We start from the raw sequence: 287,241 nt of genomic DNA, 5'->3' as shown, positions 1-287,241 counted from the left end.
CAACAGCAAAGCTGTTGCACTTTCAGATGAAATAGAGACACTGATAATGCGGAGGGTTTCAGAAAAGTGATATCACATATTTTTCTTCTAAAATATCAAAGTAGAACACGCTTAGCTTTGCTAAGCATTCTGTGGTTTGGTTTCATACGGACTTAACTAAATCTACAGCTGCGAACTCCGCTGTTTTATACATTACGCGTACAAAAAACATGAGCCATGTCGCTTCATATCTTAAAAGATGTTGCTGTTGGATAAGAAGCGAACACACAAGCAACCTTGTGCACGAACACGACCGTAGCTTGCAAATGAGACACGATTCAATGTCGAATACTGTATTGTTTTTGTGTAAATAAAATAAGCCTCTTACCGTAAATACACAGCTATGAATGTGACACACTAATTGAGTTTTTATCAGATAGAAAGCAGTCTATTCACCCTGAAGGTAGTCGCAGTGAACACGCAAGCAGGCAGCAGTGAGATCACTTGCCTGTATAATGTGTGTACTTACTCTGCTGTTTTGTGCCATTAAACAGACTAAATGTACAGTAAAATGCAGTGTGGAGGCTGCTAGTCTTGGTGGATTTGTGTACAGTGATTAAAATAATGCCTCACATTACCATGGTAGTTTATTCCAGTTAAACGAAATAGAAGAAGTACCTCCAGGTAAATTCTGACACCTCATTCGTTCCACTCTCGCAGGGCCTGGCAAAGAAAAATAAAATCATTCTTCTAATGTGAAAGTGTGATTAATCACATTGCATTATTTTATTTTTTTTAATAAACAATCTTGAAACGACTGTAGTCATCACCAGTGCATCATTTCAATTAGTCATCATAGTGCACTGTAAAAAGCCCACAGTCTGGCCTGCTGTGGAAAACACCCTATAGACGCGCAGGTACAAAGGGGCCAGGAGGCATCCCCACTCATCCTGGAGAAGAGGAGCTAATTCTCCCGGACAGCGGTGAACGGCTGCTATGCTGGCCTGTCACAACCGCTCTGGTCCCTCACAGCTGAGGCCGTCACCCTGAAAACCACTGCGCCGATCAGGAGAGTAAGACACTCTGAGAGGAGTGCAGGGACAAAGGGGTATGAATGTTCATTTTATACCATCCAGAGGACTCTGGGGTGGAGTAGTCAGGGTTTATGACGCCACCTGAGAGGATATGAGGCTGCGGTGGGTGTGAAGGATATGAATAGTTTGATAATTTCCTCTCGTCTACCTCGCGTTCATGTGGTCTCCCTATGTCCTTTTTTGTGTACACCCAGACGTAATCAATAGCAGTCTCGCCATAGCGTACTGTATCTAGTACATCGGTGTCACGGTGTAAAATGAACAAATTCTCTTATTCACAAAACATTCCGGCTGTGAATAGTTACAGCAATGACTGTGCAGAAATGTGGGGATTCATTAGCTCAAGCACTTTTACTAGTTACCATAATTCAACAGTCCACCTGTACACAGGACTGCACTAAATCAATATTTTTTAAATATTAACAGTGGGTCAAATAACTTATAATGAACAAGCAGAGCTTTGCAGGTAACTTCAGTCTACAGAGCATTTTACCATATTTCAGCTAGTTGTTATTGACAATTAAGGCAAACTTAGGGGTGAAGTTTCAGCACTAAAAATGCCTCTGTTTAACGCACCGAGCAAAAAGGCCTTCAAATATGCACAAAATAACAGTTTCAAGGACTTTAAAAAGATGGATTGGAATGTTCACTATCCCAGTTCACCCTTATGTCGTCACCGTCAGGATCTGGCACACGTATTTCTCATTACTGTAACTCCTAGACCATTTGTGATATGTAGGAAATTGGCAGTAGAAAGTAGAAGCAGTAGAAGATTGGCACAGCACCCCGCGCTACCCTACCCTCATGTGGAGGATAAAGCTGAAGAAGACGGATGGATGGATACCGGATACCTCCGCCGCGCAACGACCGTCCAATCACAGACAGGATTCACCAGATGTGACGTCCGCTTCTCAGTGCCGTAATTCCTAAACGGTTGAATAAATGCTGGATATCGAAAGTGAAAGTTATCTTGGAAAGAAGCACTCACTCATTGTACATTTTTACTACAGCCATAAAATCAACATAAATACAGACAGCCTGATTGTCTTGACAGTCATAAGAGGGTTAACCAACTTGACATCTGTACATGTCAAACACGTACACTGCACATTAACTTTCACAAAGTGTGGCCACGCTTCTGCAAACACGCTACGTCGCAGCAGCTTTCACTGTGCCGCACAAAGCACGAACCACAGCGTGAATGGACTTAAGGGGGACTGTGATTTTTGTCACATGTGAACACGCAGCTTTCCCCTGACCAGTCACATTTAAAATTCCATCAGTTAGTCTTTGCAATATATAAAAAGAAGCAGAGTTAGAGGGGGTAAAAAAAAAAAAAGAAAGAACGAAAAATGGATGGGGCTTAGAAGGGAGAGAGAAAAATAGATCAATATTTAATTTTCTCCCCAGGAGATATGTTCAGGCACTAATCAGCAGTGACTGGAAAAGATGACACCTGGAATAGCAAGCAGCAGAGCTGAGCCATCCTCTTTCTCTCCTTCCACCACATCTTTTACCACCCAGAGCAGTCTCTCACTTTTGCACTGCTGTCTCTGTCAGCTCTCCACATTTCTCATTTATTCAGTCAAACCCGTCTCTCCATGCGCTTCCTATTAGCTCTACAGCTTCTGTTTCTAACTCGTCTGCCTTCTCTGTCACCCTCTGGTTCTCCTCTCATTCATCCTCTACCCGTACTTTTTTCCACTTTTGCCTCTCTAACCCTCATACCCTCCTTCTCCAACCAAACCCTTCTTTCTCACTTCCAATCTTTTGTTCAATAACCACTTGTCCAGCTTGACAGACTAGCAGAGATGGTTCTCGCAGGAAAAAGCAGAGAATCACTTTACAAAAATCACTACATGTGCAACAGGTATCATTCCAGCTGGATTTTTTTTGAACATTAAAATTCAGTAGCTGAGCTGTCCACACATGAATCCTACTTCATACACACATTCAGTTCACTTGGCGGAGAAACAGTGTATGACGCCGCCGTACGATCAAATAAACCACCGCACTACGGGATTCCCAGGAGACACAACACGACAGATACGATTTCACCAGGCCAGCTGGGATTTGATTTCCCATTTTTATTAAAACATAATGGCGTAAACCCATCTGAATATCAAAACCACTTTTGATTTCACGTTGCTTTTCTCACTGTGGGTTGAACAGGACCTTGGGCTTGATTAGCTTCATTTTTAACAAGCACAAATTCATACAAATTGGTTCTTATTGTTTCAAATTACTGCTATAATATCCACACCAGAGATGCCAGACTGACAGGAACAGTTGTACGACTGCAACAAGACACAACTTAACTACTTATCCAATAGATTGATTGGTTGTTTGGACCAGAAAATGTTAAAATATTTGTCTTAATATTCAGTTTTAAGGATTTATTTGTTAAATAGAGTACATTTAAAAAAAAAAAGAGATAATAATAGACAATTAATTTCGTCATTAATAATTAGTTAATAATAGTTAAATCAATATTAATAATTGATCAACTGCCCTAAACAGTTTTATTAATTTGACCTAACCTGTAGTGGAATGGTATTCAGAGCCTGCTCTACTGACATAAAGAAAAGTCATGCATTTAAATCAGTAAAAAAGCATTATAAACATCTTTTTTGGGGTCTGATTCAATAAATTTACATCTTACGATTGCTCCCGTTACATCATTTACGACAACATCCCCTACTTTAGCATCAGTTTATCGTGTGTCATGATAAAATAACAGTAGTATAAGAGTATTTTCGTATACATGGATCACAATACAATGGTTTAAAAAATACTACATATCAACATCATTTATAGCTTAGCCTGTTGAGCTATAGCAACACATATTCAAACGTAAACAAACACTGACCTATCACTTAGTGTCTCCTGTAATTGCATCTAATTTACATTAACTCCACCCCATTTAACACAAGAAAATGCGAGGAACTAACAGGGTCGAATACAGAGAAGATTATGATCGTTCTTGCACTGTAAACAACAGTAAGACATGTTCTGCTGTCTTTAGTGGCCTCGCGCAGCTTTACTTTTCATCTTGGTCATTTCTGTTGACAATTCTAGCTCCAGCAATGAGCTGTTTGATGCACATCATTCCACAATGTATGGACGAATTAAACTACAACAACAAATACAACAAATACAGATTCAAACTAAGATCTCATTTGATCACAACGAACGACTTTAGGTTGTATATACATACTGCTTTAACAGTCAAGCCATACCAGAAACATTTACACTTATGCTGAAAAGTGAAAACTAGTGCACTATTTGAAAGTTACATTCACAGACAAGCGATAAACTGTCCAAAACATAAATAAATCAAGAAAGTGAGCACAAAACCTGATGTACTGCTCATGACACAAAGCAGTCACATATTATACATATATACACACATATTATATATAACAGTCTAAGGGCATAATTGCTAAATGACCTCAGCAGTGACCCAGATCTTGTTCTTATTCGTTTTTACTGCTATAATTACACCAATAACCAATAGAACTTGTACACTCAGTTTGACTGTGTGTGTGTATTAGTATCTGCTATATGCAAGAGGCAGAAAACGTATTACATGTTTAAATTGCACAGATAAACACTATACACACACACATTTCAGTTAGGTGAAATTGCACAGTCACGTGACTCTCAGGACAAACCGTTTGGTAAACTCAGTAAATAGTTTGCCACCAATTGGGGGTCAGCTGGTATTTAGCCAAGTTTAAACCCACTTTTTTATTAAAAAGGTGACGACATTTCGTACATAAGTGCTGAAAATAGCGAGTGCATAGCGCAAATTCAAACCTGCTCGTGTTTACCTGGCGGCAGAATCAGCACACCTGCGCCATAGGAGCGCCGTTGTAGCCTCCTGTGATAAGTGGATGCTATTGCTAACACAAAAACACACACACACTTCACCAAAACAACAGAAACAAAAACCTATTTAACTGTACCTGTAACTGTAGTGTCGTCCACCTTTGAAACCACAGTATTATTGTTCCTCCCGGCTCCCGCTGGCTCCATGGTCGCTAGCTACAACTGCGTTAATGACCGCAGGTGGAAGGTGCGTCATGTGACGTGACGTCACTGACTGTCGCCGGCAATGGCGATTTTTTTTTTTTTTTTTTTTAATCTTTCCCGGAAGTTAATTTGTACACAGGAAGTGTTGCACCTCGCGATAAACAAACAAATGTTAATGCACGCTGTTTTTATGTTTATGTTTAAAATATTTTAATATACATTTAATAAAATACTATTTACTTTCTTTTACTAGTGGCACGGCACGGCTCGACTCTACATGTTTTTGCGTTTTTTTTGCTTTTAAATTAGAGATAGTACACTGGTAGAGTCATGAGCGCAATGGTCAACACAAAGCTATTTTTAAACATTGTTAAAACAATGTTTTGATAATGAGTAGCAGTGCATCCATCCACCGTTCCAGAGCGGCAGCTGCACTTCTTAGAGCTGGTGTGCTGCTAATTACGTCACTTCCAGGTATTAGCCAATCACAAGACAGTTGGGAAAGCTGTCGTTGGCTGGCCAATCACAACACAGTTCTGTCTTCTGGGGGTGAGATTTCAGTCTGAAACACCACGGCTGACGAGATCTTATGAGGAGAGATTTCTATCTGCTCATTTACAACCATTTTGACCATAAAAACAAGTTAATGTATGTAAGTAGACCTCCATAACTCACATATATGTGCAACAGGACCACTCTATGTGAGCTTTAACTATAATATATAGATAGAAGAGAATAGAAGAGAATATAATAGAACAATCTAGTTTTAATCCAGCCTGCAACGTCCTCTAAAACTTGTTTTTGTGGCCCTTTGCTTGCTTCCTTCATGTCTCATGAAGAAAAATGTTTCTCACCCTGATGTAACTTAAGGGGCTCTTTGTGAAACATGTCAAACTGCAGCTATTACCATTCAAAATGGGTGCTGCAATCCAAATTTCGCAAATATTGACAATATTGTTGCCCTCCTCCCCAGACTCGAGGCTCTCGTTGGTTGCATAAGACAGAGCACTTTCACCCAGTGTCAAATCTCCCTTTTCTGTCTTTTAAAATGTGTGGAAATCATTTTACATATTGTACATTTACATTAGAGTAGATAATAAAATAAGACATCATCATAAACAACCATTTAATCAAATATTCTCAAAGAGAATGGAGAATGAATTTAGTAAATTGAAGATATCTCAAGGCCCACCTGCAATAACTGCATATTTTGTACTTTCATAAGTGGAAGAAGAAAAAATGTTTTTATATATACAGTTAATTTGTTAATAAATGTTAAATATTTTTCTTGTGCTTTTGTGCGTGGTGCTTAAGTCTGAATTTTTCAAACACATTTTTTCCGCCACTGTAATATACTGTTTTAATAATAGAGACGACTCTCAGGCCGAGTTCTTGCTCAAAAGCGGCGCTCACTCTTTTCATCGCGGCGAACGAGCCAACGAGATAAGGGCTCTTGGAGGTAAGTGGACCTTATCAAATGGACGGAGAGGTTGTTCAAGGTTGATCTGTGGTTGGCAATCAGACAGACAGCTAATCAAGTGGCTCTGCAGTTGCCCACAAAGCATGCACAATCACACACACACACACACACACACACACACACACACACACACACACACACACACACACACACACACACACACACACACACGAGCAGAGCAACACAGTAACTGTGGACACAGAATTACCATGCAGCGTTCACTTTTAATATTTCACTTTGCTCTGTTATTTCTTTTGACACTCATCTCTGGCCTGGCGGTGGGCGTATACTGTTGGCTCTGAAAATGGAGGACGAGAAATGTGTGCAAGTGTGAGGAAGGGAGGTCTACTCTGTCTACTTAAAGCCTTTGGAGGGAGGGGAAGAAAGAGAAGAAAAGAGACAGATAGAGAGAGTGAGAGAGAGAGGCACCAATGGGAAGTCCCAGTACAGCTGCTCCCTGCCTCCATGATTCTTTTTCTCTGACTTCTGCAAGCACTGTCAAACTGTCTACACACACACACACACACACACACACATACGTGATTGCAGGAAGTGCTGCAACATTGCTGAGTTTGCATTAAAACCTTCTATGGGTGTGGCATCGCTTTCAGTATTAATTAACCCTTAGAACACAGAGCATTGCAGTTGCTTTTTTCCCATCACTAACACACAGTATATACAGAGGCTATAAGAACGTGCAATATAACGTGGCTCATATTGTTTTTCTTAAGTACAACCTACAGGCAAAAATTCATTTTCACCATATGAAGAGGAAAAGGTATTCAAATGTTTAAAGTCGGATTTAATTTGTGGAATTCGGAAATATGTCACAGTTCAAAGGTCAATTGGCTTGTTTTTATGAACATAAAGAAGAAAAAACGGTCTAATGTTGTGACTTCTGCACAATTATTGCTACTATTTCTGTACACTTTGACTCAACAACACATAAGATGAAGAAAAAAAACAACTTTAAAAAAAAATATATATATTTTCAGACATTGTATATTCTAAAATGTGCAAAATAATAAGAAAACTCTTCCTGTTTGCATTCATTACATTCTTTAAACTAAGAGAGATGGAAATTATAATTTTAAGATGAGGATTATTTATGTTTGAATCTATCAACGTGAGAACAAATATTAAATACAGATGTGTGTGTCAGTTTTGGAAGTTAAAATTATAACAAACTCAATGATGAAATGAAATTGCGTCATTCGAATTGAAAGTCCAGTACTATACTATAATTGTAAGTGCAATTTATTTTCTCTACATGGTTTTTACCTTGTGTTGTCAGTTATTGTCATACTTGTGTGAAATGATTAGTTTTTATATGAATGTTACTAAAGATATTCATTCATAATGTGTGTGTATGTGCAGCCACACTCTCTCTCTCTCTCTCTCTCTCTCTCTCTCTCTCTCAAAGTCTTAAAAGAAGCTCCAAATTTCCTTTGCCGAGCTTATTATGAGCGCAAATGAAGCGAGTGTGGAGGCTGAACTGAACTCTTTTCAGTGGGGTCAAAATTAATAAGAGGGTTAATGTGCTTTCAAATGTTTGCAGGTGTATTTTAGGCTAAAGCAGCGAGCGTTGTATTGGACACCAGCGAGGGTGAATTCGACCCAGTGCCATCTCAGCATGCAGTGGAGAGCGCTCTTCTTATTTATTTATCTGCCACCTGTGGCTTCCTGACACCTCTGCCTTTCGCAGTGCACTCTCTCTTCTTGTTCACTCCTTCCTTTTCTCATTTGCTGCTCTCGCGGGAGGGTTCTTGACTTCTCTCTCTTCTTCTTCTTTTTCTTTTGGCTTCTCCCTTTTGGGGCATCGTCTGCCTCACGGCCGCCGCGGCTCGACTCGTAATCTGTATCACGATGAAACAGAAGGTAAATGCCAGGATCACGGTGACACAGTGAAGAGAATCTAGAAACACAGACACCCATGTTGTCGTGATATTCTGCCAGATTAAGCTTTAATTAAAGACGATGTGTTACTACACAATAAAATAACAGCGAGATAAATGTGGAAACAGCTTTTCAATGAATCAAAATCTATTCAAAAAAGTGTTTTTCAGTCGTGATGACGTGTTTTTGGCTCAGATTATTCAAAGCAGAGATTTTTATAGATGTATCTTTATACCAATTATTCCAAATTATTGTCAAAACAAGACACACATTTGTATGAAACTGAATTATTGTTTACACAAACTCGCATCTCATTCCTCTTTTTCCCCTCATTTCTGCCCTTTCTCCTCTGCTGTGTCATCCTCCCTCCTCCCCGCGCCACTTCCCTTCTGCCTCGGAACTCTTTGTCATCTCCTCCTCCTTTGCCTCTTCATTCTCCCCCCTCTCTCTCTCTGTCCTTCTCGCTCCCATTCTCCCTCCTCCTGCCCCTTCAGGCGGTCGCTGCCTTGCACAAAGTGATGCAATGGTTGTAATTGGCTGCCCTCTGCCACAAATCAGATCACAGCTGGGGCTGGGAGTGCTATGGCAAAATATACCCATAACCCCCCCCCCCCCATAACCACCACCACACATCCCTCAGATCAGGGGCTAACTCCAGAGAGTGGAAGAAGACAGACACAAGGGGAAAGTGACCCCGCCTCTTCCATTGATACTAATTAAAGAAATTCTTAAATGGCTCCTTCTCAGATTATCACCCAGCTGATGAAAGGCCAAACAATGATAAAGACCTACTACTGTTTTTAAACCATCCGCTATCACTTACCTTCCTCCTCCTTCTCCTCGTTCCCTCTCCCATCACATTCTTTCTACTGAGAGAAAGAGGCTGATGAGATCTTTTTCGGCCTGTGAGCAATTGACATGAGATTGCACGGGCTTCTCAGCCACTCCATCGACCCTCCTTTCTCGGTAAGGGGGTCACGCTTGATGTGGTCCTTTATTAGCTCAAATTAGGCCTCTGTGTCTTCAAGAGGGGAACATCCATCTCCTTATTCATTTGTCCTTCTCGTCCCATTTATTTACTGAGTTGGCGAGAGAGAGGGCAGTGGGCTGTTTGGATGGAAAGCATCGGTTGCCTCGGGCACGGACACAAATAACAACTTATGCACATTAGTTACAAATCGCCAAGGCGGGGTGAAGGTCACAGGATGGGGGGGGGGGAATAGGTGAGGCTGGAAGAGGAAGGTTGAGGATGTGAAATAACAGTCAGCATGCAGTGGTGACGATAACCGGAGTGTTATGTTGCACTTTAATCACAAGTGTGGTGTAAAAGTCATCACAGCAAGAAGACAAGCTCAAGATCGTTTCAGAAAGGTCATATGTTAAGATTGTAATGGATTATTAGCACCGATGCACTTACATCTGAGGCACATTTTAGTTGCTTAAAAGCAGTTTTCACACAACTTTAAGGAAATAAAAGTAAAAACGCTAAAAACAACAAAGATTTCCATAAACTCTGAGCTGCTTTTGAATGCACCACGTTGTCTGAAGGCAATAATCCTGATGAATGCCTTTTTTTTGAGAAATAAAAGCTTCACATTTTAATTATGAGAATCAAAATGAGATTTCCTTGCTTCTGAGTAGCTTGAATTAAAACAAATCCTAAACAACTCAATCAAACCCTGCGGTGCAATGTTCACTGTTTCTTTTGTTTTTTCAGCTGAGGGCTGCACATTACAGATCTTTCATCAATGACTTGCCGTTGCCCAGTTTCCACTGCTGATTCACGACTCAATTATTGGATCATTAATACCACCGTATCAATTTATAGATTGATGGCCATGGAAAACAGTGTACCCAGGGGGTGCTGAGGGATCAGGCTAAAGAAACACTGTTCAACATGAACACTTTGGTAGATAGTGTTTGCTTTTCTTGTCAACGGAGGTTAAAGGTGCCTTCTGGCTCATCTGCATCTGAAAAGGACGCCAGCAATCATGGGTGATGCTTCTACTCCAATGATGGATGCTTTACATCCTGCATCACACTCCTGTCCACTCACATTTGTCATACTTTATCATCCGTGTAGTGGCCGGAATATGTTCAAAATGAATCTTAATAAACTCAACTACATCAAACGACTACTATCGCACTCCGGGCAGGTATAGTGTACTCAGGCAAGAGGAAACTGGATGTCCATGCTGGGGTTATTGAGGTTTTGATGGTTTATTTAGTCCAATAAATAAAACAAACAAATCCGTTGTCTCTTCTGCTCTGGTAAAAAAAACATATGCCCGCTCCCAAGGTGCACTGGAGTCTCCTACCAGCTTCCTGCCTTTATGCTAATGAGTGATATATATATATATTATTATTTTTTTTATTAGACCCTACAGTATTTCAGATACAGGCCTCTACCAAACGGTTGAGACGTCTGTTCATAATAAACCCGGTTTGCATAATTCATAAAGTACAACAATCCCAAATCACATTTAGTGTTAGTGAGTTCAGCTTGATGCATTTTTCAATGAGATATAGTGACTTAAAGTGTGGTCGACCAAATGGTTGAGTAGTACCTTAAAGGGTTAAAAACATACCTTGTTTGGGTTGTATTAGAGGTCAAAATGACCCATAGTTATGATTCAGTTGGAGGACAGGGGGACAGCTCAGAAACATGTTATAAATTGAGTGGGGAAATGGATTCCTCCACTAGTATCTATTTGATATAAGAAAAACCATCATTTTTTATGTATATGTTCTGTTATCTCGTCCCAAATTTAGGATGGCACACTCGATCTAGAACATTGCAAATAGATATTAAGAATATTGAGATATTAAGAATGCATTAAGTCTGAAAATTCCCTCTGTTTCTGTGTCACCTGGTTGACTTCCCTCTATAGTCTTGTGTCTGTTTCAGCACAGCGGACGGGACTGGATTGTATGATTCAAGATTAGAAATAGGTGAACAGGTATTGAGGAGCTATGAGGAGCAATTTCGCTCGTGGTCAAGAGTATATGGTCATTTTGACAGGTCAGGTCTGCTTTTTTCCTCCCTCGGCTTTGCTTCCTTTTAACAGACTCTATTGGAATTTAGACAGAGCAAAAGAGAGGTGGAGACGGAGCCTGCAAGGTTTTGATGGGAGCAGACAGAGAGCACAGGGGTTACTGTCAGACTCGGAGCCTCTCTCCTCTGCTTATCTCAAATTCTTTCTGTCTGATCACGAATCATAGCCCTGACTCAACTCCAGCAAAGAGGAGAAAAGCTGAACCCCCACAGCACTCCTCGTTGCTTATAGCCTTCTTTCGCTGCTTCTCTCCCTCCCCCCTCCTCTCTTTCCAGCCGTTGGACTCGGGGCAGTGTGCTGGCCTTTAAAAAAGGCAAACTTGTAATCTGATAATTAACAATCTGCTAAATTTCTGAAAAGGGAAAAATCAGGAAGGGAAAGGAAGCCATGAGAAATGTCTGTCACGCGTGCCTGTGAGTAGAATGACCTTTAGCTGAGACCGGAATGGCAGGCGAGCTGAGGCGATTCACTTAGAAGCATTTAATTAGCTCCGCTCATGGCTGTGTGCGCTGCCAATGGACAGAGGAGGGAGGATGAGATATAGGACGAGGGGTGGAAGAGGTAGCCGGGCAAGGATGGAGGCGAAAAAAAAAACATTCTCCAGATGTCTCATTTAATACTTGTTCACGATCTTTATGCAAGAGTAACATGTGTGGGGACATAAGTTACAGAAATGTGATATTGAGGAAGAGTTGATGTTAAGTATAGTGTGAAGGTGTAGAGGAAAGAAAGAAGTAATTACCAGCCTGTCTGGCGTCTGTGATGTTTTTCTTTTTAACTCCAAAGGGATTTGTCTGGCTCGATGTGAGAACGCGGTCATGATGAGGTTTTGCCTTTTTCATGTGCCTGTAAAAGCAAATGTAGAGAGAGAGATTCTCCCTTTCACACGTTAGATATATGTTAAAAAAGAGTGGCTGGGGACATGTGGAAAAAAGGAGTAACGAGTCTTAGCTGTTCAGGATTTTATAGCCAGAGCCAAGGTTAGTATGACTCCTCTTCAGACACTGATAATGACAGAAAATGTCGATGCAAAACATGATTAAAAACACTAAAGATGAGGAAAGAACAGAAACAACAGACTCCTGGCGAGACGGGGAGAGAGAGAGAGAGGACTGTCGCTAAACCTTGACTGTTTTTCCATCTTGCATTGTGCAATTGCCTGTTCATTTCTATTTGGATTTTTTGACACATTTCTCTGATACTGCAGATGCAGTAGATGTTTTCACCACTGCTACTTACAGGCTGGATTGAGAAACCTGGTGTCTCAAAGTGAGCCGTAACTCTCCTGCCGATGTTCTTGAACTTCCACATAGTACAGTACTTTGACAGTGAACTGACTTTCTTCAAAAAGATTTTTAAAAAGTATCTCGGAATGACTTGAAATTTACCATCATAATAGTCGGCATCGCCCTGAACAAGGATCCGTTGAAAATATTTGCAAACCTCTTAAGGAATAATTTTAATTAATTTTTGAAATTCAGGAAATGATCCATTTGCCCTGATGCACTTTGACAGTGAGCTGAGTTTCTTCTCAAAAACAAAAAGTATCTCGGAATGACTTTAATTATTTCACCATCATAATAGTTAGCATCGCCCTGAACAAGGATCCGTTGAAAATATTTGCAAACCTCTAAAGGAATAATTTTCATGAATTTTTGAAATTCAGGATATGATCCATGTGCCCTGATGCACTTTGACAGTGAGCTGACTTTAGTCTCAAAAACAAAAAGTATCTAGGAATGACTTGAAATTCACCATCATAATAGTCGGCATCGCCCTGAACAAGGATCCGTTGAAAATATTTGCAAACCTGTGAAGCGTCAAATGTGATATTCCTCACATTATGGGGACTTATCTTCCTTATGGAGACAAAAATCAAGTCCCTGTAACAGAAGTTATTCCATTTTAAGGTGAAGACATGTCTTAAATTATGATTATTTTAGGGTAAGGTTAAAGTTAGGGTCAGGATTAGGATGAAACCACTAGTAATTATGGTTAAGGGTTAGAGTAAGTCTCCAGGAAATCAGGAAAGTCAATGTAATGTCCTCTGAAGTCATGAAGTCAGTGTGTGTGTGTGTGCTCCCCTCCCCCCCAGAGTTTCAGGGCAGACAATGTTGTTGAATTTGCATGATTTCAAACCTTTTTTTGAACAAAATTAGCAATTAGTGACCATTTTTATAATAATTCAAATTTGGCAAAGTGGTTAGTGCCACATTTTCCAGTGGGACGACAGAGTAGGGAGGCTTTACACGCACTTTAATTTGTGACTTTTGAAAGAAAAATAATGTTCTCCTATCTACACGCCGACCTCAGCAGTAGTACAGGAACACGTCAGTCCTTTGGCATATTCAGTGGCTGCTTAAATACGACAAAGCTCGCAAAGCAGGAAGAACGCATGAGCTGATGAACCTCTGCACTGTTGTTTTTAAACATGCTTTATATCCTATAAAGTTCTATTAATATTTGTGCTGCAATATAGCGCGCTTCTTTTCCGACGGGGATCATTTAATTTGCTCCGCTGCCTTATTGCTTTATGGGACACAGAGACAGTACGCTGTCATAATATCAAAAAGTGAAAAATCCAGTGTGATTTAATCCAAAAAGAAAAGAGATGAATGTAATCTCTGGAATCTATAAACACCTAATGGAGGTTAGTTAAAAAAAAAAGTCAGTAAAACCTGGTTGTTCTGCCTCATTTCTGCATACAGTAGAATGGTGAGTGAGGTATTAGCAGCGAAGCAGCCAGAGCTAATGCACTTAGAGGGTTAATCACTGCATTTGTATGCAAATATGTATTTAAGTGTTTCTGCCCTTATGGGAGGGTTTAATGAAGGAATTGGGCACAAGCAGTAGGTGACATTCAGCACCTGCATCACCTCAGCGGAAAGCTTTCCTGACGCTATTTGTGAATGTTAATTGCTTTTCAGCCGCCTCCATAACCACCCGCCCCCCCCCAGAGTCTCCAAACGTCTCTCATCGCCGAGCAACATGGGACATTTCCTGTCCTTTAAGACGAGGTTTGTTGTTTTAAAGACGGGAAACTCCTTGGAGAAAATAACGTGAGAAAGTAAGAACCAGAAACTTCAATTATCAGAGATTTGACCTCTTTAATCTTTGTTGTTGTTTTTTTAAACACATACAAAGCTAATCCGTCCAAATACAGTGGATTCTTTTTTTTGGCAAGGGCCTCGCCAAAGACAAAGGAAACCTCTACAGTAAACAGTGTTAGTTCTTTTCTTTGCTTCCTCAAATCTAATCCGCAGAGAGCAGCGAGGGGAGAGGAGGAGGTAAGACGAGGAGGGAGAAGGAAACTGGAAGTGAAGATAGAGATCTTTCCATTTCTGATATAGGGAGCTTTGATTTGAGGTAATCCACAGAACTGTGAAAATTAAAATAGACCTTTTGATTCAGCTGCAGAAGGACATTTTTTTTTCCCAAATCAAAAAGATTAGCAGCAAAAGCTATGGATTACGTTTCACTTTAATGCTCCGTCGCCTTGATCCTCAACTTTTTTTTTATTAGTATTATGATAATTATTATTTCAAATATACTTTTTCCTTCGTTTTCTCTTCATCCAGATTTCAGTGAACGATATTAAAATATTGCTGTTTCACATGGACTTAGATTTGTGTTAAGACAAAAATGCCTAACTCACTAACACGTTAATGTGACTTGTGAATGTTGTACTTTATGAATTATGCAAACCAGGTTTATTATGAACAGAGACGTCTGTTATATATTGATTGTCATTATGGTTTCATAAGGAAATAAAATTATAAAAAAAAATGTCTTTGCTTTTTCTTGGTGCGTACCTTAAAAGGTTAAGAAGCAAATAAAGTATAAATTTGATCAAAAATAGTGTGATTTATTGTTTGAAAATACACACATTCTTTGCGCCGTGGTTTTTTGCTTGTGATTCCGACCCTGGGCGGGGCCTTAGGAAGCTGCCTGCTGATTGGCTACTGAGGTTTTTGTCGCTGTCCGCCTGGAACTCGTTCCCCAAGTTTTCACCGTCAACATTCAGTCAAAATAACTGTAAGTGTCTAACGTTTATGATCTGACAAACGTTAGACACTACAATTATAATTTCCAGACGCCCAGCGAGTCCAAGCCTGTGACTACTTCATTTTTGACTGATTAAATCGATATTTTATTTTCTTCTTAAAAAGTGCTGTTTGAAAATATTGACGCAAATCTAACTCCACAAAGAGAGAGCCTAAATTCGTCCTGTAAAACCAATATCAGGTACAAATCTATACATGCTTTGTTCAGCGCATATTGGCAGCAGTCACATCGCCAATGAAATATTTCAAACACGAGGAAACCAGGACTCGACGTTTTCCCCGGTTTCTGCAGACTAAAGGCTCCGTGTGCGTCTCTGCTCATAAATAATGCGTGAATCCTGAGATCCCCCTGACTCGTGATTGGTAGTTAGCGACTCTAAACACTTATTAACGCCATAAATCTGAGTTCAAACGCGAACCGTTTCTTCTGCAGCGATGTTTAATGGGGGTTGTTAAGTGGACGACGCTGCCGAGCTTGTTTCACGGCCAACACTCTTTTGTTTTTTTACATTTTGTTTGTGTTGTTTTCAAGCTCTCGAGCAAGAGGGGCCATCGATTTCCCTCTGTCTGTATGAATGTGTGGTCGTGTATCTGACACATCTATCTTATTACACTGTGGGAGCTCGGGTTGGAGGCCCTTCGCTCGGCACAATGAAAGACATAAATTCAAACCCGCCCGCTTAACACAACGTGGTGAAACGCAGTGTCCACAATCGGGCAAATGATTTGGCCCCTGTTAGAGTGGAGAACCTAAAGAGCAGTAAACAGAGGAGGAAGATGAGAGTCACTTTATCACTGCTCATCAAGCCTAATGGTGTGAGGGAGCTGAAAGCATCGAATCATCGGCAGCTTGTGCGACATAAGGAAAAGAAAGGGCAATGGGATCATAAGGACTGGTGTGAGTGTTCATTTATGTGTCCGTGTGAAAACATTATTCTGACAAGACACAGCTCGAAGTGAGTGAAGTCGATTTTCACATCTTGATATGTTGCGGGGAAAACGGTCTATTTGACGTTTACGGAGAGTTGACAAAATGTCTTTAAAGCATATTCAGCATTGCGGATCAATAACGCCGCGTTAACCTTTGGGCGTAATGCGAATGGAGGGATCCGAAAGTGCAAGCACAGTGCACTCCAGCACCACCTCCAGGATCTGTCTCCATCGGTTAGCGTCACCACTCGAAGCAGATATAATATAATAAAAAATAAAAAAAACGCCTTCCTGCAGGTTGAAGCAACTTCGGGCTCAAAAACCTCAGCTCCATCTCCAAAAAAAAAAAAGCCCTCAATTCAATTCAAGTGCATTTTTCCTTTCAGCCAAAAAAACTTTTGTTGAGTTTTCCTCCTAAAGGAAAACAAATCAGATTTTCTTTCTCCACAGCAACAATCAATTTATTGAACTTGAACTATATACTGTATATAGTATATATTTGTACTTTGATTATTCTGCATTTATTGATTCTCCAATTAACTTTTTGTGCAATAATTGCACAGAATATGCCACATCGGGGATCTCACGTTATTATTTCTCACTCTTTTACTCCTAAAATCGCCAGAATCTGAGCCGTAAAGTCAGCACGTGGTTGCAGAATACTGGCTCCGTCATCTCTCTCCATTTCTTCTCCCTCCCTCCCTCCTTGTTCGCGCTGATTGTGGAGGACAAACGCGTCAAGGCACTCATAAGCCTTTTTAATCAGCGTGAGAGATTGCCCACATATCTGTTAACTCTGCCACTAATGGCTATTCTTCCTCATTAGGGAATCCTATCGCTCCTCTCCTTCCACCACATGCAGGGGGGAGGGGGGTATGTGATCAATTCCTCTATCATTTAGGACCAGATCAATCTCACAGAAACCCTCTCTTCCTTTTTAAAAAACTTCAATATCGTTCCCTTCCACCATGATGCATTGCAGCGTCTAATTAGTTCCATCGCCCCGGAGAGTGAAGGTAGAGCAGCGGGAACGGGTCCGTACATTAGCTGGTTGTTGGCTCCTGTAGCACAGATAAGGAAAATATCGTTAAAGTTTCGCACAATTTAAAAAAGTTCTTGTACTTGTTGAGTTTTGTGTTTAGCCACGCGTTGTTGTTTAATGTCATCTAACTTCCCACTTCGAAGTTCTTATTTTGGTTACAGTTGTAAAGACACAGCAGTCAGACACCTGTGAGGTGACGCTGGTGTCATGTCACGCATGCAGTATAAATACACGCTGGAGCAGCAGGGGGTTATTACAGGACAACGGGGGGGGGGGGGGGGGGTTCTCCGAGAAAGTTATCAACACAACTTTAGAGAACAAAATAGTTAAAAGAGTATATACGTTGCTGCCCCTGCAGCGTATGTGCATTACACATGAAAAACAGCTTCATTAACATCATTACTTGGTTAAAACGAAAGGAGTAAGAATAGCGGGAGCAGCCTGTAAATCCAGTTGTCACTTTGTCTCAGTCACAAAGAGAATAATGGAGTTAACAAAGGCTTTGAGAGCACCATTGTATTTCTATATCGCTGTCACACTGTGCAATCGCTTTTAAGATCAAACTCTTATTTCCTCTTATTTCAACTTATACACCATACGATCTTGACTCACATTACTGTCACAATCTGCTGATTCTGCCGCTGTAATACAAATTAACTTTTTTGTTTGAGTACAAAACACGGTGAGATTGTTATATACGAGTGAAGTTGAGCTACAGTGAGGTTTTCTAGTGCTAGTATCCGTCTCGTTTTAATATATTGACACTGAAAACAACAGAAATCCCACTGGCTTGAGGCAAATAACAGTAAAAAAAAAAAAATAACATTTTTAAAAAAGGAGACAGATAAGGTATTTTCCTTTGGGTGAAAGTGAATGAAAAGCATGCATGGTCAGGTTTTTTGTGGAGCTTTTTCTTTCTGGAAACCGTTGTTTCTTAAGCATTTAGCCCTGATATAAAGTCAATACAGCGGTGAAAGCGGAATACCTTCAAAGTGTAAAGTCTTTCCTTGCAGCAAAAAGCAAAAAAAAAGGCTACAGTGGGTAAGAAAATATAGTGATGAACAGATGCCAGTTCCACTTGGAATTGGGCTGACTTTAATCAAACTGAAGCGATTATAATTCCTCTTTTACCGACTCTAATAACGAGAAGCACAAGGTTAAAAACACAATATCGGGCTCTGTGATATGCAATAACCTTTGGAATAATACACCTGATATGGATGGATTTAATTACCGAGCGCATTTCATGGACAATGCACAAAACGTTGCCGAAGCGACTTCAAAAGGTGGCAGCTGGCGCGACGATAAACAGCAAATGCCATCCTTTTGAATTACGTTGTTTGTTCCGAACCGACTCGCTTTGCCCTCGCCTTACTGCAGGTGACCAAAAGACAATGTTACCTCTCTGCAAACCGACTGTAGTCGAGAAAGGGATGTGATAGAGAGAGAGTGTGTGTGTGTGTGTGTGTACAGGGAGGGAGGCATTATTTATTAATAGTCAGTCTCCCCAAAGCTCTGTAAAACATCATGTTGAGGTCCCCGAGGTGAGCACACAGCTTCAGAGCAATTAAAACCAAGGCTATGAGAGAGCAACTACAAAATGGACGGAGAGATGGAAGAAAGAGAGGGGGGTGATAGAGAGAAGAGGCCTGGCCTCACAACCACAGGGCCACTGGTTTTTGGCATGGCCACGTATACTCACAGACTCAACATGCAGCGTTTTGTACGCCTGGGAGCACAGGGGGGCCATGAGGGGAGTCACCTACCCAGGTCAGGGATCTCTCATGGGTGTTAGCTAAAACCCCTCTGTGGAGGATGATATCAGTATAATAAGTGAATGTAGTAATCCTCCCTCTTTGACATGTGAGGACGTTGCAGGAGGAAGGATTTGAGAAGGAAAGGTCAAGTTTCTTCTCCTGTACTTAAAGGTGCCATATGTAAGAATGTGGCCAAAAACGGTTACTACATTCAAATTCAAAATTCCTCAGGTCTTTTAGGTTTCGTTTTCTGACGTAACTGGCAACCCGTGGTTGCTCGGCCATTGAGACTCTACTGACTGCAATGATTGGTAGACGGCGGTAGGTGGCGCCACATGCCAAAACATGATTTCAAAACATAAACATGATTTGCAGTCTGCAAAATATTTTTTTTAATGCAAATATTTTGTCTGTACTGTTGTTGTTGGTGAGTTCAGTTTGTTATATGAACATTATTCCTGAGTCTCTGTGACATATTAGGAGGATTTTATGGCCAGTTGATTTAGATCTATTACATAATGCACCTTTAAATTTCTTATTGATTTTGATTAGGGTGGAGCTCTACCAGTTTTTTGTGCCCAATACCGATATAGATATCACAAACTATCTACCCATACCGATATTAGTCCGATATGGTCTATAGGACATAAATTCCTATAGACTGTATAGGACTTCATAGTTCATAAATTGTATGAGCTATGAAGCTGCTATAAGAACACATTTTGTTATTTCAAAGACATAACTGTGTCCACAATTGTTCTCCCAAACCATCGCGTGGTGGGTGCAGTGCCTATCTTAGCTGAAATAGGGCGGTAGGCGTGGTACACCCTGGACACCTCGCCAGTCCATCGCAGGGCCACATATAGAGACAAACAACCATTCACTCGCACTCTCGGTCAATTTAGAGTGACCAATTCACCTAATCCCCAAATCATGTTTTTGGACTGTGGGAGGAAGCCGGAGAACCCTGGAGAAAACCCACACACACGGGGAGAACGTGCAAAATCCTTGCAGAAAGGCCCCTGTTCCAACTGGGGCTCGAACCCAGGGAACCCGGGTCTTCTTGCTGCAAAGGCCAGCCCAAACATGACCATATAATATAGGATATTTTGGATTTGTATCCGTCCGATATCCAATCCAGTGATTTTGACCAGTATTGGACCGATACCAATACTCACCGATACCGATTCCCTGGCAAAACAAGAATCTCATTGCATTGTGTGAACTGCATGCTAATGTGTCTTGTACGGCCCCTATGGGTGTAAGTGTGAGGTTAAAGGGTCATGTAATGTTTTCCCTGTGATTGACAGTTGACCTCCCCCCCACCGTCCTTCTGCTACATTCTTAACAGAAACGGTGTGTTTCGAAAATCGCCGGAACAACGCTTTGGCCAAATTTGATCAAAGGCATAAATTCTCAAGAAGAAACACAACCTCACTCTCTCTCTCTCTCGCTCTCTCACACACACACACACAAGCCATTTCTGTTCATAAACCAGCAAGAAGCGAGGCTGTGTCTATATCCATCAGCAAGGGCTGTTAGGCATCATAAAAATGCTTAAGTGGTCTTTAATAAAAGGTAGGTTTTACATGCCTCTTAGGCATTTTCTCATAAAAACCTGAAAGCGTTGGACGAGTCATTCTCACTTATGGGACTGTAAAAGCTTAGCATCCTCCTACAACCACAGTGACATTATGAACGTTTTTCAGGAAGAGAGGGGTTTTTTTTTTGTGCCTCCTGGAGGCTTCATAACCCTGGCATAGTTTCCCCCCAGACGACGTTCTGCCCCAGTATCCTCACTCAGCCCCTTGCTTTTCCGTCTTATTTTTCATTCCATTCCTGTCTTGTCACTCCCCATCTATGATTATATTTGTCATAAGCTGAATTTGATCAGCAGGAGGGAGGGAGGGAGGGAGGGGGGAAGCAGCAGAAATAGAATATATGTGAATAACTTATGAGAGAGCCTTCATCGGAAGTGAGGCATTGTGATGCTTTTGGCCAATAGTTCCACTGCTTTGCCATTCTGTGTCCATCATTAAGGTGGGTTGAGGCAACTTTCAAGCACAAAATGCACTGAGAATGATTGGAAAACCACATTTTTCTACAGTTAAGAAAGCAATTCTTTCAATTATAGCTCCCATAGAAGGGTCCTATCGCACATATGTGAGTTATGGAGGTCTACTTACATACATTAACTTGTTTTTATGGTCAAAAACCTCTTAGTTGCTGCAAACGAGCTGATCCAAATCTCTCCTCACTGAAGCTCTCGTCAGTCGCGCTGTTTCAGACTGAAATCTCACCCCCAGAAGACAGAACTGTGAACTCCCTTTTAGGCCTTTGACCCGAAGTTGGACCCAGAGTCAGAAGACACTGTCGCAAGTGAAACACCTCCACAACGGACGTTCTTCTTCTTCTTCTTCTTCTTCTGCGGTTCAATGTACGCAACCGGATGTGCCCGGACTAGTGCCCGGAGCAGGAGGATCTGCTGTTCAGGAGACAGGATCCTTACTCTTACAATTACAGGCTTTTTCAGTCCGCTTGCAGAGCCCGAGAATACAATAAAACCCAGCATTCTCGGCAGTGGCTGAAATGTTTAGAAACTTTAGGACCTCATAAACGTGGTAATGGCGCAGATACACACCAAAAAACAGGGTTAATCGGAACTTCCGGTCTATGGGAGCTTTAACAATATGAAAAAAAGGAGATGGAAACGAAGTACAGCCCAGAAATTCCTTCTGCACATCTATCGGCTCTCCTTGTGGGATCCCAAAGGGTCTTCAAGCCAGACTGAATATGTTATCCCTCCAGTGTGCCAGAACAGGAGAAGGTCTCTTCCCTCTTGTCCACATGGGAATTCAGGAGAAAGCCAATCATTTTCTGCTGGCCACAGAGATCTTTCTAGATCTTCCAAGGGTGGGACTTCTTCTTCTTCTTCTGAATTCCTTGGCACTGTCCCAGATTTTGCAACACCCCTGTCCTTACAGTTACCTCTGCCCCGAAAGATTCATGTAGTCCTATCTCCTCCACAGTGTCTTTCTTCAAAGAGCCTCCTGACTGCATCCATCGTCTCAGGATGCTCAGGTGAGCATTCCTCACCTCCTGCTGAGAGCAGCCAGGGTACAACTCTTTCCTCCACTTCCACAGACAACTGAAGGTTTTCCAAAAAGAGAGAGAGAGAGAGAGCCTGTCTCTTCACATCCACCAAACTTTATCGATACTAAACTTTTTTTTTTTTCTCCTTTCCCAATACTACAGACGTTGCCGCTTTCTGGCTTCGCGGTGCCTCAGGGCCTCCCTGAATTATCCAAATCCAAAAAAAGCCAGCTTTTTTTTTATTTAGTGGGATGGTTTCTTCTTCTTTTGGCGTTTGGCCACTGGACCCAAAGATAACCCTCTGGCTAAAACTGTGAGAAGCTCTGACCAGACGGTAGCCTATAATCACACCGAGATGTGCGGCTACACATATTGATGAGATGATTTTCAGAAATATTTCCTTGAAAAGCAGAATGAGGTTTATATGTTTACATATATAGCATCCATGCTCTATACGTGTGATCCTTTAGGGGTCACATAGGAAAGGGCTGCAACCACTGCAGGAATTAATTAAGTTCCTGTTGGGTTTTATTTAAATAGTTGGAAGTGACAGACGGGGGGGCTAGTGTAGCAGCTGATGCAAGATATTTACATATTTGGATTTCACATGATGGCGCTTTACCAAGAAAAGTCCACCATGCATCATTTGGAGTTGAATTATTCACAACCAACCCTTGCCAAATGAGAACCAAAGGGATGGTCAAGAAACGGTCAAAACTTCTCCAGGATTGTGCAACATGGTGCCAAAATAAAGAATTTGCATTGTGTATTTTTCGAACTCTTGGACTGCAGAGCCGTCGAGTGTGTTTTTACTTTCAATCTGTCTTTGGCTCATTTCAATTCATTGTAGTAACAGCAGAGCTTCCCATCATTTTTTTGTGTTACTATTCTCAGGATTTGTGTGGAATATTAAACAGTTGCATCCATTCATGATGGTAAATACTAAAACTAATTATCGTCCTCCAGCCATTAATCGACTTCCACCACATATACAACAACAACAACGCAGGCAAAATGAATAAATGCATAAAGGACATAAAAAGGTACAAGAGGCTAAAAATCTGAAGCACTTGGGACTGAAAGCAAACTATTGGATGCGTTCAGTGGTGAAATAGAAACCACTCGCATTCAGCGGACTCTCTGTAATGCAGAAGTTTGTGTGCTTGCTCACATTTATAGCCGCTTGTATTTGTGCTTCCAGTAACAGCTGCACAGTGTTAAATGCACCAAAGAGCAGGTTTTAATCTTCAAATTAAAAAACAACAACAACAACAAGGTAATGAAAGGCACAAGGACTGCAGGGTACACACACACACACACAGAAGACAAGCTTGTTTTCTTTCCTCTTCCTGGAACCCTTGACACAACAGTGGCAATCCCAGCCACGCAGGTTAGAGATAGATAAGTCTGAGGTGCACTGCTATCTCTGCATGTCCAGGTCACAAGATACAATCTACAGGTCCATCAGTGGAAACACTGGCCGCCTGCTCAGGTTTTACTTCCTTTTCCTCCCCTCCTCGCTCTGTCCTGCAGCTCCAGGAATATTAAATATGCTCGCTATCCTCGCTGCAGATGTGGTGCCATCGATCTTGTGTCAATCCCGGGGCCGCAATAACTCGATTTGGTATCAGCCGTGGCTAAATGAGAAAGAGGCATAAACGGAGGAAGAGTTGACAGGGGTTTTGACAGGTTTCTCATTCTGATTATGTTCATTTTTTTTTTTTGCAAGAGGAGGCAATATTTAACAGGTCAGGGGGAAAATGTGTGGCTAAAGATTTATGTCAGCGTGCTCTCAATCTGTGCTTAAGCTCCTCAGAGTTGCGTTGTTGCACAGGCTGTTTATTAAAGTGGACACTGTCACAGTCAAGAAACGTGATGCCAACAACCTAACCGTCAGACCATCAATTGGAATAGAAACACGTATAATTCCTTCATGAATTAAATTAGCAACATATTCCTCAGCACAAACATCTAACAGAGGACCGATAACTCGACTCCGCAGGTCGAATCTAGGCATCAGCAGAGGAAGATGTCTCCAAAACCTTAGATATAACTCGATAACTCTGGGATTTCCAACTGTAAACATCTCCTTGCTCATGTTCTGTCTCAGTTCACCTCAGATCTGAGCTGTTTCCAATAAAGCTTTTCAACGTAACTCATCACTCACTCACAGAAACTGACGCCCTCTTGATTTATGACCTCAGTTAACAGTGTATATATCCATTTTGATCGCAAAGTATGACACATATAAAGGCGTAGATGCTCTTAAATCAACATAAACACAAATGTGTAGGTTTCAGGACCTCATAACCTTCTCTAAGGCCTTGAAAACGGTACGACACATACGTTAAAACCTGACATGGACACACTCTTTTAATTGTTTTAATGGTTTTACAACGTTTGGGCAAAATCCTTCTGGGATCCTTTGGGTGTTGGAGTTGAATTTTCTTAAAGCAATATTCATCATAACTGATTCTTCTCTCTAATGAGGATACCAAACCCCCGACAGTGCTGAGCGCTTCACCAGAGTCAGCAATGAGCTTAATGCAATTAAGGCTGCAGCCGTCGTCTCATTGAGCTTCTTTCGACTTTGTGTGTGAGACACACACAGTTGTGCAGCTACAGTACTTCTTAAATGTGGACCAAAGTCTGATAAGCAGGGGGCTCTGTGCTGGGGGGGGGGGGGGATTCTTTGGAGCCCTTGTGTGTGACTTTGTTTCACTTTGTTGAAATCGACTCTGTTTATCCAGCTGGATTTAGTGATTTACTGTGAATCAGAGACGCGGACGCACATGTAATACTCTTTGAAAGGACAACAGTGTCATACTTTCCTCTGCAAAGTCAGGACAAACTAAGCTCAAGGAATGTGTTGCAGCGATATCGGACGCTCTTATTCCTCGACGTGTGCGCGTGTGTGGGCGAAAGAGACGCTGCAAAATGACAATTTTTAAATTCAATTTAAAAACATTGGTGCATTTTACGAGGTTGTGAGAAATATGGTAGTAAAGGCAGAAGGCTGTAGTGCTGTATCTGCATTTTGATGCTGCATTGTGATTCACCAGAAACCCTGACAGTGGCTCTGTTCCCTTTTTCTTTTCTTTTCTTTTTTTTGCCACATCACTGGCAGTGTTACCACCTTCCTTCCTTCCTCCCCTTCACAACAGCTGAACATTGCCACCAAGTGGCGGGGAAACGCCATGATTCCCACAGTCTGCCATGAGGGGGTTAACAGCTCCAGATGCTTGCCATCAGTGCACCACAAGGGGAAGAAGGCATTGCAGATGCAGGTGTCACGGAGGAGCTTGGCTGCAGGCCTGCAGTCTTTTTGATGAGCAGACGTCAAGTCAATAATTTCTTCATTACAAGAAGAAAATGTGCTGCTCAAACAAATCGACATTGCATGTTGATTGCATGTTTTTTTTTTCCCCCAATTGTAAAAAATCGTTTATTTCTATCGCCGCTAAGAAACAGATCTGCCAATATCTCGCAGCCATGGTGCTAACCATCGCAATCTCATGTGTTGAAGGGGGAAAATGACATTTTCCCTCCGATGCATTTCAACTATCAGGGCCTCGCATCTTCCCTCTCGTCACAATCAAGGTCGCACTGTGAGAGTGCTAACAATGTGTGGGGTTATTCGCCCCCCCCCCCTTCCCCTGCATTCATTACAATATAATTAGCTGCGGTGCTATTCAATTTCCCTCATTTCAGACTTTTCAGATCAATATCGCTCAGGCTGCCCCGACTAAATGGCTGCACTGTTCCCAGGGATTTCTCTAAGGCTGAATGGGAAAGTATCAATCACTGGACTAAAAGAGACACTGAACGCTGGATCCAGTTATGACCACACACACTTTTGACGACGCGGTGGTGCAGTGGGTCTCGTCTGCGATATTTCAAAGAGGATATTACATTGCATTACATGTCAGGTTTATGACACGGCTGCTGCTCCTTCTTTCTTTATCCCCGCTGACCACTGACCACAAATCTCAGCACAGGCCCACGCGTGTTTGCTTCTGCGACTCCTTCGTTTTGGTGAATTTCTCCTGGTGCATCACAAAAAAAGAGCAATAAATGTGAATTTCTTTGGCGATTTGTACGTGATGGATGTGGAGCCGTCCTCGCCGGTGTGCGACGGAGGGCAGCCACAGGAGGGGAGAATAAATCACAGTTCCATAATCATGCGGTCAACGTTGGACGCGAGCGACCGAGGTCGATAGGCCAAGTTACGAGAGGCGGCGTCACCTCCGCGGTTCATCGGCTCACACAGCTCACCGACACATCACCCAGCACACAAGAGAGCATTTAAGAGTATCACAGCACTCAAATGAGATATGAGCACATCCAAAGGTGGCTGGACGGAGACAGATCAATGTCCTCTCTTTGTACTGGACACACATACAGAGAGAGGGAGTCAGACAATCGGAGGAGGCCCCAGACTGGCTTCATCTCTGAGAGTAATTAAATGTGGCATTGACTCCAAGGCTCATCCGGGGCTGGTTATTATTAATGTCTGCGATGCGAGCGCCACAAGACGCTGGATCACGGTCACGTGGAAGGATTGCACAAGTGCCGTTTTGGTCACTGCAGATTTGCAGTCTGGATTTCACTATGCAGGGATGTCTTTCATTAATGATGATGGATATGAAATGGGAAACATCTTTATAATGGACAGAGGAGTATTTTGAAGGACATTATGTCAAATTTAGGTCGACTTAGTCGTGTTTCCAGAATAAACCCGGGATTAAAGCAGCATATGCTAGATCATTGGTTCTCAAAGTGCTGTCCGCAGAAACATTTCTGGCGGCCCGCAATGGATTACAGTTGATAGTTTTAATCCAGAAGCTACTAAACTTGTTAAATGTTTATTGGACATAACTGGATACAGACCAATAAGTGTAAACTGTAGAACTGCAATCTGGTCATTAAAATTATTACAAATGGGATTTCTTTCTATTTTTTCCCCCTTTTTTTTTCTTTGGCGGCCCTCAGTCCAATGTTGGGTCCCTAAATTGGCCCTCAGGTATCAAAACTTTGAGAACCCCTGTGCCAGATCATACTCCGGGGTACATTATGGCCGAGACTGCTTTAACCCCAGAGTATAAATTAGCCTAGGCCAGACTAAACCCCTCTAGTCCAGAATATACCCCTCTTGTTTTAAGAGGTTTTGACTGTATTTACACAAGAACGACTTCATCGTTCAACATTTTTACTCCATCACATCAATATCACTTTAAGAATAATGTGAAATGTCAAAAGTTTTTAAGTAATTAGACACTTGTTTTTGGATAAATGTAAATGAAACTTACTAAAGTAGGTGATGACTTCTATATTCTACAGTTTGTTAGGTTGTTGATGAAAAAAAACTCATTTCAAGAACATGTTTTCAGCTAAAATATAGATTATTCCAGGGTTGTGTCAATTAGTAAGTGAATATCCTGTGTAAATACAATCCAATAAATGTCATTACACAAGCAAGACATACTCATAAACCCTAACCCAAAACTATACCTGGGTTAATTCTGGGCAGGGGTTATAATTTGCCCTGTTACACCGGGTTTTTTCTGGGTTCTCCGGTTTCCTCCCACAGTCCAAAGACATGCAGATTAGGGGATTAGGAACGATTGGACACACTCAAAAGTGAGTGTGTCGCCCTATGTCAGATGAGATTGGCACAGCAACTCCCCATGTATGTAGAAGATGGATGTGCTGTGTGGTTACACGTTTTCTCAAGTTAGTTCCCAAGGTAGGAGTAAAGCAACAAGACGAGAGAGAGACGAGAGAAAACCAAAACACACAAAAACATCAAGAAAACAAGCGAAAAGCAAAATCGTGTGAGATCACACCTCGTTCCAATATCACAAAGACAAGACAGATATTTGTTTTTTTTCAGTAACATTCTTATTAGATACAGAAATTCTTAACCAGAACAGAACAGAAAACTAATGCCTGAGGGTCCACAAGAATGCAGCATGGACATCATCAGTCTCGAAAGATTCATTCAAAGAACAACAACACACAAACAAACAAATATCCTTCTTCAGGCTGTGAGTGACACAGAAGGACTGGCAGCGGTTTTTCGCTTCTTACACAGAAAAATAAATACCAGCAGTGTGATATAGTCTCATTCAATGACAAACCAGCAGGTAACAATAATATGGCACTCCAAGTCTGAATTCTCCACACAGGCACCAAAAAAAGTATCTTTAAACCGTAAGTTTCATCCTTTTTTTTCAGCTCTGGAACTTCAAGACCTCACATTTTGAATGAAAGATAAATTGGCATGCAACATTTAAAATAAGAAATGCTCAGTAAGAAGTCTGGAGTAGAGAATAGAGGCATGAAGGGTTTTTGGAAAAGCATGCAGGATAAAAAAGAATAATAAAAAAAAAGAAACACTAAAATTCAACTTCTTCAGGGTAATGTTTTTGCTGCCGTCGCACAAAATCTGCAACTAATCATTATTTTCATTATTGTACCAATTAGTTTGGTTCATAAAATGCTTAAAGTGGTGCCGTTTTTGTTTTGTCCACAAAAAATGATTATAAAATAAAAAATATTCATGTTTAAGAAGCTGGAATCACAGAATGTGATTGACCTTTTTAACCCTATGTTGACATCCCTTTAAATATATTGTATTTAAAGCTTTTCCAGGTGGGTTCTTCTCCTTCTGCGGCGTGACAGCAGTTTCTGCTACGAGGCGAGAGCTCGTCAGTGCACGGATACAAGACAAGCACTGTATACTGAAAACATCACGACAGCAACAACTATAGGACAGTTACTGATATTCAGACAAAAATATGATGTTCATCAAAGTCTTCTCACCCCACAGTCGTCGTGGGGTGTTTCCTTTGTTTGCAAAATGGTTGGGTTTATATCAACAGTATTATATATATGACATCAAAATTGGTCCACTCAAATGTATTTTTGGATAATAATAACAAAGCAATTCCCAGATGAAGACGTCAGCTTAGTACATTCTTGGCAATAACAGCACCATTCCTGACCAGTCTGCAGAAAAGTGCTTTAAATATTAATTCTACTGACTTTAACATTTCACCAAGTAAAATACAATATTGTGGATTTATATTTCTATTTTTTCTCTTTCAAAGAATACATATAGTAATGTTAACACTTGGCTGGAATGCTATTGAAATCACAAAGACGTTTCCATTGTCACATTCTGTGGAGTCGCTGTCGTTGCGGTGTGTGTCCACTGTGTGGCACCATGTAGGTGATCCTGGTTTGTGTTCAGTGCAGTGTCTGCTCCTCACACACACACACACATGCTGCTGCAGAACAGTCAGGAGTCTGCAGCTTCCCAGCAGTTGCTGATTTGGCCTCTTGCACATGAAAACCGTTGGAAGGATTTTTTTTTTTTTTTTTTTTTAAATAGAGCGAGGTGGACACTGGCGCCGGGCTCCTCCATGCAAAGCACACGTTCAGTTCAAGGCTCCTGCAAGCATCGTCACATGGTGAGATAAACAGTACGTACAGGGGAAACGAGTGCTCAACAAACATGAAATATACATGGAAACACTTTAGTGGTGTGTCTAATAGATGGATGTCTTAGTAGGCAGCAGCCCTGAAGGCCAACATTCACAATTTTGGCACGTCCGTAGTAATTAAACCAAATTAGTAATGTGAATTAATTAGAAATTAAAGGCTGATGGTTGGATAGACGATGACCTCAGGCATGTTAATGCGATACTTTAGAGACTGCGTCGACATTGTGCATATGAGTATGTTGAGCTGCCCGGAATAATAAAGATCTTTAACCCTTTTTTTCTCCATTTCTATGTTAAAACATACAGTATATACAGAGGCTATAAGCATGTGCAACATATAGTCTTATATCCTCTTTTTTTTTCAACAGAAAACATTTCCATTTTCACCAACCACGAGCAAAAAGTACTAAGAAAAAGTATATCTTTAAAAAATAGAAGTTTGGAAATACGTCACAGTTTAAAGTTCACTTGGCTTGTTTTTATGAACAAAAACTAAAGAAAAACTATAACTACTTTATACAACAAATCTTTTTAAAGCCTGAATATGTGACCTATAAACACGCACACCCAGGATGTCCATATAAGGAGTTGTTTATTATTCCCATGACAGACTTGATACCACTCTTATCTTATATGACTTGCTTAGCTTATATTAGCTTAGCATTAGTAGATATATAAGGTAAAAATACCTAATATATACATATATATACACATATATACAAACACATATATATATATATATATATATATATTCACACACATATATACACTTATATATATATATATACAGATATATATATATATCAAAACTGAACAATTACCTGGTTATAGGTGGACATCAAAGACTCCTTCCTCCACTGTCTCTATATCCTCTTCAACAATGACTGATGGACAAAAAAGGGAAAGTGAATACATTTATCAAACAAATGGAAATGAAAAAAAAAAACACTGATGAAAATGTGCAGCCTCTGTCTGTTCACATTATTATTATCATCATATCTCGTCCACTGATCCAGAAGTTTCACACAACAACAATCATAATATAACAGAGGTACTTTCACTAATAATCTGCTGGTGGGTTAGACACTGCATTGATGAGTCACTGGCCCTCGCTGTGGCAGACCCAATTACAGTTTCATTGCAAATGACACCATTGTTTGAGAAGACCTTCCAAATGTCAAGCACACCATATGCTCGGAGGAAGACCAAAAGCAAGCCTTCAAGTAGCGGAGGTGTGGCCATGGCGACGAGAGCGGCTGCAAACATGCTGCGCATTAGTTTTCTGGCTTAGGAAAATCTTCTTTGAACACTGAGGAATTTGATCATGTGCCTTTCCAAATATCAAGATAATAAAATGATATTATACTGCATTTAAATCACACCAAAGAGGAAAGATGGAAGCCTGTGTGCTTAAAAGTTGCTCTTAATAGCAAACTCGTGCACAAGAGTATTCTTATTACTAGATATCGACCGATACCTGGTCTTTGGTCCATATGCTTCCCATATTTTCTTGTTTTTTTTAGATCAAAATGTCCTTTACAAGGGCGACAAAGAGGTCAGCAACACATGTCATATTAAATAAGTTTAAAATAGATAATAATTTAGTAATTCAAAACAGTTTGGCACTTGGCTGATTTACTAGTGGTAAATTAAATTTCTCTGTCTCAGAGCTACAACTGCCCTTCACCCTATACCTGCCCAACACAGAATACCAGGACCTTCCTACAACATCCGCAGGGAGTCGGCTCCCAGATACCTGCAGTAGACAAGGAGGTGTGAAAACACGGCCTGGAAAGGCAGACTTCTTTGTCTAATGGAGTAATGCGAAAGGGGAGTTGCTCCAGGTATAAATGTGGAGGGCTCACTATGCTCTGGGTCTTTTTCCACCTACGACCACTCGTGTGTGGATTGACCTTTTCTTTGCAAAGAAAATAAAACATTGTCGGCCAGCAGAGGTCTCTATTTCATTCACCAGCAGCAGAGAATTTCCACAACACTGATCAAATTTAACACATTTCTAATTACAAATGATGCACAAAATTAGCCATTTACAACACTACTAATCAACATAAACATCTATTTATTACAGTGTGTCTCTACAATCTGCACTACAGTGCAACACAACGTAGAAACTACATTATAGTGTAGTTAGTCTGCTTTCAAAACACACTCACCTGTGTTCTGTAAGCTGGGTGGTGTGTTGGCAGGTGGTGGGAAGCTGTAGGATCTTGCCTGGAGAGCTGGCGGCGTATCGTGGCTGATGCTCTTGGTCCTCTTCCGGCACTCGACAGCCAGGCGGCTGCGGCAGGCCTTGTGGCAGTTCACCCCACAGGCTGCACCCACGTGGGGAGGAGGAAGAGAAGGATGGTGGCAGCAACAGCAGCAGCAGCAGCAGCAGGGATGAAAGGGGTCGCAGGAGAGGGAGGGAGAGAAGGTGAGATCGGCGGAAGTGGACGGAAAAAAACAACTGTGAGTGATGGGGGAGAAAGAAGCGGAAGAGCACAGGCACACACACATGCTGTGTGAGGCCGACTGTGCCCATAAACAACAACCAGGGGTGAGTCTCGGAGAAGGTGTTGTCCTTCATATTTTGTTCTTTATACCCTACCATTCAAAAGTTTGGGGTCACTTCTTTATTTCCTTCATTTTTTTCAATGAATATAACATTAAATTAATCATAAATACACTCTATACATTGTTAATGTGGTAAACGACTATTCCAGCTGCAAACGTCTGGTTTTTAATGGAATATGTACATAGGTGTATAGAGGCCCATTTCCAGTGTTCTAATGGCACATTGTGTTTGCTAATCACGTTAGAAGACTATTGGATGATTAGAAAACCCTTGAAAACCCTTGTGCTATGATGTTAGCACAGCTGAAAACAATTTTGCTGCTTCTTTGATGAAAGGGCAAAATTATTATTATTATAAAAATCATTATTTCTAATCATGTCAATGTCTTGACTATATTTTCTATTTATTTTTCAGCTCTTTTGATGAATAAAAGTGTGACTTTTAATGGAAAACACAAAAAAACATAGAACTTTCGAATGGTAGTGTATATATATATATATATATATATATATATTTGGGTATATGCAGGAATCCTGAAGTTAATTTCAATACCTTTTTAAGACCTTTTTTTTTAAGACCTTCTCAAAATATTGAGATAAGACCTTATCGCTACTTCAACCTGTAATCAGCAACACATATTATTTAACTTACAAAACAGCTTTAGCTTGCAATTAAATCTACAGAAAACTTACATTTTACCCCATGTCTGACGATTTTGGAGTATATATCTGCGATTCCGGATATTATTTTGTGGCAAGAGGAGCGCTTTGGCTGTCGCAAGATAAGATCTTGCCATTGGAAAGTCATTGGAAGGTGTCGGGGAGGTTGAGTTCATATTTATGGACGATTATGAACTCAGTATTACTTATCCCACCTGGCTCTCAGCGAGTCGGCGACAGAGAATGTTTAGCGAACACGTTGAGCTCGTCCTTTAAAACACTCATCCAAATACAGACTTTCCCAACATGGGTGATTCATTTTGATTACCACGCTGCTGCTCTTTCTACCTCCCTGAGTAGTGGATAACGAGGGTAATGGGGATGAATGGCTGTGGGGGCTTTTTCATTGACTTCCTCTGGACTCCTTAATGCACTGGAACAAGACAGGACACTTCCATGCAGCGTAGCGTGGAGGATTTAGAAAGAGGCAGCAATCTCATGGTCATGTCTGCCCTCCATGTGAATGTTTTTTCAACTGACAGCATTAGTTAAAAATTAATAGAACACATTTACAAGTGTTATGGGCACACGTGAAGATATCATATATAATATCATATATCAATATCAACTTAAATCTCGACATTCCGTCTACTCTTTGTGTTTTTGACCCAAAGCAAAGGTGAAAAGTAAGGAATTATATTTACTTGCATTACTGTAACTGAGCAGGGTATTTGTGTACTTTTTACAGTAATTTTTCAATTTTGGGTGCATTGTGTAATAAATCTAAAGCAACTGGCTGTAAAAGCCTCCTAATATGTCACAGAGATTCAGGTATAATGTTCATATAACAAACTGAACTCACCAACAACAGAACAGCCAAAATATTTTCATTAAAAAAAAATATTTTACAGACTGCAAATCATTTTTATGTTTTGAAATCATGTTTTGGCATGTGGCGCCACCTACCGCCATCTACCAATCAATGCAGTCAGTAGAGACTCAGCTGCCTAGCAACCACGGGTTGCCAGTTACTGCATGTCTGAGCTACAATGGCAGAGAAAAAGAAACCTAAAAGAACTTTGTATTTTGAATTTGAGTGTAGTAACCATTTTTGGCCACATTCTTTCATATGGCGCCGTATGTTTTTTTTGAAGTAGTTAAAAAAAATGTTGAAACAAAAATAAATAAATAAAATAAAACAATCTGAGACCGGAAGATTTGGCAGTGATTGATGAGGACGGGGGAATTAAGAGTGAGAAATTTAAAGCCTTGGTGACCTTTGACCCATGTTTACTGATATATTATGTGCTTACATATTTAATTTGTGTCCTCCTGCACGACACAAGAAAGAACCCCAAACTTTTCCAAAAGTAACTAACTAACTTTTTCTCTGAGTAAATTTTAAACAATCTCCTTTTTTTTTTACTTTAACTTGAGTACATTTTTAGACCAGTACTTACTTGTACTTTTCTCAAAGTAGTGGTACATTTACTTGAGAAGAATATCTTAGTGCTCTTTCCACCTCTGATGTAAAGTCTCTTTCTTTTAATGACGTCACCAACTGCAGTCTGAGACGTCAGCTTTTGTTTTTAAAGACATTAAAGTCTGGACATGTTATTCCTCCAATAGACAAAGGAGTCTGCCTTTCCAGGCCTTGTTTTCACACCTTCTTGTCTACTGCAGGTATATGGGAGTCGACGCCCTGGGGATTTAGAGTTTAATTTATCTTGTCATTGCCAAAAAAATGAAAATTCTTCATGCATGGCCCGAATACTCGTCGTACAAATGAATACACAGGTATCTGTTTATTTTGCTCCTGTGAACATTGCTACAGACAGACTTCTTCAAAAGCCCAAAAGAGAAGTCAATTACTCCAGCAGCATTGTAACTCCAGTGTTTGACGACAACTTCCACACTATTTTAATGAGCACGCACCAACCTGGGATGAACCCGGAGACGCTCCTTTGTTTTCCAGCTATTACAGGAAGACGTCGCGGAAACTTCACTGACGCTCAATCTCGTGAGGTAAACACAGCACGTTTGCTGATTTTGTCGAGCACTTTGGCAAAGCCGTGAAACGTTATCTCGCAGAATTATCCGTCTCCCGTTCACATCAAGCCTATCAATCACTCCGGCGCTCCGGCAGATGGAGATGTACGAGCGATTTGCATATTAAATTTGGCATCGTTTTTCTTTTTTTTTTTTTAAGTTGTCGCTTGACAGCTGGAAGGAAACATATGTATGAATTAGAGGGCTGAATATCCGCAGATTATCACTACTTAACTTCTAGCATTAGCAGAAGCAGCCAGTGGCGATATCCACGCAGAGGAAATGAAGTGTGTGTGTTTTCCAGCTAATGACCATGAGGAGGATATAATGGGACGTGCTGGAGGTGTGTGTGTGTGTGTGTGTGTGTACATTTGTGAGATGAACCAGCTTCAAACTCACAACTACTGGGAATCCTGAACAGAGCATCGCGTATGCAAAAGAAATGTGTTTGATAAGGTTTCTGGAAGTGTGTGTGTGTATCCTGGGAATCAAATGAATCACTAATTCTTTGAAGGTCACACACATCTGGGTGGATCGTGCACGTCTGTGCAGCAGATGTGGAGCTCAGACGACGACGATGATGATCTCTTACCTTTGCACTTGTAGCCTTGCTTGTAAAAGCCCCATATCTACAAATAGAAGGACAGAAAAGGTCAGTACATGTGCGAGTGTTAATTAGGAGGAGATTATGAGCACCGTTTTCAGAAGAAGAAGAAACTGTTCTTTTTCGGCTCGAGTTACGGTCTGCTTTAAGCATTGTTTTAACCTTGCAAGATAGGGGAGTAAATAAAGTGACAGTGTGGGGAAACTGAGCAGCTTTAGCTTTATTACACGAGGAGGCTTTTTTTAGGCGTCTGGAATTCAGTTTTTGACAAGGGAACGGATTCTAAATATAAAGACTGAAGCAAATCTGTCACATACCTAATAACTATCAAAATAATACATTTTAGCAACGGTGTCATGCATTGTGCCACACTTTTTTTTTTGTCTCCCTTGCAGACAAGCAGGTTTTTTTTTTCCCAAATTCTATTAAAAGCCCTCATGCATAACCTCCTACACCTCACTCATTTGCTTAAATTTGCACCCATTATTACGACGTCCTCTGCTTGTTTAAAGACGTGCTGTGCTCTCTTGTTGACTCTCTCCCAACAATCGCTATAATTAATGCCGAGATTTTTGCACAAAAAAAGTTCTCAAACTATATCATCTCGTCGTTTTAAATATAACTATCACATATGACACGTCGCTGCCAACTATCTATGACGCTATATGTGACTTTCTTACTTCTACTATTAGGCTCTGTTCATTTCACTTTATAGGGTGGAAAATGAGCCCGTAGCTGATTAGAAACACAACGTGGTAGACAGGGACTGCTGTTTTTGGGGTTGTTGTGGTTGATGTGTTGGATATCGCAGGTAAATCTTCAAGCTACAGCCTGTAGTAAAGCATTGAACTCCACATTATTCTGTATAGGCATATAAAACTGTATTTAAAGTTCACAGTGAACCGACATCTGCAGAAGCTTTTCCTGCCTCCATGGCGGTGTGAAAACAATGCGAGTCACATGACGTCCAAGGATGCCAAGGAAGGAAAATGGAAAGAAAATAGCACAAAGAAAGAGAGCGAGAGAAAGAGATGTTAGAGAGGAAGAGCAAAGCTGGGGGGGGAAAAAAAGATGAGGTTGTTCAGGACACAGAGGGAGGTTGGTGGAGGCCCCCCCACCCAACATCAAGCAGGACACGGGGACCACACAGACAGTGGGGGGAACAATGACATGAAAGGTGCCGAGCTGGAGATCACACACTGCACTGGCACATCTGAGGAGGCACAAAATATCCTGACCTCTACACACACACACACACACACACACACAAACACACACACGTATGCATGCAAACACACACTCACCTGAAGAGGCAAACACAGTCATTTTTGAGACAAAGACCCACAGAGACACAGATGTAGATGCACGGCCAGACGCTTTCACAACAAGGAAGTCAATCTAAACATAACTGACAGACCTTTACTGCCTGTCAACGCCGCAGAAAACACACAATGCACGGCGAACAGGAAGTGAAAGCGTGTTACTTTTCTGCTAATGACGAGCTATTCCTGTAGCCGACAACAAATCAAATCCCTCACTGTGTCGTATTTTTGTGAAATAGATTAACTTTCAATCATAAATACTTATTTATGGTGATCCATATGTTGTTCCATATGAACGCAGACACTTTTATTTTGAAATTCTGTCATATTTTACTACTAGGGTTGCAAAAATTCCTATTAATTGTTACGGATTTTCTAAAATTCTTGAATTAAAGTTCCCCATCCCATGGAATATTTCTGGAAATCTACCTTAACCCTAAATACTACTCTTTTTTAAAATTATTATTATTTTTATTGCAATATCATGAATGAATTTCACTTGATTGGCCCCCTAGTGGCCAAACGAGATGCTCGGAGGCCCCAAGGCCATTTGAGTTCGAGACTCGTGATTAGTGAGGAACTTTGACAAAGTGCGACTTGATAACTCAAAAATTACAACAATTTTTGCAGCTTTTGCGTCACTCTTCAAGGTTTCTCTGCTCAGGGTCACCGATCTCCTGCGGTGGATCCTCGCAGCTGAAAGAACGTTGTTGTTCTTTGTTTTGCACACATTCTTCTACTCCAAAAAAAGTGAAACACACACCATCTCTCACTCATAAAACAAAGCCCTTGTCTTGAGTACATACCGTATAAAAAGGCTTAATCTAAGGCCACAAAAACAAAATAATATTTTATTCTTAAAGCACTTATACACTTCTATACACATACTTAGGGGCAGTATATTCAAGTTCTGCCAATAAAGCCTCCTAAATGTTACACACTGGACTTTTAAGGAGGTGCATTATCTCAAACTAAAATGCATTAAATACATCAGAGAAAGCTTTCTGCACTTGGCAGCTAAACAGAATCAAGCATCAGGCGTGTGATCACGTAAAGTTTTATATGGTTTTGTATTGACAGCGTTTGTTTATCGTGCGTTTCTCACACTGTATGAGACACTTTGCATCGAGAGGCAAAACAACAGATTTGTTTCGAGTCACTCCTGCCTTTCCGATTCAGATTCAGTCAGGGAAAAAAAACCCTGAGGAGGCTTCAGCGTCGCGTTGTGCACTCTCTCATGTTAAATGTTGTTCTCAGCCTGCAGCTAAACACTCGCCGCTTCCTCCTGAGATGCAACAACAACAACAACACACACTCGGCACCGTGTGTGCCTCCTCTCCTTAATTAAGGAGTAGGAAGGCCAAAAGGTGACTGCAGGCAAAGCAGAGGAAAGATTATTAGGATCCATGTGAGACATGAACTCTGCAGTGTTGTACAGCGTGTTTTGAGACTGAAGTGCTGAAAAATGAACTGTTTTTGCCAGCGGAGCCAAGAGGAAAAGCACAGAGCGGGGAATACTGTATGAGGAAGTGGCTGGTGTATCTACCTCTGTCACACACACACACACACACACACACACACACACACACACACACACACACTAAGTCCTTATCTCTCGCCGCTCTCTATTCCAAGTTTCCCCCTCATGATGTTTGAGTGTCCTCTGGAGAACAGATGCGAGGCCCCGCGTGTAAATTTCTACTCAGTATTTTTTGAGTGTTAATGTAAATCTCTACCCTGCGGGTGTGATCTACAGCGCATCTTGGTCCGTGTATGAAGTGCAGAGCGATGAATGGGGATGTCTCCATGAGGGCCCCATTCCTTCCTCTCATTACAGACGAGTGCTGACTCACTGTCTGAGTCTAAATAACACAGAGCTCCTCAGGGGCGACTTCAGGGGAATGTTAAGGGCCAGAGAACACACACACACACACACACACACACACACACACACGCAGAGATGCTACAGCCAAACACACAGAGATATCATCCTGTCCAATTACCTTCCTCCCATATTTCCCAGAATGCATCTTCAGCAGTGTGCAGCTCTGCCTCAAAAGTAATTGGCATTGGCCTGACCTGACAGCAGGACCATGTGAGGGGGCGGGGCCATCCATCACATGACATAATGCAGTGCAGACGCCACGAGAAACGCATACAGCTACATTGTTATCGAACAGCGGGGTGAACGTCGCCGACCTTTGACCTTTCGTAAAGAAACCATCGATTTGGTTGGCGAGGGAAAATCAATGCATTAGAAAAGACATAAACAGAATAGAAATCTATATTTAAGGCCTTCCTCCATGATATCTATATATATAGATAACACATGTATACAGAAGACCCAATTTTTCTGAATTACTCACAAAGCCAGCGCAGTGTTCACAGAACGTGGGCTTGACGTAGGTGGCCTCGGCGAAGGTGTGGATGAAGCCCATCTTGCAGTTGAGCAGAGAGCTGGCTTTCATGAAGTAATCGATCATCTCCTCTCTGCTGATTTTGCCGTCTCTGTGCGAGAGGAAGCGAGCGACGAGAGAGGGACGTGAGGTTTTTATGAGCACTGTGGGGTTTTATGAACACATATGAAGAAAAAATAAATAAAATGCTTACTGGTTCTTGTCCAGCTCTCCAAACTTGCTGAGGTAAGGGAAGTTGTTCTGGATCGCTTCGAACTCGTCCCTGGATATGTGGCCGTCGCCGTCAGTGTCGAAGTTTTTGAAGACGGACTGAAAGCAAACGGGAGCCAAGGTAAAACCTAACAATAAAGTATTGATTTCTTTTTATTGGAAGTTACCCAGAGGTTTTAATTCACGTGACCTGACTGAAACACATCTACTAAGTGTGCAAATAGTCAATTCATTGAGGGATCGATGAAACATTTTAACCCCCCCAAATCGTCCAATTGCAGAAAAGATTACAGCCGAAAAGCATCTCACAGTTAGTGTGCGTCAAGAGCAGGATCGTGAGAATGTTAGATTTACAGCTCACCTCCACCATCTTCTCTATGTGTTTCTTGATGATGGTCGGGTCAGCGTTGGGCTTCACGGACACGGACCACTCGTCGATCATCGAAGGTTTGGGATCAGGCGCCGGCCCCGGGCTGGAGTTCTGCTGCAGTGAGATCGATATCAACACACAAAGGAAGGAAGTGTCATCTTACAATGAAGAATGGGGGGGGGGGCAACAAGGCAGCTGCTGAGCAGAGGTCAAGAGGTCAAGGGTTATGACCAAATGTTATGAAGGGAAAGAAAATAAAGATGCTTTTCCATTTATTAGTCAATAATGCATTGAAATGGTGTGTGTGTTTTATGCGGTAGGTCAGGTGTGAGGCTAGTTTAGCAATAATGTTAGACTGAAATAAGGGTGATAAATTATCGGAAAACATTCACAGCGGGTGGCGGTGGTGGTGGTTTGGGGGCGGTGTCAAAATATGATATACTGTGTATACTCATCTTTTTAAAGATGATTTTTCTCACCCAGAGTCGTGATATTTAACGGATAAAAGTACCAACTGCCAATTACTGCCTTAAAAGGTATTTTTCATATGAAGCACGGTCATTTGAAGGCTCACATTGTGCTGAATCTTATTTTCTTCCAGCACTAGCTTCGTCAAAGGTAAACAAATGTAATTTTCTACTTCAATACGACTTGTGTTATTGTCTTAAGACGTGTATCGTTCTATTTTGGTCGAAGGAGGAAAATCACCACTGAAGTATTGATGTGATACAATCAGACCAGTGGCAGCTTGAGAAAAGCAGGTGACACAGGCTTCAAGATGAGGGCAGAGAAAATCACAAACATCCATCAAAACAAGACAGGAGCAGAGTGAAAATCACTGCCAGAGCAATAGTTATGGATCTGGGATCTGGGAGAGCTGCTCTCACCACCGGCTTGCGTGGTTCTCTCTGCAGAGACATCTGGTAAATCTCCTCCTCTGTGTGGTACTGGTCCAGAGAGACCTGCACAGACCAGAACACATCAATCTCCATCCACCGTGACACGTTAGAAATGAGATATTTAGAGGACTCAAAAACACACACAGATAAACTGTGAGGGAGCGTAAGCAGGACAGAAGGACACATATCACAAGCTAAGACTGAATCCACAAATGAGGAAGGAAGAGCCTGGACACAGGTGAAACACATCAGGGTGGTGGCAGACAGACAGGAGAGCAGGAAAACCTGGACAAAGACAGGAAGTAAAATAACAACAAGACACACAGGGGGAGTCGCTTCAAAGTAAAACAGGAAATAATAACACACAGAGGGGTAAGAAAATATAAGTACATCCTTTTTTGGAACAAAGCATTTTTTTTTCAGTCGGGGTGGGAAATAAAAATATTTGTGATGATGGATTTTTCACAGACTTTCGAAATAAAAGTGTTTGTGTTGACATTTAGTTCATAATAAAAAATGCATTTATGCTTTAAAATGAATCCGTTATTTATAATAACGCTACATTTGCACCAAAGCAACGATACACAGTCTAGAAACTATAAAAATTGGTACAGCAGAGAAATTAAGAGCATCTTAATCTGAAACAAAGCAAAATTCTAACTCCGAATACGTTTAACTTAAATGACTTCCTTTATGTGTGATCATTTACCTTTATGCTCGTTTACCACAAAGCGTGCTCCCACACACATGTGCTTATTATAGGACCTCGCTATGTCGAGGCGTGTCTTATGTTGACACAGCCGCTATGGCAACAGGTGAGTCGAGAACACAGCATCTAATTTTCACTACAGTTAGCACATGACGGCGTAATGATGTTTCCTGTGAGGTGAAGATGCAAAAAAAAGGGGAAAAATACTTGTTTATCCAGTTTGGCCTTAGCTATGCAGCCAAATCTTGCGTGAAAAGCGAGTGAAAGGAAGGTAATTCTTTTTAAATCTATACGTGGTTTGCTTATTTTAGCCCTCAACAAAGGCAATAAAAATAGTTTTTTTTATTACTTTTGAAGGACTTGCTCTTTCCCCTGCTGTGTCTCAAGTATTATTCAAACTGCATCAACTCCAATAAGCACCGGCATAAGATAATTGAGTGTTGACTCTGTCCAGCAAACTTCCCACCGGTGCACCCTCGCCTCCAGAACCTGTCAAGTTGCTTTCTCTCATTTGCACAAAAACCAGCTGCAATCTCGCACAAACACCTGCAGCAGCGCCGAGTAACTGCTCTCCCGGGACGGCTTAAACCCCGGGAAACTGCCGTTCACGTATTCAGAAAAAAAAAAAAAAAAACTCTCATCTGCATCTGCCGCAAAATTACTGATGCTGAAACACAACCTCGGGGCTTCACGCTGAGGCACAAATGTTTCCACTTCCATCGGCAGCTCCAAACGAGATATAAGATGAAGAGCCCGGCGCGTGATTCCGCCACAGGAAATCCAGATGATTTACATGAGCGGTGCTAAACTGTTGATGATTCAAACTAAACTCTTCCCCCTTTAAATATTAAAACGCCAGCGATGTCATTTCAGCTTTTTCAAGCTGCATATAATTCATGGGGAATTGCATCACATTTCATTTTCTTTTCCCCTGTTGTTATTGTCTGCTTTATTTCCATCGAGCAAGTGAAACAGACAAGAAAACAGATCATATTTTTGCTTTAAGCCTACAAATGTCATCTATTTTAATCTTGTATTTATCCACTGAAGGTCAGTTTGCACGCTATACTGACCTGTGTATGACTTGTTTACAGGAATACTGGCTTTAAAAGAAGTGCGTATCAACATGTATACCCAATCCTAAGTGATTATGACTCATTTTAGCGAGATTAACATAAATATTTTATCCTAGTAAACACAATAAATAGTGCTGGGCATGTTAACTAACAGCGCTAACGCGTTTCCATGATGACTAACTGGAAAAAGACGCGCGTGACGTCATGTTTACATGCCGCGGCACCGGAGTCCAGGCACCAGTTATCTCCATTAGCTCCGTTAGCTGCGTTCGCTGCGTTAGCTTCTTTAGCGCTGTTAGCGCAACAACAGTCGAACTGGAGTGGTCTGTTTATTAAAAAAGCAGCACTTTTGCGTTACGTTTAGCGTTACTTTAGAGACTCATTTTAACAATCGGGATTCACGTAAACACGACGTCACTCACGTCTTTTTCCAGTCAGTCGTCATGGAAACGCGGCATGCGTTAATGTGCGTTAACGTATGACGCATTTCCATGACGATTGACCGGAAAAAAGATGTGACGCGTGACGACATGTTTACGCGCCGTGGCGCCAGAGTCCAAGCACCGTTTACCAGTTAGCTCCGTTAGCTGCGTTAGCTCCTTTAGCGCCGTTAGCGCTTCTAAAGTCGAACTGGAGCGGTCTGTTTATTAAACGAAAAGAGCAGCGCTACAAATAACCAGCGTACCTGTGTACTGCTTATGTGTGCCTCTGTTTTTAAAGTTTAGCGTTACTTTAGAGACTAATTTTAACGTAAACATGATGTCATGCATGTCTTTTTCCGGTCGTCATGGAAACGCGTCATGCATTAATGTGCATTAACGTTGACTCGAATAATTTAAAGTCGAGATATGACGCAATAGGGTTAATTCCACACAATCACGGTGTTATATAAACACACGGAACACCGGCTCTTCCTTCTCGCCGGACTGCATCTATTTAGGACACACGCATTCATTATTTCTGGTTCCAGACCGTCTCAAGTCTCTTGTCTGTCTCCAGTGCAGTTTCTCCTGAGCGCGAGCCAATCAAAACACAGAACAACAAAGTAGGTGTAACAGGCTGTTTGTCCCCTCTTTAAACATTTTCTCATCCCACTTCACTGCTGTCTGGTTTTTTTTTTTGGATTCCGCCTGGAACACACTGTTCCTCTGAGCGTACATCTTCCTTAAATCCAAGCCAAAACATTCAGTCTGGACTCAAACGCACAAACACATTCAGGTCACTCAGGGCTCTTTGTGCACGCACCGTGAGCAGGTTGAGCAGATCCGTGTTGGCATCGACGTGTGGAGGCGTCGTCTGGATGAGCGCCAGCTCTTGAAGGATGGCGTACAGCTGCTGCGTCTTGGCCAGGTTGACGCGGCTCTTCTCCTTGTCCACCCAGTCCGGCAGGGCCACGTGCACGGCGATCAGATCCTTCAGGTGCACCCCGAGGATGGGGAAACGGAAGCCCGAGCACTCCGAGAAGCGCTTGCGGTACTGGCTGTAGTTGCCGCACGACGTCACCAGCTCAATGAGGTTGTTAAAAACCTGATCGTGGGGCGAAAGTTTGAGAGGACGGATGAGAATCAGACAGCCTGCATGTCTGAGGAGACATTTGTTTAGAAGAATCAAAAACATTCTGGGAAAACTTTGCTCCAGATGGATTACATAACAGGCAAGACACTTTAACTTGTCCGACTGTTTAGCTTCATATGGCTCAAATAGTTGTGTAGGAGTTATAGAGGAGGTTATTTATCACAACCATGTGCGGTGGACATTGCCTAAGTGCCAGAAATGCTGCAAATCAGCACCAGGTGGAGAGAACAAGGGAGCGACCACTGCACCTTGTTGGTCTCGGCGCTGATGTGGCCCTGCGTGTCTTTGAGGCGCGAGATGGAGCTGTTGCTGAGGCCGCCCACCACCGCCATGAGGGTGTTGAAGTTCTGCAACTGCAGCAGTTTCTGCAGTCGAAGGAGAACAGGGACACGTTAAAAGATAGAGACAGGGGGCACAGACACTTGACCTGGATCTCCTTGATAATTTGCTGCTGCTGTTGTAAATGCATCTGATCTGACACAGACTATCTCTCACCAAGGTAATCATAGTTGAGAAAACCCATGAAATAACTAAAATTGGAAAAACACAACATCGTGAACTGAAATAAATAAAAAGTAGAGTTTACAAAAACAAAAACTAAATAAAACTGTGTGTGAAAATGTGCTTAGTTTTCGCCTTTTGGGTTCATATGTAATGTCATGGAAATGCAATGTGCTTTTCAAAATAAAAGCACTACACAGCATTAAAAACGGACGATTAAAAACAAAATCACAACAACATAAATCAAAGCATTAAAAACACACAAGAATATAAAGTGAACTAAAAGAAGAAAACAAGCCATTCTGAATAAATATGTTTTAAGTCTGGATTTAAAAAGACCCAGGTCAGTGATAAAGCTGATCTCAAGGGGGAGCTTATTCCAGAGTCTGGGGGCGGCAAATGAATGAAGTGTATTTATTTTTCCTCTGTCGGCTATTACATTCATAATGTTTCATGTTCATAATGTAATTCAAATGTTTTAAATTTGTTGTCGTTTACAAAGTGGGACATAAGGCCATGCACGTTAAACATAGCATGTGTTATGGAGTTAATTGGGTTGAGTTGGTTCATTGAAGTGAATCAAACCTTGAGTCTATTATTGGTTTTATTGGGGTTTTTTTGCTCATGTTTTTCCTCAGATTGAGCGCCTGTGACTCCTGGCTCACAATCAATGTGATTTATTATTATATAATCAATAATATTATTTATGTTGTTATGTTCATGTGTGTCTTTAGTCTGTTGGCATCCTACCTCAGCAGTATGATGCACATTTTGCACTTCAGGCTAATTTCTTGTCGACTGTTTCCTTGTAAACTTTTTAAATGGCATCTTTTGTTGACACACAACACTTATTGTGACCTTTTTGAATATAGCACATTGGCAAATGTTCCATATTACAAAACTAAAACTGATAAAAACTAGCAACAGCAAACTTGAGAAGCCAGTTTCCTGGACAGTTTCCATAGGTATGTGAAATGTATCCCTCTTTAACTTTTGTCATTTTCTGCCCACGAGGAAGTTTAAAAACAGAACTGACTGGTTTGTTCGACTCTCACTGTGGAGAAAGTTGAAGACGTTATCATCGCCAACTGTCAGAAAGGTAACGAAAACCAATAGAGAATCCGAGTAGCTACGTTATTACTGGATGTTCTGACCTGTCTGTGTTAAAGTGGGGCTAAGTCGTTGTGAATGGCGCTCCGCAGGGCGCTCGCACTGCCCTTCAGCTCGCTCTGCATCTCGGGGGAAAATCAATGTGGTTTACAGCTGGGTGGGAGGGCTGCCAGAGGGGATCATTTGATTTAGCTCAAACACTCTTTGGAATCAATTGGTGAGGAAGGTAGGCGAGGGTTTCCAGAGCAGATGTCAGTGGCACTACTCGTTTATGTGGCCATCAGAGAGGCCTGGGAAGAGTTTCACTGTGTGCATTCAGGTGTACAATATATTAGTGCAAGGAAAGGGCAGAGGAGATCCAGAACACACTCTTCCTGTTCGTTATCGAAGCTATAAGGCAGAGGCACATATTTCGGGCAAGTGCATGTGCCATTTCTGCATTTTAAATTGAAGTACAAGTCAGAAAATACATTAAAGAAAAAAAAAAGGGAACATGATTCATTTGTGAAGTGGGAAATGAGACATATTCAGGGCACCCTGAGGGAAGCTTTCGGAAATGTCGCGGCAACCTTTTGTGCTGCCCCGGAATACATTTGAAATCAGCGTGAGCGTGATTTCTGTCCCTGCATGAGCTCAACACACTGGGCTACATCTCTGAATACTAAAGTCTGTGGCGTCGCAAAAAATTGGACCGAAATTAGCAAGAGGGTTTTTTTTTTTTCCAGCGGAGATGATGAATCCGTCATGTGTGGTTGGCCCCTCGTTCTCTTGACGTGACTTTGGGATCGTTCATGTTCAGTATCAAGAAGAGCGGAACAGTCAGAGAGAGCTCTCCTGACAAGAGCCCTGCTGCGGTGTCGGACCGCGGGTGTATTCTGAGAGACGGGGGTGCAGAGACGTGCTGAGAGGCTGCTAAATAAACGATGAGCAGCCAGATAAAGTGAAGGACAACTCAATGGAAAATGGGAGCAGACAGAGAATTCTCATGAATGAAAACTGTAGACGCACAATTAGAAGAGAGGTTGCATTTGTAGGGAAGTGCAGGCTATTTAATCTCTGTTTCCGCACTCTCTATGGTCAACTTCATCTCCCCTCGCGAGTGGGAGTGAGTCATATAGGGCTTTGGCCCGGCCCACCTGGCAGACCAAAGCAATCACATCAAAGTGAAACGATATGAAGTACGGCGAAGCCCAGGATGCCATTTAAAAGGGGGTGTTTTTGTAGTGAAAGGGCGACAGTCTCCACAGTCTGCAGGGAACCATGTAAGGCAGCTTTGTTTAAGAATTGGAGGCAAAAATTAAAAGGACGCAGGAAAATGATCCTGTAGTTCAAGATACTTTTGCTTTTCACATTCACTGCAGAGGTCATTTCTGTGGTAAACCGCATCATTTCATTATTTTTTTGAGGGGTCAGGAAGTGCACATAACGTACAGAGAATTCTTTAAACCGCTCTTTGTCACCTCTTGAGACAATTTTAACAACCCCCCACAGAAGCTAACAATGCAAAACTGCCTCATCACAGTGTTTTTGTCATTACTGGAGCCGAGGGCAGAATAGCCTGTATGCATCTTCACAATTAATGCCTTCAAAGCCCTTTTTAAATTAAATTCCCTTTTTATATATTTTTTTTAACACAATATGTTCCATCTAATTGCAAATGATGGTGTCTATCATGTGTGCACAGTGCACGCACAATACTTTTTTTCTCCATCTCATGCTTTAATCTTCAATTCACTGTTTAACACATTTCCTCTGCTCTTTATCTTTGGCTGCAGACCATAATCTCCTGTCAGTCTTCACCATGAGGCCCAACAACAACAACAACAACAACAACAACAACAACAACAACAACAACAACCCTCTGTCTTCAAACCCTCACAGTAAACAGTCCCGGCAGACAAACCTGTGCCACCCTGATGAAGTGGGAGATGACGGCGGCTCTCTGTGGGGCTGTGGGTTTGCTGAGCACCATGAGCTGAATCCACTGGGAAACGCTGTTGAAGAGCGTGATGAAGCGCTCCAGGATGGGGTTATCCACCGTGCAGCCGTGCATCACAAAGCTGTGGTAGTCCTGAAACTAAAGGGAAATTTGAAATTTAATCACATTTTTCATTTGGCAGACGCTTTCATACAAAGTGACTCATAAGTTGAGAGCCACCAGGAGCCACTTGGGGTTCGTGTCTAATTAAGTGTTCATTAAAGTGTAAAGTAGGAGACCTGGGGATCAAAACCACAACCTCCCGGCTAAAAGACAACTTGCTCTATCACTGAACCACAGCTGTAGGTTGGTTGGTCGGTTGGTTGGTTGGGTAGTTGGTAGGTTGGTTGGTTGGTTAGTCGGTAGGTTGGTTGGGTAGTTGGTAGTTTGGGTAGTTTGTAGGTTGGTTAGTCGGTAGGTTGGTTGGTCGGTTGGTTGGGTAGTTGGTAGGTTGCTTGGTCGGTCAGTCGGTCGGTTGGTTGGCTGGTTGGTCAGTTGGTCGATCGGTCGGTCGGTCGGTTGGTTGGTTGGTCGGTTGGTTGGTTGGTTTACGGCTCATTGTTTGATGAACTGATTTATTTTGACGTTGGGTTTCAGTCAGACTGTTTTTATGGCTACAGAAGATTCAATAAAGTATTTTAATGGAGCACATTTGCGGCAACAGCAGCTCAGCGAGTCGTCTTTCAATTCAAAGGTTATGGGTTAGATTCCCGGGCTCTGCCAGTCTACATGCCAACGTATCCTTGGACAAGACACTTAACCTCACGTTGCTCCTGACGGCTGTTACGGCAGAGGGTGAATGGGTGAATGCAGCTTTGGTGCGGTCAACAGTGGAAAACAGTTTTTTAAGCAACATAAAGGAGGATGTTATCACACGTCTGGAACATCCCCTCCCACCATCCCTGCATTTTGCTGCACTGGAAAAATGGACACAGAGGATACAGCAGGCCAGAGGAGGACTGTGTGGACTGACGAGGAAATCACAACATTCTTCCACTGAGCGCAAGAAGACGAATACTATACAGCAAGAATAAATTTAAGCAGCTGTATATCTGTCTCCCCAATATTCACTATACACAAATCCGTTCAATTTTGCGATCCATTTTAATCAAACACGACATTGATTTATTCGGTTGTTGGTCATTCTTCCCTTCTGTTTCTGGATACTTGTCCACTCGTTGCTAAATGACTGTAATTTGCTGCTCTCTCTCGTGTAAAAACGTTCCTCTCGATCAACGTATTTCTATTTATTGTAGCTTCTTCTTGTTTTATATTGAATCTGAGTGTGTTTTGGAACAAGCAGAGACAAACACCATTGAACATCCACTGCCCACATCTTGGCACCATGCACTATAATAGTTGAATAAATTATCTTTAAAACAAAAAAAAGAGGTCCACCATTTAAATCAGCACAGACCCAGTCATTGTGTTTGCTTCCCAGAATAAGACTCAAAGAGCAAAATGTTTTCAGACAATAATAATAATTACTGGCAGGAAGCAATTTCTCTTTCTGTCAATTAACTTATATTGCTTAGCAACTATAAAGTGCTTCTAAAAAGAGTCGAAATATAATTACGTGTGATTCAAAGAACTGGGGGGTGAAAAAAAGCTGTAAACATCACACACGCGGGTTTCAACAGCTTCATCGCGGACTACAGCGATCACACTCACCAGGATCTTGCAGAAGGATTTGTACTCGAGGAAGGTGAGGTGCTCTGCCAGCTCGCAGGAGTCCAGGTGGTCAAAGAGGAGGGACATTTTCCGCTTTTTGGACACTGACGGAACACGCTGAGTCACCTGCCGTTTCCATTTATACGAGGGCCTGTGAAAGAACATGCAACAAATATATTATTGTCTTTACGGAGAGTGAACACTCCATGGGTAAATATGCAGGTTTAAAGGGATAGTTCGGAATTTTGGACATAAGACCTATTTTCCAGCTCAGCCGGTGTGATGGAGACGTCTGGAGACGTTTTCAAGAAATGTCTCCAGACGTCAGTTCTTCTAGTTGCCGACTTCGCTGGTGCTATGGCTAGCGCAAGTCTTGTAACGGCAGACTATCGATGTACATATCTGTGTTGATAGAATAATATTTGAAACAAAACTAACCTTGCATCGTATGAATTTTTGAGGGACTACTTTCTAAGCAGCAGCGGAATCAGTCCGCCCCTGCCGTAAGTATTGACGCACTGCTGCTGAGACATAAATCCTTCAAATTGCAAGGTTGGTTTTATTTCAAACATTCTATCAACACAGATATGTACATCGAAAGTCTGCCGTTACAATTGATTTGCCTCGGGTGCACTGTGGAGTCGGTATGAGTGTTTCTAATGCCATGCTAGCGTGTACCATTGACTTGCGCTAGCCATAGCACCAGTGAACTCGGCAACTAGAAGAACTGAATGAAATTTCTTGAAAACGTCTCCAGACGTCTTCCATCACACCGGCTGAGTTGGAAAATAGGTCTTATGTCCAAAATTCCGAACTATCCCTTTAAATGAGCCAATTTTCTAGGTTTACGAGCTGTGAGATAATTGAATCAGAGCTATCTTTGTGGTCCCTGATATTTCTTTATTTTGCTCAGGTTTCACCCCATCATGGCCTCTGACTGGCTGGGTTGGCACATATATAACATGCTAAAACGTGAGATCAGAGTCTGCAACATCGCCCCTCTTTGCAGCTGCCAGTGTTATGCCAATGAGGGCCAATTAGCCACGACTTGCAAAATCATCAGCCAAAAACGGTGTTTTATACATGCACTGCATAGATTCGCGCTGCAGTGACAAAATGTCCCTGTAAAACATGCAGCAACAACAACTATATTAACTTTTTATTCTGTTTCCCTAATGGAAAACTGAAGGGAGGTGACGCAGAAATGGCTTTTATGAGGCAGGGAGGAAGTCAGCTGTGCTCACAGAAACATTCATTCACACTGAGGTGACAATGCGATTCACTCACACACTCTCGAGGTCAATGAGCTGACTCTGACGTGCGTTGCCCTCCGTGGTCAAGAGGTCTTTATAGTCTTTGATCTGGTCTGCCAGCTCCGGGTTCAGATTGAACTCTGCTGGAAACTCGGAGATCCAGTACCTGGAAGGCAGAACAAAGGGATTCACAGTGAGAGAGAGATGATGATGATGATGATGATTATATAACAGAGTGAGATGACAGACGTGTTAACAGGAGGGTTCATTACTTTACAAGGTGGCATATTCTTGTTCGACGCTCGGCAGTGCAGCTCTCCTCTTGGGATCTAATCCGCCAGTCAAGGTGAAAACCTTGCAACAATTTTTTTGTGTCTAAGACAAAAAAAGCAACCGTCAGACCTCAAACTCTTCAATGTCATTAGGAAAAGGAACAGTTGAGGTTGTTGAGGTGCTTTTCCAAGTGTGAATGAGGAGAGAAAAATGAAATATTCATGGACAAACACTTGGTAATATGTTCTTGGCGAGCAACGGCGGTGGCAAAGGTGAAGGATACTTGAGCACCAGCTTCTTGGCCATGTCAGTGGAAGGGATGTACCAAGGGTGCATCATGAGGAACATGCGGACCAAGGAAGTGTCCTTCAGACAGCCCTTCTCATCTGAAACAACAAAAAAAACAGTGTGTAATCAGGTTTAGAAATGTGTTATTTATTAATTCGCTTGGGAATAAAGCAATTTCATTAACACAAATAACAAACCAACCAAAGGCTTGGATGCAGGATTCCACCAACGCGTCTACCGTGGCCGACTGCTCCGATGACGTGGACTCCATTGTTCTTCTGCTCTCTTGTTTTTTCCCCCTCCCTCCTTGCGTGATTTGACTCTCACTGAACACAAGAGGAGATCGTAGAAGAAAAAAAGAAAGCATCAAAAGGAAAGCAAAGGAGAGGGATTGTACAAAGGAGAGCGAGAGAGAGAGAGGGGAAATTCACGTTTGGAACAGTGATGTGGTCACCTGTTTTGCATGCTGCTCCTCACAGTGAGTGAGAGTGAGGTTATCAGGGGATGTTGACATTTAGCTGGTGTGGAGGCATTTGCTGGAATATTTAAATTGAGATATATTCGTTCGAGTGTTTTTTTCCCCCCCGTGCTGACGTGATAGTGTAGGTTTGACAATAAAACCTAATCTGGGTCCAGAGTTTACGGCTGACGCGCGTTCCCAAAAAAGCGTGCAGCTCCGCAGTGACTCATGTTTTTAGATTTAAATATCCACTCGTTGACTCTTAGTCAGAAAAAAACCGTCAACAGGTGATATTTGAAATGAAATACCAATGCTTGACTACAACAAATAGACTGCAAATATTCATTCAATAATAATTATAATATAAACTAATAATAATGACCTAACTTGACACTTTTAAAATGCAGTTACATCATCAAAACTAAAATGAATTCAAATCATAATCCAACTGAAACTACTATGAAATACATCCATTATTCATAATGCACCCACAGTTTCAGTGGAAAGATATTTGAGTTCAACTATATCAGTTATTCATCAATATATATATATTGAAAGGAGCTGATAAAGCTTTTATTTCTAGTACATTTTTTAAATATAATACAAAAAGATACATATTGGCATTAATGTTCAACTCCCAGTTTTATCTTTCAAGGTACTGCGTCTCGACTATTTGATTATCACTTTATTCTTTGTCATTACATTCTATATAAGACACATAAAACATATAAACATTTTACGCACGGAGCATAAAATGTCTGCACTGTATGGCAGTACATAAAAACCTGAATGTAGTCCACTGGCTGCAACCTTCACATACTTCTTAATTCATAAGAAACAATAACTAAATCAAATTACGCAAGCTCTTCTTCATATGTATTTTTTTTTTTTTTTACTGCCAGTCTTGTATAAAGTACCTAAAATGGGATACTTGAATAAAAGTACAAATATCTTACCAGAAAAGCAGTTGAAGTCACTTTATATGATATTACTTAAGTCTTAAAGTATATGACATTTACTGTACTTTTGTAGTCATTTTCTGACATAAAAGTTTTAGACGTAACGGTAATAAAAAATTGAACAGTGAAGAATGAGCCACGGTGGCTCAGTGGTAGGGCGAGTTGTCTTTCAACTGGAAGGTTCTGCACTCTTGGAAATAAGGGTTCCAAAAGGGTTCTTCTACAAGGGCTGGGGTTCTATCTGGAACAATTTGCTTCTGAAAAACCCTTTTTTTCAAGGGTTCTTGGTAACACAAATGGTTCCAGTAAGTAATGGTTCCTTACCTGAATAATGATTTTAAAAGGGTTCTTCGTGGAACCCTCCAAAAGCCAAATAAAAGGGTTCTCCTATGAGGACAGGTCCCGAAGAACCTTATATGGTTCTACTTAGCACTTTTATTTCTAAGAATGTAGTCCATTATGTGTCCTTGAGCAAAGACACTTAACCCCACGTTGAAGTGTGTGAAGCGCGTAAGACGACGGCGGTCATTGGCGTTTCACACGCACCACAGAAATACTTGATAAGGTCACTGAGGCGACAGCATGACAGCGCTCTCCTCAACACGACTTATCAGAATTACTGACAGAAAACCACACGAGCACCAATCAGGAAACCGCAGTTCTTTATCTGCTCTAGACACACAGATGATGGACTAACACGAGGAGACATATCAGCGAGCATCAGGACAGTACACGCTGATATTTACTGGGTTTTTTTTTTTTCAGCTATGTGTTAAGGAAAGAAAAAAAAAAGTGCTGGACTTTCTCTTAGAGTAAATTACTCCCAACAGGGAAACCATAGCAACCACGGCTTAATGTCTACTCACATGTCTACACACAAACACACACACACACACACACCTCTGCGCATAGCACATGTGCACAAAAAATACATGCTTTTACTTAAATGTGTGGCAAAAAAATAAACGGAAAAACTGTTTTTGTTTTAATCCTAATGCTTATATTGGATTTGAGGAAGTAAAATACACAAATCCTACCATGTGTGTGTGTGTGTAGGTTACGCCATGATCTGAGGGAAACTGGGATATTTTTGGTTCATTGGGAATAAAGCACGACGGCGTATCGCCAAGGTTACGCTTAAGTGACAAAGTTGGGGCCGGCGACGATGCTACGGCGTCTGCTAATGCGCTCCTCGATGTTGTGTGTTCTGTGGCGGCGTGTGCGTGAGAAGGGTGTGATGAGTATGTATCTATTGTGCCTTGACACAATGAAGACTATAGCAGTGCCACTGTCTTTGCTGCAGAGCGGTGGGCGGACACACTCAATTACAGGCTTCACAAGCAAGGCTGTATAAGACACACACACACAGAGGATGGAAGAGAGCTCCAAGACCTGTAACACCTTGATCAGCAATACTTCTATCATTCACCCACAAGCGATTCAACAATTGAGGATTATGATTAGAAGGAAAGTAGCTGTGGACTCTGTTAATCCTACTAATATTAGTGAGAGGAGAGCTGCAACAAACTAATTATTTTAGTCAATGAATCTGTCGATTTTCGCCGATTAATCGTTTATCGACCAGATACAGTTATGTAAAACGGAGGTTAACGGCGCGTGGCGTCATGTTAACGTGACTCCCGATTGTTAAAACGAGTATCTAAAGTAACGCTAAAGTTTAAAAACAGCGGCACACATACGTAGTACACAGATACGTGGTTATTTGTATTTTGACTGTAGGCACGCTAACAGCGCTAACAGAGCTAACTGGTAAACGTGCCGTCAGTTGCATGGAAACACATCATGTGTTAACGTTGACGGCCATTAACGTGTCCAGCACTATGTAAAACACAAGAAAACCAACGGCTAAGTCTCTGTCAATTATTTTCTCGATTAATCGTTTGGTCCAAATAACGTTGATCAGTGTTTGCCAAACACTGGAAATGTTCTCCAATGTCTTGTTTTGGTCCACAAACCAAAAATGATTCAGTTTTAATGATTTCTTTGTTATGTGGAGTAAAGAAATGAAGGAAATATTCACATTTAAGAAGCTAAAACAATCAGAAATCTTGTTTTACTCATGAACAAAAAGCTTCAAAGTCAGGTAGATCAAAGCTCACATGGATTTTTCCACCATAAAAACCACAAAATCAGCATCTGTTTCACTTCTTCATTATTTTACAGCTCAGGTCAGAGCAGGCTGCCCCCGTCACACATACCGGCGAGGATATAAAAGCCCATTTTCTCTGCTGATGCGAGGACGGACTGTTTTCATGGCTCTCCGTACCACCTGTATTTTAAGTTCAGTGTGGCACTGAAGGCACGATGATACCATCTCGCCATCCGCAGCTGAAGAGACCATTCATCATCCAGGTGACAGCGGCTCTTTTGTCACGACTCGGAGAACAATTCTATCTCTGCCTTGAGGAGAATTTAGACAGAATCATCAGCACCTCTTCTCGACACTATATTTACATATTTCACCAACTGATTTTTGATCCCTAAAGCCGGAAAGTGAGAGATTGATTGCGAGGTAGCCAGAGCTTTGGGTGTCATCCTTGGTTGCCTGGTGACGACGGTCCAGTGCCATCGATCGGCAGATAAGGGGGGTGGTGAGGTCGGGGGGGGGGGGGGGGGGGCAGGGGCACAGCAGGGATAAAGGGAAGCTGACGGTGGCCTGGTCAATCCTGGCCGTGCAGAATGTGCAGTGTGCTGTTGTTTCAGTGGGGCAATGGAAATGTCACGCCCCTGTGGAAGGACAGAGATGGATGCCTTCTCTCTGCTGTCCAGTCCTTTTTTAAATTATTTTTCACTACCGTTCAAAGGTTTGGGGTCATCTATACAATGTTGTTGTGTTTTCCATTAAAAGTCACACTTTATTCATCAAAAAGGTACCCCAGGGTGTAACCTGCCTATCGCCCTATGTCAGCTGAGATAGGAACAGCACCCCCTGCGACCGTTTCGGTGGAGGATAAATCGGCAGATGATGGATGGATGAATAAATTGACTGAATCTGAAGCCTTCAGTATCGCAATTTGACTGGCGCCATGTTGACGTTTTTGCAACAAGACGCTGTGAAGCTCCTATTGGACGATACCACCTGCCAATCACACTGGTGTTCACTCATACGTGCCATCTTTTATCATCTGTTTTTCCTCAAAAGTGGAACATAACTTACACAATTGCTGCAAACTAGCGATTGAGATTCTTAGAAAAAAGTTTACCGTCCATAAAGTTCCATTCAAACGGAGTTCTTTTTGCAACCAGTGGAGGTTCTTCGGTTTCCTCACAGTCCAAAACACATGCGGATTTGGGGATTAAGCAAATTTGGACACTCTTAATTGATTTCGAGTGTGAGACCTATGTCAGCTGGGATTGGGTCGCCATTCATTATCTTCTTACTTCTTGCTAAGGAAACCAGAAGATGTGTGCAAATATAAACATGGGGAAGACATTGTGTGCGACACAAGCGGAAGTGAATAAATATTTAGAAGACGGCAACACGCACACACGCATGTCTCATGTATGTTATGTCTCCGTGCCACATAAACTACATAAACTGCACAGAAGAATGTAAATTGACGTTGAATGTCATCACGAGCAGATGGTTGCCAGGTGTTACACGCAAAACAGATGGAAAACCTCCAAATTATCAACATTATTCCTCATTTTTGGCATAAGGGAAATGTAGGACCATGTGTTCAAAGGGCATGACCTTTACTTGGCTTTAAATGCATTGTTTTTCTATTAAAGTTTGCACCTTTTGCAGATGCACGCTTTTTCTCTCTCTGTTTAAACCACACACAGCAGAGGTGAAAATTGGCTAATTATATCAATCCCCATCGCCTTTAAGGTCTTAAATCGAAACCAGCGTTGATTGATGAGAGCCCATTGACAAACACACAGATAATGATATCCATCCTCTTATTGGCATTTCCATAATGGGCTCATTTCCATGCCAGGTGAAAGCCCGACGCTAATGCATGTGTGTGTCTGTGCACAGGCATTGATTTAGTTTTATGCTCTCCCTACTGGCATTTGGGTAAATTTGATTGATGTTTTCACGCTTGCTTGGTCATGAGCCAAGAAGAGGATCGAGGATTCTTCGTTTCCCGCTGAGTCGCCGTTTCGGCAGCAGGCTCTGTAAAAATGCACCAACCGTCTGTTCATGCACCTGAACACGAGCACTTTTAGATAAAACAACAGACCAGATACAGTTATGTAAAACTAGTCCTAATTGTTAAAATGAGTCTATAAAGCTCACTGTCAAAGTGCATCAGGGCAAATGGATCATTTTCTGAATTTTTAAAAATTCATTAAAATTATTCCTTAAGAGGTTTGCAAATATTTTTAACGGATCCTTGCTCAGGGCGATACCGATTGTTATGATGGTAAATTTCAAGTCATTCCGAAATACTTTTCGTTTTCGAGGAGAAAATCAGCTCACTGTCAAAGTGCATCAGGGCAAATGGATCATTTCCTGAATTTCTAAAATTCTTTAAAATTATTCCTTAAGAGGTTTGCAAATATTTTCAACAGATCCTTGCTCAGGGCGATGCCGACTTTTATGATGGTAAATTTCAAGTCATTCCGAGATACTTTTTGTTTTTTGAAGAAAGTCAGCTCACTGTCAAAGTGCATCCGGGCAAATGGATCATTTTCTGAATTTCTAAAATTCTTTAAAATTATTCCTTAAGAGGTTTGCAAATATTTTCAACAGATCCTTGCTCAGGGCGATGCCGACTATTATGATGGTAAATTTCAAGTCATTCCAAGATACTTTGTGTTTTTTGAAGAAAGTCAGTTCACTGTCAAAGTGCATCAGGGCAAATGGATTATTTCCTGAATTTCAAAAATTCATTAAAATTATTCCTTAACAGGTTTGCAAATATTTTCAATGGATCCTTGTTCAGGGCGATGCTGACTATTATGATGGTAAATTTCAAGTCATTCCGAGATACTTTTTGTTTTCGAGAAGAAAGTCAGCTCCTTGTCAAACTGCATCAGGGCAAATGGAACATTTCCTGAATTAAAAAAAATTCATTAAAATTATTCCTTAAGAGGTTTGCAAATATTTTCAATGGATCCTTGCTCAGGGCGATGCCGACTATTATGATGGTAAATTTCAAGTCATTCCGAGATACTTTTTGTTTTCGAGAAGAAACTCAGCTCACTGTTAAAGTGCATCAGGGTAAATGGATCATTTCCTGAAATTAAAAAAATCATTCAAATTATTCCTTAAGAGGTTTTCAAATATTTTCAACATCCTTGCTCAGGGCGATGCCGACTATGATGATGATGGTAAATTTCAAGTAATTCCGAGATACTTTTGTTTTTTTTGAAGAAAGTCAGCTCACTGTCAAAGTGCATCAGGGTAAATGGATCATTTCCTGAATTTCAAAAATGTATTGAAATTATTCCTTAAGAGGTTTGCAAATATTTTCAACGGATCGTTGTTCAGGGCGATGCCGACTATTATGATGGTCAAACTCAAGTCATTCCGAGATACTTTTTTTTTTGCTGATGCTGTCTGCCTGGTGCAGCATAATAAATCAGTGAAATTTACAATTCCTCCAAAAAGTTTGAAAATCAAGGATGCACACCATCGGGTCATGCGCAATCCATATCAAAAGTCTTCAAGCAATCTGACTAACGGTCAGCGAGATATGCCTGTCACAGACAGACAGACACACAGACGCAACTTGCTTTATAGATACTGGATAGAGAATATCGGAGGAAGAATTACTTATGTAACAGGCTCAAAGCTGATTTAAAGACTGCATTTTACCATTGTGACACACAATACACACAAACCACCTCATATTTGTGTTTGTATTCGACTTTAGGGGCACAAATCTGACTTTTCCCTTTGGATAAAATAATACTCCGGCAGTTAATTTAAATACTCGAAACCACGTTAAATAAACGTTTAGACGACAATTGGATTGTCATGGAATCTGGGAGTTATTTATTTCCCTTTCACTCTGGTGTTGATCCCTAGAAAACTTAACTTAAGCTATTTAAAGGCATTCATTTATATGTATTACATTTCAAGATCATTATGATACAAATCAGCAATTGCAGCTGCTGTGCTTTGAATTGTTTTTAAAAAATGATGAAACAGCTCAGCCCCCAGTTTCCTCTGCACAAATCTAGATTGTTATCATAAGGCACAAACCAAAAATCACTGACTCTCAAATTCACACGTGCCATCGATGCAGACTCATATTTATCGAATACATCACATTTTTCATCTCACTACTCAGCGTCGTCATATTCATGTCATTAAGTCACGGCTTCTTTCTGACACTACAATAGTGACTTGTACGGTTTTGTGACTAAAAAATGAACACCAACGCCGTTTGTCACGGCTCGTCCTCGCTTCCTGTCACAGGCGGCGTTTCTCGTCCCTCTCGCGCTGCTGCGCCGTTAATTTCATTTTTGGCTTCTTTCACCGTCGTGCGCCGCCAGCTGCTGCAGTGACACTAAAAGCTTTTTTAGATTTACATCCAGCGACAAATTTACCGTCAGCAGAAGCAGAAGATGTTTTAAACTCTTAAAGGGGACAGGACGGTCTTACATGTAATGGTTGTTGTTGTAAATTAAGCTTAGGTGGGGTGTATCAGTGAGGGTGGGGAATCCTCAGCGAAAAAAAACACTTCTCCACACCAGCCTTATCTGCAGCTCCCCACACCCCACTAGTTTGTCTCAGGAAGTTGTAGTGAGCGATGTGCTGCATGATGGGACAGATATAGTTCTCCAGAGGGGCCTACGACGAGCGACTGGTGACAGCCTCTATTTACAGACTGCATGCTACTGAGAGCAGGAAGGGAAACATTTCCTTTTCCCTGGACACGCAGAATGCCACATCAGTGGGAGGGCGAGGGCTGCAAACTGAGATTAGCAGCTACAGTTGCTCCTCCGGGGGTGGGTGGTGGAGGGAAGAGTGTGGGGGGGGGAAAAAGAGCGATAAAAAGAGACTACATTATACTGTACTGCACTTCAGTGGAGTGTAATGTGATAAAGCTGCTGAATAATCAAACATGAGCTTGTGATAGAATAGAATGCAAAGAGGATCTGTCCCAGAACACTATTACTGTGTATGCAAAAGGCTCCTTTTCATCATCTTGTAATAACAGCAGGAAGTCAGGGAGGAAAAGTATGTAGATTTCACAATGTCTGGCAGCTGCCCGAGTGTAATGTTTTACTACGTCCTCCAAAAAAAAAAAAAACGAGAAGAAGACGAAGAAGAAGAAAAAAAAAAGAATAGTGTCATGCATCCTGTTACACATCTGGCACAACTCCCGTATCTCACATCTCAACTTTTCTGACTTCAAATGAAAAGGTGCGTGAAACTCCATGTGCCCGTTATAAAATCTGCCTCCAAACACAACAATGCATCATTGTGTCACGCTGTTTTTATGGCTTTGTTTTCACGCTTCCTGCTCAAAATGTCGGCCCTTTTTTTTTTTTTTTTTTTTAGCAGATGTGAAAGTTTGCCTCATAACAAATAGCGGAAGGGTGTGCTGGTATATACAGTATACGTGTGTATGTGTGTGAGAAACATGGTACAAGTGTACCTCGTCTTGTGACTTCTCAGTTGTTTCTGTCGCACATTTTTTCTTCTTTACACACAAACCCGCTCACATGTAACCTCGATGATGAGTGAGAGATGAGGACACATGGCGCGTCGCGTCGCGTTGCGTAAGACGTGATGCATCATCTTCTGCAAGAGCTCTTAAAGTGAACATGCAACGTTTTTTTTTTTCTTTCTGCCAACCGTCTCTTCTTCATTTCTGCTCACGCCGCAGTCAGGGTTCATTCTCAGGCTTTTGGGGCGATGCTGAAGTCAGGAATCTAACTTCCTGTTGTTACATTGTGTTATTTTCGCAGGGGTGGGGGGTGGTGGGGAGTAGATTCCAAGAAATGTCAGAGAAGTAATCTGAAACATTCTTCATCTCTGCCAGGGGAAAAGTCTCAGATTCATGTGAAGATTAATCATGAGTGGCATGATATGAAGAGCTCTTTGTTCATAAATTGAAGCAAACTTCGTCATATAGCAACTTGCAAATAGCCAGTTGAGACCATTTAGTTTGGAAAGTTTTTGAGAAAATTACTTTTGGTGAAAAATATGTTAAATCTAGCGTTAACAATCACGCTTGTTGTTTTCAGAGGGGAAAATTGCATATTTGAAATGCTGCAATGAGCAAAATCACAAAAGGCTGCAATTTGGAACATATGTGATGGAATCCTCCGGGGCCCAGAGTTTATCGTTGATTGTCTTTTGTTTTGCAAATTCATGCCGTTCTCCTCATGCTCAACCGTGCTCCTGAGCCCCTGTTGTTTACAGAGAGGTCCAACTATTATCTTATTGATATCACACCCTACAACTGTTTTATTGCATTATTTATTCATTTATTTAACACTAACTAAAGCGTTTGTGATAGCTCTATTGACGATAGAGTGGCTGATTGTTCAATGGCAGTAATACATATATCTCATATCTATCAGTTGTCATTTGTGCAGCAGAAAACAGAATGAGTCATATTTTGGTGGTAGCTCTCAGGCTAAATCTACTAAGGAGAAGATAGAACAAAGGCTCAATTTAAAAAAAGAAAATATTGCAAGCTGTTAAAATTCATCTAATTTGTATTGAAAAGAATTAAAACAACAACAATTGGACGCAGTGTTTTCATTGATCCCCCGCTGAGCGCCTGGTAAAAAGCTGTTTCCTGTTATTCTGCAAAGTCTCACTGATTGACTGTGCGGGGCTGCAGTTTTCATATTTTCACAGCAGACACATTTTTTTTTGACATGTTTTAAGCAGGAAACGCACAGGTGCCACTGGTGACTACCACTGACGGCTCTCTCAATTTATGTTAGTCAGCAGCAGCAGCAGCAGCACACGGTGTGACAGTGAACCAGCGTGCGCCCTTCAAAACTGAAGCAGCAAAATGGAGTCCAGCCGTTATTGATTAATTGCACCTGTGCTTTTCTGTCCGCGGTGACAGACGTGGCAACCGAGCGTCGCGTCAGTGTCACCCGTACGAACGCCGTGTTGACATTTCGCAACCAGGAGCTCAGAGGTGTCACTGACACCAATTGGTACCAGTTCAAATTCACACAATCTGAGTGATTCTATTGGCTCGTAGAGATAAATATCCAAACATAAACAGACATATGCTCAGCATTGTCCATTTTCTACAGCGTTATCCTCCACATGAGGGTTGTGGGGGGGTTTGCTGGTGTCAATCCCAGCTGACAACAACCATCCACTCTCACGCCTACAGTTTAGAGTGTCCACTTTGCCTAATCCCCAAATCTGCACGTTTTTGGACTGTGGTAGGAAACCGGAGAACCCTGAGAAAACCAACCTACACACTGCATGCAATCTCCATGCAGAAAGGCTCTTGTTCCTGGGTCACAAACCCGCGTCTTCTCGCTGCTCAGCATTGCCTCAAAAAGGAAATATAATCACCACAGACGATCCAAATTTAGCATTTAGTGCTAATTAGAAGTTTCGGATTCACGACCACCTTCACTGCACACCTGTGTAGCTGCAAAAACCACGCACCCAAAAGCATCCTCTGTCTCTATCTATCATGAAATGTGTTAACGCTCACAAAGACTTGTTTATCTTTAGATAGTCTGTGGTTTTCATAACAAGGCCCATGACACATTTTTTTTGCACAGAGTTTATGTGCTTCATTTCCCTCTCTGCCTGTCAGAGCTGCCACCGTGAGCTATACGGCGAGGGTTTATGCGTCAGCCATGCTGAGCTGCTTTTTATGTCATGTGTGACTGTTGGGGTGTTTTATTATATTCGCCCCAGTCTGCTGCTTCATTACCGCCTCAGGTTTTTTGGGGTCTTTTAAGCAGCGTTAGCTTAAAACGGCTAGTTCCTGTTTGTGTTGATGATCACAAACCCCACAATTTCCTTGTGTCATATTACAACACTTATTATGTGTCATTACCACCTCAGGTTTTTTGGGGTCTTTTAAGCAGCGTTAGCTTAAAACGGCTACTTCCTGTTTGTGTTGAAGACCACAAACCCCACAATTTCCTTTTTGTCACCACTTATTATGTGTCAGCCATGCTAAACTGCTATTTTATGTTATGTGTGAATGTTGGGAGTTTTATTATAGTCGACCCAGTCTGCTGCTTCATTACCACCTCAGGTTTTTTTTTGTTTTTTTTAACCAGCGTTAGCTTAAAACGGCTACTTCCTGTTTGTGTTGAAGACCACAAATCCCAAAATTTCCTTTATGTCACCACTTATTATGTGTCAGCCATGCTAAACGGCTATTTTGTGTTATGTGTGGATGTTGGGGTGTTTTATTATATTCGCCCCAGCTTGCTGCTACATTACCACCTCAGGTTTTTTTGGGTCTTTTAAGCAGCATTAGCTTAAAACGGCTACTTCCTGTTTGTGTTGAAGACCACAAACCTCACAATATCACTAGTGCACACTTTGGGTAATATTTTTTAAGTACAGACATAAATGAATGCATTTTTGAGATATATATATATATATATATATACACTGCAGGTGCAGGATACCACAACACGTTTCCAAAGAACAAGGCACGCCTAACACCTGTAGCACAGAAGACTCAGTCAACCAGGACCAAATCACAACCGTGCAGTCACCACTGTGACTAACTCACTGTCTGTACTAATCACTAGCAGAGACAGTGCACCGGGGAGCTTTAATACAGCCGCCTTCCAAGCACATCCAGTGACTGATTTAATTCCTGCAACAGCTTGATTTATAGCTCCTCCGATCCAACACCTTCTCTCCCCAAAAAGCTTCCCCCTCGTGTCTCTGTGCTGCTGCTGCAACACAGCCTTACTGCACGTCTTTAAAGACGACACTCGCAATCCGTCACAGGCTCTGTGAGTTGAAGAGGTCGACACAAGGGAACACAGAAAGGAGGCAACTTTTTTTGATTTAAAAAAGTTGTTGTTTTTTAACACAATTAAACTTGACCCTCTTTGTAAACAAAGAAGTCACATCCGCCCACAGCGAGATCCGCTATAGTCCCCGTTATAGAATCGCTGGTGTCCAAGTTAGTGGGAGTCGAACCAAAATGGATTCCAGCTCCAGCCTACACGACGTGTCCTTTTCCCATGGTTTTAAAATAAGTTAAAAACACACTCTGTAACAGTTTACGGGGGGGAAAACTTTAATTCCATCGTTGAGCCAAACAAGCACTCTGCAGTTAAAATGGAGCGACTCCAAACACGTGCAGTGTTGAGCGCGGACCCCAGCGACTTTAGTGTTAAAGAATGATATAGGCAATTTGGAGCGTAGTGCAGCGGCTCTGGAGAAATAGATGGGATTAGCTAATGACAAATGAGATAGGGAGCAGGCAGAGGCAGCGGCGAGTGCATCGGACCATACACCCCAATCATGGCAATCATCCAGCACACGTGTCTGAGCTGCGGTTCTTGTCACCCCCCCGTAATTATTTTCTTCTTTGCTTGATTTTCCTCTCTCTCTGTGTGTGTGGATCGATTGTTTTGTTGTTGTTTTCCCTCTTCCTCCTTTTTCCTCACTCCCTCCCTTCTTCTTCTGTTCTGCCAGATAGTTCATTCCTTCTTTTCTCCTCCTCCTCCTCCTCCTTTCGCCCAGATTTGTTGCTGTTGGTCTTTTGGCATTAAGCAGCAGCCCTTTCACAATGGATCCAATTATGGCTGGCTTTTCCTGATAAGTGTGCTACCACTGCTGCAGGTTGAGGTGGAGGAGGTGACTGGGAAGTAATTCTTAAATATCAAGGGTGGCCACTCCAGAGGCCCAGAAGTAATTGCACTGCAGCAGCAGAGAAGAGAAAGGAGGAATAGAGATGCAGAAGCATCTTTTTGAATCTCTTGTTAGATTTTCTTTTACGTCTACTCCTGTAGGTGCTTTGGATCCTTGAAATCCTCTCTTTGTAAACGCGCTTTATCTTTCAAGTGAAGCACCACTTCACTCGTTGGCTGCAAATCACAGAGGCCATGTTTACTTTGAGGTTTAAAATAAAACCCGATCTCAGACTAATTGTTTGTATTGATTTCTTCTTTGGTGACTTATTATGTCTGGTTGAATGCTGCTCATATCAAGGCCTTACATTGATAGCTGCCTCATTTGCATTCCCTGACTCAGATGCTAATGTGGCCGAAACAAGTGCACACACAGAGCGATCTTGTCTCTCATTCAAATCAGGAACAGAAAGTGACTCCTGGCTCAACGGCGGCTGCAAAGGATCGCAAATACATGTCCAGAGGGAGGCCAAGTCAAAATCCCATTTCTCTGACACCGCAACACGACGGGAGTGAGGTGAGCAAAAGAGCCCGACATTCAAACATGATGCCTCTTAATTCCCACTGTGCAGACGACGTGGGGATGAATGAAGTTGAACCGTGACAGAATGAAAACTGCAGCCTGACCAAATAAAAAAAGACCAGATAATGAGGTAAAGAAAATAACGTGACCTTGAGTATCTTGCTTGTATGGGGATTTCTCATCACCACACACACACACACACACACACAGGTGCTTGTTGGAGATGAGATCAAAGATGAGGTCAAGGCTGTGCAGGTGCAGGTTCTCCTCCTCCTCCCACTTTGGTTTTAACTTTTGTTTACACCACTCTCTCACAGTGTCAAAAAAGGAAAGGATAGAGACACTCCCTCTGTCTATTTATAGGAAGAGACATTCCTCCATATTCCATTGCTCTGCTCCATGATGCCTATCCTTCCTGAAAATGGATGTTAATTCCATTAGTGATGGAACATCAACATGAGGCAGCGCCGCTGCACCTCTCTAAGCACCTGGAGATCACGTTGTGGAGGAATCTGCTTGGATCTGTTAATGTATCCCAGCACCCATTCCTCCACGGGGACACTAACTCACTTGATTGTGCATGAACGTGGCACACAATGAGCTCTGTAAAATGGCACAACACAGTTCAAAGATAGTAGTGATGTCTGACAGCTGCAGAGAACAAATCTGCTTCTCTGAGTTGCACATTCATGGACTGCAGCCCTAATGAGTCAACATGGCACACACGGGCTGCTCGGGTTAATGGTGCAATCAGACACAGGTCCATGCGTGAGCCACTGTTGCAACACCAGAACACGGAATTGGACAAGTGATGACATATTTTTACGCAAGACCTTCAACAACAATGGAACGTTTCATTGAACTTGGGGTGGGGAAAAAAAGTGTTGTTTTGAGACCGTTCGTGCGTAAAAATGACCAAATGCTACTCAACGCGAGAGTTATGGCACAGTTCTTACCTTCAGAGTTTGAAGGGACCCATGCTGTGTGACGAGAAGCTGCGGCGATGAACAGTTGTGGAGCTGAAACGCGAGCGGGGGGTTACATCACCTGCAGCCGCCGAAATCTCTCTTTCCTTTCGTGTTGAGTTCAGCAGCGCCGAGTCCTGCGGTGATGATCCAAACCCCGACAGAACTCACCAGAAACAGACGCGCAAAAACGGATCTTTTCTCCGGCGCACTCCTGTGTGTGAGCTATGCGGGCATTTCACGCCACATTACACCCCGACAAAACGCGTTCGAGGCAGTCCCCCCCCCTCCTGGCGCAACTCGGAGCCAAGTTATGGATCCGGTGTGTGTGTGTGCGTCGGAGCAGCTGGTCGCAGTTGAACCGCGTGCCAGGCTTGTGTTGATGCCCCAGCTGTGCAGCGATCAGCACCGCGCACACACACTGCGGAGCCACAGTCCCTCCTATCGGCAGACTCACGGCAACACCACAGTCCGTCCACACACATGCAGACACGCTACATTACACACACGCGCGCGCCATAAACAACACACTGAGCTGTTTTGCATATCAGTGCGCAAAATGCGCAGGCATGCGATAACCTCCTCATTAACTCCCCCAAAAAGATGATGACGGTTTCATTGTTTGATCTCGTTGTGTTACATTTTTATATATATAGAGAGAGAGAATAAAGTGCTACTGCAGTTAATTATTATTATTAGTTGTGTGTTTGTGCCCCGCCTTACATAACCCTACACTACTGTAATTAGAAAACAAGGCGAGAAATTATTTATGTAATTAAGTGGTGATTAAATAGGTCATATGTCAGTCACGTGTCTTTTTGTGTAAAAAAAACCCCAACAAAGTTGGACATTTGTGTGATTTATTTATTTATTTACTGCTGCTTTAGTGACTTATAACTATGTAAGTCAACAGCTCGTTTTATGTTTCACTTTGTGAAGTCAGTGCTCTAACATGTTTATTATTAACCTGCTTAATTATTGTTATTCACTTCTACGTTTTATTAAGATAACGTATTGTGTAGTTATTATTGTTTAGTTTTTGTTTTTTTCAAAAGTGGTGTTTATATGGCAATTGCATTGGTTTAAGATACAATAAACTTTTTAATCGCACAGTCAGTGTTTTTTAAGTGACGTCATGCCATAACTTCACTCGAATTTCCAAAACTCCCACAGCACGTGAAGGCAGCATCACTCAGTCCTGCCCTACCAGGAAGAAGAGGAGAGGAGGACCTGAACACAACACGGTATGGTACTTTTAAACTAATACTGTCATTCATTTAACATGGATATTATATTAAACATCTTAAATATAGTATAATTGTGGTTTTATTTCACTAAAGTGACGGGGAAATATGACGTAACAGAGCCGTGTTGACTGTTATCTGTCTGTGACTGTGTTGTTGAGGTGTGCCACAATATTTGTTATTTAAACTTTAAAACTGTAATACTGTCAATAGTTTAAACAAAATACAAAATGAATTATGTTAAGTTATAGACATTATAGTAACTCTTAAAAGATTATATCGACTTTCATTATCTGAGGCAGCTATTTAATGAGATTAGATAAGGTGTGTTGGTTTCATTTATAGTTGTAATAAGCCATGCAGCCATTGTACAATATGTGGATTTTATGGTTGTGTCCATTGTTTGATAAATTGTTTTTGCAATCCTATCTCATCAGCAATCTGGTCATTCCAGGAGATTCCGATGGAATTTCCCCCCCTCCTTCATGAATCGCTATAAAACAGGAACAGAGGTGAAGAGGCCAAAAATCACAGACAACAAGCGCAACAATGGAAAGTCAGGAGGTGGGGGATTTACTGGAGGAGTGTCTCAAAGCAGCAGCAGCAGCTCATCAGCAGTCCTTACAGCCCACTGAGGCAGAGAGGCAGAATTACCACAGCTGCAGAGGTCAGGCACACGATGGTGCTATTTCATCAATTTTACATGAACGTCAGATTAGGATTTGGATGAGGATCAGTGAGGAATTATTGCCTGGTTAAGTTCCTCACCTGTGGTACCTTAATTCGACAATACAGTTGGCATACATTTAAGGGCCAGATGTGACAGAAAGCAACCTTCTGTGCTGTATTTTGCAAATTATGTTGTCAAGTCTGACTGGCGATCTACTCATGCTTATTAATCATTAACTCTTATTTCCCGACTCAGGCTCGCTGTGTGCAGAACTGGCCTCCCTCCTGCAGGAGGCGACGGACATGAAGTGGCCCTTTGTGCCAGAGAAGTGGCAGTACAAGCTGTCAGTCAGTGCCAAAGACAAAACCAACCTTAATGACCTGATAAGCAAGCACCTACCACAGCTGCTGGTAACAGCCACTAAGAACAAACCAAGAACAAACTAAGAACAAACTGCGCGTGTTTACTCCGTGTGTTTATGTTGTCGTCAGGCCATTCTGAAGGCCTCCATCCTGGCTCAGGAGGCGCACACGGCACAGGCAGTGGTTTTCTTAGTGGACCGTTTCCTCTACTGGACAGACGAGTCCAGTCGCCTGCTCAAGATCACAAAGCTGCTCCACAAATGCCACCCTCACGCCCCCGTGGCCCCCCAGGTGGTCATACGGCAAGCCAGGGTCTACCTCAACTCTGGTACGGTGTGGTGGAGTAATTGGGGGGGAAAGGGAAATATTCTTCAGACTGTATTATGTAACTTTTAAATTTAAACAAAATGTCTGTTATGGTCAAACTATTGTGAATTAAGCCTATCAGCGCCACTTTAGATTTCGCCAGAGGCAGAATGTAACAACAACAAACTCACATACTGCAGCTTTAAGATATACAGTACAGTTAAGCAGGTGTAGATTGTATTATTTAATCCAATGTTCAGTGGATAAAATCAGATTGTCCTCGTTATCTGTGAGAGTGAGTGTTTCATTAATAAAGCAGCACGCTCGCTGACGTCAAAGTTCGTTCTCACTTCAAAAAAACCACTGCGAAACAGTGATAGTTCTCATTTTTGACTAAATATGCAGGGTTTCATCAGTGTAATCGCTGTGATTAGTGTAAACTCACATTTTTTATTATCGAGACGTCTGATTCATGTTTTGGTGACATACTTGTCGACAGGCAAACTGCAGAAGGCAGAGTACATCCTCAGTCGTCTTATTAACAGCAGCGGAGCCACAGGTAAGCTCCCTGCTGTGTCATATTTATTACCCTTAATGATTGAGATTATTTTTTTATATATATATATACTGTATATTATATTATAATAAGATTTATTTCTAATCTGCAGGTTGTTGGTTGTACCACTCTGAAAGTGACAGGGCTCTTGTGCAGGCTGTCAGCGTTCAAGTGCGTGGGATGATTTTGCAAAAGCTCGGTAAAGATAATTTTAACTAGATTCAGAACTTGTGAAAAGTGAAACTTGCAGCCTCATTTTTTTGGGCGCTATATTTACTTGTGTTTGTGCGCTGCTTTAGGCCTGTGGCTACAGGCCGCAGAGTTGATCTGGGCCTCTCTGGTCGGCTACTACTCCCTTGTTCAGCCTGATAAAAAGGTAGTTCGGAGACACAGCACACTATGTTGTCGTCACCCGTCTGACAATATGAGTTTTCAGACCTGAAAGTGATCATAAACCTTTGTTCTGCTTTTATAGGGCATTTCAACTTCACTAGGAATACTGGCCAACATATTAGTGTCAATGAACGATGAGGACTTTGATGCCTTTCGGACAAATCCAAATATCGATCTGGTAAGTCAAACTTGTGTTTCTTTAAACTAGTGCTGGGCATTAGGTTAATGCACGTTAACGCATGACAAAAAAGAAAAGAAAAATACACGTTCTCCGTTAGCGCGCCTACAGTCGAACTGGAGCGGTCTGTTTTTTAAACGAAAAGAGCAGCGCTACAAATAACCAGTGTACCTGTGTACTGCGTATGTGTGCCTCTGTTTTTAAAGTTTAGCGTTACTTTAGAGACTCATTTTAACAATCGAGAGTCACGTAAACATGACTTCATGCGTTAACTTGCGTTAACGTTGACGCCGTTAACCGCCGCTATCATGTTTACGCGCCCAGCACTACTTTAAACCTGAACCTTCTTTGCCTAAACTTTCTATTTTTTGTTGCAGCGATCGTTACTCGGGAACGTTAGTCATCGCCTTCTTTCAGCAGCACAGGCAGCAAAGATGGCAGTGGTTTACAGCCAGTACACTTCACTCTATGTGTTGACTAATGTGGTAAGACCCACGGTTGCCTGCAACTGACATTGTCAAATAGTCACAGCAGAGACAAGGCAAGAGGAATTTCTACTGATAGACTCTTCATTTTATTTCAGGCAACTCAAGGAACCTGCTTGTTATCGTACAGTTTTTCAACAGAGTGCGTTGACTCGCAGAGAGAGTCTTTCCTCCTGCAGGCTAGAGAGGCATTTGCAATCGGTTTGCTCACCAAAGGAGAGGGTGAGCCGGTCACGAGCCAGCAGGAGCTCCACACATTCCTCAAAGCGGCCTTTTCCCTTACTGTCACTCATAAATGGCTTGGTACTCCCCACGAGGTTGTGGCTCAGGCGACACAAGCTTGCCAAAAAGCGGTGGCCAGCATCTACGATTACTGCCACGCAGAGAACCAAGACAAAGATAGCATCTGTGCTGCGATCATGCACTCGATCAGCCAGGTCAAGCATCTGCTGCAAGTGGAGCCTTTCGTTAATTCAGATGCGGGGTCTTTCATCCCTGACAGCTACAGGGATATCAAAGACGCCTCAGTCAATTTCACTCTGGAGAGTTTCTCGAAGGTGATGCAGAGATTTCAGAAGCTCCATGCGTCACTCTGCGAGCCGACCGACCGAAACTGTAAAAGGAACAAAGACGAGGTAGATGGGGCAAGGCTGTGTATAACTGCATTGGGCACAACCGTCGATACGCTGAACACAGAAGGTTGCACTGAGGCTTTAAAAGTGTCTAAAGCTACACCCGAAGGAGATGAGCCACATCAGAGAGGTGAAGATTCATCAGCTGTGTATCCACAGCAAAATCCCTACCAGTGCCCCACTCTGGAAAGCACTGATGAGCTTGGCTCATCATGGGAGAAATTCTCTTTGAGTAGTTCTGGTTCCTCGTGGCCCAGCAGCAGTGGGTACACAGGAAGTGGTGTCTTAAGGGGCGGAGCAAATATGAGCGATCAGAGCAATCTGACCACTGAGGGTGATGAAGAAAAAGCAGACAGCATGTTTCAGTTCTCTGATAAAAACAAGAAGCGAGACTTGAATGGGTACAGCTCCAGTGTAAATTCTAGTCCATTTCCGATGCAAGCTGACATAGAAACACTGGACACTGACGACGGCCCAATCCCTGGTGCTGGATTGGCACAGAAATCGACAAGTGTTGCAGGGGAACCACAATCCCTGTCTGAGCTAACTCTCGGAACGTCCTCCAGCTCACTCAACAACGGTCTCAGCTCTGAGTCGTCATGGGAAAAAATGTCCACTGACATGAATTCTCCCACAAACAGAAAACCTCAACCCACTGGACGATCAAAAGCAGGAACCAGTCAACGCAGCAAGTCACAGGAGTCAGACGGGAGCTTCCGTCTCTTGGAAACACTTGATTCTGAAACCAGTGACGTCGCTCGTGGTCCCACATTCAAAGATCACACATCGTCAAACATTGACTCCCGAATGAAACCTGCTGCCAAGAGTCCTTCAGCATCCCCACACCCAAATGTGTCCCAGTGTGTCTCCACTGAAAACTCCACAGACATTTCATTTGAGATGGTGGAGGTGAATGAAGTCTCCTCTTCAGAAAAAGGGGATTCCACTCAGAGTAAGAATCCCTTGTGCTACAGCTGCGCGATGGACAGCAGCAGTGGTGGCAATACCCCAGAGGGGCAATATTTACTGTCACAGAAGGATTACCAAGCCCTTCTGGCTGGTGTTTGCCACGAATGTCTGCTCAAGAGGTTGCACAGTGATGCAATGAAATTCAAACTTCAGGACCACGAAACTTCCTACAGTAAGTATTAATTAAGTCCCGTCCTTTTTTTTAATATAATGTTAGGTGTATAGAATGCAGATGGTAATTGCAAAATATCAAACCTTAGGTGCTCTTCAGCTAAAGTTCTCCAAGGCTAACGGACTGTGGACAGCAAGGGAGACCTGTGTTTACATCGGAAAGTCGATGGAGATGCAGGGCAAACACAGAACAGCAATATGGGTGCAGTTTTTACACCAGGAGGAGAGGCTAAGCAGGTACACGACACACTCTCGCACAACAACGGTGTAAACGGTGAATTGGTCTCAATTTGTCAGGTCGTTATTGTCCGCAGTTATGTGGGAAAGGACTATAAGGAACCGCAACACATCCAGTTCCACCTGAGAGATGTGGAGCGACAGATGACGGCCCAGTACTACGTGACGGAGTTCAATAAGAGACTCTACGACAAAGACATCATGGCCCAGATCTTCTTCATACCCTCAGAAGCTCTGCTGGTGAGGAGGCCGAATTATGATAAGATAAAATCCTCAAAACTCTCATGTCATACATCAAACAGAGTAATAAACGCTGATTTATTTAAATTCGGACACAGAGCACACTCCTCCGACCAAGTAAAGGCACTGTTCTAAGTCGAAACGCAAGGGAACTGTACCAAGCCGAACTCAAACGAACTAAAACGAGGTAAAAAATGAATTAAGACGAGCTAAAACTAACTACAATGAACGAGCTAAAACTAACTAAAACGAGCTAAAACTAACTAAAACGAGCTAAAACTAACTAGAACGATCTAAAACTAAATAAAACGACCTAAATTTAGTTAAATCTAACTAAATTGAGCTAATACTAACGACAATAAACAAACTAAACTAGGTAAAACTAAAACCGGCTAAAACAAGCTAAAACTAACTAAAACGAGCTAAAATTAACTAAAACGAGCTAAAACTAACAAAAACAAGCTAAAACGTACTAAACTAGCTAAAAAAAAACCGGCTAAAACAAGCTAGAACTGCAGGACCATCCACAGAGGTCTTGAAGCAGATTTGATTAAAACAACCCACTACATTCTCCACTTTTTAGTTCATAGTTATTGATATAAGAGTTTCTATGAGCTGTAGAAAAGTGAAAATGTGTAATTGTATTATCTAAATCTAGTCTATTCTTCCCGGAATGAAGCAGGCGAGTGCAAATTAGGGCTGAACTATTTTGATAAAAGATCTTGAGCATGATTTTTCTACTTTTTAAAGTCAAGATTCATGGGTTAACATTCACTATGTTATAGAATATAGAAAACATCATATTATTTATACTTTAATGCAACTGCAACCTTTGGCGATTATGGTGTTTCAAGTTGTGATTATGATTTGAAAATGATTATTTTCTCAGTCCTAAACAAACCAGATTGTAAATTTCATTAATTTATCACTTTTAGTATAAAAAACAATAGACATTGCCCTTTGCTAACATATTATATAATCCACAGAGATTACATAGAATCATATTTGAAGCACACACAACTCATTTTATAAATGCATACGTTTTGTTATGAATTACTTAGGGTGGACCCGGAAGCAGACAGGAGATGGTAATTATGATAGTAAAAATAATAACATTTATTTATAAAAAGGAGAACAAAAAGCGACTTCGCAAAATGCGGAAGTGAGATAGAGAGAGAGAGAGTGTGTGAGTGAGAGAGAGTGCGCAGCAGCAGCGACAGTCAGTGCGGCGAACAGGCAATGTTCCGCCCGTGTGGGTGAGATCGTGACACGTTTTTGACAATGAACTTCATCTGTTCCTCTCGTGAACAGCTTTTGAATGGAAATGAGATCGTGGGCTGTGTGACGGTGGAGCCCTACATGCCCGGCAAATTTGTCAAACTGACAAACAACAAAGAGCAGACGGACGAGAAATTGGAGGCAACGAAATACGGCCTCGCCTTCGGACACTTCACCTACCTGTTCTCTGACCACCAGGAAGTGGTTGTCGACCTGCAAGGTGCGCTTGTTCCTCATCTCTGACACCAGCAATGTTTTTTAATGTCTTTTTAAAAAGATGTAACGCATTATCATTATCATTTTTTTTTTTTGTTCCACAGGATGGGTGACTGACAATGGGCTGACCTACCTCACTGACCCCCAGATCCACTCCACGATAGTTCCTCAGGGTCCCGCCAACGTTTTTGCTGCCCGAGGCCTCAGGTACTTCCTGGAGGATCAGCACGGGCCAGAGTGCAATCAAATTTGCAAGACGCTCGAACTCGAACATGTCCGACGCTAAAGAGTGAAAAAGATAACATTTCAGTGATTCTGTGTGAGCTCAAATGTTCAAATGTGCAGGTTTCCATTTCACTGTGAGTACTGTATTTTATGATGTGGTTTTCAGTGGTGTATATCCTCTCAGACTGAAAAATAAGGCATTTGCACTGGTCACACTTTGTAATTCATCATAAACAGCAATAAAATAATGTATTTTCAGTAATCTGTTCCTACAACATCAGGGGCTTATAGAGAATATATACGTCCAAAAATAAAGTCAATTATAGTGCTTCGTTTTTGTTTTATTTTGATAACCATGGAATATCAGAGAAGAGAAATTCAACTAAATCAATGTTTCTGCAGTGCTTCAAGAACACTTCATTTACTAAAATTAGAATAAGTATCAGGGCAAATGCAGACTTGCAAATTAAAAGTAAAGTATTTCTGTATTTCTTTTGCCCTATAGAAGAATAGTTATAGATGTACATAAACTGATTATTTGAATTATGAATGCCCGTGTTGCTTTGTTTAATTAAAATAATTAAATAAAGTGTTTTGCAATAACTGGTTTTTATTTGAGTGGATTGTTGTCAGACTGGACTGACAGAAGGAATCACCTGACTCTGACTCATGAGCACATTGTTGATTTATTACCTGTCTTTACATTGCTCCTGTGATCTGATTTGTTTGTTCTTTATTATTATTATTTGTAAAAGATACTGTGAAGGATTTGTTAAGCGTAAACAGGCTGCACATTTAAGTTTTAATACTTACTATGACTGTACCCTATTTATTTGTAAAGGTTATTTAAAAAAGCATCCAAAATGCATATTTCTAATTTTATCTGTGACAGACATGGCATATTTATAGGGCAACACATTATTATTATTTTTTTAAAAAGCATTCCCCCATATCAAAAACCCTTTTTTAAATGAGTCAAATGATCTTTGCTACTCTTACGGACGCTGCTGTCAGGTGATTGACCTGTGGTCAGATAACCTTTGTTATAATGAAGGTTTCTCTGTCATTTATAAACATTATTCGGCCCAGATCATTTAAACAACAATAATGGTTACTTTGTGTCAAATTAAAAAATGTTAATTCACAACATAAAGGATTGTATTAGTAGCAAATAGAAAGTGTGATTGATGCCTTTTATTTGTTTGAATAACAACATAACCCGTGACATACAGGCGCTCCGGGCCAAAGGTGCACTCACACACCTATACACTTGCACATCATATGACTGTGATGTCATCCCCGTGAGGCTTCCTCTTTAAAAAAAAATATAAAACAGAGGAGAATCCAGTTCGGGTTTTGTGGCCTACTCAGCATGTTGAGAAGAAACAAATTCCTCACCCTTGTCCCACTGGGCTCTCTCCCCCTCTCTTCATAAACAGGTTTGGTCATTAAACTTGAGTAGTTATAATATTTTTTAACAATTGTGCAATTGCATAGATGTATTCTCCAATAAAAAAATAAACAATTATATTATATCACACGGTGTGTACTTGACGTAAAGAGGAGTGTCGTTTACTTTTATTATGATGTGACTCTGATAAGATGCAGTGCTCCACACAGATGAGGCTCACGCTTTGGAAAACCTGGAGTCTGGACTTTCCCCTGGAGCCTCTGTGTCAGTGATTATAAGGAAGTGGCTGTGCTCCTCTCACACAAGCACCACCAGTGTTTGTTTGTTCGCTGCGATTGAACAGGAGCGCGGAAGAAGAAGGAAGAAAGAGAAAATAGTTGAAACATGAAACTTTTGGCAGTGTTCTCGTGTTTCCTGGCAGCCTGCCTGGCAGACAAGCCTCAACCATGCAGTAAGTAAATAACCACAAACCACTGTTTTCAATGTCTGATTTTGTGTGAAAGTGTCAAATAATGCACGTGTGCATCTTTACACAGGAAGTCCTCCTCTTCTGACTGGAGACTTCACTGTGGTGAGTGTTCGTTTTTAGGTGTTTTAATAACCTGAGTGAGTTATAAACGCCCTTAAATCTAAAATTGACATCAAATAAACATAAAATGTGTCTCCAGTCCACACAGAACGAAAAGTTCTGGACTTACGCGAAGTACTTCTACGATGGAATGGGCCAGAGGGTCCGGGTGAAGCAGATGGGCTCTTATGAGAATAAGACCTTCACCTATGACGCTCTTCTGCTCTTCAGAGAGGTGAGGATTTTCTTTTTGTAGGGAGCAGTCTCACACCTGATCAGAACTGTGCAGAAACCAGAGAAAAGTGAAATTACTTAACTTCATTTGTCTCATTTAAAACTAATAAATGCAAATTCTGATTCATATAACCCCTATCTGTTATCTTCAACTTTAATGGTAAGTCATGTAGTACATTTCTCATATAAACTTTATCTGAATAAATATACTGTATATGGAATGATGTGGCTGAAAAGTTGCTCCTTATATTAACAATCTGGAATAAATCTTCAGCTGAAGGACATGAAATATAATAAATATTATACTTGAGAAGCAGTAGAAGCTGTATTTACTTAGTTTTTTTTTGCATACAGCATACGTTTCCCGTATCTGCTGGATTGAGAAAAACTGTATTGTCATTATAGCATTGCGAAAAAAAAACCACAAAGCCTTTTGCACAATACTGTAAGTCAGGGGTGTCAAACTCATTTTCACTGAGGGCCACATCAGCATAATGGTTACCCTCAAAGGGTTAGATGTAACCGTCGTACAGAATAAACGTAACTAAAGTAACCAAATGTAATGTTAAATAAAGGTAACTACTCTGCAACATATTGCTAAATAACTTTCTGTATTTATTACTTATTCAATTCAATTTCACAATGCCACACTGCGATCTAATGGCGGTGCCGTCACTTTGCGGGTAACGCAATCGCCATGCATTGTGGGAAATGATTATGGTCAATGCATGCCTTAAAGCAGCATAGAACTATTTTAACTCGATTTTCTCGCGGGCCACATAAAATGACGTGGTGATCCACACCTGGCCCCCGGGGCCTTGAGTTTGACACATGTGCTGTAAGTTCTCAGAATCACGTCACATGACATAAGTAATATCTGATATCTGCACAATAACTCTCTGACTCTTGAAAAGCGAATTCATTCTTAATTTTTCCTTTTACATGTGCTGTAAGAAGCAAACATTGATCGTCATTTCACTCCTCAGGCTGTCATGTATGAGATCAACGATTCAGACCGTACGTGCAAGAAGAAGCCTCTGAAGGCAGAATTCCAGCCTATGGAGATTCCAAAGACCGCGACTCTGCTGGGTCAGGCCGTACTGGGCAGCTCGTCCGGACCCGGTCAGGGACTCCTGGTCAACACCTGGACGGGACACATGCCCAACAAACAAGGTGAAAGAGAGCATAATGATGATGGTCACAAAAGTGTGTTTCCCTGACTCTGCAAACAAGCCACTTTAATTTGTTTGTATTTTTTTGTATTCAGATATTTACATGATGACATTCACTGAGTTTGGATGCATTCCTGTCGCCACGAGCTATCACACTGACAAGTTTGGATGGATGGTGACAAAGTAAATGAACGCTGTAAAAAAAATAAGGCAGGAAGCAGGCTAAATTATTTAAAATCTCATGTGATGTTTTTTTTTTTCTTTGCAGCTTCTTTAACAACGTGATTGGGATTTCTGACCCAAGTCAACTCAACCCTCCGGACTTCTGTCCAGATGCAGAGACAGACGACGGCACAGAGGGACCGGCCAACCTCCTCAATGTGTTCATGAAAATGCAATAAGCGAATATGAAGTTTTCCCGAAGTTTCTTGACCTAATTTTTTTAATGTTTTTAAAATACAAAAGTACTACATTCTCCTATCACATATACAGCTTCATGTATTACGTCATCTGCTCCATCGCTGTCATCTAAATATATCAAGTGATGCGTATCACTGCCCTCTACTGGTGAAGAAATAAGGTCATGAAGCTTTCACATGACCTCAATGTATCATGTACTGTATCTGAAATGTGACTCAATCTTTCAAAATAAAAAACAACGCAATTAAACTTGACCTAAACGTTCGCACATGTTTTACAGATGTGAAAACACAACTTCCTTTAAATTCCAACTGAAACAGAAGTAGCATAACAATGAATATGATTTTTTGTCGGCCGGCAGAAGTTCTCTATTTCATTCTTCACCAGCAGCAGAGAAATGTCCGCAACAATATTAAGATATAAAATGTGTAGAGGATGAAACATATGAGATGTTTAAATATTATCTAAAGTCCCTAAAGGTGTGGCTTTCACTTGATGTGACAGAGAATGACATGAGAATTTCAGGAAAGATTCAGTGGTGTCATTGACAGGAGAAAAAAAAAAAAAACTTGGCAATGCATGCAACCTCATCAGTTCCTTTATAAAAAGGAAAGGGAGGCTATGAAGCAGCAGCAGCGTAGCCTCCCTGTTTCTCAAGTCACACTGTAACCTGGAAATCAGTCGGCATGAGAGTCCTCGTCCTGTGTGTGTTCCTGTCACTGGGCTGCTTCGCACAAAGACCACAACCATGCAGTGAGTACTACTACTACTACTACTACTGCTACTGCTACTGCTACTACAACAACAACAACAACACACGCATTGTGTTTTTGAGTTTTGCACCAATTAATGTGTATGTTCTATATGTTTGTCAGTATCCCCACCACTGCTGACTGGAAAACTCTTTGTGGTAAGTCTTTAACTGGAAGTGCAATAACATGACAGAAGTGTCGCAATAGGGAGTAATGACTAATATGACGACAATAACAATGTATTGCTATAATATCACAGAAAAACTACAGTCAGTTCCACAATAATATACAGGGAATAACTTATTAGTGCAACAACTTCATATGAAGATGTTTGTGAAACAAAAGTAGTATTGACTCTATGGTAAAGTTGAAATTTGTATTATTACGACAATATATATTACCATAAATGTTACCTCTTAGAGTCCTGGCTATGCAATGACACTACATTATGTATATTACGTTACTATTATAGCAATAGATGTGATTTTAGTTTCCTTTCATCTAAAGTATTGTGATGAGGGACATAAATATAAATATATACATATATGTGTATATATATAATTCCATTTATTCAATGTTTCTTTTAATTGAGTTTGAATGTATAAGCAACACATACATACATATAATATTTTGCCCTTATTTCAAAGTCCACCACAGACGAGAAGCTGGTGGCCTACGGCAAGTTCATCTATGACCAATTACGAGAACGTATCCGCCTCACTGAGTTTGGGAGCCACGATAATAAGACCTTCCACTTTGACGCACTTTTCCTCTACGAATCGGTAACAAAAAAAACACAGTTGGTTATGTTTGGAACAGTATAGGTTATAGTTATAGGACAGTTTATGGTTCAATGAGCTCCTATCCTGCAGGCTGTTGTGTATCTCATTGATGACAAGACCCAATCATGCGTCAAGTATCACCTGTCCACGGAATTCCACCCTCTGGCCGTCCCAAAGAACGCTTCCCTGCTGGCACAGGTCGTGCTGGGCAGCTCCTCTGGCCCAGGACAGGGAATCCTGGTCAACAGCTGGGCGGGAGACTTTGAGAGTCATGGCGAGGAAGGTAAAGTGAGATTGAAACTACAGGTTTAAGGAAGTCAGACAAGGGAATGTTTCATGTGGTGTAATGTAACACATGACTATCTGTGATTGTTCCTTTTGTTTTGTTTTTTATCATGAACCTGATTGTCTGGTTTGCGCCGCCTTTGAATTCCTCGTGATTCACGACACTTTCTGCAGGAAAGTACTTGAGCACAGTCACCGAGTTTGGATGCATCCCTGTCAGCAGCCTGGTCCACACCAACACAAGTGGATGGCAGGCGACCAGGTCAGTGCGTCACATATACTTTATATAGGATGTTTATACTAACCCTAACCCTACTAACCCAATACTTTCCCTCACCAGAATCAGAAACTAAATCGTCTGTCATGACAGAAAATCATCATAATATAATATATGGTGCTATCTCAAATATACCTAAATCTAAAACTAGTATTATCGTTGCTGTAAGTACCAACCTACCTACACTACCATTCAAAAGTCTGGGGTCACCAATACAATTTTTCCATTAAAAGTCACACTTTTATTCATCAAAAGAGTTGCAAAATGAATAGAAAATATAGTCAAGACTAGATTAGAAATAATGATTTAGCTGTGATAACATAATCGCACAAGGGTTTTCTAATCATCCAATAGGCTTCTAACACCATTAGCAAACACAATGTACCATTAGAGCACGGGAAATGGGCCTCTATACACCTATGTACATATTCCATTAAAAACCAGAAATTTGCAGCTAGAACAGTCGTTTACCACATTAACAATGTAAAGAGTTTATTTCTGATTCATTTAATGTTATATTCACTGGGGGGAAAAGGTGTTTTTCCTTCAAAAATAAGGACATTTCTAAGTGACCCCAAACTTTTGAACAGTAGTGTATATAACCCAACTTTTAAGAAAAACATGGACTATGAAACACTCCTGGTTTATTTATTCTAAGGTTATTCTCCCTGATGAGTACAAAAGCTTCAAATCTACCACACAGAACCTTAAAAGTCAAGTTTTCAGAGTTGATTTTCCTTGGATTGTTTCCTGTAATTTCCCTCCCTGAGATCCCGTATCGACAGCTTCTGTCCTCAAACCAAACCTCTAAACTGCTTGAACCTCTCGCCTTCAGCTTTTTCAACCTGGTCATCGGACTCGTGGACCCGAATCGTCTCATCCCTCCGCGTTTCTGCAAGGACGCGCAACTGGGGCAAGAGGATCCTGTTAATTTCTACAGCTTCTTTTAACACACAGGGCTGTTTTGTACAGCACACTGTGATTGTGACGACTGTACGTCCTCTTTGCGCTGAATCATCACTTCCTTTTGATGTGGTAGCATGTGGGGGTAAATTCATATTTTGTGGGTTTAATATACTGATTTGTTTATGTTTTCATATCATATCACACAGGCGTTAACAGTATAAAATTAATATCACTTTCTTTTGCCAGCTTTCAATTTAAGGCATATTAGATAAGAACTGATTGAATGTAGTGATTAGTTCATAAAAAGAAGAGAATTTTGTGTGTGCACCTCACTTACTGATTATCAGCACTTTTGTTTGTAACACATCAACCATGTGACCAAGTGCAATGTATGATTTCACCGACTTAAAATATGTTATTAATAAAGCTCATTTCTCCACTGCTGAAGAGATTTCCATTTTTAGGAAGTTTAAAAACGTGCACTTCCTGTTGAATGAAAGCTGAAGAAACAAAGATGAAGAATACAAAATAAAAGCATGCCTTCTCATAAGCCGTCAAAGAGGCTGAGAGGTGAACCAAACGGGAAAAAGTACTTTTTTTTTTTAATGTAGATTGGTATTATTTTAGCCTGTTTACAACCTGGAGGTCCACTGAGCTTTTCAGGCTATATGACCACCAGGTGGCAGCAGATACAAAGCATGAGAGGGACTGGCAAACTACTCCTAATGGTTTTGAAGGTCATACACTGAATATATCCCAACTAAGTAAATGAGGGACAAGGAGACTCGCTTCCAACTGCACTTTAAAAAAAAGGTCAATCAGAAAAGGCCAAAAAGTCCTTCAGCTGCTTCACCCAATATTTTCCCTGTTCTTTGCTGTTGCTGCATCATCTTTTCTTTGCTGTATTATCCATAGTTTTCCTCCAAATCTTGTGCATATATGCTGTGCGACACCTGGTCACCCTATGCACACACACTTCACCATCAGAATACAATCATACTCCAACTATCTGTGCTTGCTTTCAATGACTGAGCCTTTAATTTATAATGCATTACACTATAGATGCACATAATCCTGACAACAAGTTCCAATACTTTATGACATTATGCTTGTGCACAAGTTGTCAGTTATTGCCGTATAACACAGCGAGGAGTCACTTGATAGCAGAAGTAATTAACCCCTCGTAACTCGCCAACCTCCTGCACGGCAACGTCTGCCGCCATCAACCCTGGCTCCTGAGCCTCGGTCTCCAGCCACAGCAACCTGGCATCAGGGTCTTCATCAGAGAACTGGAGCAGAGCTCCCGAGCTCCGCAACACCTTCAAGCACTGCTTCAGCATCAGGCTGGCCTTCCCTTTGCCTTCCTTTGACCTCAACAAGGCGTCTATGGTTCCTTTGTCAATAATCAAGTCCGCTGTGCTCAAACCATAGTGTTTGAGAAGATGTGCGCAGTCCAGCTCAAGAAACTCCAGCTGAGAGGAGGAGTTGTGTGGTTGAACGGCTTTAGCATGAAAATGCTCCTGCATGAGTCGCACAGCGACAGGGGAAATGTCAACGCAAGAGACGAGGACCGGTAGAGGAGAGTGTCTGTAGACACAAGGCCCCATAGCTGAAGTGCCACAGCCCACGTCCAGAACCTGGAGCAGAGCATCTGGATGAGGCTGCGTCTGCAACAGGGGCATAATGACGTCCCTCACGGACTCAAAACCAAAGAACCACTCAAAGTTTTTGAAGGTTTGCGTACGGCTGCCGTTCTCTGTGTAGAAACGGTCCCAGGTGGCTTTTTTATCCATGTTCTCCATCAGCTCAGCTAAACACAAACACACACACCCAGTTAAACACATTGCAATACAACAAATCATGTTAAGCGTTAGGCCTTGTTCAAATCCTAAAAGCTCAGCAAAACAGTTTCATTTAACAAAACACAACTTCAACATTAACCAAACCAGCATCTTATAAAAAGACGAGTCGATATCAGGGGACAACAACCACTTTATCTTCATCTTAAGAACCAGAGACCACAGCAATGTTTCTCTTTGAAAGTGAACCAGAATTAAAACAGAATTACTAAATTACATCCATAACTCCGGCTTCAGTCTAACATTTCTGCTTCAAGGTGGCCAAGAACCCTCACTATCCTCAACTTTCTCTTATTAACTTGTACTTTTTGAAGACAATACACGGTTCTGTCATACTGAGGTACTTTTGAAACAGTATTTATATATAAATTTATGTTTATATATATGTAGCACATTTTAAAACTGGGTTACAGTAAGGGGCATACAATGGAGGTGATGAACTCAAGTAGTAAAAAGCAAAACGTGGACATGTAAAAACATATAAAATAAATATACATAAACTTGCGAAAAGTGATTTTAATAAAAATATTAACAATTAATATTTACAGAGACTATGTTGCAGTGAAGATTAAAACAAATAAGGTACATTTTATTTAAAAACTACGGAAGCTGCATCGTACCACAGATAAACAATTGTAGCTAGCTGCTAGCTAGCTTGGGTTAGCCATGTGTCACCCGCAGAAACAGCGATTTCAGTTCAATTCTAAGCTCAAGTTAGACAAAAACGTACACGTAAGAGAAGAGTGACGCCGTACACACGCTTTGACAACATCTACTCCTCTCCTCAACGTTGTCAAAGACTTGCAGAAAAGAGACATTGCTCCTCAAGGACTTTGCTGCGCTGTGTTTGATTTTCGCCAGCAGTGGAGTTCTCACTCTGCCTGTATTTCCTGGTTACCGCACGTGGCGACTACAATCGGCGTCAGCATCTGCTGCGACGACGATCTTTGATTACGAGACGATGACGCGACGGTGCAGATGTAAACAAACAGTCGTCATGTGGCAACAGATACTTTAGTCTGGCACATTTTTGCTCTTCACAACAAGTAATTATGGCTTCTTTTCACAGTGTTTTGAATCACAGGTTTAAATGTTAAGCCTCCTCGGTTTTTGGGCGTTTTAAAGCAGGTACAGTATTTATTTTTAGGCTGTTTTTGTGTGTATTGTGTCCTCTGTAGTGCCCTTTGTTCTGCAGCTGTTGTAACATAGGCTAACTAGGCTACATGTATATCTAATATTTATTCATCCTAGTGAGAGAAAAAACTTTGGTGAGGCAAAATGGCATTACAGATAACCCATATCTTGTTATTCCAATACAGCATTATTTCCTCTAAATTCAAGGTACTGTATCTACAGATCACAACCTATTTCAGAATAATTAACCAATAACTCTTTTAGCAGCATATTAATAATTGTGATAAATGCTTAAGGCGTAAATTTAAAACTGCCCTATTTCAAGATGTCAGTAATGTTTCCACAAAATAGCATTATTCGCCGTGTACTCGAATTAAAAAGCCATAATTTTGCTCTTGTTAACAATCGTTTGCCTCAGCCTTGAACTCAACATGACACAAAAAAATATAAGATGTAAATCCCTTTAATAAAACTCAATGAAACGCAGTGTAACAAAGGAAAAGAATCCAACATAAAGCAAGTAGATAACATTTACAACCACAAAAAAACCTGTACAACTCTAAATGCCTGGAGTAACTTCTATTTTTCAAAGGATTCTTTTTCATTAACCATTTTGTGACTGAGGGGAAAACTTGGGGGGTCGACCGGGGAAAGGGAGGCATGTAATGTAATTAAATTCTTTTTTTTTTTTTTTTTTTTTCAAATACATGAGTGTAATTCTTTTACACAGATGTATGCTTCCTCAACGTGGCTGTTGAAGTTTATTTTCAACCCACTGCTCTAGCGTTCAGCAGGAGGAGGATGACTGTGGGCTGTGGCCAGGAGTGTTATTTGTACAAGATGTCATAATGGCCAGGTCTGTAGAGGAGGAAAATTCGAGGGTCGCCGCCTTCAGGGAAGACGTGGTGATTGACTGTTCCACCCTCTCCTCTGTCCATGTACTCCACCAGGATGGATATGTCCAGGGCCTGGGCTAAGGCGATGATGTGAATGTGGTCACTTTCTTTAGACATTGGCTCTACCTCCTAGGTTAAGACAAAAACAGAAGCATATGGTAAGGTTTTCGCCGGAAATGTAATAGTTAATACAATTTTTGGTTTCCAAAGAATACAATATATACAAGAATATAATAAGAAAAAACCCCACCTGCTGACAGAACTCCTTCACAGAGCGTCCTCCCTCTATGAAATGCTGGAAGAAGCCGTGCTCTCGCTGCAGGTAGCCTGAGGTGAGCAGCCGTAAGTAAACGACCACATAGTCTGACACATTCTGGTCATTGAAGGAGTTCAGCATCTCCTGCAGACTTGGCTGCTTCTCACACAGTTCGATCAAGTCCATGAACTTGGAGGAGAGACATTGTGTGTGTCATCAGAATGGCAACAAATTAACAGTGTTTTTTATTGTTTTTATTTTTTAATTCGCTAATTATCCAACACTTTCTCCACTATAAGTATTTCACAGCCAGAATAAACATTACTGGAAATTAGTACTTAATGTCATGCGTTTAGGTTTATCAGTTAGCAAAATTAAATAATTTAAAAAAACTTACAGTGTTGTGAAAGTCTTCAATGGTAAACTCTGTGAAGCCTTCATTAACCAGGTCCAGTTTACTTTTTGATGCAACTGCTTTGAACCTCAAGAGACAACCAAAACATTTGAATATTAAAGCATCTGTGGTGCTTTTTAAACACATTTTCCTTTTTCATCCATAACAGACAACAGCATCAAAGAAAGCTGGGCGGCATGATTACAGTACTGCTCATGTATTTGATATTTGAAGGATTTTACGATGAGCATCCACCATGCAATTTTGTCCGTCACGGTAACTTTTCTGCAAATTTGATGGGTTTTTTTTAAACACACAGGAAGCAGAAAAATACACAAATGGCATATTATTTTGCAAATTTTTGTGCAGGTGTCGAGTACAGTGACACAGACAGTGAACATTCTATCAGGTTTTAAGATTAATTCCACAAACCTCACACTACTTCTCATGATTTGTCTGGGTCAGACTAAGAAACTACAAAAAACCTATCACAGCATCATAAACCCAACATGTCAAAAGGCACCGTTGTACAACCCGATTAACAGAACTACCAGCTGCTCTGGGAAAGACTGCGGCACTGACGGACAGACGTACTGATCGCTACATCCCCTCTGTGCCTGATACAACCCTGAGGGGAACTGATATCCACTCAGGACCAAGAAGACAAATCTGTGCCATAAAAGATGTAATAGTTCAGGATGACAGTGGTGTGGTTTTCAGCCTAGAGGCCACACATTTCGACAGTCCAAACATTAACCACTCTGACACTCACTTCTGAAGCTCTTTGCTGTCATCTAGCAGGGACTCGAGATGTGCGAAACCGAAGGCTCTGTAGAAACAGTTCCCATCTGGTCGCGTCTTACGAATGTACGAGTATTTTTTGTATAGGTCCTGCATCAAAACACACAAGACTTCCATATTGTAAAAAAAAATGCAGTGCACGCAGAATAATTTGTGTCTTTGGAGAAAATGAAGCCGTGGACTGTGTGGGGAAATGATGCACGTGCAGTAACCTGATAGCAGGTGGTATGATTTGACTGACCTTGATCTTGAGCTGATAAACTATGTCCTCCTCAGCATACTCCTTCTGCAGCACTGACAGATCCTGTCTGTCAGACACTAAAGGGTTACTGTGGGCTATCTAGACACACACAAAGAAAATGTTTTAATTAATACACGCACACTTTGTACACACAATTCTTACAATGCTGTCTTTATCAGCTGGGCTTGTTATCATGACAGGGGTGATGATCATGATTCATGACCCAGTTATAAAAGTTTTACATCCAGGTAGTATCCAGTTATGATTGTAGCCTGATAACTTATACAACTGGTATTAGTATGCATCTACGGTGATCTGATCCCTTCTTGTTTGAGCAGGTCCGTGAAAAGAAACGACAGGAAAAAAGACAAATAGAGGAGGATGGCAGGCATTTGTGTAGTCATTGTGGTTGATTCTTTTCAGTGGTTCTTGCATTCACCACTGACATGTTTTTACTTTAAATACCACTGAGGAGAACAATACTGTATATTGACTAGCTACTGCAGGCTGCCGATTTGATATCAATATTTCATTTTTCAAACCAAATTAAGCATGTTATGAAATAGATGTGTATTATGTTTTATCTCTTTTACCTGGTGCAGCAATAAACCACAAAATCCCGTTCAAGTTTAAAATATCCTGCCTGGAAGTGCACTGCACATTTTGAGTAATTAGCACATGGTCCAGCAGAGGGTGCAGTGAGCACAGCTTTGTCCTATTTGCTCATTAGAAGATGACAGCACTGATGTCATGTTGTTTTGTAGAGACAATTGAACCAAGTTCTGATGTTATTTCTTACCTCCTGCTGGATTCTGTCCTGTTGAGCAATTATGGCCTCATCATACGCAAGACAATTCACTCCTGTAAGAACAAAGGGTCAAATTAGGCCAAATAATTAAATACCCACAAAACAGACTGAAGGGCCAATATGGCAGAGCTCGTACAAAACCAGTGTTTATGAAAGCATACAACAATTGTCCAAGTAATCATCGATCATTAATCGATTACTAAATTAATAATATATTAACTATTTCGATAATCAATGTATAGGTAAGGTATAAGTAAGTGAAAGCATTGTTGTATAGCCTGTAAATATCCCAATGAGAGAATACTAATCATAATTTAATTTTTATTTTAATCATAAAAGAACACTCAATATGATGAATCAATTCCCCAAAACAGTAGATTTATGTAATAAACATTGCAGCCCAACATCTATAGTCTATTGGGACAGAGATTACATTTTTTTTGAATTTATATGCAATATAATCTTCTGATTTATATGCACAGACACAGCTTCCACTTACACCATCACATCACACAGGCTGATAATGAAATTATGGGTGAATGTGTACATAAAACCAATCCTGTTTTTCCTAAAAGCCAGGAAAGAAACACCTACAAGCTAACGAAAACAGCTGGAACATCTTGACACTAAAATGCACACTGGAAATTAATCTGTATCTCTATATTACACTAATCTATTCTGGGTTACTCGTTTGTGTTGTGCTCACGTCCATGTACCTTCGTTGCCAGAGGAACATCTTGTACAGAAATGTTGCGCCTCCCACTGCACTTAGACAACAGTTATTACTAGTATTTTACGTAAATAATTGTACCAAATCTTTTATATCGGACTGTTTTTGTGTATTGTATTTCTGTCGTTTAATGTCTTGTTTGTGGTTGCTGAATCCACTCCACTCTGACAAATTAATACCATCTAAAAGAGTAAAGCGCTAGCTTAAAATCCATTAAATAAAGACAACAAAGCACCGGCGAAGGTAAACAAACGTTGCCTTTAAGACAAAAACAATCCCATAGATTGTTAACGTGAAGAAGAAGTTACCAGATACCGTTGCTCAGCTGAACGTGGCTAGCTCGACCTATGCGAGAAAAAAACAATTTGTTGACACGGTGCATAACGTGGTTTTAACGTCCAAAACGCGGCGTCCCGTCTTCTACATTATAGTCACAGTTCCAACATGCCCTTACGTTAAATTGTCGGGGACTGTCATTACGAGTTGCTGTGTCAGTAACTTAACAAGCGCTTTTTTTCTTTGTGTAGCAACGGCAGCTAGCTAACGTTAGCCAACGAGCCCTGGCCTCAATCTCCCCCATCCTCGCTGCATAGGTGTCACTCTTAAACCAGGACGCAACAGCGGCTCCGACACCCGGCAAACACTCGTGTGGACGCGGGCAGCAAAAACACGGGAAACGGCCGCGGCCTTTGTTGGACAATTTCTGTTGTAACGGTTTCCCTCACCCTCCATCTCTCCCTGTGAAGTTTCCTGCTGCTCCTCCGCCATCTTAGCTGTCGAGGTCTGTTTCCTCCTACTGCGTGACTTCATCGTTACACACTTCCGGTGGGTTTTATTTTGTTGTTTTATTTTTTATTTTATATATATATCTCTGTTCATTCAAGGAACTGTACTACTGTTCAATTGGCAGATGATTTTCTAAGAGCACCAAAATATAGTTTTTAAATTATTTTGTACATGAAAGGAATTCAAAAAACTTACTCTGTATTATGGATGTACCAACTTTATTTGTACATCAAAGGGATTTAACTATACTTTGGTGTCACAATGTGATATTTAGAGCTTCATCATGTTATAATCAATGTGGACATCAGGGGTCTCAAACTGGCGGCTCGGGGGCCACATGCAGCCCCCCCAACCGATCGCATGCGGCCCCCCACTTAATATCATAGCAATGTTTTTTATAACAGTAATAATAAGACATTTGGTCATTATTATCCCATTATTAAATGTATCATATACAACATTCAATTACATAATATAAATACACTTGTTAGGGCCTTAGCCACGAATGGCAGTGGCCGAAACGGCTCCTGGTACGAATTTTAATTACAGTTGTCCACTCTATTATTTATGTAATTTAAAATAACTGTCTGTTTTTTGATATTAATACATTCATTTTGCATCATAAATAGTATTATTAAGTATACATGTGATATCATACCGATACCTACGAGTAAGTTATGCACCTAGTAACAAGGAGTCAGAGGGGGTCATCCCTTGCATTTTTCACTGGCAGTTGAGAAAATTCTACTAAATCTTTTATTTTAAAATCAAACCAAAAGCTAGGGCTGCAAGGCAAGCAGCACTTTACCGGGCCCCTCGCTGAAAATGTGTTTTTACCCTGAAAGTTGGTGAGATCGAAATCTTCCCAGGTCCTGGTGTGCGGACACCAAATTTGGGTGAGTCTTCCTGCACGGAGAGAGGCCCTCATGAAAGAAGACAACAGTGATGAAAAATAGAATAATCAGATCAGACACAATAGGACAGGGGTCTCAAATTCAAAATACATTAAATTGTGTGGGGAAAAACCCCCAAACCTGTTCATAAGGGATTTAATTAGATCCCAATATTCCATCTTGATATAGCAATAACAAATTTTTTTTTCAGAATTTCAAAATAAAAGCGTTTGTTTTGATATGGAGTGATATATATTGTTCACACCAAAACAAATCATAATGCTGAATGAATCTATAAATATATAAAAAAAAGACTTTTAAAACTAAACTTTGAATTAAAACAGACACCAGAAATCTAGGAAAGGTCAAAGGTCCCCAACGTACTTAGACATGAAGGAAAACATGAATCCATATACGTTTGAGTGCACTGTTAGAAAAAAAGCAAGTACATTTTATTTCAACCCATCAATACAAGAAGTAGCCCTCGAAAAAACTGAAAATCCAGACGCATGCAAAGGAAGATCATTTTACCAAAATCACAGTGGAATGCAGCTTGTAGACTCATTCAGATCCCTGCATTATCAAGTAGTACACACCAGGGGGCGCTGTCTGCAACATAATACCGAGAGCAACATACATGTGTCTGCTGTTCTTACTTTGCACATTGTTTTGTGTTTTTGCGCAACATTTACGAGCCACATTCTTTCTTTTGAATGTGACACAATATGAACACATTCATCGTAATACTTCATGTTTGCTGAAATAAAAAAAAAAAGAAGTGATTTTTATATCTTCCCTTTGGCACATCGCTTCCCATATGAGGAGTGTAACAGAACCCGACAGTATTTAAAACACACACACACACACATATATACAGTATATACAGTAATTAAAAGTAGTCACAGATTGAACAACACATGCTTGGTTTTTACAATACTAAAAATCTGTAACGGTTCAGGTCAAATTCGACCTCACGATCACGTTTATCCCCTTTGTGACTTATCTCTTTCATGTATGTACATTCGTTTCTTAACTAATCACCTATAATATTTTAGGTTTTATCCTAGTGACAGCAGCAGCAGCGTTTATTGATTATGTACTACTTTTATTTACATCTATGGGTGTAAATGATGTACATGTACCGAGTTTAAGTGTAAATAACTGATCTTTAAACTATTTTTTAATCCCACCTAAAGACATTAAGTGTCTTAAAGGTACAGTGTGTGTAACACTTCAACAGGTTTTAATGTCGTAAAATGAATAATCTACCAATAAGAACGTTTGTATAACTGTATAATCTCTGTAAAAATATATTATTTGGTTTTTGTAGCCTCAGAATAAACATTCCCTGTGTCCTTTAAGCAAGGGTCTTGCTTTATGAAGGCTGCCCCAGAGCACTTGTGTTGAAGAAGAACGCCCTTCCTGGTATGCAAAGGCGACCGTGACTCCCTTGGAAAAACGGGAGGGGTGAGCGGCAGAGTCTCTCGCCTTTGGAAAAAACAATCTGCAGTCTCACAATGAGACGTCGCCGGTTCTCACACACTGGAGCTTTACATGCATTCTGAACAAGCTGAGAAAACATACTGTACAGCACATTTAAGCAGATTTACAAGTCATTTACAGCACAAGACACGCGTTGTTGAATGAAGTCCTTTTTCCCTGCTTCCAAACCGTCTCCGAGCTTAAAGACAAAGACACAAGGACAGTCAGACAATATGGCACAGGTACGCACGCATGTTGCAGGTGTGGCAAGAGCGTAAATGGCCCTGTTTTGGATCGGAGCCCAAAACCATGTTGTGTCAGCGAAGTTGACAGATACAGGTATTGTAAACTAACACCCTCAGTATCCAGAGGTGTTGCAATGTACTTTTCGGATGTGCCAACGTAAGCACAGCCTTCTCCTGGCATTTCCTGATTGTCTTTTTTAGTGTTTTCGACATCCCACTCTGACGGCATTTCAACTGCATCCATCTGTTAGGGCGCTTTCAGCTTTTCAGACCTATAGTTCCATTGCTTTGGTCTGCACCAGTCAGAAACATGTTAAAATGGAGCAAACATACATGGATACGGTTTGCTTCCACATATGCATCGTTCTAAATGAACCAAAATAGACCGCGAAGACCATCGGCACCGGAACCGGACTAATCCCGTATCTTATCTGATACCCATAATGCATTAAAGTTCCCATAGAGTGGTCATATCGCACATATATGTGAGTTATGGAGGTCTACTTACATACATTAACTTATGGTCAAAAACCTCCTAGTTGCTGTAAAAGAGCCAATAGAAATCTCTCCTCACTGAAGCTCTCGTCAGCCGCGCTGTTTCAGACTGAAATCAAACTCCCAGAAGACCGACTGTGTTGTGATTGGCCAATACCTGGAAGTTTAAAAATTGCTTAGTCACGACTCCTCACCGCAGTCCCTTTTACGACTTTGACCCAAAGTCAGAAGACACTTTCGCAAGCGAAACCCCTCCACAACGGACGTTCTTCTTCTTCTGCGGTTCAATGTACGCAACCGGATGTGCCCGGACTAGTGCCCGGACCAGGAGGATCCGCTGTTCAGGAGAAATGCTGTTTACGTAACCGGACCGGGTTTTTTTCAGAAATCTCGCTGAGCCCAAGATTACAATACAACACAGCGTTCTCAGCAATGGCTGAACTGTTTGTTTTGAACCTTCAGGGCTTCATAAACGAGTTAATGACGCAGTTAAGCACCAAAAAAAACAGCGTTAATTGGAACTTCTGATCTAGGTCCGTCCCATTTGGCTTGGTTGCTTTCACACCAGAGGAGCTGTACCAAAGTAGGGCAGATAAAGCGGTTGATTTGGTGCGCACCAAAGTACCGAGATTACCTTCACACCAACGCAAACGAACCGAACCAAGGGACCAAACACGTTTGGTGTGCACCAAATGCTGTAGGTGTTAAAGCACCCTGAGTCGCAGAAACAGCTGTGGCTCAGGATTTAGAGCATCCGAAAGTTTGGCAGTTCAATCCCCGGCTCCCTCCATTCCGTGTGAGAGAGTGTCTTTGGGCAAAGATGCACTTGAATGTGAATTCTAAAGTTGTGATGAAGCCAATGCGGTTCTGTAAATGTAGTCCATTTAACTGGAAATAGTGCGACCTTGTCTTTGTGTCAGTATTCTTGGGGAATGTATGTAGGTATGCATGAAGAGGACACAAATCCAGCGTCAAACACACCAGATGCTTTGGAGAAGAGCCTTCTTTGTTCTATTGCACCATCGCTTCTCACAATGAAGGAGATGGAAAAAATTTTGTTTTCTTGTGTATCCACATTTCCAGGACAACAGCCAGTCAGTTCTGCAGTTGTACGTGTTACACTATCTGAGCCTTGTGGATGAGAGAGGCATGGGGACTCATCAGAATGGGGCTACGTCTGGATTTGGGCCTTAACGTGCCATTAGTCTGCTGATATCGGGCGCTGTGAGCCTCAGACACCTGGGAGCTGTTGGTCTCGCTGTCGTGGTCGTCGGGATGCTCCTGGCTGGCAGGACCGCCCAACCCTTCATCCACCTCGTCCTCGTCGTCCGTCACTGGCGGGTAGCTGCAGCTCATCGGTGGGTGCTGGTGACCTTTGGTGACGCTCTCCGACCGCGAGCTGCTGTCCGACGGGATCACGACGGCGCCGCCGTTGAGCTGCCTCACGATCTCCGTGGACTGGACCATCGGGAAGGCCGTGGGCGTGAGGGGAGGGTGGAAACGAGTTTCCTGCTGCAAAAAGCAGACGTGTGCACGATCATCAGTCAAGTATGCAGCCGGGTGACGTGCATTCCACAATTTTGGAGAAATCAGGCTCCGACATGCCTCCAAATACACTCGCTTACCAACGATATCGTGCTGTTCCTCACATATGTCTCCACTCGGAGTCTGTTCTCCTCGTCTCGATCCAGAGGCCTTTCCCTCTGTCCTCTGCGAGTGTTGTTGTGCAGCACCGGTCTGCCCATGTAGTCAAACGCTCCCCCTCCTCCTCTCCCACCTGAGATAGTGGATCGGCTGTCGCGGCAGTACGTCTGCTCCTGTCGGCGCAGAAGAGGAGGCTCATCATTAATCGCAGATTAAGTGATAAGGCTGTGAAGATGTGAACCTGCTTTTATACCACGTAAACTTTATGTGTATTTTCTGACGTCGCATTGACGATTAAGAGGCATTCACACATACCTCTATTTACTTTTCATACAAGCTGTTTTTCCAGCGATAGAAATACAGCGTATAATAGACAGGGTGAGTCTGACTGTGTCCAAATGTTACTACATACAGAACTTCTACATATAGCACTTTTCAGCATCTGGGGTTCAATTCCACGCCTCAGGCCACTTTTAACCTTTAACACGTGGACGGAAAGATCTGGGTTTCAAACCACCAACCTTATATTTAGTGGACAACCTGCTTTTACCTCCTGATCCACAGCTGCACTCTGAGGCTCAGAAATAAACACCTTTTATCTGGCGCACGACCATCGGTAAATAAGCGGAAGGGTAAAATGACACGTCGCAGTGTCAAAGCTGGACTTATTCTCTGTTTTTCTTTATTAAAAAATATTATATCAAATAAAAACTCACAAAGGTACAGTCGATTAGTATTTGGTTGACTCTCAGAAATACACAGTATTATGTCGCACAAATGTTGAATGTGAATCACATTTACAATGCATAAAAGAATATCTATGTGAGTTTAAGTGGAGCGTACAGAAATGTAAAAACTGGATATTATATTCTCTATTTTTGTAATATAATACTATTTATACAATATCTGAGCTCAGAATTTAGCCGCCTGGCTTCTGAACAGTAACGCTTCAGTAATGCACACTTAGATAGATACGTAGACTGACCCCCAGGGACGACATGCTGGTCCTCAGGGTTCCCTCCACCCTCAGGGGGATGTTCTCCTCCGTCTGTGAAGGAAAGAAACACGGTCAAATCATCCGAACCCACAAAAGCACACACCCATGGTTCGAGAAAATAGTATTAAAGTAAAAGAGGAAAGAATCATTCAGTCTTCAATATTACCGCTCCTCTGGTGTCTGTGCTGACAGAGTTCATTCTCCTGAAAGAGGCTTGTCGAGATAGAGTGCAGATTTCGTCCCTGAGAGAAACGAGAGACATTTAAATGATACAAAAAAAAAATCCCATTCGGTGTGTATTTTATGAACACCTTTTAAGATCATTATTACATAACACTCTGTTTGGGCTTTTCCTAACAAATGTAGATGCCAGGGAACTACAGTGACCACACTTCCACTTCAACTAGCGCTGAAACGATTAATTGATTATAAATCCATTACTAAATGAATCGTCAACTATTTTGATAATCGTTTTGAAGTTTTTTTCATGATTAAAACATTTTGGATCGTTTTAGCTTCTTAAATTTGAATATTTCCTTTGTTTCTCTGCTCCATAAAACAAAGAAATCATTGAAACTGAATCATTTTGGTTTGTGGACAAAACAAGACGTTCAAGAACATCGTCATTTTTAGGTTTGACAAACACTGATCAAGGTTTTTTTTTAACATTTTCTGACATTTTATGGACCAAAACGATTCTAAATAATGCTTGTTAGTTGCAGCTCTTCAATAATAAAATGCTTGGCTGGTTTGGCTGGTTTGTGCATTGCGGCGCAAGATGGCCCCCTCCATAAAGCAAGGCCCCTGCCTTAAGGCTTAGCTGAAAGCTTCATAATTTAATTTAAAGCAATTATACACTTGTACAAATACATTTATAGGTCGTATATTCTGCATCCGCATCCTCATGTGAGTTTAATGTCACGATAAACCCATAAATCCACCCACTTCTTCTCAGTCAGCTCCCTCTCCAGCTTGGTGTTCCTGCGTTTGTGGTGGCACGTGACTGCGATGACGATGACGAGCATCAGGACCAGGAGCCCGCTGGCCACGCCCCCGACGATGAGCATCAACATGTTCTCAGGCAAGTTCCGCCCATCGGCGGCTTCAGTTGAGGGACGCGGACAGGATTACACGGATTAATACATCTATTCTCACATATAATTTTTTTCCGGGCATGTACGTTTCAATCTGTCATTGTTGACATTGTTGTCGTCGTCTACCTGTCACGGCGATCTCCACCTCCGCCTTCCCTACCCCGACTTCATTCTTTGCCACACACTGGTAGGTGCCTTCGTCAGAGAGGCTTAAAGGTCGCCCAAAAGCCAGAGTTCCGTTAGGGTGAGGGATCACACCTCTGGGCAACTCTCCACCTATCCTGCAAACAGCAAAACAATACAATGCAAGGTTAAATACAGCATCAAGCACATGGACGTCTTTTTGTACAAGGTGAAATACTAGAGCTTGCTTGTATTATTTTCACATGAGGTGTAACAACAACTCTGATTGTTCTATTTAAAGACCTGTCAAGTTGACATACACTACCGTTCAAAAGTTTGGGGTCACCTATACAATTTTTTGGGTGTTTTCCATTAAAAGTCACACTTTTATTCATCAAAAGAGTTGCAAAATAAATAGAAAATATAGTCAAGACATTGACAAGATTAGAAATAATGATTTTTAAAACTGTTTTCAGCTGTGCCAACATATAATTGCACAATGGTTTTCTAACCATACAATAGCCTTTTAACGTGATTAGCAAACACAATGTACCATTAGAACACTGGAAATGGGCCTCTATACACTTATGTACATATTCCATTAAAAACCATATTTTGCAGCTAGAATAGTCGTTTACCACATTAACAATATATAGAGTGTATTTCATTGAAAAAAAGGTGCTTCTCCTTTAAAATGAGAGAAAATTTCTAACTCCAAGCTTTCAAACGGTAGTGTATAGTCCACTATAATGTCATTTCCTGTAGATGATGGTATGTACACTCTTTGAAATAAGGGTTCCAAAAGGGTCCTTCTACAAGGGCTGAGGTTCTACCTGGAACCATTTGCATCTGAAAAGCCCTTTGCAGAAGAAAGGGTTTTTCAAGGGTTCTTGGTAACACTAATGGTTCCAGTAAGAACCATTTTGATCCAGATAACCCTTTAAAACCCCTTTCCTGGATAAAGGGTTTTAAAAGGGTTCTTGGTGGAACCCTCCAAAAGGGTTCGAGGTTAGAGGGTTCCAGGTGTAACCCTTATAAAAAGGTTCCACCTGGAACCCTCTACCTGGAGCCAAAAGTAGAGGGTTATCCTATGAGGACAAGCCGAAGAACCTTATATGGTTCTGCTTAGCACTTTTATTTGTAGGTGTAGGTATGTAGCCATGTTTCCTGTTTCCTATAGGAGCTGATGTTAGCACCCTTTTAAACAGTGAAAAAACACACCGTTCTTAAATCTGTGATGGAGAGATAAGCCAAATCCACATTATAATGTCAATTTTTATACTGTTTTTTGGTAATTAAATTCATTGATTAAATGAACCGTGTATTTGTATGGCACTATACAGCCATAAGGCAGCAATTTAGGTTTTTTTGCCTTTGTTTTTGGCAGCATTTTCAGTCCACATTGCTGCAAAAAAAAGCACCTGCTGCGTTACCACAGACACATGCTCTGAAACAAACCCTGAGTTTCTATTCACAGAGCTCACACCACTGAGCGGTCAGACCCTAATGTTAGCACGTAACAGGAACCGTCTCATTTTCACACATGTATATGCCTTCACACACACAGAGATAATATCTGCATATTCTGCACCCTCTTCCTCTTCCCTTCCCTCAACTCCTTCGCTCACTCGCCTCCTCCTCCTCCTCCTCGTCGGCGCCGCTCATCCCCTTTCCCTTTCTCTTCCTTCTAATCCCCCTCTTCCTCCCTCCTTCGTGTGAAACCAACTCATCCGTCTGCTTTTTGGCACAAGCCGCAACACGACACTGTGACACCAGATATTACTTCACCCCTGCTACCTGTTATTGACAAATCCAACAGGTTTTCCCAGGCCGTACTTGTGCGCACACGTGTGTGTGTGTGTGTGCGTTTGTATTTATGTCTTTGTCAGGTCCGAAAAACACACGGACGTTAATTTCAACTGAACTTTAAAAGGCGTTTTCAGGGTAAAGAGCTGGTTTTAGGCACTTAGTTGTCATGATTAAGGTTAAGGTAAGACATAAAAACAAGTTTGTGTGAGTGTGTCCTTTCCCAAGGAATGTTACACTGACTAACAACAAGTAATATACACAAAATCATCCACAAAAGCTCCTCTTCCAGACTCTTTAAAGTCACTTATCTGGCCAAACTCCAACGCCACACCCTGACAGTGTATTAATGCCCCAAAGGACACGGCCTTAAAGATGACAGCAGGTGACTCAAGCAGAAGAAGTCTGCATGAGTGAGTGAGTGGAACCCTCGTCAGGGTTTAAAACAGGGCAGGAGAAGAAAATGCCAGGGCTTGTTTGGTTAAGTGATGTGGAAAGGGTGGAGATCTGCTTTTCCAGCGTAGCGAGAGGGGAGGACCTTCGTCAAAGTGCATGAGCGTCAAATACGACTTGTTATGACGGTCATTGTTGACCGATTGAAGCTGAAGAAGGCAAGATGTTATTAGCGTGATACACTGATGACTAATTCTTTCAGCATAATGTAAATTACCGATTGACAACATGCACGTCCTGCAGAGCAAAGTAAAAATGTGGAGATTCCAAATTTGGAGAGTCGGTGAGTAAACACAATAAAACACGTCAATATGGGAGCGGAGCGTGAGGTATTGCCTCTGGTCATCTGTCACATATGAAGCAGGCGTGTCTGCTCATGCACGCTGTAATCCATGAGTGGACATTCAGAATAGGATCTTTTAAATTTTCCATCAGAGAAAAAAGCCATGGATAATTAATTACACAAATTAACTAGAATTCTTTGTGTATCCTGATCTTTTTTCTCTCAAAAACTCCATCAAAAAACAAATTTTCTGTACACACACACACTGTCCACAAAGAATACCCTATTCTTATAATAGTGTAAACAATACACACAGTACTTGTGAAGTACAATGGCAGTAGAAAAGACAGGGCCCTGTGGCTGGAAACACACAAAGAAGCCATTTGTTTTGGGTCTTGTGGCAAAGACAGACACAGAACTCAACCTCCCCCTCACTCCTTCTCTACCCGCTTCATTCCTTTATGAATGAATCGATCAGTTAAGTCAGTCTGTAAAGGATTTGAAATCACAAGAATGCTTCTCAAAGAGTCAATTAAAGCATGTTGGAATGACTCATCAGACACAGACTGACACAAAGGATGACCTACAGTTAACCTGAGTGATTCCCAGAGCAGAATCCTCCACGGTGAAATTACGGGTAAAAAAAACACAATTGTTGTGATAACACGAGAAGTTACGAGAAACATGAGACACAGTTAGTCACACGAGCACCAGACAGACGGTGCAGAGGGAGGCGGCTTCTTCTTCTTCTTCTACTTCTAATATTACTACTGTACCTGATCCAGGTGAAACTCTGCGGTTTGGGGTTTCCTCCGCTCACACACCTCAGAGCGGCATTCTCCAGACCCTCGTACCAGTCCCTGTTGTAGCCGGACACCTCGGCGTGTGGAGGGACTGCGAGGAAGAGCAAATATTTGGAAAGCTTTTGTGAGACGGGGGGGGGAAAGGGAGGGGAGTGTTTGTATGAAAACACCAGGATCAAAGCTAAAGCCGAATATCCGGGCGAACACGTTAAAACTACAGTCAACAAATGTCCGTTTGATTCAAATTCATGTCAGATGAGTTCACACGATGATGCTTAAGTCTGTTACTCAGTAGCGTAGTGGTTAGATATTCCCGCAGTGATTTATTTCATGTCAATACAGACGGAGGCAACAATGACGCGCTTGTAAACTGAGGCGGATGCTAACAGGATGAGTGTGAGCGAAAACACAAAGAGTTGCCCATGAAAAGTGAATTCTACTGCCCAAAAAACCTGGTCGTTCAGCAGTTTCAGCAGCACAAACCCCTCCCCCCTGCGCTGCTGCTGTATACACACAAACGCTCCCTCAGTTAGGTCTGATAGTACTGCTTGACGGAGCAGCAAACAACTAATACTATGTCAAATATTAACAACAACAATCACCAAAAAGGTGCGCACTGTTGTATTTTTATGCAAGAAACTAATAATATATTCTTAAAAAAAACAAAAAGAAGTCACATTATAATCATTATTCTGTTATCTCATCATCATCACATTAGATTTAGCAATATCCCTTTTTTCTTTTTTAACAAAAGGGAAGTGAACGTGGGAAACTGACTGAATGCGTCAGTCAACCTGAGTCATGAGTCGTGTGGAAATCCATCTACGACTCAAGACGAAACAAAAACTATAACGTATAGTAGTAGTTTTTGTAGTGTACAGCGTAACGTGTAATACTCACAGTGCACCACCAGGTGGTTGCTGAGCCTGCGGGGCTTGGGCGACGTCTGGTGCCACACCAGACAGTCCAGCTTCTTGCCGTTCATGCTCCTCAGCGGGTGCAGGGAGAAGTGCGAGGAGACCGAGCCGCTGTCCGAGGAGCGGTTGGTGGACTGGCCGTTCAGCTCGGTGTCCCAGGAGAGGCGGGGCAGCGGGCGGGCGATGGAGCGACAGATCGCGGCCTGTCGGTACGACTGACCCTCCACCAGGATCACAGGGTCCAGGGAGGAGATGGGAATGGCTGCAGGGAGGATTATCATGGTGTTTAATTGGAGTGAAGGCAGGGTCTACAGGTCTATACTTGGAGGCACACATTTGGGTTTTTGAGCCTGAATTTGAGTCTGATGAATCTTGGCATTTGTCATCTTGGAATCTGCATCATTCAGTAAATGTAGGTAGTTAGCGAGACCTGATGCAGATCCCATCTGCCTCCAGAGGCTTGTACTATAGTAGGGCTGAACAATGAATTGAAATTCTATCAAAATCGCAATACTGCAATGTGATTAGATATTGATTCACAAACATTCAGCCCTGCAGTCGGCACAACAAGGTCAACATTACAGTATGTGACATTTTCACAGTGAGGAACTCACTCCACACGATGAGGGAAACCTCCGTGTCAAAGTTTCCAGATGGGAAGGTGCTGATGTGACAGATGAACTTCCCCTCGTCCGACACCTCTGTGCTCATGATAACCAGAGCGGAGTCCACTGTGGGCTCGCTGCTCTTGAAGCGCACGCGTGAAGACCATGCCCCAAACGCTGCAGACACAAAAAAAAAGATGTCCAGCAAGTTCCAAACAGACCTCAGGCCTCTTCTTTTTCTCACTTTCAGTTCCATACAATACACACACACACACCTACACTCGTTGTTAGATTGGAACAAATATGACAAATAACTGACCGGTCTGTCCGTTCAAGTTGTGCGCGGTGACGATCTGCTCCTTGGAGGCGTCGGGATTCTGCCTGTACCACGTCACCTGCACCACCACGTTGCTGTCGCTTGGCTGGTGGCGACACGGCAGGACAGTCTCCGTCTCTGTCAGGGAGCGTATGACGACCTCTCCTGGAAGGAGCTCCGGCAATTCTCCACGGATCACTGGAAGAGGAAAAAGTTTGGTACGTGTAAGAAAACACACTAAATAAAGGAAGTGTCAGTTCATTAGGATAAAATAAGCATGCAGGGGGGATTCAAATTAGGTTAATCCAACATAATCTGCACCAACTTGACACCACTTTTGACAGTGACCTTCATGACTCGAGCCTCCTCTAGCAGACAAGCAGCTAATCTCTCACATCTGGAACAAGGGGTTACTGACCTTTTCGAGTTGAAACCATAGCCAGTGGCGAGCTGGTCATCTAAAGTTATTTCAACCAAATCTAAATGCATACTTTGAGCAAACTTTAATGTCTTTAATATGCATTTTTTGGGGTTTGCATGGCAGATTTTGCAGATTTGCTGTTTATTTGTTTACAGACACTTCTGATTTTCATAAGTCCAAGCAGTGCAGACATGAAATGAGGGAGGAGGAGGAGAGCGAGAGAGAGAGAAAACAGGTTGACTACGACTGAAGATATGTCGCATAACAAGTCGCCCGAGACAAAGCTGAAAGGCAAAGTCGCTCAGCGTCTGCGAGGAGCGAGGCGTCCGACGAACGGGGGGGGGGGGCCGCAGCAGGAAGTGGCACGCTGCCGTATAACTCTGCGTGCTGCGCGTTACACTGTGAAACTAAAACACTGCACTTTGCTGTGACCACGCAGATCATTCTCGTCAATATATTATTATTATTATCACTGTTTTATTGGAGATCATGGCTTATGTTCAGAGGGGGGGAGGCAGTGAATCACAGCGAATGGATTACACCCGAACACTAATGACGTATCAATCCAGAGCATGGCAGGTTAAGTGTGTCTGAGCTGAAATAGGACAAGACGGCGGGCGTTTAAAGCAGTTGCCCCTTAAGTGACCTCCTTTTTCTGTCTCTCTCTCTCTAAAGTGTTAATCTTATGACTATACTCTGCTGTTAAAAACAATGCAGTCACTGTTGTAATGTGGACCAAAAGATTGCAAACGAGTTTTTACTCATCACTCACAGTATCTGTTTACACGAGACTTCATTTTTGCTTATAGTTTCATATGCCTGCTCAATCACACTGTAATCCAAAATCTAATCCTTATTTATTTGTATTTACATTTTTATATCCTTACTCTTTACGCTTCATATTGCTCATTCTGGTTCACATTTGTCTGCAAATTCCCCGTGTGTGCGATCAATAAAGTCATATCTAATCTAATCTAATCTAAGATACTGTGTATCATCAATGACTCTGTTTACATCGACGGCAATGTTGTGATATTAACCTTATTGAAAATATTGAGCCACTGTCATAAAACAGCATTTTCAGATTACCTTAACCAGAATAAGGTAATCTGAGTTTAGTCACATTATGTATATAGGTCTTAATTGGATTATAATAGTATGTATGTTATGTAAACATCTTGATGATATTTTTAATATTATATTTCATATTGTACCCCTTATTAGATTACTATTTTGTATCACGTCTCATCTAATCTAATTTAATCTCATGTATTGTCAATGACTTTGCTTACATTTACAATAATCTGATATAACACTGCGTACAACAGTCTGAATAAGCCGCTGCCACGTAAACAGCATCTTAACAAGAATAAATTGTGGAGGAGTTATCTGATTATGTGTAGGTTTTTAACCAGATAATAATGTTTTACTGGATTTTTTCAGTCATAATCAGATTATTCTGAGTAACACTGAAAGTATTTAGGCAAATTCAGAGGAGGTGTTGACTTGTTTTACTCAGGAAAATGCTTTGGGTGTAGCTGATAACATCAACAATGACTCTCGGTTTATGTGTCAGTCATTATTCATTAGATCATTTGCACCTGGGCTTTGGTTCTGCCCTCGTTCAAAACGTCTGGAACGTCAAAGAGTCGAGATACGACACACGAGTCACCGCTGAATGACAACTATTCCAAATTTGAGGGTGTTCTCGTGGACAGACTTGAGCTTAATGAGCTGCTCAAGAGAGCTGTCGCTAAATACACCGTCTTAGCACGCTAACCATTAGCTAATTAGAGCGACACGCAAAGCACAGCATGGCTGCAGGGATTGTCACTGATCCAAAAGGAGTGAACCAAGTGAAAGGCAGGGGGAGGCTGCAGTGAAACACACAATAGAAGTGTGTGTGTTTGCCAGGTTTGCCATTTTAGCTCGCCAAAATGGCACAGGACAATGTGAACGCTGTTAGCTTTGCATTGCGGTGCATTGCAAACGATGGTGCAATGGAGGAAATTTGACTCAATTACACAATGGAGATCAGGAATGACAAAGTGCCCTTCAGTTCTTCCAAAAAAAATAGATATAAAATGATGAAACAATGCCAAACAATGTCATGTGTGGTAAAAGATCAACTGTTTCAGGTGCAAAAGGACACTATTAATGCTTCAAAATCAACATTTCCCCCAAATTATTATATGGGGGCCGACGTTTCTATAAAGTCTAAGATTATTTGGAATAGGTCAACCAGACATGTCCAAAAAGACACATTTTTGAGAATTGAATTTAAGTCAAAGGAGTACTCAAGTAAAGAAAGAAAACGTTTAAAGTTATACTTCTAAAACTTAAGTCCATTTTATATTAGAAAATGACTTTTAATACTTAAGTACAGTAAATGTCCTATACTTTAACTTTTACTTAAAGGTGCCATATGTAAGAATGTGGCCAAAAACGGTTACTACATTCAAATTCAAACTACCGAGGTCTTTTAATTTTCGTTTTCTGGCGTAACTGGCAACCCGTGGTTGCTCGGCAGCTGAGCCTCTACTGACTGCAATGATTGGTAGACGGCGGTAGGTGGCGCCACATGCCAAAACATGATTTCAAAACATAAACATGATTTGCAGTCTGCAAAATATGTTTTTTAATGCAAATATTTTGTCTGTACTGTTGTTGTTGGTGAGTTCAGTTTGTTATATGAACATTATTCCTGAGTCTCTGTGACATATTAGGAGGATTTTATGGCCAGTTGCTTTAGATTTATTACATAATGCACCTTTAAGCAATTTTTTTTTTTTTTTTTTTTTAAACGATTTCAACTTGTACCAAAGTCATTTTCTGGTAATATACTTTTACTTTTACTCAAGTTTCCCTTTTAAGTACTTTATACTTTAAGACCTTGGTACATAAAGCTTTCTATAGGACTAATCCATAACCTTAGGCGTGTATGTGTGTGTGAACTTGTGGGAACAAGATGACATTTCACAACTTTAAAGGGCTTCTTAATATTAATACTAGTACTAATATGAACAATAATAATACAAGCTTCATCTAAAATGGTAGAAAACTTGATGAAACTAGACACGCCAATTAAAGAAACACATACAGGCCACAGTTTAGTGATGTATGTATGGTGTGTTTGTGGTCTGCGTGTCCTTTGTTTTGTGTTCAAATCATCAAAAATAGTTAATCAATTAATAATTGAGTCGTTGCAGCTCGACAACGTGCTCTGCTAGGTTTAAAAACAATTAAAACAACATGCAATTAAAGTACAGAGGTTCTAGGGTTAAGGTCAGGAAAGGAGAGAGTGAGTATAACCTGGTATTCCTTATGTCGTGGGGACCATGTTTACACACTCACATGATGGGGACTTGTCTTCCTTATAGGGACATTTTAAGGTTTTAAAATTAGGGTCAGGGTTAGGATCCAGGATATGAATGTTAAGTCAATGCAGTGTCCTCTGAAGTGATGGAAACCAGTGTGTGTGTGTGTGTGTGTGTGTGTGCGTGTGTGCGTGTGTGTGTGTGTGTGTGTGTGTGTGTGTGTGTGTGTGTGTGTGTGTGTGTGATTATGAAGTGAATCATGCATTTACCATCAGAGGTGATGACTGTACTCTGTAGACAGGTGTGTGTGCGTGTGTGTGTGTGTGTGTGTGTGTGTGTGTGTGTGTGTGTGTGTGTGTGTGTGTGTGTGTGTGTGTGTGTGTGTGTGTGTGTGTGTGTGTGTGTGTGTGTGTGTGTGTGTGGGGGGGTTTGTTTTTCCAGCCAGTGAACATGTGTGTGTTTGTCACACTCAAGTTTAAGCCAAGTGTGGAATCTGCCTGTGCTGCATTACTGGGATAACACTCCTCCTGTAACCCTGTGTCTAATTCTAAGCTTTTTGGGTTTTGTTTTTTTTTCATGCCACACATTTATCTGTCAGAAACATTTAGGCTTAACACTCTCACACACAAACACACACAAACACACAGACACACAAACACAGACTAGAGGGTCCATACATTTCCTGTGCACCAGCCAAGAGCAGGAAAACTCATCAACAAGCAACCAGTTTTTCCAGAAATAACAGACAGTGTTTTCTCTCACAGCGCTCCTCCATCTGTTTGCTGAGACAAACCTGGCAACCTGCCCAACATTCAGAACCCACATTTTCATTTTCATTACCTGTTTCTGCTCAGTTTCAAACCTCACACACCTGCAAACACATATGCACTTATATGGAATAACCACCTGAAAGTGAATCATCTGACAATCTGACACCAGAAAACACACGGACAGACTCTTACCAAAGATCCACAGGACAAGGAGACACAGGGAGAGTGTGTGCGCCAGAGATGTCATCCTCTCCACAAAGTTGCTGTTGTTGGCGCACAGGGATCAGTCCACACACACACGCATGAGGCGCAAAGGCAGGGTCATGCCTGGGATCTCCAAAGTCCAGTCTCCAGAGTTTTCTTGCAGCCAATTCTTTTAAAAAAGAAAAAAGAAATAAATATAAAATCCCTTTCAGCTTAGTTTGAACGTGTTCGTTTGGTCAGACTAACGTCATACTGTTGAAGGAAAACAACAAAAAAAAAGGGGAAGGTGCAGCGGTTACCTGTTCGCATACACCTGTTTGCGCCAACCCCCATCCACTCCTGCGCCGGCGCGCGCACTAGCGCACACACACACACTAGCGCACACACACACACACGCCAGAGGAGTCACTTTTCCGGTTTGGTAAAAGGAACATGACAGTTATTCAGTTAGTCTTCGCCTTTACTTGCTCTGCTCGGAGGAGCGGCAGGTGAAAAAAGCAGTGTGTGTGTGTGTGTGTGCGTGTGCGTGCGTAAGGAGACTGTTGGGTCCGTGTCCACGTGACGCGCGCAAAAAAGCGCAGTGGTGCCAAAAACCTGAAAGGTGGTGTTCCCTCCCTCCCGGGAGAGAAAAACAAATTAATCTCCTTATTGCCATTATTATTATTATTAGATAAAACACACACACACACTGCAGAGCTGGAATATAAAATATGGAAATCCATATTTCATGTCAAAGAAAATAAATGTGTTCACTTCCTGGTTTGTTGTGTATGAAATGGCACCTCAGTGTTGACGCTGCCTTTCACACACTGTCTCTCTTGTTTCCCTGTTTTATCACACTTTTCATCTTTATTCACATTTATTTGGAAGAAACAACATGTTTCTATTATTGTGTTGAGTTTGTAAGTTGTTATTTTTGAGATATTTTAACTTAATACATCATTAAGAGGCACCTTAGTTGAGTTTTCTGCACATTTGTTGTACTGTTCTATTATTTAAAGACTTTTTCAGTAGTTGGTGTAAGTCATGATGATGATTATTTCATTCCTTTTGATTTTGGAGGTCCCCTCTTATTATTTCGACAAATGGAACACTATAAACTGCAATAACTATACTCATTATTGTTATTTACACATACGTTTTTTTGAGGGTGACGGTAGTATTAATTTGCACATTCATATTCAAATTAACTTGATTTTTAAACCTCAAAACAGACAGAAAAACCAAATAAGTTTCAAGCGTGTAACACTATAATGTGACACTGTAAACTGCAATAACTTTACTTGCTATTTACACCAAACCAGTGTTTTTTATAACCTTAGAGGGCAGTTAAATCATAAAGTATTTGAATACTTTTGTATTCAAATTCAAATTCAAATTAAACAGACAGAAAACACAAATAACTTTTAACACATTTATTGGTTACACATCAAGGACACCGTTAAAAAATAAAAAAAAGAATCTTACATGTACAGTAAATTTTTGGGAGCTAAAGCGCTTTGAGTCAATTTCATGACTAAACAGTAGAGAGCTTTATACAGGCAGACGCTGTGTGATTTCTGTGAATGTGGACAGAAGCAGCAAAGACACCATCACTGCCACCCTGTGGCAGTATCAGAAACACTCCTCCAGATCTATTTAAACTTTCAGCAGCTTTAAACGCATCCACAATCAATCCAAAAATGTTTAAAACCACACATTTATTTTCGAACTGGAGGAAAATCCATTCTTTTTTTTATTTTGTATTATTTTCAACCCCTGCTAAGCATTACAAATGCATGAAACAAGTCCTTTTCAATATATATATAAAAAAAGATTGAACAAGGGTATGAGGGAAAAATGGCATCTTGTGCTCAACTTCCCTGTTTCGCTCTCGTCTTTCTTCACCCAACTTCCCACATCATTCTAAATAAGCAAAAGGGAAATGAACACTGATGCCCACAGTTTCATGTTCTCTTAGAATATACACAAAATAAAAATAAAAAATAAAAATGACCATATTCAGGATTTAAATATGAATAAGTCACTTCACTTCTTCAGGGTGAGGGTTTCATACGTGTCCTGGGCGTGAGGTTTCAAATCCTAACAGACAAAAAAAGGTCAAAGTTAATCTGGTTGTTGTGATTTTAAAATGATTTTTTTTTTTATCAGTATAGAAACTCACCGTATAGATGCCGTCTTCCACATTCTGGCAGAAAAACCAGATGAGAAAGAGCACAAGTGTGAATAATAGAAATGGGTCTGTGACAGGATGCTAAAGCTCTGTCTGTGTGTATGAGCAGCGTGATAAAGAGGAAGAATGAGATCAGTCTTTTGCGAGGAGTGACGCAAACCTCACACTCGGTGAGGTTTGTGGCTGGTCATAGGAAATCGACTGACAAAAAGGGGGCAAGGTAGTTTTTAAAAAAAGACTGTAACAAAGAAAAACGACGACTAAAACTACTTTAGTTGTTGTATTGTTAAAAAAAAAAAAAGGCCTCATGATACTTCTCTTAGAATTCAGCCTTAAAAACAAACTGCATCATCAAACAAACTAGTGTAAATACCTCGCTTGTGATTTTGTATAAGTTTGAAAAGTATACATTACATAAGTATTATTATTAAGTAAATCACAAAATACAAATAAACTACATCCTTTGGGGATTGCTAATTAAAAAAAAAAAATTCTAGTTGGTTGAGGTTTGACCAATGCGTGTTTTTGTTCTATTTAGTGCGTAACACAGTCGCTCATACCTGCTTTGGCTTTCCTTTCCCAGCCTTTGCCCCCCGAGCATTATAGACCTGTCAAAGACAAGAGAATGATATCTGTAAGGATATGACGACGTGTCAAAAAAAACAAAAAACACATTTGGGTTTTATTTTTGGTGGCGTAAATGTCAGTTTACTTTAAATTAAAATCCTTCCATAATGTCCTATTCCATATTAAAAGCATTTCCTGTTCTTTATCCACTCCACTGTACCATTATTGCTTCACACTTCCTTTCATTTTGCTCTCACAAAGACTATCATGACTGAAAAGATACAAATAATAATGCATCATGAATCTTTTTTACTGACCTTGAATATTTGCCATGTTTTATACCCTATGTTTTTATTAATAAGGTATTGTTTCCCTTTGAAATTGTACAGTGAAAGCATATCGATGCATAACAAATTTATTAGACCACGTGATAGACTCTTTCTTTGCTTCAGGAAAGCAACTAATTAAGTATAATTTGACACTTTAATCAAGAAATAATAATTATATTTGAGCATTAAAAAATATATAATTTTGATTAAAGATTTTCTACATACTGGTGTATTAACCAGTACAGAAACATTAAAAATGACCAACGCTGTTCATTTAGGGCAGCTGTGGCTTTGGGTGGTGGTCTATGAAGTAAATAAAGTAACGTGCAAACCTTGATTCTGCAGTAGAGCACTGTCAGGATGATGCCGTACAAAAACAGGATACCATCCAGCACATAACACACCTGAGCATCCCCGAGAGTAGCTGAGGACACAGAGGAGAAGATCTTAGCCTGGAATAACAACAGCATTCACACACATATATATATATAACATATATAATATAAATATATTTAAAAAACTCGAGACTCGACTCTAAAAACTCTAAAAACTTGCATCCTCCGCGCGCCGCTTTACGCACAGATTATTTACCATCGAACATGGTCACCCATGGCACGCTGTGTCAGAGACAATGAGGCCACTTCCTTGTCATTTAAAAAAAAACAAAAAAAAAACTATATTATAGCAGCTGTGACACCATTTTAGATAGTGGAACAGACGGCGACAGCAGCTGCCATTACAGAGAGAACCTGGATGAGCACCACACAGTAACAGCACACTGAACTGGTGTTACAGGTCACTGTGTGTGGTGTTTTATTAGACTCTTTTTTAATGTTGAACACTGGAAACCTTACTGTGAAAAAGTGGACAGTAAATCCTGTTTTGTATATGTATGTATGTATGTATGTATGTATGTATGTATGTATGTATGTATATACATACATACATACATATATACATACAGGGCGGCATGTAAAAATATATCTATGTATATACATATATACACATGTATACACGCATACACACATGTAAATGTATATGCGTGTACATACATATATAGGTATATATGTATGTATACATATACATATATATATATATATATATAAATAAATATACTGTATATACACACAAATACGTATATGTATGTATATATACAGATACACAAATACATACGAATATATAAGCATATATATTACACAAACGCATATACTGTATATACACACAAACATATACACATATAGTATATGTAATATATATATATATATATATATATATATATATATATATATATATATATATATACATATATACATACATACATACGCACATATAGTAACTATATAATATATATATACAGATATATACATACAAATATATTACACACACATACATATATAGTAAATATATAATATATATACATTTTTTTTACTATAATTTCACTACGAGTCTTGATTTCTGCAACATTAACCTTACTATCATCAATCAATCGGCAATTTATCGTCTAATTTTCTTCCACATACCTTTTCATATTAGACTTTAAAGTCTAAAGTTGTTTTTCACCAGGCAAAAAAAACAAAAAAAAAACATCACGCTGCAGATTCCCAATTAGAATCGTTTTGAGTGTCTTCCTTCCTCCATCACAAACTCAAAATAAATGAATCACTTTTTCTGGAATTGCAATACCCATTTTCTATCAATCTATCAATCAAAGAAAAGTATTTCACGTTTGGTTTTTTCCGTCTCGCACGCACACATAGACATCCTGAAGTTGTTTATCGATAGTTGTCGTAGTGTTTCAGGTTCTGAATGTACAACCATCCCATCGTCTGTAAATACTAAAGCATTAACTCCAATATACAGTTTGAAAAATCTGAACGCGTCACGTCGTACCTGCATCAAGATCTCCTTTGGTTTCCGTGGCCAACATAGGCGCACACACACACACACACACACACACACACAAACACACACACACACACAAAAACAACCTTACCAGTCGTCTGATTTTGTTGTGATTGTCATTAAAAGCTAACTTACAGCACATTTTAGACTCACAGCTAAATAACCTTCTTTTTTCCCCACTCCCTCGTGTATAAACCACAGATAATAAAAGTAGGTCATGGTCAGATGTGGTTTTGAAATTTAAACTGAAAAATTGAATGAACCAGATTGATTTGATTGGAGTATAAATCAATAACAGAGAGTTTTTCTGTCCATTTATAAAATGATAATAAGTAACTGTGTATAATGTGAAAAAAAATCTCTATAGACATTTAATATACTGAAGGTCCCTACTTATTTATTTTCATGTTACACACTTAAACTGATTAAAACCGCAAATAAACACACGCAGTGACATAAAATGAAACTTAAAACGATGAAATGACCGAGTGGCGTGGTGTGAGGTCATTACTGCCGCAGGTTAGTGACCGCTTTGAAGGAAAAGGAAGCGTCTCTTTTCACAAGAACTGTGACTACAGTGGCTACGTTTCTTCTGCCTGCTGAGAAAACCCCACGCCATTCCAAATAAATCATGAAATTTTACTTTTAAGAAAAGTACAGCTTGCAGCTCTCATCATTGAACCTAAACGAGTATAAAAATGTTAAAAACTCACCAGCAGCTCTGCCAAAACACATCCACAGAGGAATCGCCACGAGTAACGCACTCCTGCTGCACACGGCCATGGCTCGGATGAACACAGAGTACTGGGGCTCCTTCAGCGAGCAGGAAAACACAGCTCGCAGTGATAGTTTCTTTGAGTGAAGTCTGAATATTGCGTATAAACACCACACAGTCGAGAGGGGAAGTTGTGGTGTGAGCTCTAAGTCCACTTGTCTCAGATCTGAGCAGACCACTCCCCCTTAAACATCAAACCAGAGGAAGGACAGTGTTGAGGGTAAGGGCTCTGCTGTCACATCTAGACTTTTTTTTTCCCTCTCGTGTGGCAAATAACTCAAGGAAATGGAACATTTTAACAAGTTTTCATTCTGATGATGGAAAACAAAACGACTTACTCCGTTACTGTTGGGTCATAAAATATTTATTAAGTGTATTTGGGCATTGTACATCAATGATTGGAGGAGTCGCCCGTCAAAACACTCACTGCAGCGAACAGTTAACAGGAAGAGAACCGGACTATGTGAGATAAGATGGCCCTTTTTTTAAAGAGAACCTACGCACTAGCAGCATCACGTTAACGGTCAACTTCACCAAACACTATGTCCTGTGTACCTGGAAAAAAAAACAAAAACAGAAGGATTTTTAGTGGCCTTAATACTAATGTTGTTGTGCACTTTTACACATCTCAAACAATGACTAACTCTCTCACCAATAATGGCCACCACATCAGCCAGCATGTGTCCTTGGGCCATTTTATCCAGACCGGCCTACAATGAAGAAAACACTCATTATAACATTCAGCTAAAGTGAAAACAAGCAGCCACTGTTCTCAGCAGATGAGCTCACTTTTCAAAATGCATGAGACTATAGCCTGCAGTTAATGCACTAACAACTCTAATAGCTTGTTTATGCAACTTTAGTCTTGAACAGCGACTCATGTAGCCATGAGCTACAGGATGGGCAGTGACGAGGGAAGGGCATGCTTTTAAAAATGGCTCTGTAGCAGTTTATAATATAGACTTAATTAAGCAAAAGCAGCCTTCAGGACAAGATGCTAAACAGGCTGAATAATTGATTCCCGGTGTGTTTAATTTTTCACTCCGAGTCTGATGGGAGTTTTCAAACTGCACACGTACCAAGTGAGCGAATCCCGGAGCTTTGATCTTGCAGCGGTAGGGTCTGCTGGAGCCGTCCGATACCAAATAAACACCAAACTCTCCCTGTAAGCAACAAACAAACTCAAGTAAGCATATTAGTCTTCCCAGAGGAAGTCAAGGTAAATAAGAGTTTAAATAGGTTTGTTGAACAGTGTGAACTTGTTTCACAGTGTCTTGTGTCATTTACAGTGCAACGCTATAAGATGCATTCATGTTCGTAAAGTTAGTGGCAAACCTTAGTTTATACTTGTGACAGCATGCAATGTTTTTTTTTCCTTCTATATATTTTTCTGAACGATTGAAAGAAAGAGGGATTCAACAAAAGATTATTATGGCTGGGTCATACTTCATTTCCACGGGGAAGCACAAGGGGGGAAGGGGGACGAGGGTCTGCATCAGTCTAGTGATCCGGGCGTGCATTTAATTTCGCCGAGTGCCAACTTATGTACATATGAGGAAGTACTTCTGGACGTCCTCTTATAACCTCAAGCAAGTTCCTGTGGTTACTGACTTGCACCAACAACTAGACTGGCTACAGGGCGGCATGTAATCAAACAGGGGCAGTGCATTGAATTGGCCAGTGCGAAAATAGGCAGTTTATGAAATTTAAATTACGTGGACCCTAGCTGGGTCCTGATCTTCAGCCAACTTTAAGTTTAATTACTCACATATTCTTACAACCAGACCTGGTGTTCAATATAAACAGCCATAACTTAGGATAAGACAGGCACCTTTCAAGATTCCATCCCCAGGCACCAAGATGTCAGGCATATGGACCGGAAACACTATCTCAAAGCATTCATTGTTCAGATGTCCGGCATCGTCTCAGTTCTCCTGAGATCTGAGCCGTCTTCGATAAAATCTTTCCAACTTGACTCATCACTGACTCCAGAGGTCATCTCAGCCGACCATCAAAGATCTCCATAACAACACATAATGCAAACAGTATGACACGGGCAACTAAAACTCGCTTAAGTTTGTGATGTCATAATTCACACATGGATGAGGCAGGGGTGGAGAATAACATCAGGTTCAAAGGTATACGTGGTAATTTTAGCCTGAAAAGGGCTTAGTGGGAGGAAATTGTGAAAATGTAAATTTCAGGCCTGTTACAGACACTAAATGAGAAGAAATCTCACCTTTGGTGCCTCCACAGCTGTGTATGTGGCCCCTGGAGGAACCTGGTAGCCCTCTGTGTACAGTTTGAAGTGGTGGATCAGAGACTCCATGGACATCTAGGTCAAAAGGTGCACACAGAAGTTCACATTGGTCAACTCCCAATGTTGACAGAGGCATAGATTTACACACAGTTGAGGTGAACTAGAGGTTATTCTCCTGTAGCGAGGAGGAAGAACTGTCCTAATTCTGCAAAAGAGGCTAGTGTGACAAATTAGTGACACCAGTGATATTTAATTAACACAGAGGAGTTGTCAAGCACAGGGGAAAACCCAGAAAGGAAAGGGGGTGCCATTTTTCATGATTAAATTGCCTGTAGTCATTTAAAAAAAAAGGGCAGCATCTCCCACAGGGAAGGCGAGCTCACCTTCATCTCAGATCTCTTGGGTGGAGCCACCTTGGCGTCATCCACCTTAATCTCTCCTTCTGGCATCTTGTTGAGCGATTGTAGCATGATCCGAAGAGACTGCCTCATCTCCTCCACTCTGCACAGATACCTGGAAGATACCAAAAAGCAAGAGCTTACCATGTGTGTATCATTAGTCATTGTGAAAATATGTTCTCATCCACAGATGCGGTCATTTCTTTCCACTTTCTCTGGATAGCGATGATAATAACTGATTAGTGCGACATATATGTACTGAAACCAGAAATATACAATTATTCTACACTGAAACTTCACCTTCATTGTTTTTTTTAAATGTCTGCTAAGAAACACATCTTGCATTGCCACAACAAATATTGTTAACCAGCTGCAGCTGTGTTTGCATATAAACAATCACTTATTTACACATGGTTAGCCAGTCATGTAATACAAGCCTTTCTAATAAGACTCAGTGCAGGACTGAATGTTAAACATTTATTAATGACGTTACATATCGGAGCTCATATATTGGTCTGATGCGCTTTTATGAAATATTCCTGCAATAATACATTAATATTATCAATCAGTAGCCATGTTCTGAAGTGATTTAACCGTGGGTGCAACAATTATTTAGGAAATTGTCTAAGAAATTAATAAACACACTAAATAAATGCAGGTTAATTGGTTTTAGCTTCCGTATGAATAGTTTCCAGTTTTATTTGCTGCTCGATGACACAACAGCTAACCAAATACCTTTAGTTTGTGTACAAAACAAGAGGTTTGTGGGGGGTACGGGGGCAATTTTGTGATATTTTACGGGACAACATATTGATGAATCAAATAAACCACAGCTGTCACCGACGTGGAAGCAAAACAATAGGTTCATTGACAGAGAAAATAATCATTAGCGGCAGCTATAGTCAATACTGGACTCAACAGTACATGAGTATTTCTGTTGGATGATGAAAAGGGAGCATGGTTAAGAACTGCATTATATGAAAATAATACATTTCCTCATACAATTTTACGTTTTCTGTTTACAAGATACCTAGTTTACACCAAACCAAAAAAATACAGCCATTAGTTCATCTACACACCTGTCATAGCAGTCTCCATTGCTTCCAATGGGAACGTCAAACTCCACCTCATCGTACTTGTCGTATGGCTGAGACTTCCTCAAGTCCCACTTGAAGCCCGAGCCGCGTAGCATTACTCCACTGGTGGAGGAACAACGAGGAAAGAAGATAATATAGTAATATATATATAAATATAAATATTTCCTGTTTCATATCAATCAATCGATTAATGGTGGTCATTAGTTGGTTACCTGAAACCATAGTTGAGGGCATCCTCAGAAGAAACCACCCCGATGTCTACAGTGCGGTTCTTCCAGATACGATTGTTGGTCAACATCTGGGTAGGGAGAAAACCAACAGAGTATAATATTGAATTCTTCAATCATCACTACATCTCGTACCATGCTTTACCATGACCTGATCTAAAAGATAAGGCTGCCCCCTTATGGTCAATAAAAAAATGACGACCAATGGTCGACCCAGAAAACCTCACTAATAGAGGGAATATGATGTGCTTTACTCACCTCTTCTACTTCATCGATTCTGATGGAGAAGTTCTTGCACCACTCGTAGATATCATCCATCAGGCCCAGTGGCATATCCTGGAACATATTTAAGAACATTAATACGCCAATCTTCATCACAGAACAATACAGAAATAAACAGTGAATAGAGAAATAAAAAAGGAGATAAAAGTAGAGGATAAATCAATGATTTCTACTACCTGATGAACACCACCAGGTCTGACGTATGCAGCGTGCATTCTGGCTCCAGACACTCGCTCATAAAACTCAAACATCTGTGAGAAAACGGGGGTCGGACATGAACTGTTAAATACTATACACATTTTCCATTATCAGAATAAATCACTTCATTACACGTCACTCACATTACACAAAAACCTCTTAAGATCAGTGAACAATCAATGATCAGAGTACATGGAAAAAGGTTTGGGGCACAACACACTCAACACACACTGGTAGAAAGATTCACAATGGAGCAGAAAAAGATGTAAAAGTAGAATGTTACAAAAAATATACTGAAAATTGAGAGTTCTTAGAGGTAGTATGATTTTCCCTGAGATTTTCACTGCTCAGGTGAAACTATATGGTAACAGATGTAACCGACAAACCACTTAAACATTTCATCGTCTCAGAGCTTTCTGGGTAACGGATAATGTCATGGAGTTGCTAAAGTTACAGCAAATGAATCAATATTTATTTTTAGGAGCTATTAAAGGTCATGAACTAGTCTTATGAGGATTGATACCATGATAATGTGAACAGGTCTGGAGTCAGGGGGGATATAGGACAGAACAAATCTACAGGAAACTGACCTTCTCCCTCTCCTCAAACATCCAGAAGAACGGGGTCATCGCACCGATGTCGAGGGCGTGTGTGGTGATGGCCATGATGTGGTTCAGGATGCGAGTCAGCTCTCCGTACAGCACTACAAACACAACACAGATTAGAACACACCCAGCTATTTACCACTGAAACGGAGGTAAATTAATCTATTTGCAAATTGTGTGGCAGCTACATTTTGTGCGATGACACTTCATCTGCTTCCGTTTCGCAAATATGATTTCAATAAATATGTAGATCCGATCATGAATCATCTGTACCTCTGATCCATTGAGCACGGATTGGAGCTTGGATGTTCAGCAGCTTCTCCACAGCCAGAGAGTAGGCCTGCTCGTTACACATCATGGACACATAGTCCAGACGGTCAAAGTAGGGCAAAGCCTGTAGCAGACAAAGAAGAGGAAACATACAACATGAAGGACTTCCAAGAATGAAACAACATGAAAATGCATACATAGAAAATATTTACAAATACTGCAAGAGTACCTGCAGGTAGGTTTTGTATTCAATGAGCTTCTCTGTGCCGCGGTGAAGCAAACCAATGTGCGGGTCACACTTCTTGACAGACTCTCCGCTGAGCTCCATCACGAGACGCAGCACGCCGTGAGCCGCGGGATGCTGGGGGCCGAAGTTGAGCGTCAGGTTGGAAATGTCTTTCACCGCAAGAGGATCCTTGTCTGAAAGCAGAGGATAAACATGAGGAATGCTAACAAATCTATAACTATGAACGCACAGATAAGAAGAGACAAGACATACTGGCGAAGAAACAGAAATTACATCAAATCCATTGTGTAAATAAAACAACATAACAGCATGAAACATCTGAATTTGTGGAAAACAGGATTGTTTAGACAGTGGTCTGCACAGAGTAACTGTGTGTGGATGGTGGTACCATACCGTTCCATGGTGGTGGCTGCCACTTCTCAGTAATTTCAGAGGGGTACATAGTAGCACCTGCAAATTGTTCTGTCCATTCCACATCTGGCTGCCAATTTTTCTGCCTGTGAAAACAATAACATGTTCCACTCAAATGGTGAAGCTGTGGCTCAGACCATCAATAATGAGTCAGTACAAAGTTTTATTTACTTTATTTAACCAGGTTAGTCCCACTGAGATCTGTGCTTAGAAAACTGACAGACGACCTTAGCTGCAAAACTCATTCAAGGTTCCTCTATTTTGAAGTTGAAGTATAAGGTTGAAATCTTTCTTTTTCAATTAAGCTTCTGAAATCATCTTTAAGATGCAAAAATATAATAACCATCAGCATATTGAGGGGCTTACATTTGATTGTTTGCTGGTGTCTTTACATTATCATGCAGATACACACAGAAACAACGTTAACGTTACTGTGTCAGAATAAATCAAGTCTAGACATTAAAATGTTAAATGTGTGGTGCTGAACAGACACACACCTCTTACCTGGGTTTAACGTCTATGAGTTGATATTAAGATGCACACACACACAGTCTACGGTAGCTGGAATGCTCTTTAACAGGCGCTTATACAAAGTACAAAGAGGTCAAATAAACTATCAACAGAAAACAATCAGTCTTATTTTACGGTAGGAGTATAACAGTAGTCTGGCATTCAATGAGAACATAACATTCGGATTAAACAGTGGTAAACAGTGACATGTTAGCAATAGAGACAGCCATCAGCTCCGGCTTTGAGGAAAACTAAACAGCAGAGAGGGAGGGGTAATAATAAATAATAATAACGTTACGGATGCGAGACGTTTGGGGATAGAATTGTGTTGACGACTCGTGTTTTTCATAAGCTTTATGCTAAGGTTAGCCTTTAGGTAAGCATACCTTACCCAGTTCAAACTGGCAACGTAACGGAACCACGAAGCGACAAATATTGATATTTGTTTCGTTAACTTACCTGCTTTGCAGAACAGCACAGCCGGGACTTAGCAAATTATTATTTAAAATAGCTTTTGCTGAAGGACGTCCTATTTTAGAGAGCGACCTCAACATTGTGGCCGCCATCTTGGTCTGGCAACCTCTGGCCAATGACGTAGAGGAGCTTCTTCTTTTGGTGTTTTAAAGGCGCATGAGGTGCGAGTCTGCCCCCTACCGACAAGCAGCATCCCTAACAACGACCTGCTAAAAAAAACTATGACATACACGATAAAATACCATAAATAAAAATAAATATTATATTTTAATGAAATACTAAATGCCCAGTCCCTACTCTCATACATCAGACATCATTTTAATACTTTATATTTGTGCTAAACAATCATAATGTAGGCTATTAAAGGTACATTTAAAATATGATATATTTATAATAAATTCATTAGTATAAACAGTCTTGTATATATATATATATACATTATATGTTCTATAATTATACATTTGTATAATAGTATTATTGTGGGATCAATTCCTTGCTCTGCTAGTCTATAGGTATGAAAGTAAAACTGATTTTGTGTAACTGTGTAAAGCGGTTCAACTCTTCTTCTTCTAAATCTATTTGGTAGTAACAAGTAACAAAGATAGTTAAGGGAAATGTAGTGGAGTAAAAGTACACAATTAAAAAAAAAGAAAAGACAACACATAATGCAATTTATAAAAAACAGTGCTTTTATTTATGTAATACTGTGGAAAAATAATTACATACCATTTTTAAAAAATATTGAAGATAATGAAATTAAAAAATGAGAGTTTAACGTTCGTTGTACATCTTTTGAACAGTTTTCTCTGCTACGAAGAACAGTACAATAAGATAAACATTGGATTTTCCTAAATTCAAAGACACAATAATACAGGATACAGTCCTACCAGAGGTATAAAAGTACTGTAACAGGATTGTGAGAGAAAATGATATGGACGTATACACTAACTCACATCTCACGCACACACACACATACCGTATACACACTAACATGCGTACAATAGTCGCGCTCACTCGAGTCCTTCCCATACACTCGCATTCATTCACACATCTATACAAACACACTGTACAAATCGATGTGCGCGCCAACACCTACACACTCTCCCTTAATCTCTCTCTCACACTCGCACACTCACGATCACACGCAATGTCAGTTTCTGTGAACAAGCCTTCGATGAACCTCTCCGCACACACTCTCCTCTGGCCGTGTGTTTTTTTTGGCAGACAGACGATGAGGAATGATTCAAAATGGAAATGTATGACACGTTCCCCTATAAGGCCACTCAGTTCTAAACCCTACATCTGCGTGTGTTGTTGTTTTTTTTTTTCTCTCCGTCTGCACCAGGCTCGTCGTTAAGAACTCAGAGGAAGAGGCTCCAGCCTTACGAAAAATGTCTGGGAATGACTCAAGGCCTCAAAGCCTGGCGTGTAAAGCCACAGTTGCCAATAGAAGGAGCTTCTACTGCATATACATGGTCTAAGGTGATGAAAAAATATGAACACTTGGCACTAGGTTTCTTAAATACACTGATATACCCTTCAAAATATGTCCTGATTTCAGGCTCCGGTGTTGGCACAACTCTGTCTCAGTGGGTTCCACTCAGGAAAAAAGACTCCCCGAGTTACTGTATGTGCACTAACGTTCAAAACTTTTGGTCCATACATACACATTACATGTTTTACACTGACAAAAATAATTCTGTAATGTTAAAAAATAGAATACAAAGCTCTAGTCTGGTGTGCAAATAAAAAGAGGACATTACACAGATATAGATAAGGGACGTCCAAAGCACGAATACTGTAGATGCAGTGCAAAATGATGACAACCCCCCCCCCAAACCCTCCCCAAACCCAGTGCCCCAACACACTCCTCCATGCTGCCTCAGAGGAATGATGGCATGTACCACTGTACACAAGAGCATTTTGGGATACCATATATGTGCTCAATGATCGTTGAATAAGACAAAAACAGCGAAACGAAAACAAAAACAAAAAAATGGCGGCCAGAAATGACTTCCACTGTTTTGAGGTTTTTCTTTTTTTCTTCTGAACCATCTTGGACAGTCAAGTCAGTTTGCTTTAAGACGTTTCCTCTCTCTCGCTCTCATCATTTACAAAGTCGATTCATAGCAAAAGCTATCTGTGATCTCCTCCTCCTTCCTCTCGTTCCTCTGCTCTTTTTTTCCCCCCTCCCCTCAGTCTTGATTGTGACTTGCGCTGTCCGCTCTTTCAGAGCTCAGATATACAAACACATCGGGAGTCAGGGAATTTAAAATTGTGTGGAATTTCCCTTCCCTGTCTCACGACAACTCCTTCTTCTTCTTCTTCTCAGCCCGGTTTCTTTTGCTTTTCCTCTCCCTGTCTCACGGGCATGGTCTTCTGAGTCTGTGCATGTGTGGTGTTTTATTTGATGTTTATTGTAGCTGTGCGTGTGTTTGTGTCAGCGTGTGAAAATGTGCATGTAAATCTGTGATAGTGTGTATGTGTGTGTGTGTTGTGTTTTTCTTTTTAGGTGTGACGCTATTTATAAGATGCTTCCCTCATGCTCAGCTAAGACTGCGAGGTGGTGGCTCTCCCGTCTCACACGTGAGTCTGCATCCTCTGTGTGTGCCGGCTGTGGGAGTAGTCAGAGTGTTGCGAGGTGTAGGAGAAGCGAGTCGAGCTGCCGTACTTCCCCAGTCCAGTCTCTGATCCCGAGGGAGCTGGGCCCCCAGGGCCGACCCCAACGCCGGGGCCGACCCCCACACCGGGACCAACCCCAACCCCGGGGCCGACCCCAACACCAACACCAACACCAACACCGGGGGACCCCACGCCAGATCCCACTCCAGATCCCACCCCGTACATTTCATAGGATGGGCCAGCCTCCAGCGGGGCTAAGCTGGAAGGAGCGAAACCCATGCGGTAGGTCTGGTAATGCGACGGGTATCCATAGTTGTCGTAGGCCAGCTGAGAGGTGGAGTCCAGGAGGCTGCAGTCGCCTGGAAAGTCGCTGGTCGTGGGAGCGGGGTTCGCAGGAGGCTGCTGGCTCTGGCCGCCGCGGGTGAAGGTGTTGAACTGGGCATAGCTGATGTGGGAGAGTCTGGACGGGGGTCGAGGGTCGTAGCAGGCCTGCGGGCGGCCAGGGGAGGTGAGGGGTCCGGGGGGAATGGGGGCTCCTCCGCTGGCTGTGGCTCCAGAGCCGCCGGCACTGCTGCTGATGGAAGCAGCGCCCCCCGGTGTTCCTGTAGGGGAGCGGTAGTCAGAGTAGTGCATGGTGGAGCGGGAGGCGGGGCGGCCTTCGTCGTGGGTGGAGGCTCGAACGTTGTAGTAGCCATTGGTGGGATCCTGAAGACAAGAGGGATTTGATCAAAAATAGTTCTTTTTTTTCGATTTGTTTTTATATAAAGTCAACACTTTTTTGCCAAACTTTTTTTTTTTTTTTTTTTCAAAAAATGCATTTTTCCTATTTTAAAAAAAATTAATTAATACATTTTTATTTATTTTTTTAAATATTTTTTTTCCCAAAAAGTTTTTTGAGACTATCACAATACAATCATACTGCCATAGTAATTGTACATATACTTATATTAGGTTGATCTGTGTTTGTCAAACCAAAATGATTCAATTTTAATGATTTAATGATTTCTTTGTTATGTGGAGCAAGGAAATCAAGAAAAATCACATTTAAGAAGCTAAAACGATCAGAAATCTTATTTCTTATATTTTAATCATGAAAAAAGCTTCAAAACGAATAATCGATTATCAAAATAGTTGACGATTAATTTAGTAATCGATTAACTGTTCTAACTTATATATAGATATATTGTTTAAAGCAACATATTTTCATAATGTGTTGTTTTGCAGTTCCCACACAAGACACTTAAATAATAATAGGAGAAAACACAATATTTTTCCTTGTCAATCAAAGTGTAAATTTGGAACAGTGCTGTCCAATAACCAGAAACAGTGTTTTTTATTTTTTATTTTGAAGATCTCAAGAGCACTGTCTCACCAACATCTACATCTGTTTTAGTTTTTTCTGGCAGAAAGAGCTGCTCCTCAATTTCCTCTGGAAACAGGATCCAATACAAGCACACTTTGTTTTTTCTCAGTGCAAAACTCTAGACTTTTAAAGTCAAACCCTCAGTCAGTCGCATTTATAGTGTCAGTGAGCTACACAAAACCTGCTTTTGAAATGTCACAATTTGCTGCACGGTTTTGGATCACAGCTTTCATTTTGTTTCACCGAAGATAGTTTACAGTCAATCCCTGCCAGGATGCAGCATCGACCCCTGGGTCGTCTGGATGAAGGGAAGATGCTCCCCCCCCCCCCGTCTCACTCTGATGTTGCTCTACTTTTATTTCTGACACAGTGCTACCGTCTCTTATGTACGCAGACTTCTCCCACCCCACAAACAACTTTGCTTTGCTAGAGCTTCAGGCAGCAGCAAGAATAAGAAGAAGGGGAGAAAAAAGTGTGGCTGAGGGTGTTGTCAGGGTGATCTAACCACCTCCTGGGGTGGATTCTTGTCTGCTTTTGGCAGCTTCATGCGTGAAAATACATTTGTCACCTCAGCCCAACCCCGCAGTGTCAAAATGTATAAATGATTCATAGCAGCTGAGAGAGCACAAAATACCTGTCAACTTCTTTTTGTGCTTTTTTTTCGATTGGAAATGTGCTTTTTTCCTTAAATATCTTCTCGATGAGCGAACAATCAGAGAAGCTAAGTTTCCTCACAGCTGGACCGTGAAAGAAATCCAACAATTAAAGAATAGCTAACTGTACATGAAAATGTTTTTTTGTCCTTCTCGGTTATTCTCACAGCTATTGAGTAACACACCATCACAGCCACATCTATTAGCTGTTTTCGTCGGCGATATAAACTGGCACAAAACCAGAATAATCACACTATAACACTGAGTGTTTCCTCTTTCCTGCTGGACACAAGTTGCCCAGAGTAAAACAAAGGCAGCAGATGCCAAAACCTCATCATATAATGTAGACCGGGAAGAAAAAGAAAAGTACAGGACCCGAAATAAGACATCTGAGACATCTGTTCTGAGGAGGAGCAGTCATAATAAATCACGATTGTTGGCCCACAACAGTCACACTGCACTGTATACACCCGCCCAGTACAACTGTTACGAGATTAAAAAACATGCGTCTGTCGATCAAGTGGGGAGGAAATAAAACAAATATAATTTAAACTCAGCTTCATCGTTCATTTTGGCCCAGAATATTCTAAATGCAGCAGCTAAAACTTAAAACTAGAGCTGCAACTCACGATTATGTTCGCAATCCGTTAATCTGTCCATTATTTTCTCGATTAATGGATTAATCGTTTGGTCCATAGTTGACGATTATTTTCATAATCGATTAAGCTGTCGATTATTTTCTCGATTAATTGTTTGGTCCATAGTTGACGATCATTGCCGCAAGCGATTAATCTGTCGATTATTTTCTCGATTAATCAATTAATTGCTTGGTCCATAATTGACGTTTATTTTCATAATCGATTAAGCTGTCGATTGTTTTCTCGATTAATCGATTAATCGTTTGGTCCATAGTTGACAATTATTCTGCAATCGACTAAGCAGTCGATTATTTTCTCAATTAATCGATTGATTAATTGTTTGGTCCATAGTTGACGATTATTTTTGTAATTGATTAATTTGTCAATTATTTTCTCGATTAATCGATTGGTCCATAGTTGACGATCATTTTCGTAATCGATTAATCTGTAGATTATTTTCTCTATTTTCTTCTATTTTCCGATTAATCGGTTGGTTCATAAAATGTCAAAAATGTGTTAAAAAAAACTCTTCAGACCGATTAATTGATTATCAAAATAATGGCTGATTAATTATATTTTGCCTTTACATTACCACAAAACACATCATCTTCTATGGAACCTGTCGTGTTGAAGCTCCATTGTTTTTTGCCAACAAACAATTTCACAAAATCCTTCCCACACTGACCCTTTAACAACTGATGGAATCTAAATATTTGATGAGGTATTTTTCATAATAAGCCACAACAACCTCAGGGCAGAAGAAGTGGGGGAAAAGGGGGGTTATCAATAAAGACAAAGCTGCTGTATTTATTGAATTATTAATTAAGAGAATTACTCTAAACTTTGGCTCCTTTGTCAACCGCTTTAGATTTACAGTATGTAAGTTTTACACATAGATATTAAATAGTCACATAAGGAGCTACCAATGTGCTCAGGCTCTTTTTGGATCATACCAGGGTTGGTTTCAGTATGAAAAATTAAGAAAGCTCTTCCTACCGAGTCTATTTTTTCCAGCGTGACAGAAGCGCTCAGCGTCACCGCGGGTGACAGCGGGCGCAGTCCGTTACTCGGAGCTCGCAGTGTCACTCACGATTAGGGTGTTTGCAGCCCTTTGAGGTAAAATAAGAATGAAACCTAACCTGCGACTTGAACTCCACAAGACTTCACTCTGTCTCCAGTTCAGTCAGTGTCAGTGTTTTTGTTTGAATGTATGTGTTTTTCTACCTTCGGTACGTAAACTACCATTCAAAAGTTTGGGGTCACTTCGAAATGTCCTTATTTTTTAAGGAAAAGCACCTTTTTTTTTTCAATGAGTATAACATGTTTGGTAATCGCACTAGAAGGCTAATGGATGATTAGAAAACCCTTGAAAACCCTTGTGCGATTATGTTAGCACAGCTGGAAACTTAATATTTCTAATCTTGTCAATGTCTTGACTATATTTTCTATTCATTTTGCAACTCTTTTGATGAATAAAAGTGTGACTTTTAATGGAAAACACCAAAAAATTTGAAAAAAGTCAGTTTGTAGGGTCATGTATATGTGCCTCCAGGTGGAATTTAAAGTGTTTCTGTGTTCTCACCTTTAGGTCATACTCCTGGCGTGTGTCCAGCGTGTCGCTGCGGAGGTCAGACTTGAGCTCTATGTCATCTTTAAAGGGCTGATTGGAAGGAGAGAAGGACACAGAGGGGAGAAACTAAATTGTCAAACAACAAAACAAAACAAAAATCAAAAAAGAAGGAGAGGAGGAGGAGGGGGGGGGGGGGGGGTGAAAGGAACAGAAGGTGCCGTAACAAAACAGAAAATAATAAAAGGAGGCAACAGGAAAAGAGAAAATGGAATTAAAAGGAGGAAAAACACTGAGTTTGTTTTTTTAGTCTGAAGGTGCAGTGACGGGGGGAGAGTTAAGCTGAGGTTTTTCTCTACAGCTACAGGCTGAGCAAACAGTGTCGGCGTCCACAAAAACACACACACACACACATATCCCGCCGCTGCTCACCGAGTACATGGCCTTGACCATGCGCGAAGCCGTGGACACGCTGCCGGAGTCCTCCTCCAAGCTGTGGGTCTCCTTGTTGATGGTCTCCACCTTGATGTCGGGCTTACCCAGCGTGACCCCGCGCCGACCTAGAAGCAAAACACGGCAGAAGGTTGAGGGCAGCTGGACACACACACATGCGAGGCCTAGTGTGTGTGTGTTTTCATACGCAGGTTTCCGGTGAGGACTAAAATACTAAAGCAAAATCATGACAAAACGTGTGCTGCATTTGGCAGGTTTGCTGACTGTCTTTATGTGTCTGTGTGTGTGCGTGGAGGGAATGACTCACTGCCTTTGCGCTGGCGATAGAAAATGAGAACGAGGACCAGCAGGAAGATGAACAGGAAGATGGTGGAGCCAACGGTCCCACCAGCAATTATCCCCACTGGGACTTCCTCTGAAATGAACAAAGTGTGAGAAAGGATATGAGATAAACACCACAGTTTAATGAATGAGACAAGGTCCAGTGTGTAAAATGTAGCTGTAGCTCTTTTAAATAAGAGTAAAATAACCTGATTAAATTGTTGTTTGGAGTCTTTTATATCAGGAGCTGGGTCGGCTCAACATAAGCAGCCATTTTGGATCCCACAGTAGCCCACACAAACTGCTACACAAGTTCTCAATAATATGCAAAATATTACACAGAGTACCTTTAATTGTTAACTTGTGAATAACTTAATACTTCTTCAGTTATTAATTTGTTGTATATATCAATTAAATGCTGGTGTTGTCATTACATTTCTCATGTAATTAGATAATTATATTTTTATCATGCATGAGAATGAGAATTACCATTCAATCAATGTTTTAAACAAGTTTATCACACCTTTGCTACCTTTCATTTTTTTTCTCAGTATATGACTGAGTTTGTAATTAGATTTTTTTTAACTCAATACAAACAGCTAATGGATTAAAAACCTCAAATGAATTTGCAATTTGGATCAAAATGTCACCTCTATCAGACGATGTTTTAGCTAATAATGATCTGACTCAATTATCACAAATATAATATCCCTATATACAGTATATCGTCACATATTCATATCATAATTTAAAGGCCATCTTTATAATACACTGTTAAAATATATATTTTTTAAAAGTAAAGATTTTTAAGCCACTGTCGATGCCATTGTGTCAGAGTAAATGCAGATGGAACCCAGCATGAATAAAGGATTTTCTTTCCCTTGCCTAAAAGAAATAGCATTTTAAGGTCAATATCACCTTTAAAAATATGCAGTAGGAGCTTAAAACTCAAGGAAGTCATGTAACGACATGTGGACATGACAAGAGTAACATTACATTGTTGTTTTAAATCCATTATTCTATTTTCCATCAACTGGCTAAAAATTACACTGTACAGTTGGTTTTCAGTGACGCACCAGTCTCCTCCAGCGTGATGATCATGGTGCCGGGGCCAAAAGCGTTCCAGGCGGTGCAGTTGTAGGTGGACAGGAAGTCAGACTCCATCACGTTGTTGATGGTGAGGGTGGAGAGGACGCCCGCACCCTCGGCCGACGACTTGCTCTGCTCCACCGTGTACCGCTCCAGGAGCGTGCCCTTCTCCTTCTCCCACACGTTCTCCTTCCATGCCCACACCTGCAGAGCACACACAGTTTTAGGGTATTATATGATTGATTAATTAATTTTTCATCTATTTATGTGTACAATAAGGCATCAAATAAGAGCAGTTTCACCATTTTCATGACCATTTTAAATCATCATCATATCGCAAAATGACATAAACTGAAATGGGAAGAATTATTCTTACACCTATGCTTACAGTATGTTTTGTAAATAAAACATAGCAACTGCTCCTGTAGGGGACATCTCCAAATTTAAATACATTTAAAGCCCCAAAAAGTATGTTTAAAATAGTGCTGGGCAAGTACGTCGCCAACGTTAAGGCACGCTAACGCATGGCGCGTTTCCATGACGTCTGACATATGACGCCATGTTTACGTGAATCCCCGACTGTTAAAACGAGTCTCTAAAGTAACGCTAAACTTTAAAAACAGAGGCACACATACGCAGTTACACAGGTACGCTGGTTATTTGTAGCGCTGCTCTTTTCGTTTAATAAACAGACTGCTCCAGTTCTACTGTAGGCACGCTAACGCCGCTAAAGGAGCTAATGCAGCTAATGGAGCTACCTGATAAACGGCAATGATAAAATGACATAAACTGAAATGGGAATTATTCCTACATTCTTTCTTTGTACAAACGGTATGTTTTGAAACTGCAAACAAAACATAGCAACTGCTCCTTTAAGTACATTTCCTAATTTAAATACATTTAAAGCCCAAAAAATATGTTTTAAAGTGTGTTGGGCACGTTAACGGTGTCAACGTTAACGCGCATTAGCGCATGATGCCTGACCAGAAAAAGACGCAAGTGACATCATGTTTACATGAATCCCGATGATTAAAATGAGTCTCTAAAGTAACGCTAAACTTTAAAAACAGAGGCACACATACGCAGTTACACAGGTACGCTGGTTATTTGTAGCGCTGCTCTTTTCGTTTAATAAACAGACCGCTCCAGTTCAATTGTAGGCACGCTAACGGAGCTAACATGCATTAACGTTGATGCCGTTAACACATTAACGTTCCCAGCAACAGTTTTAAAGGAATAGTTCGGCATTTTGGGGGAGATACATCGTGTGTAGTTATTCACTTTCGTTTTGAGCTTCATAAGGGAAATTGGCACAAACATCCAGGTTCTGTTTTTGTAAATATGAAACTCGAGGCAGCAGCTGAGCAGCTCAGGCCAACGTCATAATGAGAAACAGAGGGGGAAACAGCTCAGCCTGGCCTCTGCCTGAAACTACCAACACTTTTTACAGGTGTTGCACAGCAACTGGAGCTCTTGTACGTACAGTACCACACAGAAATTAGAGACAGAGCAGACAATGTTCAATGCATATAACTTTTGGCATAAAAATTTAGCAGTTTATTAATCTACAATCTACACACTACTCCTTTCAAGAATGGGTCTTTTGGCATTTAATTGCACCCTTGCGTTATTTATCAGTGTGGGTTTAATGGGCTGTCGATAGTTTGGCGAAAGCTGCAGGTTTTCATCATCTGTTATTTAACTAATGTGTCCTTTCTTGATCAAATAAAGGCAAATAAATAAGTACTAATAAGAATGGCCTTTTATTTGATTTATTCCTTCTTTAATTTAATATTCTACACAGAAATGTGTGGTTGTTTTAAAGTGCTTTACAAATATAGCGTGAAAAAGGATTGGATGAAATAGTTATTATAGCCTTATATAGGATGTATGTGTTCAGTACAGACTCACATTGCATGATTTCCTAGACGGGCAACAGTTTGTATGTTTCTGCAGGTACGAGTGAAGTTGACAGAGCCAGAGTGAGAATCTGGCACATTCTCCATCTTTAAAGCCACTAAAAGCCGCTGTATTATTCAGCAATTGAAGTACTGTATGAAAAGAGGAGGTTAATTATGTATAAGCCCACATGTTCCCATAATGTGCCCACTTATTCCAGAAGAAGGAGAATCTCCTGGCTCAGGCGTTTACTGGGACAACTGTTCCACTCCAGTCCTGTATATTTTATAAATCCTATTCCGTCCCCGACCTCTGGCACTTTGCACCGTGAGTCAGGATAGATCCGTCACAGCGGACGCAAAAGGAGCAACCGCCGCGTCACAGTCGAGCTGAGAGAGCGCCCGGGCTGATTTGTGATGCAGCAGGAGCTATAAGTGGAGCGGCTTTAGTGTTAGTGTTGGTTTGTTTATGGGACGGGGATGAAGGAACATTCTAGAGGAGTTTCAGGGTGAGTCACCGCTCAAAAAGAAAAGGGGGGGGGGGGCAGTGCCTGAACACATCTACTGTGCAGTAAGTGCGGTACAGTAAAAAAAAGGTACAACTTTGTGCTCTTTGTGACCAAAGCTTTGGCATTTTTTAAGCTGAATAATTGAAGCTGGGCTATGATTTTGGAAATTCCAATTGCAGGTTTGGCACTGTGATTTTTCTTTTCACTTACAATCTTGTCTGGAGGAGGTGTACTTGCGATGTAGCACTTCACCTCTCCTCTCTCCCCTCTGACTGCGTACTGGACTGGATCACTGGAGATGATGGGAGGACCTGGATTGTTTAAAACAGAACAAACATTAGTCACTAGAGATCAAACAATTCATTGATTAATCGATTACTAAATTAATCGTCAACTATTTCGATAATTGGTCTGATTGCCAAGGAAAACGATTGTGTTTTCTCCTATTGTTATTTAAGTGTCTCGTGTGGGAACTGCAAAACAAAACATTATGAAAACATGTTGCTTTAAACAATATATATATACATTTAAGTTAGAGCTGAAACAATTAATCGATTATTAAAGGTGCCATATGTAAGAATGTGGCCAAAAACTGTTACTACATTCAAATTCAAAATACCAAAGTCTTTTAGGTTTCATTTTCTGACGTAACTGGCAACCCGTGGTTGCTCGGCAGCTGAGACTCTACTGACTGCAATGATTTGTAGACGGCGGTAGGTGGCGCCACATGCCAAAACATGATTTCAAAACATAAACATAATTTGCAGTCTGCAAAATATTTTTTTTAATGCAAATATTTTGTCTGTACTGTTGTTGTTGGTGAGTTCAGTTTGTTATATGAATATTATTCCTGAGTCTCTGTGACATATTAAGAGGATTTTATGGCCAGTTGCTTTAGATTTATTACATAATGCACCTTTAATCGATTACTAAATTAATCGTCAACTATTTTGATTATCGATTAATCGGTTTGAAGCTTTTTTCATGAATAAAACAAGATTTCTGATTGTTTTAGCTTCTTAAATGTGAATATTTTCTTTCTTTTATGTTTCTTTGCTTCATATAACAAAGAACTCATTCAAACTGAATCATTTTGGTTTGTGGATAAGACATTTTATGGACCAAACGATTACTCAACAAAATAATCGACAGATTAATCGATGATTTTTCTTAGAATGTGATTAAATCCCTCCACTTCTGACAAGCTGACCTTTAAAAAAAGGACAAGATCTTTATCTGCAAAACAAAAAGGAGACATGAAACTATGTGGATTTAGTTTTCTGACCGTTGACTGTGAGCATGACCTCAGTCTCTCCGACTCCGATCCGTGGGACGATGGCCTTACAAACATACTGTCCGGCATCCGCCTGGCTCACCGACTTCAGATACAGCTGGTTGCTGTTACTCAGAACCTGTGGGGGAGTGAAAAGGAATGATAAACAAAGGCAAATCTGCAGAACAGCGGGACGACCATAAACAAAATAAAAGCCCACATGTACGTAGAGTAGAGGAGAAATTAATGCGCTATTGTAACATCACCTGTAACTCTTGTCTGGCCTTATTTCAATAGACGTCTTATAACACCCCTGTGTGACCCTTGAGCGGCTGACAATGGAAACGTGTACATTTTCTCTTAACCCCTCGCAAAGGTCGTGCAGTCGCCTAGCAACCGCATCCATCAGGGAAAATTAACTTTTGTGAAAAACTGCGGCTAAAATACATATATAATCATTCTTAACCGTCAAAATGAGTTTCAAAAAAGAGTTTGAATGTGTGAAATAAAGCTGGATAAGAAGAGTAGTTTGATAAGACCATAATGTGGAGAGCTTCTGCATAGATTTGATAGACCTCATTACATTTAAACCTAAAAATAGCCTAAAATGATGAGACAGAGCCTTTCTTACCATGTTTGATCCCTTTTTAAACCATGTGAGTGTGAGAGGTGGGTTTCCCGCCCATTTGCAGTTGAGAGTAACGTCGGAGTCGACGTCGACTGTTTTCGGCTGAGGCTCCACCAACAGAATTGGACCGACTGGAGACGAGAGGAGAGAGTACTTTTGATGTGTCTTACACTGTAAAATGTGTTTGTTTGTTTTGAATTTGATTCCTCGATTGTCTTTGGTGTTGCACTTCTGCTTTGTCATGTCAATAAAGTGTGGTAAAAAAGAAAAGTCTCATTCATCAGGAGACGTTGCTTTGAGGAAAAGGCACGATTTATCCCTTTGACAAAGTGAGACAAAGTGTGCGGCGGCGTGACTCACAGTGAACGTCCACCAGGATGCTGACGTTGGTCTTTCCCACGGCGTTGAAAACCAGACAGGAGACGGGCTCGGTGAAGAAAGAGTGGTCTGCCTTGGTGGTGAAGACGCTCTCTCTGGCCCACTGCAGCACCACGCCACCCTTAGCCCAGCTGGAGTTGGAAAATAAACAAAATAAACAAAATACTTAGTGATGGGCACGTTAATGGGCGTCAACGCTAACACACATTAAAGCAGACGCGTGTGACGTCATGTTTACGTGCCGCGGCACTGGGGTCCAGGCACCGTTAACCAGTTAGCTCCTTTAGCTGTGTTAGCTCCTTTAGCAGTGTGCCACTGTTTTTAAAGTTTACCGTTACTTTAGAGACTCGTTTTAACAATCGGTCTTTTAACGCACACGTCTTTTTCCGGTCAGTCGCCATGCGTTAACGTTGACTCCGTTAACGTGTTAGCATGTCCGGCACTAAAGATACTGTATGTTTATATTCCATTACACTTGTGAAATAAATGGTCATTCCACTGGCTTCATTTCTTTCATAGAATATGGACAGGTGACTGTCGCTTTAAGAGGCCCAGTGGACGTGTGTGTGTGTGTGTGTGTGTGTGTGTGTGTGTGTGTGTGTGTGTGTGTGTGTGTGTGTGTGTGTGTGTGTGTGTGTGTGTGTGTGTGTGTGTGTGTGTGTGTGTGTGTGTTGAATCAGACCTGTAGCCCATGATAGGAGGGTTAGCGTGAGCCTGGCAGGTGAAGGTGACTCTTTCCCCCTCCAGGACAGAGCGAGGCTCAATAGACAAGGTCACAGTTGGTGCATCTGCAGAGAGAGACACACAGAGTCACATTCAACAGCCTTACTATGTTTAATATATGCTGCAATCTGGAGGTCTGTCTGATGTAAAATGGATGCCATGCATTATTTAGTAACGGCTATGCAAAACAGTTAACTACTTAATTAGCATGTGATACAGTATGTGATGACAACTTTCTTCTATGGCTTTGGCCTTTTTTTTCCCCACCATCTGATAAAATCGAAATGGTTAATAAGTAGAAAAGAGTCGTCAAAAATGTAACATTCACGTAGATTAACATATGGAAGAAAGTAAGGAGTAATAATTCATTGTCTGCATTATCTGCATAGACTAGATACTAGTGCTGGGCACGTTAACACGCTAACGGCGTCAAAGTTATCGTCCATTAACGCATGGCGCATTTCCATGACGACTGACTGGAAAAAAACACGTATGACTTCATGTTTACGTGACTCCAGATTGTTAAAATGAGTCCCTAAAATAACGCTAAACATTAAAAACAGAGGTTTAATAAACAGAGCACTACAGTTTGACTGTGCACGCGCTAGCGGTGCTAAAGGAGCTAATGCAGCTAACGGAGCTAACGGGTGAACGGTACCTGGACTCCGGTGCCCCGGAATGAAAACACATCATGCGTTAATGTGCGTTAACGTTGACGCCGTTAACGCCAGCTCCACTAGATACATTTATAGTTTGTATTGAAGATAAAGGGAAGCATCGCTCTTACGGTGGACGTTGAGGGTGACCGTTGTGATCTTGCCGGTGGGAATGGCCAGGTTGCTGGCCATGCAGCTGTAGTTCCTCCCGGTATCAGTGTCCACGGGGTGGATGGGCAGAAAGCTCCGTGTGGTCACTCTCTTCCTGTCTGGAAGCACCTCCTGATGATGGAACAGAAGGACAGAAGAAGATTGACAGCTCGCCCATGATGACTGCAGTGCACAGCGTGCGTATGTGTCCTCTGCGCTGTGAGACTTACAGTAATGCTGGCGGCGCCGTCCACAGGCAGACCGTCTTTAAGCCACTCGATCATGGACGGCGGCTTGGCCCCTCGAGACACGCAGCTCAGGTTGTAGGACTCGCCTGCGTTCAGCAGCACCTCTGGACCGCCATCAATCACCGGTTCATCTGGGGGGACTGGAGCAGGGGAAGAGGCAAATGTTAAAAAAAAAACAAAGACGCTGAAACATGTGCATAAAAAACATAAAAATAACAAACATACTGAGGACGGTGAGTTTGGCCCTCCTGGACCTCAGTGCGGCATCCGGAGCTTGACACTCGTACAGGGAGTCATCGGACAGGTCAGCTGACAGGATCTCCAGGTTGTACTGGCCCAACTCCTGCACACGCAGCACACGGTACCTGGGCCAGGCTGAAGCACACACACACACACACACACACACACACACACACAGTTAGGCTGCAGTTATAGGCTTTATACCACCTTTTTCCTGTCTTATTGACTACATATGCACTTGTAGCTGGACGAACTGAATGTTTTATTATCCTATAAGGATGAATATGATGTCTTACTGTCTTTAAATGGGATTTATGATGATGGCACAGACATACAGATATACACGATATGCAGTGTGTGTATATATATATATACACACAGTATATAAACTACATCTTTAAAGCCACAGTCAGCAACTTTTTTTTTGTTGTTGATGTTATTATTCCACTTCGGCTGAGGGAGCGTTTCTGTGTATACACCAGCAGCACAGAGACACAAGACACGCTCATCCCATCAAACTACGAAACAACCAAGTTTTTTGAGGGGTAGAATTCACTTCTGGAACTGTTCTTAGGCACTTCTCTCTGTTTTTAGACATCTTGCTCTTGTACAGGGTTGTCAAACATGCGGCCAGGAGGCCAGAGCTGGCCCACTAGAGGGTCTGATCCGGCCCGCAGGATGAATTTGTGAACATTTCACATTATGATTAATATACTATACTCTATACTATATTTTTCAGTTCCTGATACCCGTGATTTGATGTTTTATGACATTTTATGGACCAACAATAAATCAATTCTAACAAAAATAATCATTAGTTGCAGCTCTAATGCACCTAATGCATGTGTAAATGGTAAACTTAGAAGTTGCACTTATTTTTCCTCAAGGACTTTCAGGTCGTTTGTCATATTTCAGTTTTGCACAACAAAACACTTCCTGTGTGCACTTAGAAACAGAGACTGTTGTGTGGCGCTGATATACTCAATGATCATCATCATTGCGTGACATCGTTTCACAACGGTTTGAATGCAACAGACATTTGTTTGTAGTAACATTTGCAGTTCAACTAGAGAACGACAGAATCTCAGGATCCCCACACACACCCATGTGGTCTGCATCCGAATGTAAGAGTGACCATTAGATCTGTGTCATATGCATGAAGCAACAGTCTGATTTTACCCTTCATCATCAGGCTTATAAAGACACCAGAGAGCAACACCGGGGACCATGTGATGCTATAGATGTGCACACACCACACAAACGCATGACCAAACACACACACACACACTTTCACACACATACTCACAACACAGCCTGTGAGATTCTAAAGTTCCCTTCCCCCATGCACCACACAGCCCAGCTGTGTCACTGCTGTACATTCTCACCATTAGGTGGCATCCATGCTCTCTTTCCCCAGCAGGAAGGGGGGGGGGAGATGGAGATAAATGCATTATGACAACAATGTTTTAAAGCACCCAAATTAACTCCATGAGTCCATGATGCAGAATTCATGTTTGCAGTCCAGATGTAGATGTGTAGAGAAATCTCTGCTGCTGCTGTATCCATGTGCAGCCAAGTAAGCTAACTTAACCTTGTGTGTGTCCTTGTTTCTGCATGCATGTGTGCACGTGTGTGTGTGTGTGTGCTCCTGCCTTGTATATACGTGCATTTGCATGTTAAATGTGGAGGCCAAGAAAGAGCATGAAAAGCCCAGAGAGAGAGGGGGGAGGGACGGTGGTGGTGGTAGTGCGGGGGGACAGAGCCTCATACACAAACATACACAGGCACCCACTGAGTGTATGTGTGTGTGCAGTGTTCATTCACATGTTTTTATTTAAAAGCTTTGGCTTGAAGCACCGGAGCATTACAGGAACAATATGATTAAAAGAATGGAGAGAGAGGAGGGAGGGAAAAGGGAGGGAATGGAGAACAAAAGGAGAAAGAAGAGAGAGCAGGGCTGAGATGAAGGTTTGATGAAGGTGAGGGAGTGAGAGTGAGAGAGAAAGAGGCAAGATGGAGAAGTTAAGTGTACAACAGAGGCACAAGGGAAGAAGGTAAATGTACAGTAAATAATATAAGGGGGTGGAGGAAAACCAAACAAATGCAGGCCCAAAAAACTTGTATTAATAGTAAGAGAGTAAAAGAGAGTCCAATCTGATTTTAAAAACATGGGAGACCAGAGTCACGACAGACTTTGTAACTAATTTTTTCGACGTTTTTAATCCTGAGAAAGCACAGACTAGACGATGCAGTCAAGATGCAGCACTTGTTGTTAATCAACGATTTCAGGGAGAAGATTCCACATATTTGGGTTTTTATCGTGAATTTTAACAGAAAAAGAAATGCAAAAAAAGAATACGGAATGAACTCGGCTTGTACAAGTTACGGAAAAAGTATGCAACATCCATTTGACCAGTCATTAGTTATTGTGTGGTTGTGCTCACGCACCAATGTTTAATACTCCCCCCCTCACACTACAGGATAATTTGGCCAGATTATCTGCTAAATTTCGGGCAAAAACAGTTGCCTTTGCAGCAAGAAGACCCGGGTTCGGGATCCGATCCAGGTTTTCCAGTTTCCTCTCAGTCCAATTCTGGGCATTAGGCAAATTAGACACTCTAAATTGACAGTAGGTGTGTCAAAAGGGCCAGATCGGTACCAAAATCTGGCTTTTATTTTTCTTACTGATGCACTATGTGATATTGCCTTTATGCAACAGTTTCAACAATTCCAATCTAAGCATTGATACATGTTTATAACTTAATAAATCAAAGCAGACTGGAGTAGATCATCCTTTGCACGCCTATAGATTGAAGCAGAAATAATTTTGAATCAAATCGTAGCTGCAAAAATCGCAATCGAATTGTGAGATAGTAAAACATTCCCACCCCTACTCACTGGTTATATTCAATGCTGCAACTCAGTGATAAATATGTATCACCCAGAAGCTGTGTCTGACTGACAGAAAATTCGGAGATAAAGAAACGGCACAGAGCAGTAAAAAGGATATTTTAGTTGATGCATCTACTTTTTAAATTATAATCAGTCAGTGTCACCCAAAAAAAAAGCAATGATGCGAATGCTCCTGCACCAAACTGAAGGGTGTCAGTCTGTAAAATGTGCCTCAGGAAGCTCTGGGATTACCCTTCAACCATTTTGATGATATGTGCAGGAGACAGAAGCCAAATATAACATCAACCTAAATGAGTGACACACTGTGTGTCACAGTTCTCTGTGATGTGGATTCAGAGTGACAGCCTTCATCTTCTTTTGGGGTCGGTGAGAGGGGGATTGGGGGGAAAGTAAGAAAAAAAATGCTCTGCTGGCTTTAATGATGTTAACAGCAGCTAAAAACAATCAGCAGAATAATAAAAAAAAAAAAGGAAACGTATTTTGTCAGCACGCATTAGTTAGAAGCGCGCAGCGACACAGAAACACTGTGTGAGTGTGTTGCTGTGGGGAAGCGCTCGCTTCGTTAGCATTTGGGGGTGAAAAGCAAAAGTCCACACGAGAGCAGTCAAACAGGGAAGAGCAGTGTTAGCGCTGTGTCTTGGTTTAAAAAAAATAATAAATAAAAAAATTCCGCTGATGACAACATGTTCTTCTCACACCGGAGGTCAAATGACGGCCAATGGAAAATACTTTCACAGGAAAATTAACGACCAGTCTGGAGATTTAAAATCGTTATGACTCACTCTGAGTCCTTGATTTCATCTGCTCTCGTGCAGTATTGTTGACTAAATGTGCCAAAACTTAAGATTTAGATGTATCTCTTAAAAATGTCAAGTAAACCCATTTAAAATGATAATACATTTGCCATATTTGACTAATTTTGGGTCTAAAATTGGGTCAGAGAGTTTGCCACTTTGCCACAAAAAGTGTCGCTGCTTTATAGCATCAAGTCTTGGAAGCAACTATCTTAATTCCACTGTACTAGTGGAATGACGTTAAGATTATTCTATTCTGTTCTATTTAGCCTCGTATGTCTCCCTTCTGCTGATGATCTAAACCAGCATCGCTGCCAGATGAGATGCCAGACTGTCACCACCAAATGTGCTTTTGTGATCTCCCTTTTTAAACAGAGTTCTTATTTATTTAACTCTTATTTTAAGAGCAGACATTTCATTCATCCATCATTCTAGGTTTACTGATCTTGTCTTCACCCATATTTGAACACAGCAGCAGCAGCAGCAGCAGCTCGCCTGAAAGCATGTTCCATACAGGCAACCAATCATAGCTAGTGGTTTATTATTATTATGACATTAAATATATGAGTTTAACATCTTTAGTTCAAAGCGCCAGTACACCACGGTAATGCGCTTTACATATTTTTACATACGCTATCTTCCCTCTGCACACACTAAAATGAGCTGAAAGGCTAACATGGTGAGCTGTCGTTGAACGATATGAACAAGTGTTTGTTTATTATTAATATTATATTCACCATTAGCTAGGTGCTTGCTATCATATATAAGTCGCATACTAGCCCTTTATTAGTAATCATTAAGCACATATTAACACCTTATTCTACATAACTTTATTCTATCTCTATGACAACATGAAGTAAGATTTTTCCTACATAAGGTGTTACTACGTGCTTAATATTTACTAATAAAGGGCTAGTATGCTACTTATATGCACCGCTGAATACAGTTTTGCTGGTTCATTGATTAAAGCATAATTATTATTTTGAATAAAAATCATTTCTAATCTTGTCAACGTCTTGACTATATTTTCTATTCATTTTGCAACTCTTTTGATGAACAAAAGTGCGAGTTTTAATGGAAAAACACAACAAAAATTGTACAGGTGACCGCAAACTTTTGGGCCAACCGGTTGCCTTTGCAGCAAGGAGACCCAGGTTCGTGATCCGATCCGGGTTGTCCAGTTTCTTCTCAGTCCAATTCTGGGCATTAGGCAAACTGGACACTCTAAATTGACAGTTGGTGTGTGTTTGTCCCGATGATGATGAGGATAAATTAGCAGGAGGTGAATCTTTTCAATGTCTTGACTATATTTTCTATGCATTTTGCAACTCTTTTGATGAATAAAAGTGTGACTTTTAATGGAAAACACAACACTAATTGTAGGTGACCGCAAACTTTTGAACGGTAGTGTGTTTATATATTGCAAATCAAATTGTAGACATTGCAGCATACGTCAGCCCTTGTACAGAGCTGTTTTTGCAGATGCGGCATCAAATTTTGCTCCAACTCAGAGTTTTCATATGCTGAACATGAGAATGGACCAAAGCACGACAAGGCCTCACCCCGCAGGTCTTCTCCGATGCCCAGAGCCAGCCCATCTTTGGTCCACTGCACGATGCCCGAGTAGTTGAAGACAACGCAGGACAGGATCACCCTCTGGCCCCGCACCACCGACTGGTCTGCTGGCTCCTGAGAGAACCTCGCCGTCCACACTGGAGAAACAAGAGGAGAGAAAAGATAGAGAGAGAGAGAGAGAGAGAGGGATAAGTTGGGGACTTTCTCATTTACATTGTGTACACGCTGCAGGCGAGCTACTGTAAAAGAAATCGCCCCGACCACAATTATAGCACGTTATTGTATCCGCGGTTTATGGTTAATTGATTAGAAAGCACATTCTTCCCCCCGGCGGCAACGAAATGCCACGAAATGCCATCTTTGATCACACGATGGCTTGCGGGCATTAACTGAGGAGGAAACGGCAGGGGGAAAAACAGAGGTGTCAATGCCAGAGAAGACGAAAGAAAGAACGAATGAACGAGAAGAAGAAGAAGAGGAGGCAGTTGATGCTGACTCAGAGGTGGGAGATCAAACAGCCAACCTCAACCATCAGGCCTTCCCTTCTCGCTCCTAACTTTTATTTCTGCAAAACACTCGAGCCCTCTCTCTGTTTCTCCCTTCTTCATTCCTCCCTATGAGTCATCTCCCAGGCTTCCACTCTTCAACCAAAACTACAGTGGCTGTCATTGTCTGTGCTAAGCTCTCTCTCTCTCTCTCTCTCCCTCTCTGTCTCTTTCTCCAGTCTGAAGTCCAGCAGATCCGACACAAACCACACTCGGGTCCGACGACGACCGTCTAACACGAGGAGGGGGGAAAAAACAAGACGAGGGAAAAAGAAAATGTTCTGCTATTGTTCCTCTCTGTGCGGCGATGACAAGTTGTAATTAGCCGTCTCTTCGAGACATGACACCCGTATAAAAGAGAAAGGGCAATCACTGTGGAGGATTCCATCCATTCTGTCTCTCTCTTCCCCCTTTTTTCCTCCTCTCTCTCTCCCTCTTGTTATTTCCTAGAATATATTGTACAGTAGATCATTAACCCGATGCTGCATGATGCACCCTCCTCTCCTTTTGTCCTCTACCCAAATTACCTTCCTTCACTCTCTACCTACGAATCCTCTGCCTCTTTCACTTCGGTACATCGTCACTGCCTTCTATGAACGACGTCGCTTTTTCGCGTGCACTGATTTTCCTCGCCGTATACTCCACAGCACGCACTCCTCCTCCTTTCTATATACATATATAATGTCCCCTTTTTTTTTTTTACCCATAATGCTTTCTATTTCTGAGTTCTTCCTCCTCGCTGGTTGGAAGGGGGTTAGAGGCGGACTGTCACAACTCATTTATCACATTAAATATCAGCCCTTCAGCTCTTTCTCTCTGCGTCTCTTTTTCACCCCCCGTTCACCCTCTCTCTTCTCTCACTTTCCCCCCTCACTCTCTTCACTTCTGACCATTCTCGCGTGTCCTCTCCTCTTCTTCTGTCCCTTGTTTTCACCCCCTCCCATCTCATTCCCTCACACTTCTGCCTCAGAAGAAGCCTCCAGCACTTTTTCGGAAGGGTTCCCAATCTCGTTCACTTTCATTAATGACTGCCTTATGCCTCTGCCTCCACCGTGATGACCCACGGTTCCCGATCTCACGATTCGTCCTTCCTTTGAACTAAAAAGTACTAAAAAGTATTCAAGCGAGACTCATCACAACAATGTATTCTGACATTAATATTCTACAGACGAAACAAGACGTGCAGTGTAAAGAGAATCAGATGCACATGGAGCTTTGCAGCACACATACCTAGAATAACTAAGCAATGAATCTCCGAAAAAAAACAGAGGCCCTTTACTTAATCCCAGAGGAACGCCCCAATGTAACTGAATTTCTGTCAAAAACAAAGCAAATAACTTATTAAAAGCGATGGCTGTGATAAGACGGGAGGGGAAATCATATGACATAGCCACAAACATGAGGAGAGCATGTGTGTTTTTCCCTGCTGACATTTACATTATCATAAAAAAACATTACTTAGACTGGAATTTAGGTCATTTTATATTATTTGACTTTCCTTTTTTTCGTAAAGATTTGTAAAAGGGACTTAATACCAATTTTCCCAGTCATCCTCCAAGACAATAATACACAATTTTCCCAAGATATCGTTCACTTTCGATATCTGGCAGTTATTCGACAGTTTAGGAATGCCGGTAGTGAGAAGCTGGACGTCACAAACGGCTGCTGACTTAGGGCGAAAGGCGGGGTTACATCCTGGACAGATGGCCTGTCCATAGTTTTTGAATGTTCTAGATATCACAAAGGGTCTAGGAGTTATGATACAGTAATGAGAAGTACCCATGCTAAATCATGTCGGCTATGACATGATGGGAACAGAAGGGTTAAAGACTGTTTTCCTGTTTGCTGCCCCATACTCAATTGGTCTAAACCACAAATGTCAGAGTTCAAGTGGAATTACTTTGGTTCAAATAACGTTTATTTTTTGTAAGACCTGCTATATCTTACTTTTTTTGAAGCCCCCCTCGTGGGAAGAGGAAATGAGATGTAAACACACATACTGCCATGTTATTAGTGTCGAGATGAGCTCGTTGGCAAGCGGTTGCTTATTTACACATTCAGCATCTTCAGAGGGAAGAGTCTGGTGACAATTCTCCTTTGGTTCCTTATTACCAGTGGCACCTTTCGCTTAAAAGCAATCGCGTGACCTACTGTAGATATGGGAAATAGTGACGATAGCTTCTTTAAACGCCCCCACTTTGCCTCATGCATGGACAAATCAAAACGGATGAATGGATCTGTTAACTTACATTCTTATTCTGGTCAATATTTAATGAGAATTCTGGTGTGAGGCTTGTGAGCTCATATTAAAGGAGACATATTATACCCTATTTCTACAAGTTAACCTGGTGTCCTAATGAACATGTCTGTGACGTGCTTTGGTCCAAAATACCTAAAGGATGAAGCACCACAGCAGTTCAATCACCCTGCCAAAACAGCCCTGTTCAGAACGCTCGCTTTTGAGTGCCTGTCTCTTTAAATGCAAATGCGTATTTGGGAAAGCCATCATTTGCCGACTCTTTTCGCAGCTATACATCGGTGTAAAGAGAGTTTAGCTGAGTTTTAAACTACTCCGCAACTGAGACAGTAGCCTGAGGGCAAGCAAATCCTTTCTACCACCACCTCAGATATGCGAGCTGGAGGTATTCCCTCAACCGCCTCAGTCAACCACAAACATAATCCAAAGTGAATACTTGTGAGCGAAGACGACACAATCTGCAGAGAAAACACCCATGCAAAGGCCGGCGACTGCAAACACTGACTCATTTAAACATGTGCTCGCCGCCTTCTGATTTCCATATTACCCAGTTAACACTTGTCAACACAAGAGTGTATGCGCTGTTTTAAAGCAGGGAAATCTACACACAGCAGAGCAGTCAGCACAAAGGCAGGATAAGAGGGCGCATGCAAAGGGAGCTTGTGTTCTTTCATTATGTGGGCTATGCTGCAGTGACAAATTTAGAGTGTGTCCTGATTTCCTTGAGTCACTGATCCCCAAGATACCGCCGGGATACTCCAAAGCAAGCACCGCGTCCGCACAAAGACCACGGTCACACGGAAACACACACACGAGGCGGCACAGATGACCAAACCCACACCACATGGGCTAACCATTTCCTGTCAACACACACGCACAAACATAACCAGCCTCAACCCCAGACATGTAATCGACACATCGAGGCGGTTTTACTGAACACAGATTACACGCCGCGACTCGGACTAAAACTTCCAAGCGAGCAGAGCTGTCTCCATCGCTGTCGGGGAATGGCTCTCTGTTTGTTCTGGGATTAAGTGCAGCCCTGGTCAAAGTTTGGAAAGGGATTTGGATTAATCTGGGGGCCGAGGACAACAGCCCCTGTAGACACAGCGACACCAACCTCGGCTTGTCAGAGCCAACACAAAGCCAAAGGCGAGCACATGCACACATATCACAAATGTTGCCTCAATGGGTGACTTAGAAAAGCATGGCCACACGCCACCATAATGTGAACCAACCACCACAGTTTAGCCCAAAAAGCACCTCTCTCGCACCATACAATAGTGTTCTACCGGCAAGGTAATGAACCATTCATTTGCCGCTGGAATTTACTGAAAGGGTTTGTGCATGCAAAGGCGCTTGGCGGCTATTTTTAGCAAGTGCGCTGCCCTATGTTAATTTGCCACACAACCTGCTGTTTGGCAGTGAATGTCAAAGCCTGCTTTTCAGCATCCAAGCACGGTCTCACTTCGCCTCTCTCAACGGGACAGGAGACGAGGCGGCTGGACAACAGACCTCTGGTAAGTCCAGCCTCACTGAATCACATGCCATTAAACAAAATGCCATTTTGTGGATTGTTATGCATCGATCTAATTATCTCGGTGTCTGTAGCCCCCACCCTTCCCCGTACCTCTCCGTACCCCTGCAACAAAGTCTCCCAGCCTCCCTCTCTCCCTCTCTCCTCTCCAGCCAATCCCACGCTTTGGCTGGATCACAGACTTGCGTCACCATAGCAACAGCTGACGTGTAAAGTAACTGCCCAAAAAAAAAAAAAAAAGTTTTCTGTCTGCGAGCGCACACGAGCATGTGCATCTGTGTGTCTGATGAAACCCTCCCTTGTGCTTGGTACACCCATTTTTCTGAGAAAAATGAAATGACCTCATCCTCGTCCTCCACCTTTCCAATTAATGATCGCACGAGCTGCACTGGTCTATCCGCCAACCCCCCAGCCCCCACCCCAAAGTATTTTTTTTTTTTTACTGTTTACTGATTTTGTTATCTGTCTATTTCCGTATCGCCGTCTTCGTCCTCGCGTGCGGCCGTGGCGTTGTTCTTATGGACGGGGCTGCCTGAAAATGAGATGCAGGCAGAGGAGAACAAAGAGACGGCCGAGTTCCACAGACTCAGAGCTGTGAAGTGTGATGGAGGAGGATGACATCATTGTTTCGGGACAAAGTTGCAGCCACGGGAGTCATGCGGCACTGACTCCCGCTCGCTCTTCTTCTTGTTTGCTGTACTGTATACGGCTGCACATCAATCTAGCCGTCAGCCCATCAATCATCAGTCGGTGCACTCAAATATCTGTCTGTGCAGCTTGTGCATGGACTTTACTACAGCAGCTCTCTTTAAAAGTTCCCGTTTAATTCAAAAACTGTGAAGCTATTTGTTTTTTTCCTTTGTCCTATGTACAGTAAGTCTGTAAGTGATGCTTATTTTTCATATTATTCATATGAAATTTGCACAAAGAACTTGCACATCATGACGTCATCTTAACAAAATGGCACGTTTAATTATTAATTACTTGATTTAAAAAAAAAAAAATTAAATATTCAACGTTTTTATCTGAGTCCAGTCTTGATTTTAATTCAGTTTAAATTCAACAGAGCAAATTAATATTTATCCATATTTTCACTTTGACATCAATAGTAAATCACCAAATTAGGTCATGTCGCATTACTGACAAAGGTTCAGTGCCAAGCTATTTATGCATTGTGCAAACACAGTTTGAGATTCAAGACATAATTTCCAAGAATGTTTGAAAGTCTTTCTCTGTTTATGTTTTTGTCTGTGTTTCATTCAAAACATTTTTTCGAAATTTTATCAAGATCGCAATATAGCCTACTGCGATTTTCAATACTTTTTGAAGCCGCAATGTGTGTAGAAATATAATTTTAGACTCATTATTGCCTCGATCCGTACACATCTTATTCTGGAGACTGAAGAGAACATCTTTGTGGGATAATATTAAAATGAGAATAATGAAAATGAGAATAATGATGTAAAAAATTACCATATAATCGCACTTAGATATTTATTCAAAATTTTTCAGCCCTACTTATTTCTTTAACTTCCTGTCAAGAGTCAGTCTTCAATTATTTGACATTTATCGCAATATCGACTGAAATTCTTTCAGCTATATCGTCTAAACCTGCACCAAACAAGAACTTTACACACAAATATGATTAAAATAGAGCTGCAACTAAAGATTATTTTCGTAATCGATTAATCTGATGATTATTCTCTCGATTAATCGATTAATCGTGATCCATAAAGTGTTTGTCAAACCTGGAAATTATGATATTCTCGAATGTCTTGTTTTGTTCACAAACCAAACTGATTCAGTTTTAACGATGAAAATATTCACCTTTAAGAAGCTAAAACAATGTTGAGCTCAAAAAAGCTTCAAGCCGGTTATCAAAATAGTTGACGATTAATTTGGTAATTCATTAATAATCGATTAATCATTTCAGCTCTAGATTAAAACAATAATTCAAATATTCTGTCACCTGACTGATCAATACAGCTCCAAACCATCTCTCGATCCGTCTGTGGGAACTCTTAACACCTGTGTCTGTCTCAACAACATGGCCGCCTGGCAGGACGGCCATAATAACTCGTCACCATGGCGACAGGCCTGTAAAAGCAGGCAAGACACATCGATGGAGAGGAATGGGGAGGGAAAAGAGGAGGCAGCCCCGCTGAGCCTGCTGACACTGTGTCAGTCAAACACAAAGGTGACTCCTGGAGGTGGGGACGGAGCCCAGGGAAGATTAGGCCCAGAGTGGAGAAAGAGCCAGTCGGAGAGAAGACTGCCAGACTCCTGCCTTTGTTTGCCGCATTGTCTGCCTGCTCGCTGCCTTCCTCTGTCATCTTACCTTGCCGTCCTCCCCCTTACTAGCAGTCAGCGACCTTAGCCTTTCTTCCTCTCTTTTGGGGCCTTGCCCCCTTCACATTCACAATTCACTTCCTTTTGTCTGGCAGGCATCTACGAAGACATGACCACTCCTCCTACTTTCCTCCACCTAGCGCCTCATTCCCTTCTAAGGCTGCCTTCTCCACCTTCAAACCTTCCCTACTACCCTTTCTCTCTCTCTCATTCCTCCTCTCTATTACTATCAAAATGGGTGCCGTGGAAACAGGCTTATTTTGAAATGACAGGGAGGAAATGTTGTCCCGCACTCCGTCTGTCCATTTCAACGGGAGAGTGCATTTGCTTGCGCGCAGGTGTGACCGCTGATTTGCTGTAAATGTGTTCACTCATTTCACATCTAAAGAGCCTTATTTTGTACCAAACAATACCAACGTTGTTGCCATGGCGACAGCCAGTGAGGACCGCTGACACAATGATAGACGTGGTGGCCATGGCAACCCCTGGATCAGCGCTGGGGGAATATGATAATTCATGGATGAGGTGCGTGACACATTACGGGCACATGAATATATGCTCAAGCGCCTGAAAGCCGCCCCGTGGTTGGTAATCCACGGAGCGCTTGTGCAGCCAGCATGGCGAGCGGCTGACAAAGAATCCTCTGCTGTAACCAAGGGTGACCAGAGCTAACAATAGCTGTCCTCTGGATAAGCTCGAACAAGAGGATACATACATATCAAGCTGCTACTCAGCAGCAGCGTGCTGCGCAGCTCGCAGCGCGGGGGTCGCGACTGAATTCTGCAGACACAATCGATATCATAATGAATGACTAATTCACAGCAGCGAGTCCCCCCCCCCCCCCCCCGACTGATATGGCGCTGCTACCTATTCCTGAAGTCGCTCGCTCCGCCTTCCGAGAGCCAACGCGATCAAACGCGTAAACATCTGCAACCTCGCCTGTGACAGCTTTCAGATGGTTTCCGCCGATTCACGTCACAGTACAGCGTGGCACGGCGATGGAATCCAGCAGCACTGTTTTACAAGCGGCGTCCCGTCAATAAATCACCTCCTCCAAGGTCTGCGTTAATTCAATCCAGTGCAATCTAATTTTATTGGTATGTGCTGGAGCGTCTTGCAATGTCATCTGTCACAAAGCATCCAATAAAAAGCCCAGGGCCTTGACCTATAGAGTGGAGTAATATTCCATCAGAGAGTCCCACTCTAACATCACCACGAGTGCATGCTGTCACTTTGAGGAGGAGGCGTCTTAGTTGATTGAAAACACACAAAAAGACTGGAAAGCAAAGTCAGCGGGGTGATAATAAAGCAGGGCTCAGCACCGGAGACGTTAAAACTTTAAAGCCTTTGAGAGTTACAAGACATGAGGAGCCATATTTTGTGTTTTTGACACTTAAATACCATCAGATGACATACCTTACATGTCCACATACAGCAGGGTTTCAGCAGGGACCCACTGCCCTGCATGTTTTAGAAGTTTCCTTGCTCAGCTCATCAACAAGCTCTGCAGAAGCCTGATAGTTTGAATCAGGTGTGTTGGAGCAAGGGAACCTCTAAAACCTGCAGGGCAGTGGGTCCCCACACGCTTAGAAATAAAAGTAGAACCATATAAGGTTCTTCGGCTTGTCCTCATAGGAGAACCCTTTTTGGCTCCCTTTTGGAGGGTTCCACCAAGAACCCTTTTAAAACCCTTTACTCGGGAAAGGAGTTTTAAAGGGTTCTCCGGATCAAAATGGTTCATACTGGAACCGTTAGTGTTACCAAGAACCCTTGAAAAACTACTTTCACAAAGAAAGGGTTTTTCAGAAGCAAATGGTTCCAGGTAGAACCTCAGCCCTTGTAAAAGGACCCTTTTGGAACCCTTATTTCTAAAAGTGCACGACCAGGATTGAAGAGCCCTGTTTTAGACGTTTCGTTGGCTTCAACACACCTGATTCAAATGGGTCATTGACAGGCTTCTCCAGTGCTTGCTGATGAGCTGAGCGTTTGAATCAGGTGTGTTGGAGCCAGGGGGGAAAACATGGAAAAAACAGGCATGACAGTGGGTCCCCAAGACCAGGATTGAGGAAATCCTGACATACAGCACCTGCATTATCTCCAGAACAGGCCTCTTAATGATCATTCAAACATGCGGCATCTGCATCCGATATAAATGTTGTTATGCGCCCATAAAACCATATTTAAAAAGTAGACGTGGTCTTAAACTCACTCCCTTTTCCCGCCTTTGCCCTATGTCAGCTGGGATTGACTGCCTTAAGACCTGAAACTCGAGATTAGAACCATTTCCCTCCTCACAAAAACTGCCATAACTCAAGTCAGAAGCATTGCTCCTTTCCCCCAAAAGACTTCCATTCAAATGGAGTTCTTTTTCAACCAAACAGTCGTCACCTGGTGTCTCACTGCTTCTTTCAAGCCTTCACTCCTCAAACAAAAGACATACATCATTTTTGATTCACCGTGCTAATGTGCAAGCAAGCTTGGCTCATCTGTTTTGTCTTTTTAAGAACGGGCATCCCACCACGCCCTGACGTCCTCTACCCCATCCAATATGTTTGTGATGAACTGGAATGACTATCACTGCTCCCGTCGTCCAACAGCAACGGGCAGCATATCCCTGCAGCCACGTTCCAAATGGAAACCGTCCATGCATGAGAAGCAGCAGCAGATTGGCCCGCAGATCATCCACAGTCGCGTATCTTCCTTCCGTCAAGTATATTATAATGTGGAATCTTGAGTACATGGATAAACTTGGGATACGCTTGAGCCTCAAGGGCATCTTTGGTTTGGAGCTGGCAGTGGCCGTGCATTTGAACATTGTTTTAATGACCAGACGTCGATTACGGTGAGCGAGAATCCGCTCTGTTCACTCGTTATTTGCGGGCGTACGGCGATTTTACAGCCCGCAGGCTGTTGTGTTCAACGACGAGGGTTTTTTTTTCTGTTTTCGCCGCGCCGTGCTAACCGATTTAGTTTCGACAGCTGACCCTAATGTTGTTATTGTAAACGGACGATGGATGGAGAAACGTGAGGTTCTCTCTATCTGTAACTCCCCCCTACTTTCCCTGTGTGTCCCTGCTGAGGAGCAGAAATGGGGAGAGCGGAGAAATGAAGTGACATCATCAGCGTCAGCCGCATTCCTGCGGAGGGAGGGGGTGAGGAAGAGGAGGAGGGGGGGGGTGAAACAAGGGAAGAGGAGGAGGAAGAGAATGTCCCAAAACTTTTGAGGTTACAGGACTGACCCCCCCCTCCCCCCACTCTCTCTAAACATACATCCATTCTCCTTCGCTGCATGCATGTGTGTGTGTGTTTTCCAGTGCACATTACAGTACATGGGCTCCTCTTCCTCATCATGTGCTCCCTGTTTTAATTCATGTGCTTCTCTGCTCCTGTCCCCACCCCCACTCCCCCACTCATACCAAACCCCCTCCTCTCTCTCACTGCCTCTCTCACTCCCCCCCCCCCCCACTCTCCTCTCTCCACCGACCAAAGGAATGCAAGAACCACATCTGGAACTTATTAGAGAGAGAGAGAAAGAAAAGGGGGAGATGGAAAGAGAAGAAGTAATGGTGAAGGAAAGGGGGGAGATGAAGGAGGAGGAGGAGGGGGAAAAATAGAAAGAACGAAGCCCAGGAGGGGACAGCTTTGCTGGGCAGATAAAGTCAAAAGCAACGCATATTAATGGCAATTAACCTCGGCGTGGACGGAAAAGGCGGATGAGGACTCAGTCATCTTGAATCCTGAATCCAGTGCAACTGTAGCCTTTGAACCCGGCCTGCGCCATATTTTTGTCTGAATGAGCAGCTTCACTGTCCCCACTGAGCAAGCAGTCGAGCCTGAGTAATCGTCCCTTTCTCTGTGCCGCTGGCCTCCCGACCACTCCTCCTCCTCCTCCTTTTTAGTCCTCGTCCTCCTCTCTTTCTCGACTCACTTCTTTTCTTCTCCCTCACTCCACAACACTGCCACCCCTCTCTTTCTAATCTGCACCACCTTTAAAACAAACAAACCTCTAGTCACCCACCTGCCCACAGGACTACCCCTCTATTCACGCACCCCCTCACCCTTGAAGAGAAGAGTTTTTTGTGTTGCACCTCCCCCCACCACCGCCTTCCATCACTCCAAACTGGTCCTCACTGCAGAATGTGGAAACAAGGCCGATAGATCCGGTCAGATGTGATAAAGTGTTGCTCAGCAGACTGAGCATGAAGATACATTTTTTAAAAACCACCCTTTAAATCCACTCGAGGAGCATCCATGCAGCAGTTGAGGATGCTCCTTTTGGATTTCATTCATGTCTGACCACAAATCTGATCACGAATTGTCCAAATACTTGAAGCACTGGACGCTTCTGCACGCCTCTTCACAAAGCATTATGGGCACATTTGTGTCAAAACAAAACCTATCAAACGGAAGAAGAAGAAGAAGCACAATCACCATGTCACACGTTGACAAACACACACCCCGACCGCGACAGAAACGCGGGGAATTTGCTGACTGAATGTACATGAGAACATTTTCGGGCTCCAGTCCCAGACCGAGCTTCACAGCTGCTTCACTGATTGCTTTCGGTGGCTTTTCGGTAAACTGGGGCTTCATCTCATCTCATCTCAGACCCTATATATATATATATATATATATATATATATATATATATATATATATATATATATATATATATAAAAAAAGGACATTTGAATTCAGAACAACAGCAGGACGCTTCACAGTTACATCTCGATTCGCCCGGGGTCAAAGAATTAAATGAATGGATTATTAATCGATTACTAAATAAATCGTCAACTGTTTTGATCATCGATGAATCGGTTTGAAGCTTCTGTCATGATTAAAACAAGATTTCTGATTGTTTTAGCTTCTTAAATATGAATTTTTTTTTTCTTTCTTTGCTCCAAATAACAAAGAAATCATTTAACGGAGTCATTGGTTTGTGGACAAAAACAAGACATTCGAGAACATCGTCATTTCCAGGTTTGACAAACACTGATCAATGTTTGGGACTAAACGATTAATCGAGAGAATAATCCACAGATTAATCGATTACGAATATAATCGTAAGTTGCAGCTCTTAACGCAACGCAAAAAAAACACTTTGAAGCTTGAAGCTACATGTAGAGCCGCAACGAACGATTATTTTCGTAACGGATTAATCTATTATTTTCTAGATTTATTGATCAATCGTTTGGTCCACAAATCAAAATGATTCAGTTTTAATGATTTCTTTGGCATGTGGAACAAAGAAGCGAATAAATTATTCACATTTAAGATGCTAAAACAATCAGAAATCTTGTTTTAATCATGAAAATTCTAAATAGTTGACAATTAATCGATTAACCGTTTCAGCTCTAGCTATATGGGCGGAATGCTTGCGTAAAGAATTGCGTCGCTATTCATAGCCGATGCATGTTATTTCCCATGATTCTTCTTCTGAAAACTGTCGACTTCCTCTCTTTAACAGCCTCTACAGCTCATATACATATAATCGCCTCGAGCAATAACGCAGTTAGTTGTTATTATGGCCCAGGGCGTTTAATTTCTCCACATCTGCATGGGCTTAATGACACCGAGGACTGGCTGCACCAGATTAGCTCAGACTAAACTAGTCGCTGCTTCCATTTATCGGCGAGAACACTGGGGATTTTCCTCTCCTCAAGTCAATATATTGCTTCGTATAATAGAGAGTGGAAAAAATTGGGATTTATTTGGACTAAAATGTCACAGATTATTACTGGCACGGAATGGCTGAAATGGCGGTAAATCAGCGGAGTGTTTTAGTGCCGGATTCTTTACGAGGCCTTTCCTAATTCTTCATTTTTATTTGAACTATTACAGCCCACTTTGAGCCATTAAACACTACACATACGGCGGTATAACAGAACCGCGGCGGCTCCGATGTTCCAACGACAAAGCTTCGTTTCTTTGGGGGGGCGCAAAAGGAACGCCATCCCCCCTCCTCTCCGAAAACAAACGTGGTGTCTCTCTCTTTCCAGCATGTGAATATTTCCTTTTTTCGCTGAGCACAGGAAGACAGGAATGTGTCTGAGGTCTATGATTCACAGTGTCAGCCATGTGATTCAGAGCGTACAGTCAGGGCGGCAGCAGCAGCAGCAGCAGCAGCAGCAGCAGCAGCAGCAGTTCATGTCTTCAGTCCACACAAAAGGACACAGCCTGACAAATGCTACACCTGCACCCGGAGCCTTTGTCCCTGAGTCACCGTCTCGGCCCTCGCTTCTTCTCCTTCTTCTTCTTCTTTTTCTTCTCCGTCTCCGTGAAAGAAGAAGTTAAAAGGCGGTGCGTTTTTTTTTCGCGGTGATTGATTACGCAGTAACATTTAACAGCTGCGTTAACGGTGGCGCTTGTTTGGGACTTATTACCACGTTGGTATGTTGATACAAGGCCAGGATCCTAAATCAATCCCTGCAGTTGTGGCTGCCGGGTTGACGCTCACTCTTCTCGCTCTCGGGTTACAGCTGTATCATTGAATCTAAATAAAAAAAAAGAAGCCAACAACGTTCTGATCCGCCATCGCTTTAATTAGCCTCTCGACTAATAACCATGCAATCATTAGCACGAGCAATTACATGTGTGCAAATTGCAGGCCATGAAATACTGTTTTACTCGTCGTAATGAAGAGATAAGAGTCTCTTAAGGAAAAAAAAAAAAACGCTCCTGTAGTCATGTTATCTCTTTCGCTTATAGCTCGAAATGCAAAAAAAGCCACAACATTAGAGACCTTAAACGCATTACACGGTTATTAAAAATCTTGTCTTCAGGGAAAGCCTTTGAAACAAAATAATCGAGAACGGCGCGACGCCCGAGTGCAACATCCATGTGGAAAGTTACTGCAATTATTTGATAAAGATGACGGTATTATGGGGGGGGTTTTTATGGATTCACTGGCCCCCAAAAATCTTGTATGTGTCCTTTGTTAAGAGACGATGACGTGGAATTTTTACACGAAATAAAGCAGCAAAAATGCTCACTTGTAACTGTATCAATATGTGGACAAAAACAAATGCTTACCGATTGAGATCGAGAGATCGAATGACAACAATGCAAGGTGATAAAGAGGGCGTTTTGGTCGAAAACAACAAAGTATTAAACATCTGTAAGGTCCTAAACTGTTTATGAGTGGACTCACAGGACAATGGGACGTAACAGAAACAATGGAGACGAATGTATGTGTGTGCGTGTGTGTGTTGCACCAGCAGCCTCACTGATTCATACGTGGAGCATCATTATCAGATACGTCCACGAAAAAAAAAGGGAAAATCTACATGCAAATGATCTCGTGCTCGCGTGTGAATCCGCCCCCACCTCCCTGTGGCTACGCCGAGCGTGGCGAGCCGGGGCTGAGCGACACAAAGCCCTGGCAGACATGGTGACATCATCCCTTTCCATACCTTCTTGCCTTCCTTGAACAGTACATGCCCCCCCCCCCACACACACACACACATACACACCTACCCACAACCCCTACCACCTACGATGAATTGGTTGTGCTCCCGTAGACTGTGTGCGGCAAAGGTAGACAAAGAAAAGAAGGTTTCGCCGCGGATGGACGACGACACGCCGATGAGACGACGCATCGATCAAACAGGTAGCTCAGAGACATTACAACCATCCTCCTCCTCCTCCTCCTCTTCCCTCAGCCTCCTCCTGTATCCTAGCAACTCAGCCATGGCTGTGATTATCATAAGCCAACCAGTCTACCTGGAACCCCACAGGTATGGAGGGAGGGAGGGGAGCAGATGCACAAGTGCTGCTGCTGCTGCTGCTCACACCTCTTTGTGCAGAGGAAGGCAATATGGAGAAGGTGAAATGAGCTCAGGCGCTGAGGTGGGACACCAGGACACGAGGACACGAGGAGGGGAGTGTGACAGGGGTGAGACAGGGGAGGAGGTGGGGGGGTGAGAAGCTGCATTTCACTACCAGCATCACTGGTGCTGGTGCTGTGGTAGTGGTGTCACTGACTGACAGGCCATTCAGATGCCACAGCAGCGTGGAAGAAGTGCCGCTGGCCATGAAATGAAGAGCAGCGGCTGCTCGATCAGTCATTCACGTCACGTCCACAGCGACTCACCACGGTCCGAACAACGGGCACCAGGGGGCGCGGGCGGAGGTGGGTGAGGTGTGTGTGTGTGTGTTAGTAGTACATGCAAAAAGGTCATTTAGGCGCGTGCACACGAGTCCTGTTCTGAGTTGAACGCACGCACGTGCACAACTGGACCCTCCTCCTGTATTTGAACGCGTTCACTTCAGAGGCGCGTGACAATGATGATTTAAAGAAGAAGAAGAAAAAAAAAGTGATGATCCATTGCTGCGGTGCACACACACACACACACACACACACACACACACACACACATTCACTCACTCTCTCGTGCAGCTGCACGTGCACGCGCGCATCCACACTGACGAGCCTGCGCTTGAGGAATTCATGTTACAGCCTATACATGTTCTTTTCCAGTCACGCGCACATGTACACACACACACATATATATATATATTTATATTTACGGTTTTTTTACACAAACCTTTAGCCTTTTTTTTCTTACCAGTTTGAAAACTCAGCAGCAAACTCAGCAGCAGCAGCAGCCTCTGCATGGTTCAGCCGACCAATAAGTCCGTTATTGGCTCAGACCTCCGTGAGGACAGCATGAAAAAGCGGGAGATTCCTGTCGTTCACCGTAATCACACAGAGATTAAATAATCCTCCAGCGTCGCTGCTCCTCGCTGCCGCCCTCGCTCGGGGTTTTACTCGCTCGGCTTTGACACCATTTCAGTGTTTTCTCGTCTCCTCCTCCGCTCGTCTTCTCTCTGCGCTCTCTTTCCTTCGCTGTACGGCGACAGTCCGTCTTGTACTCCACGGTGAGGCGGCGACAAGCTAGCGGCGGCGAAGTGTTCCGCTTCCGGCCGGGCCCTTCAAAATAAAACCAACCTTTAATAAATAAAGAAAAAATGTTGAACAATGACACAGAGGAGTATTAGGGACACATGTAAAAGAAAGAAAGAAAAATAACAACAACAATAATAATAATAATAATAATAATACACTTCTGAGATTAAAGTTAAAATTCTGAGAAAAAGAAGTATTTCTGACCTTTTTTTTTAAATATAACATTCTAAATCAAAAAAATCTTACATGTGGCCATAATAAAATAAACTTTTAATTCTGACTTACTGATTTTTCTCAGAATTCTGACTTTGATCTCACAATTCATGCTGTCTTTTTATTGTTATCATTTTTTTTAACTTTCTTTCAAAAAACGTGGCGCGACAATGTGGCCCTGATACTCTTCCTTAAAAAATGTAATTCAAGTGAACAACAACCTTTCAAAATAAGTGACTTATAGGTCCAATATATTTTTGTGTTCATCGTCTTCATCTTGTTTGTTTGTTTGTTTGTTTGCGTAAACGTTTGTCAACGTTCACCTTTTGTGTTTGAGGACCCGTTTAAAACTGGAAATTGTGCATCGATCCTCCTCTGTACATTTGCAAATAAGTAGTAAACAAATAAATGATTTGACACAGGTGACTCTTGTGAGCTCTTTTTGACATAAAGGTGACTGCTTTTATTGTGGAGGAGTTCGAATGTAGGGAATAATTAAATGATTAAAATGAAAATAAAATGCAATTATTAAACATTCACCTACTTTTCTAGCCAGATCACCCACACGTGCTTTGGCAAACCATTTAAACATGTTAAAAGTAGCTACTTCTAGACGAGCAAGGCTCACTTCCGGTGTTGGCTGTAATCTCTCTGAATTGACGTCATATTCTCATTAGCGGCACATTCCTCCTCTCTCTTTCTCTCTCTCTCTCTCTCTCTCTCTCTCTAACGTCAGCAGCAGAACTGTCCTCCTTTCTCCTCCTTTCTCCTCTTTCCCTCTGGACCTCGCTCAGTCCACCACCACTGGCTAAAAATACAATTTATGATAGAAAATAAATGAATAAAGCAGCTTACATTCGCTGGACTATTCCATTCACTTGGTTTCTGTTCAATAAAACACCTTTACTCACCTCCTTGTACTCCTCACTTACATGACTATGTATTTTTTTTGGCATTACACCTTTATATTTATTGTCTGTGTGGTGACATAAAGCAGTGATGTCATCATCACACACACATTTGCACAGTGTTTCCGAGCGATGGACACTCATAGACATAATAATTCATTCCCTTCCCTTAACCTAAATCCAGTTCTGGCCCTAAAACCAAGTCTTAACCGAGAAAAAAACCTCTTTAAGGGTCGACTTACCCTGACCTTTAGCCTTACCTTAACCTCACAACTAAGTGCTTCATCCCTGTCCCTGAACCTCACCCTAAAACCAGGTCTTGACTTAACCCTGTAAAAGCATTTACAAAAATGTCCTCACTCCTTATATATCAGTTTCTTGGTCCTCACAATGATACCTATAAAAGGATGTACACACAAACATTCTTAGTGAGGACACTGGGGGACAACGTAACGATCACAACTAACCCTTAACCCCAAACCCTTAACCTAACCCTAAAACCAGGTCTGGACTTAACCCCCGAATAAGCACTTTACAGTTGGTTGGTAAATTATTTGGGGACCTCACAAAGATATAAGTACAAGTACACACTCATAGATGCATTATTTTCCCTTAACTTAAACCCAAACCCAGTTCTGATCTAATCTTAACCCTGAAAAAAGTTCTTAAAAGGGTTGAAAATAAAATGTCCTCACTCGTTGTATATCAGTTTCTTGGTCCTCACAAAGATATAAATACAAGTACACGCTCATAGATGCATTCTCTTCCCCTAACTTTAACCCAAACCCAGTTCCGACCTAGTCTTAACCCTGAAAAAAAGCTTTTAAAAGGGTTGAAAATAAAATGCCCTCACTCTCTGTATCAGTGTGTTGGTCCTCACAAGGATACCTATACAAGAACGTACAGCATTCTTAGTGAGGACACTGGGGGACACACACCGTAACCATCACAACTGTTTAACCCCTAACCCTTACCTTTGAACCAGGTCTTAAGCCTACAAAGAGCACTTGACAGTTGTGGGGCTCATCCTCACAATGTCAAATGTCCTCACAAACACATATTTTAGCAAGAACACTCATAGACACAACGCCTTCCCTTACCTTAATCTTAATCTTAACCTAAACCCAATTCTGGCCCTAAAACCAAGTCTTAACCCAGAAAATTAGGACATGAGGACAAGCCAAAATGTCCTCATTGGCTGAGTGAGGACACTATAGGGACACTCATTCCCTTTGTCCCTTAATTTGCCTGACAACTAAATAAATACCTGTCTCATAATTTAACCCCCTGATATAATCCTAATTCTAACGATAACCCTGTAAATCTCAATCCCCTGAAAAGACATTGAAATTTGAGAGGACCAGCTAAAGATGTCCTCTCAAAGACAGACACACATACACGTATAATATGCTGGAGAGGAAAGTGGCACTGGAGCGCCCCCGTGCGGCATGAACGTGCTCTACCACCACAATATCAGTGTGTGTAAACTGATGAGAATAATCCATCATGGTGCGGATATAGGTAAATTATGATGATTATTGTCATTGTTTGACTTAATTGTGTTATTGTTTATTAATTATTACAGCGGGCTGTATGTATGTATGTGTGTGTGTTAACACATATATATGTGTGTGTGTTTGTGTACTAAATGGGATACACTCACCTTTGTTGTGTTGTGTTGTGCTGTGTTGTGTTCACTGGCTCACATAAAGCTTTGGAAAATTCTGTAATTAAAAAATACTATTATTATACGTATTATTGTACATGTAAGAAGTAGTTTGTTTGAATAAAGGCATTTAATTAAAACACATTTAAAGAAGTATTTTTGTTCCTGAACACGCTGTAAGACAAGAGCGTCTCAGACTACAGAAACAAATGTGTAATATGAGCACAAATGTATAATATTTGGATGATTATGAGTCAATAACAATAAAATATAAATTTTAATAAATACAGCAGGGACAAAATGCAGCGACTGTGTGAGTTTAATTGTGCTCACTGTGGCTCACATCTTCCCTCCTATAATGGCGGAATGATGTGTAATGTCTCTCCAAAAACAAGCACCGTTTCGCGTCGGCTCGGTAAAAACAACCGCAGGTCTGCCGTGTGGCAAGCAGAGTGAGCCATCTCTGCCGGGACTCGAACCCGGAGCCTCTGGATTAGAAGTCCAGCGCGCTATTCCATTGCGCCACAGAGACTGCGCCAGCATCTCCGTGTCCCGGTGCCGTTTTGGTACATCACATCCTCTCTCTCTCTCAGTGCCCGCTGCTGCGAGCAGCATCCTCTCAGCATCAGGACCAGTCTGAGTCGACGCGGTGTAGTTCCCCTGCTCGGCCACCAGAGGGTGCTGTCGCGCAACGCTGAGGGCGGGAGGTCCCCCCGGAAGTGAGTCAGGCTAGCGGGCGTACAGCGGGAAAGACACAGCTCGGATTCAACAAAATAAAAGTCCACGTAAACTGCTGAGCGTACGAGGATGTATGTTCACAATCGAGGCTTTTATTTTGAAGCAGTGACATTAGTAAGTGAAGGTAGTTTAACAAAGATGATGAAATGAAATTGCTTCGATGGCAACAAATCTGCATCTTTTGTGTTATTATACTGCACGTATTCTATAGAACAGTGTCCACATTATTACATGGGCAACATTTAAACTCAATTCACAGTTATTTAAATATAAATATAGTCTATTTGTTAACAGGAATAACTGGGTTTCGTTTGTGAGGTCTTTCTTAGAAATGATATAGTTAAAGTCAGAAAACAATATATATATTTATTGTACATTATTATTATTATTATTATATATATATATATTTTTAAATGTTTAGTTATTTTACTACCCAAACTACCTGGCTGTCCATGACAACAGCAGTGTTAAAGTAACTGTCAATTGTAGCAACAGAATCTTATTTGAATTACTTCATTTTTCTTTTTTTTTCACAATAAAAGCTCTGAACTGGACTTAACGGATTTGTTAAATCATCTGACTGGGCCAGATACTGATGCTGACGGACCACCAATCACTGCCCACTGCTGCAGCCTATAGTGGGATTGGAGGTGAAAAAAGTGATGCAGCTGCATATAGAATTTCATCAGGGTGGTTACAACAGGATTGCATCAGATCACCAATTACTAATTCACCTCAAGGACAAAAATAAGTACAATAACCTGGTATGCGACACAATATTTTATCAAGATATCACAATAAATATATCCATGATGATATTTTGCAGAATTTCAAAGTAAAAGTGTTTGTTTTGACTGTAATTCTATTAAAACACCAAAGAAGCGTTTATCCTGTACATGTATTTTTAATGTTGAATGTAATGCATTTAACGATGAAATAATTAAAACCTAATGTCTTATTATTGTGCCGCATGTGACACCTCGGCTGTAACTGGTTGTGCGTTTGAGTAATTTTAAGTGAACTAAAGTTACTAAATCAACAATTTAAGTATACGTTTGCCTTAATTTGGACAGGACAGAATAGAATGCGGACGGGAGATAGACGTAGGCGTGCGGAATCAAACTGAGGTCACTGCACGGACGGACACCGGCTGCACCAAAATGGATGCCAATGAAAAGCTGAAGAAGTGAAATCATCTGCTCAACAAAAACAAAGCTTCACTTTACATCATTTCTGTTCAAAAACAGACTTGAAAGAGGCAGAATAATCACATCAGGAACAACAAGACTCACCTCATGTTACACACTGCAGCTTTAAAACCTTTACAAGTTCAACACTGCATTATTAATGGTCCATAATAATGTGCCCAGTCCCCCAGGACTGTGAAATGGATCGTCTTAAGAGTCTTACGAGTCGGATGTGAAGTAGATTTAGTGAAACTACTCTGCAGAGGACAGGGAACGTGTTTGTCTGTCTGTGGTGGACATTAACCTGTGGTCATGTAGGGAGGCTTTACTATTTTTGGCTAAGGCATAAAAATGAAGCTTATCTGCACTTTGCTTAAAAAAACAAAAACAAACAAGTTTTCCAAGCACCCTTATCACAAAATGATAAGTTTCTCGTAAAGACATAACCAAACACATGTTTATGAGAAATTCATTACACAGACAAATGACTGGAAAAGTGATTATTAATATTAATAATAATATAACTTATATTATGGATAATGAAAATCTCTTTATTGGGGATGTCTTTGTGATTTATTTTTTTTACCTTTAAAGCAACCTTCACTGAGCCTTCATACAAGATTAAACCAGCGATTATAAGGATAAGGATAAACAATTTTCCTCATTTTTTTACATTAATAATAATTAAAAAAACAGGAGATTTCCAGTGTCTGTACACTCATGAGATGTCAGCGGATTGACATTGGAGCGTGTGAGACACCCTTTCAGTGACTTTTACCTCAGAATTCAAATGCAATCATTAACACAGAAAACACCTGTAGACACCAAGACAAACTGGTGAAAACGGCCAGTTCTGTGCGAGGCAATTTATTTCTGTAGTTACTGCTTTGTGTGTGCGCGTATATATATATACTTCTTTTTTTTTATATATACACTTCTCGACAAGGTGACTGATAAGATAAGTAAACAATATGCTGGCTTTTGCACGTAAACAAAATGTTCAGTAGTCGTCTGGCTGTCCCTTCATCGCTTCCGTCAACAAAAAAAAGCATCCAGCAGCAATGTTTGACGTCAATGTCGTAAAAGCTCAATCGACATCGTTGAAACTAAAAAATTAGGTAACGCTTTCTTTTACAGTCCCCTAATTACCAGGTATTTACCTGGTAAATTCATGGTAACACCAAAGTGTTACTAGGTAATTACCAATGGTAATAAGAAAGTAAATACAGTGAAACTGTTGCCAAAATACTGGGCATTTACCTGGTAACTATATAGTTAATTATAGCGTGTTATTACTGCTGTTAATAAGAAGGTATGTACAGCTAAACTATGGCAAAACTATGGTAAATGTAAGTGTATTATTGGGTTATAAACTGGTAATAAGCAGGTACCTACAGTCCCCTAATTACTAGCTATTTACCCAAGGGGTAATCTAACAAACCTAACCCTAAAAATGTGTGTAATTACATGGAAACAAGCTTGGCTTTCTTTTACAGTACAGTTTTACTTTACTTACCGAGTACATTACCGTGCATTACCCAGTATTTTGGCAACGGTTTCACTGTATTTACTTATCTTATTACCCTTGGTAATTACCTAGCAACACTTTAGTGTTACCATGAATTTACCAGCTAAATACCAGGTAATTAGGGGACTGTAAAAGAAAGCGTTACCAAAAAGGATAACGATCACAAAGAAAAAGTCGAGTCGACAATCACACTCACACACACACGTAATGTGTGTTCACAGCACGTTTCGGTCCTTTTCTCTGATGAGGTTGAGTGAAAGTTACTTGAGATAACTGTCGGATAAGCTGCAGAAAACGATGACGATCGATGAATATAGTCACATAGTCATCTTTTCTTTGTAATGCCCATCCACTAAAACAGATTTAGATAATAAATCCCACACATTTTGGACTAATGAGGTCCCATATTACTGGCAGCACTTTGTGTCAGCTGTTGTTGTTTTTAAAGTGCTTTTTAAATAAAGTTGGACCCTTACGTGGAGGATAAAGCGTCCATCGACACATCCATCCTTCAGCGTCAAGCAAAAGGAGCCATAATCTTCCAAAGAAGTCTCATTTTTTTGCCTCAGGTGAATAAGAATTTTGTGCTCTTTCATTAAAGTCACCACTGGAGCATGATGGGGGGGTCAGTGGACTGTTGTGTTGACTTCAGAATCCATCACCAACATGATCTTACAGTTCTCGACGTCCTGCGCCGATATGTGCAAATTGCTCTGAGACAAAGAGGGGAAAAAGAAACGTTAGTCTAGACCTTTAGTGTATTTGTGGATATTTGTTTAACCTTTATTTAAAGGACATATTATACCCTATTTCGACAAGTTAACCTAGTTCACTGGTGTCCTAATGAACATATCTGTGACGTGCTTTGGTCAAAATACCCTAAGGATGAAGCACCACAGCAGTTCAATCACCCTGCCAAAACAGCCCTGTTCAGAACGCTCGGTTTTGAGTGTCTGTCTCTTTAAATGCAAATGAGACACAGGAAACTACGTCAGCATCATTGAGGCTAACGGCAGCTAACAGCAGTTAGCGTTTGGAAAAGCCATCATTTGCCGACTCTAGCCGGCACATTGCCGTCATATATAAAATTTATCCACTGGACACATAAATCCTCTGAGGCTGGAAGTTTGTGTAGAACTCTGTGCTGCACTGTGCAGCCAAGAATAGAACACTTCCGAATAACGCTCTTCCGGATACTGTTGCCCTCGCCTGTACTCTCGCAAGAAAGGCAGCACAAATAAAACTCACATGTAATAGTCGAGTCATTTAATATCATTATAGATGGAGAATTTTGGTCAGTTTAATCTGTGTTTGAATGTGTTTTAGAAATCAATTTTGACTTACCTGACCAAAATAGTATAAATGTCACTTTTCTACATGTTTGGTAAGCAAGTGCTTTTATACCGGAGCATTTCAGAATGTTTAGTGACTCGTTTCATCATTTCCCTGTGTGTTATGACCAGGATTCCATATTATTCCTTCAGTAATACTTGGGGAGACATGACAATCACAGCTCACCTTGTTATTGCCAGAAATATCACTGAGGAGATCCCGAGGCTGCGGGACTTTGGGGAAAATACGGTCCCTGTTCCTGCACAGCGAGAGTTAAAAAAAAATCAGACCAAATAAACAAACAATAGGAGTCAAGCAAAAACACACAGGCTTTACAAACCTCCTATAATACACCAATATCAAAATGACCAGGACAGCAAGGATCAGCGGGATGACAGCGCAAACGTATATCCACGCGTTACGATCGGCGTCTGCTTCTGCGTGCAAAAACATCAGCGGCATTTTAAAAACGGTGAGGGGAAAGACAGGAAGAAGACGGAAAGACAGAAAGATCATACCAAAATACTTGGCTTCACTGGGCTGAGTGCTGAAACCAGCGTGCACAGATCTGACCGTCATGTTGTACTGACAGTGACGGATCACGTCCAGTTGAGCGGAGGTGCGTTCTATGTCGTGTATCTGTAAAGAATGCTGCGATTGAAACGGAGACGAAGACGTTACGAGAGCGACGAATGAACGGTGTTACCGTTTCGGTACAATATGAAAAACAGGGCTATTTGTTTCCAGTGTGAGTTCTTGTATCTTTGATAGCCTGATAGTACAGGGATAAGACGACTTCACTGTTTGCCTGGACTTCCTTTTGCAACCAGGGGAGTCGTCCCCCTGGTGGCTATTCACTATATTTGTTCACTATCCCATTGGAGTCGTCAGGACTGTTTATACATTTATTGGTGAGATGAGAGATACACGAGAGACATTTCAAACCTAAAACCACACGTTTCTAACCAAGTATCAAGTAAATTAGATGGACTAAATAATAATAATAATAATAATAATAATTATAATAATTATAATAATAAACGAGACTCTTACCATTTCTCTATTGCACTCGGAGTAATCGATCGAGTAATGCTTAAAATTGTTTTTGAACTCGGGTGGAACCCAGCTGATGTGGAATTTATCCGCAGTCTTCTCGACTGTCCAGTTAAGGGCTGGTAGTCTCACTGTGCAGAGAAATGGTTACAACGATGTTGTCATAACACACATACACACATTTTCTCAAAGCACAATAACTGCTACAAATTGCAAGGTCAAAGTCAACTTCTGTTTTTAACAGTGAAAGGGGAAGTGCCACACATTTCGACAGAATCCCCCCCCCCCCCCCCCCCAGAAGTCTTGACCAGACAATAGCACCAGTGTAGTGTCGCATACCATCTTTGATAAGCCATCTCGTGAAGGTGTTCCTGAAATACTTCTCGTTTGCCGTTCCATTGAACAAGATGTAGACGACCTGTGTGACGTTCGCCGGCAGATGGCAGCCAGCGCTGCGACCTTTGGCGTCAGTGTACGTGTGGCACTCTTGTAATGGGGGTGGAGTGTCATTTACAGATGCACTGCCATCTTCGTTGGACAATCTTGAAAAGAGGGCAGAGAAAAAACCCGAAACATTATTAACCCTACGGCACATCCCGAGAAGGTGTGGTTATTTCCTGGAGTCTGTAATCATTGCCAAGAAGTCTTGTGTTGAAAATAAAGACAGGAAGTCACTGCAGCCATGTGTGAAGCAACAAACGGCCGATATTAGAAGCTGGTGAACTCACTGGCTGGTGGAGACCAAAACCGGAGCAACGAGTTACTAAAAGCCTCATATTCGTAAGGTAGCGTGTTACGTGCCAGGGTGCGGAGTGAGACGTCATGTTTCCTTTGTGTGCTTTGTGGGTCCGCCCATTTTTGCTTATTCCACAGGTGCCTCAAGTTCGGCAATCAAGCCAAAGTGCATAAAGCTGGGGAAAAGCTTGTGAAGCTGCACGTGTATGCCATTGAACTTTATTTCTGGTTGCCAACGTGCAAGGGTGGTTGTTTTTACTTTAGCGGTTTAAGTCTGGTTGTTCCGGCTCTTGAAGTTAATTGTGTTTTCCTCTCTTATAGGCCCTACAGCTACTTTTGGAGCAGCTCGTTTTAAGTTTACCTTATGTTTGTTTGTTGTAAATAAACTCTTTATATGCGGTTACGTTACCTTTGCCTCAGCCCGTCTTCTTCTAAAATATCCCGAGGTTTTTGTTTTTACCTCGTTACTCCTTCCCTGCATCCTCTGGACTTTACGGGAACGTAACGTAAAAATAAATGCTATTGACCTATCGTATGTGCAGGATGTGTACATTCAATATAGTGTCAACTTCACCTTATTAACCAACAGGTGAGCAAACAACATTTGCAGGTTTAAAGGTGTATAAATCGAGCTGGATGCACTGATGGGAGTCACTAAAATAACAGCTTAAGACTCATTTGGATGCTGCAATGACTTGTGACAGGGCAAAAAAGTTTCTACCTCATGTTTCATGTACCACTTCTCATCTGCTTCAACTCCCACCATTGATTAGTAAGGAGTAAGGTGATTTAATGAGATTAAAAGACATAAAACTCATTTAAAAAACAAGTAAATCTCTCTACCATTTCCTAGATTTATCCTATCATGTTGTTTGCACAGAGCATTTGACGATCAACTTAAAACATGTTGGGTTTTTTTTAGTTTGGATTTCCTGTTATGCTAAATGACAGCTTGGATGTGTACAACAGCCTGATAACAGGCCGTCCTGTTTATTTTCAGCGACATCACCACAGAAACTCATCTGACGCATGCACCGAACAAAAAAACAATTTTCAAGGTTGCTTTTTTTCCTGGTATTCACTTTTTTCCACAAAGTAAAGCAGACTTTTCTACACAAGCAAGCAGTCAGGCAAAGCAAAGGAGGAAATAAAATTGCAGAGAAAAGACAGGCAGAGTCATCCACCAGGAAGGAGAACAGATGTTTAGAGAACCAGGCAAAATGTCTCCTATTCACCCTCTGATGTCAATATGTTGTGCTCAATTTCACTTTTTAATTTGATGCTTCTTTAGTTCTGACTAACTGGTGGTGAGTTCTAGCTTTGCTCTACTTCACAATACTTCTTCTGTGAGTACAATATATGTACAGAAACACAAACACATACCGGTAGTAAAATCTGACAAGTGGCATGGGATCAGCCAAGTCCCAGGAGCAGTGCGCGCCGTCAGGGGGAGAGATATAGCAGTGCACATTCTTTACCATTTCTGGAAGGAACAAGGATGCATTTAGGTAAATATGGTCATACATGGTCACATTTATTTTCACACTAGCATTTGAAAATAGCTTTGGAAATAGATTTTTAGCTACCTGGGTAAGTGACGCTGAGGACGGCTGCCTCGCTGTGTCGGTCGTTACAAATTGTTTGCGCAGACAAATGCAAATATCCTCCTTCCATCACCGTGTAGAACGTCCAAGAAACAGCCTTGAAAGAGAGTTTCTGAATTCACCGGCAGAGAAAACCACAAAACTATTACATTTCATGTAACTTAGATGCAGTAGAAACATATTTTTGCATTTGAAACGTTAATTTTGTCATTCCTTTTGAGTCACCCATTAATATTCAGTCCATTCTGTGGGAATATTCCACAGGAGTGGACTGATGCTAGCTGGTGGTCGGCTACTTTGCCACCGGTACACGCAGCTTTTAACGGAATAGAAAAATGTAAGCATACTTACTCTAATATCGACTCCTGACTTATTGGTTTTTAAAGCCACCTCAAAGGTGCAATTTTCCATGAAAGGCTTTGGTGGTGGTGCCCAGACCAGAGTGGCATTAAAATCACATATCCACAGAAGTGACAGATTTTGAGGCGGTAAAATTTGACCTTAGATGGAGAAAGAGAAAAGATAGAGATGTAATATCGTAGAGGGCTTCACTAAACCAATGTAGTTACTTTGAGTTAAGCTGCTTGTTTATGAATTTCATGGCATATTTCAATAATGTGACACAACATTTGCCTTCCAATTTGAGTGTTGGAGGTTTATTGCACTTCCACTGCAAGCATATTAGACAGACAGACATTACACAATTGCTGTGTTCAGCTTCTCAAATGAGTTCCCAGGGATGGTGACATTGTCGTGGGAGCCGTTGTGTTGGAGTGTTGGAGAAATGACAGAAAAAATAGCCAATAGAGTCTGTAGGTTTTAGGTTTTGGATATTTTTTTGTTAGTTTTTAACCTCACGTTAACCTGTGTGAAGTTATCGTTCTGCAAGTTGGAAACGAAGGAGAAGGAATTTTCAATCAGGTAGTGAGAAGAAAAAAAAGAGGATGAAGAAAAAAGAAAGAAAGACAGTAATGGCGCAGATAATGATATAATGATAACATTAACAGTCAATGACTGCCGTTATGAACTGTAACTTTGTATAACTAACCGGGACACAGACTTGAACAGCAGCCAACATTAGCGTCAGAACGCGAGCTGACGCTAACGCTAACACTAACTAGTAGATGCTTAAAAGGTGTTCATGAGGAATTGCCTGCTGTGGGTTAATTAGTACCCCCAAGAAAACTATTGAACTTCTATACTTTATATTTCTTTTATAAGTTTATAATGCGAGTTATTTACAGGATAATGTTTTTTTGGTTATTTTTACTAAGTTTATGTAGTTTTTAAAAAGCTATTTACAGTATTTTAATGTTATTTAAATTTCCACATACTTTATTTATTTTCAAAGTTACAGGGTTTTTCCATTCCATTTTTTCATTTCTAATTTAAAAAACCTTATGAATTCATACATTTTTCGTTGGTGTCAGATTGTTTATAACATAAAGGTGGTCGAAGGGCCCCCTAGGAATTTTTGCTTAGGGCCCCGACAGACTCTAGAATCGCCTCTGCCTGTGGTTGACTATAATTAATAGTAAACCAGCTTAATGACTTTGGTTTTTAAAGCTTAACGATTAGGAATGAATTCCTAAATGCGAGTATTTTGACTGAAATTGCGATATGAGAGGGAACGGTACCTTTTGACATAATTGTTCCCATTTTCATTTGAATGACACATTTAAAATGATTACAGTGTGATATTTTTTCAGATATGTGAGAAACACATTTTGGCTAACATTTACGATTAGCCCTACTAAACAACTTGAGCTAACTTAAGCTTAACGCAATTTTAGACAGCTACATATAGCTAAAGATACCTAGATTTACTATGGGGTAACTAGGGTTACTGTCTCAAAAGGTGTGGTTTGTGTGTTAAATTTCCAAGTAAATTTCTCCAAATTACGACGTGAGTGAATCAGAAAAGTACAAAAAAAACACAACAACAACTACGTATTAAAACACCAACGGATTCCGAGAATACAGTGACGTCACGCCAGGACGAGGGGGCACAACATACAGTAAAAGTGAAGTTATTTGTGATTAAAACCCACGATTTCTTACCTGTCTGACTTTTCGCCTGGAGAAAGCAGCCACAGGAAAGGAAAAAGACGATACAGTGGAGCGGAGTCATCGCTTTTTCCCTTTCAGATAATCCGTTCCTTTTTCCCAACGTTTTAAACCTTGTTATTCCCGCTTCCGGTGCGGCTCGCTCGCTCTCCGTGAGGCGTCCTCGGAGCCGCCGTCAGCAAAACACAAATACACAAATGTAGAGAAAAAGAAACTAAAATGTGTGTGTGTGTCAGTGGCCACTTCTTCGTAATGTCAGTGCATTTCACTGTCGAGGAGTGGAGTTGGACGGAGACTTCCCTTTAAGAGACAGGAAGGCTGTGAGGTGACTCATGTGGGAATGGCTGCTGGAGGAGTTTGTTCCACTTTCGACTCAATCATCTGTATAAATCCATAATTTGTAATTAGCAGAATTCGCTTCCCTTTTTATATTAATCCATCAAAGGGACAGATAGATAGATAGATAGATAGATAGATAGATAGATAGATAGATAGATAGATAGATAGACACATAGGAGTCTGATGCCATAGATCACATGTGTCAAACTCAAGGCCCGGGGGCCAGATGTGGCCCGCCACGTCATTTTATGTGGTCTATGCTGCTTTAAAGGTACACTGTGTAGTATTTATGGGTTTATATAACCCAAAATCCACTTTTTTATACATATTATGTGCTCCTGTATTGTCTAGTCGCTGTATAATAGTTTTTGTTTCATTTTCGTAGTGTTTCAAAAAGTCATGTTAAATAACATGACCGCGGACCGCGGTTGCATAGCCACCGTTAGCGGCGAGACGCCATGTTTCTACCGGAGCCTGTAAGGACAAACGCGAGAGAACAAAACAAGCGTCTCTTTACTTGCAGCGGAAGTCCCGCCTCCTCTCTCTCCGCTTCGTCTGCTACGGCCGCGGTAGCTCGCCCTCTCCCTCGCCTCACGAACCTCATCTGCTGACACGGAGAGAGGGGACGAGGACGACATTTGACCAGCTGCGGATACCGTAGCTACATTTCCGAAACTACATTTCCCACAATGCATGGCGATCGCGTTACCCCGCAAAGTGACGGCATCCTGCAAGTAGATCGCGTGTGTATCATTGTAAATGCATCATGCAACAAGTCAGAAATTGAGATTGAGACTGTGATCGCAGCAGAATGTTAGTTTGTCAAGAAACACCATTGCGGACCGGGTTATGTCTATAATTCAACACATTTGTAACTTGAATAAGTAATAAATGCAGAACGTTATTTAGCAATATGTTACGGAGTAGTTACCTTTATTTTACACTATATTTGGTTACATTTATTCTGTATGACAGTTGCATCTGGCCCTTTGAGGGTAACCATTATGCTGATGTGGCCCTCAGTGAAAATGAGTTTGACACCCCAGCCATAGATTAATAGATAGATGTACTTTATTGATCCCAGAGTGGGAAATTATTATTTTCCAGCAGCATTAGGCATCAGGCATAGAACATAAAAACACACTGTACATTAAAAGGTAGACAAAAATAAAAGAATATAATACAAAATATATACACAAATTACAACTATATATATATATATATATATATATATATAAACATATGATGGTAGGTTAGCAGAGAATGATCTTAATCCTTACTTGGCCCATAATCTACATCCCCAAAACATAACCTTCTAACAATCAATAGCCACTGAGTTGGTTGCACTCGGTTACATAAACTCCTGCAGAGACTGTCCTATGTTCAGGAGACTAACCCATGAATTGTGAAATGTTTAGTGCTTAGTTTCCCTTACTGAAACTAGAAAACAAGATGAGCCAACCATGAGTTGACATTACATTTTCCAGTAAAAAAGGGACTTCAGTGTGAGCAGGTTGTCACTCTAAATAAATCAACGGAGCCAACTTCATTTGGCAGAAAAACCCTCTAATGTCGTCTGCTGATTTGCCACTCTTTTCTTTTGGTATGGCCCTAAAAACTCAATGCTCTGTTTTCGGAACAGCACATCACCTGTGCGCTCTCTCGTGTCCGTTTCCTTCCATCTGCACACACGTACACATTGCCTTGTCCCTTGCTCCTGTGGAAGGAGTTGTCGTAGGTATCCAAAAGTATGTAAGACGTATCACCTCTCCAGGAGCTGAGGTCAGAAATGCCATAGTCTTCAATTCAAGCAGGCGAATCCGTCTTGTACAGGGCCACAGCGAGAGCAGGGCCTTGTTTGATATGCAGTCATAACAGACATCACATAAAGGACAAGTCACAGCTGTCGCTCTCCAAATTCCCCATTAAATTAAAATTTCCTCTCAACTCTCCTGAAAGCGACCAAGAGTCAGAAAAACACTGGATCGTCTTGTTCTATGATGCGGGGGAAATTGTGCAGCGTTCGACCTCTTCTGGCAAAGGCGTGTACAGACTCTCTGGTTTGGACTTGAAAACAGAATGATTTAAATATTATTTGTGCAGCAAACGAGAGAGAGAGAGAGAGAGAGAGAGAGAGAGAGAGAGAGAGAGAGAGAGAGAGAGAGAGAGAGAGGGGAGAGTGTGTACATTCATGAATAAAGTGCATACCTCATGTTCTTTATTCCCGCTCATGAGTTCTTTGAAAATTGCCGAAGGATCTGGCGTGTTCGGGAAAATGATGTCTCTGTGCCTATAAACACACCACAGCAGATATGTCACAGGCTGAAAACTCACAGAACACAAATTACCAAAATCTCTGGGAGCTGCAACAGCTATATTGGGAATTAAGAGTGCTTTTTAAAGAAATTCTCCTCAATTCTTGGGGGAGTTTGTGTGTCCTTAAATCACAGTTATTACCATTACCAACAATAATGAGTATTGAAACGGCGTCATTGAGACACCATACGATGTACTCGGTGCCAGAAAGGATCGTTAAACTCACTTGCTGAAGCAATAGCAGGACAGAGTGACGCAGATAAACAGAATGATGGGGATGACGATGGCAACCACGGTCAGTGTCGCGTCCGGAGGCTTCGTCGTCCCTGTGAAGACAAAAAGACGCATGTTTAGTGCTATTTTATCACCAGAAAAATAAGGGTTTCTATGTGGAGCCATCCTTACAAAACTGCATCTACAGAAAACAATGGAAGCTAAACCGGTTAATAGTTAGAAGTTACCGTATGTTACGTCTTCACTCCAGTCGCTCAGTATATCGCCCGTATAATTGCTGAGGACTTTGGAGCGGAACGTATACTTGCAGTTTTCTTCGTAGGGAATTTCGTGACTCATCGAGGGGACGTCATAGCATTGCTGTCAGAGTAAACACACAGAGGCACCGCGTCACACTTTTTCAAGGACAGACACAAAGGACAAGAGTATAAAGGCCACATTATACTTCTCCGACTGCACAACCACGGAGACCCCTCGAGCCTTCATAGTTCTCCGTCGTGGTGCCGAATGCGCACTGCAATTTCCCGCCCGATCAGTAGGGGTCGCTACGCAAGGTTGTTGTGCTTTTGGCTACAGTGAGGAATGGCGTCCGAGAGACAAAGACTGTTGATTAATTGTTGTTGCAGCAGAATAACATTGAAACAGTGGCCGTTTCTCACCTGAAATAAATATTTTTCTGTCCAGGAACGCAGTGTTAAGATCATTTGAGGCGAGGAATTAGCCATTTAGAGTCTAAACGTGCTGTGTGTACTAAGATATGACGTATTTAAAGTTTGGCCCTCCGACAGGCTCTCCGGCAGGGCCGTTTCTAGCTGTTTGGGGGTCCTTTGCTATTTGGGAGATACTAACTTTTTCTGATTACCCCACAAACACTTACATGCTTTGCAAATATATGCATAATGAACGCATCCAATACATGCAAATAAAGACAGGTACTTTTAATTCTCTTTTAATTCTCAAAAAGTTTGGGTGCCCCCTGGTGGCTGTGGGGCCCTATGCAGCTGCATGGTCCGCATATAGCAAGAAACGGCTCTGCTCTCCGGTGACGTAGAGGGGTCTCGGTAACCTACGCAGAGCACTTTACGCAGGAGTATACTGTGGCCTTAAGTGTCTACACAGACACATTTCCTCACTTCTTTTCCGCCGCATTGACTGAAGCACAATTTGTTTCTCCACGAAACATCGTTCCTGCAGTTTCCTGCAGGAGGCGTCCAGGTCAGTTTGAGAAGCTTGTCCATTTGTGTGACGCTCAGCTTTGGTGACGGTAATACTGTAAAGAAAGAGAGAGAGAGAGAGAGAGAATAAGGAACCTCTAAACGCAACGTTCATATATAATTTGCTGGAGAATCACACCAACCAAAGCCAGGCGGGACGACGTCCTCTCCTTTTGCGCTTTTCACGAGAAAAAGGAAGTCAACGTCAGAGGGATGGACTCCCATCATGAAACAGCCACTCCTATTTCCACTGGTGTAAAGTCGATCACAGTCCTTTAAAGGTTTGCAACCCTCTGACTTAACACTGCAAGCACTGCAACGACAAGACACAGAGGTGGTGGTGGTGGTGGTGAGACCCTGGAGTGCAACAAAGAACTGCTTTGGTTTGGCTCTAACATTGAGATGTTGCAATTTCTCACCTTCTCCACTAGATATCATCACACAATAATAATAAATGCGTGGCCTGAGACTGTTCATGAAGCATGAAAGCCACATCATCGTCAGTGAGTAGAATAATAGAATCAAAGATGATGAAAACAGCATGTTTCCAAACGGGGGGAAACAAACGTATAATGTGATATCTTTCTACCTTTATCTTTTTGAGAGGAACTGGAGGGACTGTGCTGTGTCACGCTCACCATGTTACAACCGCAACAGGAAGATCTAAGAATAATGTACAGCCAATAATCACAGATACTTTATTTTCCATTTATAGGTCCAATAGCTAACATTTGGGTCATTTTATTGGCAGAAATTTGAATTACTTCCCATAAGTATGTGTGTATAAGTGTTTTATATGTACGCTTTGTTCTTGCAACGGCATCCTTTCTGGTATGAGAAAGGGCCTGAAGTGTCACTCAGAACCTTCAAACGTCTACTTCAGAGAACACACCTTAGCTCCAATTCTTACCAATAAGAAAACGTCAGGTCAAGAGTCCGATCTCGCGGGATCCAGGAACAGTTTATTCCACCGCAGTCAACGACACATCTGAAGTTTTTCACCACTTTATCTGTTACGGGACAAAGTGTTTAAGGTGTATAAAATAAATAAAACAAGTATGATCATAAGAAACAAAAACTTCAGTACATTTTATTCTTCTTTTTTTTTTATTTATTTTTTTACTGGTGCTTACCTTGTGACCTCTGGTTGACCTCTATAGGAACAGGTGTGCTGTGGATCCAACCATTACAGTGTTCGACGACAGTTCGAACGGTGTAGTTACGGACAGTGGGACATTTGTGTGGAAAGTTTTTAGAAAGTACACGCTGGAAGAAAAAAAACACAAAAACAGTGCGGGATTTAATGAGTGGCAATAAAACAGAGAGCTGCTGTACACAGTGACAAAAGCTGCTTTATGTATTTATCTATCTCTGATGTACGGCACTTTGTGTCGGCTGTTGTTGTTTTTAAAGTGCTTTATAAATAAAGTTGGATTGGATTGGATTGATGTTTCAGCCTCCACGCCCTTACCAAGAACACAAACTTGTCGTGTCAGACACACTCAATTATAATGTGTGTGTAAACAATGAACCTCCACCTGTTGCAATCAGTAATTTGACAGTTTGACAATTTGACCCCGATACCAAAACAAACACGATTTCCAATATTCGAGGACCAGACATCAGTAAATTGCTCGTCTTGATTCTATTAAATTCAACACGGCGCGCTCTCGACAGACGGCCGATGATTCCTTTCATAGGAATTTCTTCACCTCTATGAGCATGTTTGATGCTGTTGCAACGACAACCACAGGGATTTTACTGATGAAAGAATTATGCGTTGAAGACGTTAGTTTCTTTTATACAGTCAGCATTGGAGTTTTGATTCATTGTGGCTTGTATGTGCCTCCTGGTTCCTAAAATTCATATAAAAGCTTGGCTGTGACACCCTGTGATATACTATATAATCGTACTATATATATATATATTTGTGTGTGTACAGTTTTTTGGACAGCGGTTTTATTCAATATTGGTTGTTTTGCACTTTAAAAGTGGGAGTTAATCCTTCGCTCTTATGCACAGAATAAAAACAGAGACGTGTTTACCGTGGGTCGGTTCAGGAAGTTGATTTCATATTTGATTTCACAGTTCTTTGGCAGCGTGCTGGGCCTCTGCCAGGACCAGGTCAGGTCCACGGTGACCGCGTCGGACCAGTTATACATCAGATTTGTTGGTGGAGGAAGTTGATCTGTAGGATAAGATTTAAAAAAAAAAAAAGAAAGAAAGAAAGAAAGAAATGATTCTCAGCTGTTTCAGAAACCAATGATGCTGCACAGGCAGACTCATAATAGCAATATGTGGATTTAATTTCTGTATTTCAGGATTGGTGCCTTTAGAGTTTAATCCATTCATGATTGGCAATTTGTCCGTCTCTTCACATCATCATCAGTCCTGTTTTGGATTCACTACACTGGCTTCCTGTCACCTACAGGATCCAAAACCGATTCATTTGCTTTGTCTTTTAACACCAGTCGAGGTTTTATAATGTGTATTATTTATTTTAGCGGGTCTTCTCTGTTTTATGTGCTCATTATTATTCGGTGACTTTACTTATTGCACGACGCATGTAAATAAAGCACTCTGGGGCAACAGGGGTCGTTTTTAAATGTGCTACACAAATGTATTTGACCTTTACCTATCGAATAGGCTCAGTCCTATTCCGATCAATGAGTGTGATGGAACATGTGGACGGATTAAAGAAAACAACAGGATGATTCATGCCATTTCAACGAGACTTACTCATAAGGAGCTTTGCTTTTCATAGGAAAAATGTTTCTCTTTTTTCCCCACAATTAAAACAAGATATCCTATTGTTTCAGCTTCCTAAAAGTGTTCTGACATTTTATGGATCAAAACGATTCATCGTGAAAATAATCATTAGTTGCAGCTCTAAATTGCAGTAGGCCACATATTGTGATTTTGATTTTAAAAAATGTGATTAATTGTAATACAGGGGTGTCGAATTAACAATATTTATTTTATTCATAAATAAAATAGCTTGTTTCGACATGGAACCATATATAAAGCATATATATAATCGAAAACACATGTATAATGTATAAACTACCCATGTCACTCCTGACCACCAGGGGGCAGAATTGGACTGGGCAAAAAAAAATATCATTCAGAAATGAATGATGAAACAATAAATACCATACAATTTAAAGAAAAAACAGTTCAAAGTCAGCTAATTATATGAGATATTACGTTATTAATAAAGTTTTTTTATTTATTTACCTGCACTGCAGTAGAGAACTGTGAAAACTGCGGCGAACGTTAGGATGATGGAAGTCATGTTAGCTTGAGTCCAGATGAAAACAGGTCCACTCCCCTCAACGCTCGCGAGTATTATTCCTTCTTGTAAACAACAAAAGCCCAGTAAAGTCGTGTAGTTAGCGCCGTCGACACAAACGCACTAACTCTCTCTGTCATTCACTGCCAGAGGGGTTTGATGTGTCGAGACCGGGAAGGACCGGAGGGGCGGAGTTAATGTCAGAATGGGAGGGATGACGAAAGCAGCACGGGCGGTGACTGGATGAAGATGAAACTTCAGGAATTAAAAAAACAAAAAAACAAAAACGAAGATTATTTATAGATTATAAGGCTCAAATAACACAGTGAGATTATGTTTGTATAATCCAATTAAGTAAAAATAATTCTCCTTAATTCCCCTGTGACATGTTAGAGTATTCCAGCATTATTCCCATTATGCAGACTTGTAATTAGACTTAATCAGATTATAACATTCTAATGGAAAGGGGCACCATAATCAGACTATGATTTGGAACATGTAAACAGGAATATGAATTGATTTTTATATTAGCAGCATTATTTATTTGTTTTTACTGTTGAGAGCATACAGATAATGATGCTTTTATTTATCGGATTCTCTGCTAAATCTCAAACATTCATAAATATATATTCACATTTGAAACAAAATGGACTAGTAAGAGTTTCTTAATCATAAAACAAACAAAAACAACCTGTAAGGATGGCTGTTTTGAGGAACTAAACTTTAGCGAAGGTTAGCACACGAATCAGACTATTTATAAAATAAGTCAAATAATACAAGAAATAAGTAAAAGTGATGCAAAATGGCTCAGTCGCGCACCCAAAGGTGAACTAAGTTGCACCAAATTTCCCAAAACTTGGTGGAAACATGTCACAGCCCAAGACAAACAAACAAATCTATTGGGACCATGGTCTCAACGCAACAGGAAGTCGGCCATTTTGAATCCGGTGTCCAAAGAGGAACACGTTAATTGTACCAACATGAAAAATGTGGCAATTTGTGCTCGATACAGCAAAGATGAAAAGCTCAGAAAACGCCTGGCTGATTGCAACGGGCATGGCCATGGCAAAACATCGGAAGTTCCGCTGCAAAACAGGAAGTAGCTTTAACTTATTTGACCCAACAGGAAGTCAGCCATTTTGAATTACAACTTCGCTGTACATTGACCAATCTGCTTGAAACTCCATACGTGAGACCAGAGGACTGGGTCAGAAATTGTCAGCATGAAAACTAAGTCAAGGGCAAAGCGCCACCTGTTGGCAGCACAATGCTGCTTGCTGCTTAAACAGACATTGTTCCTATCCGATCTCTGTTCCATATTGTGCTTGATGTTGCACGTTGTGTATGCTCAAGGCGCTGGTTGTTTACCTTCTCTGTGTGGATGTGTGTTGCCAGTGGACTGTTGAATTGAGTATCTTCTATTTTCATCAGTAATTGCCTCCAAAGACCGTGTAAAACTACTCCAGCTGTGCATATGTACTCTTGTGCCTCGCTGAACTATGTAAAGTGATGAATTATTTTCCGTGCATGCTATTCTGCTGTGATTGTTTGCAGAAAGTTCAGATGTGACCGCGCAAGTGTAAACCACAGGGAGCTCATCTGTCCTCCAGGAAGTCTTCGAGATCTAAATGAGGCGGTGACTCACTATGCTGAATATTTGCGTGGTAATGGCTCTGCAGTAGAGGGTGAACAGAATGAGGAAAACATACTGGACAACTTTAGCACTTTAGTGTCTCCTCACATATTCTATTAGACCCAGTTTAGGCCCAGTCCCACTTAATATTGAAGCCCAAACTAACTGTTTATAACAGAAACAATGGTTGATTTCTATTTCCTACTACACTCCTGTGCCTTGAGCGCCACGTGTGAAGTATTTATTGCTTTAAGGTTTGCCAATCTTTCTATGCCCATGACGCACTTGATCACTCAATCGTCACACGAACATTAAGGAGTGTCTCTTTTGAATTCTTTGATATCAGATTCTTAAATGTGAACATGTTCTGGGCTCTTTGCTCGTCTCTCACAGTGAACTTTATCATTCAAAAACATTTGAGTATGTTAAAACTAAACTCAAATCATTCAGCCCTAGTTGTGGGTGAAGTCCGTGATGTATTGTAATTTTCCAGAGATCATATAAAAGCTCCACAAGTGCTATAAAATGGAGGTTATGCTGTGACTCATTCACTTTCCCAGATTTTATTTGCAAAAGGCTTTTACAAAGTAAGTTTGACAGGCAGCAGCACTGCAGTATACAACGCAGTAAAAACAACAAGGAAAGAACTCTCTGCTAGAATCAGACCTTGGACTGATCAAGAGTCCAAAAATGTTACAAATATAAATACATACGTACAGTACATACATGGATACACGGATCAATTTACAGCACATAATGTACATCTGCTTAAATATTACTCATCTATTTGCTAATTTCAGTGTAGCACTTGTGAAATACTGGAGAGAAAAACCCCAGCATGTGGTGGTGTTGTTAATGGAGAGAGCACAAAGGCACTGGATCTACACCCAGATGAGCGGCTGCAGTCACTAACTTGTGTCCTGTTATGGAGTTCCTGCCCTTTAATGTCTGTGGACGAGAAAACGGGCTCGCTGTTGAATGATTGTTCCACAGCTCTGATAGAATGGATCAATTATTAGTTTTTACCGACAGCTTAAATGTGACACAAAGTACCTGCGCAGAGCAGCTTTATGACACAGTTTGAAAACAACCCTGAGGAGTGCCTTTTTCCTTACTCTAACTTTGGAACAGACCGTCATTAAGCCAGCGCTCAGTGATATGACTTATCTGTTTATAATCATCTGCCAGCCTGGTTGGCGTGCACTGACAGGCTATAAAGAATACTCCTTGGCTCGAGTGTCTCAGAGCTTGAATGTCTGACAAAAAATAACAACCAGTGATAGCTGGGATATTGATCATCCTGGAGGAAACAAAACACTGTGGGGGAAATGACTCAAGGTCGTCGAAACTCTTAGAGAGTTCGTGGCGCCCAGCATAGATCTGAGGAGGAAGAATGACATCAAAACATCTCCCGAGTCAATTTTGCAGTTTGTCGCCAAGGCAGGGAGAGAAGTGCAATGCAGCCTAGCATGACTCAGCATAACACCTTAACCTGGCCTGCTGACATTCAGCTGCTGTGTTACATTCTCTGAATACTGCAGTACATCCAGCAGAGAGTGTGTGTGTGTAGGCAAGCGCAGCTGGGCAGACACCGAAATCAGAGCTGCCCCGTTTCCCATCCTGTCCGGGACGCGAGGGGGGGGGGTAAAGAGTGCATAAGTGGGGCAGGAGGAAGTGGGCGGGTCAGAGGTCAGCCCAGATCTGTGGATGTCCCGCTGATGGCGCGAAACACATGAACCGAGTTCTGTAGCAGCGAGCGCATCATACCCTCCTGGTAGATCTGAGGGTAAAGCAAAAAAAGTATAATGTCAGGATTATAACGACACGGACCATAAAACCAGGCCAGAGGAGCAGCTAAAATGTCCTCACAAACACATGCACTGACTTGCAAGATATGATGACACACGATGACGTTTAACACACAAGATGCACACGGTAAGGAAATTAAAAATATTTTAATCTAAAAACAAACAAACCCATAAACAACATTCATGAACTTAATTAAAAAGACCTATAATGTATTCTATTTTAACCCTTTATACTGACACTGAAAATGTCCCTATTGCGTGACTAATAAAGGACGATCTGATCTGATCTTACTGTCTCATTTTTGTTTAATTAGTATAATTTTGTACAGCATGGGGATCAATAATAATAATAATAATAATAAAATGATGTTGAGTTATTAAGTATGAAGGTCAACATCTTAAGTAGATTTATTGAGTGATTTCTAATAAATAAAAACAGCAGCAACAGCCCTTCCATTTCCATTCACCAGAAACTTAACTTTCAGTGTAACATGAGCGAGGTCTGTATGTGGGTGAGGGTCAGGTCTGGGAAGATTTACAGTAATAACTTTACAAATTTCAGTTCCACTGAACAACAAACTTGCAGATTCATGCGTCACATGCAAATCTTTTATCTCTAGCCAGGTTATTTTTTTCTTCAGTGTGCGTGTGTGTGTTGCAATACAAACACTGTATTGTATTATGATGCATGCCTGTTGGCTCTGCCTTTACACCTATGTATGCTTCACACGCACACATTAAGAACATGTACTTACATTATATATAATAGCTATATTATATATTATATATATTACAGACTTTCTGCATGGAATTATTGCATGTTCTCCCCCGTGAGTTTGTGGGTTTTCTCCGGGTTCTCCGGTTTCCTCCCACAGTCCAAAAACATTCAGATTTGGGGATTAGGGAAATCGGACACTCTACATTGACAATAGCCACAACTTTCGCCTTTTGTAAGCTGGGATTGGAACCTCATGTGAATGATTAATAATCATTGTGATGAAATCAGCCGAGATCAACGCGATAAAATAAAAGAAGTTTGTTTACTTCTGGTGTGTGCTGACCTCCCACATGAAAGCCAGAAAATATCCAGTCAGTCAGATACGAGAGACTAAGGGATGGTAGCTACCTGGGTATCACGGCACTATTTATAGACAATCATTGGGAGTTGCGATCCTTTGCTTTTGACTGTCAAAAAAACAGATGCGTGACTATAATTGCTGAGACCTGCGTAGAGGAATTCCTCCATGTCGCCAAAGAGTGGAAAGTAAGAGGCAAACTAACCGCTCTTGCCACAGATAGTGTCCTTAATAAGCTGGCAGCTGCCTGGTGACACCTAAGCTGCACGACTGACTGTGCGCTCTCTCTCGCTCTACAAATGTGAATGTCTGAGTTTCTAAGAACATTCTCGGGTGGATTTCTTTGTTGTGATGTTAAACACATGTTCTTGTTGCATATATTGTTGCATTCACTCTCTTTTATACTGTTACATCAACCCATATTTAAAGTCTATCCATTCATGTATTCAAACAAACTGATGTAGCTTCCCCGTTAAATTACCCCCCATAACATGCCTCTGAATTAACTAAGAAAATGCAGATTTATAGTTAATAATGCATAAAACAAAGTAAAAGAAAAGACAAAGTGGGCTTCAATACACACTCAATGGTCACATTACCTGTAATTCCCTTAAAACTAAACGTCAGCACGTTGGAGAGAAAAAGGTAAAACCGGTTAGTTTGTTGGAAAAAAGCAAAAGTCACACATTAAAAACAAAAGGGAGAGAGAGGAGAAGTGAGGGGGCGTGGTCTGGTCCTGAAATCTGACACCGAGTTGCAGATAATGGGATGCAATAAGTAGTGTGATATATATGTACACTGTTTACATACTGCGATTTCTCCACCACAAATATAAGATCATTTGCTCTGTCATCGTCCTCCTCTTTCTCTCATATACTTCACACACACAATGGTATAGTTAAATTAGATTAAGATGGATTGAGAGATAAAGTGACTCTCATTATTATTATATAATTTATTGTGATTATTTTTTCTTTTTTGTAATTTGTTTCATTTTCTTTCCATCCGGTCTGAAAGTCCTCAGCTCCCACTCACATCACGTACCCTCAGTATATACAGTAGAGCAGTATTAGTGAGGAAGCTCGCAGAGCACTTTTACAGCGGCGTACAACAGTTTGAGAACCAAGGGTCGATTACACCCTTCTTACTGGAAGCAAGAGAAAGGCGGAAACGGTCGTGACACATTCCACTTCTGGAAAGATCACCAAAGTGTCAACAGTAGCATGCTCTGGCCTGAATAAAAGAAAGCAACACATTCTTCACACGGTACATTAATACACACCAGTGAAGCAAGATTGATTCTGCTGATAGGAGTGTTGGGTGAAACTGTCATTTGTGACATTCTGTCGGAGCCTGATTGTGATTCAAAAAAAAAGAAAAAAAAAGAAAAACTCAAGGTCAAGGATTTGGGAAAGGGTCAGATAAATGTTTTTGAGGTTCGTAGGAAATTTGTAATCATTTGACTGAAAGAACAGTTTGATTTGACTCCATTTACATGTTCATTATTTATGCAACACCACACTGCACACAACACGTGACTTGTTTTATGTCACGACAGATGACACCAACGGCGATATTACTCTTGTAAAGTGAGGTTGGAGTACAGCTGAAAGAGCAGTTTGCTGTATTTACACAAACACTTCCTCAGTCAGATCTGATTATTTTACTTGACAGAGCCTGTTTTCTGACAAAGAATGCAGCATACAAATCACGCTCCATGTTCCCACAACAACAAGTCCCCATATTTTAGGTACTGAAGCTTTAAATTAAGAAATAAAAATCATGTTCTGTCAACAAAACACTACTGTGTACGTGTAGGTGGGTTGATTGTAAAAGGTTTACTGTCATGGACTCACTTTGTTTTCATGCTCAGTTTAGTCAGACATTCAGACAACTTGCAGTCTGATTATGCGTAAGGTGGATTAATTTACGTCTGACTCTATAAACTATTGAATCAGTTTCCTGATGACCTATTTACATAAACAATCAGACTCCAGCAGGTTCAACAAACTCTGAGTTAAAACCTTAACTGAGCTGTCAGTTATTGAACAAGTAATAACACTTCGTTCAATCAACTCTGAGTCAAAGTAACTCTGAGTGAAGCCCGTGCATGAGGATATAAAAAGCCCTCATGGATGGAACCCAGATAAAATGATTCACCGTGGCAAAAAGTGATCAGAAGACTGGATCCTCCTGCTTCTCCCCGGTGGTGTTGGAGATATTAATGAATGCATATGCAGAAAGTGAACATCTATTTGATTTATATGTGTGTTTGTGCACACAGGTGCAACCCAACAGGCACCAAACGGACTTAGCAGCAACTTGGAACCAAAAATACATAACATTTTTTACATGACATTTACATACAGGAAATTGAAATATTGTCTTAGTCCGACTAAAATCAGACAAACCCAATGCTGTGTAATTAGGTGTGGTATAAAAACAACAACAACAAATTAACACTTAACCCAAATTCCAAAGATGAATTTGATTACCTGTTCATGGATAATGTCTGAGAGCTCTTTCACCATTTCTTTAAAGTTGGCCTTCAGGCCCTCATGGTACTCAAACTGGTCCTCTTTGATCAGACGCTCGTTTATATCCAGAGCCAAGCTGCAAGCCTCGACAAAGCGCCTGCATAAATATGCACGATAAAAACATAATTTATCAAAACACACATAAAACAACTTAACGGAGAGGCAAAAGCAAGTAAAGATAATAAGTGTACCTGAAAATGTCCTTAAGGTCTTTGACTTTCTTGTTAGCAGACTGATTGCTTTTACTGTCATCCAGGAAGGCTCTTGCATAGGCCATGGGACCTGCATTCACCTGCAGCAAAAAAACATGTAGTGCATTTCTTTTACCCTCACCATCCCATCGACAGATATGTATTGTAGTGATTAAGATGTGGTATTTGTGTTTCTTTGTGGCGAAGCCTCACCTGCACAGACACACAGCCCTGCAGTTTGAGCTGCAGCTGGATCATGTCAACTTCCTGGCTGGAGCAGAGCTTGATCAGCTCGGCCGTGCGCGCCCTCATCTCGTCTATGGCCACGTCCACCGGCTTGAGCTCCATCTGCTTCTCACCAGCCACCTCCACTCGTTTCTTCACATATGGAAAGGCGTTGACAGCTGGAGATAAGAGGACATGCATACTGAGCAATATGATTCTTTTTTCTTTGTTGTTGTTGTTGTTGTTTGTACAATGAACCAAACATGGAGTTTAAAAAAAAGACAGTACATACAAGTATCTAGTCCTAATTGGCCACATTAGAGCTACCTAGTGGTGGTTTGTTGTTAGTTAGTTGGTAAGTCAGACTTTTAAAATCTCCACTAGTCCAGGATATGAATAAATGGATATTTAAAAATCTTGTTTGGAAGCTAAATAACTTTACATATAAACTGACAAATGTTCAAGGATTCTGGGTTGTGATTTAATATAATAATTATTTTCTTAATTAACAAATTGTCTTTGAAGCAGGCAGCTAAATTTGAATAATAATGAGTACAACATTTCACTAGTTTACCACTGGAAAAGAACAGTCAGTAAATTTAACAAGAGCTCCAACCATTATTTTCGTAATCAATACATCTGTCGATTATATTCTCGATTACTCGATTAATCGTTTGGTCCATAAAATGTCAGAAAACTTTAAAAAACATTGATCAGTGTTTGTCAAACCTGGAAATGACGACGTTCTCGAATGTCTTGTTTGTCCACAAACCAAAATAATTCAGTTTGAATGATTTCTTTGTTTTATGGAGCAAAGACACAAAGAAAATATTCACATTTAAGAAGCTAAAACAATCAGAAATCTTGTTTTAATCATGTAAAAAGCTGCAAACCGATTGGTCGACTATCAAAATAGTTGAAGATTGATTTAATAATCGAATAATAATCGATTAATTGTTTCAGCTCTAAATCTAACTGAGCAACAGTTAAAGAGACAGACCGGGGGCCTGTTTCACAAAGCAGGTTTAGTGAAAACTGTTTGTTAACCCTGAAATGAGGGAAACTCTGGTTTTTCGTTTTCAAAAAGCTAGTTCAGCTTAACTCTGAGTCAGTTACCCTGGCAACATACGCCGTGAACCTAACCTGCTCGCTGGCAGGTTTTCTTCAACTAACCTTGAGTTTCTCTCTGTCTCTGCCCTCTTTCAGACACACACGGTATTTGACTTCCTCATTCATTAGTTTTGGCGTAGTATAGTTCTGCGTCTACATTAGAAGTTATATTAGGTGGAGACTATTTTCCACAACCATGTCCTTTTGACAGTGATCCCGTGGATGAAGGTGCAGCATTACTGCGCAGAGAATTAAATATTCGTCGGGAGATGATAATCAGACCGCGCATAGATTTCCAGACACTCATCTTTTTGAGCGGTACAGTTTCACGTCACAGTTCATCATTTACATTCACGAACTAATCCGTCCTTACATTTCCAACATTACCAACCGGAGTCACCTTCACATCCCAGCAGAAACTGTGTGTTGCGCTGCGTTTTTTATTTTTTTTTAAATGGGAGTTTTTTGTAGAAAGTCGAAGATGCAGAGCACTTGAACATGATATAAATGAGAAGTCATTTATGTGTGGGAAACATCATTATGTTGGCGATAAAACAACTGTACAGTCAAACAGCCACTTAATATTTACTTATAAACACAATGTAAAACATGATCAAAATGAGGTAATCCCATGAGATTATACCGAGGTCTTACCTGTTTGAACAATGTTTTTATGTTTCATTTTAAACTGCTGCCAACTGCGCTTCTCCCCCGCACTTCCTTCTAAAAAGTTTCTCAAACTCACCGTATGAACGCATTAATATTTCCAACTCCAGTGGGTGAAGAACTTCGCCCTCCGCTTCCCCGTTGCCATGGTGACTCGTTGAAACGGGGCTCCATTCATGCTGTCTTTTTATACTTGTGGTGCACGCGCTTAACTCGAGGTGAAACTACTCCGAGTTGAACAAACCAACTCAAATCAGCTGTTCTGAAACCGAAAACGTAGAGTTTCCTTTCTCAGAGTAGATCAACTCAGAGTTCAGGGTTAGACTCAGAGTTTGTTGAACCTGCTTTGTGAAACAGGCCCCCGGCCAATATTTGGTTTGACCTGTCACGCGTTGTGCCACATCGCCACAATCTGTCAGATAACATAACATTTGACTAGGATGTTGTAGTGACGATCCGACCATCCATCTGCTATCTGCTGACCCAGCCTTGTACACGAACACACACAATGTGCAATGGGTGTAAAGTGAAAAGCCACATGCGCGACTGTGAGTGATTGTAAAAAAGAACAACACAAATTCACTCTCATCATATGAAAACAAGTCAAACACAGTCTGCAAAGAGCTTGTGTGCTTTACGTACTTGTGAGCACAGTCCGCCTCTTGCACTGCTCCTCAACGCCGCCGTGCTTCTTGCCCGTCAGCGTGTACGGCGTCTCGAACACAAAGCGGCAGATGTTGTGGCTCTTCTCGAAGTCGGTTTTCTTTTCCGGAGCCTCCTTCTCCTCAAAGTAGGGTTTGACGAACGTCACCTGGACGTAGGCGAACTTGGGGTCCAGATCTTTGGGGTTTACCTGAGGGGTGAACATAGAATATCGCACAGTTCATGTAAACAGGTGTGAACTTGATGTGGTCCACAGAAAAATGCCGTCGTTTTTTTACATTAACAAGGAAAATATCATTCTTAAAAGGAAACTATACTATGATTAAAGATATAACATAAAAAAAAGACATTAATTCATTATTAAAAGTTTAATTTGTCCATTGTGGGCATTTGTAAAAACATGTTGGTTCAAAATTGCATTTTGCAAATTGCAAAAACATCATGAATTTCTGCCAAATTCAAATGTCATCTAAAATATACAGTGTACATTTAAATCAAACTTACTTTGTTCAAAAGCATGAAGCTGTCATCCAAAAATAACTCTGGACTGCAGACAGACTATCCCCAAAATCAAACATACCGCTTCATCACACCCCACTGACTCTTTTCCACAAACAGTGTTTTGAAAAAAAAGTCGGCTGAGACTTGATAAGAGTTCCAAAGAAACAAAACTTAACATATGCCAGACATTATATTCTTTGAAGAAAACACAAAAGCACGGCTGCAAACGCCAAATCAATTATTTTCATTTCTGTTTCAACAATACAGAAAAAGTCACAAAGTAAGCTATTGCATTCATATCAGATTTCATTTTCTCTTCTTAAAATACTGCACCTTGTTCGAGTCCTGAATTATTCTGACGTTTTCTGGCCCAAACTTTTCCCCGTAGAGCGTCAGCAGGCGCTGAGAGATTTCAGACAGACCGGTGAGTTTCGGCTCTTTGTAAATGTATTCCTTCCCGTCTTCTTCCTCGAAGAAACCCTGCACACACACAAAAAAAGCCAGATGTTCATTTGCTACAGATGGAAAGTACTCAGGCATATTTACAAAATATGCATTGTACATATCTGAAATCTATCTATGAAGCAAGTTGTGTCTGTGTGTCTGTCTGTGACGGGCATATCTCGCTGACCTTGGACTTTGGATATGGGTTGAGCATGGCCCGATGGTGTGCATCCTTGATAAAACATTTTTTTGGAGGAATTTTGATTATCACCGATTTATCATGATACACCAGGCAGGCAGTGGCTCATCAGCAGCAGCTGAGCTGTCTGGAGCGGGGAGGTGGGAGTGAAGAGGCTGTTCTCATGGTTGGTGAGACATTTTCACATGGTTCACCTTAGAACATGGTGTTATACTGAAACAACGAGGTGTCCAATCACCAATACGCCAGCACATATTTAGTTTGCATTAGCATGCTACTACTTTGCGGTAAGCTAGCGAGAATATGATTAGCATTAGCATAGGGCTAATATACAACAAATACAAACACTGTGCAACCTCATTAGGCACAATGCAAATGTTTTCATTTTCGATTAGCATTAGCATAGCTGGATCAGCACATACTTCCTACGGGCACTGCACTAGTACCAAATAAATCCAGTTATAAGTAAGCTGAAGGATTGTTCAGCTAATTGGTGTTGGAAGAAATACGCATTAAACGACCAATTGTCCTTTTGCTTACAGTATAGACTTATTTATACTTTTTTTATATGCACACATTCATATCTTTCAACATTTTGCACACACTTTCTAGAATAATTTGTGTTTTTGCTTGGTATGTTTTTTTTTTCTTAACTCTGCTCTTTGAGTCTTTGACTCAGTGGGGACAAATAAAGTTGTTGTTTTTGAAATTACATGAACAAAAAACACATTGGTGTATCATCCAGCTGCTTAATAATGTATGATACTCATTCATTTCAGACCTGAGAGAATGAAACATCGCCATGACAACCAAAAAAACCACCTTGCACCTTGAACTCAAGAGTCTTTTTGAACGTGCTCGTTGGTCTCACCTGTCCATAAAAAGCCACTCTGAAGTACGTCCCAAGCAGCCTTCGACCTGACAGTATCACCTCCATGATCTTATTGTAGGCTCTGTGCAGCGTGTCGTACAGGCGACTGAGTTTCTGTTTAAAAGGAAAACACAGAGAGGATGAGATACTGGATTAAAGGGCCAGTGTCTGTAAATTAGGAGAAATAAAGTCTCTGTGATCATTATGTACAATACCGTTCAAAAGTTTGGGGTCACCTATATAATTTTCTTGTGTTTTCCATTATAAGTCACACTTTTATTCATCAAAAGAGTTGCAAAATGAATAGAAAATATAGTCAATACACTGACAAGATTATAAATAATCAGCTTAGAAGCAGCAAAACTGTTTTCAGCTGTGCTAACATCATTGCACAAGGGTTTTCTAATCATCCAATAGCCTTCTAACATGATTAGCAAACACAATGTACCATTAGAACACTGGAAATGAGCCTCTATACACCTATGTACATATTCCATTAAAAAACAGCATTTGCAGCTCGAATAGTCGTTACCACATTAACAATGTATAGTGTATTTCTGATTCATTTAATGTTATGTTCATTGAAAATAAAAAGTGTTTTTCCTTCAAAAATAAGGAAATCTCTAATTGACCCCAAAGCTTTGAATGGTAGTGTATGTACCAGGATCATGGCAGTATACTGAAAATTTGGGTGTAAAACAGGTTCAAACCATCACAGGGGATTATATTGTTTACACATGAAACAATGATGTTCATTTTCTTGACAAATCATTCAAACTGGTTCAATACGGTTGTGTATTGTACCAGAGCCCACACTGAAAGATTCAAGTTAAACTGCCTGTAGATGAGGATGTAAATATGTTTGCTTGTCTCCAAACAGAAGAATCAGTGTGGGTGGATGGAATGATGCTTCCATTTCCCCGACGCTGCTTTCAAAGGCACTTAACAACCAAGCTGCATTCCCAAAAGAGGAGAGAGAGCGAAACAGAAAATGTGCAGTTTTAAAGACCATACTGGAATCATGTGTGAGATAAAGTGGCAGAACAAAGTGGATGATGAAACGACAGCAAGTCTGTAAAAGTTTATATAAGCCTGATTATATGAACCAAAAGTGCTTGAATAAACAGATATGACAACTCGACACTCATACGTTTGAATTTCTTTGAAAGATATGACATTTTCATCAAACATTTGACAATTTCTGATGGCTGTTGTAAATGTAGGGATGTTGTTTACGATACCTCATACTCGTGGCGCTTCTCATAAATGGGGATGATGAGTTTGGCAATGTGCGTGATGAGCTCATAGCGCTCAGCTTTCCACAGAGCCTCCACACAGACCTCAAGGTGTTCCACCAACACTTCCTACAAGAAGCAACATTACATTAGCCATTAGGAAAGGTGGAAACACTGTGGAGACACTCAGACCAACTTTCAGGAACATTTTTGATCACTATCAAATCAATATCACTAAATATATAGACATTGACGAGATTAGAATAACAGAATAATGTTGCCCTTCAAACTTTGCTTTCATCAAAGAACCAGCAAAACTGTTTTCAGCTGTGCTAACATAATTGCACAAGGGTTTTCTAATCATCCAATAGCCTTCTGACGGGATTAGCAAACACAATGTACCATTAGAACACTGGAAATGGGCCTCTATACACCTATGTACATATTCCATTAAAAAACAGACGTTTGCAGGACATTTCTAAGTGACCCCAAACGTTTGAACAATAGTGTATATTGGAGAAATGTAAGTAGTAAGTCCACAAACTTTGTTGTTTTGCAACAGGTGCCCAAAGCTGGTAGGAGTGTTATTACTATGATGGCAGTTCCATCTTTCTTTGAGTGAAGAACAACTATATTTCAAGAAATTCACTCCTGTGATTTTGTACAGAATCTGACCAAAAGGGTTCCAAGGTTTTTGTGCTCACTGACGAACCTCAGTGTAATAGACATCTTGCATTCCGGTGTCTTCTTTCATGGCTGCTTCCTCTTCGATATTCACAGTGATCTTCTTAAAAGCTGCAAGGCCGGTGGGAAACAACTCTGATGGAATAGAAGACAAAAGACAAGTTAAAAAAAAAAAGGTACACTGACCTGTATAAAAGGAAACTTCTACTAAATACTGCATTTTTAATGATGGACGTTTTGAGGTTGCAGTAAAACGTGCGTTAGAGAGAAAGCTGGAATATGATGGTGTGGTTGGTGGTTTGTGATAGTTTAACTCATACGAGGAATAAATGTCTGGTTTAGGCGCCATACAATTTTTGAGGGATAAGGGTTGGTTCGAACCAACTTATGACCACATAAAGCACTTAACAATACAGCCAACGTGCATCCATGTATCACACACATTCATTCAATCATGGTACAAACACCAGGAGCAATTTGAGGTCCAGGAACTCGACCAAGGAGCCTTCAGCTGCAGGAGACAGGGCTCGAACCACAGCGATAATTGGATGACCCTCTGTAACTCTTGAGGCAAAGCATCACACGTTTGCTTTTGTCCATTGACATTAGCATTAGCTTAAATACAGTATGTAGCATTGTAAGTCACTTTTAGTAAGTAGGAAGTAAGTAAAGTAATTTAACTACACTCTTAGAAATAAAAGTGCTAAGTAGAACCATATAAGGTTCTTCGGCCTGTTCTCATAGGAGAACCCTTTTTGGCTCCAGGCAGAACTTTGAGGACAGGTTCCACCTGGAACCCTTTTGGAGGGTTCCACCAAGAACCCTTTTAAAACCCTTTATTCAGAGAAAGGGCTTTTCAGATGGAAATGGTTCCAGGTAGAACCTCAGACCTTGTAGTAGGACTCTTTTGGAACCCTTATTTCTAAATGTGTACTCAAGCAAATAGTTTTGTAATTGAGCAGGCAGTCCCACACCTTGAATGACATAAAATAACATACAATTCAAGGACTTTTCATGGACTTTCCAGGACCAATTCCCTCAAATTCAAAGACTGAATGTGTGGACACAGCTTAAGATTGGAGGGAATGGCGTCCACTTTTATTTATTTGCAGCACGCTCTGCATCTGGCCAAGTCTTGTCGTCTTGGACAATTTTTAAATTTTCTTTTGAGAGCCAGAAAACATCTCTTTAGAACCTTTTATGGCATAAACACTGACCTTGTCAGGACCAGCAGTCCTCATGAGGACCAAAACTTGGTCATTATGAGGCTGAACAGGTTAGGTTTATGGCTAAGATTTGAATTGTGGTTAGGTTAATGTCAGAGTTTGTCGATAAATGCTCATGTTTACACTCTGTTTAGGTTGATTCCAAATGAATGGAATTCAATGCTGTGTCCTGAAGAATAGCTGCAAAAATGACGTGTGTATTTGTTTGTGTGTCTTACTTTTCCTGTGCAGGTATTCTGCAACCAGCGCGGCCACATGAATGTAGCACATGGCCGTCTGTGGGGAAAACAGCAAACATTGATTTATTGAACGTTTCCACCGCTAAAGTTGTAAAAAACACAAACATGCAGGTACAATGAGGTGACGTGCAGCTTTACATGAAACGGAAAGGAGGAAATAGAGTCAAAGGGTGTTGATTCCTGATCATAGTGTAGAGCTTGACATTTCCTCATACTTATCTATTTTTTTTTGTATGTAAACAAGACTGTGCTGCTTTGTCATCTTTCCCTTCCTGTTTGTGAAAAGTGTCTCCAGTTGTGCATTAAAACTAGATTTATGAGATAAATAAATACAATTTGATCAGCTGGACCACCCATGTCCAAGCTCTACATCACATTTGCCCTTAGGAGATAAGCGGACCTCTTTCAAATAGATCTGTCATTACAGTCTTCTTCTTCTTTTCAACCCCGCAGTTCATGATGATTACTTAAACTCCATGTCAGCGTCCGTTGTTTACATTAAAACAGGATGCAACAGCCAAAGTTATGTACTAGTAGAGAAAAGTAAACATCCATCACATTATCACCAAACTGAAACCGAAATCTTGACCTGATTTCTCTCTTCGATGGCTGACGGTATCAACGACATCTGTAAATGCTACAGGTTGTGAAGAGATTGTATTGTGTTTTTGCCTGTCGTGTTGAGTAATACAGGCAGTATAAAGCTTCCCTGCTGGTTTCTTTTATTATCTCTGAAGATGACATTTGACATTCCATCTCCAACATCTCACGCCAAGACAATCCAGGTCATTGTCTTGGTCATTGTCAGGTATTTGAGATGTAAGATAAAATAAGATACAATGATAGGACTGTGGAGAGCAATGAAGTGGGGGGAAATAACAAGTAAAACAACACACAGACAATTATCTGAACACTATAACACACTTTAACAAATCTGATCGAATATGCTAATTCATACCTTTGCACAAAACTGCACAATTTGACTAAATACCCTTACATTTGACACTTTATTCTAATATTTTCCACCTTCTAGTATAGCTGTCTATATTTTCTTATCTTATTTCTTCAGTAGTAAGCATTTTGTTTTTATTTCTATTTCTATTTCTTATATTAAGAGCTGCCTGAAACCATACAGCTGACCATCGATCAAACTATGACACAAACTTAATACGAGTAATACTCAAAGTCTCTTTTTTTGTTGCTACCTCAGAGAGATCTCCGTTCTTCAGGTGCGCTCGGGCCATGCTGTCCAGCCAAGTCCGCCTCAGTTCGGGGGTGCTGGCGTAAGAGCGGGCCAGACTGTACTGGAGGTCCAGCAGCATCTCTGGGTCTTTCTCATGCTCTCTCATCTGCGCCGTGGCCATCAGCACTGTGCGGATCCGCTTAGTGAGACCCTTGACTTCAGAGGGGAACGCCGTGGACTGTTTCACAAAGGACACAGAAATTGCATTATTTATTTGCAAATCTATCTTAAAATAAACATGTACTTCAAAAGTGAAGTCCATAAAGTAAGTTTGGAAAAGGAGCTAATTTTTAAAAGTCTTCTTCAGTAAAACACAGTGTCAAATTTGTAGTGCTGGGCACTAGGTTAACGCACGTTAACGCATGATGCGTTTCCATGACGACTGACCGGATTACATAGCAACATATTTAAAATACACATCAGATTTTAATATTGAGTATGTATAAATGGTAATACCAATAATCTATTTGATTTTCTTGGTTTTCTCGGATGCTTGTCTTAAGTTTAACATTGTTTACTGCAGCTTTCTGCATATTGCCAATTTTAACCACTTTAACTGTCCTGTTTAATGATTTTAAATTACATTCAAAAGTTTTATTGATTTCTAATGATTTTTAAATTGTTTTCATTTCTATAATTGATTTTGTTTTCATTTCCAGTGTATTTTCTTGCCTGTAAAGCACTATGAATTGCCTTGTGTAAGAACGGTGCTATACAAATAAACTTGCCTTGCCTTGTCTTCAGTAAAAGTAAAGTCTTTGTTTGACTCTCTGGTTTTCCCATACTCATACGTTACCTTCATGGCTTTATCACTATTTGCAAAGTTGTTGATGATGGAAAGAGACTCCTGAAAGCGGGAACTGCCGGTCAGTGCCACGTCAGAGATCAGCTGGCTCACGGCGATGATGATCTGGAGGGACAAAAAAATGAACAAAGGGGATGAATGATGGATGGTGTGTAGGGAAAGAAGAAAAATAAAAGAGAAACGGGAGAAATGGGAAGGACAAAGCAAAACAAATGAAATAGAACATGTATTGACATAATTCCAATGATGGTTCATGGAAACCTGGACGGCTTTCTGTTGCTGTGTGAGCAGAGCAGCTGGAAACTCAGTAACTCAGCAGGCAGTCTGTGTTTAAACTGTTCAAACTGCCTCTTCACATTCTTCACCTCTGCTGTGAGAGCAGCTCAAGTGCATGGAAGTGTGTTTAGAGGGAAAATCAAAGGCAAACATCATCGAGTAAAAGAGACAGCGACCATGATTGATGACTGACATAGAGCAACTACATGTACATAAACACAGACCAGCCCTTTAGATGTGTGTCATTTTCCCGTGCTCTACTTCACCTGCAGGTGTGTGCGCAGGAAGGTCTTCCTCTTCGTGTACTCGTAGTTGTTTCTCATCAGCAGGTAGAGCAGTGCGGAGGCCTCAGCTCTCAGAGACGCCAGCTTGGAGACGCAGCACTTCAACACCTCGCAGCACAGGGCCTCGCACAGCGTCACACGGCCCTTAAACAGCACTGACGGGAACTGACGGGGACAACGTGTTAGTGTGTTAAAGGCAGAGAGTCCTGGCAGGGACGGGATTAGAATTTACTGTTAATTATGCTGGGAAGACAGCGGGGGAAAATTGCAGTGAGCCAATGTCACTCAAAAAAAGAGACAAATGTCACATTTCCCACTGTCCTCATTTTGTCTTTGTCATCTGCAAGTGCTTGCACTTTCAATTTGACAATCATGATCTTTAAACTTAGAACTCGTGGTGACATGTCTTCCTCATTTTTTGATAACCTGTCCAGTACCTCACAAAACAGGATTGTTGTGCAACGGCTGTGTGTCTTACTGCCAAGATGAGAACAGACACGCCAGAACAGTTTAAGGAAAGGGACAGGAGAGGAGCGCAATCAGATGTCAGTGTGGGGTAAGGAAGCGAATGCTCCCATCGAGTAGGAAGAATGTGACGATTACGCTGAGATCCAGTCTTGTTGTAACTTGTATTTACCTTCTTCATAAAATGTATTCGGAGAAAAATCTAAAAATACAGCCTGAGTGACGTCGTAATGAGAACAGACATGAAAGTACTGCGCTGTTTTAAACTAAAAGTTTTGAGCTGTGAGCGAATTGGGATTTCGAATTGTGAACACAGTAAACAAGCAGCTCATTTGATGCTTCAGTTTTTCTCTTTTGAAGGGTAATGTGTCCTTAGCCCTTATAAGTCCTGTGTTTTTCTTGGGCCTTGTTTGAATTTAGATTATTACACTTTAACCCATGTGAACATTGTTACAGGCATAATATTCCCAAATGTTTCCCTTTCACATCGTAAATCAACATAAACACACATGACCCGATGACTCTATTTGATCTCCACAGTAAGAAATGACGACTCCTGAGGGCTTGCGCATGCTTTGGATGTGACGAACGGTCAATGACAGCTGGTCTTGATAAACAACATACCTTGTTAATGAAAGCCCTGAGAGCAGCAAACACGTGTCTGAGAGCGGCTTCTGATTGGCCAACTTTGAGGAACGTCAGGTAAACATCGAACACTTTCTTCATCAGCGGGTTGTGGCCGTCACATTCCAGGAGCTGGGTCTGACACAAACACACATTTTTGAAAGGTTTAGTACAGTGCAGAGAATTTGTCTCATTATATTTTCACTGAGCCTAACACAACTGTGCAGTCCTCCCCAAGGTCAGCTCTACGTATCAGCAGAGAAAGCACCTTTAGAAATCCTAACACTTTCCAACTTAACTCATCTCTGACTCCAGAAAACTCCATCCTTGGTCGACTCACCAAATAATCAAATCTCCGCAATACTGCTCGGCTTAATAGCGACCACTGTGTAGCATTATTATGTACCGTATATTACTCACATCATCACATAACTTTCCTGACTTTTCACTGAATCCTGGTAGTAAAGGACATGCATTCATGTGTTCAGCTCCCAGTGAGGAGAGAAGCTGTGTGTGCCTTTACGTTTGCATTGCTGCTCTGTGAACTCTCTGTCATTTGGGGGAGGCGAAAACTGCCCTGTTGCAAATTAATACAGTAAATTTGTATATTCTGAACATTTTTAATATTGATGAGTATCAGAGGTGTATGTGCTGACCTTAAAGCACTGAGTGAAGAACGACAGGACATCCAGCACGCTCAGGCAGACCTCGGTGGAGATGTTGCCCTCCAGCAGAGCCTGTTGGTGGATTTCTGCTTCTGATGGCCCTGATCCTTTTACAAACAAAAGAGACGAGACATTTTTATTTTTATTTAATGTCACACACTAGTAGAGCGGCAACTAACGATTATTTTCATAATTGACTAATCTGTTGTGTTTGTCAAACCTGGTAATGATGATGTTCTTAATGTCTTGTTTTGTCCACAAACCAAAATGATTCAACGAAACTAAATAAAATATTCACATTTAAGAAGCTAAAATCTAATTTTATAATCTTTTAATAATGAAAAAAGCTTCAAACCGATTAATCCATTATCAAAATAGTTGACAGTTAATCCATTAATCAAGTAATTGTTTGAGCGCGAGACACTAAATTTATGCTCAAAGTAAAAACCCAGAGATTGAGATGGCGATCAAGCGGCACATATTTTTTCTTATTTTCTTTGCAGTGTTTACTTGTCTCAGAACGGTTGCAAAGTGGTTCCTCTTCCAAAGAAAATAAAACCTGTATCATGCAATGCACACCTGTGTGGACAACGCAGTATGCTGCTCAGTGCATCGAGTTACATTGTGTATTGTTATAGGACTGTTGCACAGACACGGCCTTAACAGAAGCACTTACAAAGGTGGTATTCTACTCTGTTCTAACGTGTTGAATTAAGCCTTTGCATAAAACTAACAATTTCAAGTGAACATTGACTAAATATTTAGAAACTATTAGAGAAGGGTGATGAAAAAAAGAGAGAGTATGTGCTGTTGGGCTAAGCTTCATGACCTGGTGCTCTCGTTCCCCGTTTCTGTTAGTTTGTTTTGTCTACTTTTAAAATACTATGGCCAGCACATAACTTTTTATTCTGTCATATCTCAACGATTTTAATATGGTTGTTCTTTCATTTGTTCTTACCTGCCCAGGGACTGCAGGCGGAAATTAGCAACATTGCTATAACCTGGCTCAATACATTTTTACTTGTTTTACGAGATTAACGTTTTTTGTGCATTGTCCCTGTTTTAAATAAATAAACTCCTATCCTTTCCTAAACCATATACATTTGCATTACTCAGCTGTCAATGTAAAATTTGGGAATTTAATATTCCAGTGACTTCTTGATGATTTCCTGGATAACAATTCCTGGTAAAAGCTATAAAGTTCGGCCATTATGGAAACAACACTATACTCTTATATTTATATTTTCACGTTCAGTTAGCAACAACATGGTCATAATTCCAAGCCCAAGGTGTCATTTTATGAAGGAAACTATTGTATATAGAAGGGCTGTAGAGTGGAACTCACTCCCATCCAAATCAAAAGGGAAATCAAAAGTCAATTTTCTTTTAAGAAAACAACATAACAGAGATTACAGGAGTGAAAGTATTACCTATTTCTATTTTCTTTAATTTTTCACTGTCCGTTCACGACTTTGTACTGTGATTTTATGGGACCCCAGGAAGACTAGTGACCACTATAGTGGAAGCTAATGGGGATGCAAATAAAGCAAACAAACGTGTTCAACACGACCTGGTTTGTGGTTACCTATGTTGAGGGTGAGGGAGGCTTCCATGGTGCTGAACTGGTGAATCTTTGTCTGCATGAGACTGGATCGATTACAGCGCATGGCCGGCATCGTCTGAGACTTTCTGTCTGAGGAGAACAGCTTCGGCACACAAATCTCCTGACTCCTATAATATGAATAATACATGCATAAGAAGAGACAGAGTGCATTTATTTGTTAGAGGTATGGAGAGAGCAAGAGAGGTACAGAAAGGAAATGAGGACACATTTTATGTGCAGATATATAACCTATTATATTAATAATTAACAAAGATTACGTGCTAAGACGTACAGAGGCAAGATAAATAAAATTTGCCAAACAACAGGTGACGTAATGATAAAAATCATACTTATTTTTAATCTGAACTGAATTTGACCTGGAAAACAAGTTCACACACAAGAAAAGGCAGTTGTGACAGGTGACACGGAAGAGCTGTTGTTTCTTTCGGCCTCACCTGCTGATGCTTCTCTTGCCAATGTAACGAAACTGAGCCAGGCAGATTCTGCAAGAAGAGATAAAATAATAGAAAATATGAGCTGGAACAGGGAAAGTTGCAGTCTGTTGACAGACTCTGTTTTCTCTTTTAAATAACTAAGTTCTGGGTGGTTCTGGTTTATTTGTTTGTCTGTAACATTCAAACCATTGTCAAATGAGTTCACACAACACAGAGTAAGGATTTTCCTCAGTATTGCTGTGTCTAGATCTCCCACACTTGGAAAACATAACGAAAAACATGTGTAAAGTTTTCGAAGTGCATTCTCTTTGGACTCCACCCACCCCTATGCTGCTGCTGTATACATACAAACGCTCTCTCAGTCAGGTTTGATAGATTTGCTTGACACAGCCCATTTTTAGGTGGCCAAAAATATGTAGTAGTAGTACCGGTTACTGAGTGATGTATCGCTGTACTAGAATTGGAATAGAAGTTGCTATGACGATGACTCACTCAAGCAAACTGAGGAAGTTCATTATCTCTGGAGGGCTGACTTTGTTCCAGTAGGCCATGAGAGTGTCTGTGGACAAAAAAAGAAAAGAAAAACAAACCCTTGAAGAATACAAATTGTTTTTCCACGAGCAGTTATCCAAGTTCAGTCAATTTTGAATAAACAGTTTTGTTTGATTGTAGCGTTGTCATTGAGCTAAATAAAACTCCTCGAGCTCATTGTTCTTGCAGGTGCCAGCCCGAGTTCCTGCACAGGCTTTCTCCCAAAACAACGGAGAGCATTTTTAGCTTCATATCCTGTTTATGGTTAATAATGACGGTGTAGAATGGTCATATATCACCACTGACCCTCTGACAAGGTCTTTACAATGTGGAGGAAAGAGAGGAGAAGGCCTTTGATCTCATAGTGTCCCAATCTGCCGCTGGGAGGCATGGGGCTGCTGCTCATGGTGGAGCAACGTCTCTGCAGCTGCAACACAATTCAACACAAACAAAAACAGACAATAAACGGTGACACATTCATAACAAAACCTGAGCAAAAGATGGTGCCACAGCAGCTACAGATATCTCAATCTGAGAATTAATTGTGCCTTTTTTTTTGAAGATATCTCTATGAAGAAGTAATTTGTTTTGAAACCAATTTAAAGGAAAAGCCTCATCTAAAATGTACATCTTAATAAAAAATAAAAATGTATCATGCTTTACATAAAGCTGTGTTCATACTCTGTTGGCTGGGGACTATTTTTCTTTCACTGTTGGTTTGGTTTGCATATTTAACATCTGGGTGTGAGATCAGGTGGAGAATGATCACTCATTCAAGTCAAAGGAACCAGACCATAGATAAGAAAAACAAGTCTGTGCTGTGTCTACATTGGCATGTTCAAAAAAAACATTGAGATACTTCTCAGTAATTACTAACATGGATGACTAACATGGAACTATAATTAATAAGCTGTTTGTTGACATCTGTTGAGAGCTTGTTTTAAACACTCAAATCCATCAAATTGATTATCAAAACAGGTGATGATTAATGTATTTGATTTGACTATTCAATTATTCGTTTAATCGTTGCAGCCCTACTTCAGACTACAACAGTCTCTCTGTGTGTGGCATTCTGCTTGGCTTCTGCCAGCATACTGTTTCAAGAACAACATAAAACCCCATTCAAACAGCAAAAAAAAAAACAAGTACTGTATTTTAGGCTGTTACCTGGTATAAACTAAAGTGTGTAACAGTGGATGAGCTGGTATGAAATGCTCTTACCTCAATGCTGTCAGGTGTGCCTGGGTCCATAAGCAGAGAGGCCCTGGAGTCCTCTCTCCTCACGACATGGCCGTTCAGAGCTGCCAATCCTGGAATCAGAACAATGCACTAATGTAACATATTTCATAAGCTCATAATAATAAAGGTTGACATTTGTTTCTGTTGTTGACATGACGGCTAAATAAACAGTACGACATAAACAAACCATCGATCGGAAAAAAACGTGCAGAAGCGACTGGGTTGCATTGAGGAAAATGTGTTTATCGATAAAAAAATTGTCAACAAACTTTCATTTCAAATCTGTCCCTTGTGCAAAACAGACAAAAAGATGACAAATGGCCTGACTATTTCAGATCTTTGCCTTAACACATTTAGTTATTTTTAATTTCACAATCTTTAGCTTCAGGTCACCAACGGTATAATTATAACCTAGTAAAGACATGAAAGCAGCTGTGAGTGAAAATGAGAGTCATCAGAGAGCACAAACCTCTACTAACACTACAATCCAGTGCAAATTGAATGTATTTATATATATTAGCATTTACATTAAAATTGCTTTTATAGTCATTATCTAAAAACTATAAAGGGTTTTTTGTTGGCCCATACGTCACCCAACCTTTTGTTTCCTTCTGTTGATGGCGAGCAGTGTACACTGCCACCTTGGCCTTGGTAAAACAGATTTGTTTGTTTTTACAACACTTCCTTATAACTTGCATTGTTTTGTCATCCCTTGTGAAAATAAAATAAAAAGACTGCTGAAAGTTTTCCAGCCTAAGAAAGAAATGAAGAGTCATACATGTGTTTGTCACACATGTTAGACATGTGTGACAAACACGTGTCTGGTGTGAAGGGCCTCGCACACTGGATGATGCAGTATTCTCAACGTACCGTGGTCTCTCTCGATTGCAGTGCTGACTCTCCTGCTGTCAGTGGAACCTGTTGAAATCAGGTCGTCTCTGGAGCCCTGCACAAACGACACAAGGAAAGACTGTGTTTCTGTTGCATGATACAACTTACATACATTACATACACTACCGTTCAAAAGTTTGGGGTCACTTAGAAATATCCTTATTTTTGAAGGAAAATCATTTTTTCTCAATGACTATAACATGAAATGCATCAGAAATACACTCTGTACATTGTTAATGTGGTAAACGACTAATGGTACATTGTGTTTGCTAATCGCGTTAGAAGGCTATTGGATGATTAGAAAACCCTTGAAAACCCTTGTGCAATGATGTTAGCAAAGCTGAAAACAGTTTTCAATGTCTTGACTATATTTTCTATTCATTTTGAAACTCTTTTGATGAATAAAAGTGTGAGTTTTAATGGAAAACACAAAAAAATTGTATAGGTGACCCCAAACTTTTGAACAGTAGTGTAACATAAACAACATAACATAAACATAAACGGGGACTCACGTTGAGGCCGAGGCCAGGGCTGGAGGTGTGTGGCTGTGCAGACAGCTGCTTCAGGTTCTGGTAGAGCAGCTCAAAAAGTGGCAGGTAGAGCAAACAGACGCGGGCCTGTTGGTTCTGAAACATAAATGATCACCTTGTATGCTCAATAATGCCCTGACACAACTGTGAGACTCATAAATTAATTCTGATAAGGCTCCAGCTGTCATTAACTACTGAACGCAAACATAACATCTGTCTGCTGCAGCAAACACTCGCACTCGATGGTTGTTTGCATAACAGATAACGATATTGTGCCAAGCAACGGACACACCGTTGAACCACAGCTCAGCATATGTAGCTTAGTCAAATTTGTCCCATCAGACACGGCCCTTATTCCATGCAAATCGTGACATTTAGATTTAAATAGTGTTCAGTGGGGTATAGTGGGGACAATGCATACCTTTGTTGTTAGGCTTTTATTTTACTAAGAAATGCAGACCTGGCAGGCGGGATTTGCACTGGGCATAGAATCTAAATTTATGACTGTGACACATTCCTTCATACATGAATGTCCTGGTGAAACTTTGATGATGAACCACACCTTTTCTACTATTAAGGTGCTTTTATGGCACTTTCTTTCTGTTGCTTGAGTACAGGGTGTCGCAGATTCCTGTATGGTAAATTCTGAAACTCTCTCTCATTTCACATTCTTCTTTCATTGTCCTTTTTGGCTATTTTTAGTCCCATTGCACCTTTACTCACCTTGAAAATTGCATAGCGGTCATCCATGGCATGTTTAATGAGCAGGTTCTTGAGGACGCTCACGGCCAGCTGTCTGACCTCAGGCCCTTGTTGCAAGGCCTCAGCCACTTCTCTCAGCAGCAGACCCACCAGGAAGTGGTTGCGGCAGTATTCCTCCGTCAGGCTGAACTCCAGACTCTGCTCTGTGGTTGTGCCAAACAGGAAGAGTCAGTTTAATGATGCCATTACACACATGTTCTCGTACTCAAATGTATTATCTTATTTGAATATGAAATGTGCATGCAGCTGCAAATCCAAATGCACCTACTTCCTCCCCAGAAAGTGAAATTAAGTCATAATTAGAAGGTCTTAAAAGTATTAGTAGGAACTGTGATACAATTCAGTCTTTCAGAATTCAACACTGCAAAGTCAAAATGCAACAGAATATGAACACACCCACATGACACATTCAGATACGATTGCCACACCACAGAACTAAAGACAGAAATTACACATTGCCTGCAGGAGGAGATGTGTAAATATTACATTTGTATCAGAATAATTAGAAAGGAGCAGTAATCCCAGAGGAATCAGAGACATGATGCCGGAAATGAGAAGCTGTTTAAACAAGAACAACAATGCATCCTTCTGATTTTATCCTCGCAGAGAGAAGAGTAAGCAATGCGAGAGGAACACGTATTGTAGCTTCCTGAAGGGATAGATTTACTAAATACAACGTCAGTCAAGCATGAAGAACAGTGAAGCTCCTGCCATCTAAAACACAAGCTCGGGCCCTGGCAGGCACATTAAGGCATTAGCCTGGAATCTGGCATTGCACTGAAGACATTCATTCCCTTTCTCAGCGAATGGCTGTCTTATGAGAAAAAGATGGCTGACAGAAAGGTGAGTTAGTGCAGTTCAGAACAAGGACCAGGTCAAGTGCAAGGTGAGGTTTGCATACGGCAGCAGACGTGGTGGCGATATGGTATGGTGCGGTGAGCATCACCTACCTACAGGGCCAAAAAGCTCCGTCGCATACGGAATAAAATCTGACCACAGGCAAAACACACACAAAAAAACAGAGAGGGAGGGGGGTGTAAAAAATAAAGACAGTGGGGGGGTGAAACTGTGAAACACATGCAGCATTTACACAAACGCACAAATGTTCGCGATACACTTGTGGTTGTGTAAAAAAAATGTTTTGTTGTGGTGTCAAATTAGTGTGTTGTGGCCACTTGGCATCCACATTTAGGCAGGGGAACAGACGGGGATCATCAGTGTGGTGGATGCAGATCAGGACAAGGTCAGTGAGGGGTTTGGGAGGGGTGTCGTGTGAGGTGAGGGGGCGAGATCGTCATGTGACAGGAAGTGTAATCCATTTAGCGCATGCACAGAACGCGGCGTCCGATGCTCACCTTGTACCCGCTGCAGCTTGGTGCGCCCAAAGGCCATGGGCAGGTTCAGAGGGATGAAATGTTCGTGGTTGCACACGGTCATAATGAAGTCAAACTTCATTTCAGTCAGCACCTGTAGCAAATATATATATAAAAAGCATGTAAATATCAGTTATCTACGTTTCAGGCAAAAATGTCGTTATAGATATACTTCTGAACACCGTTGACAGATCTCATCAGACAGAGGCCAATGAGTCTGTGTTGGCTAATTTGTTGTAGTCAAATGAGCAGCAGATACAGATAACATGAGAGGAACAGTACACACATCAAATAAGACCACATCAAACACACAACTTTGCATTGCAGGTAACAAGTCATGTCGTATTTTACAGAGCCGGAGGCAAGACAAAAGCACCTCATAATTTCCTTACAACATATACACGGTACAAGTCACACCATGAGCACGGAGTTAAGACACCACTGTACCTTAGGATCTTTGAGACTGAAATGACACATGTAGTGGTTGACGAGGCCGAACGCGAAGCCCCTATTCATGAAGGTCAGGCATCTCTGTGAGAAGAGAAGAGAAGAAACCATTTTATGTTGACCTACTTTTTTGTTTCTGAACCACATATAGAGACAAACAACCATTCACTCACACTCTCACACCTATAGTCAATTTAGAGTGACCAATTTACCTAATATTGCATGTTTTTGGACTGTGGGAGGAAGCTGGAGAACCCGGAGAAAACCCACGCCCACGGTTGGTGTAGTGGTTAGCGCTCTCGCCTAGAGCAAGCGCCCAGGTTGGAGCCCAGATTGGAACAAACTGGTTAGAACAAGGGCCTTTCTGCAAGGAGTTTGCATGTTCTCCCCGTGTGCATGGGTTTTCTCCGGCTTTCTCCCACAGACCAAAAAAATTCAATATGGGGAGTAGCTAAATTATGTCATACAATAAATTGTAAAATGCATGCAATTAGTGATGAGTTTAGATCCTTTATGACTGTTTACATGACACTTGACATCCTCTTTAGTGAAGAGACATGATACAGACGTCATGAGGAGAAATGATCTTTGATAGTTCAGACACTGCATTGGTGAGATGATGAGTTCTGAAGTCTTTCTGACCTTGATCAAAGTGGCCAGGCTTAGGTTAATGCAGCGAGCTTCTTCTGGAATTTCCATGTAACGGATGGTGATATGAGGCATAACTGACAACACCAGGGACTGGAGCGCCTGGTGAAAACTGTCAGGGAAGCGCTGGGCACGTGGCATCTAAAGTGGTGGACAAATATGTCATGTCAGCAATCACAAAAAAACTGAAAATAACATACAAGTAGACCTGTATGAAACAATGGGACAAGAATGTGAAACATGATTCACTGACAAGTGAATGTGTGAGTGTTTTTGAACATGATACGAAGTTCACGCCACGCCTGGACTTGTGACAATTAGGTTGAGCTGCTGTTAATTGTGCGAAACAACAAGAAACCACTGAATGCCAACCTTCATGCGGTTGCCCTCCTGCAGGTACTGGGCTACTGATTTGGCCATGGTTTCAAAAAAGAACCACGAGTACTGGAGAAAAGGGATAAAAGAGAAGTGCACTTAGACTTATTTATATGGGGCATTGGTGAAGATACAGCTTTCATAGGGAATATATTAATCAAAAGAATCTACAACAGAAAATGTGACTCACTGAGATGTTCCACACAGATAACTACACTTTTAAAGATAAAAGTACATGCAACTACATGTGAGAACAGCACTTCAGGAGAGACAAGGAGGAGACATGGTCAAGTTTTCTCTCTGCTGGTCAGTGTCGGTACTACAAGGAAACTCATGCAGAATGATCCACACCTTGAGCAGTTTATTGCTGGTGTTGAAATCAGCCGTGTGCTTCAGGATGGACGTGACCGAGGTGGCGATCAGCTCGTGAGTGGTCGCCGAGTTTCCTGACGCGGTGTTGTTGGTCACAAACACATACTGAGGACAGAGGGACAAAAAACAACACAGTTTCATACACAAAATACACAAAAATACACCATTCCATTAAATATCAGTTTCCAAATCAATTTTGCTTGATTTTTTGTAGGTGATAATTCAAACTCAACTGTTTTGACTTCAAAATAGATCAGACAGTTTGAAGTAATTACCAAGTTGTCCAACAGAGGGCACTATGAGTGTGTATTGCTCTGCATCCTTGCCATTATTTTGGCTAATCAGAAAAAGACAATAGAGATGTAATGTTGTTTTGTGGTGGCAATGGAGGACACAACCAAACATTTCCTTTTGAGCTGACAATCAGGAGAACAAAGCACCTGAAATTTGGAGGTCTTTCTGATGGCAAACAAACAAATCTGCAGACTGTAAAACTATTGCAGTCAAATCTCACGAGACTGTGACTGAAACCATTTTTTGGACCAAACTCTAGATTGAATACTTGGATTATTTAACCCCCCTAGTGTTGTTACCAGTTGGTTACCTTGATAAAAGAGCGCAAGTAGTGTTCCAGTCCTTCCTCGTGACATCTGGAAACGATGTGTATAATCACACTGAAAGCATTGAGCAGAGAAACGATCCAATGTGAGCATTCGGATTCATAGTAAATAACAGAAAAGTCAAACGATCATTTTTTTACGCAAGAAAACAACTGACCGCAGCGAGTTGACTGCAATTTCATGGGCTTCTTTACTGGCAGCAGTGAGCACCTCGAACAGCTGCATCAGCACCGTTGGAAGGAAGTTGATGATGACATGGGTCTCCATGGCATGTAGGCACTGAGGGATCGAGGAAGAGGGAAAAAAAAGATGAGCCAATGGTGTTCATTTTCTGTTTGTTTCGGCTCCTCTGGCTCCGCCGTTCATAGGAGATATTCAATAAATGAATACGCTAACCTCATAACCTCACCTTCAGGTATTTGATAAGTTCGGCTGGGCTGCCCTCCGATGTTGTCCTCATCAGCTGGCAGTGCTGGAAGAAATTCTGAAGATGCAGGTCCTGTGGATGAATTGATCAAAAATCAATCTCATATAGACACACACACATTGCATCTCAATGATGTGAGAAGGTAAAAGGACATAAGGAGAATGAAAAATGTACCTGAGCATATATTGTTGATGCTACATGGGTCCTCACTTTGAACAGCGTCTTGGCATTTTCCACCCATTTGATATCCGGTTGGGACTGTTCAGAAAGGAGGAGAACATGATGAAGTACTTATGTGTCAGTGAAATGACCTGAAAGATCTTTACTTAGTGCTTGGGTTTTAGTCTGAGATGCCATACCTTCCGTGTATCCTGGCACAGATATCCGGTAGGCAACGAAGCAGCTACAGAGAGCGGAAGTTCAAGTGACTGCATTCTCCCATCTTTTAGTAAAGGCATCCAGGAATAACCCACTGGAACAAAAAAAGATGACTTCTTATAAACTTGACCGTGAAATCCTAGACATTTCTTTTTATTTAAGAATCCTGCATTCGTATAAACCAACAATTTTACCCAGTGACTCCACTCCCTCCCTCTTCTTGCTGCTGGCCTTGCTGCTGGACTCACAGCTGATGTGGTAGAAGGTGAAGAGGATGTGGTGCTTCTCGTGCACATGCACTGGCAGCTCGATCTTTACCTGCACACAGACATCATTATATTATCACCATGTTATTTCCTTATACAAATGCAGGAACAAATACCACTAACCTTTATAATATGATATTCTTCTAAATAGGGTGTATGTTAGAATTTTAACCACAAGGGGGCGGACATTTCAAAGAAATAGAGTCCCCTGAGATTTGGCTCACATATTTTCTCACAGAAAATGACACACGCAACTGGAGAGCAGCTTTTAGTTCGTTCTTCACCAAATACAGATTAATCATGCAGTGAGTTTTGTGAGAATTACTATGACTCGTGGATATGTGTCACCTGGTATGCCAAGTATTCCTTGCGGAAGAAACTCATCACTTTTCTATGCTTTTTAATGTTTTATGTAAAACACTTTGAATTATCGTGTTGTTGAAAGGTGCTATACAAATAAAATTATCTTAAATATCTAAATGCAAATATTACACAATCAAATATTGCACTCAAACACAGTCGACAACAAAAACAAATATGCTAAAAGGTTAAACGTAAGTGTTTTGCGTTTGCAGTAATTCTCCTTGATGTGACGTGGAAATACAGTAAGTCCTAGTGAACATCCCACTGTGTACGAGCCCACACGTGGGTGTATGTGGGGACTCTAGAACTCCTAATCTCTTTGACATCAGGACCATATGGACGTAACTCTGTTCCAACTTTAACACTATCCTGGCAATAACCCCCCGTTTTTATTTGCTCCTGTTTTTCTGTGTGTGAGGGCGACTGCTTGACCAGTCAAGTGTGAGATCGCAGCTCAACCCCGAGACAGATTTATGGGATTATCGCAGTGAGGAATTTGAACACGGACCACACTGTGCAAAGGTGTTATGCTTTTTAAGAGCGGTTTGAGCAGTCAGAAGCGACTGTTTTTGCAGATGCACTTCTCATCATTCTCAAAAAACCAGATGAACAGCTTTTATTGGACACATGGAATAAGCCACACTGCCTGTAAACCCTGAGATTATACTTGCATTTTAGTGAATATAAATGAGGTCAAGAGTCCTCTCACCTCGTCGTAGAACTCCGGGCTCTGATTGTGGTGCAGGACGGCTGCATAGGTGCTGCTTGTGGAGAGCGAGTCCACCGGTTTGCCATAGATGCACTGAAAGCAAACATTCATTCATTCATCTCTGGGCTTTTTGATGTCAGGGCACAGCAGTGAGCAATATGTGGTTACTGATAATATTTGGAGAAAAATATGGCATGTTATGGCGAGTGTTTGAGGCCTTCATCACATGCACCTTTGAAGCAACAACAGTTAAACAAACAAGAGCATGGAACCAGGAATTATCACAAACATGGTATGTGTCTAGACAAGAAGGGCTTCATTGTGAAAAAAAACCCAAACAGATATGGATTTTTAACCCCTAACTGTTGCTGCTCCTGTTGCTGGATGTTGATGACAGAAAATCAACCATCACAACAATTACAGAACTTTAATTCCACATGTGGTGACATAAATAATGAGCCTTTCTTTCCACATGGCAACAAAAGACATTAGCGGTTACAAATGTGGGATCAATTATGAATGTATCCCAAAACATTGCACAGCCAATGTGTTTGGTGTCACTGCGAGAGGAGGCTCTCTGTGGGAAAGAAATACGCCTATAAAACAAAGTCAAGGCCGTGATATTTCTAGAAACAATGGGGAAAAAATTAAAAACAATTAGGATGCTACCAATGCAGATGTCTCTAATGAACAATAATGAGCATTGCTGTTCCAGAGGAAGGACAGAGTTCTGGAGCCCAGTGATTAAAATTGAGACTGATAGGAGCCGGGATCAGAAAAACAGCTGGAGCTTCTGCAGGAGGAGGCTCTGAGAGGGGACAGGGTTCAAACTCTCATCTCATAATGGGAAAGGAAGGTGCAGGAGGAGGAGGGGACAATTGAGTAGATTTCAGCAACGATTTGTTACTACAGATAACAAGGTACGAACACAGCAGAGCAGCTGTGTATGGAGGACTGATGGGAGTCCTGATTGCATGACGCAGGATGAGGGCTGAAGTGTAACACAGGACGAGATGTCTGGAGTCTTATCGCTCAAAACTGTCCTGTTCATACATGAACAATGCCGAACAGGACTAAAAACCATTTCTACTGGTTGCAGTGGTAGCCACCTTCAAGTACAATTACAGGTAAACCCATCTTTGAATAAATCAAACCTGAGTTCACGAGTGCAGGTTTGACTGGTCAGCAATCATTTATTCAGTTTACAATCCCTGGAACAATCCTATATTCTTCAAATTTCTCGTCCCTGCTCCCTGAAGACAAAATAATTTCCTCTCAGTCAGATCTGTGTCTTATGTGAAACCCAGAATCTCCTGGAGCTTCCGCTAACTGTGATTACATCTGCTCATAGGTGTGCTGCTGCAGGCTCCTGCTGCTCACTGTTGTTGAAAACATTTTTTTTTTGCCTCTCTGTGGTAAAGACCTACTTCCATAGGTATGGAAGCCTGTGCATGCATGTATCCGTCTGTGTGGAGTTTCTCAATCATGAGCATCAAGTGCAAATGTTTTGTAGGGCTGAAGTGTAAGAATATCTCTTTTCCTCACTTCCCTGAAAAAGTGAGAAAAAAGAAAAAAACAATCCGTCGTACTTGAATGAATGTTTCCACCCGCAAATATTTGAAGTGTGCGGCCAGAGAGAAACAGAGAGGAAGAGAAGAGAGAGAAAAAAAGAAAGAGTGACCATTCATTATCTTCTCCTGCCAGCTATAATAACCAGCTTCTCTGTGCTTTTCCTTTCTCCTTTTCTGGCCCCACAGCCTTACTCCGACTGCCAATTTGTGAAACGCAATAAAAGGCACAGATCATCATGTTTAAGGCTTCTTTTCCTATCTATGGGGGATTCACACCAGGCTCCTACAAACCTACTGAGAACATTGTGATTGACTGTTTCATTAGTTCCTTTAAATTAATGATTTAAATCATTCACAGAAGCCTACATGCTACAATGTACAGTTTGTACAACTCACCTTTAAAGGTGCTGCACCTTCTTCATCTGAATCTTTGAACTGGATGCAGACGGCAATGTTTCTGGCCTGTTGTCGAGGAAACACATCAGTCAATCAATGCACAACAACAACAGAGCCGTAATCACATCTTCTCTCCGGCTTCATTTGGAAGTCACACACCTTGGTGAAGGTCTTCTGGTTGTCGTATTTGAGCTGTAGGGGATATATGTAGAGCTGGTTCTTGTACGTGGTGAAGGGGTAGTTGTACTTGGCCTCCTCGGGGAGGAACTCTTCCACCTCCACGGACACTCGCTCGCAGCCTTCCTCGAAAGGCTTGACAGGAATGTAGGAGGAAGTGACTGTATCTGGGGGAGAGAAGTTAGGGGACCAAGTGCCTATTGATGACTTCCTGTTTGTTGTACCTTTCCAAGGAGCCAGTTTAGGAGTCATTACTACAGAAGTGATCACACATTGATAAGCCAAGGAGTTTGGGCACATATTGCTATTATGTATTATATGTATTATATAGCCTGATTATGGTTCTCCCTTTCTCTAAAACAGCTTCCTCCTTTCCTTCCTGTTTATACCCTTTGCTGCTGTGACCCAAAAGACTTTCAGTTAATGTTTCATGAGTATATTTATGAGTCACCTATTAGTATTGTTTGTCCGTCACCTTAGTGATGAAGAAACTAAACTCTTCTTCTTCTTTCACACTCTATACAAGATCCTATATATGATCTGTAAACCTTAGATGTGGTGTGTAAATGCTTCATTAACTCACACATACTTCTCAGTATGCTAAGATGTTTAAAGAGGTAAAAGATGATAAGCCTGGTATCCGTATCAGTAGAAATTCAAGATTGTGATATCACTATCGGACACAAACAAGTGGTATTGAGCCATCCCTAATACATGACAGCTGCTTTATTTACACTGTACAGTGAGATTGGTGTGTTTTAAAGGCAGGAACATGACTTCAAAGTGCACCAACTGCTGCAGATTGAGTGACAAATGTTGGGATAAGGGGAGTGTGACAAACATACTTGAGATGTCAGGTGGAACACATTCAATGGTGACATTCAGCTGTCCAGGGATGGTCTGAAGTTTGCTCTTCTCTGGTCTTAAGAGTAAAAAAAGAAGACGATGTGACATCCAAATATGGCGCCAAAGTTGTACAGTAAAGTAATGCAATGGCTAAAATAGGAGACGAAAAGGTGATGACTCACTTCCTGATGTCAGCCAGCAGCTTGATGAGGTCATCTGTGGATATTTTGCTGCTGTCTTGGCGGTAGAGTGGAGAAAACTTGCCATCCATGTCCAGGCTGCCCTGAGCGTCTTTGAACACCTGCCTGGAAACACACACACACCTGGCTTTAATGGCTCCATCACACAAGTTACACACTCTTTTACACACATTTTCAATCAGAGATTAAGGCTTTGGTGTGGGATCATGGGAATTGTTGTCATATTGTCTTATTTATTTCCTCTGTGCATTTGAATTTCATGGAAAGTTTTGGCAGCAGAAAGTGCAGCAAATGGTATGTATAAAGAGTTTTGGACACTTCTTGGATAATGTACACACTAAAGTACACTGCTTGAAAAAATTTACGACATAAGTCTCATATTGTAATGTAGAAATGTTACATAGTATATCTTAAATGCATTTACTTCAGTACCGGTATGTATTGCATCAGTGCTTTCTTTAACGGACTGAAATCAACGCTGCAGTTCAATAATATCAATTTCGCCTGACATCTATAAATGCAGCCATTCCAAAGATGAATCCAAACAGATTGAATACTGGATAATGTTTATCCCTGTCTTACTTGGCAGCCCAGGCAAATGGCATCCTGTACTGGCCCAAGCGCTGGCATGTCTGCTTGGCAGCTTTGAGCACCTTCTGAGCAGTCTGCGGAGAGTAACAGAAATATTTAAAGCTCACTGCTGATTTTGAGACTTGTGCATGAGGCGAAAAGCAAAGGCAGTAGACCTTGTTGACGTCTGATGTCTTAATGTACGGCTCGGCGCAGTGGGTGATGCCGTTCTGTAAAACCTTCTCCACACGGGCCACCAGGAAGATGTCTGCGTGAGGGTTGGTGACTGAAAATATTCCCTGGAAGACAGAGGGGGCACACGGAGAGGAAGCTGATTAGAGGAGGATTGTGATTTGAAAAAGATCTGGGATTAGGATTTGATTTGTATCTTTCCACAGAAAATATAGGACATACATGAAAAGAAACCACTCATCAAAAGTGCTTGGAACGAAACGGTTCAACTCAAACTTCTGTACAAGGTAAGTGCAGGGGAAGTGGCTGCTGTTAGCTAAACCGATACAGGAAAACCGCACGAGGCTCATGTCTATTTCTGGTGTGATGAGATGAGGTCGTCTTTAAACTGTGGTGTCATTTCATACAAACAGGACAGAAAGTACATTCAGACAAGGCAACACGGCTGATATTAAAACTCAAATAAAAACCCAAGAGGGAAATTAAAAAAATATACACAGAAGTAACAGGAAGTCATTTTGGAAACCATAAAAATTTCAGCTGAGTGAGTTGTAGCACTCCTCAGAAGCTAATGCAGCTTTAAATCAAAATAGATGAGACATTGCAAACACAGCAAAGCACATTGATGATACACATCTAAGAGGGAGGGGGTATAATGGTGCCAGACACACACTCCATCAGCCCTCATTCACTGATCTCCACAAGTTTTAATCAGTTAAATACAAACCACACGGGACTGCATCTGATTCCAATCACAGAAACAAGACATCACCATATATTTTCCATACTTAGCAGAAAACGTCTTCTTCAATCGACGTCTTACATAACCAGATAAGCTGACTGGCAAAGCAGCAAAAACAAAACACCCCTACAACTGCTGGTTTGTAGATGTGAATGAATGTATTACATTAGAAGTTATGTAATGGCCTGGTCCAGAGAGCTGGTGATGTAGTGGAGAGATATACCGTATAACAAGTGGAGGCAACGTCCTTGGACCACACCCAGCGAGGCACCTAAATTAAACTGTGGTCAGCTGAGCTAAACCAGCCCACTAATCACAGAGGTAGAGCCTGCTATGTTTTTATGCATGTGTTTGTGTGCATAATGTGTGTGTTCTGCTGGTGAGAAACCTTCAAAGATGTGGGCTGGCACTGCATGACATTAAGTCTATACAGATTAGACATATGGAAGTTATTTAAGTTGATATCTGAAGCCTTTAAACTGCCCCTATATAAGTACTACAAATACTGCTTCTGCTCAGACTGAATTCCCACAACTCATTCTCTCACCTTCTACTTTTTCTCGCTTTCCAATAGCGCTGAACAATTAGGGCACACTATTGAAAATGAGATTGTATTGCCATTGTAACTTAACTCCAACATTTACTCTTGCATATTTAAAAGCATTAGCACACAAGATACCACCAAAATATGAATTACTATGTTCCAATGCAAGGATGAGAACTTCAAAGTATGTATTGCTTTTTAAAATGGGCATTTAACGGCAACAAATCAAAAACTGTTGCCTTGCTGTTTCAAATTGTGAAAATTATGAATTGTTTAGCCCAAGTTTCCATCAGCAGCTGGAGGTGAGGGACAATGTTGTGTGTGGCTCACTTCAACAGAACCCGCAGGAGTTTGCACAAGGCCTGAGCCACAGTTAGAGCTCACACATGGTCTTATTCTTCCTGAAATAAATGCAACCTAAAGTGCAGGGGAAAAGAAAGTGACTAGACTACTAAAGCTATACATCACCAAGCCTTGAGCTCACATAAGAAAACTGGAAAACCACAGAGGTCTGAAATCACTCGCAAATGCCAGCTGAATGAGCTAAACTTAGTTCTCTCATGTGGATTAAAGGCTGGACGTGGGCCAAGCTTTGTCTGGAGACAGCGCCTCGCCATCTGGAAAAACTACAATCACATGAAAACTATTATCATGTTCTCAGAGTAAAGAGCTCCATCACTGGGCCATCACTGTGTCACAAGAGTCCTCTGATGTTGGAGAAGGGAAGTGCTCATGTAAAAAACCCTGTCCCACCCTGGCCAGTTGCAGTCAGAGTGAGAAGCAAGGACAATTTTCAGAGCAAGTCAGGATAAATTTTAAGCCGATGAAGGTGGAGGGCGTGTATTTGCATGGTCTGTTTGAAAATACTTTTGGGAACAATACACAGGGGTTTCTTGTAAATATAACAAAGTGAACAAGGGGTGGGTGATACGGGTTCTAAATAATATCTCAATGTAAAGCTGGACACTAAATACTGTAATCTGTAATCCACTCTGAAATACAATAAAACATCTATCCTGTAAAATAATGACCGCTGTATTCGTGTGGTCAATTCTCTGTGTTAAAATACAGTGGTTGCCTTTCATTTTCGATGATAACTGGTGTATGTTTAATAAAGGATATTCACATGTTACAACAAATTCATGATTTTTACCACCCAAACTAATTAAACTCCACAAAATTATTAAAAATGTCATCGAAAGCCCCTTTTACTTGATTTGCCTCAAAGTAATGGCTTCCTCCCATACTCCGTCTTTCAACAAGCATATAAATGAACAAAGAAGCGATCAGACATGGATAAAAACATAACATCCTCTCCAGAAATAAACAAAAAAAAAAGCAAAAATCAGACTGGACTATTGCTCATTTAGCTTGTGTTTTCATGTGGTCTGACTGTCATAAACACTGGCACAAAAAGTTGCTTTCAAAAGATACGAATCAGCAAAAATCCTCTAAACCAACAGGATGACAGAGCAGCCAAATCTCCATCTAATACGCCAGCGACAGCAGCAGCAGAGGAGTCCATGTGGCTTTTTGTTTGTGATTGGATGTTATGACACCGCACAAATCAATCTCAGGTAAAACAACAAAGCACAGCTCTCAGACATTGTCCAAAACCATCATTGCAGTGAGGCTTGTCTTGAACAATCACTGCATTGCCATTTTCACACACACCTTGATCGACTCAAACAGTGATTCAGATTTCACACACAGTCCTGAACAGCAGAGTGACTCAAATGAAATCATTTCCTAAATCGAACAAAGTTTCTACCTGTGTGGGGAAGCGCAGCAGAGCCTCTGACACTCGCTGAAGAACAGGGAGACCATTGCATTTTCCAGAGTCTCCATTCACCATCAGGCCTTCTCCTCCCTCCCTGACTCCTCCTCCACCACCATCTGAGTCCGAGGAAGGAGACAGCTGGCCCGAGGTGTCGGTCAGCATCTCTCTGACACAGGGCGGGTTTAGGTCAACGTGGAAGTCGGCCGAGATCTTGCAGCTCTTGGAGACGTCGAACAGAGCCAAGCTGATGAAGAACGGTTCCACCTGGGGTTCAGCGGAGAGATGTGTTAAGGTCTTATTATGATTATTGAGAAGGATTAAGTTAAATCTACAGTGATCTGACAAACAGGCTGTGTCAAGCAATACTACCAGAACTAAGGAAGTGTTTGTGCGCAACATTGTGCTAGTAAAGCGAGACGGCTGCAAGCAGGTTTGAGGAAGACTGAAAACAAAAGGAAGCGTCCACAAAACGTTTCCAGAGTGAATTCTACTGCTCAAAAAACTGCAGCAGTTTAATGAAATAAATACTTCTTTGCCGTATACACACAAACACTCCCTTCGTTCTGAAAGTTGAACCATAGTTTGGCAACATTCTGCTGCAACAGAGCCAACACATCTCTGAATGACTGCACACAAATGCCAGGATGAATGATCCCTGCATCACGGACAAGCCTCTATTCGTCCAGTAAACAGTAAACCTGTCTGATACTGTGCAAGAAAAGAGGGAAGGCAAAAGTGGAGGGAACGTGACAGGCCGTGTGCTGCATCCAAACCACAAATATGAGTCACTTTAATCTTCCTACAACCCCTCTAATGCAGCAGTAACCAGAAGAGGGTTTTTATGACTACAGGCATCCACTCTGACAAAGACAGAGCTCGCACATGCTCTTAACGGCACATTGAGATGCTTTGACAAACATACAGAGCTCTAATCTCATATATCGTTCAGATTACTTATTGCTCTTCCAGAGTAGCAAGCATGAATTATGAGAGTTATTTTATCTGGGACAGTAGAGAGTAAGGAAAGTGGAGGATCAGTGGTGTGTGTGTGTAAAGGATAACTTTAACAAAATCAGTTAGGTGAGGGAAAGTGTTTTTTATCACAGAGATGATTACAACGTGATAAGGTCAACGCTTTTTGGGCCCAGTTTGTTATAAATAGGGCTGGACAGATCGACAGGTGGCCTGATTGTCATGATAAAACATTTTAAAGTAGGTCAGTATCAATAATGATCATGATAAGTTTCAAGTGATTAGAGTTTAAGGACAGAAAAAAGCCAAAAATGTATTAAACATAGACATATTTTACACTTTCAGAGGAAAACATCAACACTGAAAAAAGTTCTATCATGATATTACGATCCAGTCCTCATAATAAACAAAATAAAAATTAGTTATAGAGTAAAATGAAAGTGTGTTATGGAGGTAAGGTAATGACATACATTGGTGAGAACGCTGTCTCCCTTCTCACTAACGCAGCCCTGCAGACTGAAGGTCAGGTCGTGGCAGCTGACCATGATACGTCGGCCAAAACGCTCCTCGAATGGCTTCACATCGGGCTCGATGCCTGAGAAGTCCAGCCTCTGGACATGAGACAAGAGGGAGGAGGAGAGGAACAAAGCAAGCAGGAGCCATGGAGGCAGGAGGGTAAAACAACAACAACAAGAAAAAAGAAAAAAGAAGGTTGATCCAGAGGAGAGAGTGAGGAAGGAGATAAGGGGGGAGGAGACAGCATAATGGAGGACAAGGGAGGGGGAGATCAAATAGTTTGAATCAATACTGAAATAAATAAATCATAGGACAACCGTGTGTTTCAAGAGGCGTCTTCAATACCTGTGTCTCAGGATCCAGAGAGAAAAGCCTTTGTCTGACTTCATTCCTGTTTATCTTATTGAACTGGTCAGTTTCCCTGGCGTACTACAGACACAAGAATGTATGAGAAATAAAATGTCAATAAAATGTATAACGGTACGCCTTTTTTTTATTAGTCATTTTAGTCATGAATCATTTTTTTCATTAGTCACAAATGTTTAGGGCTGGATATTGATTGATGTACTTCAGTACTGTTTCCTGGACGATACCCTTTTCAATACCAACCCTAATCATTTTACACAATAATTATTTTCCAGGCAATAAAAATGCATACGTCAACATCAGCCTTCTAGGAAAATTGGTTTAAAATTGGTTTATTCTTAGATTTTTCTCTGCAAATAAACCAACACAAACAGAGATTTAGATAAACCTACAGACCCAGACAGAATGAGAAAGAAAGGCATCTAATAGGGATGAACAAATCAAGCCCTCGGGTCACGATAAGAGCCCTTCTCCAGCTCCTCTCCTCAATTCTCCTCTCCCCTTGTTTTTGCTTTGGCTGTGTCCAAGCCTGCAGCTAAACCTGACTGATCTTATGCATGGGGCGGGAAAAAAAAAGCAGCGCTGGAGTGGCCCAGAGCAAACAGAGGGGAAACAGCAGCACGAGGCACAGAGGGCTTTGTTGTCTGCGTGTAGCTCTGGGTTTATAGACGTATGAAACAGCACAGTCTCAGAGTCTGGAGAGCACGGCGCTGTTCTCAGGCTTCAACAGACACTGAGATCGACACAAGAGTTACTCTTCCTTTGTCAAGACAATTGTACATAATATTATATTTACACACTGTTACTGCCATTTGTACTGGTTACAGTGGTTGTACAGCTACAGCTACAAAATATATACACTAAAAATAAATCATTTTAAAAGAAAGTTTAAAAGAAAGAAAGACAAAACGACTGGAAAAGCTACATCTTCTGTCCTTTCTAACACTGAATGACTGTTATTTCATTGTTTACCTATTGTGTCATCTTTATCGTAGCGTATTTGAATAAACATATTAATAGTATTTTACTTTTTTATTTAAAAAAAGTAATAAACAAGCCAAACTTCTGGATTTTTCAAAATCAGCCGAAAAATGTAGGAGGTAGCAACCACAGACTGTGTAGAAAAATAGATGTCGTCTCACAGTTTGAAAAGTTAAGTACTCCTATTGAGAACTATTGAATGGAGGTCTATGCAAAAATTAGCGTACTTCTCACTTGATTTACCAGGTCGGTAAACATTTTCGAGAGGAATCAATAGCCTCAATTGCTCGTTTCAGGTCTTCTTTATAGAAAATTTGTGTCCATTTTGTAAATTCTGTTCCCATTTAGAGGAAAATAGACACTAAAGTTTGGCACACATTAGTGGACACCAGTGTGATTGACAGCTGGTGTGAACTTCCAGTTTCAAAAACTTGTTAAAATCTCAAGTTTGGCAACAGAAGTTTGTTTTGCAATAGATAGACGACATCCATTTCTACATACAGTCTAAAACATGTGGAACATAGTGATTTTATAATAATACAAAGATAGAAAAGAGGAAAACAATGGTTGGGAAATGCTAACTCCACTCATTTAACACCAATCCTTTATACCTTCATGAGTTCAGGATGTAGGCTCCTCCCCAGACTCTCCAGCAGGCTCTCACCTTTCCCTTGACTGGTCGTGTCATCATCTGATTAAACAGGGACAAGACAGCGATCACATGCATACAAATGAAGAATGAACAGAGAGACAGTCTGACTACTACTACTACTGCTCAGGATATAAAATGAACTATCAGGGCATGATTCGCAGTAGCACTGAATGGTTCCCTGATGAATTCCATGGTTCCTGCTCTACCCAAGCTGGTATCTTTTCAGTCTCTTGGACAAATTAAGAAGAGAGGCTATTAACCATTCTGCTGACAGGCTGTGGAAATCATAATGGACTGGAGTGAACTCCAACTGCACCTCCAACTTTCTGGATGGTCTCCCGGAGTCTCATCAGCATCTTTTTAGATTTGTGAGCAAACTAAATCTATTGGGTTCCAGTGGAATTTTCGACAGAGAGCATGTTATTACAGTAGTTAAGAAAAAAAAAGATGCTTCAAGGATACTGGCAACAAACTGCACAGAGCGGCTGGAATTCTTCCACGGCTCAGAAGAACAGGCAACAAAAGTCCACAGTTTACTTAAACTTCTCACTGAAGAAATACACTTTTAGTAAAAAATGGAAACTAAAGAGCGAATTAAACAAATCATCTTCAGATTCTTGTGCTTTTAACTGCACAGTGAAACCATATTTGAGAAGGATTTACAGTTTATGTGAACACACATTTCACTTCTACTCAACTTCTGACTGCAACTACTGTGTTACTGTTATGTTAATGAATAATGTGTAGTGTTAAACTCTATTGCCTGTGTATCATTGTAATAAGGAAGCTATTAGCATGGGGCCCAGACTCCCTCCACTGCAAGGAGAGGGATTACTGTAACCCTCTATAACATTACAAGAGGACGTATTATTACTACATCATAGCTAACTGACCGTACAGAAAACTTTCATAAGTCTAAATAATTCAGATTTAGGTACTGCAACTAACCCAAGGCACACTCCAGCGACTCAGTGCCGTTCCTCCTGTCTTGGCCGGCCTCGGTGCTGCTCTGCAGAGCCTGTTTCAGCGTCACCACCCACTCTTCCATCTCTGCTTCGCTGTCTGCAGCCAGGAAGTGGCTGTAGCGGTCTTGCATCTTCAGCTCAAAGCCATTACGACGCATCTTTGGGCTCTGAAGAAGGGAAATCATTTTTAGATCACTTTCAAGAGCCAACAACGGATAACATGTCCTCCTTTAATTCTGGTAATCAGCAGAGAGCTGCGGGACATTAAGAATTGGATGTAAACAAAATGAGATAATTAATGTAGGAAAAAATTTCTGCACTTTTTTTTTTTACTTTTTAAAATGCACTATTAGCTGCAATTGCTCTGTAATAATGAGTATTTCAGAACAATTGAGGGTGTCATTTGGCTTTAATTCATTATTAGAGCATGCCTTCTGTCTCTCTCTCTTTATTGGAATTTGATTAAAAATATGGTGGTGCCTTGCCTTCTCAATTTCTCTTTGTTTTCCAACACAGTCTGTAATAAAATGTCCCACTCTGAACTAATTGCTTAAATAACCCTGAAGAAAACATGAAATATGAAGCAAACCCTGTTTGTAATGTCAAACACAAGCTTTCGTATTAAACCCATTAGGCAGAATGAGTCCCCGTCATTTCTCCTGAGGGTGTTCATCATACTGAGAGCTTCCTGGCAGCCTTGTCAGTCACTGCAGGCCTGAATAAAGTAGGAGTCTGCACCATTAGCCAGCAGCCACTATTCCTCAATATCGGTTAGGACTGGACTTGTGTCCAAGTCTGTGAATTCTCTTCAATTGAACCACGAAAACACAGAAACACAAGCCTCACCCAGGACTTTACTGTTCCAGCTTTTTTAGGCTTTTATAAAAGGGAGAGGAGTCGATATATAGATGTTCAATACTTTACATTAATTTTCACCTTCAAAAAGTGGTTTAGGGCCTTAGTTACACAATAATTAAACAAATACCTGACCTATATACTTGATGTTTGCTTGATCTTTTACACCCCTGCATACCTGAACGACATCTATGCAGGAGTCCAGGTAGATGGAGCCTTTGGTATCCTTACAGTTCTTCTCATCCTTGTAGGAGTTGAGGATGTAGGAGCCGTCAGGAAGCTGAGACAAGTAGAAGTACCTCCTTTTGAACACCTGCAATGCACAGGGGAGCACAGTCACACAGATTCACGTCTTAACAGCTTGTCAATTCAGATTAGTCAAGTTATTTTGTCACCAGGCACCAGGGTCTCACTTTCTGGGTAAATAAAGCACTGATTTTCAAATTGCGGATAATTTTACATTACAAAACGTCAACAAAAGCAGTCTATTAATATGTTTTACAGATGTCAATGCTGCTGTGACGCCTACATGCTGTTGCTGTTCTGTTCTGTTGCTTCATTTGTTGCCATAATGTTGTGTGAATGGCAGATCAGGAGGTCTGGCGGTGACTCACCCTCATAGAGACAGACAGACTGCTGTTGATGTTGGCTTTCTGTAGCCAGCCCTGCTTCATGATGCCTCCCCTCTGGGAGCACAGCGATGCTGTGTCCTGACAGAAACAAGCAAATATAACAGAAACAATCATCACAGACATTTTAGCGCAAGTTAATGCAAGTAAATGATTTATCCATAAACACCGCAAGCCTCACTACTAGTACAATATTTTATATTATTAAGTAGTAATAAGTTATTATATTATTATAAGTAACTGATTTCAAGACATTTCAAGGTTCACAGTGGTAGTTTACTATTTGACCTAGTTTTCGTTGGCATATTTTGGCGTTAATAGATGACATCAGGGGAGAGAAGGGGACACACATGCTGACCTCTGCGTGGGGTAAATTGACTAAATATTCAACCAGCTGGGAGTCAAACCATGGACCTGATGCTTAAAGATATACAGTATATGTATAATTGTTTATTTATATGTTATCTAAGTTAACACTAAGCAACTTAGCAAGAGAAAGACAAAGGCAAAGGCATAAAGCACTATGCCAATATAAATAAAAGTCAAAGAGAAATAAAACCACTGAGACAATGTCACTGCGAGGACAAACAAAGGAATGAAAATAAATAAATAGAAGTAGAAAAAGGCATAGGCTAATTACTGATATTAAGGAATAAACAAAGATTTCAAAAATGAAGGATTTCTTTGGTTTCCCAGAAAGGAGTTGTCCTTATTCAGCCTCAGTCCCCGGTCAGTGCAGCTTCTCTACCTCATTGGCACCACAAAAAAACCATTAAACCATTCTAAAATCATTCAAATCTTAACCCTAAAATTAACCAGCACCTCAGAGATAAGGGTCTGCCTTATTGGGACTGGGTTTTGGTTACCATGAGGACTACTGGTCCTGACAAGATCAGTGTTTATACCAGGAAAGAAAGAGGTAACACATACACAAACAATCACACACATATTGACAGTATTTCATTCTGGAGAAACTCCGAGCAGAAGGGAGGGGACTAATTAACCTAATGTAAGCTTGGAACAGAAAACACATACCATGACATTGAGTAAAAAGGCATGCGCACATAAACACAGCACAATCTACCTCATCCCACTGAAGTGGCATTTTGTCCTCGGCGTGTCGTGCCTCCCTCCCTCCCTCCGTATTTCTCTCTGTCTTGCTCTATTTTGTAATCTAATTGGTTCTCCTCCTGTGTCGTACTCAAGTCTGTCCTTCCATCAGAGTCACTGTTAGAGGACACTGAGTTTGTCTATTGTCAACTAACACCTAATGTCCCTGACAGCGTTGTTATTGATTTATTGTAACAGAAAAAGGAAACACTTTCTAGAAGACAGTGTCCTGTCATTTCAATGTGTGAAACTAGACCTTGTATGTCACACAGAAGTAAAGTCACAACAGCACGGGCCATTTGGAGAAGTAACAGAGCTACTGTATCTGCCTGCCCTGCCCATCCTGCAGTGAAGCATCTATTTTGCTTCAATTAAACCCTTTCTCTGTCTCAGTTTATTCACATCCGGCCAGAGCGTATGGGGAGGAGGATCGATGAGAGCTATTTATAGGACATTTAGGGCTTCTGGTTTCACTGTCCTGCTGCTGCACTCAAGAGAAAGCTAGGGCCATGCTGCCGGACAAACAGACCATAAGTCACTGTGACTTCTCCCAGCGCAGTTACCAGCTCGGTGCATGTCCAGTATAACTTACAGGCACTCGGGCACAGTGAAAGAGCCCAATCTAAGTCTCATCTCCATGATTCAAAATGATTAACCCCTACGTCGTACTGTGTGAGAGAGGTTCCTCTGCTGTTCACCACAAATGAGTGTTAATGATGTCATATTTTATTGCTGAACTGGTATTATGGAAGGTCAAAGTCACTGAGGTCTTGTAAATCAAGATCTGTCAAGATCAAGACCACAACTGATTTATTTGTACAATTAATGATTGTGGATTGGACAGAAAACTCCTATCTTCAAATGAAACAATAACATAAGTACTTGTAAAAAAAAATGTTGGTTTTACATGAAATATGCAAAAATATACTTGTATGACTTTTCTGATCTCAGGCACCAAGAGATGTTTTAATGGATTTATGGCGTATTGGTCTTGATTCTTGGTTGGTGAGGTCTTGACTGAAACGCTACTGGTCAGTCAGCGAAGAACCGGGGGAGTCCTGCGGTGATCAATGTCTGTGGTCGTAAGGGTCCACTCACCTCGTCTTTGGCGTCTTCATCGATCTCAAACACGTGAGCTGGCAGCTTGTCTGTCTTCAGGCCTTTGCTGTGAGAAAAACGAAGAAACGAGAAAGGGGGTCGGCATTCAATAAATCGCTCTCCTGACTGGACTTTCAGTGTAACAAGGCTCAGTTTAATATTGGAGTTCTCTGTGTCTACTTCGCAAGTTGCAAGTTGTAGTATAGTGGCGTTTGATGACATCAGGGACATAAAAGAATGATCCTCTTAGTCTTTTTTTCCCAGAAATGCTTTGTATTTTAGTTTTTTATGTTGCATACAACTCAGCTTTTTAAACAAGTGTGAGAATGATAGACAAACTCCCTCTCCCTCTCTCTCATTCTCATCACACACACAATATGCCCTATACCCATTTCAAAGTAAAAGCACTCTGATATTTATATTCCTTGTTTCCAACTGTTTAAATTAAGTAAGAGCTGACCAAAAGTAATGAAACAGTCTGGTACATTCAATGGAAATAAATATTTCTATGGATTTTATGGGATTTAGTGTTGGAAACACTACACATACACTGCATATACAACATTAATGTTGTCGTTTTAAGATGTTTTAATGCAAAAACGTTATATAATAATATTTTGTAATATTATATCTCCAAATGCACCATGTCTGTCTGCGATATTTTCTCCTGATAAATTCCAATGGTGTTTGGGGAACGTCTTCGCTGCAATTCCTGGTACAAATGCAGGCTGCAGTGATATAAGAAAAATAATTTCCTTAAGAAGACTTATCAGCATCCAAACAGCTGCACCTGTTGTGCTGTGGAGGACAAACATGCTGACCTCCTCTTTTCTGCTGAAGCATCAGAGCTGCACGGATATGCAGCACAAAAAGTGACTGACATGATGTCACCAAGCATTAAAACTCTTGAACACGTTACATGTTGAACGATTGGGAACTGTAAGCCCTAACCTCTACATTTCCCATACTGTATATCCAAACTGCATGTCTAAGCCATCTGCATCCTTCTTACCTTGGCAACATGCGGAAATCACCAGAGTAAGCCTCGTATTTGTAGTTGATTACATGCCAGTCGGTGTTGTACATCTTGATGCACTGCCAAACAGGTCAACACACAGAGCTGGATTAGTACACACACACACACACAAGGATAACATGCCGGTTGTGCACACACTTTCTCTTCTCCAGCTGTGAGGACGACGCTGCTTGGTTCCATGATATCTTTAATTTAATTTAATTTAATTTAATTTAATTTAATAATTCATAAAGCAGAGAAATCTTTACCCATGCCGTGACTCCTAATCATTATTACTCAAGCTGGTTTGCATTGTGCATATTGCTTTATTTGGTGTGAAACTGAAAGCAGGAATTCTCAATTAAGTGAAATGAATGCATCTTTGTTGAGCGGATTCTGAATAAGCCAATTCCTATGACAGTTGTTTCCATGCTGTATCATTTGTCATGAGCGCTGGAGTCTGTTTTTCATTGCTCGTACACAGTATATCACGAGTATAGCATGTGTTTACTACTCTCCTGTATTGTTTGTGTTTCTTTGTGAGCCTCAAGTGACTGTTTAACATAACATGAACGCAACAAGGACTGGTCTGAAGGCATCCACACGTCATCGTTTAATGTAAGTTTGTTTAATTTTGAGTTTTATTAACCACAATTAATGTCTGTTTTTTATTGAGCAGATTCTAACACTCACAAGGGATGTCATGGAGTCAACATCAACTGTAAATATTAATACTATTAATATATTAGCTTAAATACAGGTCTGAATGCTCCCAATGCTTCTTAAATGTGTTCTAATATTACAGAAACCACATTCCGAGGTGGTTTGATTCACTTGCGTTCCCCTCGTCTCTTTTTTCTTTCTCTCTCTTTGCCACTCGTGCACCCACACACACATAAACACACTTCTGTACAGTCAGACTTATTCAAAACATAATTTTCTCGTTACAAAGAGACACAACATCAGCGTGTACACAATTTTTTTGTGTGTTTTCCATTAAAACTCACACTTTTATTTAATATAATGTTATATTCATTGAAAAAAAGTGTTTTTCCTTAAAAAATAAGGACATTTCTAAGTGACCCAAAACTTTTGAACAGTAGTGTATGTGAATAAAAGGTGAGGACATCAGATTCAGTCTTATGTGCTCATGGTAGATGCATCCAGCAATCTAATACCAGGTGTGAACAGCCATATTTAATGCTGTCTGAGTGCAATTGGATAACTGAGGGTGGACACTAATACCAGGTCTGAATGGGTCCAAAATGGGGGGTGGGGTGCATTCAAATACCTCTTTTGCAAAAAGACTCCTGGCCTCCCGCTCAGCATTCTGTGGCACAGAGGGAACAACAGTCCTCCTCTGCCTGGACAGCTGTGACTCCTACATACACACACACACACACACACACAGAAAGAGACACATATACTTAAACTGTTGCAATGACCGTTCTTAAATGCTGGCACAGCAGGAATCCACAAACAACAGTTCCGCGAGAAAGTGAGTGATGGAGGCAGATAGAGAGAGCCTGGGAGAAAACAGAAGGCACGTGATAGCAACAGATAAATAGATGTGGCGTGAAACGTGTTTCTAAATAAAAAACACATGCGGAAAGAACACCTGGCTGGACCGTGTTTGACTGCTCAGGCTCTGTGGAGCCGTAAATAACTGTGTGTTATGGCTGGACAGAGATTAATGACAGGAAACTTTTCTTTACAGAATGATTTTTACAACTCTTTGTAGTTCAAACAGGTTTACAGGAAGAACACTTACTGTATGTGGCTGTTTTTATGTGGAGATCGCAGCAAAGGGGTCTGTGATACGATAAATATCCCAACACAGGGGTGAGGATACGATATATTGTACTATATAAGCAAGGTGAAATATTACTTAGTTTATTTTAAGAAAAACTGTTGAAACAAAAATAACAATGTGATATTTTTCTAATAATAGGAGCAGAAGGAGAGAGTCATGTGGCTGAAAGCCTACTGCCAACTAGTGGTCGGAGGCTTAAATTCAACACAAAACCACAGCAAAGAATATTTCTGAAATACTCACACGCCATGCAATAATAAGATGCAAAGGTTTCTGGCATATATTACACTACCGTTCCATTAAAAGTCACACTTTTATTCATCAAAAGAGTTTCAAAATGAATAGAAAATATAGTCAAGACATTGACAAGATTAGAAATAATGATTTTTAATCAAAATAATAATTTTGCCCTTTTGTCAAAGAACCAGAAAAACTGTTTTCAGCTGTGTCTTTATTGCACAAGGGTTTTCAAAGGGTTCTTTCCATCCAATAGCCTTCTAATGTGATTAGCAAACACAATGTACCATTAGAACACTGGAGAGATGGTTGCTGGAAATAGGCCTCTATACACCTTTGTACATATTCCATTAATAACCAGATGTTTGCAGCTATAATAGTTGCCGAACTTTTCAGCAGGTATGGAGCATGTGCAGTGTGTAATCAAAGCACAGTTGTCATCAAAGCACTTTTATGTATATTGCTCATCTTTATTTTCCTGTTTTCATCTGTAACTAATAATCAGAACCTGTACACTTTGTCGGTTTACAACCTATTAAGTAGTGTATTAAGTTGTGTGTAGTATAAAACCTCTTAAAGACACTTGAGTTGTCCATCGTTCTTGTTCTGGTCGCCCTTCCCAGAGGGTAGTTTACTGTTCTGTAGGAAGCAGCCGGTAAAAATCTGGACAATAGTCGTTTACCACATAAACAATGCATAGAGTGTCTTTCTGATTCATTTAATGTTATATTCATTGAAAAGAAGCATGCTTTTCCTTAAAAAACAAGGACATTTCTAAGTGACCCCAAACTTTTGAACGGTCGTGTATATTATATTTGTGTAAAATGCAACTTTTACTCACCGAGACATCGTCCACAGGGCAGAGCAGCAGGTCTCTGTGGGGGTCACTGTGGATCTGGGCCTTTCTCTGGAAAACCACAGCTTCATAATCCAGTGGCTCGATAATCTTTGGCTGCTCCTGAGAGGGGAAGATAGGCAGAATACAAATGAATAAATAATCAAAATGTTTCTTCACTGTGGCTGAGGGAGGGATGATTCACACATGCACTTGCTTTTGGGAAGCTCCGAACAAGGGCTCACCCCCCACCCAGCCACAAGAGATCAGATTTGACCACAAAGTTCAGAGGGCTGTCACGGTGTAGGACACTCAGAGATTTGGGGGAGTGGGAGGAGGAAGAAGCAAATACGATGGCAAATACAGAAGCGTATGAAATCATGAAACAGCGCACGACAGATACAAAACATCTCACATGAAGTGTCGCCTAAATATCATGACTTCCTGTTTTGAGTTTCACAAAGAACAGCTAACACGTAGCTTTCCCACAACTAGCTCACATGATCATACGTCACGGACGTTGCTAAACCACTTGGAAAGATTGAGAATTAATTTTCAAGTGCCACTTTAAGCTTGGGCTAAGCAGAGACATCAGTAGTGATGAAGGGCTTAGCCAAGAAGAAACACCAAACCGTTTGGACTTAAGTCAGAAGAAATCAGACCATATATCTGTGCCACATTACAGAGTCTGCAGGTACATAATACATGCAGGGGAAGCCAGAGAGCTGCTTTATAGAGCAAGCTCAGTGAAGAAGACCCTTAAGAACCATAACTGTGCCTGCAGCTGGGAAAATTTGAGAGGGATTTTTCTAACTTGTGCTTCTATTCATCAAATTTCCATCCAAGTGGGGAGAAGCTGAGACACAGAGCTGTGTTTTCCTACTGTTGAAGTGGTTCAAGTGAAAAAGGGCCAGTAATAAAGTTAAGTAGTAGGCTGGCTGCTGTTTTTTTTAACCATTTGTTGTAGATCTACCTTCCTAATTACGACCTTTGAAGCAATCACTATTGTGACTGATCTGGGCTGTTTCTCTAATCATTTTTATTTCATTACTTATTTTTCTTTCTTCCTTCCTTTTCCTTTCTACATTTTCATGCAGTTGGTCTTTTTGACTCATCACGTGTGGGACTGAATGAGGTGACGGGGGAGGCGAGGCCATGGGGGGAAGGGAAGAATAAAACTAAAAATTGGTCTGTATTAATGTTTCCCATCTTTTCCATGTTGCTCATGCGACTGCAATGGTGTTTACACGAACAATAAAATAATCCAATTAATACAAAATAGAAAAATGTGTTTTCCATTGTGCTTTCTTTGTCTTTAACTCGAGACAGACAACTCTTCTTCTGCCTCCATCTTTAAACTTGAGATGGACATGCTGCTAAACTTTAAGACCATCTCCCCTGGAACTTGGCTGCACATGACCATTTCTTGAATATTCTGGTGTTTGTGCACAAGACAGTAAGTGGAACAAAGTTTCCCCTTCCCCCTTTTCCTTAACCAGGAATTTGAAATGAGCCAGTTCCACAAAATGTTCTCTTAAGTTTTTCCACCAGACCCCGACTTGAAACCCCATGTCTCTTTTTAACCAATGCTCTAATAATACTCCTGTTATTGTAATTTTGTTTACTCCAGATACAGGCTCACTATTTATTGGAGACCCAGCAGAAAGACACAACACCTCTGCTGTGTCTGCTGAAAGCATTACTCATTTGCTGCGTGCTGCTCCTGCTGTTGCTGCACCCTAGGCAGCGGCTCTGCTTCCTGTCATGTGCAACACAACTGAACCGCAGCTTTACATGTCAGAGACGGCAACCGCTCGGCAGCACATGGTAGCTCCACGACCACACCGATCATATTACAGAGACAGAGAGGGAGAGATGTGATGAGAGAAAGTTCTGCTTTTTCACAGAGGAGGAAACGAGTTGAAGAATAAAAACGAGGCAGCTGTGAGGCCACAGTTGCTCAACAACTGAGAGATGCTCAAACACAAGAGGACATGACCTAACACATGGGTGTGACTGTATGATGCGTGCAATCGAGGCACCTAACCACCTTTTTTCATGTCACAATCTGCTATGGCCCTGGCCAAGGAACACACACACACACACACACACACACACACACACACACACACACACACACACACACACATCATAGCCTTCAGGGGGCTATGATGAAGATGACGATGATGATGCCAGTGAAGGTGCATTTCCAGATGTCTGTGTCCCATTACGGTTCGGCACTTGTAAATCGCTCAAGTCTCCAATAGGACCAGATGGATTTTATCATGTTGGCTTGCAAGTGTTTACACTTGCACACAACAGAGGAGTGCACACACACACACACACACACACACACACACACACACACACACACACACACACACACACACACACACAAACAGTCATGTAAGTGACATACAGTATGAGGCAAATGACCTTAGAGTAAGTGCTTCAGCCTGTGTGTATGGGATGTGTACATTAAATACTAGGTCAAAGTTTCCTTTTTTTTAAAGTTTACTTTACAGTTGACTCTTCTTGACATTTCTAGAGTTGTGTTTGAGTCCAGGAAAAACCAGGTGTCACCAAAATGTCAGTTTGCTGTTGAACAAAACAGAATCTGAGTAAATGCATTTTCGACATAATTACTGGATTGTTTTTTAGTAATTTCATCCATCCATCCATCCATACCTCTTCTTCTTGAAAAGCAGTATGTAACAAAACAGTAACATAGTCTGAAGACATTTTGTTGCAGCTCTGTATGGATTTAAAGAGTGTTGGAAACATTTAGACTCATGTAAGTACACGTCTCAATAAAAACATATACTGTAATATTAGGGTAACACTTTAGATTAGGGAACACTCATTCGCCATTCACTAGGTGCTTGCTAACATGCATATAAGTAGCATACTAGCGCTTTATGAGTAAATATTAAGCGCATATTAACACCTTGTGTAGGAAAACGCTTAATCCATGTCATAATAGAGGGACAACAAGGTTATGTAGAATACGTGCTTAACGATGACTAATAAAGGGTTAGTATGCTACTTATATGCATGTTCGTAAGCACCTAGTTAATGGTGAATATGTGTTCCCTAATCTAAAGTGTTACCTATATTAGTCTTGTTGTTTTTAGATATTTTAATGCAGAAAGGTTCCATAGTCTATCTGTATTAGGCGAGACTGGGGTCTGGGGGAAAGAAGCTGAGGAACCCAAAGAAAACACCAAGAACCTCCTCACTGTGAGGCACCAGTGAAAACCACTGCACCATCATTCTGCCCCGTCTCCCCAACTAACCCACACCAAAATCACATTTATTCTCAAAAACTTGGCCAAAATATGATATAATACATCCATTATTTCACTGGACGGTGTGGAAGCAAGAAGAAAAAAACCCACACAGAGGAAACAAATTATAAGTTAAAGTTACTGACATTCAGCTTACCCATTTGCCCGATGAGTGTTTCTTTCCTTTCAAGAAGTTCTTGCTCACCCCACGAAACTTAATAGTTTTACTGGCATCAGAGCAATTCCGTTCAGTCAGTTTCTTATTTACGACACGTACTGTATTTTCACTTTAGGTGGAGGGGGAGAGTGAGCACAGGTGGAACTAATGACGTTAACGACATCTCTCCTCCACCAGTGGCTGCAGTACAATGCAACGCCTAATTAGCTACATGTGTGTCTGACGATAATTCCAAATGTTCAAGCGCTGTGAAAAAAAAGCCTTTTAAGCTTCGGCACCACATTTTTTTTTACCCCGGCTCGTGGTTAAAAGTCCTCACTTAGTGAAAATGTGATGAAATATTTAAATATGCAGCACTACCAGACAAGTCTGAGCAAGTTTCTAATGATGTCCTCGTTGACTGTAGATTCTGCTCATAATTAAACAGTAGTGCAACACTGATACACGCCTTAAACTTTTCCTTTTTTACTATAATGTGTGTCTGCTGGTGCTGGTCATCTGGATTGTAGCTCCACAGACTCATAATCTATTCTTAATTTATTTTAACCATGTTGGGTTTCATGATGTCCTGACAAGAGTTTGACCTCAGAATGAGAAACTAACATGTGACAAGTCATCCAGTACTCCACGAGACGAGGGCTATGTGAGCTCTCCCATGTCTACTTTTCGTCAGTGCACAAACATTTTTATCTAAAAACAGACATAGAGATGGACTTTTTCAGTATAAGAATTTGAAGCTCAGAGAGAACAATCTCTGATCACTTGGACACAATTCCACATATTTTAGCTAAACTATGAGAAAAAGAGACATTATTTTGATTAAATATTACATTACTGACGCCTGAAAGGTCAAGTATGTAGGAATTAGTGAGACGACAGTCTGTAACAAACAGAAGCTCAGCCCTTCCTTCACCCAAGCATGTCATGAAAGTGTGTTGGCCTTTATATACCAAAAAAATAAATAGTCATTCTTTGTTTATGTCATAAGCTTCTCCTTTTAACCCTTTAAAGTACTACTCAACCATCTGGTCGACCACACTTTAAGTCATTATATCCCATTGAAAAATGCATCAAGCGGAACTCACTAACCCTGGATTTCCACTGGACGCGGAACGGCCGCGCAACGGCCGCAGCGCGGTTCTGCTTCGTCCTCTGCCCAGAGGACGAAGCGTCCAGCGTCAATCAGAACAGACGTCTCAACCGTTTGGTAGAGGCCTGTATCTGAAATACTGTAATTTTAAATTAGAAAAAAATATATATATATATTGATTTTTGTTATTATTATCATAAGTAAATAAAATAGTGTGTACCTTTAGGGTTAAATGCAGACTGACTAATTTGTCACTTTCGACTGCTGTAGAACCCCCTGTAAAGCGCACAGTGCATATAAAGTGCATATAAAAGGCTTATATGAAGCCTATAAATGAATACAAATACAAATACAAACAACTTCGTGTTACATACTGGCCTTTAATGCGAAGAGGTCGAGAGTTGATATCCAACCTTCAGCGTGTGTTGTCAACCAGAAACCACAACACATCCTAGTTAGTGTGGCTCCCATCTTATACCAGAGACAACAAGAGGCTCTCTCTGCTCTTTCTCCCAAACCTTCTAACTGCAAGTTTTACTTGTTACTCTTACACCTTTATGATCACATTCCACACTGACAGAGCTGGGAATCTTTTCAACACCCCACCTCCACTGTAAACAGCCATGTATCCTCCCCACCCTTTGTCCTCACAATCCTGGACTGGATATTACTAGTACTTATAGCGATGAAATAATCCATTCATATTCCTGTTTGCATTGAATGATTAGTCATGCCTACATCATATCCACTGTTGTGAAAATTCCAAAAGGATGTTATGATTTGATTACGACACACGCTTGTCGTCATAATGCGAATATAGTCAGAATTCTACCCTTAATCTATTTGTTTTGAGTATGGCGTCACGTAAGGTAATGTGAAGACACTATTTACATGGTAGCTCAATTGAATTTCTGTAAATTAAGTCTCTTGCATATCAGCTGATGGAAATTCCCATGACACAACTTAACACTAACTAACCTACAGCTGGTACTTCATACATCCTCCACTCGGAAAATAAAGTTCATGTACATATTACGTGTAACTTTTTCCTTGTAAACATGTAAAAAAAACACGTTTGTCATCTGAGAAATTTACAAAAGAGCATGATGAAGAGATTCACACATATCGACTTTAAGGCGATCATTAAGACACAGAGGAAGTGCGGCCACAGAACGCCTGAGGGAATCCCCATGTGAGAGGAACGCGGGCCATGCACTCTCCACAAAACAGCGTTTGTTCTCAGTTACCAAGCCAACCATTTACTTCGCTGCCAAAAACTGCTACACTGAATCACACGTACAACATGACACACAGGACTGAACGCACTTCTGTGGTAGAAATCAGGACCTCATCACAAGATTATTAATGCTGGGAAAACTCTTAACGTCACACCCCTGTAGATGATCATCATAAGACTGCAGCACAATCCCAAGGGAACAATAGTTTATCTCTTACACAAACACATCCAGCCGCACTCTTTAAACAGATGAGTGACTCTCGTGTGTGTGTGTGTTTTTTTAGGCCAAAGCTGCAGTTTGTCATTGTCACATAATGAGAGTGTGTTTGAGAGTCATCAGCTGGTTTCAGTTAAAAAACCATCTAGAAAACAAGATATTAGCAGCAGCGAGAAGCGAGTTTCCAGAAGGGCTGAAACAATGCAACTGGCAAATTGCAAAGGCTACAATTGAATTCTTCAACTTTTCTCAGATTGTTCTGACACTTACTGTCAGTTGAAACACAATAAGTAAATGAATGAACTCTTTTGATGGTTTATCATGTGCTATTACTGAAATTAACTGTAGCTTGACTTAAAACAATATAAATAACAATAACTCATGATAAAACTTTCTTAAATAGCAAAAAGTAACAGAGATTATATGTGTGTGAAATGTGTTACTCTCATGTGTGAAATATGTCTTTCTCTGTCCATAAGAAGTTTCTACAACAAATATGTCTTTAATAATCTGATCATTAACAATATCGACTGATTTGAAAGTGTTCCTTGTTTCAATGAAAAAAAAAAAGAGCTCACGCCTCTGATTTAGTGGAAATTATTTCACACACACCCACACACACACACTGCATCAGCAGAATCCTACATGATATTTATCTCAATCCAGAATCCACTGTGTCTAATCCCTTCCCATTGCAACAAAACCGCGATCAGACACCGGCACACTGGAAGTCATTCCTGAAGATGAAGGGAATACAAACAATGAAATCACATCTACTGATGAGCACACTTATGGAGATTATGGTGCTCCTTTTTCCTGCACAATGTGGCCACCACTGCTCCAAGGCAAGGAGAAGGGGGGAAGCCATGCTGCAGCTGTCTAACTGGCTCCTCATCCTCCAGCCAGGCAGGAGGAGGCTGAACACAAAAGGAGCCACACAACACAGAACAACCATGCGGACAATATCACACACACTGGTGTGTGTGTGTGTGTGTGTGTGTGTGTGTGTGTGTGTGTCCTCCTAACACTGCTCATTTAGAAAACCAAGAAAGCACATGAGAGGTAAATTCACGGCCATGACAGCAGTGAGTGCAGCATGGAGGATTGTGTTTAAAGGAAATAGTGTGGTGGGACAAACAGTGAATGGAAACTGGGGCATGAAAAAGGAGTGTGTGTGGGTAAATGTGAAAGAATGCACGAGAAGCTCATGACAAAAATGTCTAATTGTGTTTTTTCTTAAAGTCAAGCTTCTGTTTACACCATGTTATATTATAAAAACTCAAGTCCAATGCAAGGTCAAAAACTTAAATGAGAATGAATTACATTCTTTTTTTTTATTAAATGGCACAGAACAAATAGATCCACTATCACTAAAGCTATAACTGTGCTAAATTTAAGATACATCATACAATTGTAGGACCTTACTTTGGACATTGCAGTGATACAGAACATGTGTTAATTTAAGATACAATTTGGAATGAATTGTAGGTTTAAGTCATTGAAAAAATATCTATTTCACGATTTAAAAATGTTTAATTGTCCAGCTCTCCCCCCGAAATACGAATAAGAGGTGAGTGGAGTTAGCAAGCTAACATTGTCATGGTATGCTAACACAGACAGACAGACAGACAGACAGACGGCGGTAATAACGTACCACCAGGTCCACGGTGCCTCTCACAGCCTCTGACACGCTCTGCCGGACCTCCGCGGCTGTCCCGGGTTTGCTCAGCCTCTTTGTGAATTTCCGCACCTCCGACATGGTGGCTCCCGACGCTCAAGAAAGAGTCCACTCCACGAGAGTACCGGGCGAGAGAACGAGCGCGCCGCAGCACCGGACCAAGCGGCGGCAACTCTGCTGTGTGACAGTCAGCCAGATGCGGAGCGGGAGGGAGGAGGAGCAGCAGCAGCAGCAGCCAGAGGTGGACTCATGTCGCGAGGCGGGGCGGAGCTGATGACGATGATGATGATGATGATGCTGCTGCTGATGCTGATGATGCTACTGATGATGACGATGAAAGAGCGAGATCACTCTGATCTACTTCCGTTTCTCCTCGCTGCAGCGGAAATATCAAAGATCGTTTATGGAAGAAAATCCATCGCTATCTACGGAAGGGGATGAGGGCCATATGTGAATATTACCAACTATTTTTTTTCTGTATTCTTTATGAATGCATGAAAGGCGCTCCGTGAATAAAACGCTTCACTTGCTAAACGGATATTTATATTAAAAGTTATTGTAGCCTTTATAAATATCAGTCTTATTTAAACCATAATTTTTCACACCCTTGTAAGATGGCATATCAGTTTAGCCATCTTGACATGTTGTGTTCCCCTTTGATCACACAAAAAAGTGCTTTAAGTGATTAGAAGCGAAATGCTATATTCATTTACTACTAATAAACATGTTTGTGGGGAACTTTTCCTATAACTCATGTGCGTAGTGATACATTTTAATACACGTGAAAAAATACAAAATAATTGAAGGAACTAATATCATAAAGAGAAATACTTTATTGTTATTGAGGGGGAAATATCAGCAGTTTGGATGTATCTCCTTGTATGTATAAAACAGTACAAATGAAAGAAATTAAATTCACAAACATTCTGAATGTTGTCTTCATTTTATGTAAAGTGATAATTTAGCATTTATTCACCAAGTAAATGTCTTATATGTCCCATATAAGAGGACAACTGTGATGTCAGTCAGAAATGAAAGTATGCTGCCCTCTTGTGGTAGAGATTAAGAATTGCAGATACACGCCATTGTTTTCTGAGCAGAAAAGTGGGAGTTGGTTTAATGTGAAGATTGGTGACAATTACATTCCATATTTTCATTGATAATAATGTCATAACATATGTTGCATATTATGTAGACCAGTCATTCCCAGAAACTGGGTTGGGATTAACTGACCTCACCTTTTAAGAATAACGTGATAAAATGAAGTTGAGATTTGTACTGTATATGGTGGGTGGTTTGCGTCCACATACCAGATTCACTTATTACTGTATTGCATGAACTCCTTTAGAGCCCAGTTTTTCATTTCTATCTCCTGCCGTAATTTGCAGTACTCCTGAGCCAGAGCCTCAAAGTCTTTGCCCAAGATCTCAAAGGAGGCCAGTTTTAACTCCACAGACTGCTTCTCCACCTGACAGGCCTTCAGCTCTGACTCCAGCTTTCCTCTGAAATAGAGATTAAATTCAATGAATTAAAAAAAAACAACCTCACCAAATGGCAAAATAAGTTTAACATTAGTTTCCCTTCAGAAAGCTCCAGCAGAATGTAAAAGCAACATTACATGACAGGGCACAGAAGAAAATTACATCGATAGACACAAATGGTCTCACCTCATCTTTCTATGAGCAGATATTGCATCCGCAGTGTAAGTGTCCAACTGGATTTCTACCATTTCAGCCCTTGAAAAAGAAGGAAAAACTAATTTAAATGCACATTTTTCATGTGAGGCGATGACTGTGGTTAGTGTTGTTTTTCGTTGAAATTATGTAGCAATGTATATGTATGCCATCATGGTATATGATATTAGTGTAAAGTGGTGTGATTAAGATAAAATGGTTGAAAGGCAGCATATTGAAGAATATACTGAACTTAAATACAAATGTGTTTTTTTAAGATACTTAAACAGTGATTTTTGAGCCCATAAATTACACAGATTTCTGATTTTTGCATGTCAGAATATGAATAAAATATATATTATAGTTTTGATGATGGACAAATAAAATCTCTACATTGTTAAGTGTATTCATGATAATAAAAGTTAGTGAAATCTGCTTACTTTATCTTCTGTAAGACTAGTTCACATTTGCCTTCAAAGTATTCCAAATTCTTCTCATCCAGATCGGTCTGGGTCTTCAGTCTGTGGTCCAGGATGAGAGACTGAAGGACCTGAACACACTTAATCAGCTCCTGGTCAGGGAAAGAAAGAGCAGAGCATATTGTCTTACTGTACTACTGAAGTACTACTTTTGCCTGAATTCCAAATTAGTATTTGTTTTCAAATTATGCAAAAACAACATTATACTAATGATTTAAAACACACAGATATATTTAGGTTATATTCCTTTTCATAAATAAATTATTTACAGAGAGGTAGAGTTGAGCCTGTCTCTGCAGGAGTACTGTGTTTTCCCTGCAGGTCTCCTTCAGACTCTGTGCCCGTTTCTTCTCCTTGTCCAGCAGGACAGACAGATGCGACAACTTGCTGTTCTTCAGACCCTCACTCTCATTCTCTAGAAGAGATAACACAGCAACGTCCTGAGTGAGATGTCCATGCAATGAGATTCTAAAACTAAGTTTGCCAGTAAATAAAGTGTGGAGTTACTGTACCCCATTCAGGTTGATAGTAAGAGAGAAGGTTCAGGCACTTTCTCTTGAGATGTTTCTCCAGCTCTCTGGGCAAACTCTGTTTCATTCTTTGTACTGTCTGGAAAACATAAATATAGAATGGGCTCAAGGAAATACACTCAGCCAAAACAGAATTTTCAGTAAGGCTTTACATTCAGAATTCAGAAATACTTTTTTTTTTTTAAACTATTAATAAGGTTATTACTGACCTTCTCTGATGGCATGAGCTCCAGCACCTGCTGTGGGTTCAGGCCCAGAACGGAGGGCTGGTCCTGGTTGATAGAGCTACTGGGATCCAGCATTCTGACACACTGAGCCACCAGCAGACACTTCTCCACTGTTTCACAGAACTCCACATAGAAAAAGCAAAGCAAATGACCTATCACATGTGTTAAGGTTATGTTTTTTATATATATATATAAAACATCATAATGCCCCCCTTTCAGTGTGATTTCGAGGTGATGACTGATAAATAACCAAACCATTTATTTATTTATTTAATCTTTTAAATTATGTGCCAGTAAGTTTAGGAAATGCACCATTGCCTGGTCAGGGGGTACAGTGGTATGGTGCTTCCTGACGCAGCAGTCCTGGATCATCTCCTGCAGCCCTCTGTAGAGGCTCTCCGAGTGCAGCCAATGACGCCTCTGGGTATGCAGCTTCTGCTCAGCCTGGAAGAGACATATTAGACTTAATCCAAACTTTATTGACATTCATTGAGGAGTCTGGCTGTTTTGGCAAGAGAAAATTAATTGTTATTAACGGTTTATGTGACTGTAGTTCTTAATAGTTTCCAGTAGTGGGCAGTGTGTCATAAACTACTAACTAAAGAATAATTTCTCATAAAATGAGGCTGCAGCAAATGGTTGTTTGCTCTAACTTAAAGCTGCAGTGGGACAACATTTGGTGATCTTTGTTGTTGTTGTTGATGTTATTATTCTGCCTATTTACATCGTGATGAATAGAAAACCATGTAATATTATTTGTATGGTTCTGTCAAGAATCACTTTCAGACCTGACTGAGGGAGCGTATACAGCAGAAATTGAGTGGCGGGTGAGGATAAGGGGTATTTATCCTAAGAAACGGGTTTTATGAGTAGTAAAATTCATTTCTGAAACTACCCATGGGCCCTTATTTGGGTTTTCAGTCATACTCTGACTTGCAGTCATACTGTTTGCAGAGCCGTCTCACATTAGTAGAGCATTGTTGCTGTTGCCACTGTCTGCCTTAACATAAAGCAAATCACTTAATCTGCACAGAACCATAATGCCACCGGATGATATGATAGATCTAAACACTGTGTGAGGAGCTGAAATGCGAATGTAAGACTACAGTTACGTTTGAAATACATCAGCTGAGAATTGAGCTAAAGGTTCTGTCCCAGTGTGGACACAGTGCTGCTGATACCTTGTCCAGCTCTGATTTCAGTGACACAGTAAGTCCAGTCTGGTCCACATGTTGAGTCAAAGTGGCGAGTAGTTTACACAACTGTGGGTTCCTGATCAGATCGTCTTCGGTTACGTCACTCAAAGGGAAGGAGGCAAGAACTGTGACAAGAAGGTAAATACAGTGAGCTTACAATAAGCGGCCAAACTGTTATCACAACAGCACAACTGTAGCATAATCAATGTGGAAGCAAAATGTTAATTTGTCATCTCCTAACTTTTCTTTCGTTATAAGATAATTAGTTTAGAAGCACCGTATGTCTGTTTTTTACCAAAGTAGCATTCATTCTTAGCAGCAGTAAACAAATAAAAAAACTATGATTTACCTAGTTGGTGCAAACTGTCGCCATTCCCAAGAGATGTCATATGAGTAGGATCCGGTCCGGCGGACATTTTCAACAGAGTTACGTTCTTGTATAGACAAGAAATATGTTATATGTATTCCTGGAGACGATGAAAGAAAAATATAAAATGTTTATTTCCTGATTGAAGTTGCGCGCGTCTGCAAGGAGTGTCCTGATTGGCTTGCCCGCTTGCTCATGTGATCATCAGGGTGCAACACCAAATGTTTGCCGACCAGCAACAACTGCCTGACTACCGCTGGGCCGGGCAGAGAAAAAGCGAATAAGCATAAATATACTCTAATTAAGATAATCCATTATTTTTAAATAAAATGATGCAAAACATTTACATTTTAAGAACAAAGTAATGTTTATTTGGTTTGCTAGTGATACATGTTACGTAGTTTAGACATGTTTCAAAGTTGTAATAAAATGAGTAGTAGTAATAACATTCAAATTACAGTGTTAAATACATTTATGAATAAAAAAAAACTCATGTTAAATTATAAATTATTGTGTTATTTAGCAGTAAATACTTTTATGTACCATGTGAGCTAATATAAAAAACTTAAAAATCACTACAAGTAGACAGAATAGTTTAAAATTATTACAAGGTGTACCATGGTTGACTGAATATAAGAGATTGATAAGATTATAGGTTGTAGTAACACCACACACATTAGTATGCAAGATATAATTGAGTGCTGGGCTTAATATAGATCTGACCGAAACATTCTATATTCACACAAAGAGCAAGTGTTTCATGTAATTATTGAGTGGGTTGTAGATACGTATGTGCCTATGAATGCTCCACTACTCACAATCGTAATGCAGGAACATCACTATTGTATGTGATATATTTCTGTTGTGTTAATAACATAATTTTCAGACTGACATTTCTATGATTCATAATTTACAAATTGAATAATAACATGTATCTTTGCAGACCTGTGTCATTCCCAACACCTTCTCCCCACTCTGAATTTGGGGGTCCACAGCTGTTAGTATTCCTGTGCTGAATGTGCTTCTCTACCATGACCTCTGAGTCTCATGTGGGCTCCCCACAGCTGTTTCCATGCAAGACATATCTGTTACCCAGATCTGGTCTTCTTGGTGCAGCATTCCTGGACTTTTGTGACCATACTCTTGCCTTGATTTGTCTTCACATGTGTATATATTCTTTTTACTTATTATTCTGCTACAATCAGGTGCAAAAAGACAGAACCGTTTTGTGGACTATCTTTATCCCTGTTTTTGTAACTTTCCAGTTTGAATCTCTGTGTTTTTAACACGTGATCTAACTTTTACGCAAAATCTATAGTATGGTGCTGTTTACACAATGGCTAGTGGTGCTCATTCATCAATGAGTGGGCAAAATTAGGAGAGAGCCAGTCAATTTAAGTAACATTATAACTGACATGGCATGAAACCAATGGACTTTGTTTGGATGCAGCCCCCTGCAATCCATTGGCCACTAGTATGGACCAGCCCTTATTTGATAAACCCGTCAACGGAAGGTACAGGTGATTGTCGACCTGATCGACCAATCAACGGTCTAGTTTTTCTAGTAGGCGGGCTCTAGCTGGTGAGGGGTGGGGTGTTCGAGGTCATTCAGTCCCTCTCTGATTCACTCAATCGGCGTGTGTTGGAGGGGACGGGTAGTTGGAGTACGGAGTTGCCGGGCGGTAGTGTATCGCAAACGCGTTTTTTTTTTTGGAGAAAGAAACACCGCTGTACATCGCACCGCAGACTGAAGAGAAACAACCCCCCGGTGACGACTTGGAATTGTGAAATTACTCAACGCGACGACTGCGCCACTGATAAACCATCAAACGCAGCCAGGCTATCAAATGCTATCCAGCTAGCATCCCTGAAAACTGACGGGATCAAGGTGTTGATAGCTAGCCTCCCAGCTAATTACCCATCAGCTAGCATCCTCCTGCCGTAGCATCATTAGCTCCAGTCGGGTCTTCGCGCACGTCGAGACTTGACCACAGCTCGTGGCGGGTGCCGTGCATCTCGAGAGCATCACATCGCACATTCAGACAAGAGCAGACAACGGAGTTTTTTTCTTTTCTTTACCGAGTGACTGAGTGGCTGCTACCGCTGCTACTGGAGAGAGCGTCTGCGTTGCATTACTGTTGACACCATCATATCCATCTCCCCAACCCCTTCACCTCTGCCCCTCTCCCTCCACCCGAAACACTGGAAATCCACAAGCGGCCGGAGAGCGGCGACGCTCCGGCGAAGCTGGGGGTAGTAACGTTACCGGACTCGCAAGGAGTCGTGGCGGCTTCAGACAAGCACAGTCGTGGGGATCTACCGACAAGTATGGACGGACTGGCCGTTGAAGTTCGCGGCTCTAACGGGGCCTTCTACAAGGTAACCTGGTAGCAGTCGCAGTTATCTTGCTGTCGCAGTGAAAAGTTTTGTTTCGAGGAAAATATGAGAGTGTTTGTTCTTCTGAGCGCGGCACTAGCTACCCGCTGCTTGGCTAATGTTAGCTTAGGTCCAGCCCTGACAAACAGGGATGGTTTTGCGTCCTCCTGGGGTTGGCCATTGTGGGGTGGGAAGCTAGCTCAGGCTAACAGTTAAGCTAAGTACACTTGTCACCACCAATTATGGCCTTATATTTGGTCTTTTTCAGTCGCTGTCAATGAAACTCCAGTCTATAGCTGTGGAAAAAAAGTCCAATGTTAAATGGCTCACAACTTTACTGTATTGTTTTCATATTTATGATGTAAACATTTAAGATGGAAGCGAGCAGCTAATCAGACAGTTGTGTGATGAGATGCTACATCAAACCTCACACACTTAATGTTTGTTTTTGTAGTCCAGCCCACATCCTAGCCTCGCAACACACGATTCACGCTGTGATAAGGAAAACTGTGTCAGTTTCTGTTTCTATTTCAGATGAAACAAAACTTTTATACATGACAGATGACATGGTAAAGTGTTTGTTGCTGCAGCTTGATTTCATCCCATGCTAACCCCACTGGGTTTGGTCTGGTAAATACTCTGATTTTTTTACCAAATTTCCAGAGATCCCCATCGTGATTATGACCAAGGAACATCAAATGACCCATGTCGGTCCCTTACATATTTGTAGTCTGTGTACCATCCCCTGTTCTCATTTATCCACATTGTTTCCCCCACTGTGCTCCTCTTCTCTTTTCTGTCTCAGGGTGTTCAGCTGGTCAGTTGACCACATGGTGTTTTAGGGATGAGCCTATATTTACCCTCCTCATGCTGCTTCACCTGTCGTTCTGTTTTACAGGGTGACAGTCCTGCTCTGGCATGAATGAGCACTTTCCACTCTTGTCTCTTGCATCCATTATCTCACAGCTCTCGTTCTGTGGATGAAATGGACGCCCAACTGTGTTAATGACATTCTAAATTTCATATTCCAGTAGATTTGTTGTCCTTGGTGGGAGACGCCAGAGGAAAAGTCTTGCTGACCCCTTTTCTGTTTTGAATGACACGCATGGTAAAAGCGTTTAGCATCGTTCAAGCACCTCATTCCTTTCGGTGGTACAGTCAATGTTTTCTTTGTCTATGAATCATAAATATCTATGATCATTTATGAACCTAACGTGTCACTTTGTCTTGTTTTAATGGTCTGAAAACGAATAAAAGACTAAATGGGAGCATTTGAGGGTGTAACAAGTTAAATTTGCCCAGTTGGATTTGTAGACCCGAACACTGGTGAGTTAATGTGGAAAAGATGCATTTTGGCAGTTTTTAAAAAAAATGTGAAGGTAATGTTGTTCCTTTTGGTCATCACATGGGCCTGCATGTAAGCGCTGGCATGAGGATGAAGCTACGTAATTTTCCAGTGATGCCAGTGACCTCTCTCTGCCCCCACTTTTCCACGTGCTAGCAAGAGGGCTTTCCTGCCCTTTGACCTGGTCCTCCTTGGTAGAAACAGTGCTTAATGTGACATGCACATGCAGCGACTTGCTGACATTGGTAGTTTCTTGGCTAGAAGTAAGTCAGGTCTGGTGCCATGTGGGATGCAAGGCAATGTGGGCGGCCGTTCATGGGAGAGTACAAGAAAGGAATTGTGATTGATAATCATAGCCAGGATATAACCACCTCGGCTTGTTTTGATCCACGATAAAACCATTTCTGGCTTTTCCAGTGCAGAGACGGCACCTTGAAGATATCTGTAGACCACTCTGTCCCATATATAGTAGTGTCACACGGAGAGAGACATGCCACACCCACCACCTTCCTCCCGTCTGGTCATTGCTGAATGGGGGGGTTGGGGGGTAATGTTTATGGCGTGCTGTGAGGGATTTGTTGATGGTCTTGATGGACGTGTAACACACTTCACAGAGCTTTTCGCAAGAGTTGTCTCTGGGCACCATGCAATCTGTCCATATAAGCTAGTCCCAGTGAGTGCCCACCTATGCCATACATGTGCTCACATGAACACACAAGCTGAACCTCATGCTTTTTAATTCTGTTTTTGTATCAAATAGATTGTGTTTGATTCGTGTGTGAATGAGCATGTGATTTACAGGCTGCCTGTGCTGTCAGGAGGAGTCAGCCTTACTTGTCAATTTACCCGTCACAAGTCACAGCCAGAGAATAGTGTCAGCGATGTGACGCCTTGGCTTCCAAAAAGCTCTGGATGCTCTTTTCCCCCCCCTTGGCGGCAGTCGGAGTGCAGCTTACACACCGTCTGTCTGTGTTGTTTACATGCAATATCAAACCCTCACAGTGCCACCACCCCTCACCGTTCATTTTATTTTTCTGTCTCTGACTGGTACATTCATTGTAATAAAGCAATTTCTCTCTGCTTCTCTTTTAGGGTTTCATCAAAGATGTCCACGAAGACTCGCTCACAATTGTATTCGAAAATAAGTAAGTTTGCTCTCTCTGTTAACATCTCCCGTATGTCTGCTTTATGGTGGTTCTACACGGGGGGAAATGAGGCTTGAAATGTGGTAATTGATAGTAACTACGGCTCCTCCAGTCCCTTGTGTCACCCCGGCATTCAAAATCGTCCCCTTCAGCACCTGTGCTTGGCACGCAGCTGTCCATACACGTCTCTCACAGTTTTTTTATTCCTGCCCTGACCCCTCCTGCCCCGACCAACCTGATAGCATGCTTTCTGTACTCCAATCCTGCCACCGGTCCCCCTGGTCTCTCTTTATCTACTTGGCTCCGAGTGTAGATTAGGATGCCCCTAAAAATAGTGACCCAAGGTATGCAGGGTAGGAGGAGTGGCACAGTAGTGGCCTGTGTCATTTTCGCTGTCGTTTCATCCCCCCTTCCGTCTCCATTTACTTTCCCTAAGCACGTGGTAGCACTGGAGTAACCAGTTGTATAAGATAGTAAATGAACTCACACCCTTTTCCCCCCAGTATAATGGCAGTAATAAATGAAGATTATGTTTGAATCTAAATGTAACTATTTGGAGTTGTGTATAAATCATGTTTGGCCTTTTGAAAGTAATTTGCTGAACTGTATTGTCCTCTGGGCAAGTTCTTTGTTAATGTGAAAGGACATCATACACTGAGCTTGGTCACTCAGACACACTTCTTCATCAAAATTAACAAGTCATTTTTATTTTATTTTTTTATTTTGACTATTAATGTGCTGTACATCTGTGAGTGGGTGACGTAACGGCGCCATTGAAGCCCCAGTGTGTCATGAGAGACGAGGACTGCTTGAAACTTTACTAAATCCAACGTTTGAAACATTTGGTTGTTGATAACGCTGACAAATGTTTCCGTTTTCTCCAATGCCTTCTCGCTGTAGCTGGCAGCCAGAGAGACAGTTGCCCTTCAGTGACGTGCGGTTGCCTCCTCCAGCCGACTACCTCAAGGAAATTGGGGAAGGAGAGGAGGTGGAGGTGAGTCGTGCCACTTTGTGACTCAGCCCACACACCTGCCATCTCATTACCTTCATGTTTGAAGACCATGGTGTCTTTTTATCAAACAGATGCCCAGTACTGACTGTTGCTTGTCATTTCCAGGATGTCCATGTTGTATCTGAATTATTAAAAACATAAAAATTACACTTGGACAAACACAAAAATGCATTAATGTGGATACATGTAAAAAAAAAAAAAAGCTTGTGGCACATGGTTTGAGAGTTGATTTTATTTATTTTTCTGAATACTTTGCTGTGCATTCCATTGTTTTTTGGGCAACTCATTGGAAGGATAGGATAATAAACATAGTTTATTTTTATTATTCTAATTTTCTGTTTGGTCCTTAAAATGTCTCACACAGTGCTTAACAACAACATTTTTAGTTTCAAACAAGTTTTTGGAGGATTTCTCATATATTCATGTCTGACAGGTGGTTTAATAAATGTGTTAAGTTATGCAGCATCAGACAGTTGTACATGATGTATTCCGCCTGCTCTTGTAATCACCACACATTCATTTCATGGCAACAGTTTGACATTTTTGCTGGATGGCTAAGGCCATGTTCACTGCTTATTGTTTCAGACAGTTAACAGTGACGTTAATGAGTTGTAACAGTTGCCATTAGGGTATAATTTACCGTGCGACTCTGTGCAGGTTTACTCCCGGGCAAATGAACAGGAGCCATGTGGCTGGTGGCTGGCGCGGGTCCGAATGATGAAGGGGGAGGTAAGTAGTTCCCAGAAATGCTGTGTGTCAACTATTGAAAACACCAGAAACTTTATTTACACATTGTTTCTTTGTTGCTATGTACTAAAGCAGAAGAATGACCAGGACAAAAAAACAGCACATGGAGCAGCAATGGTGATAAGAAATCCTGCCTCCACACCTGCATGTCTCCATGAATTTAAACACCACAGTGCCACAGCAGAGATTTACAAAGAACAACATGATGCTGTTTTGTTGTCTTGTTTACATATATTTTAAACAATTCAGTGTGTGTTTTTTTAATTGTGCCTAATCTTCACAGGCCCTGGATGCTGTGGTGTGTTAGTTCCTGAATTCTAGTGCATGGGGCTTAAATCTGTTTGTGCTTTTTGATTGAAACCTATTAACATTATTGAGAAGATATCAGCTAGCATTCTCAATGTCTCAGTATTTAATCATCGAGGTGAAGTGAATATATGCCTGAAATGAGATGGATACTACTGGGTAATGAGCCTTAAGTCTCATCTTGTCCTTATATGATCTGACGTAGTATCTTAATATATAGATATTTCAATCCAACTTCAAAGTGGCGTGTCAAAAGGGATTCCTGGAGCACATTCCGCTTATATTGAGTTGATTTAAAAAAAAAATTCTGATAATTTGAACCAGTACTTGCCTCCACCCCTGAGACCACATTTCGAGCTTGTGTCCAACATCAAAACAGATCTTGGCTTTTCAAGAGCGAGGAAATTTTGTCAAATCAGCCTTTAGAAGGTTCGTAATTTGAACCGAATCCGAATCACAGAGGGCGGTGATGGTTGAAGGGGTAAAGGAGGGCTATGATTCACCAGCACGAGCTGCAGGTCGAATAGTGGGTCAGTAGGATGTGTAAAAAGACAGCTTTGCGGTGCTACTGAGCCATGGGAGTTGCTGCTGGTGTAGTGCTGTTATTTGGGGCAGTCTGATAAGAGCCTGCAGGAATGTCTAGCGATGACTGATGGCTTTAATACCGTCCTTTGTGTGCAGTGTTCATCTCACTGCCTCCCTCCTTGCTCTTGGTCTATGCTTTCTTTTGTCTCTGTCATCTTACATTTAGTTTGAAACAAAAAAATAATTTCGATGAATGGATAAAGCTCGAGATTAAATGCATTTTGATATTAGTTTAAGTAGTTTTTCATTACCATTAAAGATGACACATTCATTTTTAACATGACGGCTCATTCTTAATATTTTTAATGGATTGTATTGAGTATTTTGCACTGTATTGGCCTGGTGATGCTGGTTATGTGAGCCGTCAGACTGCCTTGCATGTGATATTTCTGCTGGTTTTATTAAGAAAATGGCATCTGTTTCTGTTTTCAGTTCTACGTGATCGAATATGCAGCATGCGACGCCACATACAATGAGATTGTCACATCGGAGCGCATCCGGCCCGTCAACCCCAACAGTCCTTCATCTCGGACCTCCTTTCACAAAGTCCCCATCCCTGTCCCGGAAGACCTGAGAGACATGTGAGTGTCTTCAAGTAACATGCTGCAAACTTCTTTTATTTTACTATTCAAACCAATAACAAAGCTGACCCTCCTGTGCACTGTTTTCTTATCAACAGCTGTGCAAATGACAACATTCACAAAGACTTCAGGAAAGCTATCGGAGCCAACTGCATCTTCTACAGTGCCCAAACACACGAACTTATTGTGCTGGTTAGTACCATAAATACACACTTGAGCTCAATCTCACCTCATGAACAAATAATGGCCGTATTTGGTTAAAGCAGATGGAGGAAAATCTGTGTAATTTAATACCACGAAGGTACAATGATGAAGGTGTTTTGGACTTGGAGTAAAAACTGCAATTTTAAAATCCTTGTAGATGATCACTTCCCTCAAACCAGCCTCCCTGCCACCTGCAACCATGCCACAAAGTCACTGTTAACAGATTTTCCCCTCATTTTATGTTAATGTTTTGCACTGCTGCTACATGATGGGCTAATCTGCATGAAAAAAAGGCGTGCAGGTGTTTCTGATATTGTGCTTGCTGAGTGCATCTTTGCCTCTTTTGTCAACAAAGCAATGTCAGTATTCCGATCTATGACGGTATGTTTTTGTCTTGTACGCCGGTTGCCATAGCAGCCGTGGAAGGGAATATTAGGTGTAATCGGTTCTTTTATCTTAAAAGAGGTACTAATTATGCTTTTGTGTCTGTTAAAGCCAAAGTCATGGTCTGTTAATAACTGAACTCTCACTTTTTATTTAACTTGCAGTCTACAAACGAAACCACAGTCAAGCGAGCAAGTCTTCTGAGCGACATGCATTTTCGCAGCATCCGTACCAAACTCATGCTAATGTCCCGCAATGAAGAAGCCACCAAACATTTGGAGGTAAATGTGCTCTCTTGATGCAAACGCACAAGCAAAAGTCTCATGTGTTATACAATTGCGATCATGGCAAGTTTGTGTTTTCCACTTTCAGACAAGTAAGCAGTTAGCATCGGCATACCAGGAGGAGGTGAGGGTCAGGGAGGACTTGATGGGTCTCGCTATTGGGTCCCACGGTGCCAACATCCAGCAGGCAAGAAAGGTGCACGGTGTCACCGCTATCGAACTAGAGGAGGAAAGCTGCACATTCAGAATCTACGGAGAGGTAAACTGCTTTACGAGTCTGGACATGCCCCCCTTTCATCTGAATATATAGAAAATAAATACTCAAGTGTAATGTGTTTGAATGTTTGTGTTGTGCTACAGACCCCAGAGGCTGTGAAACAGGCTAGAGAGTATCTTGAGTTCAGAGAAGACTACTTTCAGGTACCCAGGAACCTTGTAGGTGAGTGAGCAAATTTTACATTCGCAAGGCAGCTCATTTTGTAGGTGACATCTCGTTTCATCAATGTACACTTGTGCTACAACGCCATTAAGACTTCACACTTATTCTCTTCCTTTTGCCAGGCAAAGTCATCGGCAAGAGCGGCAAAGTCATCCAGGAGATCGTGGACAAGTCAGGCGTGGTCCGTGTCAGGATTGAAGGAGACAACGACAAAAAGCTTCCCCGGGAGGAGGTAGGCAGGCAGGCGGCTAGCAGAGACGACACTGCCAACAGCAAAGAGGTAATGGACTGCTCAGCTGGTCTCCCAGTGCCCCCACCTCCCCAGTTCCCCTCTCCAAAAAAGCAAACTTAAATGCAGCAGGATGTAGACCCATGTGCTCATTTTGACGTGCAGCCCCACTACACAGCATATGTCAGTTATGTTGGCCGTGTGTGGGCACAGTTCTGTTGAGTGTGCTTTATTTTATTTTTTTTCTAATGTTATTAATCATTCTACAATTCTGAGGTTTTGCAATTCACCATTTAGAAATGTCCTCGGTGTATAATGTCGGCGATATTGCACTCAACTCCTCATGCCTCGCCCTCTTTGTGTTTTATCAGGGCATGGTTCCATTCGTGTTTGTGGGAACCAAAGAGAACATCAGCAATGCTCAGGCTCTGTTGGAATACCATGTTTCTTACCTCCAGGTAAGTTCACCAGTAGATGGCAGCATCTGACTTTTCTTCTTCTGTTCCTGTTGCTCTGCACGTTGGCAGCATTTCTGTCCACTTTATAGTGCAGCTGTTTTTTTGTACCCTAACTTGGAGGTTTTTAGAGGAATCATGTTCCTTTAGAAGTGTGACACATAAACGAAGTATGGGTGTATGTGCAAGACATGTCGGACTGCTCACCTGTCTCCACATGAGGAAAGCTGCTGAGAGCGCCTCATTTTGTCCTTACCTCATGTGCTTTTATAAATACCCCCTCTCTCCGAGGTAGGGTGAGGGGTACATTGGAGTTTAGATTACCAGCTATTTGGACCCTGAGCTTCTTAAAATAACCATCGCCCTGCCTCACTTCCTTCACACCTCCCCTGAGGTTCAGCTGTCGTTGGTGGAGGCAGCTGTCACACGGTGAAGTGAGACCTTTAAAATGGCATAAAAACTGCAGTCGTTGCACGGTTGCCATTAGAAATAAATGCCCACTCGTGCCCCAACCATATGATGGCTCTTGTGGCTGAAAAAAACAAAAAAACATTATAAACTGATTACTTAAACTTGATCCTGGTTAGCATGGTCAGAGTTGGTGCTGTGGAAGTACAGAGGATCCCCGGCAACATGATATCGCTCCACTGAGAATTAAAAGACATGTAATCTGTTTGAATTGTTATAGTCTCATCATTTTTGCTTTACCCCTTGTCAACAACTACTTCTCCAGTCTGAAACATAGTTAAGGCAATCAAAAGGGCTGGGAGTTTGAGCCATGTTTATAGATTTGTTAATAGATTTAATTTATTTTCTCCTTTTACATTTGGCCCTGGAGTATTGGATGTGTTGGTGGATGGAATTCTGTACATTATTAGTGTATTGGCTATGGCTTGATTTACAGAACAGGGTGTTCTGTCAGAAAAGTCATTTTTGAGGGCCACAGTTGGTTGCAGGACTGCCCTCTAGTGGTATAGCAAGACGTGCTGAACTGAGATCAGTTAAAAAGATGGAGATGTTATCAAACATCTGCTTTCTTCATGGTGTGTGCCTGCCTTTGCATAGTTTTGCTTTAATGGCAGTTGATTCTTTAAAGTGTGGGACAGGCTGCACAGTCAGAATATGAAATATTGTCAGTTATCCTTGTTTAGAGGCTGTGAATTTCATGTTATATTAATTCCGTATAGGAAGTGGAGCAGCTGCGTCTGGAACGTCTCCAGATTGACGAACAGCTCCGTCAGATCGGGGTGGGGTACCGTGCTGCTCCCAATCGGACTGGTGGTGGCGGCCCAGGTGGTGACCGGGAGAAGGGCTACTTGACAGATGAGAGCAGCAACTCACTCCATGCCTCTCGTACCTACGGGGGCCGCGGCAGAGGACGCAGGGCCTCCAACAGCCAGTACTCTGGATATGGTGAGTGGTTTACTTTAAAATAAAGGAGATTTTTTTTTCCCCCTGTGTTTCTGTTGTATAATTCCCTTTTTCTGGGCTTGATGCAGGCACAAACTCTGAACTGTCTAATGCCTCTGAGTCGGAGGATATCGAGCGAGACCAGAGGCCCCGTGGCATAGGCGGAGATGAGAGAGGCTCCCGGCGGGGCGGCCGAGGCAGAGGCTCCAATTCCGGACGAGGCCGTGGAGGGCCAGCCTCCAAGCCTTCCAACTCCATCAGCTCAGGTATTGCAACCTAAAGTACTGACTTTGATCACTGATCATTGGTCCAAGTTTTGTTGGTCAAAATTCCACCTTCTCTGGCAGTTTTATCAAAGTAGTCCTTGCAGCAGAAAACGGGTCAACCTTTTCACATCCACTTTCATTTATTCTACCTAATCCTATAATCGGAGGTATTTGTATTTTATTATTTAAATAATACATTGACTATTCAAAACTTTAAAAAAGCATAACTCATTCAAATTCTCTTAAGTTCGACTGTAGAGTGAGCTTTATGGTATAATTTTTTATTTCGGCAATCTGTTAAAAGTGTATACGTATGAATGTGTTTCTCTTGTGGGCTTTTCAGTGCTGAGGGACCCAGACAGTAACCCGTACTCCCTGCTGGAGGGTGAAGGAGAGCTTGCCGAAGGCGACCTCAACGAAGGAGGAGACCGCCGCAGGCGCTCCCGCCGCCGCCGCAACGACCAAGAACCAAGCGTAATGGACGCTGCTGGAGAGTCAGACAGCCAGGCCGCCCCCAGTGAGAATGGACTGGGTGAGGGCTTCAGTGTGTTTACTGCACCTAATAATTTATTTTATGTTACAATCAGTACTCCTTATTTATACTTAAATATGTGTTTATACTATGTTAATATGTCTAGTTTGTCCTTTTTTGCTCTTTTGTCATTTCATTGTGTTGTCATTGTCTTGTGTGTAATGATGATAATCTATGGTTACAGAGCATAATGCAGGAACCACAACATCTACATTTTCACTCTAGCCTTTTTAAGATCATACTCTGAGAGGACTGGTTTACTTTATGTGTAGTATTACCACCCTAACCCTATTGATATCTGGTCATTGGTATACCAAGTTTGTCTATATCGATTTTATTAAATCAGTTTTACAGTAAAAACAGTAACTCATCGAAGTTAACCCAATACTTACTCATTTGGGTTTTAGATGAAGAGGGGAGGCCTCAGCGTCGCAACCGAAGCCGCCGCCGCCGCAACCGCGGCAATCGCCCAGAGGGAGGCTCAGCCAGCCGTGACAGACAGCCGACAGATAGTGGTGAGTCAGTGGATTTTGTTTGTGTTAATTTCCCCCCTCACATTGAACAATGTATTCTTTATCAATATAAATTCTGTTTGCTCCAATTTAAATTGAGCCTGGTGAGCGGCGGTGGTATCGATTGCTCCACTGGTGCAGGACGTTTTGCATCTAAACCTTCAGTATGTGTATACCTTCAGCAGTCACTCTAGCTAACAGATATCTGTGTTTCCAGTGACGGTCGCTGACTACATATCTCGTGCCGAGTCCCAGAGCAGACAGAATTTGCCCCAGAAGGAAAACCACGCTGTCCCTGAACCTAAGGTACAGACAGAAACATACGGAGGTAAAACTCAGCCATAGTTTTACAGTATTAATATAAATGATTTGATTATTTTTTCCCCCTCGTGTTCACAGGAGAATGGGACCAGCGCCAAGAAGGATGAGCGAACACCCTCCAAGCGTTCCCCCAGCAACGGCGTGACCTCGGCCAGCGAGACTCTGACCTTGGTCAACGGGGTCTCGTAAAGACGGGACCCCTGCGCCCCGGGGCGAACCCAAGTCTACAGCAAGACTCCATGGCAAACTCTGTCCCTGCTTGCATTAACTTAAACCTTTAAACAGATGAGTGAAAAATACCTGACAAAATACATGAATTCATACTATGAGAGTGAAAAAGTACAAAAAAACGACAAACGCATCTACTTAAAAACACGCGTTAACGGTGTATGCTATCCTATCTATCAGTACGTAGTGCTTATTTAAAAGAAAAAAAAGAAAAAAAAAACTAGCTTGCCAAAAAAGAGCTGGTGGATATGACTTGATTTTTAAAAATACTGAAACACGAGAAACAGGACGAGACTTTTTCTTCTTTTTTTTTCGGAACGGTTATCTTTGTTTGTTTGTGTCCTTTTTTTTTGTTTTATGTTAATTTTGTTCATTGTTTATCACTGGTTTGGACTTAGCAGTCGCTCTCTCAACCAAAACAGACGAGTCTCTTAACAGTGTTAAAGTTCAGACAGGAGAGATGCAGGCTGTAGGGAGTGGCGTACGAGCAGACGGTCCAATTTGTTCGCACACTGAACCTCACAGGTGGAGACGGATTGGAATATTGATAGACATTGTGCCTTGAATTTGAAAAAAACAAAAAAGGAATTAAAAAAACAAAAAAAAAAAACTAGAATTTTTCCATTAAGTTTTTTTTGTTTGTTTCCCAAGCGGAAGAAAAAAAAAGTTTTTCTTTTTTCGTTTCCAAGGAAGAGAACAAACCTGTGAGGGAGGAAACACGTTTAAAAACAAAAGAGGGTGTGAGGGAGTGGCTGACCAACGTGAGGGAAAAGAAGTCTGGTGCCAAACATGAAATTCAAGGCGCTCGTCCTCATTCCGAGTCGAATGGACAGCGTTGGGGGTCAGTGGGTGCGTGTATGTACGTGCATTTGTGTGAGTTTCCGTGTGCAGAGGAGAGATTTGGCAACCACAAACCGAAACTGGAGGGGGTCGGGGGGGGAGGCGAGGTAACAAACTGGACAGTTCGCGTGGTGAGGCGTGTCTAATTATCAGCAGGCCTGAGAGAGAGCGTCAGGTGATGCTTCACTTCCTCCTCTCACCTGTTTTGGGTCTTAAGAGGGTCCAGGGTGGTTCCCGTAACAGCCCAGTAAAACAGGACAGGCTGAGACCAGACGGACGGGCAGCCTTAAAAAAAAAAAATACAAATAAAATAAAAAATAGATTTACACTTAAAGAGAAATATACCGTGCCTCTTTGTCTGTGTTAGAGGGGGCGGCGGTGCTAGCTTCCAGCCACAAGAGTGTCTTGATAAACCACCGCAGCGCACAGCTTCGGATGCACACAAGGGCGACCACCTTTCTGGGAGAGAGTGTAGGTAATCTGGGGGGCGGGGCATGGGCGGGCGGTCGGTCGGGGGGGCCTGGAGACTACGGACTGTGCGATGGAAACAGCTTCAAATGACAATGAGAGCTACATGACACACAGGCCCACATTTACAGGTACATACACACACATACATACACACACGAGTGAGCTGAAGTGGTCGCCCATGTGACACAATGTAGAGGAGGAGGGAGGGGGGGAAAGGAAATGTTAAAACAAGTGAGGTGTCTGTTTTGTACCTGGCAGTTTGGGTTGGCAAATAAGAGTAAGAGAGGGACTGGAAACTCTCAGTGGCTCTCTGCTCATGTTGTTACTGTTGTCTTGGTTACCGCTCTCAAGTTTTTTTTGTTGCTATTTCCACATCTTAGAAAAATATGAAATAAAAAATTGAAGTGAAATCAACTTGTTCTCTGGAGACGAACTTTGATTTCTCTGTCTTGTGAGTTTGCAGTCTATTTTTCTAACTTGCATGGCATTTAGTAAACGAGTAATAGGTGGTGCCTGTCCTGTGCATGAGGAAAGGGTGTTATTAATCTGACTTACAAAGCCATTGTTTCATTTATTAGAATTGCTGCTAATGTACACATTGAATGTCCAACCTAAGCAGAAACCCTGAAGTGACAAAGTTAACGAAATTTTAAAAAAGCATCCCCCCCCCCCTCCCCCCCACGCTCATCTGCCCAGAACATCCCAGTTTCTATCGTCGACACATGAGTCAGGGACCCGTTCCTTTGCTCACAAGTTACTGAATCTCCATAAAGTATTAAAGTTTAAAAAGGGCAACATTGTGCATGACACGCAAGCGTCCACATGACCAAAGGTTTTGAGAGACGGATGAACGGGATGTGTGGTTTTGACGATGACACAGATGCTGCTGTTACACATTTCTGCTCACCTGTACGTTGTGTTTTTAGAGAATGAACGAGCACTTGAGTATTTGTACCTTGGTTCACTTGCATGTGTGTGTGTGTGTGCGTGTGTGTGCGTGCGTGCGTGGAGGACGAGGCCCTTACTGGTATGTTTGTGTTTTACCTTTATACCTCATTGTGTGAGTACTGTATTCCCTTATGTATCTGTATCCCTCACGTCCTGTTTGAAGGCTGCTGTGTGCGTGTGTGTGTGTGTGTGTGCGAGTGAGTGTGCGTCTGTGGATGCTGGTTGTACAGTCGACTCCTCACTGTCAGAATTTGTCTCTGGTTTTCTCACTCATGTTCTGATGGCAATAAAGGAATTTTCATTGTTTGGTATACAACTTTTTCAAAAGGGTTTCTTTTCTTTTTTTAAATGTATTCACAATTAGTTAGTTAACACAGCAGCCACTAATAATACTAATAATAGACTGCAGCAAACTGGGGTATGGGAAATGATGTTGGAAGATCACTGATGAATTAGTCTCAAACTATTTTAAGCAGTAAATGTAGTTCATCTTTTTGGCTTCCTTCACATTGCCTTTGTTTGTGATTTCTGAAATTATGCTCTTTTTTTAGGTTTATTTAAGGTTTGCACTCCACATTGGGTTCATTTAATAAACAATGAAACGTATATTAACTCTTGATCAACATACGGGGGTAAAAATGGACAATTACGTTAATTCTGTGACTGTTTATGCAAAAAAATTCAGTAGGAAAACCTGCAGAGTCCAGTCCAAAAGCAATAAGAAGGCCATCCACACAATACCAGTGCGAGGTCGTGGGTCAATTCCTACAAAACATGATTCTGTTTTGTTTTTGTTGTTGAAAAGCTGAAGGGGAAGCTCTGAAAGACGAGCCTGTGTCTCCCTCTGCTGGAAATGTACAGACATAGCCAAGTTGAAAATCATTCAGGTTGACTTTGAGCGATGCATCACATGGAGGTTTAAAGGTGCATTATGTAATAAATCTAAAGCAACTGGCCATAAAATGCTCCTAATCACAGAGACTCAGGAATAATGTTCATATAACAAACTGAACTCACCAACAACAACAGTACAGCCAAAATATTTGCATAAAAAAATATCTTTTGAAGACTGCAAATCATGTTTATGTTTTGAAATCATGTTTTGGCATGTGGCGCCACCTTACCGCCGTCTACCAATCATTGCAGTCAGTAGAGTCTCAGCTATCGAGCAACCACGGGTTGCCAGTTACGTCAGAAAACGAAACCTAAAAGACCTTGGGAATTTTGAATTTGAATGTAGTACCCGTTTTTGGCCACATTCTTACATATGGCACCTTTAAAATAGCTTTGTCTTTATCACAAGGAGCAAATATCAAAGGTCAAGTCAAAGTCAAATTTCCCAACTTCATGGTCAGTCTCAAGATCTTTTAAATCAGTTTGTCCTTCCTCTGTCAACATGGAGAATTAGAAGTGTGAATATTGGACTTTATTTTATCAAGCCGCCACAAATCGTAGTGCAAATGAATCCTGAATTCTCACATGATGTTAGATGGGTCTGGCCCTTCTTCAGAATTGGTATCAAATACATTTAACATGTGACGATCATAATCTGAATATAGAAGAACACAAAACCTGTGGTTCAACAATTTACAATTTATTCCCTCTTATCTGAAATGTAGTTAACAAAATCCATCGATTGAGACCATGAACTCCTCTGGAACTCATTTAGAGAAGTGGGCTCATTTTTACATAGACATTCAAACCGAGTTCTGTTGTTTGTTTGGTTTTGCAACCAGTGGAGTCACCCCAGTAGTGACGATTCAATAAATTCTCCTTTCCTGGTTAGGTTCAGAGGGATAAACGGCAGCATCTTCCTAATTTTGCTCACCAACATCACAAATCATACATGTGTCCTGCCTGGTTTTTAAAAAATCATAATAATTAATCTGTATGATGCATAGTTTGATTGCTTTTAAAGTTCGTTTATTTCGTCCGACTAAGTATTTCCTTTGATCCATGAAAGGCAGTTCAAAGTCCAAAATCATGCAAAACATCATTTAAAGGGAATCAACGTTTGGATTTAATTTTATTTTTAAAAAAGGCGAACGAAAGGCGGGCCTTTTAATTTCCCCCAATCACAGGCCGTATTTTTGAGGGACGTGTTCATTGACCAATCAGATTCCCGTCTTTGCTCGTATCCTTAAGGTGGCATTTCCTGTTCGTCATCTTGTAGTATCGGCTTCGGGCTTCGTGTGGTTACGCGCCGTCCACAAGAGGTTAGTATTTTCGGATTTATTGCCGCTTCCCATTAATCTCCGCTACTTCATTTTTTTTAAATGGTAATGTAGTTTTACACGTATTCAGTTTTAATCGAAACAGTCGTATAGTGTGAGTGGCTGACGTTAATTTCATTAGTTCGTTCACAGCTAACAAAATGGCTGCTAGCTAGCTTTAGCTTGCTAATGGATACCATTCAACTGAGCCCGGCTAGCAGCGTCGCGGCCAGGAAGTACAAGCGTGTAAACATTTTCCAATGAAATTGGCTTAATAATTTGTGCAACGATTATATTTTTCGCCACATTTGATTCCCGTTTGTCGCCCATAGCTCTCCATTTCCTGAGAGTGACGTTATCTGAGAAGCATCTGCTCTCAGCGGATACTCGGGGTCCGCACGGTGGCCTGTATTAACGCGGCGTGTCTTTTTTATTTTTTTTTTCCCAGAGAGCGAAGCTGGTGCAACCATGGTGAAAATCTTCATAGGAAATCTGTCTCAGGACGCTGAGAAGGACGAGCTTGAGACTCTGTTCGCTCAGTACGGCACAGTAACGGAATGCGCCAAATACAAAAACTATGCGTTTGTCCACATGGAGGACCGGAAGGCTGCCACCAAAGCCATCCGGGAGCTCCATCTTTATAAGCTGAGTGGCAGACCCATCAATGTGGAGCTTAGCAGAGGGAAGAATCAAGTCCCGGTGAAGCTCCACATTGCTAACGTAGAAAAGGGATCCGAGGAAGAGCTCCATGCACTCTTCGAAGAGTATGGCATCGTCACTGAGTGTTCCATTGTAAAAGACTTTGCCTTTGTCCACATGGGAAGCTATGATGAGGCCATGGATGCCATAAAAGAACTAGATGACACTGAGTTTAAAGGTATGTTTATTTTATTTTTTTTTAGCTGCTGTTTCCTTACCGTTCATATTTATTTGTCAGATTTGAGGTACAGTGTTTTTCTGTCCCCCAGGAAAGCGCATACACGTTCAAATCTCTAAAAGCAGACCTAGAGGGGTTCCTGACATGGAGCCTTATCCACCTCCACCAGGAAGAGGGGGCTATTATCCCCCTCGCTACCCTGGAATGGGACCTGAGCCTCCCTACAGAGGCCGCATGTCTGCTTACCCTCCTCCACCTCCGCCGCCCCCTCCCCCGAGGCGCTCAGGTTATCCTGATCATGGCTATGGTGAGCGAGATGGCTATGGGGTGGTTGATTACTATGAGAAATACAGGGCCCGTCCTTACGATGATAGGCGTGCCGTCCCCCCTCCTCCGCCGCCTCCTCCATCGGCTATGGTTAGAGAACGTCTTGGAATGGGGTCCCTTGACCCATATGAGAGGCATGCGCCTCCATCCTACATGGCCAGAGACCGGAGCCCAATCAGACGACACCCACCACCTGCGCCATCTGCAGGTAACGGGTTCTATGAGCGTTCCCGTCTGTCTCCAATGTCCAGAACGCCCATGTATGGAGCTCCCCGTCCCAGGGACGCCTATGCAGAGAGGGTGCCACCCCCACCACCACCACCACCTCCCCGCTATGCTGGCTATTAGGCACCCAGGAGTCTGATACAAGGTGAGACCAGAGAGAATATTTAATGACATCATAAATTACTTATTTGACGTGCTTGACAATTTAATTAAACAACTGAGTGTAAATAAATACGCCAAATGCGTAAGTTGACGAAGAAGCGATCAGAGCTCTTAAGTTCTGCAGATGAAGTTAAGCCTATAGAAGAGTGAACGACCAAACAATCCGAACTTTGCTGATACAATCCTAAAATATTGCTACTTCAAGCTTCAAAGATCAATCTTGCGCGATCCCTGAGTTAAATGCGCTCCTTGACATGTGGTGTGTGCTCTCTTTTCAGGTTTAGAATATGACAAGATCGTCGTCGTCGTCTGCTGATGCACGTGGCGCTATACATCCCCCTCGTCTATGGCGGATTGCGTTGCGTTCTCCTGAGACTTACTGGAAGATACTGTATTGCGGACAACCCCCGTATTTAAAACATACGCTTCCATGGCTACAGTTCACGTATTCCTCTGATTTGTTAATGCTTTTTTTTCCTGTTCCTTTGCTTGTTTCACTGTTAAAATCCTTAACGATGTTCTTTCAGAATAGAATAGGTTGCTGGCTTAGGTGCTTAGTCTTCTTCCCTTGTGAGATGCAGTCCTGCACAAAGTGCAACGTCTACCTTTCAGTTTTTCTAAAAGAATTAGCCCACTGAGAAACTAACGTCATTTGTTCAACAAGGGTAGACACGTGTGTCCAGACTTGGTAGTTAATCCCTAAATGGTCATCAAAATCAGTGAAAAAAAAATATGAGTAGAAGTGCTTCAATATAAATCTTGGTGTGGCCGGCTGTATAATCTAAAATTTGCGACACATTGTTAGCATGACAAATCAAGTGTCAAGTGTGCTTTTCTTTTTATACTTTGTTTTTTCTTGCGACAATAGTCTCTTTAGTAACGCCATGTATGATTTTATTTACTTCACAACTTGCTTTTCATTTGAAGGGTTTTTAATAAACGACTGAAAACAAATATGACGTTTTAACTGTCGAGTTATTCCATCCCAGCGAGGCCTTTTGGCCTAATCACTTAATAGATAACCGTCTGACTGTTGACCAGACCAGATGCATACTGTAATATCGAGGCGCTTGACACTGAACAGTTTCATTCTCCACACCTGAGTAATCCGCTTGTTACGTTGCATAGCTGTATTGTCAATTATAAAAATTATGTCTTTTATTTCTTTGTAAAGCAACAGCTCACTTGCATTCCACTGAAATCCTGTACCGCCGCATGTTCACCTGCGCAAACGAGCAACTGAGGGTAAACTTTGCAGACTCTTCCCTCTGCCGTAGTTGATAACCAAATCTGTAGCTTGTCCTGACGTTCTTAAAGTGCTTCCATCGGCTGCTTTGGTCTCCTGACACTATGAGGAGTTTAAAAAATAAACTATTAGACGGGTAGAAGCAGAATAATCATTTGCGCTGGCCCTGTCATGTATTAATTTTTTTGTTTACACTACATATTGGTCACACTTTCCATTTCTTTTCATTCTTAATTCTAACATGTATTTATTTTGTACATACACTCTTGGTGTTCTTAGTGTCTGTGCTCTTTGTAGTTTTTTAGAGTGTGCTGGAGGTACCAGCTCATGGTAAGTCATCCATGGAAGATGTCCAGCGTCCTGGAGAACAGGTAGATATTATTATTCAGTCTATTTCACTGAAAACATGCGGTTTCTCACTTGATGTCAGCATTATAATCCAGAAGATGCTCATTTTTAAAATGTAAAGCTTTTTTGCTACTGTACTGTAACAAAAACACTTGTTTTAAGGTCAAATCCTTAAAGAGCAGCTTCAGAGAATTAGATTTAGTGTGTAGCTTAGTTTAGAGTGTTAGCATGTAGTCCTGACACAGAGGTAGGTGATGGATACATCATGGAGCCTTTTTGTTTCGTTTCACCGACTGACTTTGTTCCCAGGTTTGAGTGGACACTAATGGGCATTCAAGTGATTCCACAGGATGTTTTGAACACCAGACAAGCTCACATGGACCTGTACTTAAAAGGTGAGAATGGAACCTGTTCATTAGGACCTCTAAAGAGGCTGGAGTATCTTATGAACCTTGACTTAAGCGTGTCTTGTTTTTTTTTTTTTTACAGGAAATGGGACTGATCTGGTTCAGTCGTGGTGTAACCTGTCTCAGTGCCGTTCAGCTGATGAACCAAGAATAATGTGGACGGACCCGGTCCTTCAGCACTTGGAGCTTTTCTAACAAACTTCTCCTGAACATCTCCAACTCAAATAGACTCTAGGGTGGGTGAGGGAAAGCAAGATTGTCTGGATTAGTCCGCTCCATTTGTGGTCCACGAGCCACTTTTCCCTTTTGACACGGATGAAACCGAGAAGTGGCTAAAACAGTACAGTGTCAACTTCGGGAAACCTAATAAATTATACTTTATTTACAAGAAATTGTCTTTTTGTCCTGCTGACTCTGCTGTTCCTTTGTAGTTGTTACAACATGCGATCAAAGGAAGTGGCACAAAGCGTTTGCTCAACTCTGCTGCAGAAAAAGGGTACCAAGCCGTTTCAGTCAGTTTCGCTTGCTTTTGAAATATTAGCGCCTGATAGATTTTTCTCATGATCGATGAAAAGTTTCCGATCCTGTTGCAAACCACCTTTAAATAATCCCAACAGCAGAATTTTTTGGCAGAATAATTAAATTAGAAGCACTATTTTTATGTGACCTGGTGTGACAAGAGAGGATAGTGCAGATTGTCTGGACTCCTGTCACTGTGTTGGTCTCCATGTCTCCATGACAACTGTGGAGACTCCCACAGGAGGAGAACCTAGCTCCTGTGGGAGTAGTGGAAATGGCACACACCAGTTTGAACACAACCACTCCTTGCTGAACGCCAGTCTGTCACTGAAAGACAACCTGACTGCATTCAACATCTGATGAAAATGCAGTCACACGGATCTTAAATATTTAATAATTTGCTATATGATAACCTGTCGCAAAAAAGGGGGAAAAGCGAAAGGAGAAAGATTTGGAAGCAACTCTTGTTTTAATGGTCATTAGGGTTCAAGCATGACTGTGCAAGAACCCACTTGAAACTGAAAAGATTATCTTCCAAATGAATTTGCATTTTTGAGGCCTTTCCCATGCCCCAAAACTCCCCAGAATTGGAAGTGGGAGGGGCTAAAAACGGACACAAAAAGTGCTAGTTAATTTTTATTATTATATATTAAAGAAAACAGCAACATCTGTGTTCTAAAAGCGACATATATGAATCTGAAAAAAAGGAAATAATCCCACCCTAAACCTAAAAACAAACCATTTTTTAATACTTATCTTCATCATGACTTTTTTTTATTGTTTAATTTCATACTGTTTTATTCACTACTGTCACTACCCAGCATACAGTATCTTGTTTGTTCCATGTTTTGCACGCAAATGCCCTTTTAGAAAATGAAAAGCCTAAAAATGAAATGCATAATTACTACACGAAACATGTGTCATGTTGTTTGGCTTTTAATTGTCTCAGCCTTAGACTTCAGTCCTAAAGGAATATTTATGGTAGATATAAAGTGATCATCGCTTAACAAAGATGACACTGACACTCCCTCTGTCTTTCCAGGAAGTGGTGGGTGGTTAAAGGCCCAACACTGCATTGACCTCTATATCGTAAACATTTGATCACTTCTGTTCCTGATACATAGTATACTATTGTGATTAACCACAGAGTCATCAGGTCATGTGTAGTAGTAAAATTAAATTATTCCTGTACTAGTAATGCTCTTTACTGTCAATACTCTTACTGTATCGTATATATATATATTTTTACATACAAGGTTTTTTTTCTGTACAAAATATTTCACTTTTGAATCATTGCTTGTACAAATGACATGCCACATTACAATATATAATATATATAATTGAGAAATTGTTGCGGAGTGTGTTATGGATTATTGGTGTATAATTTATTGATGATTCTAGTCATAAAGTTTTTGAATTTTACTCGGTATTGAGTGTTCTTACATTTTTCATGTGGTAGTTTCACTTCCCCCGAGTAAAACAAGACTTACATATTGCTCCGCTGAGTAAAAGTGATACAAATCTTAAGCAACTCTGGAATAACCAGCTTCTACGACTGTTTTACAATCAGTGTCTCCTCTGCGAGTTTACTTGAAATGTCGAACCGCATTCACACAAGCATGTTTACGGACAAACAATTTTTAATGTTTTCAACACATGAAAGATAAAATACATGTTAGAAAGATTACAGCTTGTTAACATATGCAATAATAAATAAAAGTTGTAAAAATAACACTTTGATTTCACATTAAAAAAACAGGGAATCTCTTTTTTTTTACTAGCATGCATACACAAATACAAAATTGGCATAGGAAAAACAAGAGGAAAGGTTTGGGAAAGTGGCAAAGGTTCAATATGAAAGAGTCAGAGTCTCATCAGTCTCCAGAGGGCCCAGTGCTGTGAAAGCAGCTTGAAAACCATCCATGACGCATGAGTCCATGACTGGTGTCATGCTGGGAACGCACATGCATGTCTCCCTGGACGGGGGCACTGCCAACACCTCAAACTCCACCTCAAAGCTTGCCTTGGCCTCGCCGGACTCACGGATGATCAGAATTTCATACTCTCCGAACCGGATCAGGGCCTTATTTGGGAGATCCATCCTCTCCAGGAAGCCCAGAACTGAGCTGTTAACTGACAGCTTTCCCTTCTGGCTCAGGTTCTGGATGGTGAACATCATGTTCGGGCTGTGTGGTGTGTGGAAGGCGTAGAGGGCCAGGTGCTTGCGGGACACTCGAGGGTCAGCCAGGGTGTAGGTGCAGGCCTGGGCGTCTCGGCCCAGCCTGAGGGGGTCATCTGCTGTGTGTGGTGTCCTCTTCCCGAGAGGCAGAGCCCCATAAAGGCCCCTGTAACTCTGCTGAGGGTGGTAAAGCTTGAAGTTGAGACAAGTCAGGAGATCCTCCTCTGTCTCCAACGTCTGGGACACGGCGCTCATTGTAAGATCAATAAATGAGTGACTGGTCATGGAAGGGACAGAAAATCACCCATACATTAGAAATGCAGCAAAAGGGAGAATTTACAGTCACACAAAATTAAAACACACATTTAAAAGTATATAATGTACTGTACCTTACCTGTATGTTGATGATGGGATTATTTTTGAAGACCCAGATGGATGCTTTCACTTTGTCCACACGCAGTTTCCTCCCAAACTCTCACAGACAAATGAAGTTGTTGCAGCTTGAAATGAAAACAAGAACACTTCCACTGCCCTCTCACAAGACCAAGTGGTAAGAATGCTGCGTTCAAGTGCGAATTGTTAAAAAGTCTCGGATGAGGTCATATCATCGCGAATAGAAGGGAAAACTCTCAACATTCCTTTCTGCTCAGTTCGGGCTTTCTCTTCTTTATCACTGTAGAAATATCACGTTTGTTTTTTAGTATTAGTTAGATGATAAAATAATGTTTTAAACCCAGCAGTTTTCTAACATACGATTTTTGCGTAAACACATAAACGTCACACCGCAGTTCCGGAAATTCCCCGATGATGCAACGTGAAACCGCGCGATAGATTCGCCACATGCTTTTCTCTTTTTATGGACACTGCAGTGTTTACAACCACTACGGGAAGTTGTTGTCACCGCAGTTTTTGTATTCATATAGTAGTTTAACTCGTTAACATTTTGTTAACCTGACAAATGTTGTCGAAACTCCATTGAACACTTCAACATTTCAAACTTCACAAACAGCAAGTGGAATCATAAATACAAAAAAAGATAAAAGTAATAGAAAACAACTGAACTACGCAAAATAAAATAGAAGCAACAACTAGTTTGTTTCCTACAATTAATTTACCAAACTCGGACGACTTAAAGTTAAAACGTAGGTTTTTTTGTTTTGTTTCTTTAATATCGCCGGGTCGTTTTCCATATAACTGTAATGATCACTGAGTCCTCTTGGAGTCGCTGTGGTTGTGCTGTGACCCGAGAAGACGCAGTCGAAGTCGAAGAGGAAGTGGAAAAAAAGAGAAAGAAACCAAGCGGAAGTGGGTAAATCTCCGGCAAAGGGATTCAATTCTTTGTTGTGGCTTCCCATCGGTAAGGTAACATTTACACACCGCCATGTCGGTGCTTAACAGTCAAACGCGGTTTTTAAAATAACGTACATGTTTATCGCGCCTTTGAGTGTTCGCCCTTTGGTCTACTTATTCTTGCAAAGGGGCGATTTGTATAACAGAGTGGTTTGATTAGCAAGTTAACCGTGCTAGCATAAGCTAAATTGCAAAACGCACATTGGGAGGTGCGTTCAGACTTTCTTTTAAGCACCGAAGCGCTTGAACAGCAACAAATTGTGCTATAAATGTTGAAATTTCAAAGAATGTTCTGTTATTCTTTCATACAAATGTCGGCTTGCTGCTTGAGTGAAACAGTCGTCAGCCATTTTGCGGTGGACCATGGAGAATTTACCGCTGTGACCATAGAATAGGAGCTATTAAACACTGTTTATCGTCATTTTGAACCATACATTCAGCGTTTCACCTCTTAGACTTATGTGTTTTATTATTGATTACATTTCTGTCCATACACCTCTCGTTTTAAATTTTAAATTGTTGGTTTTTTTTGTTTTTTTTTACAGGATTTTACAATGGTAAAAATTTTTGTGGGGAATCTGCCCCGAGAGGCAGACCAGGATGAAGTCAAGGCACTCTTCACGCAGTACGGTACAGTAACAGAATGTGCCATCATCAAGAACTACGCCTTTATTCACATGGATGACCGCAAGGCGGCCACCAAAGCCATCAGAAGTCTGCACCTTTACAAGCTTCAAGGGACACCAATCAACGTGGAGGCCAGCCACGGGAAGAACCAGGGCCCTGTCAAACTGCATGTGGCAAACGTTGAGAAGGGATCTGATGAAGAGCTCCGTGCTCTCTTTGAAGAGTATGGTACTGTCACAGAGTGTGCTATTGTCAAGAATTTTGCTTTTGTACATATGTGCAACTCCGATGAGGCCATGGATGCCATTAAGGGACTGGATAACACTGAATTTAAAGGTAAGAAAATTGTTTCCTGCTGATGTATTTGAAATAGATTTGCGTATGTTGAACCTGATCGTTATTTTCTGTAATCTTTGATTCTAGATAAACGCATCCATGTCCAGATTTCCAAGAGCCGCCCCAGACATGACGAAAGGGACGACTACTCGCCTCCTCCGCCAGATTATTGGCCCGGACACTATCCAGAAGGGGGGCACGGGCCTCCCCCACCTGGCTACATGCGAGGCCGCCCTCCCCTAGGTTACCCAGCCCCTCCCCTGCCACCCCCTCCCCCTAGACGAGCTGTTTATCCTGACCGTCCGTATGAGGGTGAGGGGGACCAATACGGTGTGGTAGATTACTATGAGAAGTACAGAACCCGTCCGTATGGTATGGCCTCCTATGAGGATCAATGTGGCGGCCCGCCTCCTCCTCCCCCGCCCCCGTCAGCCGTCGTTCGAGACCGTCTTATGACCCCGTCGCTTGACCCGTATGAACGTCGCCCCGCTCCACCTCCTCCATCCTCGTACTACGCTCGAGATCGCAGCCCCCTCAGGAGGCCGCCTAACGCGCCAATGCCCCCTTCCGGTAATGGCTATTCCTATGAGCGTTCCCGGCTATCTCCCGGGGCTATGTCCCGGGGCCTGCCATACGGAGTTCCACGTGCGAGGGACCCCTATGCAGAGCGGCTGCCCCCGCCACCGCCTGCACGCTACGCTTATTAAGCAAGGTCCGTCCATGTGAAGGTGAGAATAGGACTGAGGTAGATTGGTGTCTATTTACATTCTGAAATTGCCCTTTATCACTGTAAAAGAAGGTGCACCTGTTGATCTGTCCCGCACGCTCCAGATCGTATGGGGGGAAAAGGTTTGAAAAAGCAAAGCGTACAAAGTTATAAAACCGTTGTTAAAGCACATCTGTGCACTAACTGGATTTCAGCTAATACAACGCAATGTGACAAAATCGGACAAAAGCAGTCCAGTCTGGTCAACCTGACTGAAGCGCGAGTCTCGAGGCGTAGAACTCGACATGTGGGTTACTACGATGAAACAATTTTACGACATCAGCCGCAGTTCATTTGTGTCATGTGCTCTTTTTCCAGGATCGTCGTCCAACTGCGTCGCCGCTCGCTGCCTCCTGATGCACGTGACGCTATCCACTCCCTGTCTGCGGCTGAGCGCGTAACGTTCCCCTGAGACGCTCGCAGGAGGAACCAAATTGGCGACGTCCTCGTCTGTTTTATTTTAATTAATTTGGGACTTTTTCATTCGGATTTTTTTACTCCTGATTGTTTTAGTTTGTCATTGTGATGTAGTATTTTTAATGCTTGACGTCTTAAGAGTTAGGCGTGTTTTTTTTATTGTAATTTTCACGTTTGAATAATCAGTGTTCTGATGTGGCTTGTAATGTAGAAGCTAAACCGTCTCTTGCCGATACTTGTGACTGTAGACGCAACTAAAACATTAATGATATTAATTCTAGTCTGCACGTTTGTTCCATCGTCTCAAGCATTACCATCAAAAACCAAAACTCTATATGGCGTTCTGTGAAACTTAGTGCTAAAATGTAGGTTTGACACACGTAGGAAGTTTATAATGCAGTTACCAAAAGACGTTAACATGTTGCTGTCCATTGTCGACCTTTTTTCAAAATAAAACGCACGTGAATCTTGAATTTATTCAAATGCCCAGCGAGCATCTTTCGAATACAATAACAACTGCAGTGACCGTCCGTTCATTTATGATGAAAACCGTACAAGAAACGTGTCCAAATCGTTACGCCAATTGAAGTAGTGTCTGCTCTTCTGGAAATTCTACACCTTTATAACTTACATCAGTAAGAGTTCACCTTTCACCTCGACCCTCCTCAGAGCCCAAACATGCACTTGTCATCATTAGGTGCATAAGCGTTAATAGAAGTACAGCAGCTTTAGTTCACCTTGAATCTGAGGGGCCTGCTGGAGTCCTGCAGTCAGGTAAGTCCAGGGTTTTTAGGAGTAACATGTTGACATTCTACTCTTTTAAAGGTAAATATTTCTACATCTGCACTACAGAGGGGTGTCGCAGTGTTAAGTGCTCCCCCCAATTCCTTTTTAAACAAGAATCCATTCAGCTCTGAATCTGTTGATTTATTTTCATTACAACTATTTGCTGGGAAATTCCATTAAAAATCAGTACCTTCTTCCTTTTATATGGGATGCTCCCCAAACTAAATTTGAAGATGAAAGTTGGCTTTAAGTATTTCACATTCAAGGTGTAGCTTTTAGTAGAGCTTAGTTTGGTTTGGTCATCCAGGTCAACAGATGAGAAACTGACTGAATGGAAAAGATCTGAATAGATTAATTAAACTTGAAAGAAATGATAAAGAATGAGCCAACCACACATTGAAGTAACTATATTACAACTAAATTTACAGACTCGATGGAGCCGAGAAGATGGTTTGTATTGCCATTTTGTTTTCTGAACTGCATGAATAAAGTGTTCAAAACAATAACATGGTCTCTCTGATTATGTGCAATATATAGTGCCATTTCTATTTGACGTACAATATTAAGTAAATTTAAGTGTCTAATAACTCAAGATTTCAGCTGCAATTTACAGTTTTATAGACTTTCTGTCTATAAAAAATGCAACTATCATGATTTTAACGTCAAAATAAAACGAGACAAGTCATTCAGTAGCTGCTGCAGCTATCTCCATTGGCCCCTTCGTGAACCACGTGACCCCGTGTGTCCTGACTTTGACCTGCTGTCTTCCTGGAGTGGACACACTTGTGCTTTCTGTTTTGTTATGCATTATTTGTCGCATTTCCCGTCTCTCGCAGCAGTTGAGACAACATCCTGCTGTTGTCTTCCTGTGAATAGATTTACATCTTAGTGACCTCAACCTCCCTCACCAACTTTTCAGCTCTCCTTATAAATGAAAAGGACAGGATTTGAGGCCACACCCTGCTGTCCCTTCCTGTAGATGAATGCTAATTTCACATTTAGCTGACCCTTTTTCCCCTCTCAGGCATTATTCAAAAACATTCAAAAATGCAGGTTGCAGCTCTTCATCAGAGATTTTGCTGGAATTATAATTGCGACTAAATTCTAATTTTTTCCCTCCCTTGTTTTTTTCTGCTTTCTCCTTCCACACCTGCCCTTCATCTGTCTCGTTAGCTCCGCCCTGTTCCTGTTATTTTCCTCCTCGTTCTGCTCACCTGTGACTCCTCTCATTGCTGCACCTGCAGCTCATTCTCTCGTTTATCAGTTTGCATCTAAGTGGCGTTCTTTGGTGAGTCTGTGACATTTTGTCAGGTTTTTTCTGTTTGTCCTGTTCCCTGATGTAGGGATATTTCTGTGGGAAAAAAAATTCTTCAATTAGCCGTCTGCTTCATTTGAAGCACATGAACTCAAGTCGTCGCTAACTTAGTATCTGTGACTTTTGATCACACGCTGTGTCTCATCGCAGAGACACAAAGAAACCAAAAAATGCAGTTCGATGTAAACAACGACAACAACAAAAAAAAACCCCTTCCTGTGGTCGACTGGAATTAAAACGAGGTCAAACCTCTTGAACACTGAAGCTGGACAACAACATGACTTTAGACCTTGGGCAGAAAGTTTTCTGGTCCAGTCCCACATAGACATGTGTTTAAAAAAAAAACATTTTTATGTGCATTTTTTCCCCTTTAAAAACATAAAACTGTGGATTAAGTCTGTGTAATTGTGCATTTTGTCTCCTCTGCTTGACGTCAGTGTGAGACGTGAGTTGGCGGACGTCGCTAAGCTAAGTGTTAGCATTGCTCAACAGGAAATGGTGTTTTTGTTGAACCAACTATATCGCCTCCTGTTGACTTGACATGCTTTTGACAACACTTTACAGTGGGTTTTAGTGTTTAAAATATACATTAAGGGGTTTTTGATACCCAAATGTTATTTTTAAAGCCAGTTTTCAAAAAATTTAGGCCACCTTTGGCCTAAAGGTGAAGTGACAGGGATTAGGGATTAGTGTTTTGGGATTTAGCCCACTTAAAAACACTCTTACTGAATACAGGAGCTCAGTTTACTGTGGCAGAATTGGAAGTAACCACATGGCCTTTGCCCTAATTTGTGTGCAGTAGATGATTGAAAGAGGCCGTACTGATGAGAACATAGGACCCTTTCTGGAAAAAATGGTCCTATGTTCCCCGCTATGTTCACCCAAAAGGACCCAGGGGACATAGGACCCTTACCCTTACCCTAACCCTTACCCTAACCCTACCCTACCCTAACCATTTACCCTGGAGCTCCACACCCAGGCTTCCACAAAGTGGGGAACATAGGACCCTTTTTTTAAAAAAAAGGTCCAATGCTCCCCGAACATAGGTACGACCACCTGTTTCACACGATCACTCATTGCATTATTACATGCATCTGCATTCACTTGTTTTTTAGTGTGGGGGGGTCTTGTATTTTGCTTCTAAAACGCAGCTTCCTTTGCCAAAATGACATGCGTACGTGTGACTTCCTTCTTCCTGTGCTCAAGCTCGGACTTAAAGTTTCCACCAGCCCGAAAAGCTGCTCACACCTTCCCCACCACACGAAACGCAAAGTGCAAGTTTCAACGCTGACTCCCGATTTAGCTCGCCAGTTAGAGGAAAGGTACGAACTGATGAAAGAGCGCCTCAGAGCTTGATCTGTCGTTGCGGTTTTGTGGCGGTGTTGAGTACATTTCACTTCACAGACTGACTGATCAGAAGGCAAGGCAGCTTTATTTGTGCGGCACATTTCAGAACACAAAATTACATTTTGGAAACATTACAATTTGAGCAAAACCCAAGTATGACAGTACAGAAATATAAAAATAGACAGTTAAAAATCTATTCAGAAATATTCAAATTTACCCTCAATAATAATATCAACAACAACAATGAAAATAACTTTATTTACAGTTGTACGCTGAAGCGTACAGCTGAGATTATTGGAGCCTCCTGGCTGGAGACCCTCACGATGGACCAGAGCCTGGAGGTTCAACCCGGAACCCTGCACAATAACTGTAACGCCTTCCGCAAAGGTCAGTACGTGTGCGTGGGAGGATGCACAGAAGTATGTGGCTGAGTCTGAAAGGTGCAAATCCGAAATTGACAGCCGACATGTACCGTCTTCATACGTCACCGTAAAGCGCGTCTTGTTAACTTCATCATACAAAGAGCTCTGTGCACGAAACACATTAGTGGTTGACATGAGCCTTGGCACCTGTCCCGGGCTTTGCTTGTACCAGAAGATCCATCCTGAACCACTTCCTCGATGAAAACACGACAAAGTCACTTTCTCTCCAACGGCACCTGATGTCAAGCGTTTCTCTTGATGCACATATGTGGATGTCAGATCTTCACTCTTCTGAGCTGCAGTGAAATGACAGCAAAGGCAGATATAGAATCAGTTCAATCTGATGAAAGACAGGGGAACCCCCCCAAAAAACAAATGAGGATTTTGCAACTCCATAACTCACCCATGTTCCCCATCTGGGACAGCCATGAAAGATAGAGGAAAACATTAAGAGATGTCTCCATGTCTCCAATTCTTGTCTGGACTGAAAAAAAGACCTTCTTTCCACTCCTCAGAAAAAAAAAGGGTAGTACGTTGATTGGCCAGCCTGCAGTGACTCTGCACAGTAATAAGTCCTACGTGTTCACTGCACCCTGAAGTGTCAAGTAACCGCTGTATTATTAACAGCAACAGAACGTAGATATAACCAGCGATAACCTGCAGTCAACCACAACGAACCATATCCTCCTCCTCAAAAGACATGTCTTCCTCTAAGTCTGTGTGATTCTTTCTTCCAAACGGACCCATTTTCTTGCACAGTCTTTTCAAAGTCTCGATGCCAAAGATAATGCGGTGCTGATGTGAAAAGAATATTTAATATTCTTTTTTGTGAAGCCTAAATCAGTATATGACTTCATAAAATGCTCTGTGTTCCTCATCTTAACACAGGTTGCAGCTCATCATCTGCGATTTTTCTTGAATAATAATTATGGCTTTATTCTCTAAATATAGATTTTTAAAATTCTTCAGGTCGGCCCTGATGCTGCGTTCCAGAGCCCATCCAAACAACTGGGATGTGGGACTTATCCTACCTGAATTTTACTAGCTCCGACTTCAAAGCGGTCCAGCAATTGAAGTCGAATGTTAGAAAACATGGACGATCGCGGCGCTTTCGCTTTGTTTGAAGAGGCATTTTGACTGTCAGCAATTCAGTCTACTCACATACACAAGCCAGCCGTATATGTAAAAGCGACACATATCGATATGTAACGTCATGAGTATACTTTTACCGTAGCCCTACACATCTTCATGCTGACAGATAACGACGACGACACAATTTCACGCCATAACGTGAAAAACAAGTTGTGATAAAATTGCTGTGTCTAAAACAACTCTACACGCAGAAAAGTAAAGTTTATAGCCTATTCGTGTGACTCCATGGGCGCCGCCATTATTCTCCGATGTCATTTTGGTGAAGTCGGGGGTAGGTCGATCAGCCCCGACTTCGCTAGTAGCAGGTCCCACTTCGACAGGCATTCCAGTACACTTTTTCTAGTTGGAGGTAGGATAAGCCCCATGTCCAACTGATTTGGATGGGCCCTGGAACGCAGCATTATACTCCGATGTAACTTTTCCTTTTCCCCCCTCCCATGTTTATTTGCCTGCTTTCTCCTGCAATGAGTGATCTTATGCATCTGTATTCACTTGTTTTTTAGTGTGTGTGTGGGGGGGTCTTGTATTTTGCTCCTAAAACGCAGCTTCCTTTGTCAAAATGACATGCGTACGTGTGACTTCCTTCTTCCTGTGCTCAAGCTCGGACTTAAAAAGTTTCCACCAGCCCGAAAAACCTGCTCACACCTTCCCCACCACACGACACAAAGTGCAAGTTTCAAGGCTGACTCCCAATTTAGCTCGCCAGTTAGAGGAAAGGTACGAACTGATGAAAGAGCGCCTCAGAGCTTGATCTGTCGTTTTTGTGGTGGTGTTGAGTACGTTTCACTCCACAGAATGACTGCTCTTTAGACGAGGCAAGGCAGCTTTATTTGTGCGGCACATTTCAGAACACAAAATTACATTTTGGAAACATTACAATTTGAGCAAAACCCAAGTATGACATAAATAAGTACAGAAATATAAAAATAGACAGTTAAAAATCTATTCAGAAATATTCAAATTTAGCCTCAATAATAATATCAACAACAACAATGATAATAACTTTATTTACAGCACTTTTCAAAACAAAATTTCCAATGATTTCCAAAATTGAAACCGGATAATACATAAAAGGTAATAATAATGATCTTAGATGCTGCTTTACAGTTTTACACCTGAGTACACACATTCCGTCCAGACGTCGTCCATCTCTCTCATTTCCTTTAAAGCAACATTACAGAGGGTGTCTTCATTCTGGCGAGTCTGGGTATGAGAAACAGGAAATCACAGCGTGCACTCGTGTTAGCGTGGCAAAAAAACGTGTTCAAATATTAACAATCCGGCTCGGGGAGAAATACCTTTGCACGTGTTTCGGAGCACTGTGAAAGTGTTCCATGAGAATCTGAAAACAGAATTACCGAATGTCATTGTGTTTTCACGACAATGGTTTTAAAAAACCCCCCCAAAAAACAAAGTTAGAATTCAAAGTACCTGCACTGGAGCTGGTGCTCCTCTTGTTAAGGATGCAGATTGAGAAAGCCAGTAAAACACTCAGCAGGGTGGTGACTGCTGAACATGCAGCGAGAATACGATGATGGACCTCATCTGTGCAGAACCAAACAACAGAGACAGCAAAGAGCTTTTAGATTTAGCTCTGCCGCAACTATTTTACAACATTTGCAAAAAAAAAGAAACTTACCCTGATTAAGGTCTAGTTTGGTCCCGTCTCCAAAGACAGTGTGTCCACATGTGGCCACAGCACAGTAGTAGATGCCAGCATCAGAGGGCTTTAAGTTCTCCATCGGCAGGTTGTAAGCACAGGAGTGAGTTTGAGCATCACACTGATCACTGCCGTTTCCATGGGTGTAAATGATTCCTCGGTGAGATTCTTCAGAGTTCTTGAGCCAATAAACGCGGTGTCCTCCATCACACGTCCCTGTCTGAACTGTACAGCTCAGGCTCACAGATCCTCCTGGCTGGACCTCCTCAGACGATGACTGTTGGACCAGAGCTCGGATGTTCAACCCTGAACCCTCCACACTCACCGTGTGGGCTTCTTTAAATTCCATTATAAAGTAATAAGCGTGTCCACAGAGGTAAATAGCTGAGTCTGAAACATGTAAATCTGACACCTTCAAGATCGATTTGCCATTTTCATCATCCAGCGTAAAACGGGAATTGTCCTTGCATTCGTCATAAAAAGTGTATGTTTTAGTAGGAGTGAAGAAAGTTGCGATGAGCCTTGGTTTGTGTCCAAAGTTTTGTTTATACCAGTAAAGATTTTCTACCTCCTTGTCATAGAAACACTGCAAAGCTATACTTTTGCCAACATGAGCTGATACAAAATGTCTCTGTTGACGATCAGATGAAGACGGATTGGTCTTCCCATCAACTAAAGTGACAGAGGAGACGAAGCAAAAGCAATGTAAGTAAGAAAGTACTGTCAGATAATATTAGAAACAATGACACTTTGAGGGATTACACACCAAGAGGCACAAAAAAAAGCTACTCACCCGTTTTGCACAAGACCAACCATGTGAGGCAGATAAGAGTCTTTGTAGATGTCATCGTGAGCAAATATCTGTTCTGAGTGGAAAGAGTCTTGATCTTTTCTCTGGCTTCACACACACACGACTTGTGACTGTTTGATTGGCCGGCGGGAAGTGACGGCTGTCCTGTTATAGAAACGTGGTCACGTGCCTCACAGTTCTATTTCTGAGGAGGTTTTACACGATGAAAGACCTGCGGAGATGAGCCCTTCATCTTGACACACCCTAATAATGCGAGGCAAGTTCAGGTAGTAACTTTGAGCTTACGCTGCTGTAATATCCATAAAGACACGACTCACATACACATATCTATTTGTATCCTGTGGTGCCATGTTGACACAGATCTTTGATGCACCATTTGCAATTTTGTTGTGTCTGTACCACATTCTATTCAATTCTATTCTATTTAGAAGAACAACTTGTACTTATGCAGTGTCCTAACAGCTTGTGGCCTCTTCCTGTCCACAACTCTTGAGATTATTTTTTACTTTCTGTTGTCTGTACACTGACATCCCATCAGGTCTCACCAGAATTCTGCATGACAAACATTTCCAGAGTCTAATTTGAGATAAGAGATGCTTGTCTCCTCATTGATCACTTCCAAGAGTTTTACACAAACGTAAAGAGGTCCATTTTTATAACACAGACCTCTACATTTTCTTTTAAAGATGCAAATCAGTATAATGCATATCATTTTATCTGTATGCTTTATGTGTGAATAGTTGTAACCCTGTCCTGTGTAAAACTATACTGCTGCCAGTCTTGAAAAAGAGAGTTTTATACCAACGTCATGAGGTCCGTTTTTTATGACACAGATCTCTAAGTTTTCTTTTAAAGATGCAAATTAGTATACTGTATATCAATTCATCTGTGTGCCGATACTGCTGTCAGTCTTGCAAAATATATTTTGAATCTCAATGAGTTTTATTTCTGGTTAAAAACCAACAAAACCAACAAAATGGACACATCTACAGTCATATCCAATGAAGTTCCACGATGTACATGTTGCTAAAAACCACAGAAACATGATAATTATAATGGAAATGACTCTGGTACTAAACAAAAACTTCATGTGAGTGATTTTTACAATAAAGAAAGAGAAAATGACAGAACTAACAAAGACAGAGCTAATGTCTAACACTGGAGTACACACATTCATTCTTTGCATTGTCCATCTGTCTTCTTGATCTGTTAGGCAGGTGGACACTTAAAGCAGCATAGTGGACATTGTCTTCATCTCTGTTTCCCTGGAAACAACACACACACACATCAGTACATTGTAATATGGTTCTGTTTGTGCTAATATAAGGTGGTATATGTAAGTTTGATGAGAGATGATATGTATTTACCTCTTCATTTGTTGTGGAGCGAGCTGATAATTGGGCACGAGACTCTGGTTGTGAAACACAGACATGACGCTGTTTAATTCAAAAGCCAAATTCAGTGAATAGAAGCTGGCCGACATCAGAAGAAGTGATTACCTGAACATTTGTCTCTCTTGTACAGTAAGAAAGCCAGTAAAACACTCAGGAGGGTGGTGAAGGTCAAAGCTCCAGTCATGAAATACATTGAGCTCTGATCTGTATCTGGAGACATTATAGACATTTTGTCTGTGTCATGTTTTTGTCAAAGAATGAACTGTCACTACTCATCAGATGAGGTGGAATCTAGTAGTTTCTTACCCTTAAAGTCCACTTTGGTCCCGTTCCCAAACAGTATATGTCCACATGCGGCGACAGCACAGTAGTAGGTCCCAGCATGAGAGAGATTCACACTCTTCATTGGTAATTTGTAGACACAGGTGTGAGTTTGAGTGTTGGGTTTCCTCTCACACTGATCACTTGTGTCTCCTTTGGTGTAAATGGTTCCATGGCGAGGTTCTTGAGAGTTCTTGAGCCAGTAAACGCTGTGTTCTTCTCCAGCACATGCTCCTGTGTGAACTGTACAGTTGAGAGTCACAGAATCTCCTGGCTGAAGTCTTTGTGACTCTGACTGATGGACCAGAGGATGAAGATTCAACATTGAACCCTCCACACTCACAGTGATCACTTCTTTAAATTGAAACAATACTGACTGACCGCTGACACAAAAGTAAGTCGCTGAGTCTGAAAGTTGAACATCAGAAATGTTTAAGTGATTCAAACCAGCATCAGTTTGAAGTGAGACGCGTGGATTTTGTTCAAATTCATTATAAAAATTGTGCGTTCGGACCGTTCCACCTGACATTTGTACAGCACAGATAAGCTGTGGCTTCTGACCCAGTGTTTGCTTGTACCAGTAAAGTTTGAAATCATACACAGTGAATAAACAAGAGAGAGTCACGTTATCACCAACATTAGCTGATATAAATCCAATGTCTTGATGAGCAGTTGTGGACAGAACAAGATGGTTCATCTCAGCTGAAGAAAAAGACGAGAAATACAAAAACACATTTAATTTAAAGTTGTTAATGTTTAGTAGAAACATGAAAAAAAACAAAAAACTTACCCATTTCCCCAAAGAGCAAATACGCCACTAAGAAGACAAAGTTTGGAGATGTCGTCATGTTGAATTTGTCGTGTTGAATGACACGATTCTCTTTCCACTCTGCAGATATAAGATCAAGGCATTGGGCGAAAAGGCAACACTCGTCACATGTTCACCGCCTCCTATGGTTTGATGTTTCTTTTGTCTCTTAACATAAATCACATGATGAAAGAAGCACTTTAAAATGATATAAAATCACTGTAAAATTACAATAATTTTAGATTCAGAGCAAATCAGATTAGTCCTTTTCCCTAATCTGAAGCATGACCGTGAAACAATACATGCTATAACTTTTTTTTACTATTAATCGACAAAACTCTTCACACAAATGAGACATTATTTTAGGAATATATTTTATTTGCACATTTAGGGTTTGTGGATGCACACACATCCAGTGCACAGCATCCGCAAATTTGAGCTATAGCTTTAAGTTGTTGTGATAATTTTAGCTCTGAGTTTGTGGCTTTTTTTTTTCCAACAGCAGTGTACACTGACAACCTTTAGCTTCTGTAAGTAAGAACCATGCAGACATATTTAAATTGACATTAACATCTTTCTTTGAACTAAAGTTTAACCCTGGAGTTAAATGTTTTATTCTCTTCTATTCTATTAAAAAGAATAACTTGTCTTAATGCAGTGTCCTAACAGTTTGTGGCCTGTTCCTGTTCACAACTACTGTTGAGATGATTTTTTACTTTCTGTTGTGTGGTGGAAATTCTCTGCTGCTGGTAAAGAATGAAATAGAGAACTTCTGCCGGCCGACAAGGTGTTATTTTCTTTGCAAGGAAAAGGTCAATCTTCACAGGAGTGTCCGAGCTGGAGAAAGACCCAGAACATAGTGGGCCCTCCACATTTATACCTGAGCAACTCCCCTTTCTCATTCCTCCAATACACAAGGAGTCTGCTTTTCCAGGCTGTGTTTTCACACCTCTTTGTCTACTGTAGATATCAGGGAGCTGACTCCCTGCAGATGTTGTAGGAAGGTGCAAGTTCAGGCTAGACATCCTAATTACACAATATACAATATACAATACACAAAAGGACCTGGTATTCTGTGTTAGTGAAAGGCTCTAGCTCTGAGACATTGAAGTTTCCATTACAGTTGTCTGTACATCGACAACTCATCAGGTCTCACCAGAATTCTGCAAGACAAACATTTCCAGAGTCTAATTTGAGATAAGAGATGCTTTTCTCTTCATTGATCACTTCCAAGAGTTTTATACCAACGTAATGAGGTCCATTTTTAATAACAAAACCAACAAAATGGACACATCTACAGTCATATCCAATGAAGTTCCACGATGTACATGTTGCTAAAAACCACAGAAACAATAGCAGGTAAATTACAGTATAAATGACTAAGGTACAGATATTGATTTGGAAAAAACTCATCAAAAACTTCACGTTAGTGATGTTTTCAAAAAGGAAAGAAAATGACAGAACTAACAAAGACAGAGCTAATGTCTAACACTGGAGTACACACATTCATTCTTTGCATTGTCCATCTGTCTTCTTGATCTGTTAGGCAGGTGGACACTTAAAGCAGCATAGTGGACATTGTCTTCATCTCTGTTTCCCTGGAAACAACACACACACACACATCAGTACATTGTAATATGGTTCTGTTTGTGCTAATATAAGGTGGTATATGTAAGTTTGATGAGAGATGATATGTATTTACCTCTTCATTTGTTGTGGAGCGAGCTGATAATTGGGCACGAGACTCTGGTTGTGAAACACAGACATGACGCTGTTTAATTCAAAAGCCAAATTCAGTGAATAGAAGCTGGCCGACATCAGAAGAAGTGATTACCTGAACATTTGTCTCTCTTGTACAGTAAGAAAGCCAGTAAAACACTCAGGAGGGTGGTGAAGGTCAAAGCTCCAGTCATGAAATACATTGAGCTCTGATCTGTATCTGGAGACATTATAGACATTTTGTCTGTGTCATGTTTTTGTCCAAGAATGAACTGTCACTACTCATCAGATGAGGTGGAATCTAGTAGTTTCTTACCCTTAAAGTCCACTTTGGTCCCGTTCCCAAACAGTATATGTCCACATGCGGCGACAGCACAGTAGTAGGTCCCAGCATGAGAGAGATTCACACTCTTCATTGGTAATTTGTAGACACAGGTGTGAGTTTGAGTGTTGGGTTTCCTCTCACACTGATCACTTGTGTCTCCTTTGGTGTAAATGGTTCCATGGTGAGGTTCTTGAGAGTTCTTGAGCCAGTAAACGCTGTGTTCTTCTCCAGCACATGCTCCTGTGTGAACTGTACAGTTGAGAGTCATAGAATCTCCTGGCTGAAGTCTTTGTGACTCTGACTGATGGACCAGAGGATGAAGATTCAACATTGAACCCTCCACACTCATGGTGATGACTGTTTCAAATTTAAACGAACGTGACTGACCGCTGACACAAAAGTAAGTCGCTGAGTCTGAAAGTTGAACATCAGAAATGTTTAAGTGATTCAAACCAACATCAGTTTGAAGTGAGACGCGTGAATTTTGTTTGAACTCATTATAAAAAGTGTGCACATTTGGTTCAAAGTCATTATTAGTGTACATCTTTTTTACGGCACAGATAAGCTGTGGCTTCTGACCCAGTGTTTGCTTGTACCAGTATTGGTCATAATAATTCTCAGTGAGTAAACATGACAAAGTCACGTTATCACCAACATTAGCTGATATAAATCCAATGTCTTGATGAGCAGTTGTGGACAGAACAAGATGGTTCATCTCAGCTGAAGAAAAAGACGAGAAAAGACAAAAACACATTTAATTTAAAGTTGTAAATGTTAACTAGAAACATGAAAAACAACCTAAAACTCACCCATTTTCCCAAAGAGCAAATACACCACTAAGAAGACAAAGTTTGGAGATGTCATCATGTTGAATTTGTCGTGTTGAATGACACGATTCTCTTTCCACTCTGCAGATATAAGATCAAGGCGTTGACCGACAAGGCAACACTCGTCACATGTTCACCGCCTCCTATGGTTTGATGTTTCTTTTGTCTCTTAACATAAATCACATGATGAAAGAAGCACTTTAAAATGATATAAAATCACTGTAAAATAATTTTAGATTCAGAGCAAATCAGATTAGCCCCTTTCTCTGATATGAAGCATGACCGTGAAACAATACATGATGTTAAAAAAACACATTTTTTAAGAACATTAGTTTGCAAAACTCTTCACATAAACACTATATTATCTTAGCAATTCATCAGCAGGCAAAGGCAGAGTCAGGAAACAGGAGAAAAGGATCATCCACTTGAACTCAAACTGGTAATAACTAGTGAAATGTGAGTGAACTTACTGAACGAGAGAGTGACTGAGACTGTTGAAAACAACAAGGAGGGGCTTATGTAATGACAGGGGCACAGGAAATAATACAATATAAATATTCTACAAAGAATATGTGGTGGTTGTCCAGTGAGCAGGTCAAATGGGAGTTTATTATTTAATCATTGACACATTGAACAATAATAATATTGTATTAATCATGTGCCATAATGAATAATGAATAATGAATCATGAAACTTGATGTGATACATGTCCACATTCACCTCAAGGTCATGTTTCATGTTTCCTGTTTTATTGTGAAACTTTACCTCTCCTCTGGTTTCAGATGGCTTCACTTCCTGTCCCTGTGTGTTTTCCCTCCAGTCTTGATTGTCTGCCCCGCCCTCATTAGATTCACCTGTGCCTCGTTGTCTCCCTCCACCTCATGTGTATATAAGCTGTGTTCCCTTTCCTCTCTGTGTCACTTTGTCTTTGTACCTCTGTGTCAGATGTTCCAGCTTTCTGTCAATTCTTCGTGATTTGTTCCCCTGAACTGACTGATCTTTGTGTGCTGAACCAGCCTTTTGAGAAAAGTCAAGAGATTTTACTTTGGAATCTGAACTGTGTTTGGAGTCGTGATTTTTGTGGAGTACCAGTCTTAAAGCGGAAATAAGACCGGAAGTTCCAATTAACGCTGTTTTCTTGGTGTGTATCTGCGACATTACCTCGTTTATGAAGCCCTGAAGGTTCAAAACAAACAGTTCAGCCACTGCTGAGAAAGCTTTGATGTATTGGAGTCTCGGGCTCAGCGAGATCTCTGAAAAAAACCCGGTCTGGTTACGTAAACAGCGGTTCTCCTGAACAGCAGATCCTCCTGCTCCGGGCACTAGTCCGGGCACATCCGGTTGCGTACATTGAACCGCAGAAGAAGAATAACGTCCGTTGTGGAGGTGTTTCACGAGCAACAGTGTCTTCTGACTCTGGTTCCGACTCTGGGTCCGACTCCGGGTCAAAGTCATTAAATTGACTGCGGTGGGGAGTCGTGAAGAAGCTCTTTTTAAACACTGTTAAAACAATGTTTTGATAATGAGTAAGATAAGATAAGAAGTCCTTTATTCGTCCCGCAGTGGGGAAATTTACAGTGTTACAGCAGCAAGACAGTAAGGATAAGGATAATAAATAATAAACATGCATTACCAAAAAGAAATAGAATCTATAAAGTACAATATATAAAGATATTAACACTGACTATAAAAATAGGTTTAAAAATAGAATGTACATTACAACCGGTCTGCAGAATATACACAGTATGCACATGGTATTTATAGTGTACGGAAACAAGGCTGAGCTATTAAATAAGGATAATAAATAAGGATAAGGATATTGCACTGATGAGAAAACTACAGTATAAAAAAGTTGACAGTATGAAAAATGACAATATATTGCACTTCAAAAAAAGTTTACATTATGAAAAAATATATACAGTATATTACACCAATGAGAATTAACAGTATATTGCACATGGAGAGAGGAGTGTGTGTGTGTGTGTGTGTGTGTGTGTGTGTGTGTGTGTGTGTGTGTGTGTGTGTGTGTGTGTGTGTGTGTGTGTGTGTGTGTGTGTGTGTGTGTGTGTGTGTGTGTGTGTGTGTGTGTGTGTGTGTGTGTGTGTGTGTGTGTGGGGTCTACTTAGAGCAGTACTTGTTGCACAGTCTAACAGCTACAGGGAGGAACGACCTGCGATAACGCTCCTTCAGACATTTTGGATGTTTTAGTCTGTGACTGAAGGAGCTGCCCAGTGCTGCGATGGTGTTCTGCAGGGGGTGGGAGAGGTTGTCCATCAGAGATGATAGCTTGGTAGCCATTCTCCTCTCTCCCACCACCTCCACTGGTTCCAGGGGACATCCAAGGACAGAGCTGGCTTTCTTAATCAGCCTGTCCAGCCTCTTCCTGTCTGCGGCTGTGATGCCACTGCCCCAGCAGACCACTGCGTAAAAAATGGCTGATGCCACTACTGAGTCGTAGAAGGTCTTCAGGAGTTCTCCCTGAACTCCAAAAGACCTTAGTTTCCTCAACAGGTAGAGTCTGCTCTGACCCTTCCTGTAGAGCGCAGCAGCATGATCAGACCAGTCCAGTTTATTGTTAAGGTGAACACCCAAGTATTTGTAAGATGTCACCATCTCTATGTCCTTTTCCTGGATGCACACCGGCGATGGAGGAGAGTGTCGTCTTCTGCGGAAATCCACCACCAGCTCCTTAGTTTTCCCCGCGTTGAGCTGGAGGCGGTTCCGCAGGGACCAGTCCACAAAATCCTGAACAAGTTCTCTGTACTCTCTGTCGTCATCGTCTGTGATGAGGCCGACAATGGCAGAGTCGTCAGAGAACTTCTGCAGGTGACAGGAGGGGGAGCTGTAGGAGAAGTCTGCAGTGTACAGGGTGAAGAGGAACGGAGCCAGAACTGTTCCCTGTGGGGCTCCTGTACTGCAGACAGCCATGTCCGACACACAATCCCGAGTCCTCACATACTGGGGTCGATCAGTCAAATAATCCACAATCCAGGATGTGAGGTGAGGATCAACTCCTGCATGCTCCAGCTTGTCCTTCAGAAATGCTGGCTGGATGGTGTTGAAAGCACTGGAGAAATCAAAAAACATGATCCTCACAGTGCTCCCCGACTTCTCCAGGTGAGAAAGAGCTCTGTCCTGCAGGTAGATGACAGCGTCATCCACCCCGATGCTGGGCTGGTAGGCGAACTGCAGTGGGTCCATCGCTGGTCTCACCACAGGGCGCAGATGAGACAGCACCAGACGCTCCAGGATCTTCATCAGGTGGGATGTTAGTGCCACCGGCCTGTAACTGTTAAAGTCTTTGGGGTGTGGTGTTTTTGGCACTGGTACCACACAGGACGTCTTCCATAAGTGTGGTACTCTCCCCAGTTTCAGGCTCATGTTGAAGATGGTCCCCATTATCCCACACAGCTGAACTGCACAGGATTTGAGGAGCCTGGAGCTGATGCCATCAGGACCTGCAGCCTTCTTCGCCTTGATCTTTTTGAGCTCTTTTCTCACCTGGTTAGGTGTGAAGGACAGATTGGAGCAGGGGGGTTGTGTGTTGTTGAACGAGCTTGGAGATGAAGGGATGGGGGTGGAGGTCGGGCAGTTTACTGGTGATCCAGATGAAAGAGGTTCCAGCAGGGCTGTCGGGGGAGAGGTGGGGGCCTGATCAAACCTATTGAAGAATAAATTCAAGTCGTTAGCCCACCTCTGGTCCCCTACAGTCTGGGAGTCCAGCTTGTTTTGGCCTGAGATGGTTTTCAGGCCTCTCCAGACTCCGCTAACATCTCTCTGCTGCAGCTGCTCCTCCATCTTCTTCCTGTAGCTGTCATTTCCCTCCCTGATCTTTCTCCTCAGCTCCCTCTGAACAGTCTTCAGCTCCTCCTTGTTTCCTGACCTAAAAACTCTCTTTTTCTCCTTAAGGAGAGCCTTTATGTCAGGGTTAATCCAGGGTTTGTTGTTGAGAAACATCGTACTGTCCTGGTGGGTACAGTGCTCTCAACACAGAAGTTTATGTAGTCCGTAATTGTGTTTGTGAGACTGTCGATGTCCTCCCCATGTCCCTCACAAAGTTCGTCCCACACAGTAGACTCAAAACAGTCCATCAGAGCCTCATCGGTCTCCTCAGACCATACTTTCACTGTGCGGGTCACAGCTGGCTGCCTGTGTACAAGAGGTTTGTACACAGGAAGGAGATGAACCAGGTTGTGATCAGATCTTCCGAGGGGGGGGAGAGGGGTTGATTTATATGCCTCCTTGGTGTTGGCATAGAAAAGGTCCAGTATTTTATTGTCTCTGGTGTGGCAGGTGACATACTGAGTGAGTGTAGGCAGAGAGGTGGAAGGAGAGGCATGATTAAAATCCCCAGAGATCAGGAGGAGAGCCTGTGGATGCTGTGTCTGCAGCCTGCTCACCACTGAGTGCAGGACGTCACAGGCTGCATTAGCGTTAGCAGAGGGGGGAACGTACGCAGCTATCGCGATAACATGCGAGAATTCCCGCGGCAGATAGTTCGGTCTCATGCTAACGGCTAACAGTTCCAAGTCCTTACAGCAGTGTTGCTCTTTAATAGTGATGTGCCCAGAGTTACACCATCTATCATTCACAAACACTGCCAGTCCTCCTCCTTTCCTCTTTCCACTCTCTTTCGTCCTGTCCGCGCGAATCAGCTGGAATCCGTCCAGCGCGGTGTCCGTGTCCGGGGCAGCAGCGGTGAGCCACGTCTCGGTGAACAGCATGATGCTGCAGTGCCGGTAATCCCTCTCGTGCCGGGTCAGCGCCGCTAACTCGTCCATTTTATGAGGGAGAGATCTTACATTTCCCATAATAATGGACGGGAGAACAGGTCTATAACGTCTCCTTCCAGCACGACGTTGGACTCCAGCGCGACACCCCCGTTTTCTCCTCCTGAGCCCACGGGGAATATCGGGTCGCTCCTCCGGCAGCACAGCTGTGCAGCGCAGCGCTAACAGCTGATCCCTACTGTAAACAATGGAGCCGTGACTCCACACGGGATCCCCCGACACGGTCGAAAAGTGTAAAAAACTCACCAACAGGGCCACAACAAGCATGGTGTACTTGGTGCCCATGGTGACAGTGCTTAAACAAAAAGACACACTTAAAAGAAGTTGAAAAAAGTAGGAAAAAACATAGTTTGAAGAGAAAAAGGCTAGAAAATAGCGAGAGCTGCTGCAACAGGCGACCACACGGGAGGCGCCATCTTGCGAAAGGCCTAGCAGTGCTAGAAAGGAGTAGCAGTGCATCCTCTGTTCCAGAGGGGGGAGCTGCGCTCCTGTGAGAGCTGGTGTGCTAATCATGTCACTTCCGGGTATTGGCCAATCACAAGACAGTTGGGAAGGCTCGACGCTGGCTGGCCAATCACAACACAGTCTGTCTTCTGGGGGGGAGATTTCAGTCTGAAACACCGCAGCTGAGGAGAGCGTCAGTGAGGAGAGATTTCTATTGGCTCTTTTACAGCAACTAGGAGGTTTTTCACCATAAAAACAAGTTAATGTATGTAAGTAGACCTCCATAACTCACATATATGTGCAACATGACCACTCTATGTGACCTTTAACATGTGATGATGTGAAGTCAAATAAACCTTAAAAAAGTCAAACGGATGTGTTTAGTGTCAGCGCTGCTGTTTCCACATATGAGTGAATAAAGATGACTGCATGTTGCATGTGGTTGTGGAGTCTGTGAAAATCAGCCAGATACACTCTTCATATATTGTCTTTAGAAGAAATAGTTTTATTGAGATTACAGCAAGGTGAGGTCAAATCATACAATCATGTCATCATGTCATCATATGCAAAGCTATATAAGTATTTCAGGGTAATCCTAGCCACAGACATAAAGCAACAATAATGTGAACATGCATGTTTAACAGCGACACAGTTACAAGGTGTCCAGCTCTACTGTGTTACACCAAAGTAAACACACTCAGTCCAGGTGTCGTCCGCCTCGCTCACAAATCTCCTCAGGGTGTCTTCATTCTGGTGAGTCTGGGTATGAGAAACAGGAAATCACAAGTGTTAGTGCTGCAAAAAACATGTTTAAATACGAACAACGTGGCTGATTTTTGAAGGAGAAATACCTTTGTGTGTGTTTTGGAGGACGGTGAAAGGGTTGCATGAGAATCTAAAAACAGAATTACTTTAAAAATGATGGTTTTACAGGAATGGATTAAAAAACGAATGTTAGAATTCAAAGTACCTGCACTGGAGCTGTTGTCTCTCTGGTTAATGATGCAGATTGAGAAAGCCAGTAAAACACTCAGGAGGGTGGTGAAGGTCAAAGCTCCAGTCATGAAATACATTGAGCTCTGATCTGTATCTGGAGACATTATAGACATTTTGTCTGTGTCATGTTTTTGTCAAAGAATGAACTGTCACTACTCATCAGATGAGGTGGAATCTAGTAGTTTCTTACCCTTAAAGTCCACTTTGGTCCCGTTCCCAAACAGTATATGTCCACATGCGGCGACAGCACAGTAGTAGGTCCCAGCATGAGAGAGATTCACACTCTTCATTGGTAATTTGTAGACACAGGTGTGAGTTTGAGTGTTGGGTTTCCTCTCACACTGATCACTTGTGTCTCCTTTGGTGTAAATGGTTCCATGGTGAGGTTCTTGAGAGTTCTTGAGCCAGTAAACGCTGTGTTCTTCTCCAGCACATGCTCCTGTGTGAACTGTACAGTTGAGAGTCACAGAATCTCCTGGCTGAAGTCTTTGTGACTCTGACTGATGGACCAGAGGATGAAGATTCAACATTGAACCCTCCACACTCACAGTGATCACTTCTTTAAATTGAAACAATACTGACTGACCGCTGACACAAAAGTAAGTCGCTGAGTCTGAAAGTTGAACATCAGAAATGTTTAAGTGATTCAAACCAACATCAGTTTGAAGTGAGACGCGTGGATTTTGTTTAAATTCATTATAAAAATTGTGCGTTCGGACCGTTCCACCTGACATTTGTACAGCACAGATAAGCTGTGGCTTCTGACCCAGTGTTTGCTTGTACCAGCAAAGTTTGAAATCATACACAGTGAATAAACATGACAAAGTCACATTGTCACCAACATTAGCTGATATAAATCCAATGTCTTGATGAGCAGTTGTGGACAGAACAAGATGGTTCATCTCAGCTGAAGAAAAAGACGAGAAAAGACAAAAACACATTTAATTTAATGAACTAGATAAACTAATAAACTAGAATCATAAAAAAGAACAAAACTCACCCATTTCCCCAAAGAGCAAATACGCCACTAAGAAGACAAAGTTTGGAGATGTCGTCATGTTGAATTTGTCGTGTTGAATGACACGATTCTCTTTCCACTCTGCAGATATAAGATCAAGGCGTTGGGCGAAAAGGCAACACTCGTCACATGTTCACCGCCTCCTATGGTTTGATGTTTCTTTTGTCTCTCACAAATCGTATGGTGAAAAATGATATAAAATCACTGTAAAATAACAAGATTGTACATTTGAGAATAATTTTAGATTCAGAGCAAATCAGATTGGTAATTTTCTCTAATCTGAAGCATGACCGTGAACCAATACATTGTTGATTTGTTTAAATATTAATCTGCAAAACTTTTCAAATAAATAAGACATTATCTTAGGAATTTAGTCTATATTTCATTTGCAACATTTAGGGTTTGTGGATGCACACACATCCAGTGCACAGCGACCGTGAATTAGAGCTCTAGCTTTAAGGTGCTGTGGTAATTTTAGCTCTGAGTTTGTGGCTTTTTTTCTTTTTCTTTTTTTTCCAACAGCAGTGTACACTGAAAACCTTTGGCTTCTGTAAGTACGAACCATGCAGACATATTTAAATTGACATTTACATCTTTCTTTGAAGTGAAGTTTATCCCTGGAGTCAAATGTTTTATTCTATTATATTCTTTTAAGAAGAATAACTTGTCTTAATGCAGTGTCCTAACAGTTTGTGGCCTCTTCCTGTTCACAACTGTTGAGATGATTTTTTTACTTTCCGTTGTGTGGTGGAAATTCTCTGCTGCTGGTGAAGAATGAAATAGAGAAAGTCTACCGGCCGTAAATGTGTTATTTTCTTTGCAAGGAAAAGGTCAATCTTCACAGGAGTGTCCGAGCTGGAGAAAGACCCAGAACATAGTGGGCCCTCCACATTTATACCTGAGCAACTCCCCTTTCTCATTCCTCCAATAGACAAGGAGTCTGCTTTTCCAGGCTGTGTTTTCACACCTCTTTGTCTACTGTAGATATTGGGGAGCCGACTCCCTGCAGATGTTGTAGGAAGGTGCAAGTTCAGGCTAGACATCCTAATTACACAATATAAACTACACAATACACAAAAGGACCTGGTATTCTGTTAGTGAAAGGCTCTAGCTCTGAGACATTGAAGTTTCCATTACAGTTGTCTGTACATCGACAACTCATCAGGTCTCACCAGAATTCTGCAAGACAAACATTTCCAGAGTCTAATTTGAGATAAGAGATGCTTTTCTCTTCATTGATCACTT

At 41.4% G+C, this 287,241-nt stretch overlaps 18 protein-coding genes across 27 annotated transcripts; 6 read left to right on the top strand and 12 right to left on the bottom strand.

Moving 5' to 3' along the window:
* Positions 1–28,408: 28,408 nt before the first annotated feature.
* Positions 28,409–51,795, bottom strand: LOC310944425 (RAS guanyl-releasing protein 2-like). The gene is made up of 16 exons (XM_083910207.1): positions 51,675–51,795; positions 51,469–51,571; positions 51,185–51,241; positions 50,947–51,078; positions 49,660–49,810; positions 47,914–48,087; positions 44,648–44,764; positions 44,070–44,351; positions 41,028–41,102; positions 40,132–40,254; positions 39,754–39,869; positions 39,510–39,651; positions 35,810–35,846; positions 32,109–32,267; positions 30,756–30,818; positions 28,409–29,882 (listed from the first exon to the last, which is right to left on the bottom strand). The coding sequence occupies exons 1-15, from the start codon at positions 51,742–51,744 to the stop codon at positions 30,760–30,762; spliced, it is 1,797 nt and encodes a 598-aa protein (XP_083766333.1). The 5' UTR covers positions 51,745–51,795; the 3' UTR covers positions 28,409–29,882; positions 30,756–30,759.
* Positions 51,796–67,975: 16,180 nt separating this feature from the next.
* alpk1 (alpha-kinase 1) lies at positions 67,976–74,405 on the top strand (the record flags this gene model as incomplete). Its single annotated transcript, XM_083907163.1, has 13 exons — positions 67,976–68,108; positions 68,352–68,506; positions 68,588–68,786; positions 69,264–69,323; positions 69,433–69,519; positions 69,620–69,696; positions 69,796–69,891; positions 70,269–70,376; positions 70,475–72,149; positions 72,238–72,385; positions 72,463–72,625; positions 73,937–74,123; positions 74,224–74,405. The coding sequence occupies 13 exons, from the start codon at positions 67,976–67,978 to the stop codon at positions 74,403–74,405; spliced, it is 3,270 nt and encodes a 1,089-aa protein (XP_083763289.1).
* Positions 74,406–75,754: 1,349 nt separating this feature from the next.
* On the top strand, positions 75,755–78,393 carry LOC310944251 (ependymin-like). The gene is made up of 7 exons (XM_083909968.1): positions 75,755–75,783; positions 75,965–76,206; positions 76,292–76,326; positions 76,424–76,558; positions 77,544–77,730; positions 77,825–77,912; positions 77,998–78,393. Exons 2-7 carry the CDS (start codon positions 76,140–76,142, stop codon positions 78,128–78,130), a joined length of 645 nt encoding a protein of 214 aa, XP_083766094.1. The 5' UTR covers positions 75,755–75,783; positions 75,965–76,139; the 3' UTR covers positions 78,131–78,393.
* Positions 78,394–78,799: 406 nt separating this feature from the next.
* Positions 78,800–81,546, top strand: LOC310944885 (ependymin-like). The gene is made up of 6 exons (XM_083910729.1): positions 78,800–78,902; positions 79,025–79,059; positions 79,549–79,683; positions 79,774–79,966; positions 80,143–80,230; positions 81,081–81,546. The coding sequence occupies exons 1-6, from the start codon at positions 78,836–78,838 to the stop codon at positions 81,193–81,195; spliced, it is 633 nt and encodes a 210-aa protein (XP_083766855.1). The 5' UTR covers positions 78,800–78,835; the 3' UTR covers positions 81,196–81,546.
* Positions 81,547–82,278: 732 nt separating this feature from the next.
* On the bottom strand, positions 82,279–83,863 carry cskmt (citrate synthase lysine methyltransferase; the record flags this gene model as incomplete). The annotated part of the gene is made up of 2 exons (XM_083902805.1): positions 83,741–83,863; positions 82,279–82,961 (listed from the first exon to the last, which is right to left on the bottom strand). Exons 1-2 carry the CDS (start codon positions 83,826–83,828, stop codon positions 82,279–82,281), a joined length of 771 nt encoding a protein of 256 aa, XP_083758931.1. The 5' UTR covers positions 83,829–83,863.
* A 734-nt stretch (positions 83,864–84,597) lies between these two features.
* LOC310944147 (ubiquitin thioesterase OTUB1-like) lies at positions 84,598–89,067 on the bottom strand. Its single transcript, XM_083909846.1, has 7 exons — positions 88,996–89,067; positions 87,532–87,593; positions 86,733–86,831; positions 86,463–86,581; positions 85,694–85,778; positions 85,291–85,485; positions 84,598–85,169 (listed from the first exon to the last, which is right to left on the bottom strand). The coding sequence occupies exons 1-7, from the start codon at positions 89,036–89,038 to the stop codon at positions 84,972–84,974; spliced, it is 801 nt and encodes a 266-aa protein (XP_083765972.1). The 5' UTR covers positions 89,039–89,067; the 3' UTR covers positions 84,598–84,971.
* Positions 89,068–93,178: 4,111 nt separating this feature from the next.
* Positions 93,179–105,967, bottom strand: nectin4a (nectin cell adhesion molecule 4a; the record flags this gene model as incomplete). Its single annotated transcript, XM_083907150.1, has 11 exons — positions 93,179–93,683; positions 93,797–93,988; positions 94,801–94,863; positions 94,979–95,054; positions 95,758–95,914; positions 96,033–96,187; positions 99,348–99,465; positions 100,275–100,553; positions 100,906–101,073; positions 101,216–101,410; positions 105,913–105,967. 11 exons carry the CDS (start codon positions 105,965–105,967, stop codon positions 93,288–93,290), a joined length of 1,854 nt encoding a protein of 617 aa, XP_083763276.1. The 3' UTR covers positions 93,179–93,287.
* A 1,384-nt stretch (positions 105,968–107,351) lies between these two features.
* On the bottom strand, positions 107,352–111,731 carry fcer1g (Fc epsilon receptor IgFc epsilon receptor Ig). The gene is made up of 5 exons (XM_083910817.1): positions 111,609–111,731; positions 109,326–109,417; positions 108,658–108,705; positions 108,089–108,112; positions 107,352–108,006 (listed from the first exon to the last, which is right to left on the bottom strand). Exons 1-5 carry the CDS (start codon positions 111,676–111,678, stop codon positions 107,953–107,955), a joined length of 288 nt encoding a protein of 95 aa, XP_083766943.1. The 5' UTR covers positions 111,679–111,731; the 3' UTR covers positions 107,352–107,952.
* A 292-nt stretch (positions 111,732–112,023) lies between these two features.
* ndufs2 (NADH:ubiquinone oxidoreductase core subunit S2) lies at positions 112,024–118,756 on the bottom strand. The gene is made up of 14 exons (XM_083885924.1): positions 118,635–118,756; positions 117,648–117,751; positions 117,237–117,427; positions 117,011–117,131; positions 116,723–116,835; positions 116,111–116,185; positions 115,911–115,988; positions 115,638–115,723; positions 115,408–115,527; positions 114,314–114,443; positions 113,910–114,005; positions 112,750–112,833; positions 112,323–112,380; positions 112,024–112,225 (listed from the first exon to the last, which is right to left on the bottom strand). Exons 1-14 carry the CDS (start codon positions 118,739–118,741, stop codon positions 112,188–112,190), a joined length of 1,401 nt encoding a protein of 466 aa, XP_083742050.1. The 5' UTR covers positions 118,742–118,756; the 3' UTR covers positions 112,024–112,187.
* Positions 118,757–120,542: 1,786 nt separating this feature from the next.
* kirrel1a (kirre like nephrin family adhesion molecule 1a) lies at positions 120,543–154,798 on the bottom strand. The gene is made up of 16 exons (XM_083910080.1): positions 154,596–154,798; positions 139,328–139,477; positions 134,044–134,193; positions 133,801–133,958; positions 133,552–133,702; positions 132,724–132,829; positions 132,024–132,172; positions 131,667–131,794; positions 131,048–131,174; positions 129,973–130,073; positions 127,343–127,559; positions 126,253–126,360; positions 125,925–126,052; positions 125,508–125,585; positions 121,451–121,976; positions 120,543–121,336 (listed from the first exon to the last, which is right to left on the bottom strand). Exons 1-16 carry the CDS (start codon positions 154,642–154,644, stop codon positions 121,230–121,232), a joined length of 2,433 nt encoding a protein of 810 aa, XP_083766206.1. The 5' UTR covers positions 154,645–154,798; the 3' UTR covers positions 120,543–121,229.
* A 6,568-nt stretch (positions 154,799–161,366) lies between these two features.
* Positions 161,367–168,094, bottom strand: LOC310924174 (granulocyte-macrophage colony-stimulating factor receptor subunit alpha-like). The gene is made up of 10 exons (XM_083885819.1): positions 167,962–168,094; positions 166,252–166,400; positions 165,883–166,012; positions 165,680–165,779; positions 163,901–164,103; positions 163,562–163,692; positions 163,027–163,159; positions 162,849–162,945; positions 162,695–162,767; positions 161,367–161,889 (listed from the first exon to the last, which is right to left on the bottom strand). Exons 1-10 carry the CDS (start codon positions 168,029–168,031, stop codon positions 161,803–161,805), a joined length of 1,173 nt encoding a protein of 390 aa, XP_083741945.1. The 5' UTR covers positions 168,032–168,094; the 3' UTR covers positions 161,367–161,802.
* A 2,125-nt stretch (positions 168,095–170,219) lies between these two features.
* LOC310944383 (interleukin-13 receptor subunit alpha-1-like) lies at positions 170,220–175,418 on the bottom strand. Its single transcript, XM_083910152.1, has 10 exons — positions 175,308–175,418; positions 174,116–174,258; positions 173,204–173,336; positions 172,981–173,080; positions 172,214–172,383; positions 171,990–172,126; positions 171,084–171,216; positions 170,849–170,948; positions 170,515–170,596; positions 170,220–170,373 (listed from the first exon to the last, which is right to left on the bottom strand). The coding sequence occupies exons 1-10, from the start codon at positions 175,363–175,365 to the stop codon at positions 170,302–170,304; spliced, it is 1,128 nt and encodes a 375-aa protein (XP_083766278.1). The 5' UTR covers positions 175,366–175,418; the 3' UTR covers positions 170,220–170,301.
* A 2,138-nt stretch (positions 175,419–177,556) lies between these two features.
* dock11 (dedicator of cytokinesis 11) lies at positions 177,557–233,943 on the bottom strand. 7 transcript variants are annotated; one of them, XM_083910212.1, is made up of 55 exons: positions 233,747–233,943; positions 226,090–226,206; positions 224,490–224,579; positions 223,196–223,278; positions 222,184–222,250; positions 219,961–220,056; positions 219,525–219,659; positions 218,475–218,658; positions 217,486–217,565; positions 215,873–215,956; positions 215,482–215,622; positions 214,031–214,303; positions 210,958–211,080; positions 210,794–210,876; positions 210,194–210,316; positions 210,011–210,087; positions 209,148–209,332; positions 208,989–209,054; positions 207,022–207,114; positions 205,878–206,001; positions 205,665–205,777; positions 205,480–205,563; positions 205,288–205,377; positions 205,036–205,157; positions 204,863–204,932; positions 204,238–204,363; positions 203,884–203,955; positions 203,506–203,652; positions 202,864–202,947; positions 202,399–202,510; positions 201,994–202,032; positions 201,005–201,186; positions 200,264–200,377; positions 199,731–199,806; positions 198,843–198,931; positions 197,928–198,048; positions 197,583–197,649; positions 197,091–197,138; positions 196,618–196,763; positions 195,024–195,139; positions 194,368–194,505; positions 193,261–193,443; positions 192,710–192,823; positions 191,876–192,091; positions 190,650–190,707; positions 189,234–189,340; positions 188,528–188,650; positions 187,287–187,400; positions 186,106–186,252; positions 185,251–185,461; positions 182,821–183,011; positions 182,608–182,708; positions 182,375–182,513; positions 181,162–181,232; positions 177,557–178,775 (listed from the first exon to the last, which is right to left on the bottom strand). In XM_083910212.1, the coding sequence occupies exons 1-54, from the start codon at positions 233,849–233,851 to the stop codon at positions 181,209–181,211; spliced, it is 6,213 nt and encodes a 2,070-aa protein (XP_083766338.1). In that variant the 5' UTR covers positions 233,852–233,943; the 3' UTR covers positions 177,557–178,775; positions 181,162–181,208. The 7 variants fall into 7 exon arrangements, with proteins under 7 accessions (XP_083766338.1, XP_083766335.1, XP_083766336.1 ...); XM_083910209.1 differs by lacking the exon at positions 181,162–181,232; XM_083910211.1 differs by lacking the exon at positions 177,557–178,775 and having other exon boundaries at positions 179,122–181,232.
* Positions 233,944–235,085: 1,142 nt separating this feature from the next.
* haus4 (HAUS augmin-like complex, subunit 4) lies at positions 235,086–238,291 on the bottom strand (the record flags this gene model as incomplete). The annotated part of the gene is made up of 9 exons (XM_083910151.1): positions 235,086–235,272; positions 235,438–235,506; positions 235,884–236,014; positions 236,192–236,337; positions 236,435–236,527; positions 236,658–236,802; positions 236,992–237,123; positions 237,861–238,000; positions 238,225–238,291. The coding sequence occupies 9 exons, from the start codon at positions 238,289–238,291 to the stop codon at positions 235,086–235,088; spliced, it is 1,110 nt and encodes a 369-aa protein (XP_083766277.1).
* Positions 238,292–239,889: 1,598 nt separating this feature from the next.
* On the top strand, positions 239,890–252,248 carry fxr2 (FMR1 autosomal homolog 2). 3 transcript variants are annotated; one of them, XM_083909163.1, is made up of 18 exons: positions 239,890–240,621; positions 243,056–243,108; positions 244,009–244,102; positions 244,778–244,849; positions 244,943–244,984; positions 246,191–246,339; positions 246,438–246,531; positions 247,092–247,208; positions 247,300–247,470; positions 247,572–247,650; positions 247,773–247,930; positions 248,251–248,337; positions 249,522–249,747; positions 249,834–250,010; positions 250,354–250,542; positions 250,950–251,057; positions 251,272–251,360; positions 251,454–252,248. In XM_083909163.1, the coding sequence occupies exons 1-18, from the start codon at positions 240,571–240,573 to the stop codon at positions 251,562–251,564; spliced, it is 2,067 nt and encodes a 688-aa protein (XP_083765289.1). In that variant the 5' UTR covers positions 239,890–240,570; the 3' UTR covers positions 251,565–252,248. The 3 variants fall into 3 exon arrangements, with proteins under 3 accessions (XP_083765289.1, XP_083765288.1, XP_083765290.1); XM_083909162.1 differs by having other exon boundaries at positions 244,940–244,984; XM_083909164.1 differs by lacking the exon at positions 244,943–244,984.
* Positions 252,249–256,012: 3,764 nt separating this feature from the next.
* On the top strand, positions 256,013–260,009 carry LOC310944983 (RNA-binding protein 4.1-like). 2 transcript variants are annotated; one of them, XR_014593137.1, is made up of 6 exons: positions 256,013–256,078; positions 256,524–256,952; positions 257,044–257,649; positions 259,210–259,283; positions 259,570–259,655; positions 259,750–260,009. XR_014593137.1 is itself a non-coding variant. In XM_083910859.1 (4 exons), the coding sequence occupies exons 2-3, from the start codon at positions 256,544–256,546 to the stop codon at positions 257,625–257,627; spliced, it is 993 nt and encodes a 330-aa protein (XP_083766985.1). In that variant the 5' UTR covers positions 256,013–256,078; positions 256,524–256,543; the 3' UTR covers positions 257,628–257,649; positions 257,945–259,043. The 2 variants fall into 2 exon arrangements, 1 of the variants encoding a protein (XP_083766985.1); XM_083910859.1 differs by lacking the exons at positions 259,210–259,283; positions 259,570–259,655; positions 259,750–260,009 and adding an exon at positions 257,945–259,043.
* A 1,873-nt stretch (positions 260,010–261,882) lies between these two features.
* On the bottom strand, positions 261,883–262,872 carry tifa (TRAF interacting protein with forkhead associated domain). The gene is made up of 2 exons (XM_083910861.1): positions 262,760–262,872; positions 261,883–262,642 (listed from the first exon to the last, which is right to left on the bottom strand). The coding sequence occupies exon 2, from the start codon at positions 262,618–262,620 to the stop codon at positions 262,036–262,038; it is 585 nt and encodes a 194-aa protein (XP_083766987.1). The 5' UTR covers positions 262,621–262,642; positions 262,760–262,872; the 3' UTR covers positions 261,883–262,035.
* An 808-nt stretch (positions 262,873–263,680) lies between these two features.
* On the top strand, positions 263,681–265,891 carry LOC310944982 (RNA-binding protein 4.1-like). The gene is made up of 4 exons (XM_083910858.1): positions 263,681–263,722; positions 264,261–264,678; positions 264,766–265,406; positions 265,763–265,891. Exons 2-3 carry the CDS (start codon positions 264,270–264,272, stop codon positions 265,383–265,385), a joined length of 1,029 nt encoding a protein of 342 aa, XP_083766984.1. The 5' UTR covers positions 263,681–263,722; positions 264,261–264,269; the 3' UTR covers positions 265,386–265,406; positions 265,763–265,891.
* The last annotated feature ends 21,350 nt before the right edge of the window (positions 265,892–287,241 follow it).

Source organism: Microchirus variegatus (genome assembly GCF_963457635.1).
Source record: "Microchirus variegatus genome assembly, chromosome: 2".
Classification (NCBI taxonomy): Eukaryota; Metazoa; Chordata; class Actinopteri; order Pleuronectiformes; family Soleidae; genus Microchirus; species Microchirus variegatus.
This window is presented reverse-complemented; position numbering and strand designations above follow the sequence as displayed.

Bases quoted from the DNA above. Each gene is read 5' to 3' on its own strand.
- fcer1g (XM_083910817.1), bottom strand. From the start codon at position 111,678: ATGGCCGTGTGCAGCAGGAGTGCGTTACTCGTGGCGATTCCTCTGTGG. The intron at 108,113-108,657 runs GTATGAGCGACT...TTTTTCTGCCAG, and splicing joins GGAAAGGAAAGCCAAAGCAG to AATGTGGAAGACGGCATCTA. The intron at 108,007-108,088 runs GTGAGTTTCTAT...TTTGTCTGTTAG, and splicing joins TGGAAGACGGCATCTATACG to GATTTGAAACCTCACGCCCA.
- fxr2 (XM_083909162.1), top strand. From the start codon at position 240,571: ATGGACGGACTGGCCGTTGAAGTTCGCGGCTCTAACGGGGCCTTCTAC. The intron at 244,103-244,777 runs GTGAGTCGTGCC...GACTCTGTGCAG, and splicing joins GGGAAGGAGAGGAGGTGGAG to GTTTACTCCCGGGCAAATGA. The intron at 246,532-247,091 runs GTTAGTACCATA...TTTAACTTGCAG, and splicing joins CACACGAACTTATTGTGCTG to TCTACAAACGAAACCACAGT.
- LOC310944885 (XM_083910729.1), top strand. From the start codon at position 78,836: ATGAGAGTCCTCGTCCTGTGTGTGTTCCTGTCACTGGGCTGCTTCGCA. The intron at 78,903-79,024 runs GTGAGTACTACT...TATGTTTGTCAG, and splicing joins ACAAAGACCACAACCATGCA to TATCCCCACCACTGCTGACT. The intron at 79,684-79,773 runs GTAACAAAAAAA...CCTATCCTGCAG, and splicing joins CACTTTTCCTCTACGAATCG to GCTGTTGTGTATCTCATTGA.
- LOC310944383 (XM_083910152.1), bottom strand. From the start codon at position 175,365: ATGACTTCCATCATCCTAACGTTCGCCGCAGTTTTCACAGTTCTCTAC. The intron at 173,081-173,203 runs GTAAGCACCAGT...GTCCCGTAACAG, and splicing joins GGTCAACCAGAGGTCACAAG to ATAAAGTGGTGAAAAACTTC. The intron at 170,374-170,514 runs GTATGCACTTTA...TCTGTTTTCAAG, and splicing joins GCGGGAATAAAGAACATGAG to TCCAAACCAGAGAGTCTGTA.
- LOC310944425 (XM_083910207.1), bottom strand. From the start codon at position 51,744: ATGGAGTCCACGTCATCGGAGCAGTCGGCCACGGTAGACGCGTTGGTG. The intron at 41,103-44,069 runs GTGCGTGCACAA...TGGTCTGTGCAG, and splicing joins ATCTGCTCAACCTGCTCACG to GTCTCTCTGGACCAGTACCA. The intron at 40,255-41,027 runs GTGAGAGCAGCT...ATCTCACTGCAG, and splicing joins GAGAACCACGCAAGCCGGTG to CAGAACTCCAGCCCGGGGCC.
- LOC310944251 (XM_083909968.1), top strand. From the start codon at position 76,140: ATGAAACTTTTGGCAGTGTTCTCGTGTTTCCTGGCAGCCTGCCTGGCA. The intron at 76,327-76,423 runs GTGAGTGTTCGT...ATGTGTCTCCAG, and splicing joins TGACTGGAGACTTCACTGTG to TCCACACAGAACGAAAAGTT. The intron at 76,559-77,543 runs GTGAGGATTTTC...TTCACTCCTCAG, and splicing joins CTCTTCTGCTCTTCAGAGAG to GCTGTCATGTATGAGATCAA.
- LOC310944983 (XM_083910859.1), top strand. From the start codon at position 256,544: ATGGTGAAAATCTTCATAGGAAATCTGTCTCAGGACGCTGAGAAGGAC. The intron at 256,953-257,043 runs GTATGTTTATTT...TCTGTCCCCCAG, and splicing joins AGATGACACTGAGTTTAAAG to GAAAGCGCATACACGTTCAA.
- dock11 (XM_083910209.1), bottom strand. From the start codon at position 233,851: ATGTCGGAGGTGCGGAAATTCACAAAGAGGCTGAGCAAACCCGGGACA. The intron at 205,564-205,664 runs GTATGGCATCTC...CTTTCTGAACAG, and splicing joins TGTGCCAGGATACACGGAAG to TCCCAACCGGATATCAAATG. The intron at 198,932-199,730 runs GTACGTTGAGAA...TTCTGATTCCAG, and splicing joins TGCAATCGAGAGAGACCACG to GATTGGCAGCTCTGAACGGC.
- LOC310944147 (XM_083909846.1), bottom strand. From the start codon at position 89,038: ATGGCGGAGGAGCAGCAGGAAACTTCACAGGGAGAGATGGAGG. The intron at 86,582-86,732 runs GTCAGTCAAATC...GTTTTGATGCAG, and splicing joins TTTATCAGCTCAAGATCAAG to GACCTATACAAAAAATACTC. The intron at 85,486-85,693 runs GTAAGTTTTTTT...CTCTCCTCCAAG, and splicing joins TTGAAGACTTTCACAACACT to TTCATGGACTTGATCGAACT.
- LOC310944982 (XM_083910858.1), top strand. From the start codon at position 264,270: ATGGTAAAAATTTTTGTGGGGAATCTGCCCCGAGAGGCAGACCAGGAT. The intron at 264,679-264,765 runs GTAAGAAAATTG...CTTTGATTCTAG, and splicing joins GGATAACACTGAATTTAAAG to ATAAACGCATCCATGTCCAG.
- LOC310924174 (XM_083885819.1), bottom strand. From the start codon at position 168,031: ATGACTCCGCTCCACTGTATCGTCTTTTTCCTTTCCTGTGGCTGCTTT. The intron at 165,780-165,882 runs GTAGCTAAAAAT...TGTTCCTTCCAG, and splicing joins CCTCAGCGTCACTTACCCAG to AAATGGTAAAGAATGTGCAC. The intron at 163,693-163,900 runs GTATGCGACACT...TTCTCTGCACAG, and splicing joins GAGATGGCTTATCAAAGATG to TGAGACTACCAGCCCTTAAC.
- tifa (XM_083910861.1), bottom strand. From the start codon at position 262,620: ATGAGCGCCGTGTCCCAGACGTTGGAGACAGAGGAGGATCTCCTGACT.
- ndufs2 (XM_083885924.1), bottom strand. From the start codon at position 118,741: ATGGCGGCCACAATGTTGAGGTCGCTCTCTAAAATAGGACGTCCTTCA. The intron at 117,132-117,236 runs GTACTCTTGCAG...TGTCTGCTACAG, and splicing joins AATACAAAACCTACCTGCAG to GCTTTGCCCTACTTTGACCG. The intron at 114,444-115,407 runs GTGTGTAGATGA...GGTATCTTCCAG, and splicing joins AATGGAGACTGCTATGACAG to GTATCTGTGCAGAGTGGAGG.
- kirrel1a (XM_083910080.1), bottom strand. From the start codon at position 154,644: ATGCAGAGGCTGCTGCTGCTGCTGAGTTTGCTGCTGAGTTTTCAAACT. The intron at 139,478-154,595 runs GTAAGAAAAAAA...TTGTTTCTCCAG, and splicing joins GCTGCTGAGTTTTCAAACTG to TGTGGACGGCGAGGTTCTCT. The intron at 133,703-133,800 runs GTAAGTCTCACA...TTCCATCATCAG, and splicing joins ACGGCGCCGCCAGCATTACT to GAGGTGCTTCCAGACAGGAA.